The 288358-nt window shown below is 44.2% G+C and overlaps 7 protein-coding genes and 4 long non-coding RNA genes across 27 annotated transcripts in view; 7 read left to right on the top strand and 4 right to left on the bottom strand.

Moving 5' to 3' along the window:
• Positions 1-50178, top strand: part of AFAP1L1 (actin filament associated protein 1 like 1) — a 70365-nt gene extending 20187 nt beyond the window's left edge. The window contains exons 2-19 of the mRNA XM_081900038.1: positions 23212-23340; positions 26289-26372; positions 27396-27493; positions 29329-29440; positions 31135-31233; positions 32957-33168; positions 34116-34295; positions 36608-36703; positions 36869-36962; positions 37698-37850; positions 38635-38846; positions 40584-40729; positions 41847-41925; positions 42533-42644; positions 45139-45303; positions 46621-46799; positions 47916-48044; positions 48539-50178. Coding sequence (XP_081756164.1) covers positions 23212-23340; positions 26289-26372; positions 27396-27493; positions 29329-29440; positions 31135-31233; positions 32957-33168; positions 34116-34295; positions 36608-36703; positions 36869-36962; positions 37698-37850; positions 38635-38846; positions 40584-40729; positions 41847-41925; positions 42533-42644; positions 45139-45303; positions 46621-46799; positions 47916-48044; positions 48539-48562 — 2303 coding nt within the window. The 3' untranslated portion in view covers positions 48563-50178. The remainder of the gene's footprint in view (positions 1-23211; positions 23341-26288; positions 26373-27395; positions 27494-29328; positions 29441-31134; positions 31234-32956; positions 33169-34115; positions 34296-36607; positions 36704-36868; positions 36963-37697; positions 37851-38634; positions 38847-40583; positions 40730-41846; positions 41926-42532; positions 42645-45138; positions 45304-46620; positions 46800-47915; positions 48045-48538) is intronic.
• A 3137-nt stretch (positions 50179-53315) lies between these two features.
• Positions 53316-64177, top strand: GRPEL2 (GrpE like 2, mitochondrial). Its single transcript, XM_081898228.1, has 4 exons — positions 53316-53473; positions 59311-59467; positions 60874-60955; positions 61278-64177. The coding sequence occupies exons 1-4, from the start codon at positions 53385-53387 to the stop codon at positions 61628-61630; spliced, it is 681 nt and encodes a 226-aa protein (XP_081754354.1). The 5' UTR covers positions 53316-53384; the 3' UTR covers positions 61631-64177.
• On the top strand, positions 53806-58400 carry LOC309362609. Its single transcript, XR_014165035.1, has 3 exons — positions 53806-54713; positions 55085-56569; positions 57667-58400. It is a non-coding gene; the product is annotated as an uncharacterized lncRNA (long non-coding RNA).
• Positions 64178-65271: 1094 nt separating the features above from the next.
• Positions 65272-72293, top strand: PCYOX1L (prenylcysteine oxidase 1 like). The gene is made up of 6 exons (XM_081900058.1): positions 65272-65642; positions 67374-67580; positions 67761-67935; positions 68110-68321; positions 68493-68633; positions 70856-72293. Exons 1-6 carry the CDS (start codon positions 65531-65533, stop codon positions 71512-71514), a joined length of 1506 nt encoding a protein of 501 aa, XP_081756184.1. The 5' UTR covers positions 65272-65530; the 3' UTR covers positions 71515-72293.
• Positions 72294-73859: 1566 nt separating this feature from the next.
• IL17B (interleukin 17B) lies at positions 73860-78344 on the bottom strand. The gene is made up of 3 exons (XM_081901167.1): positions 78193-78344; positions 76694-77019; positions 73860-74618 (listed from the first exon to the last, which is right to left on the bottom strand). The coding sequence occupies exons 1-3, from the start codon at positions 78211-78213 to the stop codon at positions 74372-74374; spliced, it is 594 nt and encodes a 197-aa protein (XP_081757293.1). The 5' UTR covers positions 78214-78344; the 3' UTR covers positions 73860-74371.
• An 11697-nt stretch (positions 78345-90041) lies between these two features.
• Positions 90042-98967, bottom strand: LOC309363757. Its single transcript, XR_014165579.1, has 3 exons — positions 98404-98967; positions 93918-93982; positions 90042-90089 (listed from the first exon to the last, which is right to left on the bottom strand). It is a non-coding gene; the product is annotated as an uncharacterized lncRNA (long non-coding RNA).
• Positions 98968-99092: 125 nt separating this feature from the next.
• LOC309363756 lies at positions 99093-121720 on the top strand. 4 transcript variants are annotated; one of them, XR_014165576.1, is made up of 5 exons: positions 99093-99210; positions 99463-99495; positions 100242-100301; positions 100782-101020; positions 121429-121720. It is a non-coding gene; the product is annotated as an uncharacterized lncRNA (long non-coding RNA). The 4 variants fall into 4 exon arrangements; XR_014165577.1 differs by having other exon boundaries at positions 99094-99210; positions 100914-101020; XR_014165575.1 differs by lacking the exon at positions 100242-100301.
• A 4290-nt stretch (positions 121721-126010) lies between these two features.
• On the top strand, positions 126011-129110 carry LOC309363978. Its single transcript, XR_014165684.1, has 2 exons — positions 126011-127094; positions 127229-129110. It is a non-coding gene; the product is annotated as an uncharacterized lncRNA (long non-coding RNA).
• A 37938-nt stretch (positions 129111-167048) lies between these two features.
• On the bottom strand, positions 167049-208474 carry CSNK1A1 (casein kinase 1 alpha 1; the record flags this gene model as incomplete). 10 transcript variants are annotated; one of them, XR_014165235.1, is made up of 13 exons in its annotated part: positions 207903-208472; positions 206927-207033; positions 194930-195056; positions 193174-193272; positions 190867-190950; positions 186029-186168; positions 185193-185271; positions 184508-184582; positions 184182-184288; positions 182915-183063; positions 179759-180009; positions 176131-176179; positions 167049-171672 (listed from the first exon to the last, which is right to left on the bottom strand). XR_014165235.1 is itself a non-coding variant. In XM_081899181.1 (12 exons), exons 1-11 carry the CDS (start codon positions 208023-208025, stop codon positions 176175-176177), a joined length of 1095 nt encoding a protein of 364 aa, XP_081755307.1. In that variant the 5' UTR covers positions 208026-208472. The 10 variants fall into 10 exon arrangements, 8 of the variants coding, with proteins under 8 accessions (XP_081755307.1, XP_081755304.1, XP_081755306.1 ...); XR_014165236.1 differs by having other exon boundaries at positions 182951-183063; XM_081899181.1 differs by lacking the exon at positions 179759-180009.
• A 13862-nt stretch (positions 208475-222336) lies between these two features.
• On the bottom strand, positions 222337-227330 carry LOC309363092 (uncharacterized protein). Its single transcript, XM_081899127.1, is given in 2 exon segments — positions 222337-226580; positions 226583-227330. Coding segments are annotated over 2 exon segments (2865 nt in total). The 5' UTR covers positions 226758-227330; the 3' UTR covers positions 222337-223890.
• A 179-nt stretch (positions 227331-227509) lies between these two features.
• On the top strand, positions 227510-271223 carry ARHGEF37 (Rho guanine nucleotide exchange factor 37). 5 transcript variants are annotated; one of them, XM_081899135.1, is made up of 14 exons: positions 227510-227646; positions 241453-241850; positions 248993-249201; positions 250072-250195; positions 252777-252924; positions 255258-255457; positions 257220-257350; positions 258946-259050; positions 261818-261928; positions 262621-262950; positions 265061-265189; positions 266206-266404; positions 267778-267950; positions 268515-271223. In XM_081899135.1, exons 3-14 carry the CDS (start codon positions 249001-249003, stop codon positions 268746-268748), a joined length of 2085 nt encoding a protein of 694 aa, XP_081755261.1. In that variant the 5' UTR covers positions 227510-227646; positions 241453-241850; positions 248993-249000; the 3' UTR covers positions 268749-271223. The 5 variants fall into 5 exon arrangements, with proteins under 5 accessions (XP_081755261.1, XP_081755262.1, XP_081755260.1 ...); XM_081899136.1 differs by lacking the exon at positions 241453-241850; XM_081899134.1 differs by lacking the exon at positions 227510-227646 and having other exon boundaries at positions 241371-241850.
• Positions 271224-288358: the final 17135 nt, after the last annotated feature.

Below are 288358 nucleotides of genomic sequence, written 5' to 3'. Positions count from 1 at the left end.
TCTGCTTTTAAGACTTGTTCTCCTTCCCTGCTTCCTTTTTGCATTGGAGAAACATGCTAAAGCAGCAAAGCTGAGGGTTGTAAGGTGGTGGAGAATTGGTGGTTTCTGCTCTCTTCCCCTGCACACTCCCAAAATATAAGAAGAACCCCCTTCCCACTCCAGCTTTAGAGCCAAAGTTGTGAGCCCATGTTGTTTAATATACATGCACACTTCTGGTTTTGACCTAAAACAACATGGCGTGAAGTTCCACTGGGCTAAATAGGATTTACTTCACTGTAAATACAGTATGTTTAGTGTTGCCCCTTTAAAGGGTAATTTTTAAGCCAGGCATGGTGAACCCGTGGGTCTCCAAATGTTGTTGGGCTCTGACTCCCATCAGCATGTCCAGCATGGCCCATGTTCAGGGATGATGAGATTTGGAGTCCAACAGCCTCTAGAGGGCCACAGGTTCTCCACCCCTGGGGAATAAACATCACCCTAGCCGTAGGCAGCTGTTTATCCATGAGCAGCTTCTGAACATCTGGGCAACCAACCATGAGCACTGATCGCTCAGTTTCTGGCCATGGGCTCAGTACATGATGGACATGTGTGGAGCTGTAGCTCAGTGGCAAAGCATCTGCTCTTCAGGCAGAAGGCCCTTGGTTGAATCCCCAGCACCTCAGGTAGGGCTGGGTATGTTCCCTGCTTGAAACTCTGGATAACTACTGACAGTCCATGTCAACAGTACTGAGCTAGATGGACTAATGATCTGAACTCACTGAAGGGCAGATTCTTATATTTCCATGACATCCTATGGTAGCGTTTAAAGGACCCATATTCTGAGTGGTAGAGCTGTATGCCCACCCTCCCACATTTAGGGCTGACCTCACTTCTATTAGCTTTTAAAATCTATTGGCTTTGTTTTTGTGTTGAGCAGTTGGGCCAAACATGCTGCTAAGCATTTGGTTCCTTGATTGAGCTTTCCTGTACAATGTTGTTGGCAATTAAATGCTGCTTTTATCTAGCAATCGCAGTTCATGCATGCCCCGCAGCCAAACCTCAGTTCCTTTCCAAGCTTATTTATCTAAGCCTTGCAAAATCCGAACTGGTAGACCAAATCGAAGCTCCTTGCACCTTCGCCAGTAAGAAATGTGTAGAATGGAATTTACCAACGGAACAGAATAACAAAGACTTAAAACGGGCTCATGTTTTACCGCAGAACACTTGGAAATGTGATATCCAAGAATGCAAATAGAAGCACATCTAGTCTGGTTTTCTTGGCTTTATTTTTTATCATCCTCATGGATATGGGGACATCACAAAAATGAACTTCATTTTTTTTCTCCTAAATTTTGGCAGGGACACCGTTTAAATTTCCCTGGGAGACAAGTTTGTGTACATAGGACATCAGTGTCCTATATTCCAGTGGATGTGCAGCAGAACATTGAATAATATCCAGCAAAGCTTACTTCCAGTGTTCACTGCTTTGAGCAATAAAGCACCTGACACAAACCCAAAAGAATCCTGCAAACTTCAGTTTTGTCCACTCACAGTTAAAAATCCAAGTCCCTTTAACAAATCACAGTTTCCAGGATTCTTGGGAGGGGCGTCATGTGCTTTAAAGGTATGGTATGTGTGCAGTTTAACTCTTCCTTTCCAAAGCAGTTATTTATGCACTTTAAAAATAATAATAATAATCAGTCACACTTGCTGAAAGCTAGGGTTCTACAGATTGATCAGAGCAGCAAACACTGGAGGCAACCTTGACTGGATATTATCCAGAGTTCTGCTGAACTCTGTATACTTTAAATGTGTGTGTGCAGCCTTACTATTTGACCTCTTAGCCAGTTAGTGGAGCTGGAGCTCAGTGGTGAAGTGCATACAGTCGTACCTTGAATCCAGAACGCCTTGGTACTCCGATGTTTTGGCTCCCAAACGCCCCAAACCTGGAAGTGAGTGTTCCAGTTTGTGAACGTTCTTTGGAACTTGAACATCTGGTGGGGCTTCCGTGGCTTCAGATTGGCTATAGGAGGTTCCAGCAGCCAATCAGAAGCCGTGCTTTGGTTTCTGAACATTTTGGAAGTTGAACAGATTTCCAGAATGGAATCCATTTGACTTCTGAGGTACCACTGTACTTTGCATGCAAAAATCCCAGGTTCAACCTCCATCATTTCCAGGTGGGTCTGAGAGAGAAGACTCTTTGCTGGAATCCAGGAGAGAGGGTGACATTGTAGTGACAAAACTGAGCTGGGTGGGCCATTGAATTGATCTGAGGTAGCTTCCTGTGTTTTAGTTCATTGGTACTTCTTTATGGCTTGCATATATTTCCCATATTCAGACAATGTGTTGTGTAATAGTGGAATTAGCACCAGTAGGACCCTTCCCTGTCTTAAAAACAAGATAGTTGCTTCTTCAGGGGAATTTCCTGTTGTAAACTTTAAAGTTTTCACATAATCCTGCTATTTTCCTCTTCCCCTCCCTAGAGCACACAATTCCTCCATTTTTTTCTAATATTTGCATTGAGTTAACTCTGTGCTAAAGCATAAATAATAAAAAATATTAAAGGTAGATAAATATGTGCTTAACATTGAGAAGTACACCAAATATTGTATTGATCACAGTGAGTTGGAGCCAAGTAGACAGTATTAGCCTATGCTTAGGTTTTGACTCAATGCAATAAGCCCCAATACAGTGGCACCTCAGGTTAAGTACTTAATTCGTTCCAGAGGTCCATACTTAACCTGAAACTGTTCTTAACCTGAAGCACCACTTTAGCTAATGGGGCCTCCTGCTGCTGCTGTGCTGCCGGAGCACGATTTCTGTTCTCATCCTGAAGCAAAATTCTTAACCCGAGGTACTATTTCTGGGTTAGTGGAGTCTGTAACCTGAAGCGCATGTAACCTGAAGCATATGTAACCTGAGGTACCACTGTAATGCTTTGTGCTGCATAAGACATATGATGCATTTACTTCGAATCTTTGCACAGGCTCTTGCCTAATTCTTTGAGGAAATTCAAAGAATTGGCGTTTTCCTTGTATACTTGAGAATATGTTCATTCAGAAGTTTATTTCTAGTTTCAGCTCCCTCCCCACCCCACCCCCCAACAACTTTTAAAACAACCTGTTATTGTATCCTCAAAATGAGCAATTCCGTGCACAGAATGTGAAACGTCAAATTAGGCGCATCTACAAAGCGGCCAGAGAGCAAACAAACAAAGATCAGAAATAGCAATGTCTGTAAAAACACTCTGTCTCTGTTTATATGATTTGGTAGCACTGTCATTGTATGCAGGAGGCAATTAGGGAGAAGCTGGTCTCTCCCTTCTCTTGGCCTTCAGCCTTGAGGAAAATTAAGACCTATGTTGGGGTTCTTCCCCAATGTCTTCAGCATTGAGGAAAGCATTATTTGCCCCTAGGCTGCTGTAGGCAGGAAATATAGACCTAAAGCCTCCATCCTTTATAATAAACTGACTGCATCATGCTAATGCTGTCTCTGTATAATAGGAATGGCCACTTCATAGGATTGAAAGGCAAAACTCCTGTGAATTGATATATGAACATTAGAATCAGGCCATTGGTTCTTCTAGTTCAGTATACTTGACAAGGACTGGGAGTTGCCACCCTCCAGACCACCTGTTGAAGGGGCACAAAGAAGGGCCTCAGGTGATGATCGCAGGGTTGGTTCATATGGGGAGAGGCAGACCTTGAGGTATTGCAGTCCTGAACCCATTCAAAAATCTTCACTGCAAATGCTGGCAAATGGGGAATTGCATGCAGTTTGTCATGTGCAGTGTTTATTTAAATGGAATGGAAGAGAAGCTAGTGTTGAGGCATGTAGAAGATGAATGTGATAAGGTGATTCCTTTGTCCTAATAAGGACACTCCTTCATAGATGGGAATATAATTTGTGTGGGGTGTTGCTTCAGGGACGCCCAAAGGGGCTGATCATACTTCTGGGTGTCATATTTTACAGTCGTGCTACATAATACTGCCCTTTGAGTACGGAATTTGAATTCTCAACCGTCGGCCTCTCCATGGTCCTATACATTTGGCCGAGGAATGATTCCCTTGGATCGAGACATTTTAAATATAGGCAGGCATGAGATGCCATTCTGTCACATGAGATGACCCATTGATAATGCTGTAGAAATTATTCTGGCCTGATGGGCTGATAAATGGTTTAGGACAAACACCAGCTTGAATATTTATCATTTGGTGGTGCTGGAACAAATTGTTCTTAGTACACAAACATGTTCTTTATTTCTCCAGTTGATGCCGAATGCTCATCTTGAGCTGTGGAAATTGGAGAGACTTCTGAACTTCAGAGAGCCACACCAGAGTAATTTCATGTAAGCAAGAATGACTGCGAGGCTTTATTGCCCAAACTGGGTTGAGGGTGTGTCAAAAGACAACACCACTTTTATAGGAAGAGCATCCTAAAGCAACTCCTGCTTTTGTTTGTTCGTTTGCTCCCTCTTTTAAGTTAAGCCTTTTCCACTTAGGGGTCTGGCCAAGAACAGTGTCAGAATAATAAGCTGGGGATCAAACAGTTGGTAGGTGTTCTGCTTTCTAAAGGAATGTTTACTTTCTTTGTGATAGTAAGCCGTCTTATGGGTTGTTCCCACTCCATTCCTTGGTCTTTTGCATTCTTGAAACCACTTCAGACATTTGCTTTTGCTGCACAGAAGAAAGCCTGGTCAGTGGTCTTACCTTTCTCCTGCATAGCAGGGCTGGGGGACTCAAATTTGGCCCTTCAAGTCACTCTGATCTGGCTCCTGGGTCTCTCTGCAGGCGGCCACCTCCTCCCCAACCACACCTCCTGCTTGGCCCTGCTTTGAGTGTTTTTCGCTTTGCTGCAATGTGTCCTTGAACTCTGGCAATGCTCCCCTGGATGGAGGGACAGAGAGTGTTGTGTGAGCATGCATCAAAACTAGCAAAATGTACAAATTACAGATAGGTAGCCGTGTTGGTCTGCCATAGTCAAAAAAAAAAAAATTCCTTCCAGTAGCACCTTAAAGACCAACTAAGTCAGTTCTTGGTATGAGCTTTCGTGTGCATGCACACTTCTTCAGATACAAAGTTCAAATTTGTACAAAGTTCAAATTCACATATATTGATTGCTCTGGCCCCACCTACCACTTGCAGGTGGCCCCCAGAAGGGAATGTGGCCCTTGGGATGAAAAAGATCCCCATCTTTCTCTTGTTGGTCCTCTCATTTTTCTTCCCCTTCACTTATTTCACCAGCTGCCAAGCTGCCACCCTTAGTACATTACCTATAACAAGGGTAGCCCGTGTGGTGCACTACAGAGCATATACACCAATGCCCACCAACCCCAACCAGCATAGCCTAATGGTTAGAAATGCTAATATTTGTAGTTCAACATACTCTGGAGGGCACCATGTTGGCGATCCCCATCCTATGGAACGCTTCCTGGACTGTGGCTAATATAAGAAGTCTGGCCTTTTGTTTTTACTCTACAGGTTATCCAGATTTATTTTAAGAAACCGTAAATGAAACCAAGCCAGCTAGACAATGGAAACGCAAGACCATCCCCCGCTGCATTTTAATTCCATTCTTTGAAATGACTGGATTTTATGTTCATCTTTCAAGGCTGATTTTGTAGGGTTATCAGAAAGAGAACATTAATCATCCCGATCTTACAGTGATAAAAGCCCCATGAGGCATAGATCTTTTCTTGTTTTACAGTGAGTTCATCATGATGGGAATTCTTTCCTCTCTTCTGCTAATCTGGACTGAAAAATGAGGCGTGCTGGTCTTTGATCTCTGAGACTGATGCATGGATGGAGCAGGTTAATGCTTCCTTGTGGTAATACTAAGGGGTCAGCAGGCCTGGTTAATTTGTTATGAACTCTTAGTTGGTTTTTTGTGTGTGTGTTTGTTAAAGGAGTGGAGCACTAATGTGGCTGGGTTGTGGAGTGGAACTGCCATGCCTATCAGGACAAAGGGTTTGTAAACTCTTTTTGTGAACTCTTTCCAGCATATACCGCTCCTAATAATTCTCATCTGAAGGCACAACTGCTATGGGAGTATAGGTGTTCAACTGAGTTATACTCAATGGAATTAATGAACATTATTACATGGGGCAGCTTTTCCTATGAAGGAAGCAAGTGTGTAGTTTGGGAGCATTCACTGATTCAAAGTTCTCATTGGAGGCTCACCTGCCTTCAATGGAATGGAGTGCTTGTGCCCAGCTATGGTGAGTGTCAGCAGTGGCCATTCCTGGACTGGCACATCCTGGCATCAGTCCATGCTTCAATAACTCATTTGGATGGCTTAATGTGCTGTACATGGGGCTACCCTTGAAGATGGTCTGAAGGCTGCTGCTAATGCCAGGCTATAACTTGTGATAGTTACACCAAGCCTTAAAACTTTGTCAAGCCTGCCTGTTAACCACTGGACCAAATTCAATACCCTCCAACGTGATGCAGTCAATATCTGGGAAACCATCTTCCAGGTCCGAAATCCTGCACAAGTCATGTGACCCATGTGAGATCGCGGACCTGGAAAAAAAAGCACTTTTATCTGGCACGGCACCTGGAATTGCGCTTTTGGGGGCACTGCGCAAGATCGTGGACCAAAAAAAATGCTGCCCAGAAGCACCTGAGAGCAAGGTGCCCCAATGGCTGCCATGCTCTCGTGGGGAAAAAAAGAGGATGTCCCAGTTTTTCCAGGGCAGTTGTTGGGTATGGTGTTGGTGTACAAAGCCCAGTATGATGACGCCCAAGTATTTAAGAAGATGTACCTTCCCTAATACCTGCAGAGGTATGTTTTGCCTATGAAAAATAGTGCTAAGCATCTTGGTCATTGTTTCTTGTTTTCGCTTTCTAGATTGTTAAGCCTAGTTTTCTTGTGGTGACCTGTATTTGGGCAAATAGATGCATGAATTAAGAACAATCACACACTTACAATTTCTATAGAGCTTTCAGTGTGTGTTACGAGACAATGAACCGGTAGACGTGGGTGTAGAGAGGGAGGCATATTTCTAGCTGGAGTTCCTGTCAACCTGAAAACTATAGGCACAAAGGAACAATTATGAGAGAGTTGTGTTTCCCCTCAGAAATGATGACCTAGACTTCAGACTCCTCACTTCCATTGAAAATAAGTTATGAATGGAACTTGTACAAAGCTTTTTGGAACAGTTGCAGTGGTGTTGAAAAGGGGCAATGAATGCCTGTGGTCCTTCAACTCTGGCTTGTAAGAGAGAAAACTGTGGTCAGCATCCATAGGAGGTACCAAGGCGGAAGCACTGAGTGTCCAGGATAGTAGCTGAGATGCTGGCATAAGATGATGGCAAAGTTAAGGTGTAAGAGATCATTTTGAAGGGAAGAAAATGGAAGACTGACCATCTCCTGCTCTCCTGTGTTTAGATTGTTGAGTCCTTAGCATGCTTGTAAAAATTAGGGTAAGTGGACACATGCTTTGCATGCATAAAATAGCAGGATCCTGGTGTCTCCAGAGGGAAGGAATCAGATAGCATGTAGAGGGGCCAAGAGAAGAAGAGGACAAGGGCTCCTGGAAGTCTGGTAGGTGGGTAGAAGAGGAAATTTGGCCCATATTTTAACTTGGTCTAAGGTAGCTTCACATGGTGTATAGAATAGATCTGCACAGTTTTCTCCCTGCATATGGCCAATTTTGACATCTTGAAAGGTTGCATATCTTTCTGCACCATCAATTCTAATAATCTGCCAGGAAAACAGTAGGTGTTGAATTGGTTGCGCTCTAGCCAGTGCATACAAATCTCCTGGAGTACATTTTGTACCTTCAGCATACTACCCCTTAATCAAGTCCTCTCAAGATTCGCTTCCTTTTCTGTTTTTGGATATGTCCATCTATTTATGAGTTTCAAGATGGGGCAGGGAAAAGTGCTCTCTGAAGGGTTGTTTTGTTTACTTCCTCAATAAGTCCTCTACTTTCAGGCAGCTGATTGTCTTGGGGTCTGAGCAACAGGAAGTGTTTTGTATTAAGCTACAAACAATGGTTATTCTCTGCCCCCCACCGCCTTTTGGCCTTCACCTGGAACTGGAAGGAAGTGCTTGTAATGAGGAAGGAAGGCAGGGCGTCAGAGGCTCCCGCACTTGCAAGTTTCTATATCCAGAAGCCTGCAAATAGAGATGCTAGCTAGATGAAGGCACTATGGATACATGGTTGGGGATGATTACATACTAGGCCTTTCCAAACTAATCTTCTGTCCTTCCTTCCTCAGATCTGAATTTAGATATGAGAGATCTAAGTCCTCATTATTTTAGGAAAGAAATAATTTAGGCTGCAATCCTCTATTCACTTACCTGGGAGAAAGCCCCATTAAATGTTATAGAGTTTACTTCTGAGTAGACATGCATAGGGATGCACTGTTTCTCATTAGATTTTCCTGTGCCATGTTTAACAACTTGAATGAAAGGTTGGTCTCTGGTCAGCCAGGTGCCTTCCAGATGTTTTGGGCTACAACTCTCACCAGACTCAGCTAGCTCATTTGTGCTGACTAGGGTTGATTGGAGTTGTAGTCCAAAACATCTGGAGGGCACCAAGCTGGCAAAGTCTGGCTGCTCTAGATAGCATTCCATGCTCAAGCACTGAAACATGTCCTGGTAAAAGGGAAGTGACAAAAACTTCTTGTTCCTCTGTGTTTTCCTTGGGTCTTGTGTTATTTGTTGGGTTTTTTGACAGGATAGCATTTGAGCATGGAACAAGAAGCATGACGCATCTGACTTCTGCACAAACCACAGCAGGGTCTGCTTTCTGATCTAAAAGTAGGCAAGAGGTAAAGGAGGTGCACACCATTTAACTGGGTACTAAGCGTAGATTTCCAGTACCGTGGGCTAGAACCGTTCTTCAAATGTTTGTCATCTCAGCAGAGTTCAGGATAAAAATGGCCCTAATACTTCTTGTACCCAAACATTAAAAAATACTCACAAATTTAGAAAAATGATCAGCTAGAAGGCTAGCATTAAAAAACCAAACATCCCTTACGGTTAGGCTATGCCTAGTGTGTGAATGCTTAAAAATAAACGCCATATGGCAACCCTAGCAAATGTGAAATGTTCACTAATACTATAAGTAGGTGATGGAGTCCACATAACCTGCTCAGTGAACTAAGAAGCTGGGAGGGGGGATCCTTGCATTCACCTGTTCAGATCCCTCCATCTCCTCCATCTACTTTGATGTGGATTTTTCAGTTCCTCTAAAAGGATGCAGAGATGCCTTTTGATGTTTGTTTGTTTCCCCCTTTTGAGGGCTTTGTGGCTTCACAGCCACAGCTGATTAAGCTGCTATGGCTAATATTGTTTATTGACATACAATCTTCTTGCATCCTTCACAGAGAGCTTGAGCTGGCTGAGTTCCTGGAACCTTAACTCTTCCGCTAACATCAGACCATGGGGTGATCCCTTTAACATTACTCGCCCCCCCTCCCCAAGCCGATGCTCTTTTAGCTCTTCAGCCTAAGGGGGTAGGAGAAAAATCCTCAAAGAGAAGCTTAAGGTGTTACTCATTAGGGAAGTACAGTTTAAGGGCTACTGTACACAAAATCACCGTACTTGGTATACAGACATGCCAACTATATAAGAAAGTCGTGGAAAAATAAAATTCAGCTAGACACATTAGAGGCTGTTTCCCTTTCACTCAGTTCTTTGAATCCCACCTGATAGTTCCGCTGATTCTGCTTTTCAAACATACCAGGCATTTGTTTTTGTTTAGAAGAATTTATGAACTACTTAATCAAGGAATCTCTCAGTGATGTACAGGTACATAGAATAATTTAAAGCAAATTATCAGTATACAAATAAATTAGCCAAGTTTATATATACAGTGGACGCTTGGGTTGTGAACGTGACCCGTGCGGGATGCACTTTCACAACCCGCAGCATTCGCAACGTGTGTCTGTGCATGTGCAGGTTGCAATTCGGTGCTTCTGCGCATGTGCAAAGCGTGATTTAGCGCTTCTGCACATGCGCAACCGTCGAAACCCAGAAGTAACCCATTTCGGTACTTCCGGGTTTTGGCAGCGTAACCTGAAGAAACGCAGCCTGAAGCATCTGTAACCCGAGGCATGACTATAACTTGTTCACATATATATAACTTGGTGTTTATATATTTTTATTCTACTTATTTATTAAATTTGCATACCACCCTTCATCTGTAGATCTCAGCCAAAGTTCAAAACACCAGTGCACATACATTTGTCTCAGAAATCCTCACAACTACCATGTAAAGTAGGTCAGTATTATCATCCCCGCATTTTGAGTTGGGGGCAGCCTTGGAGAAAGCTATGATATCTGTTGAATTCTTGATAAATGTGAGATTTGAACTAAAAACTTCATAATTCATAGCTCAGAATCTAAGGCAGTTCACAGACATAAGCATGGAGACTGTCCTTAAAGTGGGCCAAGGTCAAGGTGCTGCTGTTGATAGTTATTCAGTGTGCGCAAGATGGAGCCAGGATTCCTCATTTTCTTTCTTTCTTTCCTTGGGCTTATCCACATTGCCTCTTGTCTCACTGCTTTCCCCCAGGAAAAACCACTCTCTAGTGCTCAATAGGAGCAAAGGGCAATTCAGTCTTTCTCCAGATTCACATTTGCTCCGATTTAGCCCTAAAGAGTAAGTTTTCCCTGGGAAAGGAATGGGGCAAGTGGAAAACTGCTCAAACCAATATTTTTTAGGCATAGGGCAAGCAGAAGTGTAGATGAGCCCTTCCTTCCTTACTTCCTTCCTGCCATCCATCCATCCATCCAAAAGACCTCTGGACACTAGGTAGAAGGAGAGCACTCATTATGCACAAGGAATCTCAGTGCAACAGATGGTAGGAAATCATGTTTCTGCCAAAGCGACACGGCCAGCATGGGGGCCCCCACCCCGCACTTCAGTGATAGAGGGACAAGAGGGGAATGGTGTTCCAGGCTAATAAGCCAAAAAGTTGGAGGAAGGATGTTCCAGTTGACACATTGCCCAAAGAAACAGCACGTGTTACCATATTTGGGCATATCATTGGCAGCAATTATTTAAGTGTGTGTATTTGCAGTAAGCTAGCACAAGTGACATTCAATATCCCTGGTGCAGCTGACACTGTGTATGTTGCCTTAAGTTGCAGCTTTCATGAGCTGCACCCTAATGGCATAATGGAATTGCTTCAAAATATATAGTTGGGAAACTGTTTCTGAATTTCACCCTTCTTTAGAAAGGGGTTGAAACAGGAATAAACCACAAGACTGTTTGTCAGTGTGGTTTTCAGCTAGATGGATTTACATTATACATATTTCACTTTAGAAAACGCCTTGGAGATTGATGGGTTGGAATGACCCGCTGCTATTAGCAATGGGTGTTTCTCAATGGGATCATATAGTTATACCCCTTAGAGGTCTAGGAGGGACCAGACCATGTCGCTTGCTGCATGACCCAGCTGACCTAGGCAGGATACAAATTCAGATATGTTTAGGAGCCTCAGCATTGCAGAAACTTTTGGGGAACCCAAGATGCTGGACGAAAAGGGGCTTAAGGTGCCCAATTAGCTTGCTCCTTGAAGCTGCCACATTGGGACTGAAGCCGAACGAGTTTAAATATTAAGACTTTCCTGTTCTCCTCTCTCTTGGGTGGCCTCTACTCAGCAACTGGGTGCCCCATGTCGGATCACAGGCCTCTTTGATTAGTGGTTCTTTCTCCTCTTTAATTTTTGCATGTGCATTTAATGAGGCAGACAGAAGGAAGGAAGGTAAAACAAAGGCGCTTTTAGACTCTGTTGATACCCTAGCCGCTCGCATCCCAACTCCCAGAGCTCTCCATCGATGTGGCACTGCATGAGCTCACTGGCTTGCAATTTTTGGTCACAACAAGCCGGCCTTATCAGCCCAAAGACTGGCAGACTGTTTGGGGATATTTTTGTCTCTTTGACCACTCTGTTGCCTGCTTTATGGCCATCGCTTGATTAGCTAGCAGTTGACCCTTCCCAGTCTGTTGGGACTCTGAAGCTGATGAGCAAATCTGCCCCATTAAGACGCTTGGTAATCTGCTTACTCAGGAATGAGAATGTCTCACATGCCTGGGTCTCTGTGTATCTAGAAACTGGGTATTGTGTGGTGCTTGGTCCAAAACATTTGTTTCTGGCACCTAGGGATTTAGAAGAGCCAGCTAAGAATAGCACTTCTAGTTTTTAGCACTTTTTAGCATCATGTTGTAGCTAAGAAGAGACTGGCACATGAACCAGATCTCTGATTCAAATGTCCCCTCTGGCATGAACTCTTTATCTGGCATTAGTGAAGTCACTATTATGTACCCCATACTCAGCTGCAACTGCAATATGGAGATGATAGTCCTGATTTACATTGCAAAATTGATTCAGCTGTAATAAACCGTAGTTTAGCATTACAGAAAAGAGCATGTTTGAGCCTTGGGTGCAAGCACTTTTCCTCCTCTCCTTCTGACATGGCTGTGAGGAGATTGGAAGCATCTGTTTCCTGGTTTAAACTAACCACTGCTATGCCCAAACCAGGCCAACATATGGTTAGTTTAAAGTATGGGCTGCTGAAACAAGGTAAGATCAAATTGTGGTTTCTGACCCTGGCCTAGGTTCAGTCAACAGGCTGAAGTTCCCAGTTTGGAAGTAGCAACGCTTACAACCTTCTTCTCGTGGTTGCATCAGAGGACTGTGTCCAGGACTGAAGCAGGCCCATTCCTGCTGAGCTACAGGGGTAGCCAACATTGTGCTCTTCCTCGCCATGGGCAGCATACAAAATGGGCATGGATGATGGGAACTGTCATCCAACAATCTTTGGAGGGCATCTTGTTTTCTGTCCCAGGTGTGGCATTGCATTCAGTCTGGGCCAGATAATTGTAAGGAATATTGAGGGTGAGGATGTTCAGCATCTTTACAGTGACCTCCAAACACAGCTTTCTTCTCCAGGATCTCTTTTCTGGGGAGAAAAGTGTTCTGCAAGTATGCAGCACAAACCAGGGGTGTGTGTGGATGTGTGTGTGTGTGTGTGTGTGTGTGTGTGGCACAGGTTGTCTGACTGGCCACCCATGATGTCACACTCAAACCTTCCCCCAATTAAATCCCAAGAAAAGACTATTTATGTATGTAACAACCGCTGCACAGATGTTATTGGCCCAGAGATGGAAAGAAGATAAAGTCCTTACCAGAGAAGAATGGCAGACCAAGCTGATGGATTATGCCGAAATGGCTAAAATGACCGGAAGAATCAGAAATCAGGAAGACCAAATTTAAAATAAGGAATGGGGAAAATTTATAACTTATCTTAAAAACCATTGTAAACAGTTAAAATCATTAGTAGGATTGGAATATCACTTGTAGATTAATGGTGAATTTTGGACACAATGGAGAGGTAAGATTTGGGTTATCATAAAAGATGCAGGGGGAAATGATTAACAATAGGATCCACAAAGGGGAGGATGGAAGTCCAAGAGATTCCTTGGAATCTGGTTTTTATGTTGTATGTTGGATATGTGACTGTAAAATTTTAATCTGAAAAACCAAATAAATAAATATATATATTTAAAAAGCAGCCTTCCCCCAGTCCCCATATGAGTTTTTCCATTTCATCCCCCCCTTTTTTTTAAGTAGGAGGCAAATGAATGAATGAATATACATGTAGCTAATTTTTTTTAAAAAAAAAGACCAGGCAACTTGCTTAGAAGCATGAGGTATGGGACAAGGTGAATGGCTGAACCGTTGTTTAGTTTGTTGGTATGTACAGCTGTCATTTCAGTTGCCAAGTCAGGAGGAAGCTCTGCTCACATTACAGTCCAGAGAACCACTGTAAATCCTCTTTTTATATATACAGTATATTCCATCCGACTTCCTCTGAATATAGGGCCAGAGTGGTGGCCCTATGTTGAGGGTGAGTCAGCTAAATCACAGCCCGCCATTATAAACAAGAAATCGGCCTCAAGTTTCTGAACTTCCATGGGTGCTGGCTGCAACGAGAACTTATTTGATGTTTCCGCATACTCTGGCACTTGTCACAGTGTCGCGTTGCACCAGAAATTTAGTCATGTGGCCACATGACCCGGAAAGTTGTCTGTGGACAAACGCAGGCTCCCTCAGCCTGAAGCAAGATGAGCGCCACACCCCATAATCACCTTTGACTGGACTTAACCGTCCAGGGGTCCTTTACCTTTCTTTAGCCCGGAAATGGAAGACACTGCTGGACTTAAATTTCCCATTGCAGTAAAATAATATGTGGACTCTAAACTATTGCAGAGAAAATAATTCACAATTAACACATTTTTAAAGGTAAGGAAGACCTTGAACATTTCTGCACCATCTTGTGGGATTTAATTCCTTATGTGTCAAATTTGGATATACAAAACACTCTTTCCCCCATCAAATTGTGAAATTTGGCTTTCATTATGTGCTTTTCTTTTCTTTTTCTACACTATCTGCTCTCTATTTATTTGAAAAATACGACACCTGTATTGCTCCTGTGTTTTGTAACTTTGATTATTTATTGTTCGTTTGTATTTTTTTATTTTATGTTAATGAAGAATAACCCCAAAATATTATCTTCGGCAGAAAAAGGATTTGGTGGGTGGAGGAGGGAGTGCAGTAGGTTTTGTGGGTTGATTTTTGAAGGAAAATTTCTGTGCTTGTACTGCCTTTTGGGGGGAAATTTGTTGTTTAGGTCAGGTGGAACACCTAGTAAGTGACATGACCTATGAACTGTTTAAAATGATTGTTCGTTTTTATGAACAGGATATTTTTGCAGCCAGTGTTAGGGAATGTGCCCAACACATGCTCATTGTGAACCTGTTCTGAGAATGCTGAGCAAAAGCAACACACAGAGTGTTGTGAAGTGACATTTTGTGGCACTGTAAGGGGGCAGAAAATAAATTGGGAAGGGGGGAGAGAAGTTGACAGAGGCATAAAAGTTTATCTTATTCCATTTATATCCCTATTTTCTTCTGTGCATCTCAAGGGTCAGGAGGGATTTTCTCCCTCCTTATTTTATCCTCACAACAACCATGTGAGGCAGATTAGACTGAGAGGCGGCGACTGGCCCACGATCACCCAGTGAGCTTCATGGCTGAGTGACTATTTGAGAGGGTTGCCACATGACCCAGTTGGGTGTGTTTAAGTATCTGGCATTTACAGAAGCAAATCACTCTGCTCCCAACTGCCATCCAGCTGCTGTATGGTGGTGAACACATTCATATTGCCTAAATAAAACGTCTGTTAAGAGTGAGGCTGCAATTTATTAGCATTTCGGAGCTTCAGTAAACACGGAAAGCCCTTAAAAGCATTATTTTTTGTGTTAATTGATATAATGTATATGAAGGTCTTTGAACATTCTAAAGGCAGAATAGGTGCTAAATATTGCTGCATTTGAAGCGCATAATTTCTAACCCAGATCAAGGTTGAATAGTATATGTTGGTGGTTACTTGCAAGAACTTGGTTGGGAGATGAAAAGGATTAATAAATGATGTCAGCCTTTATTGTGGGTTTATAGTATATGTATTGAATAAACCTTTGTTCTTATGGACCTTTCTGAAGGGACCATGCATGTGTATGTGCAGGTTGTTCCAATGTACAGCTTGTGGGGTATGTTCAGTGCTGATCTCATGCACTGATGGTACTGCTTGGCAATGAGAGCTTATAGCCATGCACATTAGGTGCACTTTTTCTGTTAACCCTGTTCTCCACTCATATCCCTTTCCTTCTCCCCACCTGCTTCACATTCCAGTATTCCTGAAACCCAGTGTTGGTGACACTAGGTGAAACCCCACACTGGAGCTGCCCAGATCCCTTTGCTTTGTATCCACCTAAGCTGAAAATCTCATATTTAGATTGGCCCCGCCGAGGGAGGAGGAAACAGAAGGCTTGTGAAGATAAAAGCGCATCAGCGGAGGTGGCAGGAAAAGGCTTATGATGCTTGCATCCTGAACATGCTGTGAACTGGGATTAGGAACCTGTTCCCAGCAACGGGAGACCTAGAATTTGTGGATACAAATTGTGAGCTGGGGGACAAGACGAAAGCTGAGGGGTACCTGGATATATCTAGTGGTACCTCTAGTTACGAACTTAATTTGTTCTGGAGGTCCATTCTTAACCTGAAAGTGTTCTTAACTAGAGGCGTGCTTTCGCTCTTGCTGCTGCTGTGCCGCCAGCACACGATTTTCGTTCTCATCCTGGGGCAAAGTTCTCAACTCAAGGTAACTCTTCCAGGTTAGTGGAGTTTGTAACCTGAGGTGTTTGTAACTCGAGGTACCACTGTACTTGGTTTTCATATGAGTATCCACTATTGAAATATGGTGCTTTGTCCTTTATATAACACATACAGAGAGAAAGAGCTACATCCACATGGTAGAATCCCATGCTCAAAGGGAGCACATGACAACGTGGACTATGTGGACAGGGCCACTCATGCGGGAAAGGTCATTCAGACGTGCATATGAAGCCAGTGGGGGTTTAGATGTAGCCTAGCATAGAGGTAGGGGGTGGGAATACTGAGTAATAATAAATAATTCCCTTTTAGCATGTAGGGTGGAATCCAACATAGTGCTGTGGTGAAGGTTCCATCAGCACAGGGATTTCTCTTTGGGAAAGCCAGTGTGGTGTAGTGGTTAAGAGCGGTAGTCTCCTAATCTGGGGAACCGGGTTCGCGGCTCCGCTCCTCCACATGCAGCTGCTGGGTGACCTTGGGCCAGTCACACTTCCTTGAAGTCTCTCAGCCCCACTCACCTCACAGAGTGTTTGTTGTGGGGGGGGAAGGGAAAGGAGAATGTTAGCCGCTTTGAGACTCCTGAAGGGGAGTGAAAGGCGGGATATCAAATCCAAACTCTTCTTCTTCTTCTTCTCCTTCTCTTTGCACAATGGAACAGTCTCCTTCTGTCCTCCTCTTCCCCGTGTGCCCCCTAAATCTGTTCCAGGGGCTCTCCTATTCCTCTGTAGCACCTTTGGGGAGCCTGCAGGGTGAGGAGGGGGAACAGTCCCATTGTGGAAGCAGAAATTGTTGCACTGACAGAACTCCTTAATAGAATACTACCCCTAGCATTTAGCAGTTTGCGACCCAAAATTCCATCAAGGCTTTCTGTTTTAGACCTTGCTCAGGAATGAGATGGGAAAGGCTCTTGGCTATTTGGGATTACACAAAAATATGTGCTAAAATAATGAAGATGGGGGCAGACCGAAAGAGAGGGAGGCATGTTCATTGTCCTTGAACAAAATGAGTCCACCTGTTTCATAGGGGTTGCTGTTCCCACAAATGTGTTCCAGGGTCTGTTTTTATCTCCCAAGACAGTCCACACTCTGGGAAAAACACGTGGGCTCCATTATGAAAAGGCCTGTGTTGTGCCCTCCTTGAGGATAATGGAAAGCAGCACAACATGAGTGAATAGTTTTGCAGGGTGTGGGTTCACTTGCCGCTCACAAGACATATATTCACAAGAGGACTGAAGTTCTTTTGTTCTTCTGATGTTTGTATGGAAATGTGCACGGTGTTTCTGAACAACCCACCTTACTAGCCATCCCCAACAGTCAGCAGTTTGGAATTCACCTTGCGGCCAATGCTGCTGAGAGCTTGCTCCCCGTGGCAAGAATTTGCCTTATAAAAACCTGGAGCGTTGCGGGGAAGCTACCTGAGTCAGATTGTGACTCACAGCAAAGCTTCTGTGGCTCATGCTTGTTGCTGATGCAGAATCTCTGCATGCTAACTATAGCGCTGAAATGAAGGACCTCTTCCTCAGCAGATGGCTGCCAGAGTATGGAGTCAACCTCTGTTCAGCTTCCAGCTGCAAGCTGACTGGCCACATACCCATTGCAAAAAGAAAAAAAGGAAATAAACAAAATCCATCATCCAAAAATGAGGACAGAGGAGGACTCTGATTTGCACAAAGATTGCATTTGCTAACTTATTTCTATAGATGCAAGTGTAGAAATAAATTACTATAACTTAAATAGAACTACAATACATTTCTCCATTGAGGGGAAGGCGGTGACTCAATTGGCTGCTCAGTCAGCTGGCCAGCTGCTAACTATTGATGGCCAACTTCATGGCCCCTGATCTCCCTACTTATAGTTCTTTGTCTTCAAATTGAACTTCAACAAAGGAATTCAATTAGAGGACTGCCATTTGTGCTACTTATCAAATTCTCACTTTGCACATTGGAGCAGTGGTGCATTGCTTAGACCTGAATGACTGGATATCTGGGTAAGGCCAAGGCTTTACACAACAAGCAAACTTTCCTCATGAAACTGGCTTCTGTATTGCAAAGTGCCCTCAAGTATAAAAAGGGGGCTTGTGTATCCAAACAGTTTTTGGGATGTGCCGGGGAGTTCTGTGGCAACTGCTTATCCCTGACTTGTGGCCACAGTGTATCCCAGAGTGTTTGGAGATGCTCTCCATCCCATAATACATACTAACCCTGTCCCCCTCCCCCCATGGTAGAACAATGGCTTCTGTTGTCCCCTGGGACACTCAGTAGGCCCTTGGTTGCAATTAGGACCGCATCACATCCTCTTTATGGCAAATGCATGTTATAAATTATGAATCTTGGCTTACAGGAAGCCTTGGGGCTGTGCACTTCCAGTATCCTCGTAATGACACTGAAGAAGGGGATAAAGATAGATTATCAGGATATATCATCCAACTCCAAAGGGTTTGCTCTGTGCTTTGTGGGCCTGGAGGTTGGAAGATTTTAGAGAAACCTGAGTGAGTGATCTTGCCTAATGGCTTGATGCAGTTCTCTCTTGTTCTTCTCTTTAACTAAATCCAAGCACCTGCTAGCCATCAGGAATTAAAACCAAGCGTTTGCCTCCTGTGCTGGATAGAAATAAAGGCTCGATAGAGTGTTCCAGGAATGAGGAATGAATTATTAGAAGAAAGTGTAACGCTCCCACTTCCACTCAGCCTAAATCAAGCACTTCTAAGTCCCATTAAACTCCACCCATGTTAAGCATGTTTGTGGCTCTCCCATGCTGAAATCACTCATTTTGACTGAGTGATGCCCCAATTTTGTAACAATTCTTGCTTCATAAAATGCGTGTTGCAATCCCATAAGGTGGGATACGCACCCTGTCTTCTTTACCTTTTTGTAAAAAATAATAAAAATGAGGACATATGTCTGTCTTCTTCCTCTGGCAGTCGGCAAACAGTTGCCTGCTTGTGGACCTCTGGTGTGGAATAGTGTGTGATGCTTGAGCCTTAAGGCTGTTCTAAGAATACTGAGTGTAATTGCCTTAATGCCTTGGACAACAAGAACCAAAGAGAGCAGAATTAGGGGAATGAGGCATCTCTTAGGGCCTGTCCACACTTCTGCTTGTGCTGTGCCTAGAATGCGCTTTTCCACTTGCCCTGCTCCTTTCCAAGGGAAAACCCACTCTTTAGCAATAGATCGGAGCAAATGGCAATTGCTCTTCCTCCGACTGAGCACTAAAGACCGGTTTTCCTAGGGGAGAAGCAGCGGGACAAGAAAAAGTGTGGATAAGCCCTGGATGAGGATGTCTGTGAGAGCATCTTTTTTAAAAATGAAGGTTTTATTTAAGCAGAGAAGGGTCAGCATGACCACAGCCATGGATTGCAAAATTGCTTTTTAAATTAAAATGGCAAAAAAGGCTTATCAAGATTAGCATTTATTTTCTGCATTAAGAAAATAACAATGGGATGGAATGTGCAAGCTGGGAGTGTGTGAGAAGAACATGTATAAATGCAGGCCAGTGTTGTAAGATTCTCCCTATTGAATAATATAACAAGTGTCTCTGAAACCAGTACTGTATCCCTGAAAAATTATACTACCTCTCCCAACTCTGGCATTTCTTCTCTTCTGGACTCATTTTGCTGCGTACCTGTCTTCAGCGAGTTTGCTAGCAATCTATTTAGCTAATTTGTGAAGCGTTTGGTATAAAAAGCATCTGGATAGTGCATGGTGCTGTTCAAATAATCTCAAAGAAACAGATGAGTATCTTGCTGCCGAGCTATTCAAATATTCAGAAGTAGAGGGCCTCATAATGCATCAAGAGTTCATTAGGCAATGAGCCAGCTGCTTAGTAGATTGCATAGCAGTAGATAATATATGTAATACCATCCGTCTGAATAGTGTTGGGGATGTGAGGAGACAAAAGCCACTGAGAAGAGGGCCCTGTTGGCATGAGAGATTGTGCTCTGGAGAAATTACCATATTTTTAGCCCTATAGGGCGCACCGGCCCATAGGACACACCTCGTTTTTTTGGGGGGGGAAATGAATAAAAAAAATGATTCCCCCCCCCCAGCCGTGGGGCTGGGGCGGGGGAAGCCCGAGCTTCCCCTGACCCCAGCCCCCAGAACAGGCTGCTATCCGCAAGCCTAGGGAGCCCGGCAGCAACTCCCACTGGGCTTGCAAGGCTTGTGGATAGCTTCCTGAAGCCTGGAGAGCAAGAGGGGTCGGTGCGCACTGACCCCTCTCGCTCTCCAAGCTTCAGCGAAAGCCTGCATTCGCCCCATAGGACACACACACATTTCCCCTTCATTTTTGGAGGGGAAAAAGTGCGTCCTATAGGGCGAAAAATACGGTACCCAGCTCCTTCCTCAGTAGCTTCTTCCCTGGGGTAGTGATGCAGTGCAGTGATAAACAGACTTAGCTATGAATCAGGAACTCCCAGGTTTGAATCTCTGCTCTGCTCTGCACTCACAAGCAAGCAACTTGATCAGCTTACTTCCTCACCCCACCCTTCTGCAACAAGGGGAATAATAACTTACCTTTCAGGGTTCTTGTAAGGATTACAAATAGATGGTGCAAATGGAAGGGTTTTGGTGCTATCCAAATGTCTATTACTACCATCATTGTTATCATCTGCTTGCATTCCATGCAGCATTTGGAGCCTTGAGGAGTCACATATAGTAACCTGCAATGGAAAGGACAACCCACAATCCTGTTATTACTCAGTGAATGTTCAGCATCCTGGGAATCTCTGTTTTGTTTTCATGTTTAAGTTTTTGGCCCTTTGGAATTGCAAAGTTAGGCTTGAGATGCCAAAATTTCCACTAACAAGGGCTTTAGTGGCCTGCAACCCCTCGATTCTTTGACTGGCAGAAGCAAATAGTCTGCTTCATTGGTACATTTTATGCAAGCCATTGGTTTTCTTGAGTCAGGCAGAATACACTATATACAAAGCCCTCCTTTTCATAGCAGTTGCTGTCTGTATTGCAGATGGTGACCGTTTTCTCTTTTGGAATGTTATTGCCTGAATTCATCAGCAGCCTTTCCAAACAAGCTGATTTCCCATCAAAGGGCTGGCTTTTAAAAGTGGAAAGGTATTTCTTAACTATGATGGGAGAGATGCACTTTATACCACTTTCTAAGGATGAGGCGACTTCTCTTAAACAACACCCTCGTGTGCAGCTGGGTGTCAAGTTAAAACAAGTTGAGCTGTTTAAGAAATTTAATTGTAGCCTGGTTTTATTCTTTGTCTGAAACTGCTTCCCTCCACCACTGCTGCAAAACATTTATAAAACGGTGCTGTTTAATTTTGGGTTAACTATGTTGTGTACTGTAGTTTGCATGTTGTTCCCACGGGATGTTCAAAAGAGCAAGTGAGCCCTGGCTGAGTGCATAGTCAGTCATCATTGAGCCAGGGAACATTATTTGGAAGAGCCTTTTAAAAGGAATGTGATAGTTAAAGGATGCAAGTTGTCAGAGCAGTGAAGAGGGCACCACAAGAGAATGTGCCACTGCATGGAGCTTGGCAGTCTTGCAGAATTATCTTCGGGAGATTGCTTTCCCCCATCCTACGTTCAGGGGCTGGCTCTTGAGATTGGAGCATGTAAATGTGATCCTTGAGGAGAGCTAGTTTGTACAAAGCATGCAAAAGCAGTGCTCTCAGGCTGTGGTGACTGCTCTGATGAGGGAGTGACCCTTCCATGAAAATAGGGAGACCTGAGGCACCTCTTCATATGCACCTACCTTGAGGTGATAGCCCCATAATGCATCAGAATGAAATTATATCCCTGCCTCACCAAATGGAAGCTTCTTGTGTTGAGATTAAAGTGAGCGTTTACCTCTTTAAAGCTCCCTCCACCAGCAAAGCAAATATCTTGTCGTTGGGAGGTGTTTTGCCCCTAGCATTCCACATCCCAAGCAGAATCATTGCTACATTAATAGTACTAATGGTAGTAACAGTACTAGTACTTGTGGTCACCTAACATAGGCCAGACTTATGCTAATATTGGGTAGAGGACCTCTGAAAATCAGAGGGTTGGGGATCTCTATCAGACCAGTCTTTCAAAACATTTAACTGCTGTGTATGCTCAGTTGCTTTTTTTAAAAAAAGTCCATCTCTGATCTTGTTCCCCCTGCCCACCATGGTTTATATTTGATATAAGATCCTTTTCTGGAGATAGTATCCATATTTTGATATGAGCTGAGTAAGGCTGCAGTGACTGCGCCTCATGCTCTGTTCATCCAGCAACCCAGGTCCCTCTTCGCTGCCTGACAAAGGGCAAAATCAGAATAAGGTTGACTGAAGCAGATGGAATAAGAGAAAGAGAATGAGAGAACGCCCTGTGGAAAAGGAGTAGGAAGTGCTTTGGTTGTAGCCTCTCTCAGTGTGCTAAAGGGTATAGACAGGCACCTTCTCCAGGTGAGGAGGCCATGAGGAACTGACAATTCTCTTCCCAAGTATCATGGAATTTGTCGCTTCTCCCTCTCCCTGCTCACCTTGGTACACTTGATCCGGCCCATCTTTTATATTCCATATGGTGCTGATGGAAACAGCAGGAATCTAACTTGGAGTTTGCCAACCCTTTGGAGCCAGTAGGCACCTTTGGAATTTTGAGAGCGTGCTGCGGTTACTAGTCACAAAATGGTAGTATATAACACAAAATGACTGCCACGTCTAAGGGAGCCGAAAAAGAAACAGGAACACAACATCATGTGTGTGTGCTCCCTGTCAGACCACCGTCAATGGAAAATGAACTTCTACACTACCGCACTCACTTACAGAGAGAAGCTTTTTGCCACTGCTCCTCTGTTCACAAAAGAAGGGAGGGAGGGTTGTCCAATCCTGACATCTAATGAATTGTGGGCATGTTTAAGGAGCCATGTTCAGTGTGGGAGAAGGCAGTGCAAACAGGAAGAGCAAACTGCCTCTTGTGCTTGGTGGATTTTTTAATGGATAATTACTAAGATCTTTTCCGGGTGCCATAGGTAGAACGTGTGGGCACGCTGGGGCCCATGGGTGCTGAGCTGGTGATCCCTATCCTAATTCGATTCTCTCCTTTTCTGCCTACAGTTTTGGATCAGCTCCTCCCTGAGCTCAACGTACTGCTCAAGCTCTTGGACCACGAATACTTGAGCTCCACCACAATGGAGAAGAAAACAGCCGTCTCAAATATTTTGCAGAAGCTGCAGCCCCCTGCAGGTCAGAAAGCCCTTGCTGCCGTCTCTCACCCCTGCCCATCAGGCTGACCCCTTTTCTTCCTTTATTTGTTCTTTGTGTGATTCCTCAGGCTGAGGCAACCTTAAGGCAGTGTTTCCCAACCTTGTGCCTCCAGCTGTTTTTGAACTACAATTCCCATCATCCCTTGCCACTGGTCTTGCTAGGCAGGGATGATGGGAGTTGTAGTTCAAAAACAGCTGGAGGCACAAGGTTGGGAAACACTGCCTTAAGGTACATTACACCTCTCCGCCTGCTGCATTGTGGCACGTCCCTGGCTCCTGACATGCCTGCACATGCTTTTGTTTGTGCAGGGCTCCTCTCTTTCAGTGTGAGGGAATGACAAGGGTGGACCTCAAAAATTATCCCGCTTGATTTGACTCCAGTAGCGACAGCCACAAGTTGTATAGCCAGCAAGGCCTGTTTCTTGCCCTTTTTTAAAAAAAATGTCCCTGCCGTCAGGATCTGAAGGGCTTCTAAAGAGGCAAAAAAGTTAAGTTAAGGCTGTGTCATCTCGTACTTATTCATGAAAAATGACCTGAAGACTTTCTCTTAGCATGGAAGGAGATGCTGGTTTAGGGGCAATTAAGATCTTCCCCAGCTGCTACTGGACAGCAGTTGCAATAAATACAAAACAAAAGAGCATGTGTGTGTTTTTCCTCATGAAGTAAATGGCAGCTTTGGAGGAATGAGCAGTCTACCTCCAGGGAATCAGCATTGGGATGGGGCAGGTGTAGATTAAACCCTATTCCCCCAGTGCCACAGTTTTGATCCAAATTGCCTCTGCCCACATCAATGAGTAGTTTTTATGTTTTGTTTTAAAAAATAGTAGTAACAGCCTTTTCATTGATCTCCCACAGCTCATTTGGTTTGGCCCTATAAAGTGAGCTGAAGATGTGCCATATGTACACTCTGCATTTTCACAGGTGGAACCCACATGCCATTGTGCCTCCTTTATATAAACCTGGAGTGGGGATTCTCTGGTCCTCTGGATGTTGTTGGGCTATCACTCCCATCTTCCCTGACCATTGGCCAGTTGGGCTGGGGCTGATGCAAGTTGGAGTCGTGTGATACCTGGAGCGCCACAGGTTCCCCACACCTGATATAAACAAGCAAAGAGAGAAAGAGTAACTACACCCCCCCATCTCCAAACTAAAGCAGTTTTTCTTTTTCCTGCACTTTACCCTTGTTTCATGCTTCCTGCACCTGCTGTCCTCCACAGCAGCTCCTGGGTCACCCGCGTCACATCTGCTGTGTGTCCCATAGTCATTCTTCATAACGCTGCTGTACTTTGTCCTTTTATTGCTAGAGGTACGTGACTCCCTCTGGTGGAGCGTTCCATTGAGAAGGAGTCCTCCAGCTGACCTTGAGGAGCAGAGAAAAATAGGCATTAAACAATAGCTGGCAAGAGCTGAGCATTGTGTTCTTTGATTTATTTGCGACCTATGGATTCACCCAAACTTTCTCAATATTTGGGATAGCTCACTGTGCAGGGCAGGTGAAATGGCAGGCTTCTGAAGATTGAAATGTCCCCACCTTGACTTTTTAGTGTTCCTTATCTTCTAAGGCAGCTGTAGCACATTTACCTTTAAGGAAGCCACTGAATAAATTCCATCCCCAGGAGATGGGGCGGGGGTACCTAACAAGTGCCACATGGAGTGGGTGTATGTATGTCAGTTCAGCAGGCACCTGTAGCTCTTAAGCCTGCAGGCAATGTGAATAGTGATATTTGGCCACGCTGTAGCTGGACAGGAATTGCCCTGTGTTTCCTGTGGAAATGTGTGTTTCCAGTAGCCTTCCTGCTGGCTGATTTCTGCTGAGAGATGAAATTTCCATGGGAAGAGCCAAAGGCTTGTATTCTCTCCTTGGGAAGCCACTCGATTATCCCCTCTGCAAGACCCAGAACACAATGATTCTGTGGGGTAGTCAGCTCTGAAAGAAGAGGATGGCTTCTCCATTTTGCTTTGCTCCTCTCAGACAACAGTTATTTCCTCTATTGTTTCTGAATCTTCATGTGCGGGTGGGAAATAATCCCCACCCCTCTTCTCTCTCTCTCTCTCTCTATATATATATATATAAGCACTACCAATTTAAGTTGGCTAAAGTTCAGGATGTTAATAGCTGCTTTGAGGGGGAGCCAATCACTTTCATTGAGCTTGGAAAAGAAGTGCAAAATTCATGTGGCATGAGATAGTGTTACAGAGCGTGTAAGATGTGATTGGTAAATTCAGTCAAAAAACCCTCTATTTTTTGTTCTGGTAAATTTGGCGTTGAACTAAGGCTGGTTACATACAAAAGCATATCTTAAGAACATTTTTCTCCTCAAAGAATTCTAGGCACAGTAGTCTGTTAAGGGTTGCTGACAATTGTAGCTCTGTGAGGGGTAAACTATAGTGCCCAGAATTCTTTGAGGGAAAGAATGTGCTTTAAAGGTATAGTATGAATGCAGCCCAAAACTACTTTTTTTTTGTGAGTCAGACCCAGCTTAACAGGAAGGGGTTGAGAACCTGCACTTCTGCATCATTGGCATTTCGCCTCTTGGTTTTCAAACTGTTCTGGAGTAACTTGGCATTCCTTAGAAGCTTACTGGGCTTCCTCCATGAGAAGACCTCTACTGAGATGAGAGCTTTCCTGGAAGGTTTCAATCTTGCTGCTTCTGGTTGTCTCCCTAAAAAAGGTGCAGCTGTAAAAGAATGTTGATATGTGCAAAGATCTTTCCAGTTTCTTGCAGATCAGCGGTGAGACCCAATAGGCACCTTGCATGAACCGAATGTGCCTTAGAACACTTCTCAGAATCCTCTGTGACATGCAAAAATTCCATGCCAGACATGCTGATCTAGGAAGGATTCCTCGAAGCATGAGTTCCCACTGGTTTAGCTCATGGTCTGATGCAATCATTCCTGTTGATGGCAATATCCTTTCTGACTTTGCAGGGAAGGAAATGAGCTACATGTATGTGAATACAGCGACCTTGCATAATGGCACAAGCTTTGTGGAGTCACTCTTTGAAGGGTTTGGTATGTACAGTGAACTGCTCCAACCTACTGCTGCTTGCCCAGAGCTTCCCTGCCTTTTATGCCTGTTTGGCCCACAGCTGTCTGGATTAGCTGGTTACAAGTCCAAGCCCGGCACAACAACTCTGTGGCCCTTGGCAGTGTCCTGTTCTTTGCATGATTCCCTAAACTCAAGGTGCTTCCCTCCACCTTTCCTCCTAACAATCCTTGCAGGAGAAATCCATGAAGAACAGAGAAGGACCCATGAGTAAAAAGCTAATCCTTTGCAGTTGAAGGGGCCCTACCATCCCTCTCTGGTTATCAGCTTTTCTTGAATTCAAAGATACCTGTGATTCAATATCACCCTAGTATTCAGCAACCTGGGGGCTTGTGCAGACATATTTTGCAACATGTCTATTAAGAAGATATCTGTGAAAAATTCACAAAATATATTAATAAGTGGTTGGCATTAAATCCATCCTTACATTTAACATGCACTTAAAAGGGGGGGATAGCAGCCATGGGGTGGGTGGGGTCATTAGCAGCAGGCAGGGAATAGTTTTAACTCTTCATAAAATCAATCACTCATCGGAAGCTAATAATTCCATTGGAAGGAAATCCTCCATTGGCAGCTAGTTTTAGCTAAGTAGGTCACACCCATTCAAGGACCCTCAAATTATAATTCCCCAAAATGCCTAGATAGACAGAGCATCAGGGTAGAGGGGTCAACTGCACAATTGTATAAACCTCATCCCAGAATGTGGCTGTTCTTCCTGACTTAACACTTTCTCCTTGACCGTGTCCCCTCTTTGGGTCTGTCCCCAAACCTTCTAATTTTCCCCATACCCCATAGTGGTTCAGGAGCAAGGGGATAAACAATTCCACTGCCCTGTACCATTGTGGGCACAGATGTTAGCATCTGTAATTCCTTTGGGCAGTGGGAGGGAGGGAGGGATGTCCATAGGGGCTCTGTAATGCAACACAGAGATTGCATGTGAGGTTTGATGGCGGCATTGCTCAGTGACTGTCTTCCAACCTTCCTACCAGACTGCAACCTAGGCAATCTTCAGGACATGCAAGAGGATGATGGGGAGGTGAAAGAAGGCATTAACTTGGAACTTTCAAGGAGCCAGCCTGCTAAAACAGTAAGTCCTTGCAACCCTCAGTTTTCCACTGCTGAACCTAGGAAGCTGCCTCATACAGAGTCAGACCATTTGTCCATCTTGTTCAATATATCTGTGGCCCTAACAGGCTGAAGTTCTCCAGGGTTTTAGGTCAGGGAAACTTTTCCAGTCCTGCCTGTAGGTGCTGGAGAGTGAATTTGAAATATTTTGCATGCAAATCATATGCTCTACCGCTAACCTATTCCACTTTAGGCTCTAATGATACTGTGACTGGTTATGGCAGAGCACTTGATATCTGGAGGGGAACTACAAAGAACACCTTGCTAAGGTTCTGCATAATACAGCTTACCATGGAGGAAAGCTGTGTTGACATTCATTTCAGTTTTCTTAATGTTGTTTCCAGTGCTGCAGTTAGCAGGAACAGATCAGTAAGGAAGGGAGACTTACATTTTTGTGCCATCTTCTCCTCCCATATGCATTCCATGGATAAAAATCCTAGCTGTGCATTTGATCTTTGCCCATCCCCTTTCAGAAATGCACCTGATCTACATTGAGACCTGGGTGCAGTCACTGGAGGACACAAGGTGAGGCTGGAGACCAACAAGAAGTTTTCTTCTTGTTGTTTTTCTGGAGAGCTGAAGGCATTCTGAAAGAGGCATTGCTACTTGTGGTATGTTCCCTCATCCCACTCTTGCCTCCGAGGAACAGATTTGTCAGCATCTTGTATTGTTTTAAACAAACCTGTTTGGCCAGAAGCAATAGTGGGACAAAAGAAGTGTGTCTGTGCAACAACTGCACGATGAGGAGGGCAGCCTCTGTCAAACCACTACTAACTTTTTAAAAAAAGAGAATTGTCTGTCTCCAGTCTAAGAGAAGGCTTGGTGGCAATTTGCCATGTCTGGGAGAGAGGAGGTGGCGGAGAAAGAACAGAAGTTGCCCATCCGTTGTCCGAATGGGAGTGGTTCTCTGAAAGCAAGCCATGCATAGGGTTGTTTCCAACAAAGTGCTACTCGGAGTAAACCCATTGAAATCAATGGGTTTAGTCAGGTCTAGTAATTTCAGTGGACCTATTACAATTTTGGCTAATATTGGATACAATCCATAATTATATTCCTGTGCTCCCAGTTCAGTGCTCTTAAGTCAGGAATAGGCAGAAGGTAGCACCAGAAATACCTGGTGATTTTTAAATTTTACTTATTTATTAAATTTGTATACCTCATTTGATGGTCTCAGGTATTTGTATACCTCATTTGATGGTCTCAGGGTGATTCACAAAATATATAATTTCCAATAGATCAGCAAGGATTTCTGACTTTCAGTTGTTTAACAACAAAATGACTCCCATTCCCTCAAATAGACTGCTGAAATAAAGTAAGCTCAGGGTAACTGGGAACGGGTGTTTGCATAGAAGCATGTTGTGCTCAGCTCAGTTTTGATACTAAAAACAGATTCCCCTTCTCAGCAGCTGCTCATTCTAACTACATGTCTTTGGCACCTGGCTCAAGTCGGTAGATCTTGGGATTCCAGTAAAATGCAGAGCAGATCGTGCAAGCCTGTCCCTGGTTTGAGTCACAGACAGACCCATCACAAAGACCCACAATGAAGGCTGTGCTTTGGGGAGGACAAGGCTGTGTTCCACCTTTGCTGTGTGAGGCACTGTGCCTCACAAATGCCAGCTGTTAGGAATCACAAGAGGAGAGCGCTGCAGCACTTGGGCTCTGCTTGTGAGATTCCCATAGGCATCTGATTTGTCTGTGTGAGAACAGAATACTGGACTGCATGGGCATACCCAGTTGCCAGATTTATAACACCACAGACCTCTCCAGGTCATCCATGCTACCTCTTCCCTCTCACAGGTATCTAGGGAGCCACCTCCACCATTGCCCACCACTCCTCCTCCGGAAGATTATTATGAGGAAGCCCTGCCACTGGGCCCAGGCAAAGCCCCCGAGTACATCACATCCCACAGTAAGTCTAATTGGGAGCTGGAGAGAGAGAGAGAGAAAGCCAGCCAGCTGTCTGGGTCCTGGCATGGCTTTGTGTGCTGGCACTCCCATATCGACCTAGGAAAACAAAGGCTCCTCCCAGGTGTCTGACAAGTGACAGGCTTATAATTTATAGGCCCCAGGGAGGGAAATGGCACTGGGGAGGGGGGCCGGGCTGTCACACTCCCTTTTCCTGCTTCCCTGCCCTCTCCACCCCCAGACTCTCAGATGTCACAAGCAGTTGTTTGCTCAGACTTGCCTGGAAATGTGTCACTAAACCCTGAGTGGCAGGAATGTGAAAGGCCTGAGCAATCTCTCTCTCCACCTGTTAGGTTAGAGAAAAGCAGAGAAATCAACTTAGCACCTGCTCTTGTTTCCCTTGCCTCTGATAGAAGACTGAGCCTGGGGCAGATTGACTATGAAACTAATGAAGTTTCAGGATTTCTCATCCTGGAGGGCCCCCAGAAGCAACTTTAGTCCACCTTACTGAAAAGTTTTGGGTCTAGTAGACCCAATTTTTGAGCTGCGTAACTCAAATGAATTAACTTTTTACTGCATATATTTCAGCAATCCCACATACGTTGTAAAGGTGTGGGGATCTGTGGTGGAACAACCCCATTAAAGAAGATAGCAGTGGTTGCCCAGACCTTGTTGCTGGTTGCAAATGAGCCCCCATAACAGTTCAAGATTCAGGGTCCCCAAAATGTAGACCCCTCACTGTACTGGGCCCTAAGTTATTCTCCCAAGGAATGGACAGAAAATTAGGCGATTACTTGTGTGCCTCGTGGCATCAAAACCACCAGCAATGTCAAGAATGGGTGAGGCCTGCCATGCAGTACTCTGAGAGAAAAATTGCCCCTGGCAAAGTCCAGAAGAAAACAAGAAGGAGATGTTCTGGAGGGGAGGGACGTTCTTTCTTTAGGAGTGTTTTGTGCCCCAGTGGGGTGTAAGGAAAAACCAGACAGAAGGGATTAGAACTGAGTTCTCATTCACCCTGTGTGTGGATGAGGGATATGTGTTGGAGGGCGTGTCAGGAAGCAGAGCACTTTTTCCAAGCAGAAGCCATTAAATGTATCATTCAGCACCCCATACGTGATGCCCCTTCTTCTGTGGGTGGGGTTCTGGTGTCTGGTGGCCATTTGGGAAATGGCGAAGGAGAGCCACGGACACTGCTTCCATTTTTTCCCCTCAGAGTCCTGTTGCCTCCTAATCCCATTGCCTGCCTTTTTTCTATCTTCATTGGAGGTAAAGGCTGTCCTGTGTAACCTTCTCGAAGTTGATTGGCTTATTTCAGTACTGCCTTCCAATAAAATCTTCCTCACTGCCTTTGTGCCACAGAAGGAACAGACACAGTGGAAACCTCTGGGGCTCATCCACACTTGCATTTGTCCCATGATTTCAAGGCACGGGTCCAAGAATTATTTCTTTTATCTCACCACTTCCCCCAGGAAAACCTGCTGTTTAGCACTGAGTCAGAACAAACATCCCTCAGGTTTTCTGATTCAGCAGTCAACAGCGGGTTTTCCCAGGGAAAGTGGTGGGATAAAATAAAACTCTCTTGGACCTGTGCCTAGAAATCACAGGGCAAACAGAATAAAGCACCGGACAAACAGAAGTGTGGGTGAGCTGTGTGTGTGTTCATGCAATGGTCTAATGTGTCATCTGCTTCTTCTACAGATAGCTCCAGTCCCCCCAACTCCATAGAGGATGGGTATTATGAAGATGCAGATAGCAACTACCCCCTTACCAGAATAAATGGAGAACAGAAAAACTCTTGTAAGTAGTGCTGCAAAGACATGTGTTGTATAGCCACAGGTGGAACGGGACACTTGGGCTAAGCCCTTGACTCTGTGAATGGGGAAGAATGCAGGAAGTCAAGGTGTAGGAACCTCTGACTTCAATGTGGCTCCACATTGGACAGTGCCTCTGGCCCTGTGCATCACTGGTGTGTGGTCCCCAAAAGATTGCCCGTGATGAAAAGGTTGGCCCTCTGGATGAAAAAGATCACACACACACACACACACACACACACACACAGACCTATGGTACGGCTGAGCAAATTGTCCATTAATGTGGACTACTATATACAGTGTTGCAGGTTATATGCTTAGGTTTGGTGCATACAACTTTCAATACGGTAAGCCCACAACTTGTGCTTGCTTTACTTACATGATCACAACATTACACAGATGGGGACGGGGGAGATAAATAAATTGAGAGCTGGGAAAACCCACCATTCTCCATTCTCCATTTATTAATTCTGCCCCCCCACCCCGCCCATGCACCCAGCAGATTTTCCTCATTTACTGAGCTTTGGGAAAGCCCCAGAGCCCCTCGCACCACCTTCCCAAAGCCAGGTAAGCAGGGTCCTGGGATTTGGGAAGGAGGCGCAAGGGCTCTGGAAGCTGCTGGAGCCCTCTGACTGCCTTCCCAAAGCTCAGTAAGCATGGGGGCTGAGAAGGTTGCAAGAGGACCCTGGGAAGATTTAAGGGACCCCCTGCAACCTTCCCACATCCTGATAAGCAGCCCTCTCTGCTTTGCAGGGGATAATTCTGGGGTTTCCTGACTTTGTACAATTTTGCTGTTGCACGTGGATCCTGAAACCAAGTCCTTGCATAGTGGTAGGCACACTCTATTCCTGTTTAGGAACTGTTGCCTGCACCTTGCAGTGTAGAAACTTGCTCTTGAAATATTACCGCTGGGGTTAGGGTGCCTCAGGGACCACGCTGGACCAATGGATCTGATATTTGCAGCACTTACTCTTAAGAGCCTTTATGAAAAAGCATGCCCAATTTTTAAAAAGCTGCTACTCCCAATGAAGCTCCATCTCACAGAAAGCTTTGGGATTTTCTAGAGTCTGCATAATAGTGAAAGCCTTTCCCACAGCCCACTAAAATGGCTTCAGTCAGGGTTTATCTTAATTTGCAGGAAATGTAAAGAACAGCTATCACTGCATTGAGCTTTAGATTACAGAAATAATATGAACTGGTATATTTACTGTGACCTGAAACACAACGCATTTATAAGTAGCTTGCCCACCACCACCACCAAAAACAAAGTAACTTGGAAAATGCAGTAGAAAGCCCAATCTTTAGTAAATTCAGAACATAGCTTGTAAGGAGAAGAAATAGACTTCAGAGTATTTGAGGCATGATAGCAAGCTTGTGCCTATGTAGTTCATGGGAAACTGGCTTCAGTGGAGGTAGAACGTAGGGCAACAAACTGGATCTCTGCAATTTAACATGCCTTGTAAGAACTCAGCATTGATATAGTTGCCCTATTGAGATCCATAAATGCTAGCTTGGGAGTTGGAGCAGCCTGTCAGTGTCATAGGCAGGCTTGGAAAGAAGCCAAAGGAAATGTTAGAACCGTCTGCGTTCCAGAAAGTGCCTCCTCTTGCAGAGCTTCCATCTGAAGGAGCGAAGGCATCCACATATAGGATGTTGATGGTGTCGGCAGTGGTACCTTGGGTGATTAAGGGCTCTCTGCTTCCTTGTAGACAATGACTCTGATGCCATGAGCAGCTCCTATGAGTCCTATGATGAGGAGGAAGAGGATGGGAAAGGTCAGAGACTGACACACCAATGGCCGTCAGAGGAAGCTTCCATGAACCTGGTGAAGGACTGCAGGATATGTGCTTTCTTGTTGCGGAAGAAGCGCTTTGGGCAATGGGCCAAGCAGCTGACGGTCATCAAGGACAACAAACTCCTGGTGAGTTGGTGGCTTGTGGAGCACCTGGCCACATGCAGGAAAGCAGGGGAGGTTTCGGGGAGAAAAGTTGGAGAATCCTGCTAATGAGCCAAGGACGCCTGGCAAATCAGTTGACTTTGCATGCATGAGCATGGCTGGGAAAGCCCACTCTCCTTGGGGTCTGGCACTGACTGGTAGAGTTGGCAACTTTGATGAAAAAGGAAGGACTAGTCAACAGATCTACATAGCTGCATAGTTCCTTTTGCTGGCCAAGTCAAAGATATGGTGCACTGTGTATGTCACAGTTTTTGGTTTTTTACACATCCTTTGTCCTTGCAAATAGCTGGTCCATAACTAACAGTATTTGTAGATTTGTTGCAGATTTATATGCCAAGCCCAGTGTGGCCCTTCTTTAAGGTGGTGTTGAAAAGCCCAGGCATGATGCTCCAATTGGTGTTCATTCTCTGAAAGTTTTATTGGGAATTTGAAAAGCACCAGGAGGAAGGGGAGAGTTCAACACTTTCTTGACCTGACATTTTCAAATAATTATGTGGCGTGGGGAAAGCCCCACCGCTACTCTGATTGCTATCAAACCTTTGGAAAAAGGTTTTCCTGATTCCCAGCCCCCTTTAATTCATTAGGGCAACAGGACACATATCTGTATGTAATGACCCAAAGTTAAGTGGGGGGGGGCTGTTTCTTTGAGACTGATAAGATTTCAGCACTTCTGTTTTTTGTTCTGGTTGTAAAAAACCTACGATTCTAAGGCACAGTATTTGGTTAAGCATTGAGAGTTCCCAAGCATTTCTCTTCTTTCCTTTTGTGCACCACCTCCTCCTCCCCACAACGACATGGGACCTTCCCACTGCTTCTTCTCTGTGCTGAGAGGAGCCACGAAAAGTACAAGAAAAGGACCCAACTTGGAAAGAGGGATGAACATTGTGCTTTTTCTATTTTTTTAACATTAGTGTTACAAAAGCTCCAAGCATCGGCAGCCACACCTCGAGGTGCCACTGAGCGTTTGCAACGTTGTCTACGTGCCGAAGGATGGGCGTCGCAAGAAGCATGAGCTGCGCTTCTCCCTGCCGGGCGCTGAGGCCCTGGTGCTGGCCGTGCAGAGCAAAGAGCAGGCCGAGGAGTGGCTGAAGGTACTTCCCTCAACAGCAGGAGAGCTCAGTTCCACACACACCCAATTAAAAAAGAAACACCCCCTCTTTCTGTGCTCCATCAAAACACAAATGCCAACTAATGCCTGTCCATGTGAACAGCCCTCCTGCCCTGACCACTGTAGATCTGGTCAAGTGTATCAGGCCCTGTGGGAAAAGCACTTGTTATCTCTCCAGTGGGGAGGAGGGGGCTTTCCTACTCAGTCTCTTATCACCCTTGCCTGGCTGCAGGAGAGAAATAGCCAGCCAGCAGGGCAGACCCTGACACCCCCTTCCTATAGTCTGGAACTGCAGGGCTGCAGGAAAGGGGCTGTTTTGATTCACACTTGCCCGCCCACCCCCACTCTTTCCTGCCTTTGTTCTGAAGCACTGCAGATTCAGTAGGAAGCTCTGCGAGATGACATCACCAATTCTGCCTGACGGCAGGGTCTGAAAAAGGTGGTGGTTTCAGTGCATAACCAACCTCAGACCTCCAGATATTTTGGGGAGTACAACTCCCATGATCCCTAGCTAACAGGACCAGTGGTCAGGGATGCTGGGAATTGTAGTCTCAAAACATCTGGAGGGCCGAGATTGCTTATGCTTGTTCTTGATGGTAGTGTCTCAGAGAAGCTACTATTCCTGCCTATCCAAAACACAGAGTGGGAGAGGGCTTGTGTGCGTGCGCGCATGTGTATGCCGCATCACTGATACTTGGCATTCTCAGTTGCACTTTCTCTTCCCTCCCCTTGCCCACCTCCAAACCCGTGGCCTTCCAGTTGACTACAACTCCCATCATCCCTGGCTGGTTGGAGATGATGGGAGCTGGAGTCCATTGACATCTGGACGCGGTGTGGTGGCAATTTCTAGCTAACAGATGCTAGTGGTTTAAAACAACATCGTGATAGCCCCATGCTTGTTCATTCTAATGGCTCTCTGCCATGGATACCAGCAGGTGATCTCCATGAAAGACACATAAATTTAACCCCTCCAGCTCAGCTTTGTGGCATAAATGGCGACGCTTTCAATTTGACACACGTCCCTGCTGCCCGCACCTTTCCAGGCTATCTTTTTGGGATTGATGCTTGGATGTTGGGAGATTAAACTGAAAGAAGCACAATGCAACACGTAGGCTAGGTAGTTTATTATAATGGCATTCTGAGTCCAGGGATTGAAAAGGTCTTGTGCATTTTGTGGTTCAATTTCTTTTCCGTCTTGGCAGAGCAAGTGTACTTTGGCATGAGTACTGTCAGGAACCTCAGCATTTATTAAAACCGTCTATTCCTCCCTGTACTGGTTGTTTTTAGAACTTCTCTGTCTTTGCCCTTGCTCCATATCACTCACTGGCTCAAAGCACTTCCACCCCGCTGGCCTGGGATGCGACTCTTCAGGTCCTCCCTTCCTCAGAAATGTCAATACTCTGTTGGCACTGATCCAATAGGCACTCTGGTGTGCTGGCTAAACCCCACTTGCAGCTGAGAAATTGCAGTCTCTGAAATGAGAATACCTGAGCAGATGAATTTAATTCACCCAGACCTGTTCTGAAGCCTGAAGACAACCTATAGCTGAAGGTGACAAGGTGGGAAGTGGGTCTTTTGGAAGAAATAATAAAAAAAGTCTGCCTTCCTGTACCCCCAGTCCTCACTTGGGTTTTCTTGGGAAATCTTGTGTCAACATCCATGGCTGAAATGTTACAGAAACCAGAGATAGGAAGAGCAAAAGTCATTGACAACCAGCCAGTGAACTGTCTTGGAAGCTAATGAGCCTTGAGTTAAATTAGGACAAAATACAAAAACTGGTTTTATTTAGGTCAGCGATAATACCCTGCTTCTGTATTCTCAGAGGCCACTTTATTACATTAAAAAATCCCAGAGAGAGATGAATAGTTAAGGTTGGCATATAACTCTATCTCTCCCAAATTAGACATATTTTCTATCCATTTCCTTATGAGAAGGACTTTTTCCCCCAGCCCAGAACTCACCAGAACTCAGTTTTGGCACCTCTTTTTCTAGAAAAAATAGCACTGCTTACAAGACGCACGATGGGCAAACCTTTCCCCATACCCTTGATTAAAAATTTGGTAGTCTCACCAAGGGCCCGATAGAATAACTTGCTGGAGTCCAGTTTGGCCCTTTGATTGCTAGTTTTCAGAACTGGAATCTACTATTTCCCTTCTGTCAGGTAACTGAGACTTGGTGGCACCATATTCCTGAGAAGCCATCGCTGGATGGTTTGCAGTAAAGTGAGCTTTCAGTTGCAGCTGATGGGCTACCAGTGTTTCCGTTGTTTTGACACTCAACCCTCTCCTCCTGCAGGTGATAAAGGAAGTGAGCAATCCCAGTGGAGGAGGACTGAGTGGAACAGAAGTTCTTACATCTCCTCTGCTTACCTGCAAGGTGGACCATGACAAGGTAGCTTCTTGCTTGGAGCCGAAGTAGCAGTGATGTTCATGAATGAATACAATCAGTGTGCACAGTTTTTCTTTTAGCTGTTATAGGGGGCCTGAGCAGCCAAGGGATTGTGAGTTTAACCCTTTCTCCCCTGCTATGCTCACAACAAAAATCTCCTTTGCCCAGAGGTCATCTCAGGACAAACAGACATCTGACTCGGACAGTGTGGCAACCGCAGAGAACGGCTCTTCCATGGCTCGGAGAGAGGCCCATGAGCAAGGTGAGTCCCTGCTTACTTTCCCCTTCCCCTAAAAGCCAGGTGTTGCTTTTGGTTGAGGCAGCAAGAAACGCATCACTTGGACTAGAGCTCCTGAGAGACCTGGGTTTAAATCCCTGCTTGACCACAATGCACACAGGTCTCTGCATCTCAGCCCAACCTACCTCACAGGGTTGTTGTGAAGTTGGAAAGGCCTTAAATGCTTCCCTCAGCTCCTTGGAAAATGGGTGGGAGATAAATGTAATAAATAGATCCTGGGCTTAAAGAAACAAAACCCAGGTTACATCTTGTGTTACAATGACCCCTTTTGCTGTTCCCATTGGGAGCAGAGTTACCATTGTGCCAGAATTGCTAGGTCGGTCGCCCTGCACTTTTCTTTGGGACTAGTGAGTCATGTTGCACACGCTAGTTCTGTAAAAATTGTATCATGAAGGTTAAAGCACTCTGTTTCTGAATTTGCTCTGTGTTGCCGCTATGTTCAGTTGGCTCTTAATACCCGTAAGGGAATACTCTAGCCTGTAGCTTCTAGCTGTATTTCAGACCAGTGTTTTTCATATTTACCCCTTCACCTGACCTCCCTTATCCTCTTCATGACATTTTACAATCTGTTACAATGAGAGAGAGTGTGTGTTCTGGAGGTATGAGGTCAGGGAGAACAGACCTTTAGTTTCCTCACAGTTTCTTTGTTTTGGTCAGATACACCATGTTTGTTTTAAGCTCTGCTTCTTCTCCCTGTAGGGAAAGGCAAAAAAAGTGGTTTGGCGGACTTGAAAGGCTCCGTAAGTCGAGCAGCCGGGAGGAAAATCACCAGAATAATCAGCTTCTCCAAGAAGAAGCCATCCCCTGAGGACACCCAGACATCCTCTACGGAGGAAGACATCCCATGCTGTGGTTTGTACTGGAGCAGGAGGACAGTTGAAATGCAAACCATTGATTAGCTGGTGCCTTAAGAGGGGTCCAGTTGGGCTCCCTTGTCCCAGTTTCCGATTGCACTGTGTTATGTCATACAATACCGCACTGCAGGGGATGCAACAACAATACTGCAGAACGGAGCGTGAGAGGTGGGGGGGATGCCGACTTTTAGCATTGTATAGGGTGCCTCTGAAGTTAGAGAGCACAAAGTCCGCCACTCCGAATATGTTGCCCACCCCCATATCTGATAGTTAAATCTTAATTGTTCGATTGTGCAGTTGTCTTTTCTTACTTATAGGAGTGAATCAGCTACTTTATGGCAAAGACAAGAGCACTGACATTCATAATCTATTTTATGGAAAGAAAAAAAACCACACAGTCCAAGGACTCAGCTATAGAGCTGCAAATAAAACATTTTAAGTGTGTTTTAAGTACAGTATACAATGTGACACTAGATGGAGGTAGTGAGCTTTATGGAAAATTCAATGTGTTTATAAAAATGCTTTTTTGGGGGGAGGGAGCATTTTCAGAGCAGTTTTTATATGTGTAGATTCCACCCAAGTGACTTGGCTGATACTCATTCAGGCAAACTTCTCATTGAGCTAAAGTAATGCTTGGCTCTTGGAACTGATCTTCTGATTTGAAATCTGTCATGCCTAAGCTCAGCATTTCCTTGTTTCCTAGGAGACAAGATTTAGGCCCTTATTTATCTCATAATGGTCACTGTATTGCTGATCAAATGTCTTTGTGCATCTCCTGGCAGGCTACTTGAATGTTCTGGTTAACCAGTGCTGGAAGGAGCGCTGGTGTCGTTTGAAAGGCAACACCCTCTATTTCCACAAGGACCGGACGGACTTAAGGACCCACGTGAATGCCGTCGTCCTCCGGGGCTGTGAGGTGGCACCAGGACTGGGCCCCAAGCACCCCTTTGCGTTCCGCATCCTTCGCAACGGCCAAGAAGTCTCTGCCTTGGAGGTGAGTGAGGATTCACTCTGGACAGCTCTGCTGAGGAAGCTGCAGTCCCTTTGGCAGAGCCTTGATTTGGCCGACGACCAGGGTATAGGCAGACAAGGCTGGGCACCTGGGCATCCTGCAAAACATAGCATTTAAGAGCAATGCCTTGAATGCTGGAAGAACTCTTTAGAGCCCTTCATGTGCGGTACAAATATACATGAAATTCAGGCTGCGGTTAAGGCATTTGTTAAAGCAGTATGGATTGTATACAGTCATACCTTGGATCTCGAACATTTTGGCACCAGAACAAATTGGCTCCTGAATGATCGGAACCCAGAAGTGAGTGTTCTGGTTTTCGAATGTTCTTTTGGGAGCCAAACATCTGATGGGACTTCCGCAGCTTCTGATTGGCTGCAGGAGTTTCCTGCAGCCAATCAGAAGCCGCACTTTGGTTTCTGAACGCTTTGGAAATCGAATGGGCTTCCAGAACGGATTCCATTTGACTTCCAAGGCACAACTGCATCTCACAGCAGCAGAAAATAATTTCTCTTATTTATCATATTAACAGAATTAACCTACTTCATGCTGCTTGTTTCATAAAGTATGATGAAATCTTTAATGTGCCTCAGTTTCACTTAATGCACTTTAACTTCACTTGGACCTTACGGGATCCAAGCAGATATTTGGACATCTGAATGCATATAAAGATCATACCAAAAACATATACATAAAACATGATCTCTAAGCAGACCAAGAGAGAGATTGAGAGCATGCGGTGAAGCAATAGTATTCTTTGGCCACGTGCCCATCTTGATTTATTCATTTCAAATGTGGGCCGAGGTTCTGCCATGCTTTTGCAAAGGCTTCCCCTTGTGGTGCTGTGATAAAAGCATCAGCCTGTGTTGAAGGCATATTGACTTGGGACTAAGTCTTGTTTCTGAATAGACATGCCTAGGATTGCAAGGATTGCAATGTACTCCCCCCTCTCACCCCCCAACTCTGCCTGTGCACTGTCAACCCAAATCACAACCCATTTTCAGGGTCATGTGGGACAGCCTTGAACAGCCAGATATTCTGGTTGAATGTGGATAATAATAGGAAGCTTCCTTACTCAGAGTCAGGCCACTGGTCTTTCTAGCTCAATAATGTCCACACTGACTGGAAGTGGCTCAGCAGGATGCTTCCACTCTCTCCCAGAGATGCAGGGGGTTAGACCAAGGGCCTTGTGCATGAAGAGCAAATGCTTTGTGGCTGAGCTGTGGCCCTTCCCAATAATTTGTTGTTAAGTCGATTAGTCGTGTCCGACTCTTTGTGACCCCATGGACCAGAGCACACCAGGCACTCCTGTCTTCCACTGCCTCCCGGAGTTTTGTCAAATTCATGTTGGTCACTTCTATAACACTGTCCAACCATCTCATCCTCTGCCGTCCCCTTCTCCTTGTGCCCTCCATCTTTCCTAACATCAGAGTTCCAATAATACACACAATATATTCAGAATTCATGTCCCCCCCAGCTTCTTTAGAGACCTTTCGCTTATTTAGCAGTGTGAGCCTTGCACACACAGGATGCCTTGCAAATATTCCTATGGTGAACCGCACAGCTGTAAATTTGGGAAATGGGGCACCTGGTGTAAAGGAACAATGCGCTCTGGAAAGACATGTCCTTGACCATGTTTCCTTGTGGGAAGAGAGTGGCCTTGGCTGTTGCCCAGAGTAATATGTGCTTCCTTTCACTTGAAACTATTGTCTTACTCCTCAGGCGAGCAGCTATGAAGACCTGGGGCGCTGGCTTGGGCTCCTGCTGGTTGAAACTGGCTCCCAGACAGCCCCAGAAGCCTTGCATTATGACTATGTGGATGTGGAGAAAATCGCCAACATCATCAATGCTGTGAGACACTCTTACATGTAAGCGTTTCTTCTGCTAGTGATGCAGCCAGGGGTGGAAACTACCTTGTCCACGTCTGCAGGCAAGAGTGCCTGCCTGATGTTCTCCCTGCCCCCAACAGAGTCTCTGAGGATAAAATTTTCTGTTAAGACCACCTACGCCAGCCACAAATCTGCCAAGACAGATTTTTTGGTGTTTCTAAACCAGGGGTTTGCAGCATAAGGCCCATGGGCCACAAGCAGCCCATGGGGGTCATTTAATTGGCCCATGAACCCCTGCCGCCCGCTCAGGGACCCCTACCAAGCCACAGAAAACTTTGCCGACCCCTGCTCTAAACCATGATCCAAATCAAGATGACAACCTGCTAAAATCATACCTGAAAGGCCAGAATAGAGTAAGCCATTTAGGCTACTGTGAATGTGAGGCTGAAACAAGCAAGCCTGCATTCGTGTTTCCTGGTTTATATCATGGGTGTGAATGTGGTGCAAGCGCTAGTTCCACTTTCCAAGATAGGAAGCATAGAAAACCTCACACTCTGCGCCTCAGGCTTAAATGGCCCTTTTGTGTATCAAGAAAAGATGAGCCCATACTCAAACACTCTTGTGTATGGAGCAGAGAATTTTAAATATCCAAGCTGCGAGTTTAAAAGATTGATATGGAGCAAACATTCTCGATTTCTATGCTGTTATCTCCATAGCACCAAGGGACATTTCACACACCATGCAACGGCATATCCAGATTTATCAGGGAGTGTATATTTGGCAAGCATCTCAGGCAATCTTGTTTCCTGGATAACTGCAGTCACGCTTAACTTCTTAGATGCATACTTAACCTTTTGACTTGATTTGGTTTAGTATATGTGTTCCACATTTCCAACAACATTTTTCAGGTGTGCACCCAATATGATATGTGTGAGGTATCTCCACTCCTGTGTTGCCCAAAATACAGGGCTTGGCAGAAATTTATGATGCAATAGTAACTACCAACCCAATGTAGGAGGGCCTGTGTTTGGATTCATTTTGTGAGTGCAGAGGGTGGCAGGAAGAGCTCAATCGTTCTTGCTGGTGAAGATTGCCAGATTTTGCACTCAGTACTTGAGATGTAGAGCATGTTTTGTCTGTTTCTCTGCCTCTTCAGGTGGGCCAGCTCCTCCCTTGAGAACCAAACAGATGCTTCCCGTGTATTATACGATGAAGTCCCCTATGAGAAGGTGGAGGTATTTGAAAAAAGAAAAGCAGAAATGCAACAACCCTCTTCTCTCCCCTGCTTCCCTTCCCTAACAGCACTCTTCTCCCTGCCTGCATGTGCTTCCAAGTGTTTGGCGACTGACAAACAGTTTTGCCCAAGCAGAGGCACTTGGATTAGCCTGCTTCTCAAGCAGCTATGCTGCATGGGAAGAAACTGGACTTCTTGCTCACACCCATCATTCATTCATTCATTATTCAATTTTATTTGTATGCTACTTTTCCACAAAAAAGAAATGCTCAAAGTGGCTTAAAAAGTAAAGAAATAATGATGCATTTTAGACAAGCACTACAAAAACTATTTCCTCATAACATAGCAAAAACATAGCATAGCTACAATTTCATAGCATAGCAATACAATGACAATAACAATTTCTTAATAACATATTAATAATATAACAACATACCCCCAAAACCCCACATTCCAATACTATAAATATAAACAACACACAGCATCCAAGAGCAAAAATAACATTTCACCTTAATCCTAGAAATACCCTTCCTTTGATGTTGGCCATCATTGTTGGTCTCCTTGACACCTTCTGAAATGATGGCTTCTTTGTGCTTTTCTGTGTGCAGCTGGAAAAGTCAGGGCGGCCGTCGGGGTCCCAGGTGAAGCGCCACGGCTCCTCTTGCAGTGAGAAATCGCGCCGTGTGGATCCACAAGTGAAAGTCAAGCGCCATGCATCAAGTAGGTTTGGATCCTGATGTGCGATGCTTATGGTGGCTGTCTTATCAGCCAGTTGGAATGAGAGGGAAAGACTCCGAGCTGACGGTCCCTAAAGAGCCATTTCCAGTAGTGTAAGCTTATACAACACTCAGTTGCTGCTTGGTGGCTCCACTTCTGTCTTGGTTTTTGCTTTCTCATTATTTGTGTCCTGCTTCCTAATTGGACAACAATTGCTAATTTGCAGGCCGGGCCAAAGTCTGGATGAGTTTAATGCACAGTACTGTACTACCTATTTGCCTTTGCAGCTTCTCTCTTAGCTGAGGTTCAGGCATGAAATGGGGAGAGCATGGCTGACAGAGGAAGAGCCTCTGTTTGTTGGTAGGACCTGTGCTTTGAATGCAGTAGGTCTCAAGCTCAGTCAAGCCTTGTGTCCAAATGAGGCTTCTCCTTTTGGAGCTGCGTCAAAACTGATTCTGTGATCTCCACCCCGTTCCCCTTCGCAGGTCAAAATTGTTGTTAACAGGAACTGATTGGAGGTTTACCATATAGCAATGGCCCTGAACATGTACGATCAGCACTGTGTTACACACACATACACACCCCGCTGGTCTTTCCCAATGCTGCTCAGAGGTTGCTAATAGCCTTGCAAGAACTACCAGCCAAATGGGTGAGGGAGACTGCTTCACACTGATAAAACATTTCATCAGCTTTTTGTACCTCTTGGGAGTCCAGGCCCCTGCTTTGGCATGCCATTCTGACAACCCAAAACAGCCAAACCTAAGGGAAATAAAATTGCTGGCTTTTGAGTACAGCGGTAGTTGGATCCTTTGCCTCTCCAAGTTGGGTCGGAGGGAAAATAAATCATTGTCTGAAACCCTGGAGAGCTGCTGTTACACTAGACAATACAGAGTTAGATGGACCCAATAGCCTGACTCAGTAAACGGCAGCTTCTAAGTCCTAACCTGCCCACATTTCTTATTGAGAAGGGGGAAATCTCAATAGAAAATTTGGTGTACAATCATACTTTGGTTCTCGAACGTAATCCGTTCTGGAAGTCAGTTCAACTCCCAAAACCACTCGAAAACCAAGGCGCTGCTTCCGATTGGCTGCAGGAGTACCCTGCACTCAAGCGGAAGCCATGTCAGACATTTGGGTTCCAAAGAACAGTTAAAAAACTTGCTTCCGGGCTTTCGGCATTCAGGAGCCAAAACATACGAGTACTAAGGCGTTTGAGAACCAAGGTACGACTGTACTGGCAGTGTTTCCCATTTGTAGCTACTGCTTCTGAATACACATGTTTAGGATTGCAGAGATGGGTCTCCTTCCTTCTGTGAAAACTGTTCTCTGCACAGAGCAGGGTTGGGGAACCTCTGGCCCAGGAAGCCAAATGCAGTACTCCAGGCCTCTCTCTGTCTCTGTCTCTCTCTCTCTCACACACACACACACCGGCCTCTCCTCAGGCCACATCCTTCACTGGCTCTGCATTGCACCTTTTGTGAGTGTTTTTTGCACAGCTGGAGTATGACCTTGAATTCTTATAGTGATTCTTGTTTTCCTGCATGAAGGATAGAGAAAGGTGTTTGTGTGTGTGTAAAAATTAACCTGATGTACAAAGACAACATCCACATTTGTTGTTCTACCCACTTTGCTTCTACCTGCCCCGCCCCCCCGAAGGTTATCCAAAAGGGAACATGGCCCTCAGGCTGCAAAAGGTTCCTTGACCTTGGTAGAGAATCCCAAGTTCCTTTTTAGAATCTCCTATGATGCTCCAGGAACGTTGAGCTGAATCCATCTTTGATTCCTGTATGAAAAGTGAGGTTATAAAGAACCAGGCAGAGGGCCTTCTCGGTAGTGGCACCTGCCATGTGGAATGTCCTATCATCAGATGTCAAAGGGATAAATAATTATATGGCCTCCCATAGACATCTGGGGAAGCTTTTGATGTGTGGTGTTCTGTTGTATTTTTGTGTATTCTGTTGGAAGCCGCCTAGAGTGGCTGGGGCAATCGAATCAGATGGGCAGGAAAAAAATCATCATCATCATCATCATCACAATCATCATCATTATTAGCTCCCTCTGAAGTTTGAGCTACAAGAACACCATGTTCCACTTAATTATTTTGTTTTGCACAGGCAGCTCTCCAGTGGCTATAAATTGTAACTGTATCAATAGTTTAAATCAATTTTACAAGAATGCCAAGCTTTGCTGGAAGTCTTAGCAGCTCCAGTTCATAATTGGATGTGCGCTTGTACTCCCTGTGCCAGCAATATTAATAATCAGCAATTTCTGGGCAGCACTGCAGAGGCTGTGTTGGGAAAGCAGGTGTCTTGGTTCTTGACTGTTGGTTCAGTTTCATTTCAGACCACAGTCTGGTGTTGTGCATCTTTGAGCTTGTTCACCCCTGAGCTTGCATTTAAAATTATCTGCTGTCAAGGCAGAGCTAAACAAAAAAGACTCTCACCTCAGGTGCCTAACAGAGGGCCGTGTCTCTTAACTCATCCCCCTCCCCTTGCAGATGCCAATAACTACAAGTACGGCAAGAACCGTGCTGAGGAAGATGCCAGGAGGTTCCTGACTGAGAAGGACAAACTGGAGAAAGAGAAAGCTTCTATCCGGAATGAACTGATGGGCCTGCGGAAGGAAAAGCGGGAGCTCCGAGAGGCTATGAAGGGAAGCTCAGGTATAAGCCCCTGCTGGAGAAGAAATTCTCCCGCTGCCACGTCCCTCACCCCTGGCCATTTTGCACAGAAACCTCTCTCCTGAGCTGCATTTACCTCCCACATACAGTCCAGTATACTGAGCCAGATTAAGTCCTTTAGAGACCCTAAGCACTTAAAATATTTTAGTGCCCCCATATATAATTCAAAATATAAACAACAATAAACTGTAAAATAAAATTTTATTTTTTGAAATGAATGAAACCCAAAGATGGAAAATAATGTTTATTTTTGTACGCTTCCACTTTGTTGATATTTGAAAATTTTGCCAACTTCTGTTCAATGAATTTGTGGGTGAGGAGGCACCCTCTTGTCCTCCTCCTCAGGCGGCAAAATGTGCTGGGCCAGTAGAACGCTGAGCCCACAATGGCCTTGGCTAAAGCACCTGCCCCTTTAAGAACAAAAGGAGGTCTCTGTTATTCCTGATGAAGGAGGATGGCTGCTGATAAAGAAGGCCAACGTAGGAGGCATTTGTTGCAAAATGCAGTGGTACCTTGGGTTAAGTACTTAATTCGTTCCGGAGGTCCGTTCTTAACCTGAAACTGGTCTTAACCTGAAGCACCACTTTAGCTAATGGGGCCTCCTGCTGCTGCACCGCCACAGCAGCACGTTTTCTGTTCTCATCCTGAAGCAAAGTTCTTAACCCAAGGTACTATTTCTGGGTTAGCGGAGTCTGTAACCTGAAGCATATGCAACCTGAAGTGTATGTAACCTGAGGTACCTACCACTGCATTTGCCTCAATAGCAACATCAAACCTGCTGTTTAGTTCTGCATCTTACTTCTCAGCCCTGACGTGTCCTGTGCTGGATATATCCCTAATATTGGGTACTTGCAAAACCCATTTTTCCCCCTCTCAGCACTGGCAGCTTAGCAATAGCTTCAAATTAGCCACAGAAATTGTTGCAGGCTCCTTCCACAGAGGAAAGCCCAGGCGCGCCATCTACTGGAAGAATAATTCTTGGAAATTGCACAGCTAATTGCCTGGAAGCTGGCAGAATCCAGGTCTTTTCGTCCTTACTGCTTTTGATGCGTTGCAGATAATGTGAAAAACGTGACCTGCCTTGCCTCTCGTGGACACGTTAAGAAAGAGCCATCAGCTTCCGAGAATGTTGACCCAGTTCCTGTTTCCCACATGCCTCCTCGGAGGTGGGATTGGGTGGGGGCGAAATTCCCTTCGCCTTTGCCCACCCTCCCACTTTCTCTAAGCTCCCTGGCATGTGTCCCCTTCTCCAAGCCTGGAGCCACAGGCTGACCTTGCTCCCATGTGTCTGTTAAACAGGGAAAGACCTGAAAGAGCTGGAGCATCGCGTTGCGGCCCTGGAGGATCAGTGCAAAGCCAACGAGGCCAGGCGCGTGGACCTTGAGCTCAAGCTCACCGAGGTGAAAGACAGGCTGAAGCAGTCACTGGCAGGAGGGCCGGCTCTGGGGCTGACTGTGACCAGCAAAGCTGAAAACAAGGTGAGGAGGAGACAGCTGCTTCCTCTTTCCGCCTTGGACGGTTAGGGCTGCTTTCCCACATAAGCACAGAACAAAAATGGGCGCACACAAAAGCCCAGGGAGCCAGGATTATTGGAACACAGGAAGCTGACTTCTGCTGAGTCAGACCACCAGTCTGCCTAGTTATGTATTGTCTACACCAGGCTTCCTCAACCTTGGCCCTCCAGATGTTTTGAGACTACAATTCCCATCATCCCTGACCACTGGTCCTGCTAGCTAGGGATCATGGGAGTTGTAGTCCCAAAACATCTGGAGGGCTGAGGTTGAGGAAGCCTGGTCTACTCTGACTATCAGGGGCTGTCCGGGGTTTCAGAAAGGGATGTCTCCCTGTCTTACTTGGAGATGTCAGGGATCGAACCAAGGATCCTCTGAATGCAAAGGAGCTTGCCCTACCCTTCAGTAATTGCTGATCCTAACCTTGATGGGGGTGCCCAAGCGATCATAGAATTGTAGAGTTGGAAGGGATCCTGAGGGTCATCTAGTCCAAACCCCCAGCCTTGCTTCAAGCCCCAGAGAAAGGGGATACTTATTTAAGGCATCCATTTGCCACTCCTCCCAGGATGACTCCCAGAATAATAACAAACAATGGGGAAACAAGTGGAGCAGCAGAGCAAAGGGCAATCCGTTTGTAGCAGGGGTAGCCAGTGTGGTGTTTTCGTGATGATGCTAGGCTGCAAATCAGTTCTAGCCAACATGGACCAGGGTTAGGGGTGATGGGACTTGCAGTCCAACAACATCTGGAGGGGGCACCATGACAGCTAGGCCTGTTTTACAGAAAGTCTTGTGTGTAAAAAGAAATCCAACAGCTGCCTCCTCTTCCTTGCTTGCTTTCCACCAAACCTCAGAAGACAGGGGCCAGCTCCACAAGGGCCTCTAAAGATTGTCTTCATCGACAGGTAGATTGGCGTGAGAGAAGGCAACCCATCCTACTAAGCTTTCCACCCCTGTTTTCTCTTTCACAGAGGCCATTAATGCCGCCCAAAATACATTTTAGCGATAGCAACCTGGTTTCTCTAGTATCTCCCCCTGCTTGAATCTCTGAACAACTTCTCGGTTTCTTGCTACGTTTCCTTGCAGGAGCCTGCGCCCCAATCAAGTGGAAGCCCCTCTGAGCACCTGGTCCCGGTTAACTGCGCAGCGGAAATGAGGAAGCGAAGCCCCTCTCTCCTTCCTGCCCACAAGGGGAATGTGCTGCAGAAGGCCAAGGTACAGCCGGCTCTGCTCTGCTCCCCTAGCTGGGCGCCAGCATTATACTCCCTCCTCATTGCCTCTCCCAAAATCTTCAGGACTCACACAGGGGTAGGGAACATCAGGCCTGGGGGCCAAATGCAGCTCTCTTTATCTGGCCCTTGAGACCCTTCCCAGGCCACACCTGCTTTGCACAGGCTACACCTCTCATAAGCCTTGCTCCTCATCGATCTTGGGTGTTTTTCCCTGACTGGGATGTGTCTCCAAACTCTGATCATGCCTCTGGCTTACCTGGATGGAAGGTGAAGAGGCATGTTTGAACATGTGTAGAAACAAAGCAATTTACTGTGCAAAGGTAAAATTTGCATGCACTGCTCTGTCCATTTTAGTCTCTGGCCCGGTCCACCACCAGCATACCACTTTGGAACCAGGGCTCAGCAGTCTCTTTCTAGCCTTCATGTCTCCTTTGCAACCCAGGACTCATCAGCTCCGCTATTTCTCCCTCTTTCTAGGAATGGGAAATGAAGAAATCATAAAAGGGTCACTGGGCCTCCATCTCCGGGAAGAACCCCTCTCGAGCATTGGGACACATTTGGGAAAGGCTAGAGCAGTGCAAGAGCCTCTCATCCCTCAAGGAAACTGCAGAAGGATGCTGGGGGACTTGGTTCTTCAGCAGGGAGAGCACCCACCCTCTCGCAAATGAAGGATTACCAAGCAAAACTGATGTGGGTGAAAGGGGAGGGAAGGGGGAGTTTGGGAAGCAGGGTGGGTAAGGGAAATCCTTTCAAGGATTTTGGGTTTTTTAAGTGTGTCCTCAGAATTCTCCTCTTTGAGTGGCCTGTGAGGAGCACCTCAAATAGATCTGGCATGCCAGCTGTCTAGATTTTGCTCATGGTTAATGAAATTAGCGAAGAGCCATTAAAAAATTGGAACGTAGATACTTTGGTCTGGTGGGGAGAGATGATGATGATGATATGGTTTGGAGATCCTCACTATTCATGTCAGCCAAAGACCTTGGGCAAGTCACTTCTTCACCTTTCTTGCTGCAGCTCCTCTCTTGCGTTGGAAACCAGGTGAGTGTTCCTCACCACAAGGAAACGAGGCATGACACACAGAAGTGCCTTGCAATTGATTCTGTCGAAAGATGCTCTTTGCAGCCCTTGACACCGTCAGCCTGCTTCCCTGTCCTGCTCTCTGCCAAACCAGATCAAGGCAACTACTGTTGACTTAGGCCCAGAGGCAAGGGCCCGACAGGGAGGAGACATTGTCCACGTGGTGCTTGAATTTAAATCTCAGGGCTTTTCATATTGACCTGTGCCGGAGCACTCCTGTCAACTTCTGTAGTCTCTCTCAGGCTGCCATTTAAGCTTTTAAAATGTGTTGGATAAGATCAATAGCTTCAGGAGGGCAAGGAGTAATATCGCCTCCCCCCCCCCTGCCAACAGACTCTAAAAGTGCCCAAGTGTTGTAACAGATCCATATGCCCACCCCCCACCCCCGCCTTTGCTGCACATCAGAGCTAGACTCGCACTTGTAAGTGAGAAAGGGGAGTGAATAAATGGACTGATGTGGCTAGAGAAATGGCTTCTGCAGGGAAAAAAAAATCCCTGTTGCAGGGCTATTTTATTTTTTTAAGGGTGCTGTTTCTGGTCAGCAGAACAGTGGCTGAAGACTTTTCCCTTTCTGTGAGTCAGCCACTAGAAGACAGTATGTGCATGCACTAAATAACAGACATTATGCTGCCATTTCTAAAAATCTTTCTCTCCGATCACGGGTGGGATGGGTGGGAGAGTGTTTTGGGTGGGTCTTGTTTCTGCAGTGTGGGGAGCCCAGCTGCCTTCAGGTGTATAAAGTTTCAGGCCTGCTTCATTCATGGAATACAAAATCTAAAACTTGAGACCTTCCGAAGAGGCCCCAAGGTGAACCCTACAGCAAATGCAGTGATCCTCTTTGCTGTGTCATTCCAACAGACCAGAAGCTGTAGTGACCTACTTTTCTTTTATAGGGGGAGGTGGTTAGGATGCTTATCCCTTTGTGGGTGCATATTGTGGCATACATTTTTACTATTTAAGATTTGTTTGCACTTTAAGATCTGGATCCCCTCCCTCTGCTGTCCCCCCCCCACCCCAATAAAATATGATCTTTGTACAGAGCTGTATGTGTTTGTTTTTTCTTCTAAATTTCAAGGCAGTTTTGGGTTGTAAACATAGAAGTTGCAGCAACATGCCTGTTACTTATGGTTCACGTAGAAATGTGTATGCATGCATTATCTATCTCCTAGGTTTTGGTAGGAGAGTGGCTGTAATACTTCACAACAACTTTGGCTCCAGCTTGATGCTTCCAAAATGGCACAAGCTTAAGACAGAATCATGACCTTTTCTGGTTTAGAGGAGGATGATACTATCTGTAACTAGAATAGACAAAGTAGAAACTATACCATCTGTATGGGAAGCCTACCCCTTAATCATTAGCATATTTATTTCAACAGAACAAGGAACCAAGTATAATGCCAGACCTTCCAAGGGTCCCTATTTTCCAGGGATGTCCCTGATTTAGAGAAGGCATCCCTGTTTCTGATTTGATCCCATAATGTCCCATTTTTACTTAGGATGTCCCTATTTTCATTGGAGAAATGCTGGAGGGTAAGGAGTTATTTGACTCCCAAGCTGTCTAAAGGCAATTCTATAGTTAGGGCCACCCCAAACGTTACAAAATAGTGAGCAAGCTTTCCAGTTCTCCCAAAGTCCTCATTACTTTGGATATCTAAAAAGACAGAAGCAGGCCAGGGCAAGGGGATCGGCTTGATGTTGTAGACACTTTAAGATGGTGTGTAGGAGATTGCAGATTGAAACTGGATTAGGTCATGTGGGGGGTAAATGAGAGGGGTGAGGAAAGAGTAGGAAAGTGACTAAATCAGGACAGAAGTCCTAAAGATTGCAATGTAAGCTGTGTACACAATGCATTTTTTCCCAGGCTCCCATATTCTCCCATTGCTGGTGTTGGAAGCAGAGTATACCTGCCATTTGCCACATTAGCCACCTGTATCTTGTACAGTGCTAACATGAGTTACGAACTTAATTCGTTCTGGAGGTCCGCTCTTAACCTGAAACCGTTCTTTCACTAATGGGGCCTCCCGCTGCTGCCATGCCACCGGCGCACAATTTCTGCTCTTGTCCTGGGGCAAAGTTCTCAACCCAAGGTACTAGCAGAGTTTGTAACCTGAAGTGTTTGTAACCTGAAGTGTTTGTAACCTGAGGTCCCACTGTAGTTTCTTGAAAAGTAATGCTTTTTTGGTGTGCTTTCCCTCAAGCCAGCTTCTCTCTGATTTTGAAACATGAGCCATGGGAGACAGCCATCGCACATGCACCGATGACAGATTCGCTGAAAAGGAATTGGGGGGGGGGAATTGCATGCACAGGAAAACAAATTGGGCAATGCCCATCACGTGAAGACATCTCGCGACATAACAATGCAACTTGAAAGGCAGCAAGTGGAAACTACCTTGCTGTATTTTAGGTTGTTAATGTGTACATAGCCTTAGTTGCCTTTTCTTCTTGTTCAAATACCGGTAACTCCCAAAATCTCTTCTGACTGTGCTTATCTGAAGTTTCACAGGTATACTGCGTATGATTCTTGTTAGTAATAGATTTAAGCTGCTAAATGTTGACTTGTTAAATGTTACCTAAATCTTAGTAGTAACATTTTAGTGAGTTCAAATGTTATGTAATATATTTGATTTCAACAGCATGGTTTCATGCATGTATATATAGAAGTCTCCCTGCATTCAATAAGGCTTTATCCCAGTTCCAAAATCTCAAGAAAGGACCATGTCCACCTGTAATTACAGTGGCTAGCAAGAGTTCTCATATAATGTCCTCTCAGTTACATTTTGATCCATATAGTCAAGGTAACATTATGGGGTCATAAAGATTTGAAAACGGAGAGACAGTCTTCGTATGGAAGAAGTGGGTTCTAGTGTGATCTACACATTAGATCACTTAACAAGACCAGATGGAGGATTTTTGCTGTTTATAATTTTGTAGTCTAAATATTGGTAGTGTTAAATGGCAGTATTGCATTGTCAACTACAGCAGTTTTAGAGTCTATTTTGGATCATTAGCGCTGAGTGACTCTGCATTTCCTATAGTGCTGGAGGAAATAAATGGATTTTTTATGTTATAAAGTGAATGTCCAGGATCTTAAAGATGAATGGAATAATCAAGTGTGTTCTCGTCAGCTCAATCAATGAAAAGTTGCTTTAGTGTTTATATATAGTCTTTCTTTAGATTTTAAATTTAGACTGAGTAAACAATTCTCCCCCACCCCGCCCCTGGTATATTAGACTCCACAGAGCCTTTGTAGGAAGGAACTGGCTAAATAAATGTTGCTGATGTAACACAGAAAACACTTCTGTGAGGCATGTGATGTGGGCATTTGTGAATGATGCTTTCTTTCTGGTCAGAATTATTGGTCATATTAACCTTGCCTTGGATAAATCCTTGATACTTATATGGTGTGGGGGACTGAGGACAAATTCTGCAAGCCCTCATGATGTTTGAGAGACTTATGCTTCAAGACTGGAAGGACAAAGACCCACCATTTACTACTCAGTGGCCTGTGAAGACCTTGCAGCCCTTTCTACATCACTCTTGTTTCAATTCCTATTTGAACAGCCTAGATTAATCTACACATCTGAGTGAAGAGTAACAAAATATTCATATTAATGTCAGCTGCCAGTGCTTCTTTTATAAAAAAAAAAGTTTAAGAAGGTCTAAGCAGCATATAAATTTGGTTAAGTAAATTATTTCCTTTTGCTAATTTGCAAATAAAAGTTTTTAAAAATATAAAATATAAAGAATTGCAGCCTGGAGAATTGGAAGATGCTCAACTAGATTTGAAACAATGTTGACAGAGTATGAGTTGCTTTCAGCCGATACTGAGGGGATGCAAGTTCCCGCTGTTCGTTTTCTGGTAGCTCACAGTCACAGAAATAAATAAATCTCCAGGCTGGGAGATGCCAAACGGCTTGTTACAGCAGGGAAGGCGCTTTGCGCGTGGAGATGCAACAGCCAAGCACCCTTCTCATACAGGCGTGACCCCGGCAACTCCTCTCGCTCACTGGTTCCGTGGGCAAGATTCCTACACGGGCTAGATGACCCTCTGAATCCCTCCCAACTGTATGATTCTTTGATTCTGAAAGGCGGAGCCCTTTTTCGCGGCAAGGAGGGCGGGCGGGCGGGAGTGGGAGGCCGCGGTGCCTGACGGGAGTTGTAGTCGCCGCCGCCGCCCTTGTCTCCTCCCACCGTCGGCGCCTGACGGTCCAGCGTCGGCCACGCTTCGTCCGTCGGCGGGGCAGCTATGGCAGCAGCAGGCAGGTCGGCGCGGGCGGCGGGGCGCTGCTTCAGCCCCCTGCTCCAGTTTAGCCACCATCACTTGCGCTACGACAGGTACGGGGGGCGGGTGGGGGGCTGGTTGAAATGGGCTCCTCTCCAATCCTCCTTCCTCAGTGGAGCCGTCGCCCTCTTTCCCCCGTGGGTGGCGGGCAATGGCGAGCCCCTGCGCAGGCCGCCGAGGATTGGATCCCCTCCTTTTTCTGGCTCTTCCCCCACTTGCACCTCTCCTTCAGGGAGCGGGATATATTAAGGCACCCATCCCCCAAGGATCTATGGCGGGGGACCTACCTGTGTGTAGCCGCCGTGTAGTTTTCCCGGGGCGGCGCTCTTTTTTGGCGGGGCTTCAGGAGGTTCTGCTGCATTTTGCTTTAGATCGGTGGTTCCCAATCTTTTTTTTTTTTTTTTTGGCCATGCCCCACCTAAGCATCTCTAAAATCCTTATGCCAACCCCCTTGTGACATATAATTCTTATTGTTCAAAAAGTGAACTCCTATTTACGTGGAGGAAGCCTAAAAGGCCATTAACTGTTAACAACTCATTCTCGAATTTCCCCACTTAAAAATCAAAGTGCCCCTCTGTGGGGCGTGTGCCCCACGTTGGGAACCACGGCTTTAGATCCTCTCCTCTTTTTGCCTCCCCTTTCATGCAGCTCTTGGGAATTTGCGAGGTCTCTCCCAGATTCCCACCCTGGAGGTGTTTTTTTCTCGCCTGGAGGTGTGTTAACACTCAGAAGGTGCTACAGCACCCAGGCCCTCGAAATGGGCTCTCTGTGGTGCTTTTTTTAGATCAGTGCGTCTCTGAGGATTGCACCCAATTTTGTGCTTTTTCTCTGTGTATCTCTTTTTTCTCCTCCAGTGAAGGGAGAATGAAGGCATCCTGGTGGAGTTTCCTTTCTGTGCAGCCGATAAGAGAGATACTGAGATACTTTCAGTTACTGAGATGATAAGAAAGCCCTGTGGGGTCGGGCCAAAGGTCGATGTAGTTCAGCGTCCTGTTTCAAACAGGAGATGCCAGGGGTTCCCAAACTGTGGCCTGCAAACCATTTCATTCAGGTGGTCTGCAGCTTGTCTGTGAAAATACAGTAAGAAGTCGTACAGCACCTAGCACATTACAATTGCTATAACAGGCGGAGGAATTGTAAAGTGGGCCTCCAAGCCCCTCAGCAATTTTCAAGTGATCTATGGGGGTAAAGGTTTGGGAACCACTAGACTAGATATTTCCAGGATGCCACAAGAAAAAAAACCATCAGACTTTTTCCTTTTGACCCTAAGTAACTGGCTGGTTAGGGACGCAGGTGGCGCTGTGGGTTAAAGCCTCAGCGCCTAGGACTTGCCGATCGAAAGGTCGGCGGTTCGAATCCCTGCGGCGGGGTGCGTTCCCGCTGCTCGGTCCCAGCGCCTGCCAACCTAGCAGTTCGAAAGCACCTCCGGGTGCAAGTAGATAAATAGGGACCACTTACCAGCGGGAAGGTAAACGGCGTTTCCGTGTGCGGCTCTGGCTCGCCAGATGCAGCTTTGTCACGCTGGCCACGTGACCCGGAAGTGTCTCCGGACAGTGCTGGCCCCTGGCCTCTTAAGTGAGATGGGCGCACAACCCAGAGTCTGTCAAGACTGGCCCATACGGGCAGGGGTACCTTTACCTTTAACTGGCTGGTTTGCCTTGCAGTCCTCTTTTAAAGGTCCTGGAGTTTGGCTTCTCTGGCAATTATATTGGCAGACTGGTACCTGCATTTTGAATATTTTATTAATGCTTTGATTTTTATTGTTTGTTTTAATATTGTATGGAAGTTTGGAATGTCTATGTATGTTGTCTTGGAATCCCTTGGATGAAGACATGGGTTAGACATTTTCAAACAAGGTCATAGTTTGCAGTGGGGATAAGGAGGCGTGGAGTGGGCAGAAGAAGCTGGACTTCACTGACTCAAGAATAAGAAGCAATCCAAATAGCATGAGGATTTCATATCTATAGTTGATGCTTGGTTTGTTAGCTATTCATAGCTCAAAAATGTACACACACACCATCTAAGGAAGTGATCTCATAGTAAATTCCATAGCTAAACTTTGTAGTTTGTGCAGAACTTTGTAGAGCAGTACCTCCAGGGATGAATAACCAGCATGTGAGAGATCTGTGTCCTGTTCAAATACTGTCATCAGCTGTGTCATCAGTGCATCTGATTTTGTTAGTAACTTGGTTCTCAGTACAATTTTATAGTTTCCTGTGTGGTGTTTTTATCTCCCTGTTGCACCATTCTTTCTATGGGAGTGTTCAGTGAGGCAGGTTACAACAAAGAGAATTTATCAAGCATCACTGAAATGCAAATGAACAATATTTTATAAACCCTCTAACCCACTAATAATGTTGATCTGGTCTTTTTGAAACAGTAGCAACAGACGTTCTTCCTAACTAACAGCACAATGTTGAGAAAGCATGTTGGAATAAAATGGGCTTCCTCGCTGTTTGCCGAAAAGCAGGCAGTGCTCTTCCCTTGGGGGGGGGGCATTCTAAATATTGATGATGTTTCTGGGCAGGCCTCATTCATCTGTTGTACAACCAGTAGTGAGGGACCCCCCAAAAAGGCTTATAAAGTGGAGTAGAGTTCTTGAAGAGATCTTTGTAGGGGGAAGCAGGAACAGCCGGCTTGGTGATTATGTTTAACAGTGCTGCCACTGCCGCTTACAGTGGAGCCAAAGCAGCTCACTTCCTGCTGCACCGACCCAGCCCTGACCTTGCTGCTAACCTGCCCGACTCCAGGAGCAAATTGCTTACCATTGGAGCTAGTAAAGGGTCCGTGTAATGTCATCTGATGTCACCTTACTTCTGGACTGACTTAATGGGCAGCCCAGTGCAGAGGATGGTACAGAACTAGTCTAGCTTGGAAGTGATTATGGCTGCAAGACGAAGGAAGGTTTTGATTCGAATGGTCTGTCCACTGAGTTTTGGCCTTCTTAACGACAGATTTGTTAACAGAACCCAGACTGTCTAGTTGAAGAGAATAGTTCATCATTCCTAAATCTGTTGTCATTCAGGCAAGTGCTTTCAGAAGCTGTTTCCTTCCTTCCTTATGCAATGTTTGTGTACACCCACAGCTAAGAGGACAAAATGTCACTCAGGGAACATATGCCCATCAAATGCTGCAATTCTGCTGTCTAGGTCAGTGTTTCCCAACCGGTGTTCCGCGGCACACTAGTGTGCTGCGAGATGTTGCCTGGTGTGCCGCGAGATGTTGCCTGGAGGGAGGCGGGCGAGGGCATTTGCTTCCCGGAGGACGGAGCGAGGGCGCCCCCTGCTGGGCCGGGGCTCGCTCTCCCCAGAGGGTAAATCTGGATCAAATGGGGCGAGGGGCGGGCAGAATTCTGGGGGCCACTGATGCCCTACAGACCCCCCCCCAAGTCCTCCGGGGCGCGCGCTCTGCTGGGCTCTTTTCGGTCGTCGTGCTTGTGGGAAGCCGCCCCTTCCCTGGGCGACGCGCCGCCTCGCGACTCCGGAGTCAGTCCCGCGGGCTCTCGGAGGGACTCGCGAGCGACGGCGCGGCGGCTCCGGGGCGCGCTCAGCCGGGCCGCCGCGCGCCCCCGCGCAGCCCCTGCTGCAGCTGCCCGGCGTGGAGCGCGACGCGGAGCCGGCCGGGCTTGGAGACGCCCAGGTAGGGCCGAGCCGGGCGGGGGCGGGGAGGTCTCGGTCTGCTGCGGGCGCAGGGGGGAGAGGGGGAGCCGTCGGGTCTCCTGGAAGGAAGCGAGGCGGCGGCTGAGGGGGATGCAGCCCCGTCCCCAGCAACAGGCGCTCCTCGAAGTGAGGCCACAAGTCGGGGCTCGGACAGGGCCTGGAAGCAGCGGCTCCGGCTCTTGGGAGCGGAGAAGGGGACTTCGAAAGCGGCCTGGAGGAGAAAAGCCCCGATGCAGCGAGAGCGTGCTGCCTTGTCCAGGCCTCCTCGCTTTGTGCCGTCCGCTGCCGGGAGCAGGACACGGGGGCTCCTCGTTCGCATGCTTTCCTGGGTGATCGGTTAGGGTTAGGGTTAGGGTTAGGGTCCCTCAGTCCCTCGCTTTGCTGCCTCCTCCCCCCCCCACCCCCCAAAGCTTGGAGGTTCCCCGGCAAGGGGGAGGGAAAAAAATTGAAAGTTACACTTTCGTGCGTCCCTCCCGGCGTGACGCTGCGCGCTGACGTCACGGGGCTGTAATGGTGGTGTGCCTCGATATTTTTTTCATCAAACAAGTGTGCCTTTGCCCAAAAAAGGTTGGGAAACACTGGTCTAGGTAGGTCCTTTTGATCCCCTAATGTGTGTGTCACTTTTCAAAGGCAAAGACATTACCCATCTCTTTACCAAAAAAAATTAATAGAACTTTGCCTTTGGGTTTGGAGATTATTTATTTCAAGTAGCAGAGTCACACACTCGCTGTGCAACCCAGCATTTCAACAAGAAGCGAAACTTCCTTTCCCCCCTGTCCAAATCCAGCTCCATGTATCACTTCTGTGTGGGTGGTTGGAACACAGCCCCCACTCCCTTTGGGTGTGAAGTAGATCATCCAAGCAAACAGGCAATAGGACCATTAGATACCTACCTTTCAGGTGTGCTAATACAGATCCCTCTCTGCTCCCTGGAATCCCTGCAAACAGTTTAACAATAACAGCTTATGCTTTCACTATAGCATTCACTATAAACCCCCAAACCTGGTATTCCCTCAAAACCTATGCCAAATTTTGTGTTGCATTTTATGCTGCTGCCCACAACTGTGTACCAGTGTATAAAATCAGAATTTGTAGTTAACTCTCCAAAACACAGCACAGTTGGATTGTCTCCAAACGTAGACATTCGTCCTCTTTTCACATGTACTTCAGATAGTAGAGTCAAGTGTTAGGAAGCAGTTTCTTCTGATTCAGTTTTGTTACTAAACCGAGTGCTTCAGGACAGAACAAATGTTAATGTAAAAGTGTTCCTCTCCATTAGAAACTGAGCAGCAAGATTCATTCAGAGCTTGGCAACATTTTTAAAATGCTGGCAAAGCACTGAGCCTCGTTTACCTAAAGAGGAAAGGGTAGAGTTTTGTTTATAATAGAAATGTGGGAGCTGCGGCCATTCAGACACTACTCTACTCCAACTCCCATAATCCTTGCTGGCTGGGGCTGATGAAAGCCCAGCTAGATCCCTCTTATGATTTTACAGTTTGCATATTAGCAACAGCACAGCTCTGAGTTTTCCCTTACGGGCAAAAAATAGGTTGCATAGCTGCAAAACTGCCCCAGATGCTTTTCAGGTGAGTGCATTCAGATCAGCTGAACAATAGTGTACACAGTTGGCTATGATATGTGGCATGTTGCCAACACCCTGGATGAGGTGATTTCAAAGAGTCTTTGTCCTGCAAAACATTCTTGCTATAACTAGCATTGATGCAAAAAAACCTGACCTGGGTTCCCATGCTGTTGAACACAAAGTGTAGCAAATGGCTGGTTCACCAAGCTCCCTCTGTAATCGTAATCATACACATGCTGTAAATGCTAAAGGGATGGGCACAATATAAATTTTCTTCTTACTTGCCAACCAGCATTTAATGTCACAGAGAAGCGGCTTTAAAAAGGGGGGCAGGGAGCAAGTTTTTCCTCTAATCAACGGCACCCAGATCTAGTTTTCCAACCTACATGCAAAAGGCTGTTGCTTTTCGGTCTTTCTCCTTCACAGGCTTAGGAGAGAGATTAATCTTTATCTGCTGGAAGAAGGTGTGAATAAAAATTCCCATCCAATAGCCTTGCGTTCCCTTGACCTGGACCACTGCTGCCTCCACCCAAGTCCTGATGGTGGGAAAACACAAGGCTGGAGCTAGCTGATACTTCACTATTTTAAACAGACACCTTTGAAAGTGTTTCTGCTTTTCTCCTCATTGTTTGTCACGGTCTTGTTTCAGAGGCTTGTCCTTTGCCTTCAGCACTGCTGCACAGCAGAGGAGTACAGGCGATGACTGTGGTCCAGAAGACCCTCCTGATGAGCCTAGACATCTCCTGAACGAGAACAGTTTAGAGCTCAAAGCCACCAAATTGGAAGAACAAGTCCGTGTCTTAACAGTATGTATCGTCCTTAACTTGGCTGTTTTGCCCTAACACATTTTTTTTTAGGTTTCAGCTTTTGTGTGTCTTAAATACCCAGTCCCAAAGTCTACAGCATGCAGCAGTCAAAAGATCAGATTAGTAGAATTAGATAACATCCTCTGCTGCCACTCTTTCCCCGCAACTCCTGCAGCATAACTCCTGCCACTGTTGCCAGCCTCCTCCAGGCAGGCTAGCTGGTGGTGAAAGCAGATCAGAACAAGTGTCTGTTTGTTTGGGTCCCTTCCGGCTGGTAGAGAAAAGGGAGGGTGACGACAAAGGTCTACCAGCAAGATGTCAGTTCCAGGGGGCCCTGCCAGGGTGTGCAGGCCCCGGCATTTGCCTGACCGTGCTGAGAGCTGACGCTAGACCTGGTGTACAGCATTGCAGCCGTCCTCGTTATGTGCACTGAATTTACTCTTAAGCATTTTATAAATATAACCAGGCTATTTATTGTGTGTCCGTTACTTTTCCAAACATAGAGCTAGGACAATAGTCGAAAGATTCCAGAACAGCAGATACCCAGCTGGTGACATCTCTAGTGGCCATCACTGCTGCCTGCCTGGGCTCTTTAAAGAGGGGCCAGGCAGAAGGAACAACTCCGAACTCTTGTTTTCCACACAGGGTGGAAGCAGAATGCTCACTGTGATGGGATGCGTTTGTGCACTCACAGTCCATCAGTATTCAGTAAGCAAGGGGGAAGTCTACATGCATACCCTCTGGATAGCATGAGCAACAGTGAGACTGTCATTAGACTTTGTCCTGTGCTCAGCATAAGGAGGGGCAATGGCAGCAGACCATTTTTGCTTAGGCAAGCCTATCCAGACAAGCAGAGTGGATAAGCAGAGTGTGTGTTTAATCTGGTTCTTAGCTGATTTTAGTTATTATTAATTTTTTGAATGTTTTAAGTAGTTGCTTTTATCTGTGTTTTTACTGATAATCTTAGGGGTTTCGTCTTTTTGTACATTGCTTTGAGGTTTTATTACCGTCAAGCTGTATATACATTTTGCGAAATAAATGTAATAAATAAGGCATTGTTTATGTTAGGAGATGCTGCTGTCACATTTCCCCAATGTCTTTCTGCTACATAAGTATGCATGCATGTACATCTGCTGTAGCTATTCCTTGCCATTGTTTGTTAGTAGAAGAGGGTAATGAAGTGGGGTGGGGAGATCTTTAGGTCTTTTTCAATATGGCCCATTCATTTCAGCAGGAAGTCACACAGGCAATGCATTTTATCTAAGAGCAGCAACTGAAGGCTGTGTCTGTCAAGCAAAGCTGCGCTCAACCCTCTTGGTCCAGGCTTGCAGCATTATAGATGGCTCATTGACCTGTTGCTTTGGGGTGATGTTCTTATCTGACTCTGCTTCTTACTGTGTGTGCAGGAACGGTACCAAAGAGCCCTGACAGATTCTGAAAATGTTAGGCGGAGGACGCAGAAGTTTGTCGAGGATGCTAAGATATTTGGTGAGTAAAAAAGGTGCTGGTATTGTGCAGAGCTTGTACTCTGCTTTATTTGTTTATTTAAGGTATTTATATACCACCCTTCAAAATGTTTATCTCAGGGTGATTTATGTTGCAAATAAAATCAATGAGCAAATAACACAAACGTTAATTAAAACAGCAGTACATCTATCCGGGTTTTGTTTTTGTTTTTAAAGGTTTGACTGTCAGTATTTGCTGGACCTTGATATTCTTTTATACAGATAATGTTATAAGGACTGAGACTAATGCATTGTGTCTGCCCTTTGAACAGTCATCCTCACCTTTCTGATCTATGTCTCTACAGGTATCCAGAGTTTCTGTAGAGACCTGGTAGAAGTGGCAGATATCTTGGAGAAGACCACCGAGAGTACCACAAGTGGAGAACACGATGACCCAACTCTGACTCTCAAGAAGATATGCGAAGGCTTGTCTCTCATAGAGTCCAAACTGCAAAGCATATTTGTGAAGCATGGCCTGCAGAAAATGAACCCCATTGGAGGCAAATATGACCCCTACGATCATGAAATAGTCTGTCACGTGCCAGCAGAGGAAATGCAGCCAGGCACTGTGGCATTAGTGACTCTGGATGGTTATAAACTTCACGGCCGCACTATTAGACATGCGCATGTAGGTGTGGCAGTAGAATCACACGAATGAGGTGGACATGTTTTATAAATACTTGAGACTTTAATGGACTGATTTCTCTGTCCACGTGACTGTTGCTGCTATAGCATGGATTTTTATTTATTAAGCCAAATTTGTTACCTGCTGGCCTCTCAGGATGGGCTGCAATGGCCTGATCTTCACTTCCAAGATGTACAGCTAATTTAATATTACTTGTTCTGTGTCATAAATGGTGTTTTTTCCCCCCTGCCCCCCCAGCTGTTTCTCAGTCAGAGGTGGTGCTGTGACTTTTCTGGTTTTCCATTAAATTCTGTTGTGGGTTTTGAGGGGAAGGAGGACTCCTAATAATTCCTAATGATAAGGGAAGGGCCATAATTCCAAGAAGGGAAGGGAAGTAGCTCAGTTGTAGACCACATGTTGTATGCAGAAGGTACCATTTTGGTCCCTGGCATCTCAAGGCAATATTCAAAATATCTGAGACCAGTCAGGGTAGACAAAGGGGTAGTCCTCCAGGATGCTGTGGAATACAGCTCCCATCAGCCCCAGACAGCAAGAGTAATGATCAGGGATGATGGGAGCTGTAGTCCAGAAAGTCAACTACCCATGGTGTAGATAATACTGACCAGTGGTCTGACTTGGTATAAGTGATTAAATTAGAACTTTCTGTGTTCTTACAAATGCACTCGGCTTTCCTTGAATTTTGGTTCAGCTGCTGAAACCTCTGCTTTTCTATATGTAAAGTGGGAATATGATACTTGCCTACCTCCCAGAAATGCTGCAATTATTTATCAGCTGTAAAGCATTTTGAAAACGAGTGATGAGCAGTGTGAAGGGGCTGAAGTGTGTCTGGAGGTGTTAATTTGTAAATTCTTTGCAGTTGGATATCTTCCTCAGGCTGCTTGGCTATTTCAACCTTGTGAAATCTCCACTGTGGTATAGGGATATGGATAAGTCCTTTCTCATTGCCATTTAAAATACTGGGCAAAATGGGCAAGTAGCTCAACAGTTTAAGGGAACAAAATAGACTTTTTGTGAAGATTCAGGTTTATTGGCCATAAATTATCCCTCAAATTATGTACCAGTTTTCAAGCACAATTTGCTATGTTAGCAATGCTGGAAGAGATGGAATGGTCTTGTACTCCAAAAGGGAAGTGTAGTCTTTCGAGTTTGAGCTCACAAGTAATTGCTATGCAAATGGCACTGAAAAATCTGGATTCAGAGACTACTAGATTAGAAATCAAAATACATGATTTGTTTTTCATTTAGTTTTTGTTTGTTTTTTTTAAAGGAAAGTGTCTAAGCAAAGTGTACTTCAGCTAATTTCAGTAAAAATAGCAGGGAAATTATCAGATCAGAGTTTCAGCCGAAGTTATGAGGCGACTTCCAGCTAGAGAATAAATTGGTATCATTCTGTAAACAATTGGATGCTTGGTTCTGATCAGTTTTTGTGTGACAGGTAAGCTAAACATGCAAGCGTGAAAAATCCTAACTCTGTTTGAGAGATGATTGAGGTAACCCAACATGTTGGCTTCATTCTGAATCCTAGGTGAAAGTTCAAAGAAATGAATCTTTGTGAGGGTGGCCTTATTTTAGACTCACACCCACTTCCTTTTTCAGGGGAGTTTTGTCCTGTCTTGCTATCTTGTCTAAGTTTGGTTAGAATTCATTAGCTCAAAGTTCCAGACCCTGCTGGCACCCATGTTATTTGTATTAGCTTTGTCTGTACTGTCCAGAGAGAGTTCTCTTGACTCTGAAATTATAAAAATGAAAGATTCAAGGCAGTATTTATTTCCAGGATTTTCTCCCTACCATATACATTCTTGTGTTAGTTAGTCAGAAAGAAGTGGTGTTTCATATGAGCATATTCAGCGGTGGACTTTGGGCTCTCAGATTTCAGCAGCGACGCTAAAATTCAGTGCCCCCTCCCACTACTTGCGGTTGATTCTACAGCATTGTTGTGGCACCCCCTGCAGGGCGGCACCCAGTGCGGCCAAACCAGGCACGCTACCCTAAAACCACCTCTGGCATATTCTCAAGCAGATGTACATGAACTGAATTAATCCACAAAGGGTTATCTACATCACCAATTTTGGGGGGGGGGGCAACTTTGGGCTATAAGTGAATGATCCTTAGAGCAATATAAGAGATTGTTAGAGCACATTTCTAATTTAAAATAGATTTGTATTTTTCCCCCCCAAGGCAAAAGAACAAAAATATTTTTCCAGCATAGTCATGCATGTTTGCTCAGAAGTTCCATAGGAAATAAGATTTAAATTGCATCTTGAACTGCAGTCCTGTGAACGATTACCCTGAGCAAGACCCGCTGAGTACAATGGGCTTGTTTCCAAAAAAACACAGATTACAGTGTTTGTCTTCCAGTTGTTAAATTGCTCAAAAAAGCGGTGAGCTACTTATGTGTACAATACAAATCCATACAGTTGAATGCTGCATTTATTAAACCAAAAGTTTTTGCTTTTGCTGGGTAAGGAAGACAACTCAAGTTGTTCAGAACATAACAATGTATTGAAGTCACTCTGCACCATATTCTTACAAATAAAAGTTACCTTTACAAGACTGAAACATGTGGTATTGACTTTGAATACCTCCTAAAGAGGATGTGCCCAGTCAGAAATTTATAAATGTTTGATTTCTTGACATTTTGAAATCAGCCGGACTCTTGGAAAAAATGTAATTTAATAGCGTGTTTTGATTTAGCACACATGCTAGAGGGGTTATATTCTGCAGGCACCATGGCAACAGCCACTATCCAATGTTTAATTTCTTTAGTATTAAATAAAAGAGCACACTAGCCTAAAATGCACTCTGGTTAAATGCTTTGGGTTATTATTAGCTCTTTGCAGGGATTCCCACAGGGCGAGGTTGATGTCAGCATTCATGTCACGTTTTCAGACACTTGAGTTGGTCTGCTAAAGGTCCAGGTGCCTGAAGCCAGCTCTAGCTGCTTCGCCATCAGGTAACTACGCCAGCAGGGTGTGCTGAACTCGGCAGGCAGTGCTTTTTACACTTGCAACCCGAATGTCGACACCCCATATTTATTCAGTGATGCCTGCACGGTGAGCTTCGAAGTGTGTGAAAAGCAAACCAACCCTTCCAAGCAAGCAGACTTGGATGTTTACACCCAAGACAGAGCTGGCAAAAATGGCACCTCGGTGGCCCACCCCTCTTAAAGCCCTTCCCCTTGCAAGCTGAGTTCAAAAGAACCAGAACGTCTTCCTAGGAAAGGCGCGGATCCACGGCCGACCACAAAAGGCGTAAAGAGCTTCTGCTTGCGGCTGCACAGTTCCCAGTTTAAAGCTTCGAAAAACAGCAAGTGATGAATGGTAATTAAGAAGCGGGGAAGCCGCATTGCAAATGAAGAACGGGGGGAAGGGAATCGGAGCAAGACTCAGAGCTGAAAGCATCGCGTTTAAGCATTTGCGCGCTTCGCGAAGCAAGCCTAACGCCGGAGCCCTCGAGACCATTGCGCGCTGCAAGCGAAGGGAAGCCGCGGCCCTCCAGGTGCGCTTCGCCTTCAACTCCCGTCAGCCCTTGCATATCATGACCGACGGTCGGGGATGACGGGAGTTGTAGTCCGAAAGCATGGCGGGCGGCGAGTTCCTTATTCGAGGTTGCATCCTCGGCTCAGAAGGGGCGTCTCTTGAAGCTGGCCGCCTCTCGCCCCTTGCACTCTGCGAAGAGGGCGGCGCTGCGAGAGGCGCAGCCAATGCCGAAGCCAAGCCCTTGCTCCCTCCTCGCTCCTTCGGGAAGCGCTGCTGGCGAGTGGACGGAGGCGAGAGGCTCCCCCGCCGGCCCCGCAGCCGAGAAGCCGTCGGGCAGGCGAGCGAGCCGGAGCTCGGCTGCGCGGAGATGTAAACTGCGCACGTCGCGCTTTGCGTTCCCGCCTCCCGCGCCGCCGCCGCCGCCGCTGCCAACATGATGGCAGCCTCGCATCGGCTGCTTTTGTTGCTCACCGTGGTAGCTGTAGGGGTGATGCGGAGGGAGCGCCCCGTCGCTGCGGCAGGGGATGCTCCGCCCGGCAAAATAGGTAGGCGCTGCTGTCGAAATCACAGGCGCGTAAGCGCGGGGCGCCTGGGTTTTACGCATCTAAGCGAGGCCTCCTGGGCGGCGGGATCGGAGCGCTTCTGCCGTCCGTCCAGTGTGAGGTTGTCGACGGGGGTGTGAGGGAAGACAAGTGTTTAAGATACGGAACAAATAGTCACGAGGATGAGGCTGCACGGACCTGCCTGTCAGGGCATGCAGAAGGCTAGGGCTGAATAATTGGCATTAAGGATGCTTCTGTAGTGGCAAAATAGGAAGCTGCCTTCTACTGAACCAGACTGTTGGTCCATTTAGCTCAGGCTTGTCTGCACTGGCTGGCAGCAGCTCTTTAGGCTTCCAGACAAGGACACCTCCCAGCCCTACCTGCATATGCCAGGGATTGAACCTGCTTCACAGCTGAGTGATGGCCCTTTCCCCTTAAGCACAGGCCATTCTCCAGTATGACATTTGTCCCAGGATTCCTCATTATTGTTCATAATACTAGCAGCCACCATAACAAAGGCACACAAAGCCTTTGTTGACAAGAATAAGATGGCAAGTTGCTGAGGTAGCCAGAGGATGTTGGACTTTGAGAGGCATGTGTGGCTGATTTCAGCAGTATAGCCACTCATCACCCCTGACTTCTGTACCTGAGTGAGTCTAGATAATGGGAAAGGAGGCTTCAGCGAAATATTAGGAAGGATCTCCTGGTGGTAGGGGCTGTTTGCCAGTGGAACAGAACAGAACAGGAAACCTTGGAAAGTGGTGGCCTTTCCTTCAGTAGAAGTTTTTAAGCAAAGGCTGGCTGGCTGGCCATGTATGAGGAATGCTGTGGCAACAGGTTTCCTGCATGGACCAGGGCTTGGACAAGATGTTTTATCGCTTTATTATTATAATTAATATTCTGTTGGGAGCCATGCAGAGTGGCTGCGGAAACCCAGCCAGATGGGTGAGGTATAAATAATAATAATAATAATAATAATAATAATAATAATAATAATAATAATAATAATTCCCTTGAGGTGCCTTAACTCTGTAGCTGGGAAATGTGTACCTGACAACTTTGATGAATATTTCCTGTACACAAAATCATCAGAGCATTTGTTGGTCTTTAAGATGCCACAGGACTCAGGTCACTTTGCTAAGTGCTTCCAGGGCTACCAATTTGGAACCAATCAAAATCTTAAAATCATTCACAGTGGGCTTTTTCTTGCTCTGTAGGTTTTTTTTATTAAAAGAAAATACTACTACATTTTTTGAGCATATGCAGACAGCAGCAACTCGCCATGTAAAGTAATTAATGTGATATTTGGCATAAAGCTGCAGCTTGGTACACACGTTTCTCTCTCTCTCTCTCTCTCTCTCTCTCTCTCTCTCTCTCACACACACACACACACACACACACACACACAGAGAGAGAGAGAGAGAGAGAGAGAGAGTTAACCATGTTGAGAGATTCAGATGAAAGCTTGCTGTGGCCTTCTGCAGAACTTTCCCTTGCTTCATAGCAACAGTTTTTATTTGGCGAAGAACATGGGTAAAATATCAGGCCAAATGACTGGTTTGGAAAACCTTCCTCTTCATTGTGTGGCATCCTCCCTGCAGGACAAAGCATTGTTTAAGGGTCTGTGTGTAAGATGAGCAACCTGCTGGTCCTTTGGGGGAGTGGAACGGGTGGTCGGAGGTGGACATGCATCTGCTCTGCCTTATCCTCGAACCTCTGCTTTTGCCTTGGCAGCTGTAGTGGGAGCTGGGATTGGCGGCTCTTCGGTGGCCCACTTCCTGCAGCAGCACTTTGGGCCACAGGTGCAACTGGACGTGTACGAAAAGGACACCGTTGGGGGCCGCCTGGCCACGGTCACTGTCAACAAACAGCAGTATGAAATCGGTGGTGCCTCCATTCACTCCCTCAACCTACACATGCAGGACTTTGTTAAGCTGCTGGGTGAGTGTGGGTACAATCATCACACTGGAAACAATTGCATTCGGGCCAAGTTTCAAAGCCCGTACAAAATCTGCAAAACATTAGTGTAAAAGCAGAAGGCTGTGTTGCCTACGCTCCGTGGCTCATGAAGGAGGACAGAAAGTAGCTTTACTCTTCTACCTCATTGTCCCCTTCTCCTAGGGCTGAAGCACCGTCGAGAATTGGCTGGGAAGAGCGCCATTTTTAGCGGGGAGCAGTTTGCCCTAGAGGAGACAGACTGGTACCTGCTGAACCTCTTCCGACTCTGGTGGCACTATGGCATGAGCTTCCTGCGCCTACAGATGTGGGTGGAGGAGGTAATGGAGAAGTTCATGAGGTATGTGACAGAGGTGGTGAGACCTCTAGAGAGGAAAAGAGGGTGGTCTTACTTCTCCTTTAAACCCAGAAAGTCTCCAGCTAGGCTGAAGAGATGCACTGAACCTCCTTTAGATCTCCTGGCATAAGGATCTGACTGCTCCAGATTTGTCTCCTCCTTTTTTGTGTCCTGCAGGATCTACAAATACCAGGCCCATGGCTATGCGTTTTCTCGCCTTGAGGAGCTCCTGCATTCGCTGGGTGGGGACACGTTTGTCAACATGACACAGCGCTCTGTGGCAGAGTCCCTGCTGGAGGTGGGCATCACACAGCGCTTCATTGACGAGGTCATTGTGGCCATTCTCCGTGCCAGCTATGGCCAGTCAGTACTGGTGCCTGCGTTTGCAGGTGAGTGCCACCTTTTGCTATCTTGCTGCAGACCAACCAAGCAAGGCCAAAGGTGTCTCTTTCCAGTGGAGCACTGACTGATCTCGATAGATCCATGTTGCTGGAGGGAATGATGTCTTCATTACTTTATTATTATTCTGACACCTAACCGCTCTGTATTTCTATCTTCAGGGGCCATGTCCCTAGCAGGGGCACAGGGCAACATGTGGTCTGTGGAGGGTGGCAACAACCTAGTGTGTTCAGGCTTGCTGAAGCTGACGAAAGCCAACATAATTGAGGCCACTGTGACAGCCATTTCTCTGCACAACTCAGGTAAGCTGCCCAGAGCTGAAACAGAACCAGGAGATCTCGGGTAACAGGACTGGGCACTACTTTTGCTTGAGACCTTGAAGATCAAGTTAGCTAGATCAGGGGTCACCAATCTGGTGCCCTCCAGATGTTGCTGGAGCATAACTCCCATCACCACTGACCATTGTCCATGCCAGCTGGGCAAGGACAGGGTTTGGCAAACAATGAAGAAAAGGAGACCAGCTCAGATCTCCTAAGGAACTAAAACAAGGATCAGCAAACTTTTTCAGCAGGGGGCCGGTCCACTGTCCCTCAGACATTGTGGGGGGCCGGACTATATTTTTTTTTGGGGGGGGGAATAAACAAATTCCTATGCCCAGAGATGCATTTTAAATAAAAGCACACATTCTACTCGTGTAAAAACACCAGGCAGGCCCCACAAATAACCCAGAGATGCATTTTAAATAAAAGGGCACATTCTACTCATGTAAAAACACACTGATTCCCGGACCGTCCGTGGGCTGGATATAGAAGGCAATTAGGCCGGATCCGGGCCTTAATTTGCCTACCCATGAACTAAAACTTTCCAATTTCGTTGTACTTCTCTTGAGAGACCTTCTTATGAACAGCAGCTGGTATACCACCAATGGCCTTGCATGGCAGGGGCGAAGTTGAGGGATCACTTTAACTTTACATTTCCCTACTTGTGTCTTAAAAATGCTTGCAAAGAAGGAGCCAGAACATCCCTGCAGACAAGGATCTGCAGGAAGTGGGACTTGGGACTTTCTTTGCCGTTCACTTGTCTCAGCTCCTTTCCAGATGATCAGTTGGTTGCACAAGAAATTATAAACAATGCATATTTACTGCGAAGACTCTGCATTCCTCCGCTGTTCTGTTGCAGGGACGTTATGTTTTCTGAGCACTAAAAAAGTACAATATTTTATACTTGGGAAAATCCAGTGTTCTCTCTCGGTTGTGCATTCATTACTGTTGTGATTGCTTTATGTAGATGTGGCCAGGCAGGTGTGACAAGTTGAATTCTTTTGTGATGCAGTCAGTGAGGAGCAACAAAACTCTCCCCTTATGTACCTGGATCATTTAGTATTGGATCATTTTTTAAAAAAATAAATTGAAAAAATTCTTAAGAGACTATGTTTTCTTCACAGTAGGAATCTTTATCAAAAGATATTTCTCTTTAAGCACTTACAATAGGCTAACTCCCACCCTTTTCATATTCCTCATCCCTTCCTATATTTCATTATTTTTGTTAATTATATAGGCAGTAGATAATATCCAGCATTAGCCATACTCAGAGAATATCCATTGACATCAGTGGACAAGTTGTTTAAATCCATTGACATCAATGGGTATACTCTTGAGTGTGACGTAGTTGGCCTTAGCCCAATAGAGCTTGCTGGAACACATCATTGTTATATTAATTTTATTTATTAAATTTGAATGCTGCCGTATATCCATAAATCTCAGGATAGTTCGCAACATAAAATTACAGTATGAAAAACACAATTGTTCTGCTGCTGCTGCATTCACATGCTTTCATTTTATGCCACTGTGAACCTTACAGTCTCATGCTTGCTATCTCACAAGCTGTTGAGTACCTCCAGATGCTGCTTGACTACAAACTCCTATGATCCTTAACCATTGGCCATGCTGGCTGGGGCTGATGGGAATTGGAGTCCCACAACATCTGGAGAGCTACCACCTTGGCCACCCTTTCCTGCAGCTTATCAGCCAGATCTGGTGTACCTCATAGTTAACAGTGCTCCTTTTGATGGTGTACCAAGGCTAAGACATCTGTAGACGTACACATCCTCACTTTTATATGCTCCAATATTTTGGTCTTGCCTAGTATCACTTGCATCTATGCACACATAAGGTGAGAAGATTCCCCAACTGCTTACTAGTGGACAGTCAGAAATATAGTCACTCTTTACTCTTATATCTGTCACTTGTGCAAATTGTATATCGGCTCTATGTGTCTGGTCTAGCTCACCAGGCAGGGTCTGGAAGCTGAAACCAGCAACAACAAGAAAATAATAAAAAACAGAGGGGAAGGGGTTAACTAAGGAACATGGAGAACCACAGAGCCTTGGCAGATTGTTGAAGAAGCTTTCCAACTTCTAGGTCTTACCCATTCAGCTCCTTAAAACCTTCAGCAGGATGTGAGGGTAGTTGTTGTGTATTTGAGTTGCTGTTTTGAGCTCTCTCTCTCTCTCCACTCTTTCCAGAAGGAAAAACCTTCTACCAGGTGCATTATGAGGACGAGGAAGGCCAAGGCTCTAGCTTCTATGACATCGTGGTCATTGCTGCTCCACTGCATAATAACAAGAGCAACATCAGCTTCCAGAACTTTGACCCTCCCATTGCTGAGTTCCCAGGGACCTTCCACACCACTGTCACTTCTGTCATCCATGGCTACCTCAATTCCTCTTATTTTGGCTTTCCAGACCCAAAGCTCTTCCCTTTTGCCAGCATCCTCACCACAGATGCTCCTGTCCTCTTCTTCAGTTCCATGGACAACATTTGCCCTGTCAACATATCCAGTACCTTCAGGCGGAAGCAGCCCCAAGAGGCAGCCATATGGCGAGTCCACTCCCAGCACCCCTTGGAGAAGCAAGAGCTGAAGACTCTGTTCCGTTCCTACTACTCTGTCCAGGTGACGGAATGGCAGGCCTATCCTGACTATGGGTCTTCCAAGAGCCTACCGCCCATTGTCCTCCACGATAACCTCTACTACCTCAACAGCATGGAGTGGGCAGCCAGCTCGATGGAAATGGCTGCTGTGGCGGCCAAAAACGTGGCCCTCTTAGCCTACAACTTCTGGAATCGTGACCTAGAGAAAATAGACCAAAAGGACCTGATGCACAAAGTGAAGACCGAGCTGTGACTTTATAGCAGTTGCTGCTAGAGAAGACTTTCCAGGAAACTCTCCTTTAGTGCATGCAGGGTGGGAATTGGGTTAGGGGTGGGGGGTATTGAAGGATTACACTGGAGGTTTAGCAAGGAGAGAAACAGAAGACTTGGCATACATCCCCATGCATCTATTGTCTACAATAAGGGCATCCCCCTTCTTGCTATGTTTCGGAGAGTCTGTGAGTCAATAACTACATGTGCCCAGCTAGTAAGGCTTCCTCTTGAGATAACCTTGGAAGGGACCTGAGCTGGTTAATGGGGAGCATCGTATACTGATTCCAGCCTTGATGGGCTGGTTTTCTGCTTCAGGCTAAGTGCTCCTTACCTGCTGTCCCATATCCATGCACTGCCGCTGTCCATGTCTGTTCAGGGCAAAACTAAACCCTGTCCTAGGATGGATTGATTGCCTCCTAAGCCTCTGCAGTCCTGGCCCCCAAGTTCATTTGTGTTGGCCTTTCTCGTTATGCATAGGCCTCTATACTCAAGGGAACAGGCAGAGCGCTGTCTCTGATGTGACGCCTTTTTGTGTCTGTGTGTGTGTCTGTTTTGCCATCCAAAACAATGTTGTTCCTTTTGCTTTGTTGCCAAGCTTCATGAACTTGCCTCTAATTGTAGTCAGCTAGAGAGCCCTGAGATGGGTCTCCTGGTATTGGCCACAGCTCAGGTTCTAACACCCTTTTGACTGCCTATACATATGTGAAACTGCATAAACCACTGCCCTGATTGCCTCAAATCCTTGCAGCTAATGGCTGATGTTGCCTTGCCCTGTGTATGATTGGGGGGGGGAGGGGAAGGGTATAATCCCCCTAATGGCAAAAAAAAAAAATGGTTTCCATTGTTTCCAAAACAGAAGGAATTGCTGTATAAACACCTGGAACCTTTCCTGATTTGGTACTGTATGCTGTCTCCTTGAGATGGTTCTGTAGCTCCCGAAATGGTGGCTAATGTACTCCTTGCCGTGCTGCTGATCTAGAGCCCTGCTCACCCCCCAAATTCTTTTCTGTGGTCAAGGGATAGCTTGCTGAGTTGTCAAGAGCAAAGCTTCCTCTTGAACAAAATTACCAGCCAGTGAGTTCTGCCATTTCCCAGAAAGGGTAAGGCTACTAGGAGCTGATATCGTTCTCTAATCAAGTTCTGCAGAGCTGAGCGCCTGCGTGGGGCTGCTCTGTGAAATGCTGGGAAACGCGAGCGAACTGAAAGGAAAGCTGCCCATTGTTTTCTCCCCAGTGCTTCAGCATTCTGGCACAAAGGCAGCCCCTGCATAGATTCAGGAGTGGCCTTCAGGTGTTGCTGGACTCACACTCCCATCAGCCCCAACCAGAAGAGCCAGTGGTCAGGGAGGATGGGAGTTGTAGTCCACCAACCTCTGGAGGGCTGCAGGTTGACCACCCCTGCCTTAGCATATGGCTCCCTCTCTCTTGCACTGTTTTGCTCAAGGGTCTTGCCTTCCACAAGCCAGAACTGTCTCCACCGCCACCCTTCCTAAGCCTGGACTTCTTAGCCTGTGATGCTGCCTTGCACGAAGGCAGACCACTGGCCCATCAAAACCAGCCTTGCCTGTGTTCACTGACTGCACTTTCCCAAAAGTCTCAGACAGGGATCTTTGGGCAGCTTTGCTGCCTGAGAACCATTTTAACGGAGCTGCCTGTGGTCAAACCTGGGTTCTTGTCAGCGACCTGTGGCTCTGCACCAAGGGATGCTGCTTCTGATATGTGCAGAAGGGTTGCAGGTTCCCAAAACGGCCATGGTCCTTGTCTCTAGGGTGTCACAAATAATGGGTTGCCTCGGGATCTCTTGCTGCCTCCTGAATCTAGTCTTTGGCACATGTGCCAAAGCTGCGGCGTTTGTTCCCTGGCCTAGCATTTTGCTGATACCTAGGCCCTGTGAACAGGGCTGCCAGCACAGGACTCTGAGAACTGCTTGGTATTAAGATAAGACATCTCCTTGTTAGTTTTGTGTGAGGTGTACAAGAGTACACCTTCCAAGTAGCCTTGAAATGCCTCTCCTTCTCCACCAAGCACAGCAAGTACAGACTCTCCTGCTCCCACACAGAAGGCAGCAGGGCACTGTCAAAAGAGCAATGGCCTAGCTTTGGGCCTTCAATTGACACAGAAGATGTGTCCTGTCAAAGCCTCCATTTTTGTAGTGCAACCCAGTAGGGCCTCTTTGCATGGTGACGTCATCCTGGCCTAAGCCCTGAGCAACTCCAGCAGATGGGCTGCAGCGTCAGCTTGCAAACTGAGCAGCCGTCAAGCCAGTGCTAAAGGGCTTTGAGCCCCAGATGGAAGGCTGCACCTTCACTGGATCTCCTTCCTTCCTTCCTCCACAGCAGCAGCCACACAGCAGCTTCCCTTTCTGCTGAACTCCTGACTGAGCAGGCATGCCTGGCAAAGAGTAAAAACTGGCACCAGTGACTGTAGATTCAGAGCTATTAGGGTGAAATGAAGCAATTTGCTCTGGATCCAGGTCGAATACAGTTAATTACCATTTGTGCGACACAGAAAGCACTCAAGGTTGTGGGTTTGTTCCCCGTTCGGGTCAGCTGCATATTCCTGCATTGCAGAGAGTTGGACCAGATGATCCTCAAGGTCCGTTCCAGCTCTACAATTCTAATTTCTTGCTGTGTGCATGTTGTGCCGCCAACCTCTCTGTGGGTTATGGGAGAGAAGGAGTCCAACGAAAGCAGCTTTGGCCTCTGGAAGCACATGGATCTTCCCACATCTTGGCAGGAGAAAAAGCACGTTCTGGGAGAACGGAAGGGGAAGATGAGGCTAGGAAGACGGGAGCGCTACTAACCCTTAGGGAACCCGAAGCAGGAATAGCAGCAGTTCTCAGAAGATGCAAGTGCAGCCCACAGCAATGGTCTCCATCACGGTCTTGTACTCCTTGCGGCACCTCTTCTTCTTCCGGCTGGGGTTGCTTGGCTCACACAGCAGTCGGCGCACTGGGATTTTGCTGTGGATGGGGATGCTGACCATGGTGCGGTCTTCCTGCATGGTGAAGGGATTGATGCACCCAGCACACAGGCAGTGTGCCTCTGGGATGTTGGCTGGGATTCGTGTTGCGTCGTGGTTGATCCTGGAGTGGAAACGTGCTGACATCAGAACAAGCACATTCATTTGGGGGGCAGAGGGGGTGGGGCTACTGAGGATAGGAAGGCAGATCACATACATACCTAGCGGCACCCCAGAATTTGGGGGTAACAACCACCATCTACCATAGCACCTTCCAGTACATGTGTAAGTTAACTCAGTGAACTTGGACATGCACTGGAAGGTGCGACAGGATGCGACTTGCCGAATCCTCACAAAGAGGACCATAAAATGTAGGAGGACCTACTTGATAAGAGACCTTGGCATCAAGGACCATGGTGCATGCTCCAGTTTCTAATGGCCATACAATGGTAGGCATTCATGCCACAACAATAGCAAGAAAGGAATGGTGCCTGCAGAGCAAAACATCTGTGGACAGAGAGAAATGGAGGGGGTGTCCTTGCATCGTATGAGGGGGAAAGTTCAAATCAACACCTACCTTTGAAGTGATGTTTGCAGGCATGTCCTGAGGAACACTGTGGTCCTAGGCTTGCAGAAGACTATTTAGTGCAGCCTCAGAAATAATCAGAATGCTGTGCCCCACGGGTAGATTTCTTTAACTGCCTCTGCTGTGTTGTTTGAGCCAAGCCCCACTCTGCATAGCTTGGAAATGAGGTAGTAGAATCTGTTTCCCACCCAAAAACATACAGAGACACATGTGATCCTAACTCTGTAATGCATGCTACTGTTTCAGAAGAACTTGGAAGCCTTTACTGCTTCAAATGGTTCTGTCTGAATGTAGGCCTCAGACTGGTGCTACCCATTGACACAACACAGCTTTAGTCACTCCATGCAGAGGGCAGTTCATTCAGCTGGTGAAACCAGACGTCGAGAAAACAGCAGTGGCTTCGTGTACCAAAGGTCCCATGTAACCTGATGTGGTAAACTGCATCGGTCCAAGTTGTTCCTCCTGCCATGATCAAACTACAACCACAAGGCCCAGAAAGGAATTGATTTTATGCAGTGCTGAATTCATCAGAGTTATGTGGTCTCTGGTTCTTAAAAAGGTGAGTGAAATGTTTTGGTTGAGCCCTTCAGAAAAGCGACATTCATGCACTTTCAAGAGCACCACAAGGCGGGGATAGAGTGCCACAAAATCGGGCCAATGCTACCAAGTTTTTCTGCTACCTCGCTAGCATTTTCTTGGCTGAGTCTTAAGCTAAGGCAGTATTAAATATAGGAATTAATTAGCATATGCTAATGAGTGACATATGGGAATGCCACAACCCTTGGATAGGCCACAATAGGGTGGGAAATGGCTGATTAGATGACATAATTGTTTTTAAACCAATTACAAATAAATCCTAGCGTGCCAGTGGCGCTCCTTGCTAGGAGGTCCAAGGTGCCTCTTGATCATGTGTGATGGCATCCCAAGTGTTGAAGCAGGTTGTAGCCTGCATGGGATGGGTGCGGGGGCACTTGTTGTCAACCCACTTCTGTCTCCAGCAGAAGGGTCTGAGTTCAAAAGAGAAGCAAATACACTCCCCCAACACACACCAACACACAGACAAATAGCATAGAGACCAGTAATCATGCTGTTGGTTCTAAGTCAGTAGTTCCCAATTACAGTGGCACCTCTGGTTACAGACGCTTCAGGTTACAGACTCCGCTAACCCAGAAGTAGTACCTCGGGTTAAGAATTTTGCTTCAGGATGAGAACAGAAATCGCACGGTGGCAGCATCAGCGGGAGGCCCCATTAGCTAAAGTGGTACCTCAGGTTAAGAACAATTTCAGGTTAAGAACGGACCTCCAGAACGAATTAAGTTCTTAACCCGAGGTACCACTGTAGCTAGGTTCTGGGGACCACCTGTTTTTCAATCCATGGACCCTCTACTTTTGACAGTTTTGATATCTCTGTGGTAGTATTTGTTATATGAATGGTGCCACAGAGGGGGTCCACGGACCACCTATTGGGAACCACTGTTCTAGGCCACAGATTGGTTGAATACCACACAGAAAGCAAAATGCAGCCGAGGCACAATTTTTTGTCTTGTACAGATAGGCTTGTGAGAAGACCTGTGTGGGGCAACCACAATGCCTTGAGACCTGCTCTATCTCACCTGTAGGCCCACGGAGACAGGCTCCTCTTGTTGGACATCCAGAGCCTCAGGTTGACCTGGCACTTGCTCTCCAGGGGTTCGGAGCTGTTCCGCAGCTGGCTAACCATCTCATGGATGCTCCGCTCGTAATCCTCCACAAGGGTGTAGTCCGTGGAAGCCTCTGGGTTTACTCTTAGCACCGGGTCAGGTGAGGATTCTTGAGCCTTCAGGTGCTGAACCTTGGCTTTTGCTGATCCTCTCTTCTTTCCTTTAGCTCCCTTGCTTTGCTCTTTTGTTTCTCTGGAGACATCAAGTGTGAAGGAAAGGCAGATAGCACAGAAAACCATCTGGAGTGGAAGAAAAGAGAGGACACTGGGTACTTTTCATCATACAACTCAGGGGCACCTTTGGCTCTCCAGAGGTTACTGAACCATAACTCCCATCATCCCTAGTCATTGGCCATTTTGCTAAGACTTATGGGAGTTGTAGTTCAGCAACATTTGGGAGGGCCAAAGGCTCATATACACTCCTTGTATATCTAGTCACTAGCACTTGTCCCCTTTCAAGTAATTTAGTCAAAGCTGGGAAAGAGAGGGAGCCCCCAGACTGTCAGTATTTTGCAGGAGGGATGAAAGTGCCTATGAGGAAATTTAGCTTTGCATAGTTAAAGTGGATTAGCACACTCTGTCACCTTAGTGCAGCTGCAATTATTTTGCTATTAGGATAGTGGCAAGGAGAAACATTGTGGAATAAACAAATGATTATCAGGAAGATATATAAATGCCCATCAGCAAATCCAGACGAATGCTTGTTGTCATAAAATCAGAATCAATGCTCAATGACCAGAGTGAAAGAGCTCAGAGAAAGGATGGTCCCCCATCAAGGTGATCTCAGTTGGCAAATTGTTCTTCAAAATCATCCTCATCAGCACTTTCAGTGCAAATTTCTCCTCATAGACACATTTGTATACACAATCTTGCCTAATAGACATTTTGCAAAGCAATTCCCCCTAATGCAATGTATTTTTCTATTCTAGTTCCAATAGAATATGCATTCCTATGCGTGTGTTACCCTATATATGCAGCTTTGTACACATAACTTACCTGGAGAAATGCACTGCAAAATTCAGAGAAGTCTGAATTTTGTAGGATGGCTATGTTTTGGTTTGCATATTGTCTTGGGATGTGTGGATTAAGTCGGTTCACCTTTTAACGTGCAGTGAACTGAATTCCCCCCCCCCATGCCTCGCCATAAACGGAAGAACTTTATATGCACAAATCAACAATTCCCACGACATTCTTAACTGCTGTCCATTTTGTCCCCATCTGTGCTTCCTTCTATGGGATCCTTTCTCCCCCCCCCCCTCACTCTGGGAGGTCATTTTTGTCTCCTCAGTGCCAGGCCCTGAAAGCAATAGTTCACCCAGGCAAAGTTTACACTTCCCAAAGCAAACAAGCTCGACAGGCTGTTAATAAATAGAAAGTAAATAAAAAGAGGCACAAAGAAAGCCAGGCACCTACCAGTTTTGAAGCCCACTCCATGGCAGTGTGGGTGGGTTAGCGAGGACTTTGCAGATGCCCTCCCTCTGTGTTGAATGAAAAGAGCGAGTTGGGCAGGGTGCTTTTAAAAGAGAAGCAACAGCCCCTAATTGCTTCATCACCAGGGAGGTGGGCCTGCCTGGCACCAAGAAACTTCCTCAGGGTGCCAGCTAGGTTGTTGACAGCCAGGAGGGACAGCCCTCAGTGCTGCCCTGCTACTTTCCAGCAGGCATGTAGGTTTCCCCCAGGGACAGCGCAAACCGTGGCCACAGGCTGGCTGGCTTCAAGCACCTGCTTAGAGGACTCCAGGGTGGGTAGCGAAAAGGAGCTTTCTGAAGGCAGACTTCCCCAAGGCTGGGGGTAGCCAGGTATTATTCCATTGTAAAGACTTCCAAATTTCTCAGGCAAGAGGAATGACCATTGAATGTTGATCTTGGAAAGTGGTGAAGAGTGTTTCTCCAGGCTGAGGGAATGAGAGCAGGGCCTTCTCTGCTACCTGGGAGGCCTGGCTTTGAGTGGGTGGGTTGTTGAATGCAGGGCTTGTCCAAGGGCTGGAAGGTATAGATCCCACCCCATCCCCCAAAGTCAAGCAATTAGCATAGCCAGCGTCCCGGAAGGGACTTTGGGGCAGCGCAAAGGCCACTTAGGGACAAGGGCAAAATGGAAAGGTTGCACTCCAGTTTAGAAACGCAGGCGCGTGTTGTGTGGTGAAGGAGCAGGAATAGAAAGTCAGCGAAGTCTCCTTTTGCTTGCTTATTTATATACTGAGCACCTAGGACAATGATTTTCCAGAGGGGCAGCTGTGTTAGTCTGCAGTGAAAACTGCAGAGAGTGCTGTGGCGCCTCAAAGGCTAGCAAATTTATTATGGCAAAAGCTTTTGTGGACTACAGTCTATCTCATCAGATGCGTGAAGTGTTATCCTGAGTTGCAACTAAAAATGGTGAGTGGTAGAGGATTGTAAACAGTGATATCAGAAAGAAATGAAATGCAGGAAAATCTAACTACTTGCACTTTTTTTTGCATTTCATTTCTTTCTGACATCACTGTTTACTATTTCTCTCCCCCTCCCCTGTGTGTAACACCCATAATGCAGGATAAGACTTCATGCAGCTGATGAAGTGCATTGTAATCCATTAAAGTTTATGCCATAATAAATTGTCTTGCTGTTGTTTTACTATAACGAAGTCTCATTTCTTTCTTTCTCCTGCTTATCAAATATTTCTCTGAGGGAGAATCACCATCCCATCAAGCCAGGCTTTAATTTATCTTGCTTGGAGTACATATACATTGTCTCCATCCTCAATATTTCTTAGGAAATGTCTAATGATTTGATTCTGCACACAAAAAGGCAACAGCAACAAAAGCCAAATGAATGCTAACATCGCCACACCTTTTTCCCCGCAACAGATTGCATTCAGGCCCTGCTGAATACTTCTGCCTTGGTTTCATCAATTAGTGTATTAGGTTATGAAGTGCGTAATTAAGCAAGAAAAGCCTCTTGATGAAATGCAAGACCCCTCCCCCGTAAATAACTAAAATTTGTGTCTTTTTAAGAAATGCCCAAGTAAGACATTGGGATGGGTTGTGTGTATGACCACATTCCCCAGTGCTGCAGTCTGCATACCAAAAACTCCACAGGTCCCAGAGCCACAAGACACACACAGTCAAATGAAAACAAGCCATAATCTTTCACAAATGTGTTTGCTTTTTTATATAAAATAGCGAGTTATATTTGCCTACACTCACTCTCTTTTCTCTGGAGTGCACACACAGAGTTCTTCTATCTCTCACACAAGCTAGGCAGCCTTACAGCAACCTGACCAAAAAGTTTGTTTGCTTTCTAAGCTCAGCTTAAATTATACCTAAGGGATGGATTTAACATTTGAATGCTGTAGAATAACTTGAAATGATCCAACGGTGGCTTGCAATTCTTGTTCCTCTCCTTTTTGCCTCTATTTCTAGTTTGACATCAGTGGAAGGAAAAGAAACCCATTTTAACTGTTTATATATGGTGGATGAGTTAGCTCAAGCTTCACCAGCCTGGAGCCATCCAGATGTTTTAGACTACAATCCCCAGCATAAACTCGCTAGGGTTGATGGGAGTTGTAGTCCAAAACATCTAGAGGGCACCAAGTTGGCAAAGGCTGAGATAGTTGATGGTCATCTGACCCACTAGCTTTTATTAATAAAGGTGGTGTACTAATGCATTGGGACGGGGGTGGCACTGTGGGTTAAACCACGGAGCCTAGGACTTGCCAATCAGAAGGTCGGCGGTTCAAATCCCCGCGACGGGGTGAGCTCCCATTGCTCGGTCCCTGCTCCTGCCAACTTAGCAGTTTGAAAGCACGTCAAAGTGCAAGTAGATAAATAGGTACCGCTGCGGCAGGAAGGTAAACGGCGTTTCCATGTGCTGCTCTGGTTCGCCAGAAGTGGCTTTGTCATGCTGGCCACATGACCCAGAAGCTGTACGCCGGCTCCCTCGGCCAATAAAGCGAGATGAGCGCCGCAACCCCAGAGTCGGTCATGACTGGACCTAATGGTCAGGGGTCCCTTTACTAATGCATTGCACATCAATAAATCAGTGGCTCAACACATGCAGCCTGGCTAACTAGGAAAGTGATTAGGAACCAGACACATCAGCTGTTGTTGAACTACAGCTCCTCTCTCTAGCTGCTACTCTCTAGTTGTGCTGTATTCTCTGAAGTTTTGTCAGCTGTAGGCCTGGTCACTGTTAGCATTTTTAATTGCTGGTGCTTTTAGTAATTTGGTTAAAGAATGAAAGAAGAATTCCCTGGATGCCTAGATGCAGGTTTGAGGCAAGTTCTCTTTGGAGAGTGAGACGTAGCAGAGATTTAAAATCACAAAACATGCAGCAAAGTAAAACAGGGAAATAAAGGCTGTTAGACCTTTATAATTCTCCCTTCTAAGTTTCTTCCAAAAGCTCCCCACTTTTCCTTAACATAGAAAGAGACCACATCTTTGGTAAGTTAAAAGTGGTTTACTTACAAACTCTTCAAAGGTCGCATTCATGTGCAGCAGCAAGAAAAGACCAGCTGTACAACTTAGTTTCAAAAAGTGGTAAAATGTTTCTAAATTATTTGTATAGAAACACAAAGATGGCTTGCTAAAGCCAACAAAGTCTAAGGCTGGATCTAGACACATTAAAAAAATGTTTCAGGAAAATGCGTTGTAAAGCTCATAATGGGAAATCACATTGCCAAAGGATTAAACTCTACAGCGCCATCTGCTGCCACGATGTTATAATAACGCATTTCAAATTATTTTTAGGACTAATGTAACTGAGTCCTAAGATTGGAGCATCCAATATAGATGTCCTTATTGGGTTGAGTTCACATGGTGGAAGAAACAGAAAGGTGGAAAGTGGGAGAAGTTTAATAGCCCTTCCTTCCAAAGTGAGTGGGTGTGACCTAGCTAAGCCTGGCAGGACAGCTTACTCTATGGAATTAACCCCTTCATGCATTAGAGTTAAGATGGCTATATCCCACAAGAATTGTGCCTCAAAACAGACCATTAAGCAGTGGAGTTTTTGTAACATAGGAATCACATGCATCCCATAACTAGCCCCAGTTGATATTCTGGCTGTGGCATTCTGGACCAGCTGGTTTGAATAGATCAAAACTGCCTGAACCTTATTCATGTAATCATCCTAGCTAATACTTCTGTAGCTGCTATTCCAGGAGGCATTGAAAAATAGCAGGTCTTTTCACATGTAAGCTTAGAGTCTAGTTAGCTTTTGCTGTTGCTTAAAGTGGTTGACAATCTGAGCATTAAACCTACATTGGTCACAAACTGTGTCTTAATTTCAGAAGCCTGCTTTCAATTCTACATTAAAAACAATCATACATTCATACAAATAGGACACGGTTCAAAGGTGATTTAAGTCTTGCCTGAAAACATTCTAAATCTGCAAGTCTGTGGGATCTTTGGCTTAGCTTGGCCTGACTGGTATCAGCTGGGGTGGGACTGGATCAGTCACCCCTGCCTTTCCAGAAAGCTGCCACAGGGTGGTGCTAGAGTAAAGGCAAATGACTGTCACCATTGTGACCCCACCCCCACCCCTCACACAACACCACCATGGATGGTCCTGGTATTTCAGTCTTCTCAAGCTCTAAGAAACTCATTGCAAAACATGTCGTCATTTAAAACAGTTTTAAATCACGACTAGTCAGGCATGGCAGAAAACAAAGGAATGCATCCAGAAATGCCTCACCAGGGATACCAAACACTGTTCTTAAAAGCAGAGGCTCCAGTACTTAACCTTAAAAATTCCTTTCCTGTTCCCTGGGCGGATGAGAGATGAGACAGCCGCCTATAGGAGAGCTTGGAAGGAATGGTTCACAGCACAGCAGCCAACCTGGCAGGGAAGCCTCAGCTGAGCGGGAAGGAAGACTCGACAAGCTTATTAGCAAATGCCCCACGGCTTACAGAGATAAGCATAAAGCAGATGAGTATGGAATTGCCCCATTCTCTGCTCGGCCTGGCCTCATCCCTTGCAAAGATGATAATCAGACTGATTGCATATTCTCCAGTCATTCCTATTTTCTGGGATATCACTGTACTGTCCCTAGTTTTGCCTTTTGGGAATGTATTCGTAACATCTCGTTAGTCTTGTTTCCTGGAGTTCAGGATTCTTACCTCCTTCACTCCCAGGGTCTCTAAAAAATAACTCTTTGAATGGCATGGAGGTAGATCTGCCTGATCTCTCATATACATATATATATGTACAAGGCAGAAAGGTAAAGGTAAAGGACCCCTGGATGGTTAAGTCCAGTCAAAGGCGACTATGGGGTTGTGGCGCTCATCTCACTTTCAGGCCGAGGGAGCCAGCGTTTGTCCACAGACAGTTTTCCAGGTCATGTGGCCAGCATGACTAAACTGCTTCTGGCACAACAGGACACTGTGGCGGAAACCAGAGTGCATGGTAACACCGTTTCCCACCGCAGCGGTACCTATTTATCTACCTGCACTGGTGTGCTTTCGAACTGTTAGGTTGGCAGGAGCTGGGACAGAGCAATGGGAGCTCACCTTGTGGTGAGCTTTGGACCGCCAACCTTCCGATAGGCAAGCCCAAGAGGCTCAGTGGTTTAGACCACAGCGCCACCAGCATCCCTGTACATTTATATACATTTATAAAGGTAAAGGTAAAGGTACCCCTGCCCGTACGGGCCAGTCTTGCCAGACTCTGGGGTTGTGCGCCCATCTCACTCAAGAGGCCAGGGGCCAGCGCTGTCCGGAGACACTTCCGGGTCACGTGGCCAGCGTGACATTGCTGCTCTGGCGAGCCAGAGCCGCACACGGAAACGCCGTTTACCTTCCCGCTGGTAAGCGGTCCCTATTTATCTACTTGCACCCGGAGATGCTTTCGAACTGCTAGGTTGGCAGGCGCTGGGACCGAGCAGCGGGAGCGCACCCCGCCGCAGGGATTCGAACTGCCGACCTTTCGATCGGCAAGTCCTAGGCGCTGAGGCTTTAACCCACAGCGCCACCTGCGTCCCGATATATACATTTATACATGTATATAAATGCACAGGCATGTATATGAGGGTACTGTGTGTAGATGCTGCCATTTCACATCTGGTGAGGCACATTTTGAACTGTTGGTAACAGATTGTAGAATGTGTTTTTGTGTGTGTTTTCCCCTAGCATATTGTTTAATTAAAAGAACAAATGCCTTCCTCAACCCAGTGGAAGTTCACATTGTTCTCCTTTCCCTGAACAGGCACAATCTTGCCTCCACTCCTCCACTCAACAGGCTCTGGGACATTGGTCCAGTTTGTCGTAGTCTGTATTACAGAAGTGTATGGGATTCTTCACAGCAGAATAAGGGACGCGGGTGGTGCTGTGGGTAAAACCTCAGTGCCTAGGACTTGCCGATCGCATGGTCGGCAGTTCGAATCCCCATGGTGGGGTGCGCTCCTGTCGTTTGGTCCCAGCGCCTGCCAACCTAGCAGTTTGAAAGCACCTCCGGGTGCAAGTAGATAAATAGGGACCGCTTACCAGTGGGAAGGTAAACGGCATTCCGTGTGCTGCGCTGGCTCGCCAGATGCAGCTTGTCACACTGGCCTCGTGACCCGGAAGTGTCTGCGGACAGCGCTGGCTCCCGGCCTATAGAGTGAGATGAGCGCACAACCCTAGAGTCTGGCAAGACTGGCCCGAACGGGCAGGGGTACCTTTACCTTTACCTATGGGATTCTTCACAGCAGCCTTTGTTTTGCCAACAGCTGAAAATGCTGTTTACACTTGACTTGAGTCTTCAGCTCTGCTTGAACCTTGGAGTTTTGCTCTTTCAGGGAGAGAGAAATGTGAAATACCTCTTTCATCACAGGTAAATTCTCTGTGCTCAGGACCAGCTTTCTTGAAAGACAGAAACAATGCTATCATCCACAAACCTCAACTTTAGGGAAGGATGTGCAGTTCAGAGAGCAAGTCTGCCTACATACTTGCACGATAAGATAGGAAGTATTACAGTGGTTACAGCTATGAGCCAACCACTCCTTTTGGGAGGAAATTGCTTGTTAATAGTACAGAACGCCTGGCTAATGGAGAGCTGAGTGGTAGGAGATGGTCTTCTGGAACTGGAGATATCTCTCTCTCTCTCTCTCTCTCTCTCTCTCTCTCTCTCTCTCTCTCTCTCTCTCTCTCTCTCGTGTTTAGAAAAATACAGTCATAACAGCTTGAGGATGATGGCATCCCACCTCAAGCTAAGGGAAGGGAATAGGTGTGGGGGGGGAGGTCTCTGAAGATCTGGTGCATGATGGGTAATGGATTTGCTGCCATGTAGGGCAGCCTGCTGTTTGTTCTGCTTGAATGATTATAAATCAAACAAATATTACATAAAATACACCTCAATCCATTTCCAAAGGAAACCAAACCCAGGTAGGGCTTACCCTGAATCGTCTCATTATTTGGACCGTGTGGGGGGCCTGCAGACACATATTTACAAATGAGCTTACGGCCCACTCCTACCGAATTTGGGCACTTGGCTTTCTGTGCATTGTTTCAGTAACTTTCCTAGGAGAGCAAGCCCACCCAGCCTGCTCTATCAGTTGGCCCGCCACCAGCCAGCTTATGCTCTCAACATGCTCCAGCTGTCTTGGCAATTCCATCTAGGGAAAGAAAGTTTAAGCAAACTCTAACCGCATAGTGCACAACTGCACATGGCAACTGCCGAGTGTGTTCAATCGACCGATAGCAGCAAAGCCTCAAAAGTGTATGAGACTGGAAAGGGCTGCGAAGGATGTCGTATGGGGGGCTGCAGTGCAGGGCAGGGGTTGTGATTTTAAGATAATTGCCTCAGAGTGGAAAAGAAGAGGCTTGTTTTCATGGCTGGGGGGGTCGGGGATCCTTTTTCCAGTGTTTAATCACATGCACATGTAGCAGTCTTAATCACTTCACATGAAAACATTTGTAAATCTATTTGATTCAGTGAAGAGGATTAGAGACTTGATCAGTATGCCAATAGCCAGCTAAATAAATGGAACATTTTGAAGACAGCTGCACCCCCCCCCCATCCATTAAGCTCACATTGAAATGCCAATGGCCCCCTTGTTTTCTTTCCGCTCTGGCTTTTGCCACCATCCATCCAAGTAGCCTTCCCCAACCAGCTGCCCTCCAGACTCCAGTCCCTACTGGTCTTGATCCCTGGCCATAGTGGCTTTGACTGGTGCGAATTGAAGGGCATCCATAGGGCAACAGCTTGGGAAATGCCAAACACCTCCTGTTTGACAGAGATGTTACAGTCCAAATTAGAAGACCATGCCTGTGTTTGTGAACGCTTGTGCATGGATATGTGTGCCTGAGTTCCCCAACTGTGGAGGTATAACATGTGCACCTATGCCCTGCCCTTTCACCATAGAAATGCAGTTTATGAAGCTGCACTGCCAGTGCAGCATAAACACTACCCCCAAGTTCAATATACAAGTTCCCATGCACTAAATCCAATTACATTTCATCAGCCTCCCAAGTCCGCTGGAACAAAGCTCTTGCTGTTTAGAGAATGGCCATATGGGGGCATGAAGATCGCAAGCTTTCCTGCTGCCCCTCCCTTCAACTTCCTGGCCTCCCCCCTCCGTTCCTCCTCCTCCTCCTCCTCCCTGCCCCCCAACCAGTAAATAGCCTTCACATTGTGTCATAGGCACTCTCTGCACAAGTCCATATTTGCACAATGCTAGCAACTCACAGGCCACTGCAGCCTAAAGGGCTTATTTTAAGCTTGTTGGAAAAGAACATTGTTTGGTGGGAATTAAACTCTCGGTTCTCAAAAAAGGGCAAAATGAAAAGGGACTAATTCTACTGACTCCTTGGGTTGCATAAACATGGAGACGAGTCCCATCTGGAGAGAGGGCAGGGGAGAATTTTCTTGCTGGCACCCAGCAGAGGTCAATGTCCTCTCTTGGACATTCATCAGGAGTGTCAGTAGGACAGGAAGGGAGGCCAGTTCCCAATCCCTGGATGGCTTCTCCCATGTGATTTCCAATGGGATTTAGAATTTCTGTGCCTCTTTAATGCATAAAATAATGAATGCGGACAGAACTGTAAGCATTCTTTTGTTGTAGCATGGAACCTGCACATTTGTTCTTCCCCTGTGCCAGCAGCCCAGCAACTAGTGTCTGGGTGCATAGCAAGCAAGACTTGTGAGTTCCACCAGCCCTCCTTTCCCAGTCTGTGCCCAGAGCCAGATAGCATTTGTCATAGAAGTACTATGTCATCATCAGCCACAGCACTCATCCAAGAAGTGAACATGATGTCTTGGGTGATGGAGAAATGTTTTTCTGCCTCTCTCATAATACTAGAACTTGGGGACATCCAATGAAGCTGAACGTTGGAAGATTTGGGAGAGACAAAATAAAGTACTTCTTCACCCAGCATGTAGTTAAACTATGGAACTGGCTCCTAAAAGTTGTAGTGGTGGTGGGCCCCATCTTGGATGTTCTTAAAAGAGCATTAGACCATTCATGGCTACTAGCCAGGATGTCTGTGCTCTACCTCCAATGATAGAGCCAGGATGTCTCTAAATACCAGTTGCTGGGAACTTGAGAGAGTGTTGTTCTGCTTGTGGAAGTCCCATAGACATCTTGTTGGCCGCTGTGGGAACAGGATGCTGAACTGGAGAAACTTTTGCCTGATCTAGCAGGACTCTTCTTATGTTTATACTAGTGGCATAGTGTGGTGGTAGGGACATAGGGGTGGTTGCCCTGGGTGCAAAATTGTTAGGGGCACAAAATTTCAACACCCAATGTTGCCTCAATTCAGCTGTGCACTTCCATTGCTGGGCTCTGTTGAAAACAGCTTTCCCATGAGAGCCAGGAAGTGACTTCTTCAGGCAACGGAATGACTATTATTTTACTTATTTCTGCGGCTGCAATCTCCCAGGTGATGCAGTTGCCATTAGGCAGTTGAATGTGCATACGTACTCCATCCTTTTCTCTCCCTCCCACACAATCCTAGGCACTGGCAACCCATGCTATGCCAATGGTCTTTGCAGAATTTCCACGTTTCTCACTACTTCTCACTGTCTTCACTGCTATTGCTGGACTCCTTGTCCTGTGAAGTACACCCACCCACCCACCCGGTGATGCTTTGATGATTGGTAAAAGCATTTTTATTCTGACAGTTTTTGCCAGCTAAGCATGGGCTGTATTTAAGGCCATGTTTTATCTGTGGCCTCTGCCTTTGTTGTATTTTTAATGCTGCATTTCTGATGCAGTTTTATGGTGCAATGGGTTTTTGGGACACAGAGGATTTTAAATTGCTGTCAGCTGCCTTGAGTAGCGCACGGTGATTGATATAAATCAATAAATAAGTCTGGCATGCTAACCACTGGACCAAAAGGCTGTGGACACCACCAAGAGGCATGTGGGAGCCTTATGAGGCAATCTCAGTCTCTCTGCTCTGCTGTGCACCCCCAGCTGTCCCTGGTCTTCTTGACATGACCCATTCCTCCTCACACCTGGCAATGCATTAAGAACACACAAATCTGCGTATGAAGTTCTTGGAAGAAATATGACGTTCCTTGTCAATAAACAGTGTATTAGCGAAGTGGGGATTGGAGGAGAGCAATGGTGAATCCAGGCGTCGTGTATATCCTGCTGCTGCAGCCTGAGCACATTTATCACTGCTGTTTACATCACCCTTACATGTTCCAGATGCACAGGTTTCTTGCTAACAGCCATTTTGTTCTTCCTTTCTGTGTGTCTTTGTTTCTAGTTCCTTGATCCCAAGCACCTGGTGGGAAATTAGCCAGTGTGAATGATTGCACACAGAAACTTCCGTCCTGCTTCCTGCATCTCCTGGCCTCCTGTCCCCAACCACACCCCATGTTACTCGCAGCTGCCAAGGAAAACTGTGATACAATGCTTGCTTGTAGGAAGCATAAGATGTGCATAAGCGAGCACCAATAATGGGGTCGCCTTGCACACAACCCATGTCTAAAGTCATAAGATGCTGCCTCGTACCTGGTGAATCCATCTACACCTGTATTGTTTACTGGGTAGCCAACACAGGGTCTTCCAGGTTTTCATGGGCTCCAGTTTCTATTAGCCTCAGCTTTCATAGCCAATGGTTAGGGATGTTGGGTGCTGTAGTCCAGCAACATCTGGAGGGCACCACATTGGGTACCTGTGTCTGGCAGCAGAACCTCTCTCCAGAGGTTCAGGCAGGGATCATTCAATGCCCCATCAAGTCATGCTTTGTGGAATCAGTTTCAGTTTTTTGCAATTTTTGCAGATGATGCTGTGCTTGTGAGCATGCATCCAATGATTTCTCCTCTTGACCCTTGCCCTTCATGACCAATGAAAACTAGCTGGGTTGGGGGCATGCCTGGGTGGATTCAAGGTGGGGTTAATGCATATTTCCATGAGGTGGTGGTGCCAGCTGCCTTGAAGGAGATGAGTGGAAAAACCCTCCCTGGATCCAATAGTATATAACAGCTGCTACTCCTTTGCAGATATTCCCTTCGGGGGCAAAGGTACTGCAGAGTGTCATGGCCATGCAGCTGCAGCATTCCCGGGGGACCCTGGGCTGAATTCAACCATCTCACCTAACCCTTCCAGAGCATCCTTTCCATGCCAGTGCTCCCTGTGTGGTTTAACATTTGTTTCCAAAGGAAGATAGGCACCACCTACATCACTCAGCAATAAAATACAATTAAAAGGGATATGTGTGACATCCTGAAATCCAGCTGCCACAGGAATCAGAGTTGACTAGGCCCTGATGTTCAGACAGCTAGAAGATTTCAAAATTGCCAATCTCCATAATGTTCCTGAAACAAATTAGGCTGGCAAGCAATATTGTGAAACCTGGTCCATAGGTATTTGTTTTGTGTGCACATAGGGAAATGGTCCAGACTATGTCTCCCTTCTCCTTTTGAAGTTGCAGTTTGATTTGCTCAGAAATAATGGCTTGGAAGCCTGTGAATTATCACTGTCGCTGCAGAAATACAGGATGGGGGTTGTACTTCCTTTGATGATCTTTATCAAAGATCAAATAGATGAGGACACAAGCAAGCATGCACAGCTGTAGACTTGTCTACAAAAGTGTAGCTCAAGTACAGTTCAGGAGGCAGTGTAATTTTGTATCCTCTCCTTGAGTCAGGGATGGGAAACTTCAGGCCAAATCAACAGGACTTGGCAGATTGTACTAACTTCATATAGTCATTTGTCTTCTTCTTCTTCTTCTTCTTCTTCTTCTTCTTCTTCTTCTTCTTCTTCTTCTTCTTCTTCTTCTTCTTCTTCTAGCAAGAAAGACAATACCATGGAAACATGGTTCCCATTTATCATGATGTCTCAACCAGACTTGACCCACCTCAGAGCCACCAGCAATTTCATCTGACCTTCCAAGGACTTGGCAATCACCATGTCTTTGTTCAAAAGAAATGTTGTTGTTGTTGTCGTCTGTTTTTATTTAAATCTGTATACCACCCTTTATCCAAAGACCCAGGGTGCTTCACAACAGAAAAATACCATCCTTTTCTCCTGGGACACCTTTGGCTTGATGGGTCAGCTCACAAGTTACACATGTCTCTTGTAGGCCTTGTGGGCATTTCGAGCTTTGCTTTCAAACCAGTCTAAACAAAGCCCTCAGATCCTTCCCTAATTGGTCCTGTCTGCCCAGTGGAGCTTGGCCACACCCTGAGCAAGGCCAGCCAAGACTGACTGCAGAAAGATTTTACGGCTCCCAAAACCCTAACATTTACTTCTATGCCTGTACCTGGCACTCACTTCAAACCATTAAGTTGTCACCCAGGGATTTCTGAGATGGATTGTTAAGCTCCCCTCTTAGTCATCTTCTGCCAAAACAAATCACACTGTCTCTTGGGGAACGGGTTGCAGCTAATGGACCTAGACACACTCTGCACCCAACTTGCCCAGCCATTTCAAAGAACTAGAGGGCAATGTTTGACAACTGCCCTATTAGGCAAACCCCTCGAGGAATCTTCCTCCGGAGCAGTCCTATTGACTGGTGGTCTCAACACTAGCACAAGAAACCCTTTCCGTGCATGGCTGTGACTATGCATATGGGGGGGGGGGTCATATTGGCTCAAAACCAGGATAAACTGAGTTGTCTCATTACTAAGGTAAGCCTTGTTATCCTGCCCAGCAGTTGGGCTGGCAAGCTTGTTTTCTCCTACTTCAGAGGGTAGGACCAAACCAATGAATTAAAGAGATGAAAAAGGAGATTCCGACTAAACATCTGGAGGAACTTTCTGACAGTAAGAGCTGTTTGATAGTGGAACGGACTTCCTCAGAAGCTGGTGGACTCTTTCACTGGAGGTTTTTAAGCAGAGGTTGGACAGTCGTCTGTCATGGATGCTTTACTTGAGATTCCCACATTGCAGAGGGTTGGACTAGATAACCCTGGAGGTCCCTTCCAACTCCAATGTTCTATGATTCTACGGTATTTAAGGCTTGTAGTCAATAACAGTGGTGTGAAAGACCTATAGGAAATTGACAAGGGCAAATCTCATCCACCACCCATGTTTGTGCTGCAATAAAGAGATGACCAAACTTTTTAAGCCGACTTAACACTCTAGGTGTGTGTGCGCGTGCAGATTCAATTTAGTATAAAACTCAGCCACAGTCATGTTCTGAATGTGACCTTGCAAGGGTGTGTTGACCTTGCTGCACTCATTAATCATGCCATTCGCCACTCATTTAATCTTGGCAGCTCATGCAATTATTATTATTATTGCTATTATTTTAAAAGGGAAGCCAGATTCTTGTTTCAGCTGCTTCAGGTAATATATGGGCCAAGAAACTCCAGCTTATCGCTAAACAATCCCCCCTCAGCCAGTGTTACGTGGCTGGTTCAGGCGCTGCAATTGTAATGTGTTTGTACAATGACTCGGAGCTACAAGAAGGAGGCTTTCCTTATCAGGGCCTGTGGTTTCTGTCTGGGTTCACAGGACCGATGTGCGTGCACAGACACAGACGTATCCTGTGCTTGGTTCTCCTCTCTCAGAAGCTTGCCCTGGTACATTGAAAACAAGCCTACTGCCTATGTCTGCTCATACACAAAAACATGTTGGGGAAGGAATAACATTTCACATTTTGTAACTGCTGTTGAATATAGCATGCTGGGGGAAAATTCTGAACCAGCAGCTCTGGAGACAGATGTACACTAAATTAAATAGCAAGGTGGACACAATAAGAATAACTTGCCCTGTATTCAGTGACTTGTCCAAAATAAGATAACTGTGTTTCAGTCTTTATAAAGCAGCATTGGCTATATTTCCTTATTAGGCCTGTGTGTGTAAACTTAAGTGAATGGAAGCACTTCCTCCAGTAGAATCTTCTCTAAGTACTAGTTGTATGATCTACCTGGAACAGGGATGGGGAACTTGTGGCCCTCCAGATGTTATTGGACTGACCATTGGCCATGCTGCCTGGGGTTGGCGGGAGTTGGAGCCAGCCAACATCTGGAAGGCCAGTTTCTCCACCACTGGCTTAGAAGGTACCATTTCTTTGCTAGGCTATAGGGAAAGTCTATTCACCCTTAGGGGAATGCATAGCAATTCTCTAACAGGTAGCCAAGCTCCAAAGCTACCCAGTAATATAACTTAGGAAGGATGATGACAGGGCACCTTGCCACAAGCACAACTTGGGAAAGGATGCAAAACAAACTTTCCGCCTTCAATCATATTAAAATAATGCCGTGACATTTCAAGTTTGGAATAATTAAGTATGTTGTCAAGGTGGTAGATGAAAGGACAGGTGTTAACTGGCAGAGCCATGTCATGAAGGCAGACGGCCAGGAACCTTCACAGTTTCTGATTGGCCCTGCCTAATGCACTGAAACATGTTCAGACACCACTAGCTGAGGAGGTCAGAATCAGATGCATATGGCTCTCCAGCACTGGGCAGGAGCAACTAGCAGGCTTTTTGCATTACAGCTTCTGAGCCAACTCACAGCAGGAGCAGACTGTCTGAGCATGAGGGCTTGACATTCCAGCAGCAGTAGCAGCGCCCCTCAAGATACACAACCATTCGGGAAGCTTATCGTTAGGAGTAATGCTTCACTTTGACAGGACTGGAGAGGAAGGCCAAAGGAGACAGACTTAAACCAGACCCATAAAGAGCAAACATGGTCCACCTTGGTCTTATCTCAATGGCAGCTTCTTGTCTTCCTGGTACAGAACTGGAAGGCATCACCAGGAAACACAGACACATTTCCCTCCAGATTTCTCCTCTCCATGGGAAGCCTAGTAAACCAGCTGTGCAGACTTAGGGACCGAAGAGGTCACACAGCTCCTTGTCAGCCATGCTGAATGATGGAGACCATCATGGTGAATGGTGGGAACCAACAGAAAGCCAGGGGCTTCACAGATCCCAAGCTCTGCTCTGCCATTCCACCTTTCTGAAGGCAAGTTTTATTTCAGGTATATTCTGCAACTATGCTATTGACACAATAATAGTGCACTAGTGGTGGATTTACTCTGCTTCCTTGGTTGTTCTGTGATATCTTCCCAATGCTACCACATCATTGTTGTCTGAAGGGGCTAGAGCGCAACAGAAGTGGGACACGCATAAACACACAACCCTGGACATTTGTGGTATGAAAAGTTACAGGACCATAGCAGGATGTTATAGGATATACACTGACTGGAAATGAAGCAATGTGACAGCCACAAAACTTTTACAGGCGCAAATAGTATTGAAAGTGGAATCATATGTGACTGTCCTGATAATATCATGAGACCAAAAATCATGAATGCACAATAAAAAGGGATGTCTTCAGAGGCCCTACTCTTAAAAATGGCTGTACAATCATCTCCATTGCCCAAAATGGTCAAAAATTGAGGACCCCTCTCTCTCTGTTCCAAAGCCTGTGTCCACATCAATTGTTGCAAGACTCTTTTGGTTGAAAGAACCAAACAACTTCTTATGGGATCCAGGAACTGGGAGTGATAAAACATGCCTGGATTTCAAACTGAAAGCTGTTCATAGGCAACCACAATCAAGTCAGGAAGATTAATGGTTATGGAGGCAGGAGGAGAGACAATCACGGTTGATGGAGACACCAAGCCCAGATGGATTACAATAGAGTTTTGTTCTGGTACATTTGTGTAGAAACAAAATTCTAAAAAATGAACTCTGTTGAAATTCTTCTTCACTCAGAATGTTTTGTTTTATTTTACACAGTTGCAATAGGACAAGGGCTGTAAAGATAGTAACATCCTAAACATTACCTTATTAAGTCTTCTTGGAAACAGAGGGCATGGCCCTGTCGGGTCATGGAACAAGATTTTAGCATCTAGTGAGCAAACAAGAGGGAACACTACATTTTTCACTTCATTTTAGAAATCGAGTTACTAATTATAGAAGGTATTTAATGGCACAGTATATTTGTGTTTCTGCTAGCACCAGCCCATCACTGTAAGAAGTGGTCTGACTGGGTGACTTGAGTAGGTGAAACAGGGCAGATACAAGAACGAGATGGGAACAGAAACCTCCACTGCAGAGAAGCATGTTGTAAAGAACAGAAAAGAGCTGCGTTGAGATTTTAAAGGCTCTGGCTGAAATTGGCTGTAGCTCAGTCGCAGAGCCTCAGCCTTGCAGGAAGAAGGTCCCAGGTTCAACTGCTGGCATCTCTAGGTAAGCCTAGGAATGTCCCAGTGCCTGGAACCTTAGAGAAGCGGCTGCCAATATCGAGCTAGATGGATGAATGCTCTGACTCAGTACAAAGCAGCTTCCTGCGTTCCTCCATTTGCCACCCACTTACGTGATGACTGCGGGCCAATGCTCTTGGAAGACTTTACCTCCCTGAGACTGACGTCTCCTACTCTGCAACAACCATGATAGCATGAATTGTGAATTTTTTGAGCAGAATGGGCACAGCTTAAGCAAAAGTAAAGAGAGTGTTCAGCTGTTGCTTGGATTCGCCATCTAGGTTCATTGCACTTCTTTGTGCTCTTGTCACACACTTTCCTCTGTTCCTTTTGCTCAGCTGCTTTCATTTATGTCCCTCATCCATTTGGCAGCCCTAATAAGATCTGGTATTGATTGAGGGCTGGTCCAGACTTCCTTTTGCACTGCACTCTCCAGGCACAGGCCCGTGGTATAAAACTCTGTGTCCGAGCAGCTTTTGTTCTTTTGGCCCCGGTGCTTTCCCTGGGAAAATCTGCATTTTACCACTGAATTGGAGCAAATGGCAATCTGCAGAAAACCTAATTGCCATTTGCTCTGATTCAGCAGTAAAATGCTCAGACAGGGCACTTTCAAGGCCAGAGATGTGCCTAAAAAAATAGCACAAAAGACAGTCTGGAAGAGCCCTGAGACAAGTGCCTGAACCAAACCCCAAAGAAGCAAGAGGTCTGACCCCTGCAAAACCTTGTCTGACCACAGTTTGGTATCATTGCATGCCACACGCAGACATGAGAGATAGAGAGATAGAGAGATAGAGAGATAGAGAGATAGAGAGAGAGAGAGAGAGAACGCACAAAGGGAATTGTAGCTTGGAGCCAGCAATTTCTCTCACAGTTGTAGATATACTTTTTCCAGGACAATGACTGACTGGTAGAAACGTAGATGGGTATGTCACACAAAGCATAAGCATCAAATTTGGTCTAATAATGGGCTGCTTAGTACTTTCAACCAAAACAGCACGGCAGCAATTGATGTGGTTGCAAATTTCAGAGAAGGGAGGGGGCAATTCCTCAATCCTTGACTATTTGGGGCAATAGAGATGTTTTACAGTTATTTCCAAGAGCTAGCATGAATGGTAGAGTAGAGCATTGCATCTATGAACCCCATGGCATTCTAGAAAAACTGATAGTGAGGCCCATACCAGGAAATTCAGGTTTGAGCAATTAAAGTAGATTAAAGTGCTCTGACACCCTTGCACAAGTCACCTTTAAAAAAGAAACAGACTTTTTGCAGTTAGGAAAGTGAAGGTGAAATCGTACAGTTGCAAGGGACCCTGGAGATCATCTAGTTAACCCCTTGCAATACAAGAATACGCAGCCATCTCATACAGGGATTCAATCTACAACCTTGACGTTATCATGCATTGAAACATGTGGGATGAACGTATAAACACTCTGAAAATTAATCAGAGTAAATGCTCAGCAAAGCCTGGATATAATTTAAAATCCTTGTAAACTTTGTGCAAACCAATCAGGAAGAATGCTCAGCAAATAAGTCATCTAAAAGAAGCCCTTAAGGGCTTTTTCTGGACTCCATAATGCCCAGGGAAGTATGTTAAGGATTCCTGAAGGTATTGGGAAGGGTGTAAACAAGCCAGTTTTTTTGGAACAGGCTGCCTTCTCCCTTGGACCGGTGGGATTTCTCTAAAGGATATTGGCTGTTTTAAAAGGCCTGTATTTCCAAGAAAAATGTAGCCGTGGCCATAATAATCCATCCCTAATTCCTGAGATTCCACTGTGTGAAATAGTCTCATGCCTTCAAAGGAGCTGCAGACCGTTCCAGTATCTGTGCTACGAACTCATGGCAAGTTGTTATTTGCTGGAACAGAGATCCTTGTGGATCTCAGCGGATTAACTGCCCTGCCCTGCACGCATCATGCTAGGCTATCACACACCATGTGTGCTCCTAATATCAGGCTTAGGATTTGAAAACCAAGCACGTTATTTTCCCCAGCTACCTTTGCACTGCAGTTGAGGAGCAAAGCCCCTCATCTCTAGGTACAGAATTGCTAAGGATTCCCTTGAATGTGAAAATGTGCTTTTGGAATGGCTGTGCAAAAGGCATCAGCTCAAGACACTAGATATTTTGTTCTATACCCCCAAGGTTGCCACCTTGGGGAGGGGGGCTATATTTGTCTTCATGATGCTCTCCACCTGGCAAGCCAATGCCATACAAGGTGTGTGGAGGGCAGGGGGGTCAATAATCACTCCTATTTTTAGCAACACATCTCTGGAAAATGAATCAGCTACCTGGAGAGCGGTAACTAAAAACAGATGATTAACCCCTTGACATATGTGCCTCATTACCTGCTAGGGAGCACCAGGAAGACAAAAATAAGCCCAGTGCTGCTGTGCAAAGGCAACCCAGATCAACGCATAACTTAGCCAAGTTATAAAACAGAGGTGGAAAATCTGTGCCCTGAACTATACAAGAAATCATTTCTTCTGCTCTTTGTCTTATTCCTCATGCAAAAGCCGTGCTCTTCCGTGACAGCCATTATTATGTACTGTGAGTGCTTTTTGGAAAGGAAGGCAACAGCACCAGGGGGAGCAGCCGATTCCTATATGTGGGATTTTCACAGACATTCCTGTGATCAGAAGAACAAGGTGAACGAAAGCACAAGGAACTGCTGATCCAGAGTTCCTATAACCTTAATGCCTTTCATGGGTTTTCAGTTGGCTGGTAATTAAATCATCCTGAGTGCAAACCCTACCATACATGGGCTCATGTTTCCCATCCGTACATGATTGAGTTTTGTGTTTCTCTCCTCAAATGCAACAGGGGCGAGCAACCAGAAACCATATCTGCTGTACTGGCTTCTTTGTTAGCAGGAGGAACTGTCAGGACTGACCTTTGCCTATTAACCTCCTGAGCAGAAAGAACTAAGTTGCCAGCTTCTATCCCATTATCCTTGACTACATCCCTGGTCAACATCTACCTCCTCTGAAGGTACAGGGAAGCATATGAAGCTGCCCTTCTCCTGAGTTTGACCATTGGTCCATCTAGTGCAGTACTGCCAGCACTGATTGGCAGTGCTGATTGGCTATGAAAGTACATAGGTAGGAACATAGGAAGTTGCCTTATACAAAGTCAGACCCCTGGTCCATCTAGCTCCATATTACCTACACTGACTGGCAGCAGCTTTCAAGGGTTTCAGTTCACAGCCCTACCTGAAGATGCTGGGGATTAAACCTGGGACCTTCAGCATGCAAAGCAAGATGCTCTACCACTGAACTATGGCCCTGCCCCTAATATGACCTTTAATGGCACTCAAAGATGCTACCAGAGGCAGCTGTATCACCTTGTCTAATGACATCCAAGGTCAGAACCTGTGCAGGTAGGGAGGATGAGAGAACCACCACAACAAAGATTACCCCACTGCGGTACTTGCAAGTCTCTCAGCAGGAGGATTCTAGGCTTAATAGTGTGGCACCCATTAGCCTCATGACTAAGTTCTCAAAGGAGAACATTTCCCATAAAAATTGACCCAGTGCATCCACACCATACCTTTAAAGCACATGGCTTCCCCCAAGGAATCCTGCAAACTGTAGCATGTTAAGGGTGCTGGGAATTATGGCTCTGTGGGGGATAAACTACTGTTCACAGGATTCTTTGGGCCAAGACATGTGTTCTAAACACATGGTGTGGGTGCCAGCCTCTCTGTCTTATTTCTCCAGACCAGGATCAATTCACAAACCCTGGTGTGTCCTTTGTCTCCAAGAATGGTGTCCATGAAGACACAGATGCAAAGCTAATGCAGTTTTTTAGCTTGGCCCTGAGTAGGCACAAAGGTCTCCTGGCCACAGGCTTGCCCCACTATAGTGAGTGGCATTGTATTTCTAATTCCTTCTAAATGTGCATCAGCATATGCAAATTGTGTCCCTTTTTGGGTGATGCAGTTCCTTTTATTAGGAAATGTGTGTGTGGCAACGGGGTGTAGAAAGGAACACAAGGATGCTATTTGACATGTGCCATTAAACATTTCAGGGAAGACAGAATGAACACACAGGAAGGGTGTGTGGCTTCTACCTGTGACTTGACAACTGCTCAAACAAAAGTCTCCCTCTGGCCTGCACAACCTGGAGTCTGATCATGGAGGTGGATGTGACAAGGCTGTCAACAGATATAAGTATAGCCGTGGCTGTGGGGGAAGAAAACTAACCTTATATTGTTTGGTTGCAAAGTCAGCCATAAAAATTACTTTCCATTTAATTTACTGTACTCATGGCCCCCAGCCAAAATGGAAGATAACCAGAGGTTACACAGAAAAGCATGGTGTTCCTGGAAAGTGCCTTTCTATAGAAGGAAAAGACCCAGGCCTTGGATATATGCAAGAAAGATTTCCAATAATCTCATTCTCTATCCTTACAAAGCTCCATCCAACTGGGTTGAATAGGGCACCTGGTCATATCAAAAGCAGGCAATTCACCATACCATATTTCTCTGTGTGTCATATACAGAAAGACAGAGAGGGAGGGATAATCTTGGTGTAGTCATCTGCCCAGACACCCTTTTCAGCCTGGTCAGATGAAGCTTTTCAAAGTAATGAAAATCACAAGATAGATTAAGTCAGGCCAGGGAACATCTCGAGATCTCTTCCAACTCCCCACTCCCCACCCCACCCCATGGAATCCTCAGTACAGTCCTGGGCTGCAGTTACTCATGATGAACAATATACATTTTATTCCACATGTTCTAGATTCACTGATCCAGAATACTGCTGCCTGGCTACATAATAAGAATCACCAGCATAAGACACAGGGCTCATCTGCCCTGCACATTTAAAGCAGGATCATGCCATTTTAAAGACTTCATGGCTTCCCCCAAAGAACCCAGGTGTTAAGTTGTGGGTGAACATATCAGACGACACAGTGATTCTTCAAACAGCTCTTGTTTATTCACAGGCCAGAACAGAACTGAACTGAAGGGTTCAGTCAGCCTGCTTATATAGAGCTCCAGTACAACGTAACTGTAACAATTTTCTAAAACTATCCAATCACTGAACGTCACTTTTGATCCCTTATTTGCATAACTATCTACAGTATCCCCCTGCTGGCCCAGGGTGAGAACTTCAGTACATAACACCAGGGGCTGTATTTTAAGGGTGCTGTGAGTTACTATGTAGGTAACCGTATTCCCCAGCACAGAGCTCCCTGGGAAGAGGGATTGATGGTTAAACTACTGTAGGCCCATGAGGGGAATAGGAGTCTCCTAACAACAGCCAGCACCCTTAACAAACTACATTCTTTGGTGGGGAACCATAAGGACATAAGAAAGGCCTGCTGGATCAGGCCATTGGTCCAGCTAGTCCAGCATCCTGTTCTCACAGTGGCCATCCAGATGCCTATGGAAAATCAGGGAGCAGAACACGAGTACAAGATCATTCTCTCCTTCCGTGATTTCCAGCAACTAGTATTTGGAAGCATTGTGGCCTCCAGCTCTGGAGATAGAGCGTAGTCATCATGGCTCATAGCCCTTGACAGCCCTCTCCTCCACAAATTTGTCTAATTCTCTGTTTAAGCCATCCAAGCTGGCGGCCATCGCTGCCTCCTGGGGGAACGAGTTCCATAGTCTGACTATGTGCTGTGTGAAGTACTTTCTTTTATCCACCTCAAATCTCCCAACACTCAGCTTCATTGGGTGCCCATGAGTTCCAGTGTCAGGAGAGAAGGAGGAAAAACTTTTCTTTATCCACTTTCTTCCTGCCACGCATAATTTTAGAAAATTCTATCATGCCACCTCTTCACTCACCCTTTCATTAAACTAAAATGTCTCGAACTCTGCAACCTTTCCTCGTAGGGGAGTCCATCCTTTGAGTTGCCCCTTTGTGAATCATTTCCAACCATACGATATTCTCTTTTTTTGAGGCGAGGGGACCAGAACTGTACGCCGTGTTCCAAAAGTTTCCATGGTGACTGTTTAAAGCGGTACGGTACTTCTTTAAATGTATAGCACAAACAGAGCCACCATCGCTAACATATACAGAAAGAATGGTGGGGGGTCCACCTTGTTTGTATAAAGTGGTTATTAAAGGGAGGGGGGTTAATCAGTAAATAATGTGCATTAATTGATCTTGCCCTTAGTTATTCCCATCTCCCGCAGTTTGCAGGCAGAGGGTATTCCACATTTGTCACTGGCAAAGTGGGATTTATTCCTTCCAAGCATGTGGCTCTCAGTGCTTCTCTGCTTTCCCAAATGGGGCAGGAAAAACTGGAGAGGAAGTAAATTATTACAAACAACTTTCTCTGAGTGAGTTCATTTACGTTCCCAGGCATGTAGCTGGCAACAGCCTCAGGCCTCCCTCCCTCCCTTGCCCCACCTCCCAAAGCTTTCCCTGCCACCCCTCCTTCTTTCCTCCACTGCCCCCCCTTACTGGCTGCCTCTCTCCCTCCCTCTTTCCCTCGCAGCCTTAATGACTTCCACATGGGCTTCTGGCATTCTGAGCATTGTCTGAAATCTCCAAATTTAGAAGAAATATGAAAATTGTCAAGAACGCCTTCCTTAGGGGGTAAAACCAACATTCGCTTGAACTGTCGCAGGTCAAGGCAGCGGGACCACGGGACCAGGCCCCAGCCAATGGCTGCCCTCAGGACCACTGACAGATGAGGCCGTCAGCCGTGCAGCATCGTCTTTCAGCTCATATAAGGTAAAAGTAAAAGGTTTTCCAGATTCTGAGCAGTGAGGGAAACGTTTTCACCCAGGACCCCTTGTGCCAGCGGCTTAAAAAAGGAGTGTCAACACTGGTCTTCCAGTGTGGCCCTCTGTGTTTCGAAGAGAGGAGACGGCGCCCACCTTCCCCATCTCCACCAAGGGCCTAGTGCATGACAGGTGTGGGCAAGCACAGGTATGTTCCTACCTACTGTCTGTGGGTGCATAGGTGTGAGTGGATGGTTGCATGTTTGTGGCAAATGTGTTCTACAGGTACATGGGTCTGTGTGTTGAATGTCTAACATCTAATTGTACAATACCCATGCAAAAGCAATATAAGTCGGTGACTCTAATGCTTCCCTATTCTTAGATGCTGTGTTAATAGCTGTGCCCCATATGCAATGGCTTTGCTTCTAACTTCTGCACGGTGGTAGAATTATTTTTGCATCAGAACCGGTTCTTGTTCTGGGATGGGAAAGGGAAGGGAAGGGAAGGGAAGGGAATGGAGGGAGGGAGGGAGGGAGGAAGGAAGGAAGGAAGGAAGGAAGGAAGGAAGGAAGGAAGGAAGGAAGGAAGGAAGGGTGATGGAGACAAATGCACAGGAGAAATGAAAAGGTTAAGAATCTCCACCCTCAAAGAGTTTTGGAGTCCCATTTGTAGGAAGCACCTTAACTGGTCTCCCCCCATAATACACCCCTCAAACATTTGAGAGTTGATGTGGTGGGCAATGGCTGGAAATGGGGAACAGAAGATCTAGCACAGCAGTCGGGTTTTTTAAAAAATAATAATAATCTCCTTTTCAGCAGAATCATGACATCTCAGTCTGCTGCTGTTTGCCCTGCAGCCCCTTTCATTTCTGCATCCTGGTGTCTTTTTCCTGATGGTTATCATAAGCACTGCAGAGTGATGGATGTTGCGAACTGCTGTAGCAGAGCACAGGAAAGGAAAACGCCAGTCTTCAATAAAACAGCATTTTGTGGGAAGCATAATTAGAACCTACTTAGGAAACTTAAGAAACCTCTATCCCCTGAGAGTCCCCCCCCCCCGCCGCCCAAGTTCCCCAGGGCTAGCTCTGAGCAAGTTGCACTGACAAATAAATGGTGCTGCATCCTGCCCTGTATAAGGTAAAAAGGGCTGCTTCTCCCAGAATCACCAGACAGCACTACAAAGGCTGGCTGCTTGGCTCTAGGACGCAGATGTCTCTGGGAGCTGCTGGCATTTGTTTGTTCCAAAGCACGTTCCAAGTTGGAAAAAATAAAAAGCAGAAGAATTTCCAACCTAGACTGCCCTCCCCACCTCCCACCCTGAAGTGGAAAGTGGCAAATGGATCATTCTGATCTCCCAGGAGTGCCTCACCAGTATGGAGTGGTCCCGAGGCAGATGTTGGGTTGCTGAATTTAGCATGCCAGCATGTAGTGATCTGGGGGCAGGGGATGCCTGGGCATTTCAGGCACTTCTGGTGGTGTGTGGCAATGCCCAACTAGAACTGCAGTCAGGGGCTGTCCAGTGGAGAAAGCTGGCATGCACCAGCCAAAGGCGCAGCAAGAAAAGACGTCACAGGTATCCTATGCATTGCTGGGAGGCAAGGAATTACCTTTCTGCATGGTAGAACACTGGGGTAGCCAACATTCTGGGTTACTCCTCCCATCTGCCCGGGCCAATGTGGTCAAGGATGCTCAGAGTTGTAGTCCACAGATCCGGAGCACACCATGTTTGCCACCACAGTAGCATACCATGGAACCTCTGGGGGTAAGAAAGTACTCGGGTAATAAGCCAATTTACTGCCCTGGAGCGCAGGCAGTTTCCCATATGCACAAGTCTAGTCTTCCAACAGGTCAGACTGACAACTGAGCAGTCTCCTGACATTTAAGGGTGACTGGTGTGCAGGGCAGTGGCTGATTCTTCAGCCACTTAGAGCAATTCTGGCACCCAGTTCCAAAGCGCTATAGGCATAGAGGACCGACCACTTTAGTGCCTTCCAGCTGGTAGGTAAGGAGTTCTTTTCCAGAACATGCGTGTGCAGATTTCCCAAAACAATTATCGGTAGGAAATTAGGGGGAAGCTTTGTCTAGACAGGCTGCATCTCTGAATTGCTCCTGGACAGAGCAGTATTTCCTTTGCCACTTGCAAAAAAAGTTGTCTGGAGATGATTTAAGTTTCTTCCTTTAAAAAAAAACAACCCTACAGCTTGCAAAATACGTTTGCAGCTTCAAAACTGAAAGGCTTGGAAAATTGGTTCTGTCCAAGGAAAGAAAAGGGGGGAAAACTGCCCTCTGCCCTCCCCTTTTCCTTCAACATTTCTACACCAGCACTTTCTCTTATTCCTCTTCAGAAGCACTCTGTTTAAAACGGCATACAAAGAATTTGTATGTGTTGCCGGTGAGTCACTGCGGTAATTTGTTAGGTCCTCTTTGCTAATTCTTTTTTTCTTGTACTTTATGGATTAAAGCTGAAGCAGTCAGGAAATGGTCAAAAATGTGCACCTCTGAAACGGTAGACAGGTCAAACGTGACTTTGAGGTACATGAATGCTGGAAAAAGGCAGAAATTATACAAAGAATGGATTCAAAAACACTTGCAGGTTTTGTGTCCTGTGTAACAGCCTTTAATGCAGAAGATAATGCAAACGCAGATTTTACAGTCCCATTCAAAAACCCAGCAGCACTTAGCCTCTTGTGCAGACACGCTGCAAGGTTATGTTATCAAAGTTTATTTATTTATTTTTAATATGTGAGCAGGGAAACTAAAGACTGGAGGTGGACACCAGCTTGTTACAGAATAGCCCTCTTCACACGTTATAGTAATCAAATGGAACAGCAGTCCACGTCTTCACTTCCACTGCAAATTGGGGTAGCCAATGTGGTGACCTCCAGATGTTTCAGACTACAATTCTCATCAGCATAGACAGTGGTCAGGGACGACAGGAGTTGCAGTCCACACTGGGAGGGTACCAGGTTGGTTACCCTGAGCCCATATTCATGGCTTGTGAAAGAGCCTACACATGGAGCTCATCAGGCAAGGCAGGGTTCCCAAATGCATGTACAGAACCTGGGCCTGCACAGTTGTACACACACAGGCTCTTTCACAAGTTACACTGAGTGTGTGTTGGGGGCACAGCATAGGCAGCAATTCTGATCCCATTCTCCCGTTGTCTACAGAGTTGTTGCACATCACCCCAGTCTGAACGGTGCAAGATTCCAGGAGTTCTAGGTGCTTACCTGGGGCTCATGTTTCCTTTAGAATGAGGGACAGTGGAGACTGTGGTATCTTTATGATATATGGTTTATTTACACATATATTCAACCTAAGCCTACCATAGAGGGGTTCACAGCATCAACACTCCAAGAGGGTCTTACTTCACCCATAGCCACAGCCTTGGATTCAAGCAGAAATCACGCATGTCTCTCTTTCTGGTTTCCACCTGCTTCTTTCCAGCTCCTAGCTTCTAGCTCACATCACTCAACTCTCTGCTCTCAACTCTGCCTTTGTCCTTCTAACCACCTGCAAGTTGAAGTTTGTCTTCTCACACAAAGCCTCTTCCTTTGTTCCCCTTAATGGCCCATCACCCAGGCTGTCATCTCACCAGGAAGCTAGCTTGGCTATTCCAAGAATTAGAAGGGTGCCCAGGCATCCAGTCTACCCAGCCCCAAATTGATAACCAAGTGTTAATGTACTTCAATGTGTGTTAATCAGAAAGTAACAGGCAGTGTTAATGAACGTACGTATGGTGTGTGCCATATGCCTGTAGTGTGCACATGTGTTTCTGTCAGACAGTGCAACTTTGTTTTACTACATGCAAACACATATCTACTTTCCATGGCTCTTCATGGCTATATGGAAATATTTGATTACATCCACACCATTCAGCACTCTGTTCCTCTTTGACTGTCATGGCTTCCACCAAAGAATCCTGGGAACTGTAGATTGTTAAGGGTGATGAGACTCCTAACAACTCTCAACACCCTTAAACTACAGCTCCCAGAAATCTTGGGGGGAAGCCATGAGTATCAAAGTGGCCTCAGAGTATTTTAAATGGATGATGTGGACACTGTGTGATATTTTAGATATTGGTATTGTCCAAAGTAAGTGGGGACCTTAATAGTGGACTCAGAAATGTTGCTTTGTTATACTATTCTCCACAGCCATTCTATTATCTCTCTGTCTGTCTGCCACTTTTCCGATTATTTTTCCACATTAGGCTTATAGTGTTTTTGCTACACATTTTGCCTTAATTGCTTCGTAATATGAATCGAAAAACTATATAAAAATACTCATTCAAATTACAAGTCTCTCTGCCCTGCTTTTCATTCCCAAATTCATATAAATCAGAGGGCTCATGTGTCAATGTGGGAGAAGAAGGGGAGGAGGAGGGTGGATCATTTTAGGAGCCTCTTTGGAGCAGCAGACCTGTAAAATGTCCAGTGTCACACTGACAGATTTAATTATAAGAAAATGTACTGAAGTAAGTCTGGAGAACAGGATAATTTCTATGGGAGAAACTCAAGACTTTATAAGTCTTCAGAACGTAAGAGCTTTGCTAGACCAGGCAAAGGGCCAATCCACTCCATTCTCAGAGTGGCTAATCAGTTGCCAATCCTTCCATACTTCCATACAAGCCTTTCGTACTTTGGAGGCGAGGAGAGTGAGAGAGAGAGGACCTCCTTGGAATCACACTGCTGTTTTCATGGGCTGCTGCTGGGGATGAGACGCAGGCAAACTCCTGCAACTGCTCATCGCCAGGTTGCTTTGCAGTTTTTGACCTTATGAATTTTTGCCTTGGATGCTATTACAGCAGAGCCTTTGGGTTTTGATTAAATGCTGTGAGTACAAGTCAATTCTGATAGCATTGGCATGGTCTTCTCTTGGAGCAGAGTATAGCGTGGCCCTCTATGCAGTCTGTTCTGCTGTTTAGGAATCTTAGCAGAAGACAGCCCTGGGTGGTTAAAGGATTCTTATAGACAATGAGGAAATAGCCTGCATTTCTAGTAATTCACCTGCTGAAATCCCATAAAGATATTGTCCTTTTTAAGAGAACTTCACTCTCATGAAACTGCACAGAACAGGCAGCATATCATATGAGCCATCACTAACATTTTGCTCCAGCAACTCCCATTTTCATTCCGTCATCTATGTATGGTCATTATGGGAGAGGGGTGTCTTCTCTACTTCTTCCCATATTTAACAGTGTCAGCAGAGCCTGGGGGAAAATGGGTAAGCCAGCACTCAGCAAAGCTCAGTTTTGCTTTGCCTACTGCCCATTAAAGGAAGTGTTTTGATTATCAGAATTATACATTTCCTCTTCTCCCTTTCCTCCTCTTTTTCTCCCACCCCCTTCTCCTGTCTTCTGAGCACAAAGTGATAGTGATGAGAGGAAAGAGCATTCTGGGGCGGCAGTGGAATGTGTATGTAGGGAACATGCCTCCATCAGTGGCGTTTTCATTTTTTTAAAAAAGGAATAGATTCCATTCACCATTCAAACCAAATTAGAACTTTGATCTATAATTTTTGCTGTAGTCATGTCCGACTCCACAGGCCTCTTTTGAGCACAGCTAATTCTGGAGTAGGAACTTGAAGTAGAAGCAAAAAAAAAAAAAAAAAAAAAAAAGCAACAAGGTAGTCAAAAGTCAAACAAGCTGATCCAATGCATTTTTTGAACCCTCCTGGTCCTTCTTCTGGGAAATCTCAGATTGGTTTTGTAATGTAAAATATTTTTAAAATTGATTTTAGATTTACCTAAAGTAGGACCGGTAAGGTCCGAAAAGCATTGGATCAATAAATATATCTTTCAACTATCCCACTGGATTTTTTTTTTTTTGCTTCTACTTCCAGTTCCTTTTGGGGATTCTCATTTTTGTTGCATTTTAGCTCCTACTGGAGAGGCCAAGCTAAAGGGGGATTATAATAGTAGGTAAATAATCAATCCCGTACCTCCAACTACTCCAGTTTCTGAACTTTGCCCCTGGTAATACACACACCCCCTATTTGGGTCTTGTGGGGATATGTAGGAGAATGCCTTTTTCTTGACAATGTATACACATGTGCATGGTGGTTATTGGGGTTCAACCCCCTACCTGAGTTCCCTAGAAATTGAATCTCTAAAGGAAGGAGGGCAAATATATGTTGACTCTAGGGCACATACATGTAACTTGCAGGCACATGGTGTCAGCACACTGCTCCAACCTCTTTCATTCCCTTGCCTTAATTGCCTATCCAATTGCTGCTGAATTTGTCCATATTGTAGCTCTTCTGTGATGAGTATAGTGAGATCCATTCTGAGATTAACTGTTCAACTAGACATTATATAAGGAAACTACTAATAGTCAATTTCCCTCTGCAGCAGGTAGAGGGAAAGTGGTGCGTAGAGGGTGTGAGGAGAAGGCAGCTCAGGCAGCGATCTTGGTATGAGAACAGGAGCATGATTCCAAGTATTTTCACTTGTGAAATGTTGGAGGGTACATGCAGGAAGGCCCATAGAATGATAGTAGAGGAGATGCTTTGTACACAAAAGGTCCCAGGCTCAATCCTTGGCATCTGTAGATAGGGCTGGGGAAGCTTCCCTGTCTGAAACCCTGGAGACCTGCTGCCAGTCAATGTGAACCATTCAACTGGCAGGTTGGAAGCCACTACCAGATCACAGCTTGATCTAAGGTGGGTCACAAGAGCAGCACCACTACCATACAGATATATATATATTTAAAAACAAAAAATATATATTTGGGTAAATGGTGGGCCCTTGGTCTGGAAAAAGTTGGAGACCATTGGTGTAGACAATACTGAGTTAGATGGGTTAGTGGTCTGAGTGTGACATGGTATAGGGCAGGCTTCCTCAACCTCAGTGCTCCAGACGTTTTGAGACTACAATTTCCATCATCCCTGACCACTGGTCCTGCTAGCTTGGGATCATGGGAGTTGTAGGCCAAAAACATATGGAGGGCCAAGGTTGAGGACGCCTGGTATAGGGCCTCTCTCCTCTCCCCTCTCCTCCCCCCCCTCTCTCTCACACACAGTTATTATCAGTGTGTTCCTTGTAATTAGCCATCTCACCCAGTAAACCAACAATGGTGAGTTATGACATCACCAAGAGTGAACTATGACTTCATAATCCAGCTAAATTTGAGCAATTATTTGTGTTCCTGTAAATGCTTATGTTCTTGCATGTACTTACCACCAGCATTTTATGAACAGACTAATATAATAACAAAGCACTCTCCCTCTCCCCCTCCCTCCCTCCCCCCCCTCTCTCGTGTGTGTGTGTGTGTGTGTGTACAAGTAGGATTGCCAGATTAAGATTTCAATTCTAAGAATATCCACAAGGGAGTATATCCTAAAAACACAGGGGGGTGGGCTTTCATGCAAGCATGCATACAACTGTGCTTTAAATTTTCAAAACAAGAACCTTGGTGGAGAGCTTGGAGAACCAATCTGTTCTGCAGCCATTTTGAACAAAGAGCCATCTGCTGTGGTTATAGTCAAATGAATTTTGGTTTAAAATAAGGAAGGTGTGCACAGCGTCCTGAAGTGAACAAGTTGGATGTGCATAGGGGTCTCTTTCTCTCTCCTCCTTTTTTGCAGGGTTCCCAACTGTGCAGAGCAAGTCTGCATACATGCAAGTTGTGTGTACGGGGGATCTGTTCACAGAGATTACTAATAACAGAGATTACCGAGACAGGTTCAAAGTCCTTGTATTCATTTACAAAGACCTGAACAACTTGGGCCCAGGGTACCTTAGAGAGCACCTAAATTCTTATATCCCAGTTTGATCACTGAGATAATCCACAGAGTGTTGCTGGTTGTCCCCTGAGTTGGTAAGGCTCATTGGACATCATCATGAAACAGAGCCTTTAGTGTGATTAGCCCCATCTTGTGGAATGCTCTGCCAACAGAGATTCAGCAGGTACCTTCTGTTTCAACCTTTAAACGTCTGTTGAAAGCTCTTCTATGCTGCCAGGCTTATGCAGGCAATTTAGAAAACAACTTTCTCTATTAGTTAGTTGATGGCTACTTTTTAAAATGTTTTTATGATATCTTCCTACATGCCTAAAAATGTCCAGGGTCTATTAGTGCAGCTCCCACTGGAGGATTTCTAGTGCTGCATCACATTATTGGATTTATATGAAGTCATGATGAGGGAGTGGTGCAAAAGAGAAGGCTGGTTTTAAAATGGTGGTTTTAAAATGCTGGGGCAGGCAAGATGGGCAAGCAATGTGAGCAGAGGCAGCAGCCCCTAGTATATGTATTATTATAAACTGCTTTGAATTTTTAAAATGGTTAATAAGGTTGCCATATTTTGAAGATCAAAAAAGAAGGGACATTTGCCAACTTCTACTTTTAACTATGCGGGTTGCGGGTGGCGCTGTGGGTTAAACCACAGAGCCTAGGACTTGCTGATCCGAAGGTTGGCGGTTCGAATCCTGGCGATGGAGTGAGTTCCCGTTGCTCGGTCCCTGCTCCTGCCAGCCTAGTAGTTTGAAAGCACCTCAAAGTGCAAGTAGATAAATAGGGACCACTCCGGCGGGAAGGTAAATAGCGTTTCTGTGAGCTGCTCTGGTTCGCCAGAAGCGGCTTAGTCATGCTGGCCACATGATCCGGAAGCTGTACGCCGGCTCTCTCAGCCAATAAAGCGAGATGAGCGCCGCAACCCCCGAGTCGGCCACGACTGGACCTAATGGTCAGGGGTCCCTTTACCTTTAGTTTTAACTATGTATCACTATGATGACTCTACCCATGAAAAAGAGGACGTGTCCTGGAAAAAGAGGACCTATCAATAAATAAACATGTGGAGGTTCTGAGCAGAGGCAGTGGGTACAATCCTGGCCCTACTTCATATGCTTCGATTTACACAATTGTCAGACATACAAAAAGAAGGGGAAGTCTTTGATGGGGAGCTGCCCTCCCAAATAGTGGAGAGTGCTGGTGGTCTCCCTTCATATCAAGGCTTGGCACACATAATCTTTCCATAAGCAGGAAACAAAGAGTCATGGACTTTATCACCCTTTCAAATGTCACTCCAGGGACTTCCCCTTTGCATTCCCTTCTCTTTTCTTCAAATGCTTTGCAACAGATGGACGTCGCCAGTAAAAAGAGACCAGTCTCCTCTAACGGGCCTAGTGACGTGACTGTGTCTCCCTTGGGAAGGAATCCTACAGACCATTTCATCTGTCCTAGGAATGTAATGTGTAAACAGATCAAGAGGTGTCACTCCCAGACCTACCAGTTCACATGCCCCAGAAGTGAAACTCTTTCTGCTATTGCAGTCTTGTTCGGCTTTTGGCTTATTTATTTTTTATTTATTTTTTGCTGAGTTGCATAGCAATTACATTCCAGCAAACACTGGGTGCCCTGTGTGGAACACAGGGCCAGCCCTACCATTAGGCAGAGTGAGGTGGCCACCTCAGGCAGCTTATCAAAGGACAGGACATTGCTCATTATTGAACATTTTTGCATTGTTGCTGTTAGTAAGGGGTGTCTCAGGTGCCAAAGTAAAATAGCTAGTACTCCAGCTCCCATCATCCCTGACCATTGGCCATGCTGGCTGATAGTAGTTGGAGTCCAACAAGAAGTAGAGGGCACCAGGTTCCCCATCCCTGCAATACGTTCAAAACTGGCTCATTATTATTATTATTTTGTCTTAAAGCAGCAATTCCTAGAAAACAGCCTTTTTACCAGCATCTTCTGCCGACTGCAGTGGGCTGAAACAGTTAAGAAAAGATTAAGAGCATCTGAAAGTATGGAAAGGGAGAACGAGCAGCAAACTGGGAAGCTGAAAGATGTGGCGTAAAGCTAGTTGGGAAAGACTGAGAAGGAGGGAAGAAAATTTATGTGGGATGGGGAGACTCTAGAATATGGAAAAGGTTGAGATGAGACAAAGGCCTGGGAAGATGATGCAGGAAGGAGCTGTCTGTGTCACGGAGAGCACATTTTGTTCTGAGCTGCGCTATCTGCTGGAAATCTATATTGCTCTCGGGAACAAACTTCATTGCTCGTGGGGGTGGGGGACCTTGGCTTTTCCAGAACCAGCAGCTAATCCTCTCCTGTGCTGCCCCCATTTGCATTGCAGAATATAACTAAGGGCAGTTTCAGAGAAGCACAAACAGGATTTTCTAAGGGCTGAAACTACGTTACCAACAAAGGTGTGCACTTAAACCCAACTGCAGCTCCTTGTGGGGTTGTCCAGGAGGGGTTTATCTGCAACATAGACACAGCAGGACATGGGAGGTACTTGACCATTTCCCCACAGCTGCTTTCCTGGTGCTGCAACCAGCACCACCATCCAGCCCATTCTTCATTCCCATGGCTTCCCGGTGGCTCGCAAACATGAGCTTTGAATTCTATGTGGGACTAAGCAGCTGCAATAGGGAAAGGGGAAAGCACCTTCTCTCCCTTTGACTTCTGCACTCCAAAACACCTGCTCCCAACTTTTCTAACAAAAGTGGTCATCAGGGTTTCCTTACACAAATTTGCATGTAATTTTCAATTTCACCTTATGAGAAAAGACCAACATTGTGCTATGTCGTTTTTTGTCCTTTTAACCAGGCTCTCTTTGCTACCTTCTTGAGTAACCCAGTTGCCCTGACACAGCTGAAATGTCCTACCTTGAACCAGACCCCTTGCATTTCCTCTAGCCCTGTGAAGAACAATAGGCATGGACAATGAGCTCATAAATGAGGGTACATGACCCAACACAAAAGAGCCATTGTCTATAAGCTCTGTAGGTCAGAGGAACACAAAATCTGGGGCAGTAGACAGGTTTCCAATTGCTCTTTCGCCACCACGTGCCCATTTTCCTTTTGAATGCTTCCAGGTGGGTGTTTTATTGTGGGATCAATGGTCCTCATGCATGCACGTTTTTCCTCGGTGTCCACATAAATATGTTGGCCCATATGTTATCCTCATTTAATCAAGATTTATTTATATTTACAAAAGCATTTACATACCACCATATCATAAAACATCATAATGGTGTACATCGATACAACACATTTTTAAAAGAAATGCAAACATTTCCCCAATACAATTTTCTAGGTTTTTTTTTTGAAGCTGTTGTCAATTTCCCTGTGTGGTGTTTTTTTGTGTGTGTTTTTTAAAGATATCTGAGCAGCCTGTTTGTAATATTAAACCCCTGCCTGGAAGCATCCTTTAATCTGCTTCTGAAAGCAAGAGGAAGAAGAGCAGCTGTGACTCAGCACTGACTCTGTTCCAAGCATAAGCATTCTCGAGGTTTGTGCAATGTTGTTCTGGAATGAAATGGACAGCGTCTGGGCCCAAGCCTCCTGGCAGCTCAAGGCCACATCACACTCTATGGCCCAGATGTGTTTCAGTGGGCTCACTCTGTGTTATCTAGTGGATACCAGAAGTCTGAAGGGGAGGCATGTGTCCATAAGCATGCCGAGCCATTGACTGGAGAGCACCAAGTAACTGCATCTCCTGAAATAAACTGATGTAGATTGCCATCCCTCTGGGCAAAGAACTTTCATGTTCTGTGCAGCCCTTGCCCAAAGTTGATACCATCCCATACCTTCCAACATTTCTCCGATGAAAATAGGGACATCCTATTTAATAATAACTATAATTATACGCCACCCATTTGACTGGGTTTCCCTAGTCACTCTGGGCAGCTTCCAACATATATTAAAACATAATAAAACATTAAACTTTTTTTTTTTAAAAAAACTTCCCTATACAGGGAAGCCATCTGAGCCTTCAGATGGCTCAGGGTCAGATAACTCCATACTGTCCAAAATAGGGAGGTCCTACCATAACCTGCAATATTTCTCCAATGAAAATAGGGACATCCTAAGGGAAAGTGGGACATTCCAGGATCAAATCAGAAACCGGGACGACATCCCTAGAAAATAGACACTTGGAGCGCCTGCCATCCCAGTACCAAGCAACAACCCTGACTCATGCTATTATTCCTCTTGCACTCAGAGTTTTCAGAAATGTGTAGAAATATGCACAGTCATGAAAGCCACTTGGTTTATGCCACATCTGCATACCAGTTTATATATGTGTGTAAGCAGAAGCACCATCTTCTCAAGTTGATTGAGCGGGTATGATGTGATTTCCTGATGTTATGCGTGTGACGTTACAGTCAGCCAGGGAGCAGAGCCAAACACCCTCTGAACACTGAGGAGGCAAGTCCCTTCAAAAACAAACAACAAGAAGAAAGCCACTAGGGGCCCTAACTGCCGCGGCTCTTAGGAGCTGGCGGGTATCTATGTAGCCATCACAGAAACTGATACAGTGGTACCTCGGGTTAAGTACTTAATTCGTTCCAGAGGTTTGTACTTAACCTGAAACTGTTCTTAACCTGAAGCACCACTTTAGCTAATGGGGCCTCCTGCTGCTGCCGCGCCGCCGGCGGTGTACGATTTCTGTTCTTATCCTGAAGCAAAGTTCTTAACCTGAAGCACTATTTCTGGGTTAGCAGAGTCTGTAACCTGAAGCGTATGTAACCCGAGGTACCACTGTACTGCTTTAGTATTGGACTTCTGTATATGGTGATGTATTTAACAAATTAAAATTAGAAAGCTTATAGTTGAATTTCAATACTCCATTACAGGGGGGTGGGTTAACGCTTAACGGCTGTCACCAAGATTTCATCTCTTCCTCACCCTTTATATCCATGCTAAACAATGAACGCCATCCTCTAAAATGGAAAATAAGAGACATAAAAGTTTCATGATTAGAATTTGCATTTTGTAGTTTAAATCCACACCTGCAAGTTGAAAATTGGGGTGTGGATTTCTCTCAGGGTTTTTGTCTTAAAGCACCTATACAATACATGTTTGAATGCCATGTGTGCAAAGATTACCAAATGCATTAAGACTCTTCTTTAATTGAAAAAAAAAAATCACACTTGCAAATGTCCCTTTTGTTCGTTATGGGATGCCTTTTTTGTATCATTGCTATATAAATGAAAATCTCTTAAAGAGCATTGGAAAAAACCCCACACATAAGAACTATATGCATTTTAAATAACCATGAAGATAACTGCACAATCACAAACCTGAATCATTCATCGTGCGCCTTGTTGTATCCTTGATATATTTACACATGTTCATGTATTCCATGAACATCATGTACAAATTCACTTTATTTGGCCCTGATTTGGCCATATAGTTCAAAAACCGCAGAGGATGAGGTGGCTTTGATCCTTTACTGGGAGAATCCGGCTTTCAAGCACGGAGCCAGAACAAAATGTCTGGTCCCTGAAGGGGAGAGGGAACATGAGAGAGCTGAGGAAGACAGCACCAAACGTTTCCTAACCACAACTTCCAAAACGCCTGAATTCCACCAACCCTCTTCTCTAAGGCCCTGAAAACCTGTGCTTTGTTCTTGGCATTATGATTTATCCCGGCCAAGGGAGGAGAAGCAGCAGCAGCAGCTTGTGAGACCCAGCGCTGCATCCCCCCTGAGCCCCTTGGCTGAGCCCCAACATGGGAGATCTGGACTGCTCAGCTCTAGGAATCTTCCATTTTGACCATAAAAGGGCAGGCATTTCGCAGCCCCTGCCGGGAGGATGGGAAAGGAAAAGGCAGAGCTATTTATAGGCAAAGTGGGGGCCTGGGCTTGAACTCAGGGTTAATCAGCCTGCGACTATGGGACTAGATTGGGATCTCGCTTTGTTTTCTCATCAGTGTTTGATTTGAAAACCAAAGCCTTGGGGTAAAGGAGCACTGATAAACAGTGCTCTCTGCCCTTCTATTTCCCTCTACTCCCCAAACCCCGACCCCACACTTTGTAGAGTGGCTTCACATGGTGCGTTTTGTACTTGGGTGTCGTCATGAGAGTACAGAAGACACGTGGACCCCATCAAGCCTCTGTGTGAAATCCAGAAAGTGGCCCCTTTAAAAGATTTGAGTGTGGGGTCCCATTACTTTCCTGGTTCTTGCTACTGAGTCTTTCACTTAATAATAATTATCTATTCACACGTCTCTCATACTTGGCGGGATACACGCCTCATTATTTTTTACTCGTGGGTCTGTGCCCAAGTACAAAAATGTAATGCGTGAAGCCAGCCCCAAGCCCCAAAGAGCAGAGGTCTGAAGGATGCTCATTGAGTGTAGTTGAGCACGAAACAATGTACAATCTCCAGGCAATGGAATTCACTTCCACAAGAGGCAATGAAGGCTGCCAATTCAGATGGTGTGGCAAATATTCCCTCTTCTGCACCCATTTTTGCTGCTTCCAGAGACATTGGTACAGGCCTTATAGCTGATTTTCTTTACCCTGATGCAGCACAATTAAATTTGTTACAATGGGAATAAAGAGCATCTTTCTGTTTTTGCGACAAGCCAGACTTGCATTTTAGACTGGTATATTACTAGTCTTCATTCCTCATCTTGAACTGATATCCCTATGTCTCCTGTTATAAAAAGAAAGCCTTAAATTGGCCTAATTTAATTCATCTTTATAAAGGAACATGGGTGGCACTGTGGTCTAAACCACAGAGCCTAGGGCTTGCCAATCAGAAGGTCGGTGGTTCGAATCCCTGCAACGGGCTGAGCTCCCATTGCTCAGTCCCTGTTCCTGCCAACCTAGCAGTTCGAAAGCACGTCAAAGTGCAAGTAGATAAATAGGTACTGCTCCGGCAGGAAGGTAAACAGTGTTTCCGTGTGCTGCTCTGGTTCACCAAAAGTGGCTTAGCCTTGCTGGCCACATGACCCAGAAGCTGTCTGCAGACAAACACCGGCTCCCTCAGCCAGTAAATGAGAAGAGCACCGCAACCCCAGAGTCGTCCGCGACTGGACTTAATGGTCAGGGGTCCCTTTACCTGAACCTTTAATTCATCTTTAAAGATTAGTTAAACAAGTTGTGTTCACAGTGAGTGCCATTTTTAACATTGATACTTTTAGTATGCTCAGATATAGACCAGAAACATTATTGTATAAGTCAGATAATGTGTCTGGGTAACTTCTATCCACTTTTTAAAAAATAGCAATTGTTTGTATTTGATGTAGTTTTACTAGATGTTGCTAAAACTATTTTGCTTTGATGGTAGTAGTCTATGTTTACTCAAAATTATTGCAGAAGTCGCAATGGATGTATTTCAGTATTTGATCTGTCATTTCCTTTTATGTAGTTGGATACTTTGTGGAATGTAGTCTTGTTTTTCTTTGACAATTGAGAAAGTTTAGGGGGGGGAAATATCTTATTCAAAAGGAAAATTGGGTAAAAATGTCCCTTCCTTGAAGCATCTCTCACTCTGACTTTTGGGAAGTATGTATCAACTTTTGCTTGTTGATCCTGGTAATTATGATTTAATTAGGGGTGGGTTTTTTAAAGCTCTTCTTTAATAATCAATATTTTAGATTTGTAATCTTAACTTCCATTTTATAATGTTGTTAACCTTGTTTATATTCTTTTATGCAATGCTTAAGTTCTACTAAGTAAAGGAAAGGTATTGGCTATGTGCCTAAAGACTCGTCCTTGGAGCCTAAATTTTCTATGTGCTGATAGAAAGGGTGACCAATTATCCCATGTAACGTGGCAGTTGTTGCAGAGGCAAATGAGATAAAAAAACTTAATTGCCAGGGTCTCTGCTACATAGAAACCAGGCTTGGATTTCCCATCGGAACAGAGCAAAAATGGCCGTGGTGGCTATATAAGAGGGTGATACAAATTCATGGAGAAGTCTACTCTGATGGTTATGTTCTGCCTCCACTGTTGGAAACAGTAGCCTTTGAATACCAGTTGCTGGAAACTGTGGGAGTGGAGAGTGCTGCTGCCCTCTGGTCCTGCTTTTGGGCTTCCCAAAGGTCTCTGAATGACCACTGGAAGAAGGACTATATGAGACACTGGCCTGATCCAGTAGCCTCTTCCTATGTTGCCACCAGCTGCCTTTGGCATCAGCTGTAGACCCACAACAGCTATGTTTGCATGTCACAGTAAGCCACAGGTTACCATATATGAGCAGATTGCATCTCCTTCATTCCACCCTGCCAAAGCTGGGAAGAAACAAACCATGCTCCTTAGCTTAGCGTTATATCTGAACTAGGGATTATGGTTTGGCCCTCTCCCAATATAGGCCTGTTTCTGTACCTTTCAAAATAGCTCTCTCTCTTCACTGGGCAGGCTGCTGTTGCAGCAGCAACTCTGCAAGCTCACCAGGCAGGCAGGCTTTCACCCAGACCCCAGGCTCTTTTTTGCAGGCACCACTAATGGGAAAAAGCAAGAGGGGGCCACAGAAACAATTCCAGACTCTGTACTGTCTTCAGTCTTCTCATAGCATCCTGGGATAGCTGAAAGGTTAGACACACTGACTTGCCTAGAGGGATCTCACTCATTTTCCCATCCAGCACGAGGGGTTGGGATTATTTCCCAGAGGATGCTCCCCCTCTTCCCCCACACGCACTGCAGGCTGCTCAGCTGGTCGGCATTCCATGAGAGTTCCTGGACAACCCATCCCCGGCTTCAGCCTCCCAAGGGGCAGAAGCAGTAGCTGAGAACTTGACTTGGGCCTGGGAGAGAGCGAGAGAATGTGGAGCTCTTGTTTTTCCAGAGAGACTCATGGGTCACGTTCATGGCTGGGTTTGTGGGTTAGGCAGGACAGGATGTGATAGGATCAGGGCCCAAGCATCACTTATCTGGGCCCGGCACAACCTTGTGTCACAGACTGCCTCCCTCCCATCTCTCACATAAACATCTACTTTGAACAAAATGGGAGGATTGATTGGTGTCCTTTAGCTTCTTTAGCTCCCTTTGCTCCTTACATTTCCGGCCACTTGATTTGTATTTATAACCAGATGTGGCACCAGGCTGTGGGTATTCATTACACATAAGCAACAAACACCATTTCAATACTGCTCCCAATCCCTGGGACTAGTTGTTCTCTGAACTTGTATACATTTTGTGCTCTCTAAATCCTATTTGCAGCAATGGCTCCTTCTGTTCCTGGGAGCTCGATGTCCCTGAATGTTATGGTGCTTGTCCTTCCTCTCTGCCAATAATACTTTTAGGGGCCTTAGTAAACAATAGCAGCAGCCACCGCAGCAGTGGCTCTCACTTTCTCTAGAATCAAAGGTCCCTCACGATTATGATGTTTGTAGCTCTTTCTGCTGCAAGTCTCCTGCTGCTCCTGGTTGGCTCCTTCTCCCTCCCTATAGGTCCTGCATCTGCTTCTCAACCCACTTTTCCTTGTGGTGCCATCCACCACTGGCACACTGACCCCAGAGGGTTGTCCGTGAGGGAATGAGACCCTCGGACTGACACTCCTGCCCTGCACAGGGAACTCTGCCATTTGTTGTTTAGTCGTTTAGTCGTGTCCGACTCTTCGTGACCCCATGGACCAGAGCACGCCAGGCACTCCTGTCTTCCACTGCCTCCCACAGCTTGGTCAAACTCATGTTCATAGCTTCGAGAACACTGTCCAGCCATCTCGTCCTCTGTCGTCCCCTTCTCCTTGTGCCCTCCATCTTTCCCAGCATCAGGGTCTTTTCCAGGGAGTCTTCTCTTCTCATGAGGTGGCCCAAAGTATTCGAGCCTCGGCTTCAGGATCTGTCCTTCCAGTGTGCACTCAGGGCTGATTTCCTTCAGAATGGAGAGGTTTGATCTTCTTGCAGTCCATGGGACTCTCAAGAGTCTCCTCCAGCACCATAATTCAAAAGCATCAATTCTTCTTTATAGTCCAGCTCTCACTTCCATACATCACTACTGGGAAAACCATAGCTTTAAGTATACACTGCCACTTGTAGTTCAGTGTTATAGGAAATGCCAACAGGAACTAGAGACCTCTGGGAGTTGTAGTTACTGCGCAAGTGGGTCTCTTACTAAGGAAGGTACATGGCCCTTAATTGCTCACACCACAAGTCCTAGAGTTTCTTGCTGTGGTGCTCGTGTCCTGCTCATGGGCTTCACATAGGCATCTGAGTGGCTGTTGTAGGAACACGATGCTGGAGCCACTCTGGATTTCCAGGCCTGGAAAAAAGGTGTCCTTCTCCAACACTCCACCCACCTCACCCCTCTCCATTGCTTGGCCTCAGATATCATGGGGTGCCATTTACATGGAACCCAATTCAGTGGAATTTTGTACTCCAGCTGTGGGAAATTTTAGAAGTGGCAAATCTGGCACACAGATAGGGTGGCCGTTTATGCATCATTATACATATTCTAGCTATAATCTATCTATCTATCATCTATCTATCTAATCTATCATCTATCTATCATCTATCTATCTATCATCTATCTATCTATCATCTATCTATCTCTATCATCTATCTATCTATCTATATCTATCATCTATCTATTATCTATCTCTCTATCTAAGCAGTCCTGTACTTGGCCTTTTGATGCATTTCCCCCCCAAAACCAGCTTTGATCAAAGTTGAAAAAAACAACCTGGCTGCATTTTAACATGTAAACGGCCAAAGATGGATAACAGGTACATCTAAAAGGTATTGATTGGTTCATGTTAGGGATGGGAAATAAATTCAGTTCAGTTCACATTTAAAGCTGAATCTGTTCAATTTGCACTTTCTGAAGTAATACAAGAGCTAAAACACAGCCAGCTTTTGCAATTCACACTCCTCCGAATTTTGCATTGTTGTTTACAACCAAACAATGCTTATTGAAATGCATATATTAGGGGAAAGTGTGCACAAAATTGGATATATTAGTGAAAAATGACATACAAAAATACATTATATGGGAAGAAAGTGCTTGCAGAAATGTGTACATAAGTCAAAAATGCATACAGAAATGTGTTTATTAGGAGAAACTCCCATGAACATGCTGGGGGAAAAATCGTGAGGGTTTTTTTTAAATGCAAGTTGCTGCAGATATCTGAAGAACTAATTTATGATTGGAAAAATAAGAAACCCAGAGAAGTGAAATTGACATCTCTAGCCCATGTCTACTTGTTTCAAAGTGATGGGGCTGTGCCTGCCTCTTGTGTTATTAGCGTTGGCATCATTTAGCAAGAGCTTCAGAGGAGTAACATTGCATAGATCAATTCCTCTTTGCTATTAAAGCATTTTTGTTACAAGACAGTTTTTTCTCCAAGGGGCCATGTGCACTAGAAGAAGCTCTTCTGATAAAACAGCCATCACTGCCCAAAGACATTACAACTCATAATGCATTTCGGTCTGCATTATTAACAAATCTTGCATTTTAGTTTGGACGACGTTATACCTCTTTGCATAGCCCCTGGGATGGCCACCCCACCATAGCCACACCCCTTTACCTGACCTTGAATCACCTTAAGCATGTGCAATAGGGTGCAGTTTTCTCGGGTGAATGCAATATACGCGATACAGAACAGATTAGTTGACTGCATGCATAAGAAAAACGAGTTATGGGGGTTGGGAAGAGGATGCAAGGCAAGGCTAATTATTCAGTGAAATGTAATTGTTCGTATACATGGAAGATGTGCATGAATAGTATCGACACGTGCAAATGAAAAATCCTGTGGACTTGACTACATTGTATGTTAAAGAGGTGGCTGATTCTGCACCTATTGGATGCAGTAGAGGCTTTTATAACTGTATCATGGCTGGAAAGCAGGTTTATCAGCCATCACAGCTAAATGCTACCTCCATGTTCAGAGACAATATATGACTTTATACCAGATACTGGGGCAAACAACAAGAAACGTTGCTCAGCCTCTAAGCTTCACAGGGACATCGGGTTCAGCTTTGTGGGAGGCAAAGGGAGTGCTAAACCAGATGGACTCTTGAGCTAAGCTTGTGTCCTCTAACCAGTTTTCTGCAGAAGGTCCAAGGCTAGTTTCGTACACTATAGCACACAGTAGGGAGAGAATGGCAGCATCTTGCCCTGAGCATGAATTAGTTCTGCTCTCCCACTTACGAGGCAAGTGTGGGTTTGGGTTGGAGCTGTTCGTCCCCAGCTACCATGGGCGGCTAATGTGGTGCAGTGGTTAGAGTGTTGGACGAGGAGGTAGGGGATCAGGGTTCAACTCACTCAGCCAGGAAGCTGGCTGGGTGACCTTGGGCCAGTCGCCTTCCCTCAGCTTGGCCTACCTCAGAGGGTTGTTGAGAGGATAAAACGGGAAAGTGCAGAATGTAATAGTAATATTTTAAAAATGAATCTTAAGAGATAGGGTTGGTTTTGCATGGTTCATCATGTTCAGTTCCTTTATACCTTGAAAGTAGTGGTGTCTTACAAGAAGAGGTGGACGGTGTTGTGAATGGAGGAAGTCAAGCACTTATCACAGAAGTGAGATTGTCATTTCCTGCGTGGGATTGTTCAGGCTTCCCATTGCTGTACCTCGCTGTATGATACCTGGAAAATACTTGCTTCTCCCATGACTGGCGGGGAACTAGTACCATGATATCTCCAGTAGGTCACGTCCAGACGAGGGAATTCAGAGTTGGATATGCCTTTGACCCTTTTGATGTAGCTCTTGGGATCACTGGCTGATACCTGTTCTTTTCTGCATTTCTTACAGGATTGGCTACTGGGAGAAGCAGTCACACGTCTGAGGATTGGAAGCCTTGCAAAGGACAATGGACAGCCAATCTTGAGAAACAGTCGCAGGTGGCAAGCTAGCTCAGGACGCTAGTCCATAGCAAGACTGTGACTGGTGCCAGTCCATCAAAATCTAGTTTCACCCAATTTTGCTTCTCTTTTAAAATGAGCGTGAGGTCACGATATCATTGTGAGTGTAATGATGGTAATGATGTTATTGGTCCAATATGTTACACTGCTCAACCCTGCCATAAACAATCCTAGGAAATGTAGCTTGCTGATGACCGGTTCCTGGCTACGTTAGGTTTCTCACAGACAGAACTATAGTTCCTACAGTTCCCTGGGGAGGTGGACTGGCCTCTGAGCCAGCTGAGTGTAGATACACACTGGCTACAGTCCAGCACAGAACTAGGCATGCCTAAGCCCATTCTAATCAATTATCTAAAGTATGCTTAACCAAGCTTTGGTTTATGGCTGGCATGGGTTAGGGTGGAGGCATGGTTCAAAGGTTCGGAAGATGAAAAGAAACACTAGATGTCACCTTCCACAAATGACTGTGGCTTTTTTGCTTTTCATTTTATGTTTGCAGAGATTTATCATTTTTGGAAACTATTTGGGCAATGACGTCTTGTCCTTTCGTTCTCCCTGTCCCTTTGACTCATTGTGGCTCATTCCCAAACTTGGCTATAACTTTCGGTTCCCAACCCAAATCTATTCTCTGTCTGGATATAATGTTGTGTTTGGCAGGGTTTCTGAAACACAGATTTTACAGATCGGGGAGTTTTTGGTGAGTTTTTCAGATGATCTCAAGACTTGGTAAGCCAGTCTCTCCTACCTTTCCTCCAGCTATGGAATCAGAGCTACAAAAGAAAGAAAAAATGCTCAGATCCTTTTCAGAAGCCAAGCAAAGATGCAGATGTGGCACATATTGAATGGTCACCGGTAAATTTCAGAGAAGGTCAATGCATCAGCATATACAGGAGTGTGTATTCCGGTGTGAAATTCAGGCATCTAGAAAGCTCATAGGACCCCTGATGAAAGGTGTTTTGCTTGCATGTTATACAGCAGTGTCTTCCAGCATCTGGCAAATGCTGCGGAAACCAATTGTCTCATGTTTGGGAATTGCTGTTTTCTTCTACTGAGTAGAAACCTGGACTATCTATCTATCTATCTGTCTGTCTATCTACTGTATGTATCTATATCTATCTATCTATCTATCTATCTGTCTATCTATCTATCTATCTATCTATCTATCTATCTATCTATATCTATCTATCTATCTATCTATCTATCTATCTATCTATCTATCATCTATTTCTGCCTGTTTTGAGATGATTCGTAGCATGAGGAAATGAGTGCCTTGCTTCTCAAAGGGTGATTAGGGCCCTGCTCTCTCTCTCTCTGCTGGCGTTAGCGACAGAACCTTCCTTTCTCTATCACACAGCACACACCTCTCCCTGTACTGTGTCTGCCTGGTGAAGGAGGAGGAGAGGGGTGGTGGGGATAATTTCTGAGGGCTGTGCTTAGAGCTGAGGGGAAGGAGAGGCTGCCAAGGAGCCGGATGGAGCTGCAGCCCCTGGAGCTGCCATCTGCTTCTTGTCAGGTTGTTGTGAAGTGCTTGTTCCTGGCTGCCTGGTGACAGAGGCTGCTGGACTGCAGCAGAAGGATGTGGTTATGACAGATGCTCTGTTTACCATACTTTGTGCCTAGTAAGGATCACACAGGATGTTTGCTTTTGCCTGGGAAAGTCACCGTTTGGTGTCTTGCTCACCTCCTTCCCCAGCGTGAGCTTTCCAAATGGTCATCTCCGCTGGGAGGTATGGAGACCGCACTGTCGTCCTTCGCTCACGGGAGAAGACTCCCCTCGGTGAAAATCCCTGTGCTTCCTCAAGGTGTAACGCAGCTGGGGACCCATTTTCTCCTTTACAACAGGGGTGGGCAGTCTGTGGCACTCCAGATGTTGTCTGACTCCAACTCCAGGCAGGATGGCCAATAATCAGATACTAGAGTTGGAGTCCAACAACATCGTGGGGAGGGGGCGGCACAGGTTCCCCATCCCTGCTCTGCAGCAAGGCACGTTACTGCTTCTCTGGTGATGCATAAAGGTTCTTCCAATGTTCATTAATTCCTTGCCACTTGAGTCCTTCTCAGATTGCATCAGTAGCAGGTGGCTTAGTGGGATGAGGGGCTGTTGCTTACCTGGCTGCCCTATGTGGAGGTTGTTGCTGGTAGCCAAGAGGCAGTGGGGTGGTCAGCACAGTGCAAGCACAGTGGCAGAACCATCCCGACACTCCTGATTCTTCATCCACACCAACCTGTTTTCTGCCTCCCCACTCCCCAGTGACCTCCATGTTGGGAAGCCAGGTAAGCAATGCCACTCCACTCCACCAGCTGCTACTGATGCTACTGGATTGCATGTGGTTCAGTTCCCTGAAGGGGGTGTTGGGGAAGGTGTTGCAGTGGTTGACAAAGCCCTAGGAGCGATCCAGATCCTTCCCTTGGAGTCTCCTGTTTCCTGCTGGCACTTCAGCCAGATGGATCGCTGCAGGAGAATGCCAGAGCTTTCCCATAGACAAAAATGCAAAGGCTTTCAACACTGTCTCCGCTAAGTCTTAGCTCATCCTGTAGTCAGTTGGAAATCAGAATGAGCAGCTTAATTTTAGAATTTAATGATTTTACCAAGGTTATCTCACATCTGATCTCCTATTATTCCATTCTTGGGCAAAGCGGATCATAGTCCCCTAAGGATCCTACTACAAACAAGAATGAAAGACAGAATTATCTCTTTTGGATCAAAGGCTGATTACAGAGACTGATTTATCTTATGAGAAAAAGTGAAGCTAAGTATAATGGAACTGTAATGAAATTGGAATGAATAAATATGTAATGTTTTTAAAGTGACAGATATATCTTAATGTAACGAATGAGTGATCATTCAAGGTATCTCAGGAGTTAGCAAACAGGAGTTTGGAAGTCAGTTTGCTTAACAAAACAGACGTTCCCTATTTAAATGAAAAGACTTAAGAAATATTTTGACTATGTCAAAGTTATGACAGAATAGAATTACTGGGTCTAGTAGATAGTGAACTCTTCATTTGGTTACCCTTTTATGGGACATACCTCACATTTAAACTGCAGAATTTGCCTCAAGCCCAATTTGGCCTCAGTTCTTTGACCCATCTCACAGCTGGGCACAAGACCCTCAAAAATTTCCCCCGAAGGTGGAAAGGTCTTAATATTAGCTTGGTGTCATTAGCTCCTAACTGCACCCTGGATTTTATCACCTTGCTTCTGGTCCTTGAATGGCCAGAGGTCAAGCATAGCTTCTAAATGCAACATGACCAATACATCATTGGAGCATCTATGAAAGCTTACATAAACCAGATTTTTGTTCTTATGGTAACTTATTCATTTCTAAGAAGACAGCTATCCAGCTGGTTATCTCACATCTGACTTCCTGTCCCATTGTAGGGCAAAGCCAAGCATAGCTAAGGATCCCCAAGGTGGCTGAAATGTCCGCCTGACACCGTACCATAAATTATCTAGCTTGCTAGCATCAATGTCAAACTATACCTACCAAATGCAAGCATAATTCATGCCAGCTGTGAATGCATTGTGTAGAAAATGCACTGCATTATCCTCGGCTAAAAATATAGCATTTTAGTAACTCCAATAAAGGTAGATCCTTGCAACAAAAGCTCCATCCTAAGAGAAAGCAAGTGGATTGTCTGTTACCACTGGAAGACAAATGCACGTGCACAAAAAGCCGATTGTGCAAAAATCACTGTAATTGCCTTGGCAGAATCTCCACTGAGCTCAGTTTTCATGCCCGAAACATTCACAGTGCCAACAGTAATCTGCTTTTGTTCTGAGCAGCAACAGCTCCTGGCCAAATGTCCTGTTATTGTCTTGGGTGATAGTTCCTTGGTAGGCCCGTAATACAGCAATGGATTTAGGAAAGGCCTTCCAGCACTCCTCCCAGCCTAGTAGGTTGAGTTCCATGCAGACATTTTATTCATTACATTTTTTTAAATCCTGTTTTTCCTTCAAAGAGCTCAGGATAACAATTACAGTTACCCCTTTTAACCCTCACAACAACCCTCAGAGATGGGTGAGGCTAAGAGAAAGCAAAAGGGCCAAGTTCACCTCATAAGATCTTTCCGGCTGGTAGATTATTTTAAGCTGGGGCTCCTTGATCAGTTTGCAACGTGCTAGCCCCAATACCAGCTCCCTAAAAAAAAATTACCTTGAGATTACCTTCTCGGTAAACATACCTGAATTGTGTGTGAGCACCTAGACAGATATGGCCTTGATGCACTGAGGATTTTCCAAGTAGCTCTACGTCATCTAGATCCCTATAAGATGCCCTGCAGCATGGGTGCAGGAATACCAGAACCCCTGCCTATTTGCCAACTCTGCAGCCTTGCTTCAAGTAAGGGCTTATCCACACTTATCTTTTGACCCACTCTTTCCAGGCATGGAAAGCACCATATCTGAGTGCTCTTTTTTTTTTTTTTTTTTTGCCCCAGAGCTTTCCCCATGAAAACCTGCTCTCTGAAGCTGATTCAGAGCAAACGACAATCTGCGGAAAAACCAAATTGTCATTTAAAGAGCAGGTTTTCACAGGGCATAGTTCTAGGACCAAAAAAAGAAGAAAAAGAATGCTTAGACACTAAAGTGCCCCGGGAAAACTGGGACTTCCCATTATTTATCGCGAGAACAGTGGCCATTTTGGTTGTCATGATTTCGCATGATTTCACAGTGTGATTTCTCCCCCTGAAAAAGTGCTTTTGGAGAGACTGCGATCTCGCCCCCAAAATGTGTGTTTTGGGTGCTGTACCTGAAAAAAACACTTTGGGGGGATGAAACTGCCGTGCAAAGTCATACGGTATCACAGCGGCCAAAGTGGCCTTTGTGCTCTTGCGATTAAAAAATGGGAAGATGGTGTCTGAGAAGGTGGCATCCCAGATTTTGGCTTTTAAGTTGTTGGAGGGCATGTTAAGTGTGGATAAGTCCTGACACAAGGCCATAAAATCTCCTTGTATCAGCTTTGACTCCAAGAGAATGTTTGATCAGGCCTAGGCGGACACCCTGCATGAACAGAAAGAACACCTAGAATATGCCCCCAGAATCCTTTGGGTGCTCTAATAGATGCTCAGGGTCTCTCAGAAGGGGACTTCATATGGGAAAGGTTGCTTGGTGGTAGAGAAATGTGGCAAACCAACAGCCTACCCAAATCCTGTTGTTGTTCTTCTTCTCTGCACCTTTCTTCCTTCCCTCATGATAGCTCTTGTGAGAGGAGGTTGCCTGACAAATGGATGAAAACAAGAAGACCTTCGATGTCTCCCAGCCCAAGGTGCAGTGCTGCATCTCTGGTCAGTTGTGAGTCTGAGATGAAGCACTGTAGCTCGGGAAGGGAGGAACGATGCAACGGAAGAGAAACTTACCTCTCCTCGGATGAGCTGCGTGGAGCCAGAGAAGCCCTGGCAGGTATTTCTACTGAATTGATCCAGGGGGCAGAAGAATTCAACTGGACTGTGGCTGCAAGGGCTGAAGGCTAAGCAAGAAGAGCACTCTGGAGACAACAACTGCTTATAGGAAATATTATAAGCAGAGAGGGGGCTCTTTGTTGCTGCCCAGAAAGTGGTGGTCTACAGAATAACAACCCTGTGGGGAGCATTTGTGTCATAGTTTGCACCTTATATGTTCATATCTCCATACAGAGAATATGCTTTTTATAACAAATCCCCACCACTGTTGCTGCTGCCTTTTACCAAGAGGTGTGTGATGTGTTTTTTCTTGGAGTGCTCATGCTTTGGAAAACAGAATGCAACTCCAGCCCAGCGCTTCCTCAGAGGCACCACCAAGTGGCAATACGGAGCATTGAGTCTAAGCAAAAAAGCTCTTCCATTCGAGGCCTGTCTTAGCAGCATCACATAAGAAAAGCTCAACCTGCAGCAGGATGTGAAGGAACAAACTGAAGGCTATCCTTGCTGTCAGCCCAACCCACACTGTGTCCTCGGGGTCCAGTTTTCCCAGGAATCCCTTAGATGATAAGAGGGGGATTCCTGGAAATACTGTTCTTGGGGTCACAGCTCAGCAGCTGGAGATACTGTCTTCCATTTTTCTCACCCCAGAGAAGCCATTCGAGAGCACATGGGAAATGGAGACGACTTCAAGGAATGGGCTGCAGTCATTCAGCTCCCAAAACGCCAGCAGACCAGAGTCACTCCTGTTATGTGACCTCATGGCAGGCGCTTCCAAATCACATCAGGCTTCCAGGAGTGAAGAAAAGCAACCACGCAGCAAAGAGAAAAAGATTTGTTGACTAGGAAGTGATCACTGTTTGCTTGGTTAGGGGCTAACTGGAAGATGAGGAGGAATCATGGCCTTTGTGTCGCAGACCAGCAAGCCCCAAAACTTTGGGAACATGTACCTTCTGCCATTCTGGCAGAATAAGCTAATAGAATAGAATATGTGGAGCTAGCAATGTCGACTGCAAAGATAAGAAATCAAGATGAGTCGGATGTAAAACAAGAGCAGGAATACTCTGGCAAATATTAAAAAATATATAACAATCAGATGAGCTTCCAAGTGGAGTTAGATATATGAGCAGTAGTTAAAATAAGTAGAAGAGGGGTGATAATTAAGGCGATAGGGCTTAACAAGGACTAAATAGGACCCCATGGAGGAATGTGTGTGGAAGTCAAGGAGTGTAAGATAAACGATGACAATTGTATAACTGATGTATTAAGATATGTAAAATGCATAAATAAATTTTTTTTAAAAAGGAAACCTGTCCCTTCACAACACTGATCCTTGGAGGAGCTTCCTTTATTGCACCATCTAGGAAAGGGCATTTGGGCTTCTATACAACTCAGCTCTGCACTGGTTGGGGTGTAAAGAAATAACATCATTGCTCCTTAGATGTGTTGAACCAAAGTGTTGTCCCATCATGAACCTCCACATACTCTGCCTTCCTAAAACCAGGCAAGTGAAAAGTTTCTGCTGCCCTGATGGATTGCAAAACATTTTGTGAATTAAAAGTTCCTTCTGGATGAGCTCTGTCCTGAGCAATAATGCTCTCGCTCCAGATCCTACCCAGGAAATGGCACCACATAACAACTGTAAACACGACGTGGTTTAATCCCTGAGTGGTACCCCTTCTATGCTAGCTGAGCTACATCTATACAGTGGGGATTTGCTTCAGGTTGCATTGAAAGGCAAGCATGCCTAATTCTAATTCACACTTTGTGAAATAATATGCAAACTGAAACACAGCCATCCGTAGAAATTAGCACTTTCCCAAAATTTGCAATGCAGTTCTCCAGCCAAGTAATGTGTACAAAACATGCTGTGGTGAAGTGTGCCTAAAATTCCTGTAACAGTGAAAATAACACAAAAACATGTTTTATATTAGGGGAAATTGCTTTGCCAAAATATGTATATTAGGCAAGCTTTCATATCAACGTGTGAATATTCGGAGCAATTTGCACTAAAGTGCTGAATTTTTACGAAAACTCTTTAAAATATCAAAACCTGATGCGGAAATATGTAGAACCGAGTTTAAGACTGGAAAAATGAGAAATTGAGATAAACTGAACATGGGCGATTCAACCATCCCTCTGTCAATAAATCTCTGAGCTTGTGCAGCTTCTGTGAGCTTTCTGTGTTTCTTTTATGTGGAGTCAGGCACCCTCACTTCAGAACAGCGGCAAAATGAACAGGCTGCAAATAGAAACCTGAGCTGACTGAAGTCAAGGGAGACTAATATAGCAACACGCACATGACACAGCAGATTGAGTCTTTTGTTTTAAAAGGCACTTTGTGGACTGCTGCAAAAGCCAAGATAGACAATACCAGCCTCTCTCTCTCTCCCTGCTGAGTAGGCAACCCCTTGATCCCAATGGCAGACTCATCACTGGCCTAGATTAGGCCTGGCCAGAGTTAGGGGAAAGAGCACACATTCCTCATTTGAAGCAGGAAGTGCTTCCCTTCATACTACGGGCAATTGTGCATCTCGCTTGGACGGTGGTTAATCCTCATTCACTTCACTAACATTCAAACTCTTTTACAAACTATGCAGAGTTAAGTTAGTGAGCTTATATGATCAATTCGCAGCACATCAGAGAGTTGCATGCACCGGAAAACCAAAAGCAAAACTCACTGTGTCTTTTGGAGGAGATGGAGGGACGGATTATGTAGGATTCCTGGCCTACATGCATAGTTTGTATTCACACAGGGTCTATTCACAAGTTCCATCAAACACACATCAGGCTGGGGAAGTGGATGCCATCTTGACCCTCTTCCGCACATTCCTTGGCCATGGCATGTTTTGTGAACAGAGGGAGCTACAGATGCCAACTAACACGTGCAATGCTAAACCCATCTGGCAAATAGAAGAGAAGCCCTGGAGGCTGCAAATTACTTCCAACAGAAAACCTCACTGAGGCCCTCCAGATTTCTTTAATAAAAACTTCAGATGGTACAGTAAATCAGAAGGGGCTAAGGTCCTAAGCTACGTGACCTTCATTTCCCATAGCCTTCAGCTGAAGACAAATCTGGTGGTAGAGAAGAATGAGCATCTTGAATATCTAAAAATCAGAGTGTCCTGTCTACCTCACTACTCAATGAAGCAGGCAGGTTCACGTGACCCAACAATAAAACAGACCTTGCCAATTTGAGTGGGGAAAGTTGAATAGATTTCAATACAAAACCCCCGGGGGGAAATCATCAATCTATAGAGCAGCACCACACTACTTGGGGATCACAGCACATCCAGCTGTTTCCTCAGTTATAAGGCATACTATAGGGATTGTTTTAAAATCATCCCTGCAGAAGAGGTTTTAAATGGTAAACCAGTGGCACTCAGTGGCTTCAGAGGGGATTGCAGGAATCTTTGAAATCCCGGCACCACCGGTTGTTATAAAGTGATGCCATTATACACCAGCTGTGCTATCCCCACATAACAGAAGGGGGCAGGGGTTGCCTTGCTATAGAAAGATTGTCAATGCTTGCAGAATTTGCTAGAAAAGGAGTGTGTATTCTAGCAACGGAGAAGAAGTGCATAGAAGCAATGTCACCTGAGAGAATGAAGATTGACTAGGGAGAAGACAGAAGTGGTGAGTGGGGCTGGAAAGCTTTATTCCATGTAAACAGTACATTAGGTATTATTCGCTGCTTCCAAGCTTTTCTTCCAGAAGCTTTGAGATGCATCACACTAACCCTAACAGGTCTGTTAGGGTGGCAAACAGTGACCTGCCTAAGGCCACCCAAATGAGCTTCATAGGTAAGTGAAGATCTGGATTGTGGCTTTCCATACCTGACCCAATTCAAGCCCCTTCAGCAAATTGCCTAGTTCAGGTCATATTAATCCCAAAGTGCCATTGTTATGTAAAGGTGGAGGCAGGGTAGAGTGGGAGAAAAAGGGATGGCAAAGGAATCTCATTACGTACACGCATGCCTGCATGCACACAGCCCTATGGTACAAGCACACATATCTGTAGCATATGTCTGTATACTGCAATAATGGGAAACATCTAAGCATCTAAGCCAGCTCCTGAACTTCCTTCCCCATGTGAGTCACTTTGACAGTGGAGATGGGGGTTAGCACAGCCCACTTGTCAATCACATGATGCCTTTAACTTAACTTGCAGTGAAAGGATTGGAAACCCAAATTTAAGAGTATGCTCCCATTTCTTTGTTTTCTTCCTTTGCAAGCGTGACTTGAATCGAGCCTCAGCTGCAAAGGGATATCCTTTGCATCCTGTGTATGGATTCTGATAAGGGATGTAAAGGAAGTATGCAAGCCCTGCTTGCAGCAGAGATTGGCTCCACTAAGGAGCCAATTCCAGCATGATTTGCATTGTAAGGCACTGGAGGTAAGCCCTGCTTGCAGAGGAGCAATTGGGACTTCTCTCTAGCACTCCTGATTGTTCCTTTGCAGCTGCAGCTTTACCTGCTCAAAACCTGGTGTCGGATGTGGGAAGGTTGGCATGGATGAGTGCGGGGAATAGCTTCATGGGTCAAGTAAGGCCCCTGGAAGCCCTAATTTGCCCCAAAGAACTGGGGTTCCCCATGCTGCTTCAGAACTGACACCTTGCTACAGAGACTACGCCATGTCTTTTCAGTTACACATTATTGCAGCTAAGCCTCCACAATGGCCTTTAGGTTTGAGCGCCTGTTTATAAATTCACTCACTTATTTGGAAAAGCCAAGGAGAAATGTAATCATTTCTAGTCTTGGGGTTAAAAATAAGCCAGCAAGAAAAAGAAAATCTGGACGTAACTGGAAAGCAGAAACAGAGAACAAGAAAAGGGAGTGGGGGAATTAACAAAAGTGAAGAAAAGAGGACAGGAATTAAAACCCAAAGAGCGGGTGGGCAGAGAGAACAGCACAGGGAGTACACTGTTCTGGGAAATCTCTGTAAAGGAGAAGAGGATCAGCATCCAAAGCGAAGTGCAGCAAATGAGGCAAAGAGGAGCCGTGTGCCAGAGAATGAAACAGGCATGTATTCATAATGGGAAGAATACACAGCGTAATTATTCAAGGGAACTGCAGCTTGAGTCCTCATGTTACATAGCCTCTGCATAATAATTTAATAATAATTTATCATTTATACCTCGCCCATCTGGCTGAGTTTCCCCGGCCACATGAATGATGAGAGGGGTATCTAGCTATTTCGTCCTCTGCAGAGGCATTGCATGAACACCAGGTGACGTTGCTGGCCTGCCCTGAACCAAAACGTGGGCAGATTCCGGTGCTTGGGACAAGAGCAATGCAGGCTGGCTCTGAAAGGGCAGCAGATCTCTAGAGGCACTCTCATGCGGGGAGGTTGCTTCTTGTGTGTTCCTTTGCCATGCACAGTTCACAGACCATATACGTTTTGGCCAGTTTGTGAGAGAGAGAATGCATGATGTGAGGCGTCAGATTACAAGGTTTTGTGTGACGCGTCTCCCCGATGTACAGTTTTGCAAGTCTGGAGTGGATTGCATTGGTGTACCCAGGAAGTGTCGCAGGCACCTATTATGTGTGATTTGTGACGGAAGTTCTGACAGAGAGCAACATTAACCCCACCCCTGCACTTAACTGTCTGTTGCTCAAACACACCGTGACACTTTGCAAATCCTGTTTCTTCAGTTGTTTGTAGCTTCCGTGTGCTCCCACCTCCGGCTTCCATAGTATTCAGAAGTATAGTATACCTGAGCCCTCGAGTGTATGTGTTACAGGAATATTCCTTTCACTCCGGCAGCATTTATTTTTTCATATGGATGAATATTTCTACATGTGAGTCCCAACCATAGGCTGCCTTGCAGGCAGAAGGTTCAATCCATGACAACTCCAAGTAGGGCTGGGGGGGGGGGAATTCCCTACCTGAAACCTGGGTGAGGCACTCTAAGGCAACTTCCTCTCTTGCTACGTGGTACAGGCCAGACACAGGTTTACTCACTGAGGTTAATTGGAGGCTTATTGTAACATTAACCATTGTAGGCAGCACAAAAATCATGTCAAGCTTGAAAACTTGTGTACTCCTTTGTGATTTTCAGTTTGATCCTATTAAAGGCATTATGCCTGGACCTTTCACTTGATCATGGAAAACCACCAGGGGCGGGGCTTTAAGGATCGGCTCCTTGTGACTCATTCCCAGGAAACGCTGAGACATTGGCATTACCAGCAGGGCTGGTTCCCCAGGTCACCTGAGCAGAAATGCCCTTGCCAGGTTACGTCCAATTTGGGAAGGGCAAGAGAGCCGTGGGACACAGTCCTTCGTGGCCATATATAAATCTCTCTATGTATGTATCTAGCCAACCAGCCTTCCCCAACCTGGAGTCCTCCAGATTTTGGGGGCTACAACTCCCATAAATCACATCAACCCTCCACTCTGCTTTGAACGTGGCTGGAACAGGCTCACATTGAGGGCCATAGATCTGTTCGGCAAAGTCCCTGCTTGACATCCAAAAGGTCCCAAGTTCAATCTCTAACATCTAACACTCTGAGCTCGGTAGACCAGTGATCTGGCTCAGTATAAGGCAGCTTCTCATGTCCTGGGTTCCCATGTGACTAGATCAGGCTCACATTTGAAGGCACAGGTCTGCCACTCTTGTGTGTTACTTAGAAGCCTTCTGAGGCTGACCAGGAACATTCCCATCCAACAGAGAGTTGTTTTTTGGGGGAGTTGCAAAGCCAAGGCCACGTGTTTGACTAGAACCCTAACAAAAAGCCAGCATCCTGGGGGTTAATGGCTATCAGCGTTCCAGTGGCAGCTGCTGACTCAACTTTGTACAGCGCAAGTGGGACACACCCAGGTGAGGTGTCTGCAGGGCTGGCGAATGAATGCAATGCACCGCAGGTGAAAAGAACAAAGCTAGGCAAGCCTGGGAGAGCGAGTTCTGGTTGGCCCCACCCCATGTCCTCCTGCCTGCCTCCCAACCCTCCAGTTAGTTTCCAGCATTTCCCCAGCTCATGAATGCATAGTCTCTCTTTAGACCCAGTGTAGCCCCAGTTCATTGGAGCTGCAAATCCTCCACTGTGCAGAAAAGAACAGACAATTCTTTCCCCTCCTTTAGGAACCAGAATGCTCCAGGCGTGTTCCCTGAACAGGACTCCCAGGGCTGGTTGAATGGGGCTAGGCTAGGATATGAACCCTGTCAACCCGAAGCAACATCTGGGCACATCACCAAAGCCCCCAGAGCCACAGATTATACCAGAGATGAGATTTAATACCAACTGTTTCCATGGACTTATATATTCCTCCGCTGCCAAGCTCCGCAGGGATTTAGATTAAGCAAATTACAGAAGCTTTGTATATATAATATCAGAGTGTTCATAAATAGAGCAAGAGGCAGACTTTATAGCTTCCTTTGCCATTTCACTGTTCGGCCAGAAGGACAGAGGAGGAGCCAAGTTAGTCTGAGGCAGCAAAATTATCAAACGAATCCTGTGGTGTCAAAAATGCTAGGTACATATTTATTTATTGTATTTATTATATATGTATTCGGAGTTCTTTTCAGCCAGAACTTGCCAGAACTCAGTTCTGGCACCTCTCAAGTAGGTGCCATTGCCATGACAAGAGAACAAAGGAGGCGTTCATGGTGGGTTCTGGCAACTCATTTCCTATAAAATTAGCATGGTATCTATTTCAATTTTGCAGGCCCCTGTCATACCTGTTATTTGTAAAGTGCCACGTTTACAAATATGCTATATTAATAAATAAAGCTGTTTTCACCCAAACTAGTTGCCAGCTGGGTGTTCATGGTATACTTTGGGTTGATGTCATTTATTTCATGAGCTGCCGAATGCTGTGGCCTGTATACTGTATGCACATGAAGAATTATCTCAGACTTCCTTCAACAAGGGGGAAAAGATCTTGTATACAAAACCCCTGCAATTGATTCATTTTCTCTGACGGTCATTTACCTGACAGTTAATTCAGGCATTAAAGAGCCCATGCCTTCAGAGGAAACCGGGGGCCTGATTACTATTGTATCTGGCCCCACCCCCAGTCACCTGGTTCTACCTCCTTCCACATGGTGAGGAGAGAAGGTCTGCAGCAGAGAGTGTGCTATCTGCTTGTGCTCCCCCCACCACCACCACATGGATTAGAAATCTGATTGTGCCTGGTCCTGAATTGCACAGCAACACTCCCCACTACAGACTTTCTCCTCCAATAGATGAAGGCTGGCAGCAGGGCTGAGTGACACAGATGTGACAGAGTGGGCAGAGCAAAATATCCCTCACATGTTTCCCCTTATATACTCATTCACAACTTAAGACCAACGAGCAAAGCCATGGCACATATCCCATCTTGTAGGCAAGTCTTTTTGGAATGTGCCATTGTAGAGCTCCTCCACTCTTCCCATTGGTGGAGCCACCCTATGCTTAAGGGAGCACCTGTTAGTCCTTTTCTCAATGAAATATTTTTTTCTGTCAATCTACGGGTACTTCCAGGTGTGGGATTTATTGTATGATAACTGCTCCATGCGCATGCAGGGGCTTGGCAGTGTCCACATGTGACATCATCATCAACAAAATGCCAGTCCACATCTTATGCGCGCACACACACACACACACCTATTTAATCTCAGGCAATATAAAAGCACTCCTGCCAACCTAGCAGTTCGAAAGCACATCGAAGTGCAAGTAGATAAATAGGTACCACTCCAGCAGGAAGGTAAACAGCGTTTCCGTGCGTTGCTCTGGTTCACATGACCCACATGACCCAGAAGTTGTCTGCGGACAAACGTCGGCTCCCTCAGCCAATAAAGCAAGATGAGCACCGCAACCCGAGTCAGTCACGACTGGACCAAATGGTCAGAGTCCTCTTACCCTTTACCTTTAATATAAAAGCTCCTCCCAAATTATTTAATTGAAAGAGGCACAGGACACGAAAGAAATAGGTCTGATGAGCAGAGCTAGACTTCAGGACCGCTGGGGCGAGGTCAAGCATTATTCCAGTGACAGGTAGGCCCACAAATTATAGTGCTGGTTTGTTCTCAGACACACCACCCTAAATACACACACATCCTTTTGTTAAAGAAAATGCTTCAAGAAATGTTAAAGAAAAATGCTTCAGGGCTGGCTGAAAATTAAGCATCAGCAAGGCAGGGCGGGAAAAAAGCAGCTTCCAAAATGCAAACAAAGCTTCATTTCCTAAGTCCTTCAGTTCCAACCATCTCTGTTTCATTCTGCCTCCCTCCCACTTCATTTCAAACAGACTGCCAAGCTCCTTGATTTGTTTCAGATTCCAACTGGATCCCAAGCATTTTGTGCTGGCCTCGGGCACACCCACACAGCAGTTTTCTTGCAGGTTTTCTGCTGCTGACGTCCGCCTGTTTTGTGCAACGTCGACACAGTGTCCATCTCATCAAAGTGCCTTCCCACATTTCCCCTCCATTTAATCTGGATTTGCTGTTTCCCATGGAAATGGTAAATCTGGATTAAGTGGGGTGGGAAATGAGATGGGATAGCATTTTGATTAGGGGTGACATTGTGCAGACACAACGTTCCCAGCACGAAGTCCAAAAGAAACTGTGGGGTTGAGGAAACATCTCCCTCCAGTGCCCCATTAGAGCCTGAATGTTTCTATCTGGATTGGTTGTTATTGGGAGGGGCCTGTGGCTTCTCCAGAAATCTCCCATCAATTTGTAGGCCTCACAATGAGCACGATAATCTCCTCTCAGTCATCAGTGACATAGAGCTGTGATAAGAGTCCTTTGCCCCTTAGCAGTCCCCCGTGAGATTCATCCCAGAACTGTGTACGAAGAGGAACTGGCTCAAAAGGTTAAGGTACAGCAAACTACAGGTTGCCTGTGGCCATGTTTTGACTCCTTATACTTCCCGTACCAATCTTCAGGCCACTTGTGATGTTGCTTCATACCATAATCATATGGCCTTTTTCCAACGATCCACTGAAGAGCCATTGAAACAGGCCTACATTCCTATCTGTGACTCCAACAGCCTTACAGCATTTCCTGTCACTTCAGTTTTGATGAAATGAAGGTCATGTCTTCTTTCTCTGTTCAAACATTCCTCTTATTGGGGAGAAGAACCAGGATCAAGCAGGGTTTTTCTTGTGTTCTAAAGACAAGAAAAGGGCTCAGCATTTCTAGCGACTGATGAATATAGCCCAGAGAACTCTCCATAAGCTGCTTAGCTATTTGCTTGGGAGCACTGATGGTGAACCGGTGGCATGTAGGATCTTGCTTGACTCCATTAGACCCCGACAACATGGTCAATGGTCAAGGACAATGGGAGTGTAGGCCAGCAATGTCTGGACAGCCCTATGTTTCCTACTACTGCCCTCAGAGGGGACTCAACATGGTGCCCTCCAGATATTGTTGGACCACAGCTTCTATTATCCCTGACCATTGGTCATGCTGTCTGGGTCTGATGGAATCCAACAACATCTGGAGGGCATCAAGTTGACTACCCTCACCCTAGAGCACGAGGAAAGGTGTATGGTGGGAAGGAGAGAGAAATGTTTCATTGCCTTCAAAACACTTTGTTGAAACTTGTTCTCAAGCCATACTGTGACAAGTTCTGAAAGATCTTTGTAAAGCACACAGTTCTGTAAGTATGCAACCTATCCAGATGCGTCATTATGGGGAGCTTCACACTGATGACCAACGTTTTGAGAGAAGAACTGTCTTGGGAATTGGTTTTGGGAACAAGCACAACTGTGTTCCATTATACAGTGGTACCTCGGGTTACAGACGCTTCAGGTACAGACTCCGCTTACCCAGAAATAATACCTTGGGTTAAGAACTTTGCTTCAGGATGAGAATAGAAATCGTGCTCCGGCGGTGCGCAGGAGGCCCCATTAGCTGAAGTGGCGCTTCAGGTTAAGAACAGTTTCAGGCTAAGAACGGACCTCGGAACGAATTAAGTACGTAACCAGAGGTACCACTGTAACTATCTATCATCTGTCTGTCTGTCTGTCTGTCTGTCTGTCTGTCTGTCTGTCTGTCTGTCTATCGATCTCTAATTCTCCACCATTCCTCCAAGGAGCTCAAGGTAGTACTTATTCCCTTCCCCATTTTATCCTGTGAGGTAGGCTACATCAAAGTCACCCAGTGAGCTTCATGGCTGAGTGGGGATTTGAACTCTGGTCTCCCAGGTCCTAGTCCAACATCCTAACCACTATGGTCTAATGGCTTGATGGGATATGAATTCAAAAAGGCAACCTGCTACTTTATTAAAATATTGCACACACCTTCATTTATCACCTGACAGCCGTTGTCCTTTTAGAGGAGTTGGGTGGTGAGTATCCCCATTCATAATATTGAAAGCAGCCAGATCAACTTGACTGACTAGCTTGGTGAGCTAGAAGGAGACTGCAGCTTTTCACTCCATGCATGTGGCTGCCTGTTTTTGCCCTAGTACTGTCCATAAAGTATGCCTCACCTTATAAGGCCTGCTTGACCATTGCCTCTAGTCACACTTCACCAATGTTCCCTTTGGATTCTCCCAGACAGAGGCTTAATATCACAAACAGGTCACTGGTAGCATTGTTAAAATATATTTACAGTGGTACCTTGGGTCTCGAACGCCTTGGTACTCAAACATTTCAGCTCCCGAACACCGAAAACCCGGAAGTAAGTGTTCCGGTTTTAGAATGTTTTTTGGAAGCCGAACGTCCGATGCAGCTGTCAGCTATTGTTTCCGGGGTGCCTGCACCAATTGGAAGCTGGGCCTCGGTTTTTGAACTTTTTGGAAGTCAGACAGACTTCCAGAATGGATTACACTTGAGAACCAAGGTACCACTGTATTGGATTTTCAGTGCAAAGGGTGAATTTGGATTAAATTGGGGTGGGGGATAAGGACTGGCCAACAAATGTCATGAGGACACTGAAAAAAAAAGTGGCATGCGTGAGCAGCACCAATCCCACAATGCACCCTTGCCTGGAAGCCCGTCAGGGCATTCCTACCCACTCCCTGCCTCGCTGAGTGTGACTGTCTCCAAAGTGACAGTCCCTGAGGGTGGGGCAAGTAGAGCAGAAACTAAGCCAGTGTGTGGGAGGGTGGGAGAAGGAGAGGCACCTATGGGAAAGGGTGAGTCAGGCCCACAGGAATTTCCAGGATCCACATATATTCACCAGGGCAGGATCTCTCTAAAACAAAATCAGGCTCAACAAGGCCTCACTCCAAGCTGCTTCCCCTTCTCCCTCCTATACAGATTGTAGAGTTGCACCTGTTTCATCCAGGTTCCAGGGGGTGGGTCTCTGTGCATCTTCACAGAAATGGGGGCAGGGTTGACTTCAAGCAAGATGGAGCAGAAGCCATGGAACGGGCTTCTGGGAATTATTATTATTATATGTGCCCCATCACTCTAAGGTCCCAGGGCAGGATACAATTAAAACCCCATAATGGATATCCCACTAACTCTTTTGCTTCCTGCTCCATTAAAAACAACCTGCCCCCACACAAATATTCTGCTAAGAGGAAAGCAAAATGCATTAGTCAGTTCAAATAAATAAATCCTGCACATCATGCCAGCTTGGGTTTTCTGGCCAGAATGTAGTCAAAGGTAGGTGGGCAAGTGGGAAACTGCACTCTACATGGGGCTACCTTTGAAGGTGACTCAGAAACTACAACTAATCCAGAATGCGGCAGCTAGATTGGTGATGGGGAGTGGCTGCCAGGACCATATAACACCAGTCCTGAAAGACCTACATTGGCTCCCAGTACATTTCCAAGCACAATTCAAAGTGTTGGTGCTGACCTTTGAAGCCCTAAACGGCCTCAGTCCTGTATACCTGAAGGAGTGTCTCCACTGCCATTATTCAGCCCAGACACAGAGGTCCAGCTCCAACGGCCTTCTGGCAGTTCTCTCACCAGGAGAAGTGAGGTTACAGGGAACCAGGCAGAGGGCCTTCTCAGTAGTGGCGCCTTCCCATCCGATGTTGAAGAGATAAACAACAACATGGCTTTTAGAAGACATCTGAAGGCAGCCCTGTAGCAGGAAGTTTTTAAGATTTGATGTTTTGCTGTGTTTTTAATATGTTGGATGCTGCCCAGAGTGGCTGTGGCAACCTAGTCAGATGGGCGGGGTATAAGTAATAAATTACGATGTTGATGGGTGGGTGGTGCAGGAGTGACTGTTGTACTCTCTCTCTCTCTCTCTCTCTCTCTCTCTCTCTCTCTCTCTCTCTCTCTCTCTGCTTCAAAGCTTTTCAAGGGGCAGATATGGCCGCAACCCTTCTTTGCTAACGCTGGCCAGGCTGAAGTTCGATTTGTGGGGCAGAGGAAGACATTGCCTGTTTACTGCCCCTCCCCACCCAGTCAATCAGCACAGCCTTCCCTCCTAGCCCCCAGAGGTTACTTCTGCCCACCACTCCTGCTGATGCTGAGACACCAAAGAAATAATAAGGCTCCTTGTTGGCCTGGAATCCTTCCAGGCCCATTATTGCTGTGTTGCAGTCAGGTAGCTGTTAATAGCTAGCTAATAACTGGAATGGGGGTTTAATCATCTCCTTTGAAAGGATCAGCAGCCAGGCGAGGAACGGCTGCACAGGGAGGGTTAATAATGCCCTTTCATGTCGGCAGATGGTATGTTTCAACTAGAAACGCCCAGCAACGCTTCCCTTCACACCCCTCAAACCGAGCTCCACTTACGGGTGCCAGGTGTTTGTGTCTCCTTGGAGGATGGATATTCGGTTTCTCAGGCAGTGCAATCAAATCTGACGGACTGCAAAAAATGGTGGCACTCCTCCTGTGCTTACATAGTCTCATGGCCCTGGAAAATACCACAAGCCTAGCCCAGTGGGAAGTGGGGAATTTCTACTATCGCTTGCATTCTGGGATCCGGTTCAAATTTTAGGGACTGTGGTGTTGGTGGGACCCTTCCTGCACAGTCTCAGGGTGCTCAAAAATATTAATAACTGCAAGCGGAGCTCAGTGGGAGGTGGGAAATAGCATACAATATGAATCTCCTTTAGGACAGGGGGTAAGGTTAGGGGAGAAAAGCACACTTCCGAAAACAATATGAGTACCCCTAAACATTTTTTAAAAAAGCACTGGCTGTACTTCTTTGCAAGGAGGCTTCCCCAGATACTGGAAACCCTGTTGGTGGCAGGACCAAAGCATTGAATATATTTGTTTCCTGGAACAGGTAAAAGTGACCAGGATTCCAGTGAGCACTGGAGACCCAGAAAAGATCTTCCCACAAAGGAATAAACAGGCTTGAAAGAGTCTCTCCCCTTGTGGATGCATCTGATAACATGTTTGCATCAGCTGATGTGGAGGCAGAAGCAGCACGGGAAATGCAATATTATAATCTGCCACCCACACATAGCTCGTTCCCTAATCCTCAATAGCTAGAATTTGGCTTTAGCCCTGGGAAATGGGGCTTATGTACCCTGTTAGGTTTGTTAGATGCAGTCAAATATCCTCAATTTGGGAGAGCCGTTCACGCATACAAGTGTGTGAACAAGTTCTTTCCATCTGGGGCTGCTGTGCAGGGCAGAAAGTTTGAGAACATTGTCTTCATTTGTCACAGTTTCCTTACAAACGGAAAACATTTGTTTGTTTCTTTGGTTTTGCATGTATGCATCCTAGAAATTCGTGTGATCTCTGAGTTTGCCATATATGTCCAGCCTCTAAATACTGTAATGCTTAACAGTTCCACCACAGATCAGAAACAATGGGAGGAAATATTTCGATTCTAAGCCCAAATTTGGGACCCGACCATGGGAAGCAAAGCATTGCATCTATTATACAATGATACAAGCTTGTGTCCTTTCTTGCCCCCCCCCTGCTAAAATAGCCACTTGAGGCTTTAAATCCATGTATTTACCCTTTGTCCATTTTTGCTGATCCCGGCTGCACCCTCAAGCTATATATGATGTGCTCATGCTCTTTCAAGAAAAGGCGTGGGGTTATTGAATAGGCTTTCGCCCCGGTCTCTTTTAATATCCCGTTAGTTTACGATCTGCTTCCTCAATCTTCTCATTATCCCCAATCAATATGCTTTCATTGTGCTGCCCTCTCTGTGGCTCAGAAGGAAACCCTCTCTAGCTTCTCAGTCGTCTCTTCTATCTAGGAGAGAAGGTTGCCTCTGGCTCTGCAAATCTCTCTCTTTCACTCTGCTGGGCCTGCCCTACTCTTTCATGTTCTTTCTCCCCTCTTTGTTCCTTGACACACGGATGCTCCGAAATGCTGAGGCTGCAGAAGCACACACACCACACACAAACAGAGCAGAGAAGCAGGGATGGGGGGGGGGGAGGCCTGCATGAGGAAGCAGGTTTGCGGTGCGCCATTCAGTGTTCTTCCTGCCACACTGTGGCTGTGATCCCACCGGGAGCGCACACACCTCCTTCTCCGAATGTGCCACTTGACAAGGGGCATTCACATTTGTCACCCTTTGCCAGTTCGGCAAGATGAGTCATGCCCAAGATTGCAGATGGAGGCCACACCTGCCAACCCCAAGCCATCCTGCTGTTTCTTTTAGAGATGAAGCTGAATCACCACGGAGGTAGCAGGTCTGCCAGGAAAGGAAGAATGAGAAGCTGCATTCGTTTGGGAAGCAGAAGCCACCGATCTGGGTTTAAAGAGAGGCCTCTGTGATCCTTTTTTCTTCTTCTTTTTTTGGAGGCAAGAGTAGGGATCTGTGAGATAAACCACGGAGGGCAGAGGTGTTTGGGCAATTCAGCAATTCAGGAGCAGCCACACCTCTTTGCATTCTCCTCCTTCTCCTCTAGATCACATGGGCAACTCTGTGAAGCAGGAGCAGCCAGCTGAACTACAAATCCCATCATCCCTGGCTATTGGCTGTGCTGGCTGAGGCTGATGGGAGTTGTAGCCCAACAGTATCTGAAGGGCACCAAGTTGAGGAAGACTGGATTACAGCAAGCAACACCTGGAGGTAGAATTTCATCCAAGGACAAGTGAATGAGGCTCCATCTTGAACAAGCAGTGGAATTAGATGTTGGGGGGGGGGGGATGTAGCTAAATATTTCAAAATTTTATGGTTCTGCCTTAAAAAGAAGAAGGAGGAGGAGGAGGAGGAGGAGGAGGAGGAGGAGGAGGAGGAGGAGGAGAAGAAGAAGAAGAAGAAGAAGAAGAAGAAGAAGAAGAAGAAGAAGAAGAAGAAGAAGAAGAACTGGGCGTGTGGCTGTAGACTTGCACTTCAAAGAAGCAGAACTTGGCAGAGGATAAGAAGCAGGGAAGAAGAGGAGGTCAACCTGAGGGAGCCTGGCTGGATCCCATCATGTTCCACTGGCATGGAGAGAGGGCATGTTATATGAAAAATATTATAAGAAAGAAAAGGAATGTGCTGCCTATTTAATTATTGCTACATTATATATACATAGTCTCAAAGCAGCTTACAATTTCTGAAAGAAAAGAAAAACCAATACCAAACTAAAATGCACCCACAGATTCAAAGACAATACTAACCAAAATCTCTCATTTGGCAATAGTGTAAAAGCAAAAACCTTTGCCAGCAGGGAACAGTGTATTGCTCCCCCTATTCTTTTCTCTTTTTTTAACATCCAGCAGCAAATGGGGAAAGCAGCAAATGGTGGCCACTAGGAGGGCCCTACTTGGAAGCAATCTTTATCTTGCTGAGCCTGCATTTACAAAAACAACATCTGCTTCCTCCTCTCTTTTATTGGTTTTCACTGCAACTGAATAATAGAGCCATCAGCCTGGAGTTCGTTTCCATGGAAGTAAAGGAAATAAATTCTAATAAATGGTTTTTTTAAAAAAGGAAAGAAAGGAAAACCCAAGTGAAAGATGGACAAGGAAAGGCTGTTGCTCAGAAGCAGAGCGTACAGAAGGCAATGGGTTTAATCCCTTGGTAATTCCAGGTCGGGGAAACCCTGGAGAGCCACTGCCAAACACTGTCAACAATATTGAGTTATATAGACCCAATGATAAGAAGCAGCTTCCTGTGTTCTTATGAGAAAGAAATGACAGGACAATTCATCCAACAGAAAGCTTACCAGGCCCGATCATACAGCTTTGGAAAGCCTTCATTTATGAAGTGATTAGCAACGGGAACAGCTTTGCCAGCCATGTTTTATTCACACAAATGTACTGCTTCAGCTTCCTGGGTCTCAACACCAGTAACTTTGCTTCCTGAACCGCACAAAGCAAAGCAAAGCAAACTGCAGTGCAATGGCCCCAGGCTTAGCTGCCACTGCTTTTTGAGGGTCTCTGCACTTTTAAGTCTTTGTGATTTCACCACAGTTTGTGTCCTTGACTTGTGAACGGGGATGTTTGTGTGCTGCATTGGACAGGGCCAAAAAACTCCTTGGCAGGAAGGCTGAGGCAGAAGAGCCCGGTTGATGGAAGCATTCATGTCTGGCTCTCGTCAATCCCCACATCTCTGATCTGACACTGACGTATCTAATCCCACCTTCAGCTCTCTGGTAAGGCCTGGTGTCATGTGACTTGGCCGGCAGCTGGGAGCGATGATGGTCAAACAATCTCCTCAGCATTTCCCTAACTGGCTGCAGCAATCAGCTTACCATTAATCTCTGCTTGTCCCCCTTTGCCCTCTTGGGCCTGAGAGAGAGGCTGCTCAGCGGAGCAAGCAAAGCGCAAGGAATCCGCCTGGAATGAGGCAGTGGGACACCGACCAAGGGCAGAATCTGACAGGGGGTGGGGGACGGGCAAGGGGGAAAGCGAAAGGAAGAGCAAGCCGCGACTAGCCTCAGAAACTGAGTCGCTCCAGTGAGTCAAGCCTTCATCAGCTGCCAGGAGGGAGAGGAATGAGTCAGTGCCAGGAAAAGTGTACATTTGCTGACTGCACCGCTTGAGGTTCTTGCTGGGGCAGTAGGATGAGTCTATGAGCTCCCAGTTAGAAGTGCACCAACCATCTCTGTCTCTTGTTCTTTCTCTGTCCGTCAGAGGCACACGTCATCCCTCCTCAGTCTGGCTCTTTTGTCTGCAAGGATATGATGATGCTGAGGAAGAGGCCAGTCCAAGTGAAGCATTGGATACATGCCTCTCTAGTCACCAAACATTGCTACCCCCACACCACTTCGTCCAGATGCAAGGCTCTGTCATTAGGGATAGTTTAATACACAACAAAAAGAGCTGCATTAGTCACACAGGCCACTGATCAGCAAATGGGGTGTACTGCCGTCAGCTGGTACTAAAATGGAACCCAAACTCCACCCCTGTGTGCCGCTAAATTTGGGTTCCATTTGGGTACGAGCATGAAAAATATCCGGAATGACCCTTCAAGTGTGATATTTGATTCTGCTCCGTGTCATAGCTCCCCCAAAGAGGCCACAACCTTCCAGTGACAACCTGGTATCTACACTGCTCAGAAGGCTATGCGCTCGGCACAGATGGAATTGCACCCATGGTTATCAGAGTAAACAGGCGCAAAAGCAGACACAGGCCTTCGCCCTCTGCAGCCTCCAGGACTAGCTCCATTTCCTAGCATTCCTTCCAGACAGCTTTCTGCCTCACGCAAGCTGATGTATATGCCAGTGCTCAGCACTTCAGCAAGGCTTTCTTCCTGCATCTGGAACTCTCTTGTTTTTCTATTTGGTAGCGATACTAAGAGCAACAGTTGTAACTACAGAAGCACTGAGGTGGCTGGTGTGGTCCTTCTTGGCAACACACGGGCCTTGCACACTTGGTGTGGCAAGTTGCTGTTTGAGCCAACGTTTTTAAGAGTGAATCTGAGCGCACCACTGCTCACGTTGTTGCTATAAGAGAGGGAGTGTGAGGGTCTTCCTTTCCACACTAATGATGGGTTGTGCCCAAAGTGAGAAAAGTTATCTAGTTGTCATCACATTCTTAACATGCCCTTGTATCAGCAAATGCCAGAGTTATGAGCCCCTTTGTGGCTTTTTTTTTGGGGGGGGGAGGGATATATAATGCCTAGTATTCCGAAATTCTAATCTAGTGGGAGAATAGATTAGAAGAGGTGCTACATGTCTGCCTGAGATATGGCTAACCTGGTTACTGAGGTGGGATTTTGTCTGCAGCTAAGCTTTGTTGTCATGGGCAATACTTGACTCAGTGCCATAGCTGTCTCTGAACTGAGCTCACACCCTAGCAGCTCACACCAGCCAGAGGGAAGGGATGCAAAACAGGCATCTTCCAAGTGACCCCCTCCACACCAAAGGCGAGATGATGCAGGATGACACGTGCCACCCAAATGAAAATATTGAGGATCCTTTCTAAATCTTTCACAAACATCATTTTGTTTTTCTTTTTTTGCAGTAGCAGAAAAAGTGGGGGTTTGGAAACATTATTCCGGAATACTAGCTGTAGGATGTGGGCATCTTGTGGCAACATGTCATCCCCCGCTTAAAAAAAATAAAAATCCCTTCAGCAGCTATTCCACTATAAATAGTGAAGTGTGGAAAGGCCCACAGAGAAGGCAGCCAAGTATGGCTGCAATAGCAGCTTCAAACAATGGAGCATGGCCCCCGTGTGCAGGCGTCAAGGAAAGAACCATAGCCAGCATTACTGTGGAGAGTCTTCCACGGAGGATGCAAATTAATTTAGTGGTATCTGCTGCCCACTGGGCATGGTAGGGCAGGGAGGACAACAGGAGATGGAGCCGACACAGATGACAGGCGGAGCTTAGCACTCTCTTCCTCCCTGCCCTATAAGGGCAAAACAGCCTAAGAAGGAGGAGGTGGGCAGCCAGGACCACCCCATGGAAAGGCTGTAAGTAAGAAGTCATGCAGGTGGGGACTGGCTGAATGGAGACTGAGGTTGGTGGCGCAGTGATCCATCCACTCCAAAGGACCAACATTCATTGCATAAATCTACTTTATGCATGGCCAACCTCATGAAGCAGCGGGGGGGGGGGGAGAGATATGCATTACACTGTATCAAGAGGTGAAATGCTTGGTGCAATACACAAAGGTCACTCTCTGCAGCAATCTGTACCAGTGTCCAATGGGAAGTCAACATGGTGCAATTGTGCTAGAGGTCTTTGCCGCTACTGATTGTAAATGCCAATAGAGGAAGGGCACATTGTGGCAATTAGCCTTGGTTGAGCTCTCTCTCATGTCCCCATTTCCTGCAGCAAGTGCAGGAATGCTGCAACTCCCAGGCCCCCAAATGAATATCAGGGGATGTTTGGATGTTGCAAAGAAGGGTGCCTGCTTTCCTCAAGACTCATACATGCATGGGACCTGCCATTGCACACAGATATGCTTTCCTTTGAAATGTCTAAGATTTTTTTGTTAACTTTGTTTGTGTTAAATATGTATTCTGTAGTTGACCTTTGTAATGTTTTATTTTGATATTTTTAAGATAATATTTTAGCTTCTGTTAATTGGGTTGCTTTGTCTGTATACTTTATATTTGACTTTCTTCAGTAATGTGTTATTCTGGATTGTTTTATTGATGTTTTAATGTGCAGTGAACCGCTTTGAGATTTTTCTTAAAAATATAAAGTGGTATAGAAATGAAATGAATCATCATCTTACCTTCTCCATGATTTTGTGGAATAATTTTTTTCCTCTTTGTATGATCTCATCTAGCAGTTTGTTGAGTGGGTTTGGACTGGTAATATTCCTCAATGTAAGAAAGATTCAGGGTCAGTTATAGAGATTTTAAGATAATCAAAACCACCACCACCACCAGAAACAGATTTCTCTCAATCCAGAGAAAGATCATTATCCTTAAACACCAACTGAAATCAATGAGATATGCTAAGTGAAATGAATAGGATGCAAGTGTAACTGAAGCTGCACTCATCTGCACATTTACATTGGGAGGGGAGTGCCTTTGAACACTGGGGAATATATTTCTGATAGAATCAGACCGCTTGCTCAATCAGATCCAGAATCTTTAAGTGCTACCCATACTAAATATTAACCCAGATCTGCTGCCAATAGCATAATATCCCATCTCCACAAAATGGGTGTGTCAGAAAGCAGCTAGGCAAAACTGGTCCACCATTTCTGTGAAGGTAGGGATAGCCATGCTCATGCTTACCAGGAATGACCGCTCCCCGCTTAAAACGGGGGCGCCCTTTGCATGGACGCTTGCACTATGTGAGCACATCAGTATATGCATGATACAGCTGAGGGTTGTGCGGCCTTCAAGCAGTTCTTTAAAAATAAGCAAAGGCAGTGATGGTACAGGCACAGTCCAATAGGTGCTTGTGATACTTGTTCAGTCACATTCCCTGCAGCACTTCCAATTGTAACTGGTTGCACCAGGTTGGGGAAGGGTGGATGGGAATAGTACTTTCCTAGCAGCAAAATATTCTGGTTTGGAGTGTTTTGAAAATGTGATGTTCAGCAATCTAAATGCTGTCCTAATACAAAATGCCTGGATACTCTTGAGCACTCTCAAACTCATGTTATTGAGCACCCATCCTGACTTACTTGCAGAGGAGCAGATGAAGCTAACTACTTGTCATTCATCCTGGAGATTAGGGGCACTGCATTTCTAGCGCACTTCTCTGCCATTTCCCTTATTGCAAGAAGTCTGATATTTTGGGAAGGAGAGTCGTTTGTGCAAGACCTCCCAATCAACTAGAATCGCACTGCCTGAATTTGTTGGTATGTGACCAAACCCCGCCTCAAAACAGCAACAGAGCCCTTTGCAACACAAATGAGAACTGCACATATGTGATGCTACCTACTGTCTGCAGGTGGCCCGTGTGATCTCAAACCCGCCTTCGGTTAAATTTAAGCAGCAAACCATCTTAGAGGCAACGTCAAGGGGTGGTCAGGGGGCGGATAATGCAACAAGCTGTTCTTGATTAGGAAGGACATGCCTGCGGAGCTGGTATGTGTGTCACATGCCCTGCCCCTCTGCGCAAGAGGCGAGCATTTGCCCTGGAGAGGTTCATCTGCCTGCCCTTCACCCATCGCAGCACAAAGACAAAGCAGAGGAATGACGATCCAGCAGAATGGCATGTTTCTCACCACCTTTCCCCCCTTTCCTCCACATGGGCTGAATCAGCATTTCAGGGAAACCATGCAAATGCTGAATCGCCACAAGCTTATTTTGCCAGGCCTGCCTTGTGCGCATGAATGAGAATGCATGCTGCCAGATGGGGCTTAGGAACGAGAAGCAGAGCACAGGGGGAGACATTTGCAAACAGGGGGGCACAGAAGGGGCAGGATGCAATGCCGTTTCTCCCCACCTGACCAAACTGATGTTGGAGAATCTCTCCCCAAATAATATTTTAAAAAACACCCCATAGAATCTAAAATTTAAAAATGGAAATAAAGACTAGTCCTCTTCCTTTTACTATATTAACCTGCTCTACCATTTTCAATGTATTCCAGCCTTCCTCAAACTCTTGCCGTCCTGGAGTTTTGGACTACAAATCTCATCAGCCTCAGCCAGCATGGGCACCACGTTGGGGATGGGTGATGTGTCCCATAATACCTCACTTCATTCTGCCACCGCTCCAAGCAAAAGATCTACAGTCTTATCTCCTAGCCATCATTCCTCTCTCCCTCTCTGTTTGTCTGTCTGTATAAATGAAATGGCTTTTTAAAAATTCAGATGATTATCTTTAAGAATAAAATGGATAAAGGTTTTTTTTTTTTTTAAAGTGCATTTTGTGTTCTGAGCATTTAGGTCACTTGCTTTTAATCCCACTTTTAATCCTTTTTCTCTGTATCTGTGAGAACCAAAAGCATTTTTAAAATGGAATCTGAAGCTCTTAATTTCATGTGGAACTTCAGGTTTCTACAAGCCCACAAAAGGATGGAAATCGAGATTAAAGTGCATGAGCTGGCAGTGCAGGGCACCACCTTTTGCATATTGGCATACTCATTCCTCTCAACTCGTTCCTCCTTCACAGCAGAAGGCATGAAAAGCAGGGTGTTCCCCTGATTCCTCTCCTGCCTGGCAGGGCTTTCTATCAGCAGGGCACACCTATGCCAGCCAGGGGAGGAGGAGAAGGGAGACAGGCAGGCTAAAAAGCTGCACCCTGGGGAGCGAGGCATTGCCCAAGCATGCCTGGCACAGTCAACAGCACGGCAGCAGGCTCTCTTGCCAGCAACCTCCTTGCACAACAGAAATGGGGGTTGGGTCAAAGTATGGACCCTTTGCAAACCTGCTGGGTATTCGTCATCCAAGCTATCTTGGAGTGGGTCAGCCCAACACTTGTGGCATTTTGCATTTCTCCCATAGGGAAGAATGATTCTGTCCATATCAGTTTCTCCCAGTTACTCTCGAGTTCAGTTCTGCACACTTTAACATTAGTTTGCAATTATTGTTATTATTTTAAACCCTCTTTTGCATTTTAGTGCAAATTTCTCATAACATACACATTTTTGTATAATATTTTACCCAATCTGCACTTTTTTTTGCAAAGCAATTTTCTCTGATGTAATACATTTTTCATGTTATTTTGATTAATTTATGTACTTTATAGTCATACTTTACCCTAGTACGTTCGTTTTGTAAACACTAGTTGCCTGCAAAATGCGCAGAAGTGTGAATTTTGACAGGTGGCTGTGTTTCGGTTCACCTACTGATCCCTACCTCCCAGTAGTTTGGGAGTTGAGGACAGACAAATGGGTCCTAAACCCTCATCATGGGGGGGGGGCAGCAGAACCTTTCCCTGCTTTCCTCGCCCCTTACAAAACTTAAGAAGCGCATTTCTCCACAAAGGGCAATTGAGAAGGAGCAGACATCCCTGTGTTTGCCTTAGTTAGGACCCCAGGGGTTCTTCCTCCATTCTGCATTGACAGCAGTTTCCACAGACTCTGGCAGATGCTACAGAAGATAGTAGCGGCTGCACAATGTCAGTCATGAGGACATCAGAGTCACATCCAGTCAGGATACCCAAGGCAATAGCTAGGCAAGGCAATAACCTCCAGCCATCGCTTTTGGAGCACACTGTATCCTCATGATGTGATCCCTTGCCCAATGCTTGTTCCACATTCTTGGCTTATATATTAGAAATATCAAATGAACAACCATTTGAACTCCTGATCCTTACTCATATCGAAGACAGAACACGATATATATCACTACAGAGTCATGAGAAGAACAATACCACCACACTTCTTCTATAGAACACAGACATCTAGTGTCTGGTAAAAGGGAAAAATGGATTTTTATCTCTCCCTGGGTAAGGTGATTAAAGTGCTCTGTTGCCTAGTGCAACAAATCTGCTTTAGAAAATCAACCAACCACTTTTTTGCTGTTAGGAAAGTGATGAGGCGGCAAAGTGTCCAAGAGTGCAGCTGGGGCCACCCAACCCTCCAATAGGAAGGCAGCAGGATTCTGCACCAGCTGAAAATCTTGTCCCACCCAGAGGCCGTGACAGCTAGGCCCACAATGTCCTTATGCAGCCAAGTACTAACAACAGGTTCTGAGTTGAAAGTGGGCATGTGCAGAGAACGATGGGGACCCTGTGCCTTCAGCAGATGGGCAGAGGAGGGAATTTCTGTGGGGAGAAGGGTTCTCCCTCTAACGTGACTTGCTGTGTGTGGAATTCCAGCAGCTATGAAAGGCGTCCAGGGCAACAAGGGAGGGATGGAGGCCTGTTCACTGCTGCATCAGGTTACTCTGAGTGGGTTGGAGGCAGGCAGGACTTGAACATTTCTACACATACAGCCGAGGCCAAAAGCCTTTCCCCCTACAGACTATATACATCAATCATGCTTTCGGGAAGCTAAATGTCCCTGGCCTTTTAGAACTCGCCCTGCAATTGATCCCACAGGGGGAGGGAGTGCTTCCCCCACCTCTTTCCTGCCCTATAGCAGCTTCTTTTTTACCTTTTGCATGCAATGCTGAACTTTGCTCCTTTAATTGCTATGAAATGTTAGGAGACTGGAGGAGGGAAAACACACACATCCTGGGAGTCGAGCATTTGCAACAAGAAAACCAACCAACCCTGGAGTAAATAATTTGGCAAGTGGAGTCGAGTTCAGTTTGTATGAAGTGGGAGGGAGCTGGGTCAGAGGGATTATTGTGTGTTTGGGCAAAGGCAAACTCCTTTCTAAGCGCTCAGCTTGGCTCCCTCAGCTGCTCTCGCCTCCCTCCCCCTACCTTACAGTGGAAAAGCGCAAGGCATACAATTAAGCAGAGAATTATAGCCTAATTGCCCTTTCTCCGATCCATCTGCTCAGAGTGTATTGGAAACAGTCTCTAGGGCTGTTGCTACAAGCTTTTAGCCAAATGTACACCATAGACCTCTGGGGCGCTCCTCTCTCCCTTTGTGCGCCAGGCAAGCTCAGAGAGCCACAGGAGCCAGCAGGCCGTCCTCCAACAGCGTACATTCATGCAGCCTTTGCAAAAAAAGAGGGGGGAGGGTGAAATGTTCCCCTCCTCTTCTGTCGCACCCTTCTTCCAATGCAGCCTTGCCCACTTCCTCATTCTGTTCTTGCCTCCAGTGCGGGGTGCCAGCTTATGATTTCAAGGACCTTGGAATGTAGGCAGTGGAGTCAGGGGGTGATTCCCTCAAGCACAGAGGTGGATTCATTTCACCATTCAATGTTTTTAGTATGCTTGGTATGAAACCTGAATAGCAGTCCACCTGACCTTAGTAGGCTCCAGCTGCGAATAAGTGCCACAGCCTCTGCTGCTAGGCTCCCCCAAGGACCACAGCTCTCTTCCAGTTAGAAAATAGTATAAGTGTTTGTGCAGCAAGTAAGTCTACACACAGGGGAGTCATGAGTCACGACACATCTACAGGGGCAAGAGCGGACTCTCTGGGAAGGATTCACCTAATGCATCCCATCAACAGAAGCCCTGTGTAAGGACATCTGCTAGCACAGTGGGGCTCCCCCCCCATCCTGAAATGGAGGTGGGAGAACCCCCAGAACAGCACATGGGGGAGGGGAATTGTCCCATCAGACAAGCTTGTGATTTTACCTGCCCAGAATGTGCCCTTAATCTGTGGCGATCCCTCATTTGCCTGGATGGAGGATGAAGAGAGGTGTGTGTGTGTGAACACACTCGCTTTGGCCACACCCACCACTGGTACACAGCCCCTGGAAGATGGCCTATGAGGTAATGTTGAGAAAAGGTTCTCCACTTCTCTGAACACTCACGGAATAGGAACACTCTGCTGAAGAATAATGCTTAACACTCCAGCTTTTGAGTAGCAAATGCACGCACCAATAAATTCTTCAACCTCCAATTAGAAAATGTTTTAAGCCTCAAGAAAACATTCCTCAGGAAGTCTAGGCTTCCTCACACATTATGTATCTCTAGACACATGCCTAGAATATCATGTGCAAATGGAACGAGCATGTCCTTGTAGGCTGTGTCCCACAGGCCTGACATTGGTTCCAATTGGATGCCTCACTTGCTGGGTAATCCTGTGTTTGCTGCTGTGTAATGTATACACAACACAATCCTGAGGACCTTGTATTGGCAGGGCGCAGACCAGTGAGGAGGCTCCGACTCCGACTGGCAGCCTAGCATAGCTTGCTTGGCTCTTCTGTGTTCATGTTCACAGCAAAGTTCTTAAAATGCTTCATTCCTGCATGTCACTAAAGGGACCACTTGGCACTTTGGCAGCTTACAGCTCATGTGCAAGAATTTGGGCATGTACAGTAAGTTAATACTGAAGTAGACCACCCCTTGGGTGCATGAATGGAGACATAGATGCCATCTCGCGCCAAAGATTGTGGGTGCCCGAAACAAAGGGCTGCACTTTGCCCATTGACTTTGTGGTGGCCCAGCCCCACAAGTATACTGTTGTGGGTGTTGAAGCAGCCATGGCCCCCTGGAGTTGGCTCCAGTGCATGGAGAAAATAAGGATGGAGGAAATATATTTTTGTCTCCTTTAAAATTATTGCAAACAGGCATACAGGCCAGATTTCCCATTGGCATCTGTACATCTACTCCAACACTCCACATGATCCTTGGACCCTCATTTTGACACTTAGCTGGTTTATTCTATTTGCAGAGCAAACAGTCCCTCTTTGCTGTCAGATAAGGCTGTACCGGATCTCTGGCTAGGCAGCTGGAAGCTGGCAGAAAACAGGGCTCAGCGCTTCTGGTGCCTCCCTGCCTGCTTTCACTTCCCCAGGTGGTTTTCCATTTAGATATCCAGCTTTGAGTCTTCTGCATTTTGATGAACAGCACCCAGTTGTGCAAATGCAGGATTGCCCCTCATTCACCTCATCAGCTCAAAGCATTCTTATATGTCATGTAGGATGACTCCCTAAGGAGGCCTAGCCAACGACCAAAGCTTCTCCTTAGCTTCTCTGAACAGGTATCTTGCTTGGGCTTGCAACCAAGGCCAGCTCAGTCATACCTTTCCCACTTGGTGGGCTAGAGAAAACCATGAGCTGCCCAGCTCCTTGTGTAAGATTTGACTTACGGCGGGGGGGGGGGGATAGATGCTACTGTTAGGAAGGGTTAACACTCGATGACATGACACTCAATACAGCTGGAACACTTGGGCATTAAAACATAACCCACAACCAACTCCCTTCTGAAAAATCGTGTGTGAAGCCACCTTGCATTGCACATACAAGGAAGATTCAATATTAACACACCAGCTCTTCTCTGGGGAGAAACCTACTGCAAAAAAATGGAGGAGGGGGATATAAACCTGATATATCAGAAAGGGACCCTAGGTTGCCAAGATTCATACTCAAGACAGCAAAACACTTGTGCAGAAAAGCACTGGCAATTGTTTCCCCTTTATTGTAGTCATAATTATGAAGGGGGGGGGAGAGAAGACTCACAACCAACTGTAGACAGGTGGTAGTCTAGAAATAAGTGGTTCAACTGGTTGAGCAGTGCCAAGCAACCGTTGACCTATTGAAATAAATTAATTATTAATTTAAACCATAGAGATTAAAATCCACAAGGCAGGGCAAGGATGACAATGCCTGGAAAATCCCTCTCAAATACTGATGCATGTGAAATTCAGTAGAAATGTTTGTTCCTATTGGTGCCAAAGGCTTCTGAACCTTCCACTCCTGCTTTTATAATCACACAATATACATGTTTACTATGGCTTACTAACTCTGGGGATGTGCGTGAGAAAGAGTGTTAATGTCCCCAAGAAAGAACACTTAAAATAGGGATGGGGAAGCTGTGTCTGCCCCCCCCCCCAGATGTTGCCAGATGACAAATCCCAACATCCCTTCTCATTGGCCTTGCTGGCTGGGACTGATTGGAGCTGAAGCTCAACAACATCTGAAGGACCATGGCTCCTCCATCCTTGGATTAAACAACAGGAACAATAATATCATTTCCACACCCACCCCTTAAAATTAGTTACGGTTGGTTGAGATTCATAAAACAATAAGAAGCAAGTCAAGAGTCTGGTAATGAGTTATAAGGGAAAGGGTGGATAGCTATGGAGAAAAAATTATCTTTTCACGGGGTTTCTCCAGGACCTGAGAGGCAGCTTCTGTACCATGAAAATAAATAGCTTGCAGTGGGATTTGCGTTGGAGCTCCTATTCAAAATGGAGGAGGAGGGCAGGATAGACAAATTGCTTTGGATTAGTGGCAGGCCATGCAGAAATCTACTTGATGTTTTGCAGAGGGGGTGGGCAAGTCCTCCAGCCTGTGCAAGGCAGCTCATCGTCAAAGCCTTTCATGGCCCAGGGCAGGCTCCCCACCTCCAAAGTTCAGACAACAGTAGGAGTAGAAGGAGCTGCATAATGTTGGGTGCTGAACACCTCTGCCCCTTTCACTGCATTTACCCCCTTCAGACAAGCGACACCTCAAGAGGGTTACAGAAAGGGAAATAACTATGCGTTGCTGCTGTGGACTAGTGATTACAACTTGAAAAGTTCCTCTTTACCACAGTTACTTCACAGTCCTACAAAGTGCACACTCTCTACATTGCGGCATGCTTTCCACATGTTTTCAAATCCCTTTAATTGTTCCCTCTTTTGCAGAGGCCACAATCTACGATCATAAGGGAACCCATTGCTTCAAGTCAGGTCAGAGCAAGGGTGAAGAAGCTCTCCCGATGTTGCTGGAGTACAATTCTCACCACCCCTGGCCAATGGCCATTCTGGCTGAGGCTGATGGGATCTGGAAGATCTGAGAGGACCACATGTCCAGAGGATGGCCATGCTTGCTATCTGATTGTGATCTCAGGCTGTCATATACATGTGTATTGTGTATCCTTATATCCTCATTGCTTTAGCAAGCTATTATGGACTGCTTGTGGTTAAGTCAATGAAGGCCTAGATGGTGCCTAAGCTAGACTCAGTGGCAAGTTTGCTGAGAGACACAGGAGGAGGAGGATTCCAAACAAGAGGTAGTCATAATATGCTCCTGCCAAGAATGTGCTCTCTCTCCAAGTCACACCCTGACGTCTTGCATTCTCATACCATACCCTAAATGGACTACAGCTAAAAGCTGGCAAATACAACCTTGAAATATCAACTAGGAATGCAACAGTGCGAGGCCCAAACCAAAAGAGGGTGCCCTTCCACAGAACTAACTCCATCATGATAACCTAGTTCTCAAAAAGTTTCCTTCACACACTCATTGGACTTGATGGCAGCCAGCCAGAGAAATGACTTGGCCAAATTGTGTGGGCTGGTTCTGCATCATAAGCAGCTCCTATGAAAGGACCTCATGTATCTGTGAATGAACTGGGTCACGCGGTTGTAGAGGGAGGCACACATGCGTAGGTGTGCTGGTGCATGCAGAAGGTCCAGGTTTCATCCCTGGGATCTCTAAGCAGGGCAAGGAGAGCCACAGCTGGCACTGAGCGAGATGGGCAAGTGGTCTGACTTGGTGTAAGGCAGTCTCTTCTATGCAGTGTAGCCTGCTTAGGAGTGATAGGAACATTTGACAAATGCATTGAGAGGAAGGCCATCAAAGGCTACTAGCCATAATGACTGGGCTCTGCCTCCACAGAGGCAGGAATGCTTCTGAAGTTGCAGGAGAGGAGAAGGCTCTTGTGCTCTTGTCCTGCTTGTAGGTTTCCCACAGGCATCTGGGTGGCCACTGACAGATCAGGAGGCCATTGGCTGATCCAGCAGCTCCCTTTTCCGTACTTACAGAACCACCAAAGCGGGTGTTGTGTCCAAACTTAGGTTTACGGCACCACCACGGATTAATAGCTTAAAAGCAAAAACCCAAAGCAGCTTATAACTAGGAAGTCCAGCATATGCAGAGCCAAGCTGGCTACATTTCTGGTGTTGCAATGTTGCTAAAAGCAGCAGCACTTGTTTACAAGGAAAACAGGAAGTGGACAGATTGCATTAGGAACTGGTCAAGGGACACTGAGGTGCAGGAATGGGGTAAGATTTTGGCACTGCCATGGGAAAGACAGGGAAGTCTTCTATAGAGTAGACTGTGGCTATTTGTATTACCTTTTATAAAGGTAATAAGTTTTTATCTGGGCTTGCTTGCTCATCTATATCAACAAATGGCAGCTGCCCAGAAGAACAGGTCTGATCAGATGCAGAACAGCTAATCCTCTCATCTTGCTTTTCCTGAAGAGGGGTCAGCAATGCCTACAGCCAAGTAGGGAGCAACAATCTGAAGCACAAGGAGGTTTTACAGTTGAGCTGAAGATGATTGTCACAGAAGATGACAAGGGCGCAGCCCCCACCCTCTCCTGCAAACACCTGGTATACCTAGGTGGGCACCTGAACAGACACACAGAAATATGAAATTAGCATTTATGTCACACTTCCAATGTTCAAACTATTTCACATGCATCAAAGTAATCCTAAAAGCCCTGAGGTAGGCCAACATTATCCCCAATAGGAGACAGATAGTGACACAGGCATTATAAATATCCACTACGAATCCTTTTTTCATGTTGCATCCAGTTTATGAAACAGTGCGTCCTATACAAGACTCAAGACTAATCTTTGCTTAATTCTATAGCTCCAAGTTCTATCCAAATCCTAACCACATTTTAAGTTCCGCAGGATTCAGTGGAATTTACCGCTGAGTAAATAGTTCAAGCAAGCATGGGATAGGATTTATTGCCGAGTATCATTTTAACCATCAGTGCAGTACCACCACAGATAGAAGACCAGCCCCGCAAGTTATCCTTGACAGCATCATAAAGCTTTGTCTGGCCAGCCCTTCTAGACACAACGCTCCTGACCAGCTCAGCTTTTTTTGCTGCCTAAGAATGATCAGCAAATGACTGCCCCACAAGTCAATGTACATGGTGCGCAAGGCCAGTTATTTTGGCACTAGAGGCAGAAAAATCCCACAAATGCATCTTGCGTATCATGTCCCAGAATGTATCCATGGGATCGTATCACCCATGATAACTGTAGTTCCATGGACCTTAACGTGGTTCCAGGCATGGGGATGAAGCAGCCTTTCCTATTTGGGCTTCCTGTCTGTGTTTGTCCATCAACAACCAAAATACATCTATCTCTTCCAGAGGAAGTTGCACAAGTGGTCTCCACATTAGGATCTTGTGTGACTCTTGATGAGAGGAAATGTGGAAGCTCTATCATGAATGGGACTGAGAAGTACAGGAGGCAAGCAGCACAAAGCAGCTGCCATTCTCTTTGTGATGCCTGAAGCCTTCTTCGGCTCACAAATAGTTTGTGTGTGATGAATCACGGATAATCATCTCAAAACTGATACAGTCTGTCCAGCATCCTGTCCTCAATTAGCATGCTATTTCCTGTTTCTAGGTACTAGCCATCACATAGCATCCCAAGCTTGTTAGGGCAAGATGACCAATCCCTCATCATACCCGCTTTCAAAGCCACTCCATATCCATAGTCCAAGGACAGGAAACATCTGGCCCTCCAGATGTGGTTGGAACTCTCATCATCCTTGACTAGTATCTTTGCTGTTTGGGGCTGTTGGGAGCCCAATGGTATTTGGAGGGTCCCAAGTTTCCCCACCCTTGTGCTAGACCTTTGACAAAAATAGTTGCATGGCTGAATTTATGTATCTCCACTCATTCAGTATATGAACACATGACTCGATTGCTTCTGGGTGCGGGAGGTGAGGTGTTTCCAGACTTGCACAACTCCAACTTCACGATCCCATGGAGACATCTCAGGGTGTGGCCCCCCTTTTCTGCATATCACATCACAATCAACTGGAGTGTGTATGGGTGGCAGCATGTATTCAGCATTCTTATAAAGCAAACCTGAACCCACACCCTGAGAGAAATGCTTAGGAAAGGGAAAACACACCAAGGTGAGCACACAGGAACAAATTTGGAAAGCTGAAACAAAGAAGAAATGTGGGAATGGAAGGTGAAGGAAACATTTTGAGAGCACAAACATTTCCTGCATAGATATCTCAAACTTTAAGGCTGGATCCAGACTTAGCCATGAGTATACTAATCTTTAGCTAAGCATGACTTAACTTTTAAGTCATATTGGTACTGTACTTCAAGTATGACTAAGTCAGGATCCAATCCATGGTTTTGTTGGGAGCTGGATTGGAAACACCAGAGAAGGGAAAAAACATTTTTTCTAGCATTGAGTTTTCCAGCTGGAATTGCCAAACAACTCTGAATATTGGGAAAAAAGCAACTTTAGCCAAATGTCAGCATGCCACGTGCACTAGGAAGTTGTCTACTGAGCAGCAATGAACTCCATCACTGAAAACAAAGCAACACGTATCTCTCCTAGATATGATACAACTATTTCCCTGGAACATCAGGCTTCTCCCTTGAATTGCTAGGAAACAAAGAGTACAAAGCAAGCCCAAACTGCTGACTCAGTTCTGCTGTGAGAACAGAGATTGCTTTCGCCACCTCTAACTGGCAACAGTTGGCATCGTGAATCTTAGTCTAGGGACAGTTCCTTCTTGGAAGGAGCTGGTGAAGGTCGGAAGGTTTCTTCTCAATAACCCTTCATTGCCCTTTCCAAATGCTTTGCATTCTTTGCTGGGAAAAAGGGTCCTCACCACCTGGTGGGTGTCATTTATAAATCTAAAAACAAGCTGTGCAAAATCACTCCCTAAATTGCAGCAAAAACAAGGGAAGTCTTCGTTTCCTCGCTCCCGTTCCATAAGCTGGTGCCAAGAGGATGGCTGCCAGTTTCTAACAGAAGAAAAAAAAGCCTCCAGACTCCAGTCCAACATGAGAGACAGACCAACCAACTAGGCCCAAAGGGATGAGGGCAGGAGAAACAGGAACTCCACCGGTATTCTCTTTCTAACACACACACACACACCCTCCCAGCATTGTTCCCTTAACAAGTCTTTGGAATCAAACCGCACCCCTCTTCATTCCAAAATCCTGCCAATAGCATTTATAGCAGTGCTTAAAACCCCGCAAGGCAGCTTACGCTTAAGGGAGAGCGGCACTTCAGAGAAAAGGCTCAGAAAAGTGTCGGTGGAATTTCAAATAATCAAGAGAATGCCAGCAACGACAGTAAGGTCTGATTTTTTGTTTTATGTATCTCTGCAATCTGCCTGCTTCCATGTTGCTTAACAGGCGAACCTCCTGTTCCCTTGCTGAATGCAGACAGGGATTGTGGTTGAGCGTAAAACAAACACCCAGACACTGATGGTGGGAAGAGCCAGGTCCAGTGACCTCTTCCCTCCCTCCCTCAGCTTCCCAAAGCAATTAAGAAGGAATATATGATGGTGAAACAGCTGGGCACCAACTGCAGGGAGAGTGCAACACAATCTCCCTGCCCCTAAGAGTTATTCCTTGCTATGTTGACCAGTTTCCCAGCAACCACAAGGATAGCGTGCTCCATTTTTACAAGTTGCCCGGTTGCTGAACCCCTTTCCCCTCTTGAAGGATGAAATGGCAGGAATATATAGGAGACAGCTATTTCAGTTCTGGAATCGAACCCACTGCCCAACATACATACGTACGTACGTACATAAATGGAAGAGCACCACCAATGCTACTTACTGGCAGCCAGAGACTTACTTTAAAATACAATCTAGGTTAATAGCTTAGATGACCACTCCCCGCCACAAACCAGCCTGGCCTTACTGCTGTGGCTTTAGTACAAACAGCTCCACCAGCACTATGCATTCAAAGCTCCCCCCCCCCCCGCTTATAATCTTGGGAGCTGTAATTTGTTAAGGGTGCTGAGAGTTGCTGAGGTACAATTCCCAGCATTCCCAAGGAAGAGGAATTGATTGGGATAATTCTCAGGGTGGATTCACACAGCATTGAAGCATGCAAATTTTGGAACAATGCATGAAGACACTGAATAAAACATTTCTGTGGAATCGGGCGGCCCAGGTGGGAAAGGTTCCTCACTGAAATAATTTATCTCACTAAAAAGTTTTTGGCACCTGCTTACAGCTATCACCTAATGCAGAGGTTCTCAAAATTTTATTCCTTCACAAACCAATTGAAAATGGTGAGGGATCTCAGTGGACCGCTTAAAAAAGTTATTTTTGTTCTACATATCAAAGCACATATATCTCATATTTTAATAACATTTTCCTTTAGCTCTAGCACTGTCATCAAAACCCGGTCCTGTGAAGAGAATTGGCCATGCCACTGAGGAATTTTAAATGGGGAAATTGATAAGACTGCACCAACATTGTGCCATGAAATCAAAGGCTTAAGCCAGAGCCTTGTTAGCCTGTCTTATAAAATTTACTGTTGCCTTTCCACAAACCATCCAAACAGACCATTAGTAGATCCACTGACCAGTTTGTAAAATAAAAATATTAAATCAGAAGTTTTCAGGGTAGAAGTACAGAATTTCCAGTGAAAATTAAACCCTAAACAAAAACATGTCATGGCTGGCATTCTCTCAGGCCAATAGTGGGTGAAGCTGGAGCCAGCAATAGGCAGCGTCAATGCTAAAAGCAGGCCCATTACCCCTTTCCCCTGGACTTACAGCTCCCTTTTCCCCCTTACCTTCCTGCCAACCACCCAGTGCAGATGGGAACTTGCCACGTTAGAGGATTTACATTGCAGCCAGCAACACAGCATTAACCCTGTTCCACCCAATAGGGTAAGAAAAATGGACCCATTCACACAAACAGGGGTTATTTTGGCAGGGGTTAAACCTTACTGCTGTGTCAGAGTGCAGAGCTGAGACAGCCACAGGTCAGACTGATGCTCCACATGCCACTCTTGGCATGTTCTGCCTTAAATGATTTGAGACCATAATATCATGCAGGCGGTTTTCTTCCATATGGACCTTCCCATGTTTCAAAATCCATTAGCAGTTATGCTCTGTTCTACCACCAAATGTTTGGCAAGTAAGTACAAGAGACCTACCTTTTCTGCAGCGGTGGCCAAACCACAAATTGCCTTCTCACCTCAACCCAATTGCTGGCAGCCTTTCACAGAGCTGTTAAGATGTGCCCATTTCATTACTACATATTACTGTTGCATATGTTACGATCTGATACTCTACATAGAAAAGAAAAGTGCTGTGCTTTGAGTGAACTGTTCTGTGTGTCTTTTTAATGTTGCTTCAATTATCTTGTAAGCCACTTTATCACCGATGGCAAAGAGAAGTATCCAGAAAAATAAAGGTTGCTTGTACCCCTCTGTCAAACAAACATGTCTTTAGAAAATCTTATGAGCCAATTTTTATGAAGCATCTGATATAGCTCTTCTGGAGATGGGTGACCTCATTAGTGAATGATCGGGGCAAAGGTATCCCATCAAAAGCACACTAGGAGGCGGTTTTAGCCTTCTAGTTTTCAGGAAATAATAATAATAATAATAATAATAATAATAATAATAATAATAATATAAAGGACAATAGTTCAGTAGAAGAGTCAATGTTCTGCATTTAACAGAGGTTCAATTGCTGGCATCTCCAGGTAAGGCTAGCAAACTCTGAAAAACTGTTGCCAGTTCATGTACACAATACTGAGCTAGACTAACTACTGGTTTGACTGAGTTTAAAATTTCTTCCCATATGAAAGTCATACAACCCATATCCACCTCACATTTTGAAGTGGTACAATCCAGGAAACATGTGAATCGGCCATTATTAGCCACTTTGCGATCTAGGTATGGCTTCCAGTTCATCCTCCTAGAGCTCAGTATAGCTCAATATCTCTTAACTAACTGTATAATGCTATTCCCCACATGCTCTAACACTTGTAAATTGTAGCCATGTGTTTAAGACTTCACTGCTACTGCCTAGCCCAACCACCAGGTATACTGTGCATAAAGGGAAATGCTCTTTTCTTTAAAAAGAAAAAAATGAAAAATGAAAACGGGCTTTTAGGAATTAGAATTTATGATCAATAATTTATAAGTTTGTAGGCCTTAAATGAAAACCAGATTGGCACTTTGCATTAAGTGGCAAGCAAAGTGCACTTCCAGCACTTCCACAATGAATTTTTTATCGTTATCAGCTTCCTGAAGCTTTCTAAGCACGTTCAAAAGAAATCCCTGGCTTTGCACCGAGTCCCTAAATGCCAGTGATGCTGGCATTTAAGAAAAATTAAGGTAACAGGACAATGAATTTTAAAGCAAGCCTTTCAAAATATGAACAAGACCATCCAATTCCAGCACACAATAAGCGCTTCAAGACAGACGTTTTACCAAATTGTTTCACTTTGGTCAAGAACTTGTCTCCCGCACCTTTCCTGTTCCAAGATGATGCTTCTGCTGTTTAAGGAACAGATGGGCAAATTGAATAAGTCCATTTCAGCCTCCTAGATATTCCTACTAGCTGTCAAACAAAACAGAAAAAGCATGCAAAAACATTGCATACTGAAGTTTTTAAAAAGGACTTCTACATATTGCATCACATTGCTAGCTCTTTGTTGTATTTCATAACAGAACAGCACTCATTTTAATGAAATACTATCCTGTGTATTTGTGTATATTCCCCCACCCACACCAGCAAATATAGTTATTTTATTTTGTTTTCTCTTAGGTGCTACACTTCAACCTTCTACATGTAACCCTTAAAAATAACAGAGCACAGTCGTCCTATGTAACTCTGGGACATCTCCTTAACAGAGACAGACCAAAATCATTCAAAAAAACAAAAACTAGACATTAGCAATAGCCACAGCAAACAAGCTCATTAAGGACATTTTTTAAAAGACCTATAATTTTTACATTAATTCAGTTTAGACCATTGCTTGGACCAAAGCTTATGTACCAGTGATAACAATGGTCAACAACAAATTTGTTGTCTGCGTTTTTTCAGTTGATTTAGGACGAATCTGATGCGCTGAATCCAAAAATCACATTGGTTTTGCTCAATCAGGTCAAGTTTTTGAGCTATGGCCACATGCCATTTTTTTACATTTTTGTTCACATGTACGCTTGTGTGGAGCATTTTAGAAGAAGTTGGTGGGGGTAAAATGCCATGTCGAATAATTGTTTTGATTGGAAATGATTATTTTAATGACAAGAAGTATTCAGGTCTGATAGTTCTGGGTGATTATGTCGAAAAGGGATCAGTTTGAAGTCATAAAACCTCGAAATCTTCCATAAATTGGTGCAGCAAAGCATACAGTTGGGGAATCAAAACTAAGTTAATGGGGCAGTCACCCCACGAAGTATCCTGATCTTCAATCAGCACGTCGTCCTGTAGCTCATTGTGATGAAATTCCAGTGCCTATCTTCGGAGAACTTCCTGACATTAGTGACAAAGATGCCTCCAGTGTTGAAGGACATGAAGAAGAAGTGGTTCTTGAAGATGATGCTCCACATCCATTTTCCCAAAAGGAGTTGAATGATCTAGTTCGCGACCTCAGCTTGTCAAAGGACTCTGCCGAACTGTTGACATCCAGATTGAAGGAAAAAAACCTCCTATCTGACAGTGCTCGCATCAGCTTCTTCCACAACAGGCATCAAGAGTACCTCCGTTTTTTCTTGGAAGGACTTGGTGTACTGTGCAGATATTGCGCAGCTTCTGCTCAAGCTTGGAGTGCAACAGTATGAACCCAAAGATTGGAGACTGTTCATTGACAGCAGCAAGCGATCACTGAAATGTGTTCTGCTACACAACGGCAACCAGTTTGCCTCTATACCCCTGGCTCACTCGACTACACTGAAGGAGAACTATGAAGCGGTGAAGTATGTGCTGGAGAAAATTGGTTATGATCAGCATAAGTGGTTTATTTGTGTTGACCTGAAGATGGTGAACTTTTTGTTGGGACAACAGTCTGGCTTCACCAAGTACCCATGTTTTCTGTGCATGTGGGATAGTAGGGACCGTGCTCAGCATTACACGAAGGACTGGCCTGTGCAGGAGGAATTGGTGCCTTGCAAAGAAAGGAACGTCATCAACGACCCTCTGGTGGACAGAGACAGAATACTCTTCCCACCGCTGCACATCAAGCTCGGTTGAATCAAGCAGTCCACCAAGGCTCTGGACAAGGATGGTGACTGCTTCACTTACTTGTGCCAGGCTTTTCCTGGATTGACCATGGAGAAGTTCAAAGCTGGCATCTTTGACAGTCCTCAGATCCATCAGCTCATCAGAGATCCAGAGTTCGGAAACTCAATGAACGAAGTGGAACTGGAAGCGTGGAAGGCATTTGTTCTGGTAGTGAAGAACTTTCTTGGCAACAATAAGGCCAGAAACTACGCAGAACTTGTCAACAACATGCTGACTGCTTTCGGAAACCTGGGCTGCAACATGAGCGTCAAGATGCACTACCTATTTTCACATATGGACCGGTTTCCTGAGAACCTGGGTTCAATAAGTGACGAGCAGGGGGAGAGATTCCATCAGAACATGAAAGAGATGGAGACCAGGTATCAGGGCCGCTGGGATGCAGTTTGGATGGATGACTACTGTTGGACTCTGAAGAGAGACCTCCCTGCCACTGAGCATTCCAGGAGTTCCAAGAAACAAAAGTTCAAGCCCTAAAGTTTGAAAAATGGTGAAGCAACATGCAATTTACATGTACTTACCTTTATCAATGCCCACCATTCAGTTTACAGTAAACCTGACCTGATGGAGAGAAACGGATGCCATTTCCTGATTCAGCAGTGCTACCCTAAATCAGTTGTAGAAATCTAGACAACATTCAAAAAGTAAAAAAATGTTGCCCAGTGTAATTTTACACAGCAACAATGAATACCAGCCTTTTTAAAAGCTTGGATTGTTTTTCCCACACTGAAAGCACAATGAAATTGTTGCTCCTTCAGTGGGAGCTTCATCTTACCTGTCTTCAGACACCCACTTCCAGGGGCTTGTGGGAAAATGCAGGGCTACCTCTACTCCAAAGATGCCACACAAGTGAGCTACACAGTTAAGCTGAAGACCAATAGGCTGAATCTGAAGGGGACCACCAACTTCAGATTTCCAACCTACGGATGGCCACTCTGATCACATGACATCAAGGTTGAGCTGGCTTATGATCTCTCAGGCTCCACCATGAAGTTAACACCTGAAGATGGCTATTTCCAACATATTTTGAATGCCCTTCCTTGGGGGTGAAAAATATCCCCATATTTTCTGATAAAGGCCAAAACTAGCTTTGAAGTTCATTAGAAATGGTTCAACATATATTTCTCAGCTCATGTTCTGCAAATTAAGACAGCAGATACTTCTCTTAATAGAGCTTACCTCCACAGCAGTGCAAATTTCACTCACCAGAAGCAAGAGCTGCTTCTAAGCAGTTAAGATCCAAGATAACTGAACAATAGTGGAATCCAGACTCAGCACAATAGGATAGGGTTTGAAGCTCCCCATTTAAAATACCACTACGGACCACAAACAGAAACAAAACTCCTAGGATGTCAAGGTGTTATTGTTTTTCTTATTTAAAGAGTAGCATATTTTTAAAGGATGATTTAATTCAGAAAAGAGAGCTTGTTTATTGTATATCGGGAAAAATAAAAATATTTCTATATTTCCAAAAGGTTTGATTAACCAAGTCTAGAATTCTAACACTCTGCTCTTGGCCTTTTACTGGCAGAACAGTGCATCTCAGGGCAATCAAGAATTCAAATTGAACTTCAACTACTTTAACATGTCGTGCCCCATTCTGAGGCACTTGTAAATTCTTGCAAAGACTCTCCTCTATTTAGTATTTTTTTAATATAAAAAAAATCCTAAAGGGCTGATGAATCTGCTCAAACACAGACCTAGGTTTCAAGAGTAGACCCATTGAACAAGTAGAAAAAAAAACTCCTGCACAGCAGAATAAAATGAAGAGAATTAATGGCAAATTAAGAAGAGGATGCACACACAAAAAATGGAAGACTTGGCCTTGAGTGCTTATGGAGGAATCTACACAACCAGAGCAACGAACTTTCGCTTTCAGGATGATTTCCTCAAAGACAGGCATGTGAAAACTTCTTGCTGCAAGAGCTCCGTGTCACTTCAGAACATATGCAACATACACATTTAGGAAAGTTTTAAACAGTGTTTACTTGAAAACAGGATGACATGGAGAGTATAGAACCTCTGAACAATATTCAGTACAAAGCTAGTTTAATACCCAGCAGTGGAACCAATCCTAGAATAAAGTTAGCTGACGGGTTTTCAGCAATCTCTATTCACTTAGTAGCCCAGAAACATTTGAAAGAAAAGTTGAACTCAACTCAAATTCCTGAAGACTCTAACAGAATCTTATTATCAATGCTAAGAAAAGCCCAGTTCCAACACGACCACCAAACTGCAATTCTGACCACTGCGGACAGAAAGGCTGTAAAGAAAAGGTGATTGTTAACTATATGGTCTTGATGTGAATTGTTAAGGAGTTATTTTCTTAGTATGTAGCAAGAGCAGCTTCTGGCATACTTTTAATATTTTATTGTAAGGCAAGTGCTTGGGGAACCTCTAGCCTTGCTGCTCCATCTGTGTTAAAAGGTAGCTTGAAAAGACCTTTATATGTTTGTTGCAGTTGTTTAAAAATAAATAAGTAAATGGAGGAGGGGGAGCCTGAAAAGACCTGCCATGTTGCTAAATAATTTCTTGTTACCGGTAGATTCCTGTAACAATGTGGCAACACAACCCGTTAAAAATTCATAGCCTAGATTTTGAAAGTTTAATTCACCATTCTGCACTTCTTGGCCTTTATTACAGATAGCAATTAAGGCACCAGCATTAGGCTTAGTGAACAGTTTTATCTGCACACTTCATTGCTTAGAATTCTTGGTTCAAAGCAGGGTTGCAACATTTAGCCAACTGACCTAAAAGATGCCCACAATTAATTGCCCATTTTATGTAAACTTTTTCTCACAGTGTTGAAAATAGGCGCCATCTTAAGAGATACATCCATCCTTTTGACACAAAGATTATGGTCACAAGGGGTGCCTGTTTGAACAAGAGTAATTTTAGAAGAGGCATCTTTTTAAAAATTGTTCCTTTAGAAAAAGGACTGCTCTGGTAGAAAGCTAGTCTGGCAGAGGCTCGCCGGGATTTTAGGGTCAGTTTCAGTTGTTGTGGCCCGAGGGCAAGGTGCTGATAGGTGTCCAAGCCTACCACCTCTACCCTTGTCCACCATAGCAAATAAAAGCTAGTTGGGAGGGCCTTATTGAGTGAGGTCCAGGAAGTAGTTAATGCTTCACTTAGGAAGGCCATACTCAGTCCTCAAAAAGGCAGTGGTGAGGCCTCTTCTCAAGAGACCCTCATTGGAGCTGGAGGTATTGGGGAACTGCAAATAAAAATTTATTATCAAATAAAAAATAATTAATATTTTAAGATGTATTTTAATTAATTGGTGTCTGTTTTTGTGCTTATTGTGTTGTTTTTATGTTAGCTGCTCTAAGCCTGGCCTTGGCCGGGATACAAATATTATAATTATTACCTAGCCACAAATGTCTTTTCGGGGCAAGTGATTGAGAGGGTGACGACTTGCCAGCTTCTGCCCCATTTCAGTCTGGCTTTAAAAATTATTTCAGCTCTGAAATGGCCTTGGTCATCTCACATGACCTTTATCAGAAAAGGGGCAATCCTGCTGGTTCTCTTCCTCTCCATGGCCATTTGATACCATTAACCATAGTATGCTCCTGAATCAGCTCTGTGGGTTGCGAGTCAGGCACCATATTATAGTGCATCTGCTCTTAACTGCAGAACTAATATTCGAGAGTAGCACTGGGAGACTCTTGCTCTGTCCCCTGGCAGTTATGCTGTGGAATCTGGCAGGGCACAAGTCTGTCCCCATGCTCTTTACTATCTCTTGGAAGCTGTTATCTGGAAATTTGGAAGTAAAATGGCATCAGCATGCCAATGACACACAACCTTATCTCTCCACTTCATCTGAATCAGAAGAGGCTGATTCAGGTGCTGGACAGATGCCTGGAGGCAATGGGCTGGATGAAGGCCAATAAACTGAAGCTAAACCCTGGCAAGACTGTTTGGGAAGATGGCCTGTTCTGGATGGAGTTGCAATCCTTGCTTAGAGAAGGGTCTTGGGGTCAATGTTACCTTGAGGCCCAGGTGGCGCAAGTGCCAAGGAACACCTATGCCTAGCTACAGTTCTTTTTAGCTACAGTAGTACTACATGCATCCTCTCAAATAGACTACTGTGGTGTTCTCTGTGTGGTGCTACCCTTGAAAATAGTCCAGAAACTGCAGCGAAGCAGGATCCTGCAGAAGTGATTCCTTAAGGATCAGCATGGTCTGCCTGTTTGCTATCAGCCCAATTTAAGGTGCTGGCTTTGGTTTAGGGCACAAGTACTATTAAAGTACAGGATGGCAGGAAGGATCTGCAGGAGAGGCCCTGCAGGGTCTTCTCTGTTGTGGCACTCCAGGTGTGAACTGCCTCATCAGAGATATGGCACTGTCCCCTATTTTAGGCATTATGTACGACATTTATTTGCCCTGACTTGTGGATTTGGATTACTGCTTGATTGTCAGAATTTCTATTTCTTGATATTTTGTTTTGATATCTGTTCTATGGTTCCTGTACTGGTTTGTGAATTTAATATATTGCTATGCACCTCTTTGCAAATCTTTAGATTGAAGGCTGAATGTAAACTTAAAAAATGATGTTAATGCTACTTATATACAAATTTGTTCTAATTTATTCAGTGAAAGTTATGCAAACAGACTAAGATTTCTTCAATCAGGTGATAGCTGTAGCTAAACAAGTCAACTGTTTTTGAAGTTGGAACTTTTATCTGCTATTCTACTGGTTTCCTATCATTCCCTAGAGAGATTGAAAAATGCATCACAAAGCTAGACATTACCCATGGTCTCTGCAGTATAACCCATTTCAATCATTTCTTAATTCTTGAGCAATTAAGGAGCTTTTGTTCAGTCTGCCTTTTTTTTTAAAGGGAAGGTAAAATGCCCAACTCACTTAACTGAGCTAACCTGCATGTACCATACCTGTACATAACATTCCACAAATTGTTCTTAAACGTAGACTATGCATCTTGAAAATGTTCTTGTTCACATGACCATAAAATACCTGAAAATTCAATTTGTGGAAAAACAACTGTTCAAGAGCTTCAGTGTCCCGCATAATATGCACTGCAACCCAAACATGTAACAGGTCCGAAAGTCATAAAAACCATGTACACAATAGGCATCTGGCAGAATTTTCAGACAACTTTTAAAATTTATTCTGACATGCTATAAAGGAATAAGTTACACTGTTAGACGAATCACCAGCAGTAAGAGTATCTTTTAGCTGGATTAGAGTGAGGATAGCCTAAGGCAGTAACCCATGTGAACACTGCACACCGAGATGCTGCCTGAGAACAAGAGTAAATCTGGTCATATCCACTTCACAAGAACTTGAAAAGAAAATTCCTTCTTTTAAAATCCTCCACACACTTCCATTTTAAATCTTCAAAGCTACTTTTGCAAATTAGTCCAGCCAATGCAAGACAACGGCAAGGCTTGTGAGCTGCTGTGATGGGTCTGAAAAGATGCCTTTATTTTTATCCAGTCTCTTGTTACAGTGGGCTGGGTATTGATGCAACAGATTATAAAAATGCAAGAGCGCCCCTCCCCATCAAGAAAAAAAAAATACAAAATTTATTGAAAAACAAAAGTGAGGAAGAGTTACAACACTAGATCTAAAATGATTAAGAAATAGGACTTTTGCTTTAACAAATGGCCTTGTAGTTGCCCATTTTAAAAAAGGGTGGTGTCTAATTTAGATTGCAAATTATCAAGGCAAATTAAAAAAAACCTCATTTCCTTACAGAAACAGTTTAGTTTTTAATGAACTTGTAAACAAAAAAGCTCCCGTTTCCAAAATAAAAACAAAATTCGTTCATATAGATGTTTACAGTGATTACATTTATCTAAACAACTTACATACAAGTTTCAGTTGTAAGATGTTAACTAAATTTGTGACAAATATGCTGTTTCTCCTTTTATACCAAGAACATTATAGAGTTAATGCAGAGTCCTAAAGATAATCTAGTAGTCGCTAAGTTTCTCTTAAGTCTTCACTTTAGATGCTGTTACTTCTAGCACAGGTAAGCAGGCAGAGTCTTTCATATGCTTAAAAACTGGAATCTTTGGTTACTACCATTGTCAGCTGGCTTATGTCACTCAAGACACCAGCAATTTTAAGAATGTTTTAAGTGTACAGCTTTCAAAACCAGGGAGGAATACCCAGAAAGAGTGCACAATTGTGAGCATTTACAATTTACCACAACTGTTCCTGAAGACTTGTTCATGCCATTCTTCCAAAACAATGAGATCTCATAAGCAGTGTAGTTTAAAGTAAAAAGGTTACAAAAATTGGCATATGCACAATTCTTTCCACCACTTGTGTGTCAACCATTCAGTTAAACTTTTCCACTTGAAAAAATGCAATAGAAAACTGGACACCATGTTTCACTATCTCAGAAATATTCACAATTACAGCTGCTACAACTCAAAGCTGCAGCATCAACGGCGCTGCCCAGAGCCAGTTTATACTGAAATTAAGTTCTTTACATCAAGTAGATGGTTGCCCACAACCACCGGCAAGTGTGTTTATGAACTAAAATTCCTAGGATTTGGGGAGTGATAGATCCTGCTCCATTCTGCTCTGCTTCATCTGTTCTCTTCTTCATGCTCAAAAACCTGGAAGGCAAACAGAACACTTTGATATTTGGAAATAAAAAACAGCCACTTGAGTGGGAGGCTTTAAACAAACATTATGGCCTTCGAAGGAAAATGCAACTCAATTCAAAATTACAGACTTAAATCCGTGCTTGATTGAGTTTGTTTGATAGCAGCCTTGCCCCATGTAAAAAGAGTCCTACTTGTACACCAAGAGAAAGGCATGCAATAATTCACATTTTCCTTAAGGCAATGCTACTATTGGCCGCCAGTCTTAGCAACGCATCATCGCTATTCATAATCCAACCACCATTAGTGAAGTATGATATTTCTTGATACATTCATGCTAGGGCTGCTTACAATTAAGTTTTAGCTCATTAACCACTTTTCTTTTAGCCAATTATATTTAAATAGAGTTGCATGTTTAGGATACCGGAAACTGGTCTGTTAGAAAGGCCACTAGAAGTGGCCTTCTCTCATATTCTACATTAACAAAAAGTGGCCCTTGAAATAACTAGCATATTCTTAACTCAAGTCCAACTGATTCAAGTTGCTGCCTATCCATTGAACGAAGCTTGCAGCCCTGATTCATGAATGTGCAAGGGAACAGACTGTAGAATTAAGAGCAGCCGGTACACGGCTTATGATGCAATCCTATGCATGTCAACTCAAAAGCATGTCCCACCGAGTTCAATAGGGCTTCCTCCCAGGGAAGTGGGTACAAAAGCTGGAAACTTACAAGTACTTGCTCTCTACATAAGAAAAACATTGTCACTTGAGATAATTGTTTTATCTGTGTTTGAAACTGCGGCTATATAGATCTTGCTGTGAACAACTACAAATAAACCAAAATGTGGGTCTAAGAAAGAGACTCAAAGGATGGTTGCCACCTGCAACCACGATTGAGAGACTTGCTTAAACAGCCAACATCTGCAATAAAACATAACCAGTACAGATTACTGTAAAATCAAGCCATGGTGTGTGCCCGCGGCAAAACAAAAGTGAACAATGCTTTTGCTTTTCTACCATTCATATACACATTTATCCAGCAATTTCCAGCAGCATCCATTCTTTCAGAAGGAATGTACAGTCTGGTCCTTGCCAATGAGCTGAGTCAGAGAGATCTCTTTTCTGAATGAAAGGGAAGGTATGTCGCATCAACGTACTCGACAAACGTTTCAAATAAAGAAATTTTCGTCTGGCCACAAGCAACCCATTTAAGAGTTTTATTTCATAGTGATTTCTCATCTAATGTAGCTTTGTGGCTTCTCAAATTGTAAGAAACCCTACTGGGATTACCAGCACAGAATGGCAGTTGCAGACTGCTGATGAACATTTAGCAGCATTAGGTTAGGCTTAATAGTCCTTACAATTACGTTGCAATACTGCTAAATGATGCAGAGTTTTGTTTGACTGCAGCTGTTCAAGTTAGGATGTTATGAAACTTAATTCTGCGTATAAACCCAGTAATGTTTACTAAATCACATTTATTCTAAATCCAAATTGTTTACATCTATTTAAATGCCCTGCAGTTTCCATAAGGAATCTACCCAATCCAAATATATGAAGGAAGCCATCAAGAGTAGACAAACTCTAATATCAGACTAGGGAAGGATTTTTATGAAAACACTGGTGCTAAGCTTATTCTTGATGATGGGTTACTTTTTTATCAGTTCCACTAAAAATATGAACAACTCACATATATTATACGCATTATTATACACATACATGCTCAAGGTTTCCTAAAGTAACCAACACAGAGATACATACAACAATGCATATAGCTGTATAAGAATACATGTGATAATAAATAAAATTATGCTGCAGAAATATGGAACCACATAGGACTTGTGTGCATTGCAATTACAATATACGTTTTTGTGTGTATAATTCTGCGTATAATTAGGCTTTAAAAATAACTGTTAATGGATATGTGGCTCAGACATAGGCAGGCGTTCAATACCTGAGACTACCTGATGCAGGCAAAGCTCAGTTAGGTTGGAACAAACAATTTCCACGTATAAATCCATTTAAAACCAATTTTTCCTCCATCTCTATTTCTATCTCCATTGACATTGAAGCAGCAATCATTTTATAAAAATAAGCTATATACACTGTTTCCCTTCATTCACAAGCTCCCTTCATAACCACTGTTTGTACTGCTGGTATGCCAGAGAATGAATACCTACATTTTAGCAGTTGATGGGACTCAAACACAAAACACAAAACACTGACAACACAGCTTCTATGAGGGAAGTGAAAAACCACCTTTCCTTTTCCAGAGAAAGGGATGGGGTGGTAGTGTAAAAGCAGGGTGAATTATGAGACCAATCAGCAGTAGTATGGGTTTTAAAAGAACGATAAATTATAGAAACAGATTCCTCTAGAAAACAAGAGGAAGTTGGGGGGGGCAGAGACTTCTCACACAGGGTCTAGGCACAGCAAACTCTGTTACTGAAAAACAAAGGTTTTGGGAAGGACTTTATCTCACATTCATTTCAAACAAATATATATATCCATGGACAAATATTCAGTAGCACACAAATAGGCCTTGAAAGTTTTTTTGTGAGCCTTTTCTTATTTGGAATGAGGTGGATTTGTGTTCTACTCAGAGGCAACTTCTTTCAAGCTATTCCTGAATTACATTTTAGCAGCCAGTAACCTCTACATTTTCTCTCCCCCATTCCTTACTGGGACTGAGTGGGAAACGTACTTCCTATGGCTATTTTTTTCTCCCTGGGTTTGGAGAACCGGTCGTCCCCATGCTAGCTGCTTTCCTGGGGGAGAGAATTTTTCCGCTTCTGAATGCAATGTTGTGTCCTGTTGCTATAGAGCTTCAGTATCAGCAAAACAGAACTGCCTGCTTTGGTGACCCACCATAGCATCCTGCTTCATAGGCTGAGAAGCAGTTGTCAAAGAAACTCCCAATAGTCTGTATAACCAGGCAAGGACATGATCAGGACAAGTGCAGAAAAGGACCGTCCAGTAAAATACAACTGACTGGAAATTGCTGGTAAGGTTTTTTCTCACAGCTGGAAATTTGTTCTCCCAACTTCCATTACAGATCTTGAGTAATATATGAAGATTGTAAACCACTCAAAAATAGATTTTCAAACCTACAACTACATTGGTGGATTCAGTGGCAATTTTCAAAGTTAAGGACACTGCGCCAACATCCATGAACCAGTATGATGTTTAATCTCCAATAACTCTTCATTTTAGTATGCAGCCACAAAGGTTATGTGATGGAAGAACTTCTTAAAAGAATTTTTAGCTCAGTATTTCCTAGATAGTCTGGAATTCAGCATGATAATTTTAAAGTGTGCAACTATAACCTTCTCTTTTATTCAGGTAGTATTCTAGCAGAACTTATAAACAGTCACATTTTACCAGTAGATTCACAATTTTAAAATTATTAAAATCCATTTTAAGTTAAGATGTCTTAATGTAAGCCATAGTTAACTACCCCATTCCCAACTTCTTCAGTGTTGGCAGTTTTTCTATTCATTCCTTAAACTTATAGCTTCTTTAATCATAAGCATGTCTTGGGCTCCTCCTCACAGCTTCTGAGAAACTTTTCTATGTTCAGGAGATGATCTACTGTGCTAATACTTATTTGGGGAGCTGAAACCCAATAGAAAAATCGTTAACAGCCATGTGTGGGTGGAAAAATCTCCTGATTGTTTGTGGAGATCTTTGGAACTAGCTTTTAATATGCTCTATTCCCTTCTGGGATTGTGCAACAAGTAAGATAGACTAATGACACACTAGAATTCCTTTCACCTCTGCAGAAAGTAAATATTCTTATAATCTAGGTCAGAAGATTTGGGGCAATCGTTTCATGGCTTTCAAGACTACCACCTACAAAACTTTTAGTCTGAGTAGAGATTGGAAGTTTTCAGGTTTTCTATCATTTGCCCTCTCTACTCTTCTACACATTTGCATGTTGCACACCTGAAGTCACTATTAATCAGAAAGTTGGCAGCAACCCACAAGCCCACTGTCTGTTGGTCTAAATTAGTCACTTAATTCTCGATATTAAACTACTAAACTTCAAAGGACTAAAAAACAAACACCCTTTGCATAACAAATATAGCTGGTGTGCATTTTAAAATATGCAGCCAGTTCATAGGCCTTAGCATTAGAGGTCAGGTGTGATACAAGGGATATGAGATACCTAGGTATTAATAGCAGTACTGATAGAAGTCTTCCCTCAGAAATAAGTTAAATGGTTTCAATTTACAATTTTAATACTCTGGATTTAACTCCGCTCTTCAGAATTAAGTTTGACAGAATCTGCTGGAGGAACCATCACCAAGACAGTTACACAGCTATGACATTTGTTTTTTGAGAATGTGCTTTCCGTTGTTCAGAAATTAACACAACTAAAGTAACTCAAGACTTGACAAACCGCATTAAAAACAAAAATCTACTTAAGTGTACGAAAACATTTCAAAATTGTTTTATTAATGAAATTACCTTAAATGTGTTGATTATACGTAAGACAAAACTTGAACTCTGCGCTAATCTGAAACCAAAAATAATAATTAAGGCAAAAGCTATTCTGAACAAAAGCATCTATATGTACTAACATTAGGAGAAAAGCATTTACTCTGCAGTAAAAGCTTTGAAGTAATATTTCTATGCTCCTGTGGATAGTAGAGGGTACAGGATAAGAGTCAACATCACTTGTACGACTCATTGTTCTGCAATAACCCATGCTTGACTTGACATTATGCAGTTAGAGACTATAGACCACTAGCTCCAGGCACACTGGCATTTAATATATACAGTAGTTTGTCATCTTCACTCAGTGAGGAAAAACTGCAGAGGCACAAGCCCAGTGGTATCAAAGAAAAAAGAAAAAAGCTTTATTTAGTTCAGGTGACAGTCTTCCAGTTTTCAATTACAAGTTTAAATTGATAGTATAATGCTGACCAAAACTTAGCAATTGGCCCACTGGGTTTCTATTTTGAAATTAAGGAGGCGACCTCTTGACTGTACTATAATTAAGGTTACTGAAAGGGAAGAAGAAAAAACCTCCACTGAAATGTAAATATACAGGAGTAACCTAAATTCATCATTACCACTCACTGGGCCTGGCCTTGAATACTATGGAATTAGCAGTATATGTATACTGCAGACACAGACATTTAATAAGTTAAATATGGTAGAAAACACCATACGTTAGATCTTTTAAGCATCAGAGTCTGGTAGTGGTTTAGTACATAGAAGCCTTCATTTAAAGATTTTACCTTTTCCAGAAAGTCGCCCCCCACCCCCAAGTTTCAGATTTTCAATGATATTGCAACACAAGAACTAGTGTTCCAACTGCTCCTTGCCCAAGTGCATTGCCACTGCCTTTCCCATTACTACCAATGTGAAAAACAAAGGGAAGCCTACTAAGTAATCACCAAAGCAGCAGGTAGCACAATATTTATGTCCAAATTAAGGCTGACTCCCAGTGGTATGCACATCACTGGCTTACTGCTAACTGTGTGAACACCTCCATTGAAGAGCACAGTCTGAGTTGAAATTAGAAAACATGCAATTTCTATAACTGTACATGTGCATGTCATCATGAGATGTTGCAGTTAAAGTGATGTCACCCTTCAATACCCCTCCCCTTACTGTTCACATTCAGAATCCCCCCTTTCTCACCCACAAAAAGAAAACTGTCTAGAAAGGTAATATTGAGAGAAGAGCTTGTTATTATGTTATTAGACGCTACAATTCTATTAGCTTTCTTACCCTGATAGCTCTTAACACATTACTTCAGCACAGCCTTTACTTTGCTCCTGCTGCACTTAGCTTTTCCTCAAGAAGCAGTGCACATCTCAGTTTCCCTTCTCAACTGAGCAATACTTTCAAGCAAGTTTCCTTAGTTCTACCTAGAAAAAGCGTCCCTGCACCTCAACTGGTTGCTTAAATATACTTAGTGGTGGATATTCACACAGAATATACTGACTCACTTTCTAGTCTGAACTGAACTTGTGAGACATACTCCAGTTATAGTGTATAACCTTTATTAAACCCTACAAATTTCTTGGAGGTAAACCAGCTACTTTCAAATCACATCGGAATGGCTATTGTATAGGACCTAAAAGGGGTTAAACACAAACACTGTATCTAAGATTTTGTATCTAGGATACTGATGTCCCCATAGACAAAAAGGTTTTTTGTTTAGCAAACCAGGCTTCCTATGTTTCCATGACCATCTTTGTCTGGCTACATTCATATTGTTCTACAGAGGGTACTGAGCCAAACTAAATACTAGCAAAATCAGAAGTGAAACTAAACACTCCTCCAAAGGTGCATACATTTTGTTACATTAAGGGGATTCAGCTCCAGTCTGCAGTGGTATTTTGGAGATGGAAGTTTACCAGTCGAAACAATTACTAGTCAAGAAACAAAGCAAAACAAGATGAAAAAATACTGTCAAAGCCAACTCTTCGTGGCCACAGTAGTGTCAAGGTGTTTTGGGAGTTGGGTTTGATAGAAATTTCATCTGAATACACAATGCAAAGTTGAATACAAGCATAAAACTACTTCTTGCACTGCCTTTCTATGTACCTGAACGAAGGTAAACTGAAAATTGTGACAATTCCACTATTTAAATATATTAACGGAATCCTTTCATTCTAAAATTACAGTAAACCACTAGTCTGTGGCTGTGATGAACTAAGCAATATTGAACAGAACCTTCAAATCTATATAGGTAGATATGAAACTTTCCATATTATACTTTTTAATAAGTGGCTTTTGGTACAGTGCTTATTTAATAGATTAACTCTTTGCTTACAATGTTTAAAGATAACATAAAAAACCAAGACTATTATTTTATTAAAATACAAACTCAAATAGTCTATAATTTCCTATTTACAATGTCCTTCAAATAAAAACCATCAACTTATTTATAGACTGGAACAAAGAAAAATTTGCTTTTTCATTTCCTAGTTCATTTTTCATCTTTGACTGCCGAATTTCAAATGAAGCCAATAGCACTCTCTCTACCTGCTGAGGCGGCTTTGCTGTGAAAAGCTGGTTTAGTTCTTGGGGAGGGGGGACTTGTGTCTCCAGATGCTTAACAAAAGCTTTCACCAGTTCACTGGAGTGGCCTTCTTTAAAAAAGTTAAGGAACAGGTATGTACCTTGAATAGCCAACCTCTAGTGCTGAGGTTATAGGCGAGTTTACTGAAGAAAGCTTATGTCACAATGTCTTATTCATCAGTCAGGCATCTAACCTGCATTCAGGGTTAAAATATAGGCAAGGAAGATTAAGTTAATTTAATGCTTGATTTATATTGCAACTGAATTTTGTTGGCACATTTTTCTTCAAGATCGTGGTCTTCTTTCCAAATTTTTTGACAGCATCAGTAATCTTTGTGTAACACAAGTGATGAATTAGATTTCAAGATTCCAAGCAGTCTACCTTTTTTTCCTTCAGGAAATGATGAAAAGTTGCTAATTCCATCTGTGTGGTAATTGTTTTCTTCAAAACGTTCATTAGAATAGGGCAGTTCATAAACAAACTGTGCAACAGGTCAGAGCAGCTGACGTCAGCTGTATCTTGGGGAAGAATTAGTTTAAATCCACCTGCTCTCTTCATTAAGTCAAAGCAAGTTGGCTGTAGAAGTATTTTGAAATTTCAGTGTTTTCTTCATCTCAGACACTCTTCTCTTTCATCAACAGCCTGAACCTATGCATATTTGCTCAGAAGCCCTACTGTATTCAATGTGGCTTATTTCCAGTAGGCTAAAAGATCCATTAAATAAAACCTGTGGCATTTCATGTTTCTTCCATCATGCAGATCTTATGCACTGTACATTTGCAGAATTGCTTCTGGCTGCTGCAAACTCTTAAGTTTTCACCCCTGCCTCTCCCAAGTTGAGTTCCTAACATCAGATATTCTGAAAAATAAATCCAACATCTGCTTTCAGCTAAAGAGCTTTTTGCTGAATCATTATGTTGCTCCACCCAGTAAGACAAGCTAGCAAGTTTCCAATCTTGTTTTTGTTTTTTGCATACTACTCACACTCATATTCAGTAACTTTTCAGCAATGGCTATTTTGACTTATGAAATAAAAGCCTGGTCATAATTACTGACCTGTGCCAATAAAGATTTTATTCTGATCACCCACAAAAGGGTTAGTTGCACTAACAAACAGAGCATTTTTCATCAACTACTATTATGAAATCATCCATGGTTCCAATTGGATGAAGATATCTTGTTTGAAGCATGCAGTTTATTGTCCAATATGTATTTAAGTTGCAGCACTGCTGGTTTTGGTGGCACCAGCAGATGACTATGAAGCTGTAGATGTTGCAAACGGATAGTTATAACCTCTTATATGGACCCTGAAACAAAAACAATGAAAAGTCAACTTCTGTAATTGAGTACACTTGCTTTAATTGTAAAATTTGCCAGACCCATTCTTTAAAACACACACACACACACACACACACACGTCCATAGAGCTGGGATATGCTTAAAGCACGTAGGAATTGTGTTTATGGGAAACTATTACATTCTGCGGAGCTGTTTTGCTCTAAAACAAGGAATATTTGCTATGAATACGGGATGTGACCATCCTTTAGGACAACAATGTTTGCATTCATAAATTCTTATTCAGAGGCTCGGTCTGCTGTGGATGTCACTTCAAAATATTTACAAGGGAAAAGCCAAATATAAGCTCATATTTAACAATGTGTCAGCCCTCTCAAAAGCAAATTAAATAGTGATTTTTTCCCACTATGGCATAACAAGTGTTGCACAATCTTCAACCAGAGTATTTGCTTATGCCGAACAATCAATAATATGAGAAGTCCTACAGCAGCAGCAAGAGTGCAAGTAACATATTCCCATAAATTCAGTAATTAATTGTACATTGAAACTCCAAAACAATCCACCCCAATATGCTCTGCTTATATTAGCACAGCAATATGTGGGTACAATAAATAAGAAAAGTGCAAAAATGTTTACTAACCAGTTGATCCAGAGTGTTCACATAGGTCCACATCATTTGAAGTCATTTCTTCTTGAGAAGCATTTCTTACAACATTTCATTCTGAAAACCAGGCCTTGCTTCTTTGTCCCACTGTTTCCATTTAATACACCTCCCCCCTGATTATTTTGTTTAACACTGGAAGAATTTATTTTCCAATAAGAGCCTTCTATTTGCCAGAAAGTCGTGTAACAGCTAATTGTGACCAACCCTAGATGCTAAGAAGAGCAAACAAAGCTGTCCTTTCCCTACCTGCCTTGAGTTTCTTCTCTGTGTTGCATCCACTCCTCTGCCCCACCTCAGAATAACAAAATAGCCAGCAATCTCAAGTTTTGTTCAACTCACATTCCTCTGGCCCTACAGAATTATTTGTACTTGGTGGAGAAATGCGAAATTAGTGCTTTCTGCTGTCTTGTCTCCCTTTCCTCGTGTAAAGGCACTGATCAAGATTATCTACTTTAAGATTAAGCAGACTTTTTAGAAGCATTTGCTTATTACTGGACAGACTATTTTTTCCATTTTATGAAAAGTAGTAATTCAAGTTCAGCTGGTAAGAGTAATAATGTTTACCATTTGTGAATTGAGCAAATTGCAGTATTCAAGGACTTGAGACTACAAAATAGGACTTACAAGGCAACTCAAGTGAACTCAGTGGATGAATATGGTAAAACATAGGTTGTTTGTCTGCTAAAGCCAAGAACTGGATGCTCAAATCTATGAAGACTTGTAGTCCCTTTGGCCCAGACCTCTTTGTTCCATTCTATTATCTTTTGACCATGTCTGCCCCACGGATACCAGGATGCAAACCGATTTCAGCAGGTAACTTCACTTTATTCCATGTTAAGTACAGGTAGGTACAATCATCACAGTCTTGTCTCAGATTGCTTCACTGAAGGCTTCTCTTCTCTTCAGACACCCCAGTTTCTGGCATTTTTGGAGACTCTGCTTCTCAAGAAGAGTGAAGTCTTCACTAACTCATAGACCTTCATTGTCCCCCTTCCCCCTTTAACACCTTATTCACAAGAGAATAGTGAATGGCTATGCTTCAAATGTGTTAAGCAATAAAATTTGAGAGATTTTCTACTATTTCCTTCAGCACATTGTGAGCTCCGCCTCATTCTTTCTTGTCTGGAATAGGTATATTCCACCCCCCACCCACACTAGGATTGTTTTTCAGACTCTTTATTCAAGGACTGGCATGATGGTCCCCTATGACAGGTACAACCCTATCCATTCCCACCACAGGTTAGCAGCAGGCTCAGCTCCTAGCTATCTTACTGTCCACCTTCCTGCTGTAAAATGGGTTCCTTTTAAACCTGAATTACTGCAGATGTGGCATCCACCATTTGCAATTCTGTAGATGTCAGCTCATGAAGCTGCCTCATGAAGTGCATCACCCTGAGAGATCTTGGAACCCCCATTCTAGGAAGGAGCAGAGTGAGCTCCTTTGTGGGTAACAAGCCAACCTGATAGAGGACATGGCTCACCTATAGCCACAAAAGCCCAGGATATACAGTACTGGGCTGTATTTATTAAGCTTTGGACAGAAGTTCTCCCATGGTTTGGTCTTCATAGAAAACCAGTTTAAGAGGTGTCAGTGTTGAAAACATATTAAATTCAGTTTTCATTTGAATCCACATTTTAATAAAAGCAAAAACTTAACATAATGGACAGTTAAAATTCAATTTAAATTAAAGAGTCCCCTTATTAGTTCACCCCACAGGATAATCCATGCCTGGATTTGTAATTGAAGATGGAAAATTAACACTATCTATGCCAAGGAATAAAAATCCATCACACAAGTGCTTTAGGCAGAACTCCAAGTGAGATCATGCCTACTTTTCCATCTTCATTTTGGATGCAAGAATAAAGGTACCCGTACCAAAGCTTCTGAATGCTGACCCAATAGAAAAAGTAAACAGAAGGCTTTCGTCTGAAAAAGTGTTAGGTCTAGGATTTTGGATCATACTGTTTGTCATGTTCCCAACACCAAGCCAGTTTTGAAGAGGGGTTAATGCGGGAGCAGAAGATGCAGTGGTTAAAATGACCCAACATCCCCAAAGAAATGATATGAAAAACAAGGACACTTGGTTTAAAGTTAGTAGTCAAATTTTCCAAGGACGTCCGTTTTCTTTAATACTAAATAGCCAAATGTGTGTTTTTAATGGCCTCCTTGATCTAACACTTAACTTCACCGACATCCAAATTAGTGTTTATTATTTTTGGACTGTAACGTCACTTGGTTCTTGGCTACTAACCTTTCATGTTACTCTTGGATTTGTCAGTTTGCTTGCCTGTGGGGGTTTGGGCTTGCTGCCCCTGCCCACTGGAAGAGGCTGCCTGCTGTGCTGCTTTCTGCTTTAACATTGTCCAGTCAAATGTGTAGTCATATTGGTGATTCAGAGTCCTAGTGAGCAGAAAAAGAAAAAGCAGAATATTCACTGCAATGTAATACCTACATTGCCATTATATAGCAGACAAATTTTACTGAAGCCTAAAATTAATAATGCTTTGTAAAACACTTGAAGATTGAGTAGTGTGGGGGATTAATTAATTAAAAATCTGTTCGCAGCAAGTTTGAAAGCCACTTAGCAGTCACTTACAAAGTATTGGCCAAGATCCAAAGAGCCCCATACATGAAGTGTAAAGCACTTCACCTGCTAGTGTGGGAGGAAATAAATGATCTCTGCACCCAGTTCCCTTCCTCCATCTGGCTACCTATCCATGCTCTGAGGCAACCACCTGAAGCTTTTTGGAGTACTCAAAAAAATTGCATGACTGTGCAGACCATCACATGTGACACTTGGGATCTTGGTCATTTTCTATTATAATAGTCTGCATTAAAGCTGTAATCCATTTTGAGCAATTCAACATTTATAAACAGTAAGGACAGCTTACATTGTAATTAATGTACAACTTACACATACAAACCAGCTTGAACCTTGGGTAGTAACATGAAATTTCAGATACAAACCATTTTAGTATACAAGGACCATTCCCTTCCCAGTATGTCCATATTCTTTCTAAAACACAAGGCCTACGTTCATCCAACCAGCCTGTAAATTTGGGGCAAATTTTGCTTACAACCCCATTGCCCTGGGAAATGTGACATCATAAACTGTGTTTTATTGCAGCCATATATCTTTAAATGTTGCTTGGCTTTCCACTCTTGACAAATCAGGTTAACTGAAGTGGTCAATGAAATAAAGGTAGTTTCTTCTGCTGAAATACTAGATTTGATCTTTTATAGATAATTCATGCATTTACTCAATTTAAAAAACAAAACAAAAACTGACTCTGATCTGGGTGAGTGTTTGAAGATAACGCATGTTATATTTGCTTTCAGTGCTGCTGGTGACAGGCTAATCCTCAACCAGATGAAGAGATTAAGGCTATCCTGGTGAGGGCTACGGGTTTCTGTTAAAGCTGATAAAAAGTCAGCAGAACTTTTTTTCTAGTTCTAAGCACTTGCTAGTTTATCACTGTTATGCTCAAAGGTTTTGTGGTACCCTCAGCCCCACTGACCTGAAAAGGATACGGAATAACTGCCTCAGATACATGTAGTCAGGAGCCTCTTCAAAGCGCAAGCCACGACAGTAGTTCAGATACATTGCAAATTCTGCAGGAAAACCCTGCAAACAGAATTAGTCAAACAGTGACTTACAGAAAAGATTCTTGTAGGTCTTAAATGCAAGACATCAGTTCTGGATTATTGCAAGTTTTGTTTTTTAAGAGCGGGAAAACAAGGAAAAGAACTTATATTGTGTCTAAGAGTTCTTGGCTACTTTACTAATGAAAAGATAGCTCCTTGCCAAAGCAGTTTACGTTCTTAATAACAGCTTTTCTCTCACCTTACACAAAACTTCAACAGGAGTAGACATCTTCTTTTCACTAATCTTTTCATATTTCTGTTTCTTTGTTGCAGCCTGTGGGACACATGGATAAATATATGTGACACAAGGACAGCTGCAAATATCAGATGGACAGAACCTTGATGGAAAAGGCTTTATATGAAATCTCCAAGTATAGTGGTACCTGGGGTTACATACGCTTCAGGTTACAGACTCCGCTAACCCAGAAATATTACCTGGGGTTAAGAACTTTGCTTCAGGTTGAGAACAGAAACAGAAATCATGCAGCGGAGGCGCAGCGACAGCAGGAGGCCCCATTAGCTGAAGTGGTGCTTCAGGTTAAGAACAGACCTCCAGAACGAATTAAGTTCTTAACCCGAGGTACCACAGTACCACAATATATTGCAAAGGAAATGAAGGTCAATCTGGTATTAAGTTTTGAATGTAGCTGAATGCCATTTATTGCAGTCTAATGCCTACATCATATGGTTATTGTGCATTAAGCATACTGTGTTTGTTTTATTCAAGATATGTGGAGAAAACATTTGACACCATGGAGTTATGAGGACTTTTTAACAATTGAGCCAAGTATACAGTACTATGTGTAGCAGTGTTCTCTACTACACTAGTGGGAGTGATAGATTGGGGGCAGAATATAAACCTCAAGTAAAATTTCATGACATACCTTTAATCCTTGCCACGGCAGGCTGGTTCTGTTAAAGTACATCAATACGTATCCTAGTGACTCCATATCATCACGACGACTGTGGAGGAAGAGGCAGGGTTTTTTTTTGTGTGGGGTTTTTTTTTTTTTTAGTTTATGCTTAAAAGGTATAAAAGCACTTGCCACCTGAGGACTTAGCATGGTTTGAAAGGAAGCTGGTAGTCAATAAAACTGCCAACATACCAATACATAACCTGAGTTATAAACAAATTTAGTTGTTTGGGTTCAATGAGATTCTACATTTGATTTTGGGAATGAGGACCTAGAAGTCTAGAAGCAGAATAGTACCACAAGATAGGAATGTGCTCTAAGCAGAGTTTAGCATTTTCAATGAGTCATGGAAATCTACCTAGATGATATTATTCAGCCATCTTTCTAGAAGCAAGAACTAGGCAACTAAAATTTAAACAACCAAAATAGTTTTAAACATAGTAAGAGCAAGCTCTCCCCATTCAAAACAACTGGCATACATAGAAACCCAAACACTAGCAGTATACTACTTTACCAAAACTACTGAACAGAATCTGGGTTTGGGGAATTTTACATTGTGTCATCCAGATGGAAAGAAATGGATTGTTTTATTTGTAAAACAGGCTTTGACAGATCCTAGTTTACTGAAATTGTTGTGAGGGAATCATTTTAACAAGAAGATACTAAACCGTTGAGAACATTTAATCCACCCTCATTTCTTAGCTAATTTCTTTAGCTAAAAATTAAAATTCATTTAGGTTGCGTCTATTCAAGATCCCAAATATTTACAGCTTCTAGCATCATTACAGAAATTGCTTGGACCTTACCTCTGTTCAATGCCGAGATGTGCATTGATGCTGGCGTATCTGGCTGTGCCAGTGAGATTTTTGTCTTCTCTATATGGTATATGTTGCCTTGTCCTGTTGTCCCGGTACTTTTTGGCCAACCCAAAGTCAATAAGGAATAACTTTTAAAAAAAGAAAGAAATGGATTTAATGGATTCCAGCCAGTGTGTGGAAACTACACCCATGTCTTTAAAATACATTTGTTAGAAACGTTGGATCTAACAAAATCAAGTTTAGCTATAATTAAGCCTAAGAGGAGCACTGTCGTATGTATCATAACTAATCCAAACAAAGAACACTCATATTCCTAAATCGGCTAAGGAAAAACTTCATACTATACAGAGTGAGAATTAGGTGGCAGATTCTACACGTATTTTACCTAGCAGCAAGCCCCATTGAACTGGATGCTTACTTCTGAGTCATTGGTCTCAAACCTAGGTATTAGGTAAAAAAAATTATGAACTAGGAAAAAGAGAGGCACAATTTTATTCAATTATATTCTGGCGTTAGTTTCTCAAATAAATTTGCTTTTCTGCCATTTACTTATTAGCTCACAGCTAATCTACTCAAGTTTTTCAATTTGCTTCCCTGATGTTTTTGTTATTATTTTCCCAATCAGTCACTAAAAATTATAGCTTACAACTTGAACCTAAGTTTGTTTGTTTCTTCCACTCTTTCCTTTTCTTTTGTCTTTTTAGGCTGTAAGCTTGAAGGCAGAAATTATGTTCTTTTTAAAGTCATTTATAAGCTGCTCTGGGTACCTTTTTTGCTGAAGATCGGGATTAATTTTTTAAAAACCACTACCATATTTCACCGTGTAATGGTCACCACTGCATAACAGTTGCACCACCCTTTTGGGTACCTTAAAATTTGTTCCAAAAGTATTCACCGCATAATAGTAGCAGGGTATAACTCTGGTGCGAGCCAAGGGTCAGCACAGCAGGCTCCTGAGGGGGTGAGGGTGGGAGTCCGGGCCCTCGTTGACTTGCCAGCTGGAGGAGGACAGGCAAAGCCAGGCCCAGGCTGCTGTTACTGCCACCAACCTGAGCTTGCACCCCGGGGCCACCCCAGTCAAGAAGAGGAAGCAGCAGACGAGCAACCACCTCCACCGCCCATCCGTGATTCCTTCCTCCACCTCTGCACGAGCGAATAGCATTGAAAGGGAATGAGAAACCCAGGAAGAAATAACTTTAATCGACAACTGAAGCCGCCTCCTCTTTTGACAGAACTTCGCACAGGGAGAAGGCAAGATCTCGAATGGAAAGGACAACGTCTGTGCCATTTGTTTTGTATTGCACCATTGTCCTCTTAAAGAAACCAGAGTCCATAGCATGTTGTTGCTTCTTACTGTTATTTCACCGTGTAAAAGTCGCCACAGTGTAATAGTTGCACCCTCACTTTTTAAAAGAAAAATAGGCATAAAAATGTGGCCATTATGTGGCGAAATACGGTAGTTAAATACATCCATGGCAGAATTCAACATTTGACTACCACAGGATAAACCACTTACCAACTTTTCTATACCAAAGCAAGATGCAATTCCTGAACTTCAATTTATCTCATCACAGACATCTCAACTAGTATGTAGGAAAGGCCCTTTATCTACAGGCCTTTTCTGGGGTGTATCCTCACTTGTAGAATGATTTCCTCAGGGAGGCTCAATATTTAGGCACCAGGCAAAAACATTCCTGTTCTCCCGGGCCTTCGGCCAATTAAACAATCTAAAAGGTAGAAGGAAAGGTATAGGACGCATGGACGGTTAAGTCCAGCCAAAGGTGACTATGGGTGCAGCGCTCATCTTGCTTAAGGCTGAGGGAGTTTGTCCACGAACAGCGTTCCAGGTCACATGGCCAGAATGACTAAACCACTTCTGGCACAATGGAACACCGTGACGGAAGCCAGAGTGCACGGAAATGCCGTTTAACTTCCTGTCGCATTGGTACCTATTTATCTATTTTGGTGTGCTTTCGAACTGCTAGGTTGGCAGAGCAATGGGAGCTCACTCTGTTGCACGGATTCGAACCACTAGCCTTCCTATCAGGAAGACCAAGAGGCTCAGTGGTTTTGATCACAGCACCACCTGCTCCCTTTTTTAAACAATCTATAGCCTTTTAAATGGGGTGGGGGTGATTTTGTTTTTGTTTTTTACTATGGCAATATTTTTTTTGTATTTTTATATTGTAAACCACCCTGTAATCTTCAGGTGAAGGGAGGTAGAGAAACTTAATAAATATAAATATAAATAAAATAGAAATAAAGCAACAATAATTTATCAGCTTGGGCTCTATGGAGAACAAGTTAGAAAAGACCTATAGACCTATACAGTTGCAGCAATATATGTTTAACCATACTTAACTTTTAAAGTGTGCAAATTATTTAAATTATACTAAGTTTTAAGTCAGACGTCTATACCAAGTAAGCAGCAGATTAATGGGGAGAAATAATTCTCCTAAAAACTCTTCAGAAGAGAACACCTGATAGAAAACTAAATTCTAATATGCAAGTTTTTACTTTAAAAAACCCAAAAAAAACTAGTTCAAAGCAGTTGTCCTTTTCAGGTTGCCAATGCCTTTACGGATATACTTTGTAATTTATTTTCCTTGATTTCTACACTTATCACAGTTCAATTGAGGCATACAGAACCAAGAATAAGGACAGCAGCATTTAAAAAGAATTAAGAATTGTTTCAAGCTATGAGCGGATGCAGACAAAAGTTCTCTAATCATCCATCACAAATGAATAACTGGAAGCAACTACATATAGAATGAACTACTGACCCAAATGAGTAATTGTCACAACTTGCAATTTCCAGTTATCAAATACTACTCTGAATGTCCTCCTCACTACTAGCATAAATGACAGACTGCTTCACTAAAACTTGTTCAAATGTTGTGATATACAGGTACCAAGATAGGGTCTTCAGAGACGCATTTATGATGTAAATCAGGCATCCCCAAACTCAGCCCTCCAGCTGTTTTGGGACTACAACTCCCACCATCCCTAGCTAACAGGACAGGTCAGGGATGATGGGAGTTGTGGTCCAAAAACAGCTGGAGGGCCGAGTTTGGGGGTGCCTGATGTAAATGATCAAAATCTTATTATTAAAACTTGTTTTCTGGACAACAGTTTTACTGATAAATGCAATGGGGGGAAAATGTTCTTGATCTAAATGAAGATGCTATTTCAGACCAGCAGTTTGGGGCTTTTCCAAAATGCCTCTTTCCATACTAGCACAAAATAGGTGATCTTCATTTCCATGTGAGTTTTTAGGGGAGAACTCACTTAAAATTACTCTCATAGGAACCTCAATCTTTAGTGAGGCTAGTGCACTGATACATGGCAGACTGGAATACAAGACCCTGCATATTTTTCATCTGCAATACATTCCTTCATTTCTGATAATTTTCACTAAAAGAGTGAAGCAATATTTTGAAGCAATATGCATTAGCAATTTGGATAATGTGAGGCACCCAATTCTGGAAGAGTATGATCCAGTGGCAAAAGGCAGGTGAATGAAAAAACATGGACTTGTTTTCCACACACCCTCTTCCATGGCAATAAACCTTCTGAAGCTCGTTTGCAAAGTTTGCCTCTCTGCTGAGGAGGGTGTTGAAAAGGGATGTTACCAGGCAAGGAATAAGGCTGTGGAAGCCAAGCTGCTTCAGTTGCAAGTGGAGTACTATGGGCCAAATTAGACATGGCAATGAATGAATAGTGTAGGTTTTTATTGTTTTATATTTTGTAGAGAAAGTAGCAGGCCGGGGGCTCCTAATTAGAATCAACTTTGTCTACTTCTCTGGTCCCAGTCCAGACCAGAGACCGACATCACCTATCTGCACTGGAATAAAAGTTCCCACCAGAGCTAAATTTTCCTGTCCAGCACCAGCATCCTGACACAAAAGCATCACTAGTCATAAGTAGTAATATTCATGAGTAGCACCATACTTAAAAGCCCAACTCCTCCTTCCCTTTTCAACAACTAAAGTAATTTTAGAGCAAGCTAAGAAGTTAAAACTCTTAAATTGCACAACTCCCAGGGCTTACAGTGTAGCTTTAGAAACTAAATAACATCCATTTGAAGTAGATGTTAATGCTAGCCCAAGAAGAGGCATCATCAAAAGATAATCCATTTTACTTACTGCATTTTCAAAACTTAGGTCTCTAAAGAAGTGGAATAAGGTTCAGCCTTTAAAAGCAAATGAAAAAGCTGCTTAAGACGCCTTGTGCCCATTTTCTGGGATATAGCAAAGCTTTAAAAAATACAAAACTACCAGTGATCTATGATCAAATAATTCTGTTTAAATGTACCACTGGCAACAAGATGACCCTTGTCACTTATTCTACATTTGAATAAACCATCAGTGCTACTAATACGCAAGGAAGAAGTAGAGTTTGTCTTGAATGTTTCCAGACCCGAAATTCATTTTTTTCAAACAAACATCATGCTGTCAATGAACGGGATAAGAGGCCTCCTACATCCAGATACAGACCATGTACATTTAAGCAGGCATATGCGATTCCCTCACAGCACATCCTCCTTGCTGCTGCATTTTTGAACACAGGGCTATTTCTCAAGAACAAGAACATGAGAGTAGTTAAGTGATACTTAACTTTGTTCACATTTTAACAGACAGCATAAGAACCTTACAGTTTAAACAAGCGCCACAAGGAAAACGTCTTAGTAATGTTACATGTTTGCCAAGTATGTCTGAATAATATGCCAACAAAAGGTGCTTTTTGCAAGTCTACATGTTTTCCGAAACAAAACAAAAAAGCATATGAGTTTGGGATTGAGGTTGGAATAGGAGACAGTTTCAGACCTGGTTTAATCCTGAGAAAGATGGGTCCTGAGAAGTACTAACAGTCATGCTTCTTTTCCTCTTCCCCACTGGAGATTCTAAACACTGAACAAACAATAGAGGGTGGCAGTGCATCAAACAGTATTGCTTACATTGCAACAATGGCTGGCGCAGACAGGCAACACCGAGGCATTAGAGAAAGAATAGGGTAGCCAAATGCCATCCTTCTTCCACCAAGCACTATAGTTTTCCAGAAGAGATAATGTTATCAGGAAAAATTTAGAAGATGTGGCAAGTTAAATTTTGAGCATGAGCCACTTCAAAATGACACTGCCTTGAATAAGGGATAGCAATGGCAACATTTGGCTTTTATAAGAAGGAAATTTGGATATCATGTACAAAAGTATCCTTTGACTCCACAAACTGCCCTTCCCCCAAATGACATGTAGGAAGTAAATCTTCAGTAAGGAAGAGGTAGAAGGCATTTAGTCACCTTAAGTTCACTATCATAAAGCATGCAGGGCTTATTCTAGCACAGCTCAGAGATGATCTTATGCTAGAAGTGAAATCACGCCTAAATATGTAATTAAGAACAAATTTGAGAAATGCAGCATTCCAATTTTAATCACTACATTTTAAATTCATTTATAATGAAAAAAATCTACTGGAACAAGATTACCATAACAAGCTATCCTACAGCAACTGGTGTGTTTTGAAAGAATTCATGAAAGACAAAATGTTTACCTCCATTTTTGCTACAGAAAGAAAACTGCATACTATATCTAAAACCAAATTTCAAATGAGAAAGAGAGAGAGCGCTGCTATTTACACAGACCTAAAGCAAAATTTTATTTAAATTCTGCTTAGATTAAACCAAGGGATTTAGACTCCTATGTCCAGCATTATTTGAAATGTTAAATAGTGGGCATCTGCTTTCCATTTAAGTATTTGGTACAGACTCCAAGTGCCTCCCTGGGAATGAGAAACGAGATGCGGTTTACATTTTCCAATATGATCCTAACAAACTCACCTAATAAAAGCACAACAGCATTTTCCAGGCTATTCTTTCACTTCAAAGAAAAACAAGGAGCTACAATGCCAGCCCACTACAACTGTCAAGAGTGTGGAGAAAGGGACTCAGAAGAAGAAAAATTGCATTAACTGGTTTAATTGTTCTTGCTATATTTCCAGTTCTTGCCAGAAAGTTAAAGAATTGGATTACATTAGGGAAATAGAATGTTAAAGAGTGCAAAATTTAGAGATAAATGAAATTTAACAGAAATAGGATTACAGGAAGGCATTTTACCTTACTTTTGAGTGCTGCTGTTTTTTCTCACCCCACCTCCCCAATGTTCCTAACTGGTGTACTGTAACTCCTTCAAAACAGAATTCAACGGTGATGGTGGTTGTTTTGTTTTTTTTGGTTCTAAAGTAATGGTCCCAAGTTGGCATCCATACAGGCAAACAAAGGTAACATTTTATAGCTAGTAGTATCTGAAGAGTCAACACTGAAGGCCTATGAAGAACCAGGTGGGTATCTTGCTCCCAATAAAATAATCAATCACATACATTTGTCCTGCACTTAAGAATTTCTATCCAACAGCATGCTTAATGCACTGCCAATGCTGCCTGTCTGTCCAAGCTCAATGTAGTTTAATGAATTTTAATCCCACAGTCTAGTCAAGAAAAAAATCCAACAAAGACATGCATCTCCAGCTAAATTAATAAATCATCCCCTTCTAGTAAAAAAAAAAAAGTTACAGTACTTTAAGTCTGTGACTGTTATTCTATATCTACACTAACTGCACTTTGAACTTTCACAGGCTTGTGAAAGCAAAGGAAGCAGTTAAGTCAACAGGCTTGTGTTACTATTAGAAGTCAATGGTTTCTCTATAGATTGGTTACAAGCCAATTTTAATATCTAGGTAGCTGGTAGTAAAGGCTTCACCATGCTGGCCTAAATGCAGTTGAGAAAAAGAAATCGCAGTTTATGGTAAGCGGTGCTATTGCAACTCGTGGTTTCTGAATAATCATCAGTATCACTGAACAGAGTGAACTTGCATACACAATTATGAGTCCATTAGACAACATATTTATTTATATCCTTAAATTCCATAATTAAAATATGGCCAAAGGTTGGGGCCATAGCTCACTTCTGCATTTAGCACTATGATTGAAATTCCTATCTGTTGCCAAATAATTGACAGATGTCAGCAAATAATTGACATGTTTAGCAATGACAAGCAATTAATTCAAGCTGCACAGCATTTCCATGAACTGCCATTTCAGCATCCTCCATTCTTTCATGCAAAAAAGTATTAGACTAACCTTATTACAGTGACGCCCGATACCCATTAGGAAGTTATCTGGTTTAATGTCTCTGTGTATAAAATTCTTTGTATGCACATATTCAATTCTACTGATCATCTGTGAACAAAAGGAAAATGACCAAGATTACAAAGCTTTTCAAGCAACAATATCTTAGGCATGAATCTAAGCATGTTTTGGCAATTACCTGCATTGTTGCTAATCTTTATGAACCCAAAGACTGCATGTTGGTGGCCAAGAGTTGGTGTGACCACACACACTCTCACCCTCTTGTGCACATAAACACACACCACACATGGTTTGTCCTCAGCTAATCCATGCAAATCAGATGAGATTTGTGTGTGGGGGGGGTTTGGGGGGGAGGGTGTTATTGCCTCTTCCTGTTCATCAAATGATTGGGGAAAATGTAAAATGCACTGCCATCAAGGTACTGGGTTGTGCAAAGGGGCTGAAACTTTTCCAACTATCCCAGCACTTTGTTTTCTTTTTCTGCTGCCATAATTGTTGGGAGGGCCCAGAAAAAAACTGCTTGGGTAACAACAGCAGGCCCATGGGCTTCGAGAGGGATGGTTAGTTATCCTGACCTACAACATACAAATCAAACCAGACAGTAAGACTACTAGTTTAGTAATGCTTTTGAATGTTAGCAAGTGTAAAACCACCAACAAACAAACAAAAACCCCTGCTGACTAATCTACTCTACAGAGATTGGATATTGAGTTTCTTCCTAACAGTCTAAAAAGGTTTAAAAGGCTTCGCCATGTATGGATGGCATTCATGCTGATGGCTTAGAAGAAAAACAATAGACATTTAATCATGCAATTTAAATGTATACTAAAATAACAGATTTAGAATCACAGTAATACTTGTAAAGCATGTCTCCATACAAATGAGCACCTGTCTACTAAACCCAGTATGTCCATATTTCCTGAATAGGAGTAATCCATAAGAACACTTAACTTTAGCAGTGGAATACTTCACTTGCTCTGTTCAGCATGGATGAAGCTACTATGGATCCAAACTACTTCTCCCATTGTATGTTGCAAACTACTTCTTCCAAGCAGTTCTTGAACAAATGACACTGTTAAAATGTCAACTCTGGAGTATTTGAGCATTTCTTGTGTTAGTTTTGATATTAAATGGCTAGTGCTCACTGACCCTCCAGATGACTCAGTTCAAGCTATTCTAGAAACAAATTGCTATCCAATAGCCATTTTACTCTAAATGTAAGAATCTATGCCTTTGCAAATCTCTGCATTATATGCCCATGCTGCAGATCTGTTGTTTCTAATGAATCTTATTGAAGCGTTCTGTGAATGTTGGCTTTACTATTTCCTATTTCATTCAGCTTCTGTTTACCATCAATTAATTGAGAAATATAGCTACAATAGGCTCTTGGCCTGAGAAATGTGAACTACTGCACTATTTTGGATGATCTTCCTAGCCAAAGATGCATGCATAACTTCAGTCTTATGAAATTAATATGAAGACTGCAAGTAAAGATATGAGGCAAAACTCTCAATATAGTTGCTTGTATGGCTCCATTAAACAGTTTCTAGAATTCTAATATTGTGTTATATACATTAAATAATCTGCTACTATCACTATTCCTTTTTCTTTCTATCATTTTTGTTTCTATATTTATTCGAGTATATGTAATAACAAGTCATACAGTCTGAGCTACTTGAAAGAATGAAACGAACATCATTTTAAGGCACTGTAATATCCATTGTGTAATGTTTGCAAATTTACATACCTGGTCTGCTAACATAAGTACTGTTTTCATTGTGAACCTTCGAGAACAAAAGTTGAAGAGATCCTCAAGGCTGGGTCCAAGAAGATCCATGACTAGAACATTATAATCTTTCTCTTGACCATACCACCTATAAAGAAGCAGAAATGGTTAGGATAGATTGAATGTAACCAAACATAATGTTCATAGCTTGTTTCAGAAAATACTTGTTTTCTGAATATTGTTTTCTTAATATTTAATGAATCCCACTTTTGTAGATGTATTTTTCCATACAACATTTTAAAATCTGACGGTTATGGTTTACAAAGCACACACAATGCCACATAATGCAGTCAAGGATCAGCATTGCTGGGTAATTTGCCAATCCCTGGAGTCTCCTGGCCCTGTTCCTCCTCCTCACTAGCACAGCAGAAGCTAGACCATAAGGATTTATATGCTGGCTTTGGGAGCATAGACCTCATAAGGCAGCAAAAACAGTCAAGGTGAACTAAGATATGTAAAAGAATACAGATTCTTAAATATAAGGTCTCAGTGGCATTAAAAACATTGTTAAAAAGCCAGACTGGATGAAATAAATCCTCAAGGTATGTTTGAAGGCCTGTACTGAAAGCTCCCTTTCCCATTCATAGGCAGCTCTGCTAACTGCAGGGCCACAATCAAGAAGGCTTTATCCCTTGTGCCTACCATCTTAATGTCTGGGCAGTCACAGAGGTCTCCACAGAGAATGATTAAACAAGAATGATTGTTTAGGTGAAGGCAGTCCTTTAGATAAGGGACCCCTAAACTGATTTTAAAGGTTAAACCCAGCAATGAGACAATGAAAAGGAGCAGTAGCTTTGCACACCTTGACCTCCCTCTCCCACACACCCCTCTGGAAAATGGTGCTGACTAAGCCCAGAGAAGCAAGTGAATGGGCATCAACAATAGGAGTAAGGAGGACCCACTGTGAGCATCTCTCCTTAAGGATCCTCTAAAATCTAGAATTATCATGGAAATGTAGTTAGATGTAGTTAGTGGTTTTGGTTTAACCAAATCAAAACACTGATCTTTTCAACTGCTGCAGAAAGCAACAACATATGTACAGTGAAATCACTTTCAGGAAGTGCCCTAAATGCATATGTAACAATATTCAGGCATTTTATCTTTCTCCAACACTCTCTAGAATTGAGAAACTACCATGACAGCAACATTTGGTATACCAGAAAGGTCACACTGTAGAGTCACTTAGAAATGGGAACAGACAATTGATAGTCTAAAAATCTGTGTACAAAATAGTTTCAATCATTTCTTTTTTAAAACTGAGGAGTCTAACTACTTGGAGAGCGTAAATTGCACACAGCTGGGAACACACCACAATACAATACCAATCTGAAATGCAATGCTGAATTCTATGAAAGAGTAAAATAGTGTCTGAACGCAGGGAGGCACACCAATGTAGACTTTATGAATGGGTAAAAAATAAAAGCAAGGTCAACATTTCTGAAATCACTATCTCAACTTGCCCTCTACAGACAGAAAGAGCAACAAATCAAGATGGGCATAATAAAATTATTGGCACCAGCAGAAGACAACATATACTAAGGTCAGTTGAAGGAAAATATGTAAGTGAAGGCTGCATGTTTGAAAAATGGCAAGATACAGCCAGTCAACTGACTTTTAAGTTAGCCTTCACAAGCAGCTGGCACTTGAGGAACCAAGAGGCTCTTTGTCTTGTGGGAATGAAGACACTCAACCCTAGATGCTCCTTAGATGCTCATGTATCTAGAGAAGCAGAGGGGGAAATTACCTTTGGGATTCATACAGGTATTACTATTAATTCCCTCTAGCAATGATTCAAAACTTCCTATACGTACTCAGTATCATGCAAAATTGCATGAGGTATTAACATATTATGTATACTACAGAAATATATATATATATATATATATATATATATATATATATATATATATAATTTTTTTAAAAAAGTCCAGTAGCACCTTAGAACCTTAGAGACCAAATTTGTTCTTGGTATGAGCTTTCGTGTGCATGCACACTTCTTCAGATGCTACAGAAAGATATTGGCCTAAAATTTACAGATGCTCAGAAACTCTTCAGGAAAAAACCTTAAGAGGAGAAACTCCCCCTCCCACAACTGCATAAGACCACTATGGCACAAGATGTTGAGACAGAATTGGGGGAGGGGAGAACAGACAATTGGGTGGGAGGGAGAAATGGAGTGATTGAAAAGAAAGGTGAGATGTAGAGACACTAAAGCAGGGGTAGGCAACCTAAGGCCCAGGGGCCGGGTTCGGCCCAAGCGCATTCTCAGTCTGGCCTGCGGATGGTCCAGGAATCAGCATGTTTTCACATGAGTAGAATGTGTGTTTTTATTTAAATTGATCTCTGGGTTATTTATGGGGCATAGGAATTTGTTCATATAATTTTTTCAAAATATAGTCCGGCCCACCACATGGTCTGAGGGACGGTGGACCAGCCCATGGCTGAATAAGGTTGCTGACCCCTGCACTAAAGTATACATAGGTTAGACGAACCATCACATTCTCTGGGTAGGTCACTTCCAGGTTAACAAGAATATACTATTTAAGTGTCTCAAGAGATGGAATTGAGATCTGTCTGTAGACATCAATTGATAAATCAGTTCTAGGATTAGGCATGAGTCAATCTTTCCACAAACAAAAAACTACAATGGGGTGGGCTGTCCCAGAGCAGCCCAGTGAGGACTAAATGAAGTCAGTGGGCATAGAAGATCAACTCAGGATTCAAGGCAATGTTTAAAACATCTTAAACATTTACATTTGTGGCATGTGTTATTAGCTAAATGCAGAAGTGAGCTATGCATCCCATATATGGGATAAGGGAAATAATATGCAGAGTAAGTTTTAACTTACACAATACTCACATCTTAAATGCATCTCTAGCAACTTTCAGACAGGCAGAAAGTGTGACTGACAATAGTGATTTCACCATGGGTTTATATTTAAAATGCATCAATTACATATACTTCATGTTTACCTAAATAAAACACTGAAAGGGCTAGTCAAAGTAAAATGTACCCAACTGAGACCATAAATTAACATTGAATTTTTTGAAACTATTGTGATTATCCAGATACAGTGGTACCTGTAGTTACGGACTCAATCCATTCCGGGATGCCATTTGCACCCCGAAAAGTCCATTAACTAGAGCACGGCGCAATACAGCACTTCTGCACACGTGGCGAAACCCGGAGGTGTGCCGCATTCGCAAGCCAAAAAGCCAAAACATGAACCTAACGCAACACGACTTAATATATATATATAACATTGAAAGCAGAAGAAAATGTGATGTTTACTTGTGTTCAAGTACTACTTCAAGCGGGACGCGGGTGGCGCTGTGGGTTAAACCACAGAGCTTAGGACTTGCTGATCAGAAGGTCGGCAGTTCGTATCCCCATGACAGAGTGAGCTCCCGTTGCTCAATCCCTGCTCCTGCCAACCTAGCAGTTGGAAAGCACGTCAAAGTACAAGTAGATAAATAGGTACCGCTCCGGCGGGAAGGTAAAAAGTGTTTCCATGTGCTGCTCTGGTTCGCCAGAAGCGGCTTAGTCATGCTGGCCACATGACCTGGAAGCTGGCTCCCTCAGCCAATAAAGTGAGATGAGCACCGCAACCCCAGAGTCAGCCATGACTGGACCTAATGGTCAGGGGTCTCTTTACTACTTCAAGCACTTTTTCTTATACTTTTAACATAACACAAAGTCTAGACAGGATAAGTCAGAAGTCAAACACAAAACGCACCCAAACTCTAAGGTGTGACAACTATCCTTTGAAGGTAGTTGCACAATTAAACCACATATTTCAGCAATGCAAGCTAGTAAAGCCATACCTCATTTTGCTAAATTCTGCCTTGCAACTAGTCATCTAGCAAGAGGCAATTGTGGGTCAGAATGCATGCACAATAAGGTATCAGTCATTGACACTGTTGGAAAAAACACAGTAATAAACCAGAGCAGGCTACTGTCTCAATGCATCTGCAGACTAGTTCACATGAAACATCCCTATACATTCCATCAAATGGAGAACTGACTGAAATTCAGAGAAACAATATTAATCATGGCTCTTTAGCCCATAGTTTAACTTGGAAGGAAGGAGTGGTAAAAGGCAATGCATTTCCAACCTTTTCTCCCTCCAACACACTGAGCAGCTGCTCTCATCCTGTTAACAAAGGATTTAGCCTTACACAACAGAACTTCCCCCTCCTGCACACACACCCTGGGGGAAACTCCAGAACAATTTTTTTTTTGGGGGGGGGATGAGAGGGGGAAAGTTCCACTGTGAAAACAGAAATCTTTCCACTAACGGAATGACTGACTTAGCACTACTTTGGATACAAGTCTAAGTCCGGGGACGAGAGGGCATAGTGTGAACACTTGGTGAAACTTTCAGAAGCTAAGTTAATGCTTTGCCAAAGAAAGCAGGCTTAGGTCTGATCAGCACCTGGAACCAAGACCTATATTACCTATGTAACCCTATGTATCTACTCCTGAAATTCATGATAAAGAAGAAGAGGAGTTTGGATTTGATATCCCGCTTTATCACTACCCTAAGGAGTCTCAAAGTGGCTAACAATCTCCTTTCCCTTCTGTGAGGTGAGTGAGGCTGAGAGACTTCAGAGAAGTGTGACTAGCCCAAGGTCACCCAGCAACTGCATGTGGAGGAGTGGGGAATCGAACCCAATTCACCAGATTACAAGCCATTGTTCTTAACCACTACACCACACTGGCTCATCATATATTTAACAAAATAGTCTTCTTCTTTTTAAAAAGGGTAACTCGAGGAAGTTAAACATGATTAATTTGCAAGCATGCTTCTCTGCTAAGGTGAATCTGGACTAGCAAAAATGCACAGTGTTCAAAACTCCCATTGTTCTAGGCACATTTTGCAACAGGGAATTTCATTAGCATGAGCCGTTTCTGAGCTCTGGGCGCAGTACTGCACCTAAGATTTCAGATTAAAACTGTATAGTGGAAGGAAAGGAGGAACTTTCGCTGCCTCCCCACTTCCAGCTACTATCTCTGGAGAAGAGACCCTCTTAAAAATATTGGGGGGTGGGCAGGGGAAAGACAAACCATGTGAAAAGTGAACATAATATTTTAGCTGCAGTTCATTCATTTTCAGCTTTGTATTCTTGTTATTAAATAGCGCACCTAGACATTCCGTTGTTGAGCCCATAATCTACATTTAAGGTGCCATTTAGCTCCTAGCTTTCATATTCCAGGTTTTAACACCAGATATGCTCTGTCCCCATCACCTGGGCTGTTTGGGCAATCTATCCCCTTCCCCTAAACAAGGCACTAGCTCAGTTTTTTAGAGTGCTGATAACACCACAGTTGTGGGCTCAATCCCCATATGGGACAGCTGCATATTCCTGCATTGAAGGGCTGGACCAGATGATCCTCAGGGTGCCTTCCAATTCTATGATTCAATTATTCCTGGAGCCAATTATTCACTTCTGCAAATGGAGATGATGACTTTTGACCACTCAATTTATGCATTCCTTTTTTTATTATTGATTTTAATTCATTATATCACATCATACAATTAAAACAAACAAAGACAACATACAAAACACAGTCACACAGAGAAAAAATACATAAAAAAGGAAATAATAATAAAGAAAATAAAGAAAGAAAAAATAGCATCAATTTATGCATTCCTATGTATTTCATATTTGTATGACTAGGAAAAGAAAAACCTGGGGCACCTAGCAGTGTTTGAAATTAGCCAGGTACATTTTGGTGGTGGTGTTGCGACTACGTGGAGATTTCTGGGTGCCAGGTTGGTGACCAGAGTTTAAAAACCTCTGCCTTAGTCCATAGTTAATACCACTTCCATTTTCAGTTTGCGCGTTTCTCCTTCTTGCATAATGGGACAATTGAATTGTTGTAAGAACAAGCTACAGTCAAGCAATGTAGTTGAGATCATAGAATTGTAGTCCTGGAAGGGACCCCAAAGTTCATCTAGTAAAGGCAAAGTAAAGGACCCCTGGACAGTTAAGTCCAGTTGAATTCGACTATGAGGTCCGGCGCTCATCTCCGCTTTCAGGCCGAGGGAGCTGGCATTTGTCCATGGACAACTTTTCAAGGTCATGTGGCCAGCATGACTAAACCACTTCTGGAGCACGGAACACCGTGACGAGTGCCAGAGCGCATGGAAACGCTGCTTATCTTCCCACTCCAGTGGTACCTATTTATCTACTCGCACTGGTATGCTTTTGAACTGCTAGGTTGGCAGGAGCTGAAACAAAGAAGCAGGAGCTCACCCCATCACAAGGATTTGAACCACCGACCTTATGATCGGCAAGCCCAAGAGACTCAGTGGTTTACACCACAGCGCCACCAGGGTCATCTAGTCCAACCCCCTGACGAAAAGACATTCAGTTGTGATGACAGTAACCTAGATTTAAGGTGCCACTTGGCACCTAGCTTATATATCTGAGTTTCTAACAATGGCACCTAGTCCTCAAGCCACCTAAAAAATTGCCACTGGCACTTAAGAAATGTTTAAGAACTAGTTCACGGTCAATGAATTTGAAACATTTCATTCAAGTTGTCCTTATGACAATTTTCCAAAATTTATATGGACATATGAGATTTAGAACCAATCCCACCAATGTTTTGGTTTTTTTTACAAACCTATTTTAAGAGAAAAGACAATATTTGATAGCCTTCATTCAACAGCCATAAGCAAAGGTACACAGACAGTTTTTGTAATGAAAATGCATCTTAACCCAAACCAATCAAAAGTTAGATGCCATGACTCCACCTTTTCAAAATTGTCCGTTTAATGCCTTCCCTCTGGTCAGTTTGAAAGAGTTCTGTACAGTCATACCTCTTCTTGCAAACTCATCATGTTGCTTTTTTTGGGTTAAGAACATGTCAAACCCGGAAGTGTTTACTTCTGGGTTTTACCGTGTGTGTGCGCGCACACACACGTGCAGAAGCGCTCTATAGCGCTTCACACATGCACAGAAGCCCAACTCTGGTTACAGACTATTCGGCGTGAAAACGGCACCCCGGAACAGATCGTGTCCGCAACCAGAGGTACCACTGTAGTTTTGTTTCTTATGATGAAGTGGTAGCAAATAGGATAACCATAGAACAGGGCCCAATATTCAAAGGTCAGCTTAAACACACACACAAAATCCCTAAAATGCAAATCCTTATGTTATGCGGAAGTCAGTTCCTAGAGTTTCCAAAGCAACTTATCAAACAGTGCTAGGAGCAGGTTTCAGAAAGGGATGGGGTGGGGTCATTTCAGAAATCCTTTCATACATACAAAGCATGTTGTGCAGCCTTTTTGACAAGGGCCTGTAACATGTCTGTATGTAGAAAGAAACTGCCCTGATGCTCCTAAGGACAGACAAGGGGACCTGCAAAAGGAGTGTTGCTGTATGGAGTGTTCCTGTTCAGGGTTACAGCCAGATATACCCTCTTCCACTATATTCCCCTCCAATTGCCTCCCAAAGATGCTCTGTGGCCAGTGAGCATGCTTAGCCGTCACTGCCCTGTTGATATGTGTGTGGACTGTCCCTCTCATATTCCTTATGGATTGTTTGTATATCTGCAAACCCTGTGGTTTCTCTGATCATACTGATACCTCCCCTCTTGGTTATCATGGGCCCTGCTTTTGCTGAAGTCCTATCAATATTAACCAGCTCAGTTTGCTTTTAGGAGAGACAAAAGTTTCTAATAGCAAAGTTTAGTGTCTATAATCAAACTAACATGATTTCATCATGATATTAGTTCTCTACAGGCACTCTCTTATGTTACATAAACACATGACGGGGGATGCAAAGACAAGTCTCTTGTTTGACAAGATTTTACTAGACTATGATTTAGACTTTTAAATTTTTTAAAAGTATTTATGAATACCTTTTCTGCCCACAAGTAGCTATAATTTGTAAAAACAGTATAAAGACATCAGTTAAAACTAAATAAAACTTAACACCACAAAACTACATAGTTGAATTTAAAATCCATCAAAAGCCAGACAAAGCAAAACAGTATTTAGGGTTTGCCTAAAGTTAGGAAAAGATGGTGCCAACCTGACCTCCAAGGAAGGCAAGTTTCACAATTGGGTGCTGGTACAGAAAAGACCCTGTCCTGGGTATCCATCAACCTAGCCTCCCTTTGTGGTGGCACATACAATATGGTCACTGATAAAGACTGTTAATTTTGGACAGGAGGCCATCTTTCAGATATCAAGTATTGGTATTTGTGAAATTGTGTTGTGTTATATTGGGTTGAAACCAGTCTAAGTTAGTTGCATTAGGGTCCTACTGAAAACTGTATGAAATGTTAGTTAAGACTTAAGTCGCAGTTATTTCACTGGAAACAAAGTGCAACTAAATTTTAATCCAAGCTATCATTCGTCAAACCAATTAATCATTTGCAAAAATAATATTAAAAAAACATACTGGAAAACCTGTTCAGTTTCTCCAACACAAACTATTTGCTGCAAGAATAAACTAAGAGTGCATATACTTTCTTGTGCTTCATGTATTTTACATGTGAGGAACGGAGCTGTCATATTACTGATCTTCTAAGTCGCTCTGGGAACTTTTGGCTAAAGAACAGAGTAAAAGTGTTTTGGATAGATAATCAATAAAATAAATCAGAAATTACAAAGCAGAGCCATAATGCCAACCAAATCAATGGAGGTATGTATGTATGTATGTATAAATAAATAAATAAATAAATCACAAATTCATTCGTCCAGGTGATGTACTTCAATGTTTTTAAAGGCTATCTGGTTCAACCCTAGCTGATGAACACTATAGCATTCCATGTAGTACAGCCTGTGGAAGGAGCCCACCACTTTCCAGAACAGCCTGTTCCACTGTCAAACTGTGCTAACCACAGGTGCAGAACTCAAACCATGATCTGAACATCTAGTTGCACATGCCGTTATTCCTAATGTTTAGCTGAAATCACCTTTCATATAATTCAAACCCTTTAGTCCGGGTCCTACTATCTGAAGCAACAGGAAACAGGCTCAATCCAATCATGTGACAGCCCTTGGAAGTATCTGAAGAGATACCATATTGCCTCTTAATTGTCTCTTTTCCAGACTAAACATACCCAACTCCATTAACCTTCACCACCCAGTTTGATTTCATTTTCTAATCTCTCAGAATCATGCAGCTATAGTTTTAACTTCATATTCACAGTGCAGCAGCCTCTGGAGGCAGAGCAACAGTAACTGTCAATTTAGACATCACATCACATCCATTAGCACTGGCCATTTGGCCTGCTGGTCTGCCAACTGACTGAAATCATGCTTTTGTCAATTCAGGCAATATGCAAAATTACAGTCTTCCTTTAACCATAGTTTGAACCATCTTCAGCCATTAGCTACACATGGGGTGGATAACCTGTTCCCTTTCATTTGTTGTCAGGCTCCAACTTCCATTACCCACCATAGCCAATGGTCAGGGATGATGTCCAGCAACATCTGGAGAGTCACAGATTAGCAAGCCCTGAATTATGCAATGATCACAAGTGCATGCCATGGTAATCAATGTTTGAAATTTGCCAGGAGCACTTTGCACCTGGTTATCGGCCATTTGCAGCCAAATGAAGATGCCCGGGCATCAGGATGACACCTGACCAACTGGGGGTGCAAGCCTGGGGATCCTTGGATCTTGACTATTTTCATACACTAGCAACACATCCAGCAGAATCATATTGTATTTTATCTGCACAATCATAATGAATTTCAGGAAACAAATAGCTGTATTGAAAAATATGACTTTTGAGGCATCTAGCCCCAAAACTGCAACTAGGTATTCTGTTTTGGAAACTGTTACCCTGGTTTAAGGAGCCATTTGGTGCCTAGCCATATCTGAGTTTTTAACACTGATGGTAATCCAACAAATCACAGTAAACAAAGAACACTCCTTGACCTATCATTACAGATTGCTTGGTGCCAATGAATCACAATCCGTGATTCAGATGTAACACTAAGCAGGGGATCATAGTTTGCTTCCACCCAACACAAGCACAATGGAGAAAATTAGGCACAATTGGCTTGTGCACAGGTAGCCATAGTTTATAGCTTACAATGTGAACACACAACCAGCATGTGTAGTTAGCAACATGCAAACAAAGAAGACAACAAAAACTTCAATGATTACTTCTGAGATGAAAGAACAGTTGCCTCGGCAAACATTCCATATCCTCATAATAATTTATCATCACTCAACCAAATCAATTTCCTTTACTGAAAGAAGTCACCAATTACTTCATTATATACATTTACGGAATTGGGTGGCTACAGTATATTCTGCATTTCCTAAAAATATACTTCCATTAATGTTTTATTATTTAAAAACAACTGCCACGTTTAATAAAGCAAAAAGTAAAATTTAAACAATTTAAACTAAAAAATAGCCTCACTAACCAACATGTAACTTCATACAATCCAGTGGTTTTTAAAAGACATCTACAGTTCTTCATAACAAAATACTGGCTTTCAAAGCAAGATCATCCAATTTTCAACCTTAGCAGCAAAAATTTAAATAATATTATGCTCTGCATCTAAGCACAGGCCTGAATAGAATCTTATCAAAAGTGAAAACTCCATCAACAGAATGCAGAACAGCCAAATCTATTACGTAATAAATGCAGCTTTATTCCTACAGTTGCACAATGTAATTAAATCCGGGGGGCAGTTGCTTCATACAAGTATGTCATTGAATAATTCTGTATCCATTCAGTAAAGGACTTATGTAGGTTACAACATGGCATTGTAGTTTATGTAGTTCACAAACTTCCAGCAGCAGAAGCCTCTTATGACTAAGACATCAACATTTCTTACTGGTTTACAATTGCAACCCAGTTTTTAACTACTTAGAGAATTGAATTGGAATATCTACAAGAAGTGCCTTTACTAAATTTATTTTCTGCTTACACATGGTTCACTTTGATTATGAAGTACAAATGCCAGAAGTCACAGTACAACATATAGAAGTGAAATGTAAGAGTTCAGAATGTCCAACCATTTCAAAAAAGGTAAGTAGAATAACCATCCTAAATTGAATCCATTTACTGTAGTCTCTCCACTTGCCAAACTTATTACTAACACTATTCGTAAGCAAAACCCAATCAGATTATTTTTTTCACATATACAAGGTATTTAACAGTACTGCCTGATGTTTTAGAGCACTAGCAAAGAGCTGCTAAGAGTCTTGACTCAGAATCTTTTCCTTTGTATAAAGTTTTTTTTAAAGTGCTTTTTATGACTTTCACAATAGAAAAGCAGACTGAACCGCTACTTTATTTACTCTCCCACTAGTTACTAGTTCCATCCATTACAAGACTGGGAACCTCTCAAGTAGATCTCACAATGAAATTCCATTTTCAGAAGAGAATAAAAGGAAGGAAGGTGATTTAAGCAGCAGTGCGTAATTAAGAGCTCAGTGATGCATATGTCGTCAGCAACTGTAAGGGGCTTCCACTTTCTGCACTCTTCCTTCCCTCCCCAGTCCTCAGAAGCCCCAATCTTTCAAGATACAATACTGATGGTAGAAGGGAATGGGAGCGAGGTGGGAAATTAACGAAATATATTCCACTTCTTAGGAATGTTTAAGTACTGACATCCGCCATTTTCTGAGCAGAGGAGGAAGACATGTTGGAACAAAAACACAAAAGGGAGCAGCCATTTCCACTGTTCTATTCCAATCCTCAGTGTAACCAGTACTCCTGTTTCAACTACTGCCATATTCTCAAGTACTAGATAATTTTGTTGGTGCAGAGATGGGGAAGGGAAACAAGCAGCTGGTAGGGAAGGATCCTTCAAGATCTTTTTCTGGATGCAACTTGCTACCACTCATAATAAGGCTTATTTCAGGGAACATACATGTATCACTTCCTCCAGCAGTGAAAAACAAAATACACTCATCCTTTGGGGAAAAGAGATAATGACTACTTTATCTCCCAAGAGCTATAATTCTTACCGTATGTGAGGGATGCCAACTCCCCCTTGCAGAATCTTGTATAGTTTGCTTTCATATAGCAGCTGGGGATGTCTGGCCTTCTGAGACTCCAACTTCACAGCTACTTCCTGCAGTGAAGAGGGAATATGGGTCAGAGATCCTATTGGAGCAAGAGGACTGCATTTCTCCACTACAGCATATTTGAGGGCATGGGAAAGCCTTCCACAGGAATATCCTGGTAAGTGACAAGCTCCGTAAACATATTCCACACAGTGCCGGCTTCTGTAAATATCCATCCTAGGGATACTAACACTAATCCATTATTCCCAGAAAGTGTTTAAACACTTAGATGAAGGTGCCTTCCTTGCCACTTGAACAAGGTAATTGTGAATGCAAGAAATGAGCTTAGGTGCAGTTTCTCTACAGATCACATAAGGATCCCCCCAAAAAACAATACAAATGGCCTCTTTATCCATCTATTACCAGGCAGCCTCGCGTTTTATGTACTACAAACACTACTAAGCTAACGATTAAGAGAGTCCGGGGGGGGGGGGAGAACATTTTTAAAACTGAACCAAGCATTGCAGACTCATCACTGCCAAGACAGGATAGAAACCCTATTACAATAATACAAATCAAAACCCGACACCGTGAAGGTGCTTATTATGATTTGTCACGATCGTGTCCTCCCCCCCCCAAAAAATAACCTAAGAAATAAGTTCCAAAATAAAAATGAGGAGGAAAAAGTCCGACGCTACTATCTATAAACCACTAAAGCGGAGAGAAGGCGAAGGAGAAGTCAGAAACGGCCCTCGAAGTGGGGGCGGCCAGACTTTGTGGCAAGAGAGTCCGGGGAGCTTTTCCTGGCGCTTTCCCCCCGAGTTGATGCTCTGCCAGGCGGGGGGGGGGGAGGAGCGAGAAGCGACCCCTCTTCTCTGACGCGACGGGGGGAGAGAGGGGGGGAGAAGAAGAGGCCCGGGCGCCGGCCGGCCCTTACCTCCCCGTTGGTGATATTGATGGCCAAGTATATGTCCCCGAAGGAGCCCGAGCCGATCTTCCGCACCAGCTTGTATTTGCCCCCGACGATGAACTCGGCCTTAGAGCCGCTGCTGCTCGCCATGGCGACCGAGGGAGAGCGCGAGCGGGGAGGGGGGAGCTTGTTCACACGTCGAGCGCCCGACTGCCGAGTTTCTCCTCAAGGAGCTTCCGCTACGAAAAAGCCAGGATTTCGAGGGGTCTGTCGGTGGGAGGAAGAAGAAGAAGAGGGGGACGTGTATGGAGGATGGGGGGAGGGAGGGAGGACTCCGGTCCCCGAGGCTCCGTTCGCAACCAGGCCCCTTTGTAGGAAGCGGACGTCCCCCTCCACACGCTTCCGCGGCTGTCAGCGCTCTCTCTGCCCTCTCAGGAAAGGCAGCCCTGAGGGCTGGGAAGGGAGGGAGAAGCTCGAGCGGATCCGGCTGCCGCCGCCGCCGCCGCCTGGCGCTTCATTCGGCCGCCGCCGCCATCTTGTCTGTCTCTCTCTTGCTCTCGCTCTCTTTCTCTCTCTCTTTCGCTGCTGATATCCAGGACACAAAATGCCTCCAGCCCGCGACCGACGCTTCTTCACCGCGCAGAGCACTCTGGGAAACAGGGGAGGAGAAGCGTCTCTCTGCGCATGCGTTTCCCGGAGGGAGGACAAGCAGGAAGTGTGCGTGATCTTAACGGCTTGGAAGGGATCGGCTGGTTTGGCGCATGCGCAGAAAGGCGCGGGTTGTGTTTGCCCCCCCTAAGAGTGGACCCGCCCGTTAAGTACCGTAGGCAACTCTTTGAATTACGCAGTTTTCATCACGCCACACACGGGGTTGGGAGGGGCAGGGGGAGACAAGAAAGAAAGAAAAGTTTAATATAGCGTATAGTCCAAGAGAGGCTTCTCGAAGTGACTGAAGCAACCGGTTCAAGCCCTTATACTGTAACTGGAATGTGCCAGGTGTGCGGGGCTTGGTCGTTTGCTTTTTATCGCGTTCATGCTGCATGGAATTCGGGGTGGCGTACGTGTCTCTTCCGCCTCCTCATGTAATCCCCACAACAACCCTGCGGGGTAGGTTAGTCTGAGCTTCATGGCTGGGTTGGGATTTAAACCCTGGTCTCCCAGGTCTTGGTCCTACCCTCTTAACCACTACACCACACTTTCCATAGGGTCCACACGTCTAATTATGTTAGATGCCCAAGTGAATGGGCGTTGTTGTTTAGTCGTGTCCGACTCTTCATGACCCCCTGGACCAGAGCATGCCAGGCACTCCTGTCTTCCATGCCTCCCGCAGTTTGAACAAACTCACGTTGGGCATACAGGAATACAATCCAGAAAACCTTTAGAAGAAGCAGGAGGAAAATGCCCAAATTGCAAGGCTAAAATGCAGGTGGAGGGCATCTACACCTATCTGAGTTCCGGGGAAGAAAAGTGTGGCACAAATTATGTACAGTGGTACCTCGGGTTAAGAACTTAATTCAATATGGAGGTCTGTTCTTAACCTGAAGCACCACTTTAGCTAATGGGGCCTCCTGCTGCCTCTGCGCCGCCGCTGCATGATTTCTGTTCTCATACAGAAGCAAAGTTCTTAATCCAAGGTAATATTTCTGGGTTAGTGGAGTCTGTAACCTGAAGCGTATGTAACCCGAGGTACCACTGTATTTATCGCATTGGTCTTCTGAGACAACGGTCTCCACCAATGGTGGGACATTTATGGCACACAAGCAGCCCTAATTTGGGCCCCAAGAACGTTATCCTTAGTCCATGTCCATCTATACCACGTGTGACATGAGGGGAGGGCATGTAAAGATGTGACTCCCAGCCTAAAGCAGAGATTGAAGTTAGTGGTAGCTTCCAATCCCTGGGCTTTCAAACCAGTTTGGCAAAAGAATTGGGGTTCGCAGGTGCTGGCAGACATCAGCATCTGCAACCCTCATAGAGTCTGCCTGTGGCGTTGGATTTCAAACCGCATGGGCAAAGGAAAACATTTCACCACCTGAGAAAATGTTTCACCTGTTGTCATTGTGACATCAGATGATTGACAGGTGCACTTTTCAAAATGGGCTGCACGGTTTCTGGAGAGTAGGAGTATGTCCCCCAGCTGGAAGCAGTTCCCCATGCTTGTTCTAGGATCTAGGTGACCTATAATCAAGTTAAAAACGTGCAAAATTGTTTAAAATGTACACCATAATGGAAAATCAATATATAAAACTCCAGGTTCCACAGACAGGGTGAGAAATTTATCAGCAACCAAGAGTGGCACTAGCATAAACCCTTCACACAGCTTGATTAAACTGTATTTTGATAGTTCAGGAAAAGAAAAATCTTAACTTGGTGCTGAAAAGATTTTGGTGTCAGGGCCAAACAGGTTCATGCTAAATAAGAACTGAGTTAGAAAGAGCAGGAATTCATATCTGTTTCTATTCTGGGGTGCTCTTTTGAGGGATGGGGTGGAGTAGACACACTGAGACCCAGCTATATCAAAATTTGATATCTTAATTTGATATTTCTTAATTTTCTCACTTCCATTCCTGGGAATAATTAAAATGTCCTCCTCAGTGTGAACCAAGAAATGACCTGTCCAGACAATGGTTGTCTGTATGTCCTTTTCCAGCCACTCCATTGTAATCCTCCCTCCTACCTGGCTGCCAGGTATTTCAGCTCTCCACTTCTCAGCATTCCATACCATTGAGTTATTATGGGCTGGCTTGGAGATATATAGAAATATTTCCATATTTCAGAATTGTTGTGCGTCCCTCAGGTTTACCTCAAGTCGGCCAGTGCTTTTCTCTTGTGCATGGCTGTCTTAAGCACAATACTCATGGGTATTACTGTACAAATATTGGTGCGTATATTTTTCAATATATGTTGGCATTTGTCCTAATAGTTATCTCAGTGAAACTGAACTGTCTCTGAGCATAATCACATAGCTTCCTTCTTACCCTAAGCAACTAACATCTCGTTTTCTCTCATTTAATGTGGCTCTTGAGTAAGCAAAAACACCTGGCTTTCAAAGTTCTGTCTGCTTGCACTTCCGCTTTTTCTCTCTCATAAGCGTGAGAACACAGGAAACATCTGCCTAATCAAGCAATAGATGACTGGTACAATGCACAGTAAACCATAAGTGCATACGGTATTTTGCATGAATATGCTAACAAGCAAAATCTTGAAACGAATGGTAGGCCTAGTACTTGAAGCCAAACTAAATGTCTTAATTTGATCTTGAGAGCTATGTATAACACATAAGCTGTATTTAGCAAGTTTCTGGAGTTAGGTTTTTTTCTTTTTGAAAAAGCTGCAATGGGATGCAAATATAATCAGAGGAGCGATAAAGAGAAGAGTCTATGTATAACCTTTTCCCTGTTGGATTGCTTTCCCATTGGTTGGTGAAAGGATTAAGTCTAGGCCAAAATCCTTACCTCCCAGTTTCCCGAAAACATCCCTGCTGAAAATATGGACCAGCTTCCTACTCATTTCTTGGGACAGAAGTAGTTTCCGCCATTTTGTTTTTGAGGGAGCAGCTGCCCTTATCTTTGTTAACCTCATGAGGAGTCCAAATGTTTTCCACGTTGCTTGCTTTTTAATAGTGTCACAGGGCTCTCAGCACTTTATGCAATGCCTTTGGAGTGATGCAGTGTGACAATGCCGTAGTACAGTTGGTCATGGAACTGACTAGAGGGGTGGCAGCCATAGACTTAGTATTAAGTAATTCCCAGGACCTTGTGGAAGATGTAACTAGAGTAATATAATTGTAGAGCTGGAAGGGATCATGAGGGTAATCTAGTCCAACCCCCTGCAATGCAGGAATCTTTTTGCCCAACGTGGGGCTCAAACCCACAACCCTGAGATTAAGACTCTCATGTTCTACCAACTGACCTATCCGGTTGTTGAACTGATTGGAAACAGTGACCATAGTGTTAGCAAGTATCTATCTAAATGGACAGCTGCAAAGGAAGTCCTAACACATGTTGCTTCCAAACGCCTGTTTATTGCGTATTCATCCCGATTTGTTTACACAGCGTTTGTGTGAAGGTTATATGATATCGGCTGCTTATTAAGCATTCATTCTGACTTGTTTGTGTGGAGACTGTACAACATCATATCAAGCAATTGTTGATATCCATCACTTTCTAGTACATTTGCATCTGTCTTTGCGACCGAAGATGTATGGCAAATATCTGTTCCCGAACAAATGTTACAGAGAATGGAGTCCTTGGAACTGAGGCAAGTTGCAGTGACAAGAGACACATTTCTAGGTCTTATTGACAAATTAAAAGCTGACAAATCACCAGATGGCATCCACATGAGAGCTCTAAAATAACTCAAATGTGAAATTGCTGATCGTCTAACAAAAATATGTAACTTAAGAGCAGGCTCCATACCCGAGGACTGAAAAATGGCCAAGGTAACACCAATTTTTAAAAAGGAATCCTGAGGGAATCTTAAATATTACATGCCAGTTCACTAAACATCTGTTCTGGTAAAACTGCTATTAAAGATAAAAATACCAAGCACATAGAATAATATGTCTTTCTGAAGCAGAACCAGTATGACTTTTGCAAGAGTCTCTCACTATCTAACTTTGTACAGTTCTTTGAGAGTGTCAACAAGTATATAGATAAAGGTGACCCAGCTGACATTGCATACTTGTTCAAAAAGCTTTTGATAAGAGTCCCTTACCAAAAACTCCTGAGTATGTTTAGCTGTCGCAGAATAAGAGGAGAGGTCCCCTAAATGGACAGTTCTCACAGTGGAGGGGTATAGAAAGTAGAGTCCCCAAAGGAGATGTGTTGAGACCTGTGCTTTTTAACTTGTTCATAAATGATCTAGAGTTAGTTGTGAGCAGTGAGGTCAATGATACCAAATTGTTTAGGGTGGTTAAGCAAAAAGGGATCAAGAGGATCTTACCAAATTAGGTGAATGGGCAGTACAATGGTGAATGCAATTCAGCATAAGCAGGTGCAAAGTGATGCAGATTGGCACAAATATCTATCTATCATCTATCTATTATCTCTCATCTTCCTGATTTCACATGTAAACTAATGAGGCCTGAACTGATGGTGATTCACCAAGAACAAGAACTTGGGAGTATAGTGGATAGCTCAAAGATGTTGATCCAGTATGTAGCAGCTGTGAAAAAGATGAATTCCACTCAGGTCCTGCTTGTGAACATCTGGTTGGCTACTGTAAGAACAGGATGCTGGACTAGATGGGTATTTGGCCTGATTCAGCCAACGCTTTCTTGTGTTCAAATTGCATTACTCCCTTGGCATTCAGGAAGTACAGCTGGGTGGAGGCTGCTGAATGCCTACTGCCACTTCCCACTGGCCTCACTTTCCAGAATGGCTTGGCAGCGATGCAATGTGGTGTCATTCCCATGGCATTTCAGTTAGTGCGGCAACAGGAAACTGCAGTGTGCACTGCTGTGAGCTGGGCAGGCCTTTTAAAAAGTTTTTTTAAAAAAAACCCAAGGAAAATAATGGAAAACTCTTAGCCACCTTGTAAGGTTAACTAAGGTAAGTCACAATGCCTTAGAAATTTTGGGGAAATGTCTTTCCTCCAGTTTAGGACTCATCCACACCACCACATAAAATGTCTAAAAATCCACATTTTTCTTATCTGAATTGGTCCATCGTAGTCCAAACCTGATCGCTTTGTACTTTCTTAATACTTGGATCAAACTATCCTCCCTGTCCATACTTGTAGGTGTGTTTATTTCATGCTTTTCCTATTTGCCTGCCTCTAGCCCACCTCTGCACCCACCACCCCTTTTTCCTTGATCATGAGTACGCATGAATGAACCTGCATGCGTGTTTCCGTTTGTCTGCAAACATCCCTCCTTCCTCCCCTCCCACCACAGAGCTGGCCATCAAACACCTTGCCAAGGATTGGAGGGGGGCAGGAGGTGAGAGACAGGAGAGGAGTCCCATTCCACTCCCCTCTGGCTGCCTGTCAGAACTTCTGGGGGATATCCTTAAGCACTTGGGGCTGGAGGCTCAAACCATAAGGGCAGATTGACAGCATGCATTTAAAGGTTCTAAAAACCTTTCACTTTTGTTTGAGTCGGGGTTCTTCACTTTTTGAGAACTTAACCTCTTCTGACGCCCCTTCCTTTCAATTATTTCTCAGCCCCTGATCTCTACCTGGGCACTCTGAGCTGCTCAGCTGGCAGGAAAAAATCCAGGTTGAGGAAAGGGAAGGTGTGGGAGGCAGTGAATGGAGGAGAACGTCAGGTGAACAACAGAGAACTAATGAAGGTACAGGATGGTTACTAGCCACATTAAATGACAATATGAGCGAGCCCTTTTGGGGGTGGGGCTGCAGGATTTCCTTTGGTCCCCAACCCAAAGAATGGTTGGAAAAGAGTTCACCAACATGTTTGACTGTGCTCTAGAAAAGATACCACTGCCAGTATTGCTTGTATGTGGAGAGATTTTGAGCATAACAGTCCTGGGGAGGGGGGGGGGGATTTAGCAGTCCCTTACCTCGCGTTCATCATTTCTCCAAACCTTAACATAGCCTTAAATGACTGCTTGCAAATAGATTAATTGATACAAAACTCCTACTTAGCAAACCTGTGTCTGTAGCACTTCAGGCTGCAGGTGGGGACTCAGGTGACTGAAATGCTCCTCCATACAAAATTTCCCCTCTCTATAAAATACTAGATGTCTGGGAACAGGTTTCCAACCTAGCCTCCTCCCTGACATGCTAGTTCTCTATATGTAGGGATTTATTTATCTTGTTATTTTTTACTGTGGAGGATTCCATCATATCAGCTCAGCTGCAGTCTGAAGTACTGCAGCACTGCCCAGACATGGCTTTATTACCTCAGCGAGAATAAATCGAGTTGAAACGAATGATTCATATTCATGACAGGGTGGCCTACTGATTTCATCATAACTTGGGCGCTACTAACCTCTGGACTGGAAGCAATAGTTTGCTTAAGTACAGGTAAGTGCAGTTTGGTTTCATGAGCAGATAGTAAAGAGTTCAGCTTCATCGCTGAGCTAACCAGTTTTTCAAAGCCACTTTCATTTTATTCCGTTTTCATTTTATTTCTCCCCATCCTTTACAACATTGCTGTCTTTATTCTCGCAAGAAAACTGCAAGATGGATTCTGTGGAGACATATGGGTAGTTCAGATGAGCCACCTTCATGCATATAGCTAAGCTCTTGTGTGCTAGTGGCAAGAAGCAAGGCTTTTATTTACACGAGACAACCTTACAGTAACTTCATCATGCTTCTGACATCACCCACATCCTGCAGGGGCGCCAACTTGAATAAAATATTGTGGGGGACCAGGTAAGCCCCGCCCTGCATAATCCATCAAATGACACTGTACACATACACCATTTGAATGGCAATGTCCATCAACTTTGGGGGGGCCCAGTCCAGTCAAATATTTTATTGTGGGGGCCCAAGCCACCACAGCCCCTAGGAGTTGGCTCCTATGGCATCCTGTCAACATCCACAAAGTTCTTCCATATCTTAGTGAAAGGATCTGCTTATTCCCCACCCCTTTCTAGAGGTAAGTCTTCATACCTGACAGAATGGTACTCCAAAGGATTCCCCGAAATGGAGGGAAAGCTTATGGCGGGGTGGGAAACACAGGGGCTGTGCTAAAGAGCAGTGGCGAAAAAGCTCTCATGCAGAGCCTGGGTATCTCTTTGAATCACAACCTACACTTCTGTTCCTCCTAGGAAATTTCAAAACTGCTTACTCAGGGCTGCCCGTGATTTCCAATCTAAGCACTTACCAGGTTCATATCCATAGCTTCCGAGATTCTACAGTGTCAGGTGTTCTCAGCTCTTTATTTAAGGCACTGCAGCAAATCCAGCTGAACTGGAACACACAGGAGGAAGTAGGTCATGCTTGCCTGGAAGTTCTTCATTTTTCTTTTTTTGGCACTTTAGCACCAGAATAGAAACAAGAGCAAAGTGGCGGAGGAAAATTCTTCTGACTCTGCAGAACACGATTGCTTCCCCCCAACCCATGATTGTTTCTGCCTCCCATGTATCTCACTTCATTAGTAACCAGTTTGCATGGAAAGCCTGGTTAGCCAAAGGCTACTCTTAAATATTTGGCTTCAGTTATATCTGCTGGATGATAAAACATTTTAAGCCTACCTATAACTGAGAAGCTAACTTTTTATATTTAAAAAAAGAATCACTCATGTTTGCAAATACATAAGTCAGATAATACATAATATTATGTATATGTACAGGACACCACAGGGTGTGTGTGATACAGGGTCTCCAAGCTGAGACAGAAAATGCTCCTTTTCCAAGTCTGATTTAAAGCCTGGAGAAAACTGAAGAGTAATCAAGTACTGCTATAGCCCTTCATATTGCTATGTCTTTTACTGCTTTGGCAGCAGCCCAATTCTTTGCTAGCAGCTCCAACTGGAATAACTTGTAATTTGCTGTGACCCTGAATGTTGCTGTAACTCTGAATTTTTATAAGTGCATATCCATGCATGATTGTAGGCCTGTTCCATCATACTCTTGCAAGGTTATTGTCAGTTCCTGCCATGGGTGTAGCCAGGATTTTTGTTGGGGGGAGCAGCACTTTTCTGGGGGGGGGGCAGAAAACTGACGTGATTGGTCAAATAGTTATTTCTATTGTTTTACTTGATGGGGGGGCAGCTGCTCCCTGCTCCCTTCCCCATTGGCTACACCCATGGTTCCTGCATGGCTTTATTTAAAAAGTATGTAGAAGGTCTTCTATGGATGGCTGCTCCAAGTTTTAATATCCTTGTTGTGTCTGATAATCTTAGTCATTTTAATGGGGGCTTGATGTTTTTAATGTATGAATTTCCACCCCTTGATTTTAATGGGGTTTTTTTGGTGTTTTGTAGGTTGTACTGAGTTGCACTGGCAGGAAAAAGTAACTAATCAATATATTAAATAATAAAAATATAGAACATCTGTTCATGCATCTGTACTTTTTTAAAAATACTTTATACGCTTCCCACTTAAGTTTAGGCTTCCTTCCTCTTTGTACCTTGTCAGGTACATCAAGGAGGCTCAGGCCACAATCCTAGCCACCCTTTCGTTGGAGTAAGAACACTGTGGGACTTACTCCCAAGTCGACGTGTTATAAGATTGCTTTGTTAGAGAGATTAATGTTAAGTGCCCAACTTCAGCTTTTAAAAAATACATTGAGTTATATTTGGCACCTCAGATTGCCTGCTATTTTGAGACTGCTTAATTCTCTCCTCAGAGACATAATGGGCTGAATGTGGAGTGGAATGGTGGAGTCCCCCCCCCCACTCAATTTCTTTAATACAGAACCACTTTATATTTCTTTGGCAGGTCTAGACCAATGTACTTTGATGTATCTTCATGTCCTTGATCAGCAACCAGCCTCTCTGGAGTGCATTGGCAATATGCATGCCATGCAGTTAACTTCTGCAGATGCATTCCTGCTGGGAGTTATCAAATCAGCTGTTCTAATTTAGCACAGCACTGTGATGCCGGTAAGGATTTTCCAGCCCAACTATCTTGGTTGTTGTTTTTTATTTGTCCTTGCTTTTGCTCTCATCCTTCAGCAGTTTCTACCCTCCAGAGAATTGCTCCTTGCTGAGGAGGACTTGATATTTTTCATTTATTTGTACTTCCCCCTGCTTCGCATGTGTGCTAACTGTCCCTGATCACCCGAAAGAAAGCTGGCACAAGAATAGAGTTTTAAGAGCCACCAAAAATGGCTTTTCAGCGATGGTTGTGATATCTCTGGTACATAATCTCCCATGATAATTTTGTTGCTAAGTGAGGTGCTCTTTTGTCATAATGCCCTCTTGTTCTTCTTTGGATTGCAATGTGCAAATGGTTTATGGCTGAGAAGCACACAAAAGCACTTCTAGTTTTCTTTTATAGGTGCTTTTTATGAGAGCTGAGCCGTTTGGAAGCTTGAGTCATGCCTACTTGGAGAATCAGGAAAAACAGGTCTCCACCTAGGTTCCTGCAAGTAGACCATATATGGGTATTAAAAAGCAAGCAGTGAACATTCTTGCTCCAGATTTACAATGTTGTATAATGCTGCCACCTAATGGATACCTGCATTATTGTTTGAATGATTTCTGTTGATACACGGATAAGCAAAGGGATATAATTGCCATGAAACCAACCCTCCTTGCCCCAAGTGACTTAAATCCTTATCTGGGGACCAGAACTATAAAGAAATCACTTCAACTCAATGTTTTTGGAGTCAATGTTGCAATATTAGCGAAGTGAATCTGAGAATGAATTCAAAATCAGGTTGGCAGAATAGTTAAGCATTTGCGCATGTGCTTTCCCCCCACGAATCAGCCCAGAGGACAAAGATCCCACAGAATGTTGCTATGGATTGAGTGAGCACAACACATGTGGGGAAGTCCTTGAACCACATTGTTGTTCACACATGGATCACAGTCACCTGGTTCTGCAGTAAAGCAGTATTATCCACGCATAACCTTATATTTACAATATTGAAACACTTCTCAGGAACTACCATCCTTAAAACATTTCCCCCTTCATGTATTCCCAGTAAACCTCTGCACGTTCATGCAAACATTTGAAATAGCACTGAGATGATGTGGCCATGATTCTGACTTGCTGTGGAAATGTGGATATAAATTATGCTCAGACCCTCCAAGTGTCCCTGTTTTCCAGGAACAGCCTCGGATTTACAGAAGTCATCCCTGTTTCTGATTTGATCCTGGAATGCCCCACTTTTCATTAAGATGTCCCTAGTTTGACTGAAGAAATGCTGGAGGGAGTTATGCGACCTCTGATCCAAGGAGAGAAATAGCGATACAACCTTTAGAAGATATCTGAAGGCAGCTCCTGTATAGGAAAGGGTTTTTTAAATGTTTAATGTTTATTATGTTTCTATATATTTTGGAAGCCACCCAGGGTGGCAGGGGCAACCCAATCAGATAGGCAGGGTATAAACATGATGATGATGACCTTGATGATGATGATGATGATGAAATAGGACATCTCTATTTTCATCAGAGAAATGTTGGAGGGTAGGATTATGTTTCCTGAAGTGTTTATCAGTGAGCAGGTCCGTGATCATATTCCTATTTGGAGAATGCCATTGGGATGCTATACCTTCAGAGGTAAGCAACAAAAGAGAAGTTACCATTCAATGATCTCAGCAAAATAACAATAATTGGCTATTACTTCCTACCTGTCTCACAGTGGATCTCTTTGTGTGTGTGTGCATTGTTGCATCCAGTCTGGCATTGCAGCAAACATAGGGTTCCCATGATTTGGTCCACCAACAGCAGAAGGAGTTGAGTGGAAATTTCTCCTGTCTCTTAATTTTGGGCCCTCCTTGATGAGCAATATACAGCCAGGACCTTGCTCCCCCGCCCCCACAACCCACACAAAGAAAAAGGAAAGGAGCCACAGAAACCGCAAACTGGAGGGATGAGCCTGGAATTCCTGCCCTTGGAGCCTTTCTATGGCTCCCCTTTGGCATCGGTTTCCTATGTACGGTCCACACATGTGACCAATGGACCTACCTTCAAGTCATGATTGGCTTCTGACTTGGAGGAGAGTGGTCATATATTGCTCCAGTTGCTGCTGACTCCTGGATCTTTCCCATACAGAACCCCCAAGGAGATTTCCAAAGAACCTTAATGGGACACTGTCACCTCCGTGGGAATATGTTAGAGGTGGTGGTGGTGAGGATCTGTGTATCCCAAAATATTAGCCTAGAATCTGTCCTCCTAGGTGTTTGTTTTGAATAAAATCAGGAAAGTGATATATGGGTCACCCAATAAAACATCTTTCTTGCTTCCCAGCTGCAATTCAATTATTTCTGCCCATATGTCCAAACCTCTGCTGTATTGCTCAGAGGTCTGAAATGAGCCTAACAGAGCAAGTGGCCTACCATCTTTATAGTACAGCACTGGCAGCAGAAAAACTTGAAGGGAAACACACAATAATTTTGTCTGTTTAGCACCAATAAAAGAAGGGACTTTCAGGTTTAGGCTGGCTCTTTATTTCCTCTCTAGACCATGGTGCTGCTTAAGGTCTTTATCACTATGTTTGCAATGACAGATTCAAATCCCTGCTAAACCCTTAGAGCTGGGTCAAAAGCCACAGAAGTCATGGAATCATAGAATGGTAGAGTTGGAAGGGGAACCCTAGGGTCATCTAGTCCAACCTCAAAGGATGCAGAGCCATGGCTAAAGGCCATGAAGGAATCTCAAATTGTATTTGCCATTCTCCCTTAAAGCAGCTCAAGTGTAACTAAAGGAAAAGCGGCATCTGTGTGCTTTCTTCATGTTTGTACAGTTTTGAGCATTTTTAAATAGTTTATTTCACTTCTTCTTCTCAAGGGAAAAAAAAGATTTGGCATCCAGCGCTGCTGTTCTGCTTGCACAAGAGACTTTTACTTCCACAGCAGAACTTCCCCTTTTCTTCACTGCAGTGTGTGTGTGCCCCCCCCCCAAGAACCAACCCTCTGGAACAGCTTTTGGGGCTTGCAAGGAGAGGAGAGTAAGGGGGAATCCTGTTGCATGAGCAGATCCCTGCTTACACAGCGTTGTATTTTTTAGGACAAGTGCCTTTCTGCTGTACTGGGTTGGTGTTCATAAAACCCTTTAAAATGCTGTAAAACATCAAAAGTGGGGTGAACTGAAGCAACTTTGTTGTCTGTGCCAAAGTTAGAACACTTCCTTTCGATGTGTGCTTGCGTTTTCGTTCCTGTGAAGGATGTGCATTTCCCATCACACACACTGGAGCATATCGCTCCTGTGCGTTTTTGTTCAAAGGTGAGAGACAGCTTTCCTCTTGCAGCAAAACCAGGTAGTCTACCTGAACCAACGCTCTTGTGTCCTAGGTTGCCTACTGTACATTACATCCGCTCAGTGCTTTTTTTCTTAAAAAATGTTTAGGGGTACACTCATTCCATCTGAGACTGAGGAAACACCATGACAGGAAATGTGGCTGCCATCGGGGGTAGCAACTGAACTGATGATTCACCATGTTAGAGAAGAAACAAAATTTTAACTTTTTCAGTTTCTTCTCCCATTAGAGTCACAAAATATTTAGGGGTATGCGTCCCCCGCAGAAAAAAAGCATTGCATCTCCTAGCCCAGCACCAAGAGCCCCCCAGCTGCTGCCTTGCTATGGCCACCAAATTGTACAGCATCTCTGCTTGGATTTCTAAGTTTCACATTTTGGAGCTGGCATAATAGGGTGAGATAATTATCAGTGCCACTGCAGGAACCTTAAAAAACACCACCACCATGCACATGCTTTTGCTTGTGGGACCTTGTGTTTCCCATGCTGCTTGCAGCTGAGTAGTTCTCTATAAAATTAGCTCTGGATGACTGGATTCACAGACTTTGCAGGATATTGCTTTCAGGACACCCATTCTGTGCTAGCATGCGCAAGCAACCTCTCCACTGCCCCCTCCCCCTTGCCATGCCATTATGTCAGCACTCTGCCCTTTATACAAGGGCACAGCCCCTGCTAATAGCTTCAATTCTGAAGTAGATCTGTGGCTTTCCTGTGACCTTGGCTGGTGCATTACTACAGGAGACAGGAGATTGTTTATGAGGCTACTTTAGAGCTGCCTGTTGTGCTTTTGGCTGCTGATGAAGAGAAGGGTTTATGCTGTTAGAAGTCAAATGGTACACAATGAAATGTAGGGACAGAATTCAGAGATAGCTAAATAGTAAACGATGGACTTCAAAATTTGCAGATCTCCATATTTTTTCAGTGCGGTCCTGCAATTGACTAATCATGTGTACAAAAAGGCAAAGGTTTGCACAATTTCCATATATTAGTGGAAATAAAATTATGTTTAGGGAAATGGCTTGCATCCAAAAATGTGACCATTAGGAGAAATGCGCACTAGAACGCTGACAAATTTTCATGAGGACATAAAAATAATAATCTCATACTGTTGTGGAAATGTGACAACTGGCTTTAAGATTGGGAAAATGAGAAACGGAGAGAATCTAAAACTGTGTTTGAATGTCCTGCCCTCTGGTGATTTCTAGGACTCCCTCATGCCTGTCAGTCGTAGTGCATGTTGTGCCAGAGATTCCCATTATGGTGTGCCCCAGCCCACAGTTTGGGAGTCACGTCTTAAAGAAAACAGACAAAGAGGCTTGAAACTTAAAAAATGCAGCTCAATATAAACAAAAAGCATTACACAGAAATGAAACTGGTAAAAGTTAATATGAAACAGCAAAATCGTCCAGCAGCATCAGTTGTTATTACCTGCCCTTCCCCCACCACGTCCCAGAGTGAGTTACAACAATTTAAAATTCAATATTAAAAAGAGTTGAAACAAATTACAGCCACAGGAATAGGGTGGGAGCTGAAAGCACATATCTCAAGTGTCAGAGGCCAAGGTAAAGCAGTGCATCTTCAGCATAGATAGTTTCCAAACTATATAACGACTGTGCCAGATTCACATTTTGGGGGGGGGAGGTAAGCCCTGTCCCACATAATTAATTACATGATGGGCCACACCCACACCATTTGAATGGCAATGGCCATCAACTGGGGGGGGGTGGCCCCCTCAAATATTTTATGGGGCGGCTGAAGGGACCTTGGCCCCTAGGAGTTGGTTCCTATGGTGCGAGGGGAATTCCATAGACCAGGAGCTGTGCAATCAGCTTGAATTTATCCCCAAAGCACCTCGGAATAAGTGCTTTGTAGTGCATATGGTTCAACTAGACCTACTTTCTACCTCCAGAAACAACAGATTATATGCAATATATCTACCCCAAATATGCAGAAAGTAGCATGAGATTTTCACCCCTCTCTCATCCCTGCTGATTAGGAATTATTGTTAGATCCAAATAGGTAGTTTTTATGACTCTTAGACAAAGTTTCTTTTTCCAATCCATATTGCCACCCCCTTGTTTTGGAAGATCCCAGAGCATAGGTTTGGTTGCCTAACCATTTGCCCTTGAGATGTTTTCCTTTCTACCCCGCTTGGATCTTCTGTATCACATTTACACCTGGGTGTTCCTTTTTCAGGACTGCTTCTACTCTAGAGCGCTTCATGGTGGATCCCATGCAATTACCTTTAAAGCAGGCGGCACTATAGCCATAGCTGGGGGGAAATGGCACATATCTGAGATGACAAGAGGAGGGAAGGAGAACATGGTAGTATGCTTGAGAATTAATTGCACGGCACATTCATCTCTCAACAGAAGAGAACAACAGCAGACTTTGGTAAATAAAGGTGCGTGCAGCCAAATATTTTTGAAGATATAACTTTAGTAAAAGGTTTATAAAAACCTGAAGTATATGCCCTCCTGTATATCATAATTCCAGACAGGAACAGAAATGATTTTGTTAATTTTATTTTGGCATTGTCGTGCTGGCTGGCAATGCGATTCTTTTGTAACTCAAGTTCCCATTTTATTCTACTTTCAATCTTTCGTGAGTATCTGTGGGTGGGTCTCCTTTTAGAACAAAATATGGTCTAGGAACATATGGTACGGTGGCAGTTTAGGAGTGTCATTGTTTAGATATTATTTACCCACCACCTACAGTCGCCAGATGATTGCTACACATGTCCTTTCCTTGCCTGCCCACCAGAGATGTGGAGGTTTACTCAGAAGTAAGTCCCACTGTGTTCATGGGGATTATACTCAGATGCACAGGATTGCAGCCTGTAATCCTATGCAAACTACATGGGAGTAAGACCATTGAACATGGTGGCAATTGCTTCTAAGTAAGTATGCATAGGATCAGATTGCAAGTTTGGATTTGCAGGAATCTCGTATCCTGCTCAAACCATTCCCCCACCACCACTGAATGCCACGCTATATTTTTTCCACCTCTATTATTCCATGAAAGAAAAAGTTTCATCGCAACTGGCCTTGTGAAACATACCTGATGGGGATAGAATGGTGGCTGTCAGTGCCAGTGGCTATTGTTGTTATCTGTTTGTAATGCCACTGTATAAATGAGGTATAATATACATACAAGGCATTTCCCCCCACAGACTACTTCCTTTATGGCACTTCATCCGAAGCAAATCTAGGCAAAATGGGGTGTTCCTCTTCTTTTCCTTCACCTGTCTTCATAGCCATATTGAGCTTTTGCCAAAACAGTGCAACTTTCTTCTCATCCTGGGGCCATTTGAGATATGTCTTCTTCCTAATAAGTTTTCTCATTCTATGGTAGGGTGATAAGTACTCGCTGGGAATGTCCTCCAGAAAAATGAGAATCAGCACATCCTTGTGTTCATCAAAAAGGCGAAAGCTGGCCACCTGGATCTCCTTGGAGCACCACTCACTTTCCAGGTAGTGGCGACTTATGATACAAATGGTTTTCCTGCTCATGTAGATGTTGTTTACAATATTTTCCAGGATGGACCGTCCTGGCTCAAAGTCTCGGTGATGAAGACAGAGCTTCCAATGATACTGGTTTTCTAGCACTGGCAGGAGGTCATTTATCACCCACTCTTCATTGTGTGTGTTGTAAGAAAGGAAAGCGTCGTAAGCATAACCCATGACTCGCTCCTTCCTTTTTTCCCTCTTGTCAATGAAGTATGCAAGTAGTAGGTAGTAACTGTAGATCATGTGCAACCTCCACTGATAAATGAAGCAGACGAGCATCAGTAAAATTGCTGCAGATGTGTTTGTGATATACAGGATAAACCCATAGTCAATTATGCAAGAAGACGTCTTAAAGGTCCACAATTTCTGCCCCTTTTGTGTTGAAGGGGAAGCACAGATGTACTGGTAGAAATGGAGCACCTGAGTTTTAGGATCCTTTAGCGACCAGTTGAGGAACATTTCATTACTACAGGAACAGGCAAACGTATTTTCCCTGAGATCTAGAAAGCGAAGGGCAGGCAAAGCTCTTATTTGTTCTTTTGTGATAACGTCTATTTGGTTTTCAGCTCCTCTGAAAAGAGTTAACTTGGAAAGGTTGCCATGGGAAACAAAGCTGAGTGAATTTAGTCCGTTTTTATTGAGATGCAGTTCCCTCAGGTTTGGTACAGGCCAGAACAGCATATTGCTGACATTGTTAAGAGAATTATCACTCAAATCAAGCTCTTCAAGTGTAGGGGTATATTTAAAAGTCTTGGAATCCAAAAAAGATATTGCCAAGTTGCCTGCGTGGATTTGCACAATGGACTCTAGTCCTTGTAAGAAGTTAACTGGAAAATGTTCAAGTCCGTTATGACGTTGGCTGTTTATATTAAATTTGTTTAAGGACTTCAGCAGTTTAAAGGGAGGATTGACAAGCATTTTGGAGGACTTGTAACTGATATAATTGTTAAAAAGGTCTAGTTCTACTAAAGAGCTTAAACCTTGAAATAGCCCTTCCTGGAAAGTGTCTTGAGTGATCTTGTTGCTAGCAAGAACAAGGCTCTGCAGGTTACTCAAACCTTCAAAGGCTCCAGGTTCTATAGCAGCAATCTGATTGTCTGCCAGGTTAAGAACCAGCAGAGAAGTAAGATTCTTAAAAACGTCTTTTTTTATCGAATCCAGTTTATTTTGCCTTAGTATCAGGGTTTCCAGGTTCTTTAAGCTTCCTGGGAAAGGTTCGTTGATTTCTGTTAAAAGGTTTCTTTCAAGATTCAGTTCTTGCAAGTTGTGTAGATCACCGAAGATATTTGAATGGACATGAGAGATACGGTTTCCAGTGGCATAGAGACTCTTCAAATTATTTAGATGGGCAAAGTCATCTGGAAGAATTCTATAGATCTTGTTAAAACTAAGATCCAGGCATTCTAATGATGCCATGTTAGAGGTAGCATTTGGCACCATAGTGAACTTGTTGTTTGCCAAAGAAAGAAGTTTCAAAGAATGCAAGGACTGAAACAGTGTCATTGGCAGCACTTTCAACTTGTTAAATGCCATATTCAGATACCTTAGATGTGTGCAGTTTTCAAAGGCTCCTTCATTAACACTTGTGAACGAATTGTGCTGTAAGTTAAGAGTCTCAACATTTCCATGCCTTAGACATACCTGCTCTATAAGTCCATCTGTTTCAGTCAGGTGTAACTGGTTTAGGTGGATAGCCTCTAGCCAGGTGCAATTGATCATTTGGATCACCTCTGAGATAGCTGGCGGTTTCATAGCTATACCTCCTAAAAATAAGGTCTTTAAGCCTTTTAGGAAGCAAGGGTCTTGTATCAACCATATAATGGAGATATTAGGGATAGAGAAGGATAAATCAAGTGAAGAAAGGCTTTGTAATACTGAAGTTGTAACATCAATGAGAGAAATAGGGTTATGAGATGCATCCAGTTCACGAAGCTGCTCAGGTACACTAATGATTTGTTTGGTTGAGAAATTCTGCAGATCATTGTCTTTGATGTGCAGTTCCTGCAAGGATTCCACTTTAAACACAGCATGCATAGCATTCATGGTATACAATCTGTTTGAAGATAAATCAATTACCTTTAATTTCTCCAAATGGGCAAAGGCATAAGGTTCAATCTTGAGTATTTGATTGTTGCCAAGCATCAAGACCGTGAGATTTGTAAGCCCATCAAACATGGAGCTGGAGAGAAGAGTCAGCCGGTTTGCAGTGAGGTTCAAGAACTCCAGGTAGCCTGTGTGTATGAAAGCACCTCCTTCGATGTATTCTATTTTGTTCTGAGATATGTTCAGAACTTGAAGGTGACCCAAGCTTCTGAAGTCAGTCCTCCACAGACTTCTAATTTTATTCTCAGACAAGTCCAAGCATCAACTTTGCCAGGTAGGTGGGTTGGGACATTTTTCAAGTTCCTGTTGTAGCACAGAACTTTTGTTCTGTTCCCCAAGACTTCATGCACCTCACATTTCTCAAATGAGTAAGGTGTCACCCTTTGGTCTTGGCTGAAGAAAAGGAGCAGTGTTGATACAAGCCTCAGAGAAAACATCCTCCTTGTTGTGTAACTGCTCCCAGTGAGTTTGAGAGCAAAATGGGTAAATTGACAATGTGAAATATGTGCATTGCTGCATCGGAAATTCAGCTACTTACAAAATGAGAAGAAATGTTCCAAATGCGGAACATGAAAGTGCTGGCTCACTGGAGATGCGTACAGGAAGAAAACGGAACTGGTATGGCCAACTAGTTTCCACGCCTTACTATAATTCAGTCGAAGCATGTACAACTGAATCATAGAATCATAGAGTTGGAAGGGACCATAAGGATCATCTAGTCCAACCCCTGCAGTGCAGGAATCTTTTGCCCAAGGTGGGGTTCAAACCCACAACCCTGACATTAAGAGTCTCATGCTCTAACAATTATTGTTGTTTCCTTGTTTGCCAGAGCAATTTGTTTTACACGTTTCTTAGTTGCTTGATGCTGTCATATGTAGAAGTGTGGTGCGATCCTATGCATACCTTCTCAAATTCAAGTTCTTGAGTTCAGTGGGGCTTACCTCCAAGCAAGTGTGTATAGCATTCTAACCCAAGCAAAACATGTGGTTTAAGGTGCACCTTCCCAGCAAGAGCCAATAATTTGTATGTATGGCAGGGACACAGCCTCTTAGGACACACGTAAACATCTTTAAATTGCATCAGCACAGGTGAGGGAATGTTTCCAGCAGAGCTTGTGCTCAAACAGGCTCAGCAAGATTTTCTCTCTCTCCTTCATAATGCGTTCTTTGCAAGCCTTCCATTCCAGACTTTTCAGCCAATCAGGAAAAACAGAGATCAGATACTGCAAACTGAGAGCGACTCCCAGAGACTGGCATCTTAGCAAATGTGGAGTAAAACATGGATGGGTAAACAGTGGAGATAACAGAAAAGAAGAGCACAACTAAGGTAAGCATCTGCCTGTATATGTGTTTTCAAAGCTTTGGCTGTAAATAAATTGCTCGAAAGGCGCTTCCAGACTGATGCTTTTTGGGGGTGGGATTCAGTCCATAGCTGTCAACCTTCCCTTTTTTTGCGGGAAATTCCTTTATTCCAGTGCCGTTTCCTGCTGCTTCCCGCTGCTATCACGGATTGTTAGATATCCCGTAGACTGTCCCCAGGACAGGTGAGGCTGCTGATCCCTTATTTTCAAGACTGCTGATCCCTTATTTTCAAACCTGAAAGTTGACAGCTATGATTCAGTCACATACCAGCAAACTGAAGCTGTGTAGTAAAGTTTGACTGGGAGCTTTTGCACAACAAACCTGTTTGGGAGTTTTTGCAATAAGGAAAGTGATGGGAAGATGCACTCAAAAGTGTGGGATGGCGTCATCTAACTTCCCTGCAAACCAATCAGAATGAATGCTCAATAAGCAGGTTATCTGGAACTGACCCAAATTTGTGACACGTAGTGATGGAAATATTGACAGCTGCACAAATTAGAGGTAGGGGGTGAAATAATGTTTGCCAGGATCCAAGTTGAAGACAGAGATGTTCTATTAGTTCATTGCATTTCTTAAAACTTATATAATCATTGAAGTTTGCCCCAACCACATTTTACCTTTTGCGGAATAGTCCTCTACGGTTGATTCAACACCAGTGGTGCATCATCCAGACATAAAGCCATGTTGTGTATTCTGCAAAATGTTCTTGACACCATTATTGGTGGGTTTGTTCTGCTTCAGTTTGTTCTGTGATACTTTGGTGATGCTATCACACGATTGCTGTGTGAAGCGGCTATTGTACAACAAAACTGGGACGAAAATAAGCCACAACTTTTGTAGTACAGGACTTCAGCAGGAAGTTATGGGATATGTACTGACTGGAAATGAAGCAGTGTGGCTTCCCTAAAACATTTGCACGTGCAAGTAGTATGGTAAACAGGATCGCCTCATGAATGCACCTTAACAGTTGAGGCAAGGGAGGCAGCCTTGCTGTGGTGGAAGAATGTATGCTTTAAGCAAAGGATGAGTAGATGCTTCCCACCCTCGTCACCCTGGAATCAGGAGTGTGGAGCTGCCAGAACACTTCCCACTTGCACATCCTGAAACAAGACCAAAGAAGAGGGGTGTCTCCAGACTATCAAACATTTGCAGTAGAGATTCAAGTGCATACTGGAACGAGGTTTGCACATTTAAAGTGCTCTGTCTCCCTAGCGCAACAAATCCACTTTTCAAAAGAGCTGGGGGTTTTTTTGCCATTTGGAAAGTGGAGAGGAAATACATTGAAAAGTGTGCGATGAACTAATGGCAAATAAGACATGTAAACACCCCACGGCACATGTGAAAGAGGACAAATGCAGGATGGGTGTTCATTGTCATATCACCACGCTTTAAGCAAATTGGAACGGATGCTTAATAAAGGTTGGATATAATCTAACCACCACTCCATGTAAGCTTTGTGCAAGTAAATCAGGATGAAGCTCAGTAAATAGGTTGGCTGGTGGTGGCCTTAAAGCAAAATGCTGCTGAAGGAGGGAGCCTAGCCTTCATTTTTAATAGCTTACATGAGCATTCACCGTCTTAGGCAGCATGGTGAGAGAGCATTTAGTCTCCAAAGACTAAAGATGTTCAACCATCACTTGGAGAAAAAAACAACCTTTCAACATTAATGAGCACAGCTGGGTAGTTATGCCACCTATTTCTAAGGATGTCACTACAAAATAAATAGGCAATGAACTGGCCCAGCCACATACCATGCAGCAGTCACTATGCAAACACATCAGCTGGGGAGGGGACAAGACATTGCCAGTAACAAGATGTTGCCAGTTGAACAATGGGGAAATGTGATATGTTTCCAACAGAAGCATTACTTTCAGGGGCTATCTAATTTTAATGTATAAAATAATTACCTGAATCTTTGCAGCAAATGAGTGAGAATGCTTCATGTGCAAGCTAAGCATTAAATTGGCACTGGCCTGGGGAATGGTCTGACGGCACGGGATGCCCTTCTTCTACCACTGAAACTAAGCTTCAGTGGCAGGCAGGGACGAAGCATGACCACACATTTCACAGCGGGGATGATGGTGAAGTTTCCAAGAGTGCTATTTGCTGATTTCTTGCATATCAAATAAACCACATAGGAAGCTGCCTCCTATCAAGACAGACCATTGGTACATCAGTCACAACTGGTGGAGACTGTCGTTTCAGGCAGGGTTTTCCCCAGCCCTATCTTGGGACACAAGGGTTTGAACCCAGGACCTTTTTTTGCTTGTTTAATTATTTACAAATTTGTTATTGTACCTCACCAGATCTTAACCTATTACAGTATTTGTAAGAATGGATTCCAAATATCATTGAAATTGTCCAAGGCAAGTCTGCGTTTATATGCAAGTTGTTCGTATGTTGCGAGTTTTTATAAGTCTTCCATCCAATCGTAGAAGGGAGCCGCATTTTTATTTTTCCAATTCACCAGCATTGGTCTTTTGCTGTGATATGGGCACGAAGAGTCCACTCGTATTGTCATTTTGTAAGGTTCCATGTGCTGGGTATATAATTCAAGAGGATGTTTTGCTCTGTAAATGTAAGGTTGTTCCGTACAGTTCTGTTATTAGTTTCAGTTACCTTCTGCCAAAACTATTTCAATATAGGACAATGAAAAAACATATGTTTTAGAGAAGCATTATCCCTATTACATCTCCAGCAGTTACATACCTTAAAGGTAAAGGTAAAGGTACCCCTGCCCGTATGGGCCAGTCGTGTCCGACTCTGGGGTTGCGCGCCCATCTCACTTAAGAGGCCGGGGGCCAGCGCTGTCCGAAGACACTTCTGGGTCACGTGGCCCGCGTGACAAGTTGCATCTGGCAAGCCAGCGCAGCACACGGAAACGCCGTTTACCTTCCCGCTAGTAAGCGGTCCCTATTTATCTACTTGCACCCGGGGGTGCTTTCGAACTGCTAGGTTGGCAGGTGCTGAGACCAAACGATGGGAGCTCACCCCGCCGCAGGGATTTGAACTGCCGACCTGACGATCGGCAAGTCCTAGGCGCTGAGGTTTTACCCACAGTGCCACCCGCGTCCCTAGATACCTTAGATAGCCCTTATTTAAATAACCGTAATGGGGTCCAGTATATTCTAAATATTATTTTTTGTTGTATGAGCCTCAATTTAAGGTCCAAAGACACCCTTGTTATCTCAGTTAAAACAGTTTCCCGCTGTGTGGTTGAAACTGAGATCTCTAGTTCTTTATTCCAATCCTTTTTTTGTGGAATATAAGATTTTCTCAGAAAGCAACTTGCCAGACAAGCTGACCAGAGGAGGAGGAGCTTTCATGAGTGCGCATGGCTAAGTATTACACTGCTGCTTTTGTTTTGAAAAATTCTAAAACCCCTTTTATTATGACCATCCAAAAGTAGTGAGCAAGCTTTTGAGTACGACATACCAGTAAGTCTTTGAGTTGGATGTCAATGGTGTAGGGAGGATAGAGCAGTGAGGGAAAGGTTGCCTTGGGATTGAAGCCATACTGTCTGCCTTGGTCAAAAGTTCATTTTTATTACATTGTCTTAGAAGAGGCATGACTATGGAGGTTGTCAGGAAGGATGCCTGCACTTTAGGATTTTTTCACTGTGCTACTGTGTAAAAGGCTGGTCGCTTGGGAACCATTCTGCTCCTACTGTGAGCACTCTGGAGTCAGAACAGAGTATAAATCTAATACATTAAAAAAAAAAGTGGTAAAGCTATTACAAGTGGAGGAGGAATGTTAGATGCCAGATATGTGCAAATGTTTGTCCTGACCCAGGGAATTAATGTTGTTAGAAAGTTAGTACTTTCTAACTTTTGCAGAAACATGGAGGTGGAACACTAATCAGGGGCAGGACTTGGGATAAGGCATGGGCTGCACAAGCAATTGCTGAGCTTCAGCTATATACAGTATCATGCAATTGTTTGCTGATGCAGAGTGCAAACATACCTCAACTATTGCGCAAAATGTAAGGAGTGCTGTTGTAGAGATAAAAGTACAAGGGTGAATGCATGTCGGTTTGGAGATGGCAGCAGATATCATTGAATGATCTATGTACTGTGCTACATTTCCTTATTTACTTGCAAACAAGTCTCCTGCAAATAAGCCAAGCGGGTTGGATTTGTTCCTTTCTTTACAGTAAATTTGCTTTACCCAACACATCCAAAGTACTTATACCCCAATCTGTGTCTCACATATAGAATAGTGTGTGTCATTCTTTTGAAGATCTCCATAAAAGTACTGAAATATTTCACATCCTGTGGTATCTTGATTCCACCCTACCAGAAAGCACCAACAATCTGCTAGATAAACTGAGTATTTACATCCTATAATCTTTCTTGGATAGCTGAGGAAATTGTTCTCTGCTTTCCTGATGTTGTTATATATGTTGAGTAATGTGAATGATATTGTGCCATTTGCAATTAAGCATCATTCTTTCCAGCAGTGGCTGGAAGCAAGTGATTCAACAGGCGTAGTTGTAGGGTAGCGAGTGGGTAGCAGAGAAACCCCATTATGCTTTTTCCTTTGTGCATTGACCACAGAAAGCCGTGGAAAGTGTAGAAAGGAAGAAAGTGCATTTGGGGCACAAATCAACACACTAGTGGGACAGGAAGTGGGATGGAATGGTGGGATCTGTGTAAAGCCCCAGATCAAAAAGTAAGGCATTTTATTAAATAGACAGGAAGCATGTTCACACATTTTAGCTGACAATATCCAACTTCGTACTTAGCATTATTATCCTGGTTTTTAAATATAAAAAAGATCATCACATGCAACAAGGAAATGTTGCATGGGTGGAATACTGCAGTGTTGAAATCTGTTCATCATGTTTATATGATACTGCACTTTGGCTTAGTGGTTAAAGCGTGTTGCTACACCTAGAGTTAATTGATGGAATATTTGAGTCATCATTTCCCACATGCCCAGCTCTAGCTGTTTTACAGTTTAGAGTGTTTTCATGAACAAAAAGGAGCAGCGGAATTGTTATTTTGGATGTGCAAAGGATACCTGTTATTACTGCCATTCTAAGCTGTCAAAGAATGCAAACTCTCAAGAATTTCTTGATCTTTTCTTTTTTTTGCAAAACTTTATGAAGTTGAGAGAAAGTGGGGGAAAGCTCATTCTCAACAGAATATTATTTCTTCTGTCAAAATATAAGCTGTCTGCATGACCACACACAGAGAGAGAGAAATCTACCAATATACTGCAGGCCCTACTGCAGAGACTTGTTTTTTCCATTTACTACTACTACTAAATTTGTCACCAGGTGACCTCCCTAAGGAGGGCATTCCGTACACAGGGCACCACAACTGAAAAGGCCCCATCTGTAGTCAACACACACCTAAATTCAAATGGTGAGGGGATTCAGAGGAGAGCCCTCAGATGAATTAAGTCCTCTTCATGAGAAGACCCTTCCCTGAAGAGGACGTCAGTGAGGGCAGAGGAAGCCCCAAAGAGACCAGAGGCGCAGCAGGACTTTGTTTAGGCTGCTCAGCCTCCCCACCTAAAAGCTGGCATGCGCGGGAGCACAGCAACAGCAGCCATTTTTCCACTTGTCCTCCAGCGTCCAGCTGGCCCCGAGCTTTAATTCTGGTTGTGAATGTTTATGAATACAGTGTTTTGGGCATGGATTGAAGAGAGAGTGGCAGAGAGGGTGTTTAGAGGTTGCTCCTCACTTGATGCAATTTCACTTATGTGTGTGGGGCCCCAGAACTTAACGCCTGTATATCCAATTCTCCATTTCATGCAGAATGAAGGATACTTTTAAAAGCAATGTCCTCTATCCAACCAGGTCTGGATTGGAACCAGGGCTGTGAAGATGAAAACCTCTACATCTTTTTACCACTTATCTTAACTGTCCAGTCTAGGCATCTTTTAGAGCTTTGTCTGTGGCTTAAAATGATTTCATAATATGAAAGCATGAATTAAAAGAAGGAACCCGTTTAACGATAGAAGCGCCTGCATCCTTTGCAATGCACAGTTTGCAGTAAGAAGGGGAAGAGAAATAGCTATGTAATACTTTCATTGTTTAGCATCTTTTAAAAGACGTGATTAAGAGGACGCTGAGAGCTCAGCGGAAGTTGCTAAAGAATAGAATTCTTGCTTTAAATAATGAGAGAGAAACAAAACTTTCAAATGAAAAGGGAAGTGGGGAAAAGATTTATGCTTCCAGGTATTAATCATCAAGCTCTGCCTACAATTCCCAGGCTTTTTGCTCATCATTAAACTCAGACTGGTTCTAATTTAACTGGACGGGCTGTCTTCCTGCCTAATAATGCAAGGCTCCTTGGACCTTTCCAGGTGATCATCATTTTGCAGTGCAACGAATGTGCACTTGTTACAGCACATATAAAAGTGTCTTTCCCCCAACTAGCACCTGAGTTGTGGGGGAAATCAGGGTTTTCCAGCACTGAAACTACTTTGCTTAAGAAACAGCATTTTTCACCCCAGCAAGTGCATCTACTGTGGCATATGTTACACTGATGTTGCAGACTGCTTGTGCGTGGTGTTTATACCATCACAGACAGTAAGCAGTAAAATGCCCCTCATCTATCCCTGTGCCATCTTGTTTTCTTTTTCTTTAAAAAAGGGAATTCGAAAAAGAATTTTAAACTCCATTTACTATTTCTACTGTCAATACAACCCTGTGCCTTATCTACACAACTCATTTGACTCCGGAGCCAGTCAGAATAAAACACCAAGAACAGATATCTCAGATTTTATATATTAAGAGACATGGAGCAACACCACTCCCTGTACCCACAGATCTGTGAGCATTCAAATGTATAGGTAGGGCCTGCAAAGCAAAGGGATCCAGGCCCTTGGCTGGAGTGGAGAGACTAGCTGTGGATTTTACATGCAGATCTGCATACTGGTCTATGGAATAGACTTGCTTATTCTCACTTGAATGGCACTTCCTCCCTCTCCGCCCCACCCTCCCGCTCTGGATCTGGCTTTGTCAAAGAGGTTTTCGCCAATCGGTAAAATGTCCAGGAAAAGCCCAGAGTATGACAAATAGGGTGATTTTTTTAAAAGAGAAAAGCTGGTCAACAACTTTGCCCAGATTTTCACTTTTGGGAATATGGCAACCCTGACTGTGGGAGGGGAGGGGGTTCAAGCCTCTTTCTAGGGAGAGCTCTGGAGCTTGTGGTAGCAAGCATCAGTTGCTGTATTGATACACACTGAGCCATGAGAGGATCTGATAGACAAGGTGCCGTGGGCTTTTCAGGGGAGTATGATCACCATGCATTAAGGTTTAGAGGTAATGTTTCCATGATGTCATCATGCATTCCTGCATGGGTAATTTGGGGGCAGTGTGCAGTGTTGTGATTGGTAGGTAATGGCGCAGTTGCCAGGGATGCTGTGGGAGTGACTCTCAGCGTTGCTGCATTATCTTATGTTCATTGACATTGTTTACTATTTTTGGCTGCGTTAGCCAACATGGTGAGAGGCCAGGATTGTTTTCTATGTCCTCCTCCCCCATCCTTCTAGATGTGAGACTGCTTAAGGATAACCTTGGGGAAATTGCAGGGAGTAAAATAAATGGAAGGCACTGGATTGGGAGAGGAAGCTAATGGAAAACATAAGAGACGGTGCTCTGTTCAGGAAGCAACAACCCATTGCAGTTACTGGCAACCTTAAGAGATGGTTTCCTATCACCCTGATTAGCTGCATTTAAACTGCTCAATTGAGACCCTTCAAAGGATCAAGAGATGAAGGTTAATAGCAACCATTTCTGCCCCAGGAGAGAACAATTAGGTTTTCAGTGAAGATTTTCCATTCTTTTATAAAGTTCAAATGGGAGGAGAGAGATGTAGGACAGAGGATGCATTAGGACTAGATCGAATTGTGTGGGTGGTGGTGAAATTAGAGAGAAGGTTGCCTAAAATTCTGAAAGATAATGTTCTGCTGAGTGCAAGCCTGATCACCGAAGAGACCTTTATCCTATATTAAATGGGCAGACATCAGAACAGCCAAGCCTATTACAGGCTCCCAGCCCATAAATACACCTCTTGGAACTAAAATGCTGACATTTAATGTGTTCTGCTCACCTCAGGTCCCCTATGCTGATATTCATTGACTTCTTAATTTTTTTTTCTTTTGCTGTTTATGCTGTGACCCACACAATTAAGGTGGTTAGAGAGGCAGTACCACATGATACAGACTTTCCCCTAGACTTTCAGTAATTTTTTATCTATGGAATGAGTGAGAATTCTTTGCTATAACAGTGATTCTGTGTCTAGAGCCTTTATTGTGCATTAAGTAATATTCATTGAAACAGAACAGTTATGTATATTTCTCAATTAGGGTTCTGTACACATTCAAAATTCAGAAGCAGGTGTGAAAGCTCATTATGACTAAGTCAATAGATTAACCATTCTGCATCTCAGGCCATATGCTGGCTTACTCAGGTTAAGTCCCATTGAGTTCTGAGGTGCATAGGGCAGCATTTGAAAGCGGGGAGCCCCCAGATGTTGTCAGCTCCAGCCAGCATGATCAGGAATAATGGGAGTTGCAGTCCAGCCACATCTGGAGAGCCACAGGTTAGTAGCCAAAATTGAAAGCTTTAGCTAAATAGTAGGTGGAGAACATTTGTTGGGGCTGAAGGTTAAAGGCAAACTTTGCTTCTCAAACTATTTTGGTTTGGGTCTGGCACTGTAACAGGAAAAAGTAAGATGCCCTTTCCTCCCAATAATGAATGGTAGTGTATGCTTATTAAAATAAGAATAAGAAAATTGTAGCGTTGCAGGGGACCCCACGTGTCATCTAGTCCAACCCCATGCAATGTAGGAATCTCAGCTAAAGCATCCATGACAGATTGTTATCCAAAATCCTCCAAGGAAGGAGAATCCACCCCCCCCCAAGGGAGTCTGTTCCACTGTCAAACAGTTCTTCCTGATGTTTAGCCAGAATCTGCTTTCTTGTAACTTGAAGCCATTGGTTCGGATCCTAGCCTCTGGAGCAGGAGAAAACAAGGACCAAGTTACAATGAGTCTTGTGGTTTGCCATTAAGTGCAGGATTTTACTTTTAGAAATAGCCAGCACAGATCAGGAGAGGGGAAGATCTGGATCAGGACTGCAGCAGGGAGCAAAGGGTTAAGATCAGGCCCCCATGCTGGGAAATCATGAAAGGAAGATTCTACACTGGGGCAACACCCAATTTCACAACGGATTACACTTTGCAGTACACACTAAACCTTAATATCTACCACTTTCCTTAATATCTCAGAAAAACTCAAAATAAGTTTTGGCTTTCTTTCTTGTTTGTTTGTTTTTTAAATACCGGTAGTTATTTGATAAATAGAAGGTGACATGCTTAATCAACCAGAAGTTGGTGGACAGCTTTATTTAGAGGTTGATATCAACCACTATCTAAATGAACAAGGAATCATAGGGTATTTCAGCTGCAGCTTCATAAGCATGAAATCTTATGGGTTTCATAAGCAGATAAAGGTAAAGGTAAAGGGACCCCTGACCATTAGGTCCAGTCATGACCGACTCTGGGGTTGCGTCATTCGTCTTGCTTTATTGGCCGAGGGAGCTGGTGTACAGCTTCCGGGTCATGTGGCCAGCATGACTAAGCTGCTTCTGGTGAACCAGAGCAGCGCACGGAAACACCATTTACCTTCCCACTGGAGCGGTACCTATTTATCTACTTGCACTTTGACGTGCTTTCGAACTGCTAGGTTGGCAGGAGCAGGGACTGAACAACGGGAGCTCACTTCGTCATGGGGATTTGAACCAGTGACCTTCTGACTGTTTCTGCAAATTCCATGGATCAGAAATAAGAAATGATAAATGAAAGAGGTTCTGGACTCAGAATCACTTCTGACAATCAAGTGCTTATGTCCAAAAAAACCAAAAAGCTTTCTCTTGCAAGTAAAGTAGTCTAGCATTGTAAGCAGTGCAACATAGAAAAAATGGACTTGAATGAAATTGTGACACAAAGTATCACATGAATTGGATCTCTGTTTCAACTCACTTGATGAACATACACAATATGTATCACCGTTCTTACTAGGTGGTATTAAAACCTGTCTGAAAGTGAAGGGGAAATGGAAGTGTTATATCCTGCACCACTTTAATAACTCCACATCTGTGGCAAAAATGACCTGACCATTGGTGTATGTTACAGGCAACTGATTTTTGTCCCTCCTTCCTGCTTACCTTTTGTTTGTATTTATTCCTGAATCGGAACATAGGTTTGACAACAGATTGAATTTCCAGTCTCATAAAATTTGAGTGCATTGGAAATTGAGTACAGCAAGTGACCCAAGCCCCATGTGGTAGCATGATATTCCCTCATTAGGATGATGACACCAAATGAACATTAAATGGAATATCACCTAAGAGATCTTAAGACCCTACTTACCTTGTCTGGGCACAGTGTGCTAATGATCTTACTGCTGTGATTAGTTACTGCTCTTCTATCACACTTCACATGTACTCATCTCTATGTGAGGGAGGTCATTTTAAACGATAGTTTCCAGAGCAAGCATCTCAAGGTCTTGATGTTCTTTCAAATCGTTGATTATTTTACCATTAGATCATGTGCACCGTAACAGTTTGAACAACATGATTTACTGGAATAGAAGCAATTTAATGGAGACAAACAGACGGAATTGCTAAGATTCGTCCCTGTAACTTCTTTAAGTACCACGTCTTAAACATTTGCTGAGTTGGGTGTGCATGAAATACTACATGCTCCCCTTGAAGCTTATAAGGAAATCGTCTGAAACAAAACCATTGCTTTGTGCAGAGAGGTAACCTAGTGCTGCAGGACTAAGGAGATCAGTGAGAGATATTAAGAATGTCAGTGCTAGATAAATTTAAAGAAAAATAATAAGATGATGTGTTAATGCTTTTGGAAAGCTCAAGAGCATTTGAAATAACAGGAACAATCTCAGTAAAACTATAAAGGGAAAATGTTCATTTGGTGTTGAGCCCAGTAATGCTGGCTTGATGAGAAAATGGGACAAAAAGATTGATCACAGAGATGGGCTAGTTGAGGAACATATTAGGGGCAAGGTGACCAGATGGTACAAGCTATGATATTAAATGGAAGGCCTGAGAATTTGAAGGAGGATCAATAAATAACCCAACAAAGAGCTTGAGGCCATTGATCTGGCCTCATAATGAGAATGGAGTGTCAAAAGACCGCAAACATGAGTTTTTATATTTCATTGTGTATTAATAAATGGAAAAGGCAAAGACCAAGAAATATGTAGATTCTTGTGACTAAGGAGGCTTGCAAGTAAAATTGGATGGCAAGCAAAAGCTGTGAATATTATGACATTATATGGCTGTTCCTAATGTAATTGCTGGACAGCTGAATAGGATAGATAGTGGTGGGTGGTGATTAAAGAGGCAAAAGGTAACTTCAGCTGACCTGGAGGAAAAAGTGACAGTGATAGATTAGGCCTTCTGAGGAAATAGCACAAGCTTTGTAACTTGGAAGGTTTAAGATGAGAGTCTTACCCAGCATACGGCCTGCATAGCCAAGGTCTCTTTCGAGCCCAAGAACATACAATAAGAAAATAGGCCTGTGGGGCAACCTACATTCATATCCTGGCTATCCTAACTTACCTGTACTGACCATCCTGAGGTTTTTTGACCCAACTCTAGAGCCTCCTTCAATTGCTGGGCACTGTCAACCTTTGTAACCCGACCTGCCCTTCTCTTGGTTCTTTTATGTGACAAACAATTCTAGTATCATACAAGAGGTTAAATGACCCAATCACTATATTTTATTATTGCGGGTTCCTATGTTCAGTTAGATTTGTCCACTGAGCGTTCATTCAAGGATCTGTTGGCTAAAAACAGGTACACTTGGAATCTAATCACCAGAGTGGGAGAGGCAATGCTTTGGATGGGGAGGGGATGGCTGTACTATTCCTGCATGGAACATGGGAAGCTGCCTTATATTGAGTCAGACCATTGGCTGAGTAGTGTCTATACAATGACTGGCAGTGGTCCTCCAGAATTTCAGACTGGGTGTCTTCCACTTAACCCTATCTGGAGATGCCGGGGATTGAACCTGGGACTTCCTGCATGCAAAGCAGATGCTCTGCTGTGGGGCCACCTACCCCAGCTGATGAGGGTCATGTCTACAAGCATTTTGCAATCCTGTATGGGCTCGCCCACACTTCTGCTTGTCCCATGCATAGGAAGCATGGATCTGAGCAGTTTTCTGCTTGTTCCATGCTTTCTAGGCATGGGTCTGAGCAGTTTAGCCTTTCCCTCACTGCTTTCCCCTGGAAAACCTACTCTTTTGCGCTGAATCGGAACAAACAGCAATCCACAGAAATCCTGAGTGTCATTTGTGACAATTCATCACTAATGATTGGGTTTTCTGGGGGTCGGGTGGGCAGTGGGGCAAATGGAGGTGTGGATAAGTCCCATCTTTCTGCTTTTTTAGATGTGGAAGTCATTATGCCATGCTCACAGAGCAGATATTTTATGGCTAGCACCGACTGAACATTCTCAAAGTTCTACATGTGTCTACTGATGGGAAACAGTTGGCGATCTCTGCTTTAAAGTATGCCCTCCTGGTTGCCCAGTCCCCTTTTCAGCCCTTGGCTTTTTGTGTGTGTCCTGTTGACAGTGCTCCAGTGTCTCCTTCTGGACTTGTTTTGGGATTTCCTCAGCAAATCTAATTTTTAATCTGCAGGCCTCCCTATGCATCATCCCAGTATACAAGGCTGCATCTAGTGCTAGAACTTTTAAAACATCAACATGTTCTTATAAGTTGCCTTTCTGTAGAAACCTTTGCTTAAAGCAATTCATCAAAATAAAACAAGCAAGCAGAAGTAACAGCACAGCTGAAAACCAACAGCCTAAAAAGTAAAACAGCTACCATACAGTAAAGAATGGTGTCAGGCTAGAAAATCCCAGCCCTTAAAAACACGCAAGCTAAGCTTTGTTAAATGTTGTTGACATTAGATTTGTTAGCAACAGGAAGACAAATTTGGGGAGAAGATGCAAGGCAAATATGCTGAAGCCAGTGAATTATAACAGATTCTACTGATTTGACTGGTAGAACTGGGGGATATGCTGCTATGCCATTCCTTCTTCTCAACCTTCCCAGGTCACCTTGAGGAAACCTACCTACAGCCACACACACTATCAGAAAACCGCCAAGAGAGCCAGCTAGGCCACAAGAAAGTCATGCTATCAAATCTGAGAAGCCTGGCTGGCTAGCTGCTGCTTTTTGGAGTCATCGCCTGTGCCGCCCCCAGCATGATTATAAAGATGTGAAATTTAATAAACATGAATTAAACATTAAACCTCCCTCCTCCGCTGGTACAATTTGTGCTCCTTCCCAATCAAATCTGTTTTGATTTGGGGCTATTATGGTGCAAAAACCTGTAATTACCAAATGCTCAGAAATCAGCCTCTAGGGAGAACTTATGTCCCCACCTGTCAGGCATAGCGGCAGGAATACAGACCGCAGTTTATATATTTTCCGGGGCATTTTTTCTTTTTAAAGCAAAGCCTGTTTCCTCATGGCTGTCATAAACCTCCAGACCATGCTTGCTAATAAGAGTAAATGAAACTGCCCACGGGACGTTGCGCTGATGCTGGAACATGCTTAGGGTTTGCCAGTTAGTAAACAGGCTTTGAGGGAGTGCCTTGGACTGAGAGGTGGCCGACAGCCAAAGCTCAGTCAGCTGAGTTGCTGTTTGTGGCTTGCACTGCACTCGGCTCCCCACAGGATTTTCCTATTGTGGGTGAAGGTGTTTCTTTTTTCCTGCAGCTGGCCCCCCTGCCAGGCCGCAGGGCCCATTCATTTCCATCTAGAAATCTCTACAGCTGGCCTGCTGCCACCCTGGCAGGGGTTGCCTTGGATGCATATTCTCTTGTTTTGGAGCACTGTGAGCGAATACACTCATCTGACTCCCGCATAGCCTGTGTGGCTGCAGTAAACAGAGCAGCGAGGGAATGGCAGCGAGGGAACGGAGCCCGGCCTGGCTCACAGACACTTACTTGCACACAGCTGAGTGGGCCAGCCAGTCCTCTGCACACATACACACAAACAAGCCTGTGCTTCTGCAGCTGGAACGCAGTGGGTTGATCATTAACTCAGAGGCAGCAGCGGCACCAGCAGCAGCGAGGCAGCTTAAACAAGTCGAGAAGTCCCCGGCTAATTAGCAGGTAAGAATTAAGAAGCAAAAAAGCCAAGGAGAGCTGACAGCAAGCGCTTTGCTGATGGAGGAGATGTCCTCCGAAAGGGCAGGGGCCAAGTCCTTGGAATTGTGTGCGTCTCACAAAATCTCCCGGGCAGCCATTAATCAGGGACGGCTGTCTCTCCCTGCAAGGATGAGTGGGAAGGTTGCATAACCACATTCCAGATCCTGCACATTTACTGACTTCTGCGGGGAAGAGCAGGTGCCTGTCACAGGAGGCGGTAAAAGGGAAAGCTGCTTTTTCCATAGTTTTTAAGAACCAATATGTTTGCCACTTTTTTTTTTTTTTGCTTTCTGGCAGCATCCCTGAGCATTTAACAGCTGCATGGCAAGTCGGGATTCTACAGGTGCGGTTGAGTTGTGAGAAGCATCACTTGTTTTTAATCTCCCCCTCCCAATTATTAACAGTACTGAAGCCCTGTTTGGGAAAAGGAACAACCTGAACTGGGTGGCAGCAGGACTCCTTCAGCAGGTACAGAAAGGGACTGTGGATGATGCAAGCTCCTGCCTGCCTGGTTTCTGTGTGGTGTTTGTACATGTTCAGAAAGTCCCTGCTGGGACTGTACCACTTCAGAGTGAAGGTGAGGGGTGGCATCTTTCCGCAGGCCTGTAAGACAGAGCTGTTTTGCCTGGCCTTTGGTTTAGACACAGTCTGACCCTTATGCTTCCATCCCTTTACAGTTTTGATTTATGGGCTACTATTAAAATGAGGCTGCTTTTTAAATTGTATTTTAATCCGTATTTTAATTAACTCCCACCCCTATTATGTTTTATTGTAATTTTATTGGTGTTAGCCACCCTGAGCCCAGTTCTGGCCAGGAAGGGCAGGGTATACATAAATAAAAAATTATTATTATTATTATTATTATTATTATTATTATTATTATTATTACATACTTTCCAGCAGCATCTGGAAAAATAGTATATGTGAGAGAAGGCTACATTCAGAGACCCAGACACGGTACAGTTTTGCAGGCAGGTGAGAGCCCACAGTCATGGAATTCTCTGAAATGGCATGTCCCAAAAGAGTCATACCACATGCTTTTTCTGAACATGCAGATAGGTTCTTCTATTGGGCCCAACACAGAGTACTCAGCTTACTGTCATTATTCAGTGCTGTCACTTGTTTGCATTGGGCCTTCTCTCCCTCATTTTTGCCATATGTTGATTGGAAAATTTGGGAGTTCTACAAAGCAGGCTGTCTCTCAGGTATATGTAGGGCCAGTGACTTGCCCAAAATAACAGACCAGTTCAGCAGGAAAGGTAGTAGGAGTTCTTCCCTATTGACTAGCTTTTCATCCGCCTCCAGTACTGTCAAAGTTATGCACTTTCAAGTCCATGTAGAAGCCTTCAGCCAAAGAATGGCCTGGTTAGTTCAGATCAGAAAGTGAAATTCAGCTTCCCAACATCGTTTTGCCCTTTGCTGCCCTCCCTATAGGGTTGCCATGTCACAATGTTCTGTTTTCACTGTCAGAGGCAGTATGCCTCTGAATACCAGTTGCTGTTGTGCTCAGGTCCTGCTTGTGGGATTTCCATAGCCATCTGGGCCTTTGGCCTGATCCAGCATCACTCTTAATGCTACAGTGACAGTAGAAGCCACAGCTGGATGCAACAAGGATGAAGTTCTTTGTGTCCAGATTCTGGACCCAACAGCTCCTGTTTCACTGACCCAGAGTCTACCAGAACCATCATTATCTTTTCACTTTCTGTACCTGTTGTCTTTACATCAAATGAGAAATTTTGGCCCCGGCTTACTGTTCTCCTTATCTTCCTTCATTCTTCCTGTCCCATCACTTACAGTTTCCTCATGTGTAGGAAAGAGATGTCATTAGCTTCTTGAACCTTCTGTGGAGAGACTGCCATGAATCCTAATGAAAAGAAAAAACAGTTCTTCTTACAAACATTTTAAGAGTACAACTCCAGATTCCTACAAAAAAGAAGACCTCATAGTCTCCTCTCCAAAGGCCTCTTTGGCAGTCATCAAAATTACGGTATATCAGACATTTATGCAACTTGTAAACAAGCTCAAATTCAGTCACTTAATTCCACAACTAGATAGTTAAAATTCCTGCAGCATGTTCAAAATTTCCACTGTAATTTTCTTGTTTAGCCCAGAATGCTTTGATCTGCTTGATTACCCCCCTCTATTCATTCTTCTTCTTCTTCTTCAGCACACATCATGTGGCCTCCTCAGGCCCAGCACTTGACGATTGCTTCAAAATCAATAGATGTTCCAAGGGAAAACAAACTCTTCCATACTGTGATGAGCGCTGACACAGGTTCAACTGTTGTTTCTCTTGAAGATCTTCTTTCAGGGGTCTTGCCTTGTGATTCTGGTTGGAACATTTTGTCCGTGCCTCTCTTGCTTTCACTTTGAAACAAGCCTTATAGAGAGTTCAGGGAAGAAGCTATCAGTTTCATTTCCTTCAATTTTCTGCCAGCAGGAAAGAAATAAGACAAAGGGAGGAGGCATGCTTCTTTCAATAAACAAGTGTTCCCCACTCTTTGGCACATATTTTAAAATCAACCTCTTTCACCCTCAGAAATGTATTTCAGAAGGTCTGCTGCAAAGTTTGTAGAACTGAAGGAGGGGCAACCCTTGTATACTGGGGTTAAAATCCTTAGTAGCAAAAATATTATATTTTCAGATATTTGGACGCACGAGTCTCTTCCACAGATCCAACTGCATATCTTTTTTGCTCACATAACAACAACAACAATGACAAAAGGCACAATCAAATTAAGCAATATCAGACTTGTAGGTGTGACAATTCCTAACACACTATGTGCTGGAGGAGTCCATATAGTGGCAGTGCTTGCACACTGCTTTAAAAAAAGAGTCAAACTTAGGTATGGTTTAAAGGTGACTGTGCAGCATGCTGGTACACAGAGCAGAAACTTGTGGTTGCTCACCCCTCCCCTCCCCTGCTCCAGCTGCTCTTATGCTGCCAAGATGGGCTTATTGTTTGTCTTCCCCAAAGAGTGGAACAAACCTAGGTTATGTTCTTGTGGTTTTTTTGAGAGACACAAGACACAAGCCTAGGTTCAGACAGCACAGCAGGAGCAGGGGAAGAGTGAAGTGATTGTGATTTTCACCCCATGCAGCAGCACGCAGCACATTCACTTTTCAGTCACAGTTGAGCTTAACTATGGTTTAAAGCAGGCATAGGCAAACTCGGCCCTCCAGATGTTTTGGGACTACAATTCCCATCATCCCTGACCATTGGTCCCGTTAGCTAGGGATGATGGGGGTTGTAGGCCAAAAACATCTGGAGGGCCGAGTTTGCCTATGCCTGGTTTAAAGTGAAGCCAGCATTCCCCAGAAATGCATCATTATTAATCCTTCCAGCTACAGCTAAACCTCTGCATCAACTATAAGGCAAAAATGGCTGGCATCAAAACAGAAGGAATATTCAAGTGACTTAAAAAACAACAACCCCAAAAACAATAGGGTGAAAGCCTAGGGTGATAATGGAAAATAAAGGGGACTGTGTTTTGCCATCTGCCTTCATTACTATAGGAATATACCTACCAAGTCTGGCACCAACCTGTTTGGAAAGCTGATAGTATTAGTCACATATGTTGTCTTGTCTTATTATAGTGATGAGGATTATGCTACAGCAAATGTGGGGAACCTCTTGCACTCTAGATATTGCTGAACTTCAACTCCCATTATTCCTGGCCATTGGCCATGCTTGCTGGGGCTGGTGGGAGTTGTATTTCAGCTACATCTGAAGTGCCAAAGATTCCCACCTGTGCTGCGGAATGCAACCATTTTCCCCCTAGCAATTTTCTGTTTCTGTAACAACTTCAAGACAGGCAGTAATTGAATAGGTAAAGTTTCTCATCAACTTTACCTCCTGAACTTCCCTGTTGCACACCTGTTAAAAGTACACAAATTCTGTCAATGTAGCAAACGTAGTTTATACCTAATAACCAGGGTCTCTATACTTTAAAAGGTACAGAGTTTCCCTTATGAGCCCTGATGAAGGGCACCAGCAATCAGTTGATAGGTAGTTTTGTTGCCCCCATCACTAAAATACTGTATAGCAGGACTGCATCTTTGGAACTTTTATCTCCATCAGAACTTTTAACTGAGACCCTGGACTCAGCTACCTTAGTAAAGAAAAAGCGTTTTATATGTGTTATAACACTCTGACACCAGATGGTGCTGTGGAGTCCCATGTTTTACCAGCGTGATTTCCCATAACAAAGTTTACAACACGTTTTCCTGAAACGCTTTTTGGATGTGTCTAGATCCAGCCCCTTTGTAGTCACTGTATAGATTGGGAATTCTCAACTTTTGTGATAGTGGGTTATCTCGTTACTTGAGCCTCCCCAGGAGCCTTTCTTCTGGTCCCAGGCCTGGGAACCCTGGACTGGTTCTCAACTACATTAACCTATTTTAGAAATAGGCAGTCTCAGTCCATCTCTCTCTCTCTCTCTCTCTCTCTCTCTCTCTCTCTCTCTCTCTCTCTCTCTCTCTCTTTTGTTTTTTTTGCTTTTGCTTCTTTATTCCAATATCATCTCTCTAAAATGTCTGTCAGCATAATGGGATACAAACAGAACAAAAGGTTCCAGGCCTGACAAGTGCATCTCTTCTCAGGTAAAGCAGCCCCTTTGTGGTTAGAATCCAGGAGGACAGAACAATGATGACCAGGGTTCCAGCTTTCTATTTGCCGCCTTTCTGTTGCATTAATAAATAGTGTTGAATTATTCAAGTGAAAGGAAGCTTCTACATACTGTGGTTCCCCTTGCTAGATTCAATAGATTTTAAAGTGTCTTTTGCAATAGCTAGCCTGCAGTGAATACCATTGATCAACAGCAGCAATCAGATAAAAATAACCCAGCACTATGGATGTATAGCACAGACTGGCACGCTGTTCGGAATACAATACTGTAGTGTAAAGACACGGTCTTGTGGTATACAGAAATCTTCTCTATGGTCTGTTTATTTATGTGGACCATTTCCATTCAGTTCTTAAGTCTTCTGGTTTTATTTTAGGGGTGAGGATGCCACACACACAAAAACGTGCACATTACTAATTGTCAGTAGGATAGCCAGGGATCTTTTCTCAAGATATACTGAAATTTTGTCAGCTTACAGAGAATGAATGTTTTGTCAAGTGAGAATATTGTTACACTTTGTTCAAGCAATGAGAAATTCTAGGAGTACAACGCTTATCCAGGTTCGGTTTCTTTTGGAAGGAGATCACTGGAATCTTATGGGGTTCTGTATTGTTCTGTATAATGCTATACTTCTGTGTGATCATTTGGGAAAGTGCCTTAGTCTAAATCAGTTGCTTCAGATCTACTTGGCTGTATTTGGTTACTTTGCAAATATTTTGGTTCCCTAGAAGGGTGACAGCCTACTGGTTAGGGAGTTGGGTTTGACTCTGGACTCCTTAACCTTGACAAGTCTTACTATGCTCCTGGTTTAAATCTTCCAAGAGACAGCAAAATCCCAGCCCTCCATCTGATCTCCAGTCTTAAGAAAGTCCCAGCTCATTGGGTGCAATCAACCAGAAATCGCCTTTAAAAAATTATTTACTTGGCAACTTTTGTCACTGACATATTATTGATAATGATATTATTATTATTAATACCCCGCCCATCTGTCGGGGTCTCCCCAGCCACTCTGGGTGGCTTCTAGCACATATAATATGTTGGCAGTCTTCTTTTGTGACCCATCTTAGATCAGCCCACGACCCAAGTAGTGGGTCCTGGCCCCCCAGCTGAAGTTCACTGCTTTACAGTATTATTATTACTATTTATTGAATTTGTATATGGCCCTTAGTCAGAAGACCATAGAGCAGTTTACAACATACAACGCAAATATAACGTTGTATAGAAGTCCTTAGTAAAAGTCATACAACATGGGTGCTTTATGGGTAAGATGACACTTAAGCACTCCAAGAGCGTTTGGGTTGCCACTTTGGGCAACAGGATGTGGACAGCATAGTAAGGGAGTCCCTCACAGAACCTCTGGCTCCATTAACCCTCTCCTGTCTAAATCTCCCAATTTTACAACAATATGATATTCTCCAAGATAGCGCATCTGTTTTTATTGAGGATAACATGCTGAATCCACCAATTTGTAAACTTTATTTTTGTAGGGTTTCAGAAACTTCTTTGGAAGCTGCACACTCCTCCTGTCCTGTCCTGAAACACATTTCCACATGCTAGTGAGTGCTAAGTGGCTTACGTGGGTGGCGGCAGAACCCAACCATCAAAATATTCTGAAAGGCTATCTCATAATAATAATAATAATAATAATAATAATTAATAATAATATCTTTATTGTCATTGCCCCCTCTCAGGGACAACGAAATTACTTGGCTGCTCCATCCACCCAGATAGGGCACTCCACTCAAAATCAGAACAACTATAAAAACACTAATTAAAACAATATAATATAATACAGCAAGGAAGATTAGATGACTTTCAAAGTCCAGGTTTCCCATTCAGGGCCGAGATCGCTCTGGAGAAGAAGCTGTTCTTGAGACGGCTCGTTCTTGTCATCATCGTCCTGTATCTCCGTCCCGACGGCAGGAGCTCAAAGAGACAGTGACCAGGCCAACATCAAAATTTGCTCTTTAGTGATTTTAAGTATATTATGTAGATATATATATATTGTAACTTGACTCGAGGATGGAGATGTGTCATTTGGAGCAATGCAGCACAAGCCACTTCAGGGGCATCTTAGGGGAACATTATGTGATTCTCACCTCAGGGTACCTGCTGTGTACTCATAAATGCTGCAAGCTGATTTGAGGACTGCAGTCAGAAAGTGGAATATAAATCTACTCATTCAATAAATTAAGACACCTGGTAACTTTCAAGGCACAGACAAGATTACAATAAGCAGCTTCCTGGTTCACAACTGAAATGTGATGGCATTGCTGCCCTACAGAAGCTCTCTGCCAATGGGTGGAGCAGCTAGCCTCATGGCAGAACACAGGCAGCAGCTTCTGCCTTAAGACATTTGCAAAATAATAAACCCAACACTCCCACTGAAGTGTAGAGTTAGAATGGGCCTGAAGATTATTAAGTGGATTATGTGCACTCATGACTCACCTTTTCCTCTTGTGTCTCCCTCTCTCTTTATAGCTCCCAATATGGCAAATGACAGCACAGATGAATTGACAGCTGAGGAGACACCAGAGGCTGAACCCATATATGAAACTCTGACATTCCTGGACAAAGCAGAGCAGAATCAACGGCTGGCTGTGGAGGAGCTCATCAACACAGAGACCAGTTATGTACAGAACCTTCAGCTGTGCATTTCAGATATCCGTAATCACCTCCAGAAAAAGCAGGTGAGGCAGATCCTCCACACCTGGGGGTGACCCCCAGACGATGATGCACACCAACTTCCATCATAGCCAGGATGATGGGAGTTGTAGTCCAGCATCATCTGGAGGGCACCAGGTTGGCTATCCCTCCTCTACACATTTCCATAGGAGTGAATTGTGCAGCAAAATGTTTTTAAAATCCGCAACAGGCAATCTCGAATTCAGAAAACAACGATGCATTAAGGAACTTAAGAAAGCTAAGCATTTGTTCCTAGTAGTGAAATTCAGAACTTGGGGTAGGCTAAGGCCACACTATATATTTAACAATGGATTAACAGTCAATCCCTCTTCACAGGGGACTCCGTGAATTGTAGCTTGGGGGGTGAGGGAAGGTTTCCTAACAATTTGAAGCACCTTTCACAAACTACAGCTCCCAGAATTGTTTGGGGGAAGCCGTGTCTGTTTAAAGTGGTATCATAATACTTTAAATATATGGTGTGAATGTAGTCTAAGAAACTACCATGATAGTTGGTGTGTAGACTGCAGGGTGAGCTGCTTTGGGTAACAGTATGTGGTAGCTGTTTGGGGAGATGCTGTAGTTTATAGACTAAGACAAGACCTGGCTATTTAGGGGTCTGTCTACAGGTGACCACTGGGTCCTGTTGTCAGCAAGTTTTCTCCTGGTAGGCAATGTCAATTAAGCCCCATCTTTGGTACATCCATTCTGCAATGATGTGATCTCTGTTTCTGCAGTCCCAGAATGCATAGGTGTTTGATTCTAGATGTACCTTTAGAAGCAACATTCGGATTACTGTTCAAACAGTAATCATTTGCTCACTCATGGACACACAGAGAAATAACTGATGCATTCTCCTAATCTATTATGCCTTTTAGCTACCTGAGATTGACCTGGAAGGACTTTTCTCCAATATAGATGATGTCCTGCACATCTCCAGACGTTTCCTGAAAGGACTTGAAGCTGCAATGAACCAGGAGCACGAGCAGCTCTACCATATCAGTGAGTGGGAATATAACAACCAGCCATCTGAGACAGATGTGATATGTGATATGCTTTGTGTTACATTAACTTCTGTTTATTGCTAGCAATAATTGCTGTGATGCTGACCAGCCAGATGGATGGGATATAAAGATTATTATTATTATTATTATTATTAATTCCTCCTGTGTTTTCAATATTGATCCTACCATCTGTAGAAGCAGAAAAGAATTACTCTGAAGGTGTTTACATGGCCAAGGAGCTAAACAAACTTTGGTAACTTGTGCTAATATTTAATTCATAACCCCAAATCATGGACAGGACAAAGGTCATAGTACGCTTTCACTGGTAATACAATTGCACCAAGAAAGTGCATTAAGAAAGGGGAACTATAATTGCGCTGCATAGGTTGCGCAGCTGAAACAGAAAAAGAAGTGCAGGGAAATCATCAAGGTTGCAACCAATTAGCAGAACATAAAGAGGAGTACTCAGGCAACTGCTACCTGAGCCAACCATGCATTGTTTTCTAAGCTACAGTTTTCCTGGGCTTCTAGGTCATTCTTTGTGAAGAGAAAACAGATGCCCTTTATACATTTCCCCAGCTGAATGGGAACTGCTTGTGTGTAAGGTATTCCCACATAACTGGGTGAAAGTTGACATGGTTTCACCATATTTAAATGACTGATGGACTGCACCTTTCTCATGGAATTGGCACAATGCTGTGAAAGGGTTGCTAATTCTGGGAGTTGGGGTGGGTAGGAAAAAGGTGATCAAAACCCAGGGTCCTAAACATTCTCACAGTTGCACAGGAGTTGCTCACGGACAAGTGACTCCCGCATGTTTAGGGAAATGTCTGAAGGGCAGTATGGTCAGTACTACTTCTTTAGATCATCACAACATGTTTTCATGTTAGCTCATTAATAATAATAATAATAATAATAATAACAACAATAACAACAACAACAATAATTTTATTATTTATACCCTGCCCATCTGGCTGGGTTTCCTCAGTCACTCTGGGCAGCTCTTAACAGAGGACTAAAAACAGAATAAAACTTCAAACATTAATAACTTCCCTAAACAGGGCTGCCTTCAGATGTCTTCTAAAAGTCAGGTAGTTGTTTATTTCCTTGACATCTGATGGGAGGGCATTCTACAGGGTGGGTGCCACTACCGAGAAGGCCCTCTGCCTGGTTCCCTGTAACCTCACTTCTCACAGTGAGGGAACCGCCGGAAGGCACTTGGCACTGGACCTCAATGTCAGGGCTGAACGATGGGGGTGGAGATACTCGTTCAGGTATCCTGAGCCGAAGCCGTTTAGAGCTTTAATGGTCAGCAGCAACACTTTGAATTGTGCTCAGAAATGTACTGGGAGCCAATGTAGGTCTTTAAGGACCAGTGTTATGTGCTCTCGGTGGCCGCTCCCAGTCACCAGTCTAGCTGCCGCATTCTGGATTAGTTGTAGTTTCCAGATCACCTTCAAAGGTAGCTCCATGTAGAGCACATTGCAGTAATCCAAGCAAGAGATAACTAGAGCATGTACCATTTTGGCCAGACAGTCTGTGGGCAGGTAGGGTCTCAGCCTGCGTACCAGATGGAGCTGGTAGACAACTGCGCACAGAATTGACTTGCACCTCCATGGACAGCTGTGATTCTATAATGACTCCCAGGCTGCGCACCTGGTCTTTCAGGGGCACAGTTACCCCATTCAGGACCAGGGATTCCCCCAAACCTGCTCGCCCCCTGTCTGCCCAAAGCAGTACTTCTGTCTTGTCAGGATTCAACCTCAATCTGTTAGCCGCCATCCATCCTCCAACAGCCTCCAGGCACTCACACAGTAGTTTCATTGCCTTCACTGGTTCTGATTTGAAAGAGAGGTAGAGCTGGGTTTCATCCGCATACTGATGAACACCCAGCCCTATCCCCCTGATGATCTCTCCCAGCAACTTCATATAGATATTAAAAAGCATGGGGGAGAGGACGGAACCCTGAGGCACCCCACAAGTGAGAGCCAAGGGGTCTGAACACTCATTCCCCAACACCACTTTCTGGACATGGCACAGGAGGAAGGAGTGGAACCACTGTATAACACTGCCCCTTTCCTTTTTTAGCAGCATATCCTGTCAAGGATTCCTTACTGGGAAAGTAATGCTGATGGAATACAAAAGAGTTCTGCCATCTAATAGTTTATAGAACAACTTCTGTGAGGGAAGAGAAAGTTGTCAGCTTGGCAGGGATTAAAACTTCCCACACTGACAAGCTGAAGACTAGGAAGAGGACCCAAGTGGTAGGGAAGCTAAAAGTAGGGAGCCCAGAGCAAAGGAGATTGAAGGCAGTGGGTCAGCTTGGTAATTTAGACACTGGACTTATTGATCTTATGTTTTAATTTGAACTAACTTGCCAACTCTGGATATAGGCTTTTAGCTTTTCATAAAAAGGAGAAGGGGCCTCTTAAGTTCCATAGGTAAGAATCGAGGATTAATTGTTTAGAGGACAATTATTGCTGCTGTTACTTTGGTGGTTCTGAAGGTTTTCTTAGGTACCTGTCTTGGAGATGTGATTGGTGTGCTGCAGAATCAATATTGTACCTTTGCTATGGTAGGCACCTTATTCCAAGAACTCAAAGAGGAGATGGAGAACGTCTATAAAATTTATTGTGGTGACTATGATCAAGCTCTTCTACTGCTGGAGATTTACAGGAATGAGCCAAGGCTGCAGAAAGAGATTGTGGATACCCTGACTGTCACAGTGTAAGTAGCTCCCTTGATAGTCAGAAACATGTGAGCCAGACTGCAAATGTGAAATAGAAGTAGGCTTGTGTGAAGTGAAGGCACAAGACAGGTGTTGATCATCATGTGAGCTGTGCACAGGTGGGCTGCATGCAAGCTGCCGGCCAGTCCTGTGGAGCCTCCTTTTATTGAGACAAATATGCAAACTAGGCAGATACATTTTGGGCTGTGCCCTTTACACATCTTGGTCCCAAGATTGTGGGGTGGTACAAAGTTATTTTGGCACCTGTTTCCACAGCGTCATTTCCCCCTTGCACAGTGTATGACGAAGGAGACAAAAGGGATCAGAGACAAAGGTTACAGACAGGACACCGCAGACTGCTGAGACCGCAAAAGGTTAGACAGAGGGAACAATGCTCCAGACAGCCGTGACTTTGTCTGTGATGGGGAGTATGCTATGCACCCCAGGGTCACGCATGCAGGCAGACTGTGACTGCCTGCTGGTGGGGAGTGTGCTCCCTCCGGACCCCACTGCCCACTCCGCGATATCCCTACACTTGTGAATGGTTGTCTACTTAAGGGGGAGCCAATGTGAGGCTCTCCAGGTGTTGTGGACTACAACTCCCATCAACCCTCGTTGTTAGCTATCCTGGCTGGGGCTGATGGGAGTTGTAGTCCAACAACATTTAGAGGGCACCACATTATTTCTGGTTTACTTGCCCTCCACAATGCCCTCCTCACACTCTTCTTGCTTCTGTTGCCCGTGTCATTGTTGGTGGTTAATCCGACGGTCCACCAATGGCAATGAGGAACTGAACCAGGAACGTCTGTTTTTCAACCTATTCAGCAGTGTGTTTCTGGATATGGGTAAAAAGATCATGGCCATGTTGTGATGCAGTGCCCACTCAGAGGCCCTGCTGCAGGCAGCTATTCCCAGGCACTGTTACTTCTTCCTTCCATCTGTTGGAGAAGAATCAATCCCAGGGTGAGTTCGTTAGCTAAACAAACATGACACTGTGTGTAATGAGGCAAGGACATCAGTCAGTGGCTGGCAGCATCTGTGTCCTTCGGGTCAGCCCATCACTTCAGCTGGCTGAGACTGTTATCTGAGTGACTGAGCACGGCTGTGAGAGGCGACAGTTCTCTTTTGCAAATGAGCAAGGACAAGCTCCCCAAACCAGAGAGTGGAAATCTGCCAAGGTCTACGCAGGTCAATGGAACAAAGCGTACATTAGTTAACCCCAGCTAGTTTCTAGCCCTGAATCGGGGGGTGTTGGTGTTTGTGTGGAATCAGTAAGAGAATGAATAGAGAATAATGGGCAAGATCAGAGTGCAAATATGGTCTATGTTACATCTTACCACTGTGGTTTCATTAATTTCTTATAGTTCCCAGTATCCAGCATCCATGATGTGCCATGCATATGTGGCAGCATTCAGTGTTCAAGCCCGTACTGTGGCGTCCATTGCCAAGAACTAATGGCCTCTTGCCCCTCCCTGCAATTCTTCACATAACAACCGATTTATGGAATTCACTGCCATAAGGTGTTATGACCACCAGCTTAAGTGGTTTAAAGGATTATACAAATTCATCATGTAGGAGATGTCTATCAATTGATATTGCTATGGGTAGCTATACTATCCCCATATTCAGAGGCAGTGTGCTGCTGAATACCAGTGGTTGGGGAGCAACAACAGGGGACGGCTCTTGCTTTTGTGCCTTGCTTGTGGTCTTCCTAAAAGTATCTGGTTGGGCACTGCTGAAACAAGATGCTGGAAGATGAAGCCTTGCACTGGTCACGGATGGCCTCATTCCTAATGTCAATGTAACAGCAGCAAACGAATTCTCCAGGCCCTGCTGCATGATGTACAGTAACCAGTTAACATGGCAATGATACAATCACCATGCACCGTGACAGAATAATTAGGCAATGGTTCCAGTTTTCTTACAGGCTTCAACAAACAAACAAAATCAAACTAGTAGGGTACAATTACTGCATGGGCATAGCCAGGATTTATGTTAATGGGGGGGGGGGACCAAGCTACCTGTGACGTGATTAGTCAATTCACGGAAGTCAGGCCTATCGCTCAATAGGGTTGCCAGCTGTGTCACTAGAATCCGCCACAGCATCGTCCAAGTGACCTCAGCAAACATTTCAATTTCAAATATTCTGATTCTTTCTACTTTTAGTTAAGTATTTTTATTTACTTGATCCCTTGGCTACGCCCATGAGCTTCTACCATAAGTAAAAGCACTAGTACTTGTACTGTACTACTAGAGAAACCTAGGGAATCACTAAGCTAGTAAGTTCTGAAGCCTGCTTAAATTTTGCTGTCCTTCTGCATCTCTTAAACAGGCCTCACATTGGGGCTTCAGACCTGAGCTTCTTCCTGGTGATGCCAGTACAACGGGTCACAAAATACCCACTGCTGCTGCAGAAGATATTGGAAAATACCCCAGTCAGCGACAGTGCCTATGGAGCTCTCCAAGCTGCAGCTGCTGCTATGACAGACGTCAATGCCAATATCAATGAGTACAAAAGACGCAAGGAAGTAGGTGAGGGAAATGGATGCTCTCTGGACACCATCTGCTCTACTCCAGGAGCCCTGTACTGTGTGGGTGGTTTCAGTCACTTGGGCTTGTTTATTCTCCTGAGGCCACTCTGGGCATACGTTTGATGCCTCCTTGTGGGACCCTGAGGTCTACATTGAGTGGGTTACCCCAAGGATGGCTGTGTCTCAATAATGACAAGAAAAAATGTAGACAGCGTAAAAAAGAAAATATTTTTTTAAAATGGTTGTGTTGAGCTACGTTTTACTCAGAGTAAGCCCACTGAAATTAATGAACATGGCAAACATGGAAATAATTAACTGTTTTAGTTAATTATTTCATATAATTTAAAAACAGTTTGAGTGTAGAAAAAAAATCCTCACAGCAGTTTTCAGAAAGAGTGAAACAAATTTATCAGTAAAAGCAGTTTAAAATAGACATCTGAAACATTTGAATAATAATTAAAATCAGCAATAAGCTAAACACAGATTAAAATACATGCAAGCATTCTATATATCTTGGTAGGCTTGCCTAAACAAAAATGTTTTTAGCAGGCACCAAAAAGAGTACAGTGGATGCGCTGATGTCAAACTTAGTTGAATATCATTCAGTAACTCTAACGTCAGTTCCACCTCTGCACTGAGAGTAGTTTGCTAAACCAGCCCTAAGAAAATTAATAGGCTAAGAATCAGGAACCATATACTCACAATTGGATATGGATCTGAACCATCCAAATCCAAATCATTATTACGGTCATAGACCTCCATAAGTAAAAGCACCTTCATACATAAATAAAACATGCTAGACAGGCAATAGGCAATAGGCAACTGCAGAAGTAGAGGGTACATACACTCATTCTCTCAATTACAGTAGACCAGCATAAGATAAAGACGCACAATAGACAGCATAATCTCTTGATAGCTAGTTTCTTGCTGAGTGTTATGGATGCCCCCCCACACACAAACACAATCATGCAAACACATGAGGAAAGCATCCTTCCATTTTGTTTTGGAGCTCTTGCCCAGTTGCACCTGAGGAGTTGGGCTGAGTATCCCCTGTCGAGCTGGGAGCACTCAGCGGCAAAGTTAGCACTGAAGCAAAAGGGGCAGAGTGTGCCCCTTAACTGTGGTCTCAGAAGATGGGCACAGTACATGCTAAAAAAACCAAAGGCAGCCATTTTCTCTCATTAAAAAAACCCACAGTAGGGCAATTCCTTTTTTAGGCCAACCAAAATTTCACAAAACAGTGTGCAAGGTTTTGAGTCCTCTGCAACTCTTCACCAGGCTAGATGGTAAACAAAGCAGAGTGGAAGGGTAACAGGGGAGGGTAACAGAAAGAGACGAGAGGTGTGTGATAATCCCAATAATTAATTAATATGCTGCTTCCTTGAAAGTGGTCAACCCAAGAAATATTTTTCTTACCAATCCTTTTTGAATGCAACAGTTGTGCTAATGTTGATGTACTAATGAAGAACTGTAACAGAGAAGCAAATAAAAATGAAATAAGAAAGAAAGAATGAAAGAAAGTGGCCAACTCAGCAAATCCTTCATGGCAATCTCAGGGCCAGTTTTAATTGAAAGATAGCTGATACTTCAAAACAGAACTAGGTGCTTCTCCACCACCAAAGCCATGTCTCAGAAACTATAGTCTTCTTTTTGTATTGGGATGGTGTTCTGTATCACCAAATGCCCAGGGCATTCATTTCCACCTTGTGTAATGTGCTCCTTCCCTGTTTTCCTACCTTCTAACCCATGTGACATGAGAATAGCAAATAAATATAACAAGCCTGGGTATCTGACTCTGCGGGAACGCCTGGCTCGCCTCAACCCCCATTCCATTGCCAAGAAGACCACGCGACTGAGCCGCCTCTTTATGCAGGAGGCTGGAATTGTGCCTAAGGTGAGTGCTCTGTGCTTGTCTTGTCTCCACTATCTCACTGAAATGGTGGGCTGGCAGCATCCTAGAGTGGCAAGGGAGGGTGAATTCAGGACACACACACACAAACCAAGACTGGCTGTTGGGAAAGAATTCTTCTATGCCACCCATAGTTTCTATTTCATCAGACTGAACTCACTGACTTGGTGTCTTCAGGCTGCTTCATAGATAGCAATAAGCTATCACATTTTAGCCTCTCTGAGCTCATGCAATCGGTTTTGGGATCATGACATCAACATTGAGGAGATCACATAACAGCGCCCACTTGTGACCTGGCCAGGAGTGTTTCTTTCATAGTTAATGGCAACACCAGTAAATTGTGCAGTGTGGTAAGAATGCAAAGCATTTTCCTTTCCTCATCACACTCCTGCTGAGGTATCAAGCTCAAGGTGGTTCCTGTTTTACAGAAGTTTAAGCCCTTTGACCCTGCTTAAGAGCAGCCGATCAGTCATTAACCACAATGGGAAGCTGGGCTGGCAATCTGAAACGAAGTCATGGTTCTTTCCATCAGCAGAAAAATTAGCAGTGTCAGGGCATTGCAACCTGGTTTATGTGGTTTCTGAAGTTTGAGAATGAACTGAAAAAATCCGGGGCGGGGGGGGGGGAATCCAGGAATTGCAAGGAATCCTCTTGGCCTTTTTATTTCAATTTTTATCTGTATAGTTTTAAATTTAATCTCCTCTCTCCATGTCCTAGTAGCCATAGGCGTATAAGAAGCTACTGTATACCGAGTCAGACCACTGGTTGGGTTAAGTCAGTATTGTCTACACGGGCTGGCAGCAGCTCTCCAGTTTTTCAGACAAGGGTCTCTCCCAGGCCTGCCTGGAGATGCCAGGGACTGAACCAGAGACCTGCATGCAAAGCAGATGCTTTGCCACTGAGCTACGACCCTCCATAGTTCTTATTTTTTTAATCTTAATTTTTTATTAGCATAATTTGAAAATAAAATGAAACCATCCCTTTCAATATCCCAACTCTGCTGTTTATGCAGCAGGTATATAACAGGAAAATGTTATCAGGCACCAGGGCACTTCAGAGGTACAGAAGAAGAATTCACATAGCAAGTCTTGTATTAGGTATTTAGTTTCCTGCTGATCAAAGGTGTGCATATATCAGGAATAATGTTTAATTTCCTGGAAGACTCCAAAGGCGACAGGTGCTTGTTTTGTGTAAATAATAATAATTCATTAATATTTTGTTCAACACTGCATGAGAGGTGCAACAGAACTTCCTCTCCTGTCCTTGTGCACCCCCAAAATCTGCTCCATGGCACCCCCAGACCTCTTGAGCAGATTTTGGGAATGGGGCTGCAGAGGAGAGGAGAAGGAAGTTCCACTGAACAAGTAGAAGTCTGTCACATGAACAGAACGGTACTATTGGATTCAACCCATTATTTGCAATATAAATGTAAAGGAATGATGCACAGGCATCACTATGTACTGTTGCTACCATGCCAACACATTTAGCGTCTCATCTTCTCCCCTAGCATTCTGTAACTTAAGGCTAACCCTTTGCTGTCCATTGGGGCTATAATATAATTTCCTCTCTCTGGTCTTTAGACAAAGGACAAAGAGTTTGACACACTGGAAGAAAAGTTCCAAGATTTGTCATCAGCTGTAGCCGATCTGAAGGAGAATGTGGCCTCTTTCCTGAGCAACACAGAGGTATTAATATTCATTTATCTCATGTTGAAGCTATCTCATGGGATAAGTACACAGAGTACTCAGCAGGGATTTCTTAGAGTACCCTTGACAACCCGTCATTGTCTCTGACAAAGTTTCAGTAGCTGGTCAGAAAATACTTGGAGAATCATGACTGAGGTCTGCCCATTTGTATCAGAGTTAAAACTTTTAGTTTGCATGTAAGTGCTTGGGCCCATTAGTTCTGATTTCCGCAAGCCACAGAGCACTAATCCAAATTCAATTTGGGGAAATGAGTCTGCAGGAGGGATCTAGCAGGAATATTTTTATGCTCTTAAAATGGCTGCAGATGCACATCTTTACATTGGAGAACATTTTCAGATGTGAGTCTGACACAAACACCTGGCTACACCTTTGGGGTCTTCCTTGCCATCTGTGCATTTCAGGTTCATATCTGTGAATGGGATGTTCATCCACAATTCCTCCGGTATATTAACAAGTAATTGAAAGGAAAGGAGTAAGTATGAATAAATGCTCTTCTGGGAGGCAAGCTGTAATCTTCCAGCAGGAATTGAGATAGTTTCCACCAGTAAAGATTTTGAAAGCAGATAGGGAACCAAACCTTAGGAAACACATCAATCTTTCTTCTGCTGAGCCTGAGAGATGGGCTGTGTCACAGTTTAACCTTTCATTGTGGTATTATTGCTTTATGCCCAGTCTGCTCTGGTGTTTTGCTAGCAAGAAAATGAATCAGAAAGAGTGTCCTCAAAGCTAACAGTGCTTGGCACATGCTGCAATCCCCTGCTCTTGAGATTCAGCATGTCGAACATACTCAGGCCTGGGGGAGATCCTGTTGGAGGTGTGAATAAACTCCTGGGATTATATGAACCAAGGGCGGAAACAACCTGACCTCCAAATGCATTGTTTGGCAGGTTGACAGCAGCTTTTAAATTGCTCTGCTTTTCTCTTCCTCATACATCTGCAAGTATCAGTCCTTGGCCACAAACAAAGAGCCCAGACTTCACCCTCAAGCACAGTCTCAACATTACGGTGTTCAGAATGCACTTCTTGAAAGAGGTTAGACAGAGGGCCTAAACACACTTCCACTTGTCCCATGCCTGGAAAGCATGGGTCCAAACATTTTTTCCCTTGCCCCACTCCTTTCCCAGGGAGAATCCGCTCTTTAGCTGTAATTGGGAGCAAATAGCAATCCACAAAAAGCCCAAATTGCCATTTGCTCCGATTGAGCTCTAAAGAGCAGTTTTCCCCAGGGGAAAGTTGCAGGACAAGTGGAAGTGTGGATGATCCCAGAGTGACCAGAAAATCCTCCCACTTTCTTTATTCTCATCACTGATTCTGATGCTTTCTTTCACAACATTCTGTTTTCCTTAGGATAGATACATCCCCACACCCACACCAGATCTATTCCATAGGGGTACTTTGGAGCACAGTGGCTGTGTACACATTGCCATCTTAAAGTGCAGCTAGGCCATTCATTTTTCATTTTGGATCCACTGGGATAGCAGGGCCCAATTGCCTACTGAAACCCTTTTGAATGTAGTGAGCAGCATTTGGGTGGTGAATCTTTGCTGCAATCACACACACACAGATGCTTGTAGGTGAGAAAATGATGTTATTTGTTTTAGGAAATACATAACATGGATGGGAAAGTTTCAAGTTCTGACCTAACTAATTAGTCTAGGAGGACAGGGCAGTCATGTCTGCTCCTTTGTTCTCTTAGAGGAAAGCAGGAAGATGACCCTCTTATCTTGAGGTCGAAGAGAGGAGTGTGAGGAGGAGCAGGAAGTTGTAAACAGGATGCAACATATTAGTCTAAGAAACAAGGGGATAGAGAAGAAGCAAGTTGACAGGTTAAAGGTACAGGGATAGTCTGGGAATATTTATGTTCCTCACTCTTCTTTGTGTTAACCCATGCAAATCCCTCTTCTGCAAATGCATCAAAATGCAATATTTCATTAAAAATGAATGGGTAGATACAGAATAGATGTGGATTGTGGTTAACGTGGTGTGTACACCACTTCCCCAAAGCAGAAGTGGGAGCTCACTGGATGGAGAGGAAACAGGAGTGTGCCCATCTAAAAACACACTTGCCACTGAGAATTGGTGTGAATGGCTCCACACAATAGGCTGCTTCACTCATTCTTTGAGCTGGTTACGTTTCTGAAGTAGGAGCTGGCTGAAATCAGAAAAATTAAAAATATGTTGACTTTGCTGTTAGTTACACAAAGTGGTGAACTGTGATCACAATTCGCTGCTTTGCAGATTCTATGGTTTTGGGACTCTGCAATAGATTGTGGAAGTTTTTATTGGTATACAATCAGCCTCACAGTAAGAAGTTATGAGACTTCAGAGCACCATCTAAAAATAGATTTGTTGGTACTAATGGCCCCATTCAGTCACATATTTCACTGATACTCTATGCAGGTTATGTAACCAGAACAGAAAGGAGAAGAATGTTTGGACTTGAAGATGAAAGACCACCCAGTGCATTTTGAAGAAAGTTTCACCACAGATCTTCCTTTACTGGATCAATGTCATAACTCACGGTTCCTCTCTCATAGCATTGTTAGCTACCCAGTGTTTCAGAAAACCAGGATACAGATGGGTCAATTAATTGAAAATTAATTCCCTACTCTGGGACCATAGGGAGCTGCTTTCTACCAGGTCAGAATACTGGTCCATCTAGTTCAGTATTGGCGACACTGCCTAGCAGCAAAAATATATCTTAATCACTTCTTTATGTAATCAGGGTCTTTTCTTTGTCTCTTAGGCGTTCCTCAGCTATAAACCGCATGAGAACGAACTAGGAACGGAAGGAGGGACTATCCAACAATATTGCCAGCTTGCAGGAAAACTCCACAGCACTGTCTTTGCTGAGTTTGTAAGTAACGTCTTGGTTCTTTCTAGTTACAGCCTGGTTGTGGTGTAGGGAGGAAGAATGTAGCAGATCTACCTTCCTCCATCCTGGCTGCTTCAGAGCTTCTGCATTTCCTGGTAGCATATTTGATGGCTGCTTATCTCTGAATCATCCAGAACACATGTTCTACTGCTCTACAACATCTGCCTTGATTCTACAAACACTGAAAGTTTGGCTGTTTACACACTCCTGCTTACTATAAATCCAGTGCATCCCCACTGCTAGTTTAGGAAGCAGTGTGCACACAGCATTCACCACAAACCCATCTCTCTTCTATATCTACCCTGTTACTTCTTATGAAATACTGCATTCTGCCCTCCAACTTCAATTTGAATTTGGGGGGGGGGGGGAGACCTGGCTGTATACATAACCTTTGACTGTATTCTGACCCATGTTGCTCATTGTTGTAAAATGATGCCACAAATCTTTGTTGGGAACTGGGTTCCTTTGGGCTTGGGCTGTTCATGTTGCATAACAGGTGAGAAGGTGGAGTCTGGTGATGGGACCCAGAGCATGTTCCTTGACCTTTTGGAGCAAGAATTCCTCAGCACTTCCCTAGTGGAACCCCAAAGGGCCCCAGTCCCCGATGCCTCCCATCTGCTGAGTCAGGGGAGGCCAAGATTTCAGAACTGTATTTGATTTTCCTTGCTTTGCAGAGGAGACGACTGGAGAACCTGGTGTACCTTCCGCTGGTCAACTTGTCAGAGACTCTGAAAGGGCCTCAAAAACTGATCAAGAAGCGCTTGGACAAGCAGCTGGACTATGAAGAATTTGAGGAGAAGAGGAACGAGACAGGCAGTGTGACATATGAAGAGGAGGCTGCCATGAATACCTATCTCGCCATAAATTCGCTGCTTGTGTCTGAGCTCCCAGTGTTCAACCAGGTGGCCCGGCAGTGGCTGGGGCATATTCTGCGTACTTTTGTGGCCCTTCTGAGGGATCTGGCCAAGCAAGTTCTCCAAGAGGCAGAACGGGAGGCTACCCAGGTAAAAAAATTGGAAGGGAGGATGAGGATGTGGGGTTATGGTGCTTGTGCCTGGAGACAACAGATAACTGTATTGCCTCCCAGGCTTAGGGACATGCATGCACTGGCAGATGGAGTGGGGAAGGGTGCTTAGTGAAACTATCATCTCAGTTAAAGATGGTTCCCAGGCTCTACCTCTTGGTCATATGCATGGGTGACCAAGAAAGGGACCCCGGGTTTGGACTGTGACATTTGCTACGTTACCAGCGAGGCTGTTGGGGAAAGACTAAAAGCCGCTTCCCCTCTCCTCAAACAGTTCAATAGAGAGAGGAAATAGGTTTAACTGTGGCTAACAGGTGCCCACTGCCCTCTCTCTTCCTCCCTCCCTGCTTCTGATAACAATGAGCATTAAGCTAGCATCTATTCGCATATTTATTAAAGAGATCTTCCATTTATATCCATAAAGCTGTATGCCTTTTCTTTGGAGAGCTGATTCTGTTCCTCTTGCCCAGCAGTGTTAGAATCCTGCCCAAGCAGTGAGTCACCTGCCCAAGACAGGCTTGTTCTCAATCTCTCGGAGACTCTCCAAATTTTAAAAGACCCAGAGTTTCAGATCCTTATATGATCCTTTCCCACACCACCAGCCTTTCAACGCCCTTTCCTGCTATGCCAGGATCTGTGCTTGCTGCTTCTATTTTTCACCCAGATCTGGTAAGCTGCCCCACTGCCTGCTCCACAAGCAACAGTTGAACATATTTTAGTTAATTGTTTCTAATTTAGTCATGCCTATTAATTTCAATGGGTCTTCTCTGAGTAAAATTAAGTAGCATACCACCCAGTGAGCAAGACTCAGCTAATGAGCCTGTCAGCGGATGCTCTCTGCACGGACATGTGCAACAGGGTTGCCCTGTCTCTCTGCCCTGCAAACGTAGCTCAGGGCAGGTTGGGAGAACACCTGGAACAGGACAAGGAGGACAAGAGAGGAGGGATCCTTCCAATTGGCAAGCCAAAAGCCTTGCCCCGAAGGAACTATCAGCTTAGAGCGAGGTTGAATTCCTCCAAATATGACATAATTGCCTTGCCACTGTGTGCTTGAGGCAAAGCACTATAATGTAAACCAGCAATAAAACTAACTAGTCTGTGCCCTTTTTCACATGTTAAACTCACAAAACCACGAAAACCAACTTGCGAAGGTGCTTTTGCAGACAGCTGAAAACATGCAGTGTGGATGCTTGCTTGGGAGAGGTTCTTCCATAACATGGGCCCCACCATTGAGAAAGCCCTGCTGGATGCACTAGAAGAACGTACTACCTTAATAAATCAAAATCCAGAAGAATAGCTCTTTTGGATCACACTGAAACTCTCATTTATTCCCCAGAAGGAAACTGCACAAGCAGGTCATGAAGGCAATAGCCTTTCCCCAATTTGTACCCAAGCAACTGGCATTCCGAGGTATATTGCTTCTGAACATGGAGGTTCTGTATAGCCTTTGCAAGAAATAGCCATGGATAGCCCTAATCTCTAGAAATCTGACTAATCTTCTTTTAAAGCCATTTAAATCAGGAGTCTTTACCATTTCTGGGGGCAGGAGTGTATCATACATTAATGATGCATTGTGTGAAGAGGTGCTTTCTTCACTGAGTGATACAGCACTCTTGGATTCTTCTGGGACAGGGAGAAATTATATATATATCTCCATCTCCGCACCATACATCATTTTATAAATCGACTACAGAGAGCAGGACTTGCCTTGCAGTCCCAATGGCTATAGGAGATTACTTCCTTCTCACAACCTCAACCCTTCCACACACAAAAGGATGCAATTCATCTCTGTCCCTCTTCCAGTGACTGTAAACAAAGAAGGAGCAAGGAAAATGCAAAGTAAGCACTGGCAGAGACATATGCTGCACACAACAGGATGGACTTAGCTTGCAAACAGGATGGATCTTTTGCATGCTTTCAGAAACCTCTAGCAAAATTTATATTTGTACATAAAATCCGCTACGAATCTCATCATTATCTTCTGTTATTATCTTATGTTTTAATATAAAAAGTACCTTTCTCTGCTTTCCATAATTCACCCCCACCCACCCCCCAAAATCTCCAATTAATTATAAGGTTCTTCTTTACAGCTGCCACACAGACACCTCCCTGCATCTGATTTTGAGAAGATGGTGAAGGACTCTTTAAGCCAGGCTGAAGCTCAGCTCTACTCCTACTGCAAGAAATTTGAGACTGTTATGCCAAGCTCTGTTGCAGAGGTAGGAGACTGATGAAGGTTAGAGGGTGTTCCGGCAACCTTTCTTCCCCCGCCTCTCCCACAACTCCCCAGACATGATGGCTGATTGATACATTAATATGTGGCATGGGCATAGAGGGTGGAAGTTACTCATACCAGTGGTGTTGTTGCTGCTATCCACCAGGTCCCCATGACACTTGCATAAGACTATTCTTCACTATATATGTCCTAGTTTCAGGCAGTAACTGGATTCCCACCCCACCTCACCCCAGTATGCTATTAAAATATTGGAATTTCAGTACTCAGGAACCACAATAATCCCAAGGCAAAATACCAAAACAAAAATGAAACAGAACCAACTCTTGGACAGGATCAGGCAGGCAGCAAAAGGCAGCAGGTTTCAGAATATCTTTACAGGGAAACAAACTGTCTGTTTGAACATTATAGTTTCTCACTCTTGCACACTAAAATGTATTGTGGGCTGTCTCTCAGGCAAGGTGTTTGTATCCCCTGCATTCTGTGATTAACTACGGTGCATTTATTTTTATTTAAGTAAATGTTTATAAAGGCCTTAGCACTAGCATTCCACAGCCACCCCCAGCCCAGAGGATCTCTGTGAAAGGAGTGCAGCTGTGAGTACAGAAGCAAATGCAAATAATTTCCTTCCCCTTTTCCCATCAGAGTTTTTATTCACAGCTAAATTCTGCAACAGTATAGCTCATCTTTTACCCACAAAACGTCTGCTTCCTCAGTGCTTCCCGGCTGCAATTTTAACTCGTATTTTCTTAAAAATAAAATAAATCTACCCCATAGGAAGCATATATCCTGTTAGGTTATCTGCACAAACCCACTGTTCAGTGCAGTAAAATGTAGAGAATTGGTTCAATTTGCAGGATTTGTTTCATCATCTTCTAAGATATTTTGGTTCAGATGTGGCTGCACCCTACTTATGATGACTCATCCTCCCGTGCACTAACGTGGTCGCACACTTGACTGCAGAAAGATGTTTCTGACCCACTTCTCCCTGTGTCTTTTCAGCAGCCTCTTAGCCCTGCAGAGGAGAGGAAAGTCCATTTGCTCATGAGCAAACATGGCCCAGAAAAGCTATATCAAGTGACAAGCAACACCAGCAGCAGCAAAAACATGGACTTGGTATTGCAGAGGGGGCAGATTGTGGCTCTCTTGCATGACAGGGACACCAAGGGCAACACTAACCGATGGCTGGTGGATAGTGGAGGTACGGTAAGGGTTGCAACTACACACCTAAACCTTTTATTTGCTACCAAGGACCTCACCAGGTCAGTACTTATGACACAGATCTCCCTGCCTTAGGGTGTGACAATTGCATCTGTCATGATGAACTCCTGCACTTCTAAATGGACCGCTACACTGCTGTTCATAGTCATGGGATGCCTAGGCGCAGGGGTGCAGCTCATATAAAGTAAGGGAGCCCAGTGACCCATTGAACATACTGGAGGGGGGAAAGTCTTCAGGCACATGTGGGGTAGCTGGACTGAAGCATGCTTGATGCTCCCAGAAGGCTCCGTGTGTATTGTCTAGTGCACACATTACTGCAGAAAAAGAAAGAGCAGCAAGTACATGGCCAACCCTGTCTCAGCAGCCACCCTGCTGCAATTGCCTGGGCCAGAACAACAACAACAAAAGATAACTAGCTGAAAAGTGGCAGGCCAGCTGCTAGTGGCAAGCCCATTAAGCTCAGGGGAATGGAGAGGATGGGTGGTGGCTGGCCTGCAAGCTGCCTGCTCCTTGTTTGAGCCTCATTGAGAACAGGGTCAGAGAATATCTACACCTTTTCCTTTCTTTCCAAACCCTCCTTTTTCCTTTTTGCTTTGTGTCAGTGTGGTGTAGTGGTTAAGAGCGGTAGTCACATAATCTGGGGAACCGGGTTCGCGTCTCCGCTCCTCCACCTGCAGCTGCTGGGTGACCTTGGGCTAGTCACACTTCCTTGAAGTCTCTCAGCCCCACTCACCTCACAGAGTGTTTGTTGTGGGGGAGGAAGGGAAAGGAGAATGTTAGCCGCTTTGAGACTCCTGAAGGGGAGTGAAAGGCGGGATATCAAATCCAAACTCTTCTTCTTCTTCTTCTTTTTCTGAATACTGCTCCTCTCTCCACCCCTTCCTCCTTCCTCTTCCTGCACTGGTTTTCCTACCACTCTATTAATCTTTCTTTGTACTTTCCAAATTACTCCTTCCACCACTTATCCCCCCCCCGCATTGCTTCCAAATCCTCCCCTTCCCACATCTTGTTCCAAGTTCCACCTTTCTCTGTCTTTGACTTCCTTTATATAATTTGTTCCCGAGGTCAACATCCTGCACTTGTTTCTTATTCCTCCCCACCACTCTGTTCTTCTTTCCTTCCACTAGTACAAACCACACATCCTTTCTCTCTCCCACACAAGAGCAGTGCCTTTCTGCCTGCCTTTTCCCTCCCCACCCATTACAATTTTTTCCAATAATGCCAAACCCTTTCATTCTCTTCACTGTATTTATAGTCCAACCATCAATCCAAATTATCAAAAAGAAAACTGCTGTACCCGATGAGAGGACCCTGCTGCTCAGCTTGACCATAATGGTTTTATGTGCCCTACAGGACCAAGAGGTTATGTATCACCTGGGAAACTCCAGCCATATCATCTAGTCCAAAACCAAAAACCCAGAATGCAGGTGTCAGTCCCAGGTGGTGGTGGTGAACAGATGCATCACCCTTACAACTTGCCCCAAGCTCCCAGCCCAGCACTTCATTTCAGGACACAGGCTTTACATGTGAGTAGAAAATTTCAGCAATGAATCTTCTTTTCATTCATTTCTTCCCAGCATATTGTGGCATAGATACATGTGTACATGGCTGGGCAGTGGCGGATGGAAGGAATTTTGCGGTACTGTTGGGTAGATCTGTATTTCAGATATGCAAACTTGTGCAACCATCCCAATATAATGTGGGTATTATGTTTAAAAGATGATCTCGGCTGGTGTGACAGAAACCTGAAATAGCATAGCCTTAGAATAACCCAGCTACATGGTTTGTGGCCAAGGCATTTTGCTGCCTGAGGCAGAGCAACCAGTGGTGAACCTTGTGTGGGGTCCAAGTCAGCCCTGCTGCCCAACAGCACCCAGAAAGCACCAGGCCAAGGAAGGTTGACCTGGCTACTGCTGTGCCATAAACTTCAATATGCCTGCCTGCCTCTCCATGATATTCTTACAGCTGAGACATGCACCCCAGAGGGGTAACCTCGTTTACCTCTGTGGCTGGGCAGCCCTTGTTTCTCCCTTCTCCTTTGTGTGGCATATGTATGCAGTGTTTTCATTCAATCTCTGTGCTTTCCTCAGGTAGTTGCTGGTTATCCATTCGCAGCCAGGAGCAGTCATGAGGTCAGCTTGCAAGCAGGTGAGCCAGTGACTGTGTTGGAACCTCATGACAAGAAGGGATGCACAGAGTGGAGCCTGGTGGAAGTGAATGGCCAGAAGGGCTACGTGCCTTCCAGCTACTTGGTGACGGTGCCTATCCCAGAACCACCTGGATGGGGCTCACCTGCTTGGCCATATCCAGCGCCGCAGACATAGCCATAAGGAGGTGCTCAATTTCAGAGGTTAGCTGTGCTGTCACATACCTGCCCTTTCCATTTCCTCCACAAGACTTTTCATATTATGCAGTGAAGAAAGAGGCAGGCCAAGGGACCAGCAGTTCTGTGGATTGACATGAGTGTCAATATGTCCTGCACATACTGAAAAGGTGTGATTGGATATGGATGTGTGGCTGCTCATAGTGGCCTGATTTTTTGAAATTGGTGTTTTCTTAACCTAACACTACTGATAAGATTCTTCCACAAGTATTTTGAGGGAATGTTCTCATACAGATGTAGCCTTAGGCTCATCACTGGCTTTACTTGATAAAGGGGTGTTCACATGTGTCAAGTAAATTACAGGGACAACAGACTGATGTATTCATTCCAGGATAACCATCTCAATTGGCATCAGCAGGCCACCTAAACAAAGAGATCATGTGTCACAGGGCAATTGAGCGTCTTTTTTGCTTTTGTTGAAGTGATGTTCTCCTTTTGACACAACGTTAGTGGGGAAACAGCCAAAGAAAGTGGCTCAGTGTTTTCCACTGATGTGCATGGTCTGCCAGCTCCAAAGATGCTAAGCCCAGTCCTGATCTCTGATAATAAATCAGCTTTTATAAACTAGGCAAAGGTGCTGCAATATATGTTTGCTGGAGAGAGAATCATAATGTATTTAATATGTAGCCATCCTCTGATAGGCAAGGAGAAATATCTAGAGCAAAGTCAGATAACAAAGTCACAAGCGACAAAGCATGTATGCTCTAGATAACTTTTATCTTTGGGTGTGGAGTAGTTGTCTACCTCTAGGAGAGAATACAAAGTATTATGGGGTTGTGGAGGAAGTCAGATGCCAGACCCTAAGGTCTGATTCGCACAAAACATTATGAATATGAGCTCTTTAATTCTTTTTAGTTTGCTTTCCTTCAGAAAGAGAAGTGAAGGCAAAAAGAAACATGAACTGAGGTCCTTCTCCAGGCTTATGAACAACATAACGCAAGGAGCAGATGCAGATTGCTGCATGGGGCAGAGCTGCCAGACTAGATTCCTGGGCAGGTGGGTCTGTTTCTTACTGAGGGAGAGAAAGAGAGCTGGCAGGGAGGTCAGTGTGGTGCAAACACACAGGCAGAAATCCTGGATTGGTTCCACAGGTGCGTTTCTACTGTGCTGTTTAGCATAGAAAAGAATAAACTAAGAATAATGATAAGAATATCATCATCCATTCTTTGGTGCCAATGATGATGATGATGATTTCTTACTTGCCCTTCTCCATATGGTCTCAGGGTGTGTTATAATATAGAAATACAAGGGTTCAGCTAACAAGCCCTGTAAAGTGGAAGTCCTGTGCAAGGATTTCTGCTAGTGCAATGGGCTTTTCTCCCACTCCTCTCCCTTCATACCCATGTGCCCCCCAAAATTGTCCCGGGGGGTGGAATCTGGAAGAATCCCCCAGAACATTGTGCAAGGGGAGAAGAGGGGAGGAGTTGTTCTATCTGGCAAGCCAAAATGCTTGTCCTGATGGAATGATCGCTTTGGTGCAGTGCTGAAGCCCTCTCAAGATTAAAACCAGTTAAAGCAATATACAGTCAGAAGAGTATATATCTCAAGTATCAAAGGCTGAGGTGTGTCTTCAACATAGGCAGGAGAACTTGGAGCGAGGGAAGCCATACCTGTGAGATCACCGTGGCCTACAGGTAGGCCTAAATATAGATGTACTTTCCATGCCGCCCACCAAAAGAATATGCTCATCCTTCCCACACTCATGTCCTCACGACCATCTCAGAACGCTTTTGGCACCAGCAATGAAAACTGATGTCTTCATTGACCTGAGCGATCAAGACTATGTGAAACATTTAGATGTACTAATGCTCCTGTGTGTGGCTGATAATGCAGCTTATGCTGTTTAAAAATTTAGCAGGGGCTCTTCAGGTGTAGCTCTTGAAAAATGCATGGGATTGCTCTTTGATGTACAGCATTTTATGTGAGCTGGAGGACAAAGGAAGTGGAAAACATTATGTTGTAACTCACCCTTAATAGAAGATCCCTTGGGTTCGCACTGCACATCCCAGTGCACGGGCAGAAGTCGCTCCACTTTGTGAGAGGTTGGTGGGATGGCAGCCAAGCGTGGGTCTTCCTCCTCAAAGCTTCCCTTGGTCTTTTTAAACTCCAGTTGCTATTCTGTGTTTATGTGAACCTTGGCAGAAGAAGTAAGGTCCTCATCACAACACTAATGGGCTATCCCAGTCATATGAATTGGGCGTGAAATGTCTGAATCTTACATGTGGCAGCATCTGCAATCTGTGGATGCACCTAAACAAAGTGGATGCACCAGTAACGACAGACAATGAGCCTGCTCCAATTCCTGTTTGTACGGGCTGTTTCCCTCCTGCAGTTATGTTTAAGGCACTTTATATTTACAATAGCTGTTTTGCACTGCATTGATTGCAAGAAGTAAAGAGTTGCTCCTCTATTCAAAGATGGCTTTGAGTTTTGTGTTTAAATTGTGAGTTCATATTACTTGTGTTGAATCCATACTTACAAAACTGTTTCTTCCAGTAATCATGCCTGCTCCATGTACCAGCAAGTTCAGAGTTACACCACCAGATGGCTCAGCTACCTCATTTGTCAAGTGAAAACGTGCCAGACAGTCCTAGAACTGGGTGCTTGCCTTACGCTTTGGGTGCTAATTTATAGAGGGCAAAATTTTCTGCTTGTTATCAATTTCCCCATAGGTAGGATTTTATTACTTCTTGAGAGAGTCTTATACTTGCTTCTAGTGAACCACCTCTTAGTGTAGCTTAAAGGCGGGTTTTCAGCTGTACAGTATCTAAATGGGAACAGAATATTGTGCTTCATCTACCTGCAAGCCCTAGGTAGTACCAATGCCTCTTGCAACAAAGCTGATGTAAATTCACTGAAAGGGAGAGCTGGGGGCTATGAGGGAAATCCAGTAGCCACTACTAACATAAGTAGTGTGAGAGAGCAGGGTGGGGAAGAAGCAGAGAGGGAGGATGCTGCATCTGAAAAGCCACAGGTGGGTGTTTCTGATAATAGATGTGACATCAGCATGCAGTGTACACGCCTCTTCAGTTGCCCCTGAATCACTACAGCAGAACTGGGTGCAGTACAAAGTCATATGTAGAGTGACCCTGGGCCATGCAAGAAAAGAAGGAAGGAAGGGACAGACAGGAGAGGAAATCTGTTGTTCAGAACACTCCACCATAAGTAACATCATAACTCCCTTCCCAGATACATGATATCAGGCTAGGATGCTTTATACTGTACTGTAATAAGATTCAGTTCAGGACTATTTTGCCATCTCTGCTGAGTTATTCTTGCAAAATGCCATCGCATTTACCATTAGGGTGAGCAGACACTCAAGATATATCTAGCATTATTGGCCAGTTCTGTGGATCAATCTACAGCTCCCAAAGTCAAGCAGATACTTGGACCCTTGCATAGGTATGTGTACCTTTCAGGCTTCTGACAAACAGGACAAGGGCTGCCAAAATGTAAGTGAGACTCAAATCTCATGTTTGTCTCAGGGCAGGGGCTGCATAACAAGTGTAGGGTTTAAGTCATCGTGCCCATTTGTCATTTGGGGGAATCTGTGATTGGGTCCCATACACACACACACAAACAGCTGTCTCTTCCACTCTGTCACCCACTTGTGTGTATCATACAGGGTTTCAAATGAAGTTGGCTCATTCTAATACCTTATGATTAAAATGTATAGGGTGTTATTTATAAAAATGAATCCTACCTGACAGGAATGTTATGAAGATGGAAAATAAATACAAGTTGCAATTCTCTTCCTATTGAAGGCAATGCAAAGGTTCCTTTTGTGTTTAATGGAGTAGGATTACAGCCCAAGAATGTCAAATGCACTATGTAAGTAGCCATATAAAATGGCTCGGCCACAAATGTCTGAAAGCTCCTCGCCACAGACCTGCCTGAGTTAAGGCCAGCAGGGAAGGGCCTGTGTATAGTGTCACCACCTGCTGTGCTTTGAGAGAAGGTGGCCATGAGAGTTCATTTCCTATGGAATGTGGAAGAGCCTCCCTTTTGAGGTGCATCTTCTGCCATCACCGAATGCTTTCTGATAATTGGCCAAGATGCACCTCTTTACCCAGGCCTTTGGTTAAGCAGGGTTTTTTTCAACCTTGATATATTGCTGTTCTGTGCTGCTCTTTTTACATTTTGCCCTTATCTTAGTTATCTTAATTGTGGGTTGTTGTTTTTTTGTAACCCATCCTGGGACCATTTGGTGAAGGGCAAACCATAAGAAATAAAGCAAATGTGTCCAGGTTGCAAGCCAACAACCCTTAAAAATCATCACGGGAGAGCGGAGCTTTCAGCACCATTGACCATTAATTTGGAAAACTGTTAGCAAAGTGCTCCCTAGGATACTGGCACCACTAGGTGTACAGTACAAACATTTCTGTGTCGTCATGCTGCACTGATGATAATCTTGTAGATCCCCTTGGTCAAGAAGATGATGACCACATAAGGCATACATTTTTTGCAGTTTCCTCAATAGGGACAGTATGCTGGGGAAGGAGCAGGAGGAGAATGGAAAGGGAGCCCTTTCAGGTCCCTCTCTGCGTGGCCACCTCCTCCTGCCTTCTCTGTGCTGGTCACAGGACTCGGGTCTTTTCCAGTCCAGGCGGTTGGAAGAATAAAGGGCAGCATGCATGCCTTTAAATAGCTTGGCAAGGGCATACCCTTCCGTCAGGAATGCTCTGGCGGGCTTTACTGGAACGTGTTGTGTTTGTAATTTGGAGGGCAGGGGATGGTGCAAACAGCACTGGAGTCTGGGACGGAGCCTGGCCCAGCTGGTTCGTTCAGCTCACAGCCATCAGGACAAGGTTAAGAATCTCTTACTTCTTCACACTTAGCAGCATCTGTTGCTGCCCCCCACCCGGCTTCAGAGCAAGGTCGGGGCAAGGGCAGATCAACACTCCTTTCTGTCTCCCTCCAGCAATGTAGACTTTTAGCAGCCCAGAAGCTCTCCAAAGATACTACTAAGCTGCAAGAAGCCAAACTGTCTACTTGTCGGCTTAGGTTTGCTGCCTGACTCAAGGGCACAAGCAGAAAATTTATCCTGATTTTGTGCTAATTAAAGGATGGCTTATAAGGCCTCACAAAGAAGAAGCCTGCAAGCTCATCATGGGTGAAAGGGACATAAGCAATCACCTGGCATCTGACGGTGTAGATGGCACCTGGTCAAAGAGGGAGAATGGTGCAAGTGGTGCAATAAGGCTGAATTGCCAGTGCTAACTGCATATCCATCAAAGAAGGCAAGTATAGGCCTAGTAAATTTCTGACATGTTGGATTTGATGGACCATGAAGTCACTCCAAGTCATGTGGAGCCCACGAGCAAAAAAGAACACACATCAGTTTCCAAGCATATGGTGGCCTTTGCAGATGTTGTCCATGCATTATGGTTCACAATACAAATACAGTGTGTTTCTTAGGGTGCTTCCACACAGGTGTTTATTGTGGGATGGGTGCTCCTTATGCGTGCCCACCTCCTTTGTTGGCCACTGGCATCCATCAGTCAAAGCAAAGCAAAATGCCATGCCACTGCCTCCTTTTTTAAATCCAGATCTACCCTTTCTGTCTCTCTCTTTTTAACTGCCAATGACCAGTTTGCAGTATCTGAATGACCTACTTAGAATATGAAGCCCCCGTCTGGAAGGACTCTTAATGTACTGAAGGGCACACAGGCTAAATCCAACATTCAGGACCAGTATGAACAGTTGGCATAATTGGACAACTGTTGCAGGCCATGGCTTGGCAAGGAGTATCCCACTGACCAGCACCTTTTGTTGCTGCTCCTCTTCTCTCTGCTGCTTACTTTCCTACCTACCCATAGTCACCAAGTGAGTGAGCAGTTGCCAAGGGAAAGTCCCACTGTTTGTCTACTCAGTTGTCTACTCCCCCTAGATATGGCAGTATCTATATATGTAGCTAAGTTATGGTTAAATGTAGACAAGACTCATTTTTAAAACTGGAGATGGAGGGAGTCATGTTGGGTTTCCCCATCCATCACCTCTCTGCATCCTTTTTTCATCTCCGTGTAATGTTTTTTCATGGCTGCCCTCACAAAGACCTTAGCTGACCAGCTTGGGTTTTGGTATCAGGCTGTGCTTGCACAAGCAAGGGAGCAGCTCACTTCACTGGGTGGGTGGGTGGCTGCCTTCCATTCTAGAAGAAGGCTGCCCTGGCTTTCCTTATTCAGAAAGTGTCATCAGCACCTTGATGCTGACAGTGCTCAGAATGTAGCTGTGGGTAATGGCAGCAGCTATAGGGAAGAGTTCCTTTGCACTCCATGTTCTATCAATACGGATGCAACACTCCAATTACTTCTCCGGGAACCTGCTGCCCCAATCTTGTAGTTCAGTAAGCCAGCGCAAGAGGGAGTGAAGCCAAGGGAAAACAACAAATTTGTTGTAAAGAGTTAGTGTTAAGCCTGTAGCATCAAGAAGACAAAAAGTACTTTGGCACCTTAGAGACTAATTAGTTTATTGTAGCAATGTTGATTAGTGCATTCCAGGAACTAAACCGATGGCGGACTGTTTCAGATCCGGTCATTGCCTTTAGTCCTTGTATTTTTGCTTGTGCATTACCTGGGCACTTTATTTTCCCAATGCATTTATGGCATCAACAATTATGCAATAAATATGTCAATGTATTGGCATCATTTTAAAAAATAAAAAATATTCCCACTACTTCCCCATACAACATCCCTCCAGCAAGGCAGGAACAGGAAAAGCAATGAAGACAACTCCAGTGAGCAGAGGCAGCCAGGCAATTCTGGCAAGCAACAGTGAGGAAAAGGTAAGGGGCCTCCTTAGCCTGGGCTGCTCAGAGTGAAGTTGAACAATAGGGTTTACTATATGAAAGGAAGCAGGAAGCATGTACACATTATTGATGCTCCCTGATTGCCTGGGATCATGTGCTGAGGGGTGCGGGGAATGGTGTGAGATGGGCAATAGCGGGGGGGACGGGACGGGACTGGAAGCACATGCTCCAGTACAAACTGCTCCTGTATTTTGAGATATATTGAATGTTCAGAAATGTAACCAAAAAATAGCTTTTATCAACATATTGTAACAAAATTTCACCTTGGGTCCAATCCATACATGTATATTATTAGATGACACATATTACTCACAGCTGATCGTGTGAACTGCTTCCAATGAAAACTATTGATCCCCATTAAAATGAAGATGTATGTGCAATGTGTAGGTACTAATGTGTAGGACAATGGCCTTAGGGGGATTCCAGGCAGTTGCTATTTTAATGTGGGATTCAAATACGTCCTGGCAAATTCAGGTTCACAATTACTTGATTTGGAAGTCTTGCACAATGAACCTGCTTCCCCCGAAGACTGGCGTTTTGTGATAAGGAAAGTGATAAGGAAATGCACTGGAAAGTGCACTGGGAATGCACAGGAAAGGGGGGGGGTAACACTTGCTTTGATGCAACATCATCTAACCTCCCCATGAACAAATCAGAATGAATGCTTATTAAATAACAGCATTACCTAATCAGGATAGATGCTCAGTAAAAGGTCACCTGAAACCCTCCTCAGTTGCACACTGCCATATAGGTACATCCCCATCCAGACAACATAGTCTTGAAAGGGATTGTATGCCGTTAATGTGCAAGAGATATAGGTGCACATCTGCATCCCATTTGCCCTCACCATGTGCACGTGCTCCAGTAGTCAGCTACAGCAAAAGCAACAAAGAATCTCCTGGCATCCAGACTGGTGAACTGTGTGTAAACCATCCTGTGGCATGCACTGATCTCAATCCAGCAAGGAGATCGGTGTGCAGAAGTTTACTTCTACTTGTGAATTTTCCCTCCCAAATTGGGGTGACCATGTTGCTTTGAAGTGAGATGAAATGAAAGAATTGTGCTAGATTTGTGAGAGCTGTTTTACACATCCAAGCTATCCTGATTTTGCAGTCATTTCTTCCACTATCTCTCCCTGCTATTCTTGGTATGGGACTGCATGGAGAAATATGAACTAAGCTGTACACAGATTCAGCCAGCAGAGGCCAGCAGCAATTCCCATGATTGTTGTGACTGAGAAGACTGTTGCCATAACCGAGGAACTGACCACCAGCCATTTGCTGCTTGTCTCCATGTACAGCCTAGTTTGTGCTGATTCTTCTTTTGCAAGGTGGTTGGGAGGAATCATGTGGAGAAGAAAAAGCAGCCAGCTTGTGTGTGTGAATTCCTATTTTGCAGTCATAAGTAGAAGAAGGATGGACTTTGGGCTTTTGGAAGAAGCATTTAAAGCCTATGGATGGAGCAAAATTCAGAGAGCCCCCCCCCAAAAAAAGGACATTGCTGCTTGCTCTATCTATTACTTTACAGAGCAGAACAGTTCACTGATCCCGCCCCCTCCATGATTCCAAACATGGCCCAAAGTGTGTGTGTGCCCAGCATACATGTAACTGACAATTAAGGTAATCATTCCCATTATGTTCCAAACAAGCACTTATACCAAAGACTAGTGGTAAAATACCTCATGTTAGTTCTTCAACAAAGAGAGGATTGTATGGGCACATTAGTTCACCACAAGGTCTCTCTCGTCTCCTCCCTGCTCTTTCCTTTCCTTCTTAGTTCTTCCAAAAATCTTTTCACTCCTTTTCTTCTCCCCACTTCCACTGTGGCTACCGAGACTCTCAATCCCCCCACCAACCACCACAGGGAGAATCAGTGAAAGAAGCAAGGCAGAAGGTGAAGAAGCTGATGCTGCCAAACCAGGATCAAGTCTGGCAAGCTAGGCTCAGCAGCAGAGCAAGCGTGCTTGTGGGTCAGCAGTATAGCTGCAGTAAAGATGGCATTAGGATGCAAGGGAAGCACCAGGCTCTGAGCACAGACTACAAATGCTGATGTACTGGCCCTCAGCCAGGCAACACATTAACTCAGCATTGCCGACTGATTTGTAAACCAAAGGTTCCCTTTTCCTCCTCTCTCTGTCTGTGGTTGGACATATATTCCTGCGCATCTAATTCCCCTTGTCATAAATGAGGTTCGAAGCAGCAAGGAACAGAGCCAGCATGGTAGAGTGTTTAGGACAGGGGTAGCCAATATGGTGCCCTCAATATGTGGCTGAACAGTAAGTCCCATCAGCACCAGCCAGCATGGTCTGTGGCTAAGGATTATGGGTGGGTGTTGTAGGGGAGAGCCATAGCCCAGTGGCAGAGCAACTGCCTTCCATGCCAAAAGTCCTGGGTTCAGTCTCTGACATCTCCAGATAGGGCTGAAACCCAGGAGAGCCACTGTGAGTCATTGTAGACAATACCCAGCTAGAGGGACTGATGGGAATGACTAAGTATAAGGTAGCTTCCTATGTTCCTATGGTCCAGCATTGATTTAGGGTGAAGGTTTTAGATGGGGTGACAGCTGTGTTTAAATCACTGCACAGCACTGAAGCACACTTTGACACTTGAGCATCAGCATAGGAAGGTATCTATTTCATTTTCACCTTCCTGAGGAATAGGGCATAAAATTTTTTGGAAGGCTGGTGTTATACCAGTACTTGATCCAAGTGCTCCAAATTCCCTCCATATGGCACCCTTCTATCCAGGGCCATCACCCTTGGGGTCCCATTAAAGGCCCTGGCACCTAGAGGTCACACGCAACACCAAAGCAACTGCTTGCCTAGCAGTCCAGCCTGCCTGCTGCATCCAGACTCACAAGAAACTTGTCCAAGGCAAACTGCTGCCTTATCTGCTGAGTGACAAAGCAGTAGGGTAAAAACAACAATGTGGGGTGAGATTTATTATCCAGAAATGCATCCAGACTTGAATCCATCAAGTATTTGAACCATCTATTGTCTTTACTCAAGGAACATGACATCCAGGACATGCACTCATTCAAGAAAGACTAGAGAAGCAATGTTTCCACTTAATAAACTAGCCCACCATATCTGATTCCCCTTTCCAATAGCTATCTTCGCCACTGCCAGCCTTTGCACCTGATCCTTTTCAATTGACTCCTGTAGCTCACCTTCTCAGCTGACATCCCCACCTGTCACTCACTCTGACTCCACCGACCAGTCCACCTCCCTCTCTTGCTCCACTTCTCCTTCACACTCACTCTTTATTCCATTGTGCCAGGGGGACTGGTCCTTGCTCAGCCTTGAAGCTTCCTAGGTAAGCCCGAGTCAATCATTAGCTCTTAGTTAATTGTTTCTGCTACCTCACAGGGTTGTTGTATGGATCAGATGCGGAACACCCCATCTATGCTGCTTTCAGTTCCTCGGAGAAAGGGAATGATGGATGTGTTTATTTAAAGCGTACGTATCTTACCCTTCAGGCAGAAAACGGTTTACAAAATATAACAGCATGGCAGTCCCAGCCCTCAGGCATACAATGCAAAAAGGCACAAGGAAAAAGGGATGGGGAGGGACAAAGCAAGCTCAGGCAAGTTATTGTTCTTATTTAAGGCAGTTACATAGTTCTGTTTATGCAAACTCCACCTGTCCTCCTAGAAAACTCTGCCCCTCCACCGCCGCCTGCAGATCAGATCCGAGAGCAGAGCAGGTAACACTGTCCAGGCTGGGTGGGCTTGACTGTTCCTGCCAGACAGTACTTCTCTGAGGCTTGACAGATGTGTGTTTTGGGGTAATCTTTGGCATATGTACCAAAGTCACAGACACTTTTGCAGGCAAAACACACATTAAGATGTACAGCCTACAAAGACAGACACATCTCAAGTTTCCTATCACTATGGCACACTGAGATCCACTGTGCTATGCAAGATAGTGGAACTCAGAGAAACTCCACCAAGCTACATGTCCAAGGCAATTCTGGAGAGGCATAATCAGAAGTCCCAACCGAGTTCAATGGGTAACCCTGGGTAACCTTGTGCAGGGTTGCAGCTTTACACCCTAAAACAAAACACAGAGTTAAGTGCACCTAAGTCCATGACTTCAATGGGTGTAAGCACATCTCACTGTGGCCCTTAGGTGGAATTTGATCAAATGCATATTGATGAACCACTTGAGCTTCACAGCACATTGTTTCAAATCGGGACATTTGGCTGATAACGTTCTGGAAGTCTATTTCCCCTTAAAAAAGAATGACTCCAAATGTGCTCCCCCCACCTCCACCCAGCCCTTTTCCAGTCATTTTATATGCAGCAGCCAATTTATCACTGGATCCCATTTGGGAGTTAACTTCCTACAGATGAATTCTCAAGTACCCTTTAATGCCGAATTTTAACTACAGCGATAGTTATTTCATGCTCACGGTGTGCTAAGGCCAGGCTCTATATTCACGTTGGCTCTATATCTGTCCTGACTCCCTCTCTCTGTGCTCTTCACATGCTTCAGTTCTTTGCAGAAGCGATTAGTCTTCCTCCTCCCCCCCTTGCTCTCCCCCCCCAACTGCATTGACGTCTAGAAAGCTACCACACACACACACACACACACACACACACAGACAAGTGGCTTTTCCCTCCAGGGTCATGCAATTATAGACAAAGAGATGTGCGAGCGATGAATTTCTGTCTGTGTGGATAGGACTAATTGGTCCCTACTGGGGGACCATCTACACGAGCTCGCGAGCAGAAAAGCACTGCGGGGGACACTCAAGTAATGCTGGATGTACAATCATGGCAGAACTAGGAACGTTCCTCAAATTACACACAGCGTTAAAAGTGCAGAAACAGCTTTCTGTAAATGCAGCCTACATTGAAGAAGTAAGGCAAAGCCACGAGGACTGCAGGGATAAGCCTCCTGAAAGGAAAGAAGATCAAAGGGAAAGAGCAGAAAGGTCCATCACTTTAAGGTTTCTAACAAATGAAAAATTAGAGGCTGCTCTATATGCTGGCAGAACTGTCAATCAGTCCATGGAACACATAGTGTTAACTTTTATTGAGTACTTGGCCCAATTCTGATATCACAAGAATATGGGCAATCTGGTGTTTCTCCCACATACTACTTCTTTGCTTGACCCTTAATCATTCCAGGGAGAAATAAGCACAGATCACTAAACACTGACATGATCTACGGTAAATCTAAGCAAATCTAATCACTATTGCTATGGATCCATAATTTGGCAGGCTCAAGGCTACAGCATGGAGGCCAACCCAGCCTTAGGTCTACCTCTGTGAAATGGGGAATAGGCATTCAGTTTTACAGAGCAATCCTGTGCATCCCTGAACCATGTCTCTGGTAACAAAATAGCATCAAAGGTCGGCAGATAACCATTCCTGTCTTGCCCCTTCCTTTCCCCCTTTAGAGCACTTTAGATTTGTGGTTGAACGACGTAGGTGGATTTATAGCTGGTTGACTGACCGAACCCAAGGAGTACTCATTAAAGGTTCCTCGTCATCCTGGAAAAAAGTGACAAGTGGGGTGCCGCAGGGTTCTGTCCTGGGCCCCTTGTTGTTCAACGTCTTTATAAATGACTTGGATGAAGGAATTGAGGGGGTGCTCATCAAATTTGCAATGACACCAAGATCCCAAGGATCCTCAGAACTCCATATGGTCTCTTATCATTAGTGATTCCCCCCCCAACCCAATGGAAACCTTGCTCAGAGTTTGGTCCCCATTTCATCACAGGATCCCTCTGTCTTAATATACAGTTTCCCTTTGTCCTGACTACCTTCCTTCTCCTTGCTGCCTTCCTGGCTTGCCACTGGGCCTAACAGCCCCAGGACCTCCATTTCTTCTTTCCTTTCTCTGTTCTGCTCTCTTCCCTTTCTCTGTTCTCTGTTCTGCTCATCGAGGCCTGGGAATCTCCTTCCCTCCTTCCTTCCCTATAGTTCCTTCATCTTCCTTCTCAGTATCTTTCTTTTCACCTTCCTTGCTGTCCCAGTTTCCTTGTCTACTTCCCTGGTGCCTATACTGGGTAAACAAAACAGGACACCCCTACACAAAAGTCCTTCCTGTCTCTTGCTTTCAGTGCAGAAGATTCAAGATATATGAAGAGGGATGAAGAAAGAATTCTATCCTACACTGTCTCCATTACTGAATATCAGCTGTGAAATTGCCCTCTTTGAGGAGCCACAGGGAGCAGAGATTCTTCTGTTAGCATATGTAAACAGACGTGACTTCAAAAATTAAATATCATTGTGCTGAGCAAATGGGCTTCTCTTCATTTCATTGATCGGTCTGCTCCTATTTGTACAGCGGTTGGATTTGAAGAAGGTTCAGCTTGCAGAATTGTCTAGGGAAGGGAAAAGGCTGATATAATGATTATCTTCTTATGCCTCTTTGATTCAGGTCCTAAATAAAAGTCTCAGAAAAATTCAAGGATAGAGAGCACATTCTTAGAACCCATCAGAGCACACCTTGTACAAGGTGAAGTACTTGCGACTTCATTCACCTGCTCAGGTTGGAAGGAATAATTGCTTCCATGCAATGACCCTCAAACTGCAATCCTATGCATATTTGCTTTAAAGTAGGGAGTGGGATATCTCAGGCCCAGGGGCGAAGTGTGGTCCTCCACTGGGACTCTCCCTTCCAAGCCACACCTCTCACTGGCTCTGCTTTGCTCCTTGAGTGCTTTGAGTTGGTGGAAATATATTCAAGTCACTGTAAATTTCTTGTCCTTTTGCTCTCTTGACTTTTGAGACCTTTTTTTGAGATCTCTGTACTAGGATGGGTCACTGGTTCCTGAGCATGAGCCACATGACCATGTGTTGGCTCCCCCATTCAAAGTTCAGTATAATTTGCATGAACTTGCCCAGAGGTGCTGTGAAAAGGGAAGCTGAATAAGTATCCTTAAGAGGCTGGCCAGAATGAGGAAATATGTGGGGTGGGGAGAGGATATTATTGTTTCAGGATTTGAGCAATTGGCACCTGAATTGGCTAATAAAGTGTGAAATTGGTTTCATGCTCTGCTACCTTCTTGGAGACATGCTGTCATTAGAGTTGCTCCCCATCTCCTCCCCTGTGGTGAGCCAGCTGCTTCCAACATCCTTTCTACTGTCAGGGACTGCCAGACGAACAGGTCAATCACTTGTGTCTCCTGGGCTGCTTTAAAACCGCTGCCAGGAGGCCGACAAGGCTAAAGCGTCACTATCCCAGTGGATCATTCACTTCTACGCAGGTATACTTGGCCCGATTGTGCCTTCTTTGCTTGTTCTGGTAGCACTAGGCAGGCACTAGGAGCATGTCCCAGACACACAGCTGTTTAACAATCTGTAGCAGAACATCATCCATGTGGCTTTTTGCTCATGAGCGTGGCTTTGCATTTCTCACTGTTGGCTCTATAGCTGAGGGTGAACTGTGCTGAGTACAAGTTCTCTAGGCCAGCCTTCCCCAGCCTATCTCCCAGCACCCAGGCCATTGGACATGATGATTGGGGTTGATGAGAGTTGCAGTTCAAAACATCCAGGAGAATAAGAAGCTACCTTCTTATTATAAGAAGCTGGGCCACTGGTTCATTTAGCCCAGTATTGTCTATACTGACTGGCAGTGGCACTCCAGGATTTTCAGACGGAAGTCTCTTCAATACCAGGAGAAGCCAGGGATTGAACCTGGAACTTCCTGCATGCAAAGCTGATGCTCTACCACTGAGATATGGCCCTTGCCCTGGAGAGCACCAGGTTGGAAAGCTGTTCTAGACTGAGGATAGTCACCTTGTAGCCTCATCTCACAGTGGAGTAGGTAGCAGGATAAGCCTTTTCTGCATTACATCAGGACTTCCATTTTGTTTCTAGCTTTGTCTCTTCTACCAGCTTTATCAGTTTTAGCTGGAAAGAACCTGCTAGTGATTTCAATGGATCGGGAAAGGAAGTGGGTAAATTCATAAAGCCATACATTGTATTTGGTCAATATATGAAATCACTGAAACTCAATGGAAGGTTGATCAACTTGCCTGTAAGTGGCTGTTGTGTGGCTTCAACAAACCTGCATCTCTCCCATACATCGGGCCAATAACCTTTAGTAAAATAAATGATTGATGTGAGATCCTTGCTTTCAGAGGTTCTACGTCCACTGCAGTTCACTGACTGCTGCTTGAAGGCGTAGAGGAAACTTGAACTTGATGATGTCACATCACATCCCCTGTGATGTCTAGCTAGGCCTTTATTCATGGGCACACTGGTCGGAATAATACATCATGCAGCAATCATCTCACAGAACCTTTCTTTAAGTAGCGCATTTCCATATAATGTGTCCATGAAGGATATTGATTTCATGGTTGAATAGTTATGCTACAAGAGGAGACACTATTCTAATATTATGCTAAGCCAATTAAAAAACAACAACCCTGACATTCTTCAAATTGGCTTCTCCAAACCCTCAATAGTCAGACTGAGCACATACAGGCCGCATATGCCTCTTTCATTAAGGACTCCTCACTTATAATAGGGATTAATTCCCAGTGGTTCAATTTGTCTCCCTCTTCAAATAGGGTCAGAAACCACGTGGCCAACAGAGGAGGCGCTTATTCTGTTTTATCTTAGTGAATAAGCAAAGATAGGAGCAAGGAGAAGCAGAAGTAACCTCTGCATGCCTTGCCCTCAACCTCTGATGGAGACTGGAACTAGAGGTAGATACAAATGAATGGTGAGTGCAGCAGTGGTGGCAGTAAAGTAGAGGTAAACCTACCAGTGGCATCTTACTCAGGGGATACCCCAAAACTGAAACAAACACAGGCTATTTCATTCTGGCAGCAATCTAATTGATCTATTTAGGAATTTTTTCCACACTCCTACCAACCCCTGCCAGGATGGCTAATGGTCAGGGATGACAGGAGCAGGAGTCCAACAACATCTGGAGGTAGAGCACAAGTCTACATCTCTGGACTAAGGGAATGAAGAACAAAGCAGCGGTGAGTGCCTTTTACCTTTCATTCTTAGGCAGCTGCTAGGGAAGCGATGAGCCCTGCCTCTAACAGTGTTGTTGTGGTGGTTTCACATTTTGACCAGATAAGAACTTTGGGAAGCTTCATGAATCTTATATCTGGTTCCAGACATGGGGGTGGTATAATGAGACTTAGCATTTTGTGAGTGGCATTGACTGGAGCCAGTGGGACAGGAAAACCCTAAACTAGGGGTAGGAATCCATGCCCTCTCCAAATGTAGCTGGACTCCATCTCCCACTAGCCCCAGCCACCATGGCCAATGGTCAGGCAGCTTTAAGTATTGGCAGGGAAGGAGGGGCCTATAGTGAGAGAATATGGCTCAGCCCAAATCACACACAGAGAGAGCCAGAGAGGAAGCAGTCGCCTCTTCTCTAGGCTTCCTGCCATTTTATCCACTGAACTGGCTGAGCTCCTTAGGTGGGCAACCATCACCTTCATTGCTGTGTCATTTGTATGCTGCCTTTCCACTAAAAGAATCATGCTTACAATCAACCACTGCAAGAACCATTTCATAATAACATAAAACAACAATGTAGTAATAGCAAATATAATAACATACAAAAACAATGTTTCAGTACTGTAGATATAACAAGAGTACATGAATAACATTACACCTCTTGGCAATAGCAGAGATAATGAGGGAGCTTGACAGTTTCACTCCTCTCATGGTGTTGCTCACAGCCCCTCTCCTGCAGCAACTTGCAAGAGGCCAGAGGTGGGGCACCTCCTCCCATGATGTTGCGCCTGTGATGCAATCAGAACTTGGGATTATGGACCCTAAGGCAAATTGTTGAAAACAGGAAAAGTATAACTAGACTCGAATTCAATCCAATGAAACAAGTCCTACGTTTGGCATTTGCTTTTAATTCAGTTCAGTTTGTAGACTTGAACTTTGGATTGTGGATCTGAGGCAAGCACTTCTAAGCCAACCTCAGTTTGGTCACTCCGAGTTCCTGTGACGTTTCAAAGTGGCAAAACAACCCCAAAACAGACCAAATTGCAGCAACATTTCTTTGAACGTGAAAACAATGTTCCTTGGCAGCCAAGAGTAACTTTATGCACGAGGCTGTCAGGCCTGTTCTTTTTTCTCTGCTGGCTTTGCAATCCCTATCTAGGGCAAAGATCAGATCTAGGGATCACTCAAGGACAACTTTGCAGCAGGCAGCAAAAAGCACCAAGCAGGTACTTGGGACAAAAATCCCAGTTGCCCAGCAGGTGGGCTAGCTTTTCAAGCAGCTAGAACTGCCGGACCTGGCTTGTTAATATAAGGACTATGGGCTTTGTTACTATTGTCCCCATCCAATAGGTTCTACATTCATGTAGAGAACTGAATGCAGTGGTTTTTAAACTTTTTGAGTCCATGGCTCCCTTGACCAACTACATTATTTATGTGACTCTCTTGTGGGATACTTGGTAGAAACTGTGTTGTTTTGGCATTCAGCAGTTTTTGTACGTTTGGGGAAAATTAAAACAAAATTGATTAAAACAAAATTTAATTTTAATAATAATAATAAATCAATAATATGAAAAATAATCAATAATATGAAAAAAAACGAAAAGAAAATACAAAGTGCACCTTGAAACACTTTAGAGCTCTTCCCCCCACTAAGTGGTCAACTCCTCATCCTTAGGGAAATGCAGGTGACTAGGCAGATAGATGATGGTACAGAAGCAGGGAAAGTGGAGATAAATTAGTATTTATTTGGATTGGGGCAGGCAGAAACCAGTCTAAGGCCTGAAGGAAGAACAATTAAACCACAACCAGGGGAGAACTTCTCTCCCTCTCAACCCTCCATCTCCACTCACTCCACTTAAGGAAGCCCCCAACCCCAACAGGTCCCCCACTAGATGCCCATTTTTTTTAGAGTTTACCAAAAAAACTCTCACTTCCCACAAAAAATACTACCCTCTTTTTACTTGCAACCCTCACTCTGCTTTCCTCTCAATTTCCCCCTTCAACCCACCCACACTATCTTTTATAATCTCCCAAACCGAACAAAAGAGCCTCCTTCTTTTTCCAGCAGGTAGAAAGAGATAGAGGTTGAGGGTGGGCAGGAATCAGGCAGCAGGAAAAGGCTCCTCCTACCTTCTTCCTCTCTGCTCAGCCCCCTCCCCCCACAACCAAGCCTCACAAGTCTCAGTCCCCCAGAAGCCTTGCAGGGAGGGACGATCAATGAACATGTGCCAGTTCCACACAAAGTCTGGTTCATTTTAGGGATTTGTTTGTTTGGCTGTGGTGCACTTGGCTGTAGTAACAATCAGGAGGAAAAGGATTGGGAGGAAAGGAAAGGAGACAGGGAAGAAAAATGCTCACTGCAGAATGCAGTGTAGCCAAGCGGGGGTGATATCATGGGAGGTTTAGTTACCCCCTTTCAGATGACTTGAAGGGCTAGATCTATCTGTTAAGAGGAGCAAGGGAGAGAGGAGGGAGTGATGGAGGCCAGTGCTGCTCACGGCTTCCCCCAGCCATGGCTCCCCATGGAGTTGCAGTTCACCAGGTGGGAACTGCTCCGTGGATGTAGCGCGTGATTTCAGTGATCTTTTCCCAGCTGCCATAGAAATGACTTGTCTGTGCCCTGCCTTCTGAGTTCATATGGTGCCAAAGTTTTTCAGCCTGTGTGGGCCCCTCCAATATTTCTGCATTAAGGATGGCATTGACCCTAGTACCTGCACAGGTGGCAGAGGCCGCACCACCACAGAAGAAATGCTGGGATGAAATTGCAGTTGCGATGTGGAATCTTCCTGTTTAGGATGCTCCTTCAGTTCCCCTTAGCATCTGTTTTTCCCACTCCTACCCCTGCCCTCAGCAAGCATTCTGTCACTACTGAGCATGCTCAGTCTTCACTAGCCTGTTATTTGGGCTTTCCATAGTTCCCTCTCAAATACTTGTCCAGAGAAGCCCTGGGGCCATTTTGACTATGTAAGGAGTGTAGCTTGGAACACTGAGGTTGCTTTTAGTATATATGATGCTACCCTTTGCTCTCAGGGAGTGGTTTTGTGTTTTTCCAGCTCTCTGTAACAGTAAACCTTTGATCTGGTTATAGGCTAAAAGTCCACCATTAAGTACCGCTTTGTTTGAACAAATGATCGAAAAGGAAGATCTCCCTCTTCCACCACCCACTCTCTATTATGCATCAAGGCACCACAGAGACTGTGTATCATATTATAAACCAATAAACAGTTAATAAGAAGAAGAAAAGAGGAGGACGATTGAGTCCACCAGGATTTTGGGCAGGCTGGAACGACAAAGCTGTTAGTGCTGCATAATTGAACACACTTGCCTAGGCAGAAGCTGCTGGCAAGTCCTACCTCCTGATCAAGCTGTCTCCAGGAAGACACATAAGACAGGAAGCTTCCATTTGCATCTGATCGAATGGGCCAAGCAACCCCAGTTCCTCCGGGGGAAGTTGTATATTCTTTGGTGTAGGGATTAACTACATGTTGTTTGTATAAAGGTATGGAACATTTTAAAAGAACAGAAGCTGGCTGGGGTGGGGAATTTTAAACTGAAAAATGGCAAAGGGCAGGGGTGCTTAATCCTTTCCTCCCATCATTTCTCTGCTCCCGTCGGGTTCAGACAGCAGGAAAGCTATGTCACCTGTACTGAAGAAATGGTGGGCAGGGGAAATATCATGTATCATCACCCTCTTTTCTCCCCTCCCACTGCCCTGTTAATTACAGTTACATGGAACATGCAGTAGTTAGAGTGTTCAAGACCTCGGTTCAAGTCTTTGCTTGGGCATGAGCTTCTTTTTGTCAGTA

This window comes from Podarcis melisellensis (assembly GCF_964234715.1).
Source record: "Podarcis melisellensis genome assembly, chromosome: 2".
Taxonomy (NCBI): Eukaryota; Metazoa; Chordata; class Lepidosauria; order Squamata; family Lacertidae; genus Podarcis; species Podarcis melisellensis.
The sequence above is the reverse complement of the archived record's forward strand: the minus strand, read 5'-3'. Positions and strand labels throughout refer to the sequence as shown.

What these genes read in the sequence shown, in the direction of transcription:
- GRPEL2 (XM_081898228.1), top strand. Translation starts at nt 53,385, where the DNA reads ATGGCAGCAGCAGGCAGGTCGGCGCGGGCGGCGGGGCGCTGCTTCAGC. An exon ending in CATCACTTGCGCTACGACAG is followed by an intron (nt 53,474 to 59,310) that starts GTACGGGGGGCG and finishes GTCTTGTTTCAG; the next exon opens with AGGCTTGTCCTTTGCCTTCA. An exon ending in AACAAGTCCGTGTCTTAACA is followed by an intron (nt 59,468 to 60,873) that starts GTATGTATCGTC and finishes CTGTGTGTGCAG; the next exon opens with GAACGGTACCAAAGAGCCCT.
- PCYOX1L (XM_081900058.1), top strand. Translation starts at nt 65,531, where the DNA reads ATGATGGCAGCCTCGCATCGGCTGCTTTTGTTGCTCACCGTGGTAGCT. An exon ending in TGCTCCGCCCGGCAAAATAG is followed by an intron (nt 65,643 to 67,373) that starts GTAGGCGCTGCT and finishes TTGCCTTGGCAG; the next exon opens with CTGTAGTGGGAGCTGGGATT. An exon ending in GGACTTTGTTAAGCTGCTGG is followed by an intron (nt 67,581 to 67,760) that starts GTGAGTGTGGGT and finishes CCCTTCTCCTAG; the next exon opens with GGCTGAAGCACCGTCGAGAA.
- IL17B (XM_081901167.1), bottom strand. Translation starts at nt 78,213, where the DNA reads ATGGAGTGGGCTTCAAAACTG. An exon ending in TGGAGTGGGCTTCAAAACTG is followed by an intron (nt 77,020 to 78,192) that starts GTAGGTGCCTGG and finishes CTTCCACTCCAG; the next exon opens with ATGGTTTTCTGTGCTATCTG. An exon ending in CTGTCTCCGTGGGCCTACAG is followed by an intron (nt 74,619 to 76,693) that starts GTGAGATAGAGC and finishes TTTCCACTCCAG; the next exon opens with GATCAACCACGACGCAACAC.
- ARHGEF37 (XM_081899132.1), top strand. Translation starts at nt 247,039, where the DNA reads ATGAGAAATTCTAGGAGTACAACGCTTATCCAGGTTCGGTTTCTTTTG. An exon ending in CAAAAGACGCAAGGAAGTAG is followed by an intron (nt 255,458 to 257,219) that starts GTGAGGGAAATG and finishes ACATGAGAATAG; the next exon opens with CAAATAAATATAACAAGCCT. An exon ending in CTTTCCTGAGCAACACAGAG is followed by an intron (nt 259,051 to 261,817) that starts GTATTAATATTC and finishes TTTGTCTCTTAG; the next exon opens with GCGTTCCTCAGCTATAAACC.